Consider the following 241008-nt stretch of genomic DNA (forward strand, 5'->3'; position numbering starts at 1 on the left):
TAATCCCTTCCTCTTTTCCACCCAGTCTCCCAAGAACCCACCTCTCTGTCGATCAACAGTCCGTTGTCTGTGTCTATGAGTCTGTTTCTAATAAAAAAAATTTTTTTTTAAAAGAATCAATCAGTCAACAATTTCCCTAAACTTTAGGATTAATTCTCCATTAGATCCCTTTGGTATGAAGGCTGATATACCAAAACATAAAACAGCATTTGAGCATTTGCCTGGGCATTAGTGATGCCATCTGACTGGCACTGTGACTGGACCTACATCTTTGGAATATAAAGAGGGATTGCATGAATCACTTCACTTTCAGAAATAAAATCAGAGGACTTATGCAATACCTTAAACATTTAAGAATTTAAATAATAAAAAAAGACCTATGGTTTAGCCATGTTTTGCCCAAGAATGCTCTTCCCCCAGATCATCCTATGGCTGGCTCCTGTCTTTCATTCATATCTCAATCCCCAAAGTTGCCTTTTCAGTAAGCCTTCCCTGACATTCCCTCTTCAGTACTCCACCCCTTAAAACAACTACCTATGACCTTAAGCTATTATTTCACGTAGGCACTTATCACTAAATGAAACTGTTTTGTTTACTAATTTATTGTTCATCTCCTTATCAGGAATGTAAGACTTCTAACTTGAAGTAAGGTTCTTATCCATCTTGTTCACGGATGCTCCCTGACATCCTATGAGAGACAGTGTCTGGCCAAAAGAGGGACTCAATACAGAACTTTAAATACCCGAAATATGTAAATTTTGAAGGTCACCTCCTTGTGTCCCTATTTTATATTGGGGGTTGCAGATTCAAGCACCACAGGGCTCAGATGGGCACTAAAGGCGGAGGGACTGAGAGAGAAACTAGAGATCACTTGACTGATCTAAAGGAGGCAGCTGCTCTTCAGCTTGAACTGTTGTTACTGGGCTGCAGTGCAGATCTAGTGTGGTCAGAACTTCCCATGGTTATTGGGATGCCAAACGGATGGGATGACATCATTTTTTTAGTCTTTCCATTTTAATTGTTAGCAACCAATATGAAAAAAAAATAGTATGTAAATCACCAGTTTGCAAGCTCTGCTCATACAGATAAGATAATTCAGAAATTAGTTAAGAGGCAAGTTTAGTTTTGAGGAAAGATACTGGGAAGACTGTACCCTACTGCATTGTTTGTAATGGTGAAAAATGGGAAACAACCTAAATATTGATCACTGTGGAAATTCGCAAATAATTTGTGGCAAACTTATTTAATTGAATACTATATAGTTAAAAAATTGAAGCCTAGCCATATGTATCAACATGGATAGACCGCCAAGACACAGAACTGGGTGAAAAGGTTAAGTTTTAGATCAATGTACAAAATATAACAGCATTCCTATAAAACTTCAAGAGCCCCAAGTCATCCTCACTACTGTTCATAAATACACAGTAACAGCGGAAGTATACAAAACCTAGATTAGCAAGATGCATATCAAATTTCAGATCGTGGTTGCCTTTCCAAAGGGAAGTAGAGCACCGGGAATCGGTGGCTCCTGCTTTATCGGTAATGTTCCGTTTATTTCATTAAAAAATATAAAGCAACAAAACGGAACACCCATTCATTCTGGAGAGAGGGCACATGAATGTTTACTCTGTTTTTCTTTTTAAAACATTTCAGAATTTGTAAATGCGGATAACTGGGGTCGTCTTTGCTCTGCTTTTCTGGCACTGATATACCCTCCAGATTCGGTTGCCCATTTCCTCACCAGCAAATGGGGAGCAGTGCGTGGTGCTCTCCTGAGTCTCTTCAATCAAACCGCCTATGAATCTAAAACCTCCCACCTCCACGCGGAAAGGCTACGAATGAAGCACGATGCCTCCCTTCATTTAGACCAGTTCCATCCCTCCCAATCCGCAATCCGTTCTCCAGAGGCAGGATGTGCAGTGGAAGAAGTGTCTCGGCGACAGAGACGTGGATTTATCAATCCTTCTGAGTGTTAGATCCCTCTTTTCTGAAGAGAGTCAAGTTTAGAGAAAGCGTCTGTCTAGTGCCTGAACAGAGTCGCTATTAACAGCAATAGAGTCGCATTTAGGTTCTAACGGGGCTCAGCATCACGATTTTTACGCTGCCTTCCAAATTCAAGTTGGTTTACCTGGCCAAATTCAGGCACTGTATCGGAAACAAGCCAGGAACGGTTGCTAGGGCGACACTCTGGCTCCGCCCCGGGCTTACCAAATAGCATGCTGGGAATTGTAGTGCGTAAAAGCGGACACTGGCCGAGGGGGCGGAGCAGCTTCCGGAAAGGGTGCCTCCACCGCCACCCTACCTTTCTCTGCTTTTGGGCCACAAAAACGCCAGTGAACACCCAGCGATGGGTTCTCCTTTCCACGCCCGCAGAAGGCATAGCTGAAGGCAGGCCCAGTGAAGCAATACGATTCCCAAGAACCCACGCGAGACTAGTGCCGCCGGAAGAGGGGAGGCTTCCGGCTGGGGCACGGAGGCTCCACCCCCTGACGTCACTTCCCTAAACAAAGGGAGCTGTGGCGGCGCGGGGTCTGGGATGTGACCCCCGCTGAAGGTGCTGCAGCTGCGGCGGTGGCTTCAGAGGCTTCGGGGTGTTTGCAGGTTGAGGACGAGGACGCGATCCCCTCTTTCCTCAGGTATGAAGTGTAAGCAAAGGCACCCCCGCAATGTCCCCCTTTAGGCCCCTCCCACCACCCACTCTGGCCACCGCTGGATTCCGGGCGGTGAAGGGTGGGCTGATTGGGGAGGCGAATGGGGCGAAATCGGAAGGGACTCCTAGTGGTCCCGCTAGGAGGCTGTGCGTTCCTGATCTCAAACCAGCGTGAGTAGACAACGAGCCGTTTATAAAGGCCTTTTCTAAATGGTCCCTTGCTTCTTGGTATACAAGAAGGATTTCAGTGCTCTTGTGCCAGAGATCTTACCTTCCTTAACGGATACTTTCCGAGCCCCTCAGAACATCTTAGTTTAGACCACTATTGGTCTATTTGCATTGCTTTGATTCCTAAATTTTTCTTCTTTTCCTAGTATCACCAAATGTGTATTAGCATTAAATTCAAAGGCCAATGTGTTTATATGTCAAATCATAATTTTATACAGATCTTGCCACTTTGGAGAACTTATATCCCATTGTCTCTATTCAGTTGTGTGTGTGTGTGTGTGTGTGTGTGTGTATTGATTTCAGAGAGAGGAAGGGAGATGGGGAGAGAGAAACATCAGTGATGAGAGAGAATCACTCACGGGCTGCCTCCTGCGCGCCCCCTACTGGGGATGGAGCCTGCAGAGCCTGCAGCCCGGGTGTGTGCCCTGACTGGAAATGTGAGCTCTGCTCTTGGATCAGTGCTCAACCACTGACCCACACCAGCTGAGCACTATTCAGTTTTTTTGTTTTGTGGTGTGTTTTTTTTTCCATTTCATTTGTGTTGCATGTGAAACAGCTCCAAAATGGCTGTTCCGTTACTAAAAATGCTTCCTTCAAGGGAAAATTGTTAGCCACGATTTGAGGGGATTTTCACTTAGTATCTGGGATTAGAGACGGGCATTGGAGCCTTTCCTTTAAAACCTCCCCTTTGGAGGTGTCATAGTTCCAGATATGATTGTCTAGAGCCAGCCTGAGCCAACTGAGCTCAGTGGTTTAAATTCCAGTGCTAGGCGCACCAATTTCAGACGGTGGCAAAACATCTGTTTTTGTTATAATGCTGAATTAATTATTTAAGAGTGACATCAGTGGACCTTTAATCTTTCTGAACAGTCATAGCATGATTAAATCCAATTCAACATACAAAAAAGGCCTAATGCTCCTAAGGCACTTTAGGATCTGGTGAGGTAAATAACTATATAAATTTCTCATGACACATGAAGCAATATCATTGAGAATAATTTAATATTATGCATAAATACAAAGGAAATGTAGGGGATATTTTTCGATGGATGACTTAGGAAAATAAAGCTGGTTACTATATAAAGTAAGGGGAAAATATTGAATAAACACAAGACCTTACGTTTATACTCTATGGAAGGGCCAGCTGTAACTTCATAGTGTAACCTTTTTGATATTAGCAAAACTAAACATATATAGTAAAGTTCCATGTTTCTGTGGAAATAGGTAGAGAAAGTATATTAAAAGTAGTTACGGAATAAGTTTAATTGTACATAACTTCACTTGATCAAGGAACTAGAATCAATATTATCCCTAGGCAGACACTGAGTTTTTGATTGGTAAATTCAGATACCCCTGTCAAGTACACATCTGTTCAAATCTAGTTGGTTCTTCTAAGAATATATATATTTTTATTGATTTCAGAGAGGAAGGGAGAGGGAGAGAGAGATAGAAACATCAATGATGAGAGAGAAGCATTGATTGGCTGTCTCCTGCTCTCCCTCTACTGGGGATTGAGCCCGAAACCTGGGCATATGCCCTTGATAAGAATTGACCCTTTAGTCTGCAGGCTGATGCTCTATCCCCTGAGCAAAACCAGCTAGGGCTAAGAATATATTTTTGAAGGGACACCTAAAGGCCACTTGAAGCTTGAGTCAGGCTGGGAATATCAAGTGGCTGTTTTATTTTTTTTATGTATTGTTCCCCTTCAATAATGTAGGTTTTTGGAGGGCAGGGACTTTGCCTTGTTCACTGCCATCTCCTCAGTGCGCAGAATAGTGCTAGGAAACTGGAAGAGAATTAATATTTATGGGATGAGTGAATAAAGAAAGTGGTGAAATTTTTTTTTGTCACTTTGGCTTAGGGCTTCTGTGTAAAAATATGGTAGATTAAATTTAAGGCACCCTGTTCTAACTTTCTTTAACAATCTCTGAATTTCTTGATCGTCTTTAGTCTATGAAGTGGGTACCGAACCTTTTTCATTTTGGCATATTACAGCATACATGTGTAATTTTGCCCTATTTCCTTAGGTCATAAGAAGCTGGCCTTGGTGTAATAAGGAACTTACAACAATGGAGGAGCGGAAAGTGAAGAGGAGAAGTCCTAAGTCTTTTAGTGCCCACTCTACTCAGGTTGTTAATGCCAAAAAAAATGCCATTCCAGTTAGTAAAAGCACAGGGTTTTCAAATCCTGCATCACAGTCAACTTCACAGCGACCAAAGTTAAAAAGGTGAATATTTTTTCTGTCATATTATCACAGCAAAATGCTATTGAAGTAAATACTAAATCCTATAATTCTTATAATATTTTTTCTCTTGACTTTTAAAACAGTTGAAGCACATATTATATGTGTTTTAGAAAAAAATTATGAAGTTTAAAGTGCATGTATAGAGATTAGAAAGTGCAAAATGAATGATGGGTTTGAAGGTCCTTACTTTGTCTCAGGTTAAAATAAACAGAGCAAGAAAACTTGTAGAAAAAACTTGATGAGCTAGCCAGAAATGAAATTAAAGGACACATGGGATTCTTTGTTTGTTCATTTTTTTTTTTTTAACTAAGATGAGTGTTTGTGCTTTGGTAGTTTTTATGTTTTAAAAAGTGTGGTTTCATTGTTTTTGTAGAAATGATTTGTATGGATTGTAAAAATTCAAACACAGGAAGAATTCAAAGCAGAAACTTAAAGCACTAAAATTTCATCACCTAGAAGTAATCATTACTATTTGGTGATCATCATTTGTCTTCAGGTGCCAAAGGAAACAGGAATGGTGTTTAAATGTGTTACCTATTACTGTTGTATATGTGTGAATATTTTGTAGTATTAAAGAGGGGGGGTAATGGGGGAATAAGGACATATATATAACACCTTAATCAATAAAGAAATTAAAAAAAAATAAAGAAACTTACTTCCAATTGCAAGCATCTGGTGGAGAGTCGGTTAAGGCAGTAATGTGTGTAGTACTCTGTAGCCATTGGGTTTCCACTAAAGAAAAGATTCTTGCCTTGATGATGGTCTCTCACTCTGAGGAAACAAAAGGAACATTCCAATAGAAGTTAAATGATAAACAACAAGAGTTATGAGGGTTTAATAAATTATATTGGAAAGGGGTTTTCCTTCTGGAGTAGTTTAACTTAGAGTCAAGTTTTGAATATGGTTATGGTTGGAAAAAGAAAGCTAAGAGATTTTAAAGGCAATCACTCCTTTTCCTAAATTCTTACAGCAGTTTATATATGTCTCATTGTCATTTTCTACCTTGTACTTTTATTTCTCTACCTTCCTCTGGAATGTAGACTTCCTGAAGACGGGGGCTATCTTGATAATCCTTATGTGTCAGACAGTACTTACAATATGGCTTTGCACCTAGTATAATTTCAACGAGTGCTTTTTTATTATTGAATTATTTTAATATAAAATGAGACAGTGTAACAGATCAAAAACACTGAAGTGAAAATAAACAAAGCTACTGAAGGGTTTGAATTAAATAAATTTATATGATCTGATTTTACCTTTTTAAAAATAAATTTCCAATGTGAAAGAAAAGATAAGCATTTGACATACTAAAACCTTATAGTCAAAAGTAGTTTATCTCAGATTTTTAAAAAAATATATTTTTATTGAATTTAGAGAGGAAGGGAGAGGGAGAGAAACATCAATGATGAGAGAGAATCATTGATTGGCTGCCTCCTGCACGATCCCCACTGGGGATTGAGCCCGCAACCCAGGCATGCGCCCCTAATTGGAATCGAACCCGGGACCCTTCAGTCTGCAGTCCGGCGCTCCATCCACTGAGCCAAACCAGCTAAGGCTATCTCAGATTTTAGTGTGAAAATGGATCTCTTGGAAATCTTTTTAAAATGCAGATTCCAAATCAGTTAGTCTGGGGTAGGGCCCCAGATAAGCATTTCTAATAAGCTCCCAGGTGAAGTTGATGCCATGGGTCTTAGCACTTTGAGTAGCAAGGTCCTAAATAATGGATTAAACCTAGTATGTATATAAGACACAGATCTTGCTTTGTGAAGAGCTGTTACTAACCTACTGTCTGCAGCTTATTTGTTCTAAGTTGATTTCTTGTAAAGAGTATTAGTTTCTTTCTTGCTACCCCCTCTGCCACACCCACCATCTTCATCTTATCCTTATTGTGGTGAGTACAGTTGTGGAAAAGATGTCTTCATGCAACATTACAAAGAAATTAATTGAGTACTGAATATGTGTGTGTGTCAGGATTATAGTATGTATTGGGCTTCACAGATAACATACAACCCCGTCTTCCTTTTTTGCCTGGTGAACTCCTACTTATTCTTTATGGCTTCACTCACATGTCACCTTTAGAATGCTCTAGACATTCTGAATCTAGAATTGTCCCTTGGTTGAGTGTCCCTTGGTTGAGTGAACTGCTGTCCCTTGGTTGAGTGAACTGCTCTGTCTCTGTTCCCGTATCACGGGGTGTATAGCACCATTACTCAAGTGTTGGAGAGCCTGGTATATGTAGATACAAGTAGTAAGAACTAACCTAATCTAGGAGTTCTAAAAAGGCCTTCCTGAGGAAGTCGCATTTGAACTGAGATAAAGATGGGAGTGAGGAGAGAATGCTGTTGCAGACAGAGGGTTAGCATGTAGTTGGGTAAGAGAATAGAATTATAGGAAGCCAACGAGATTCAGAATGTCTAGAGCATACATAGACAGGAGAGGATAGGGTTTCCTAAGGATATCGGGCTTTATCCAGCAGGCGGTGCAAAGCTACTGAAGGGGTTGAATTAAGTAAATTTATATGATCTGATTTTACTTTTAGAAAAATTGACTTGGCTGGTCTATGGGGAGACTTCATAAGAGTCTCAGAGACAACACAGAGAGACAGGAAGGAAGACCAGTTGGGGAGTGTTCGAGGGTTCAGTCAAGAGATAGGGTAGTGGCAGTGGAGAGAGAGAGGTAGGAAGATTATAGAGAGATATCTGTGGTTATAATCAATAGGACTTCATGACAGCATGTGGGGGCCTGAGGAAGTTGGAGGAGTCCAGGTTAATAATGGGCTTTTAGCACTCCATATTATGGTGATTTGTAATTTATATGACTTCCTTTCTCCTTAGACTGGGCACTCTTCCGTGTAATGACTGATGCCGCGTGCATCTTTATATATCCAGTATCTGGCATAGTGTCAGCTACGGAGTAGGGACTCCATAACCACTTGTTGAACAACTGATAGTTTAAGAAACAAATAGGGTAAAGTTTAAAAGGGAAAGGTGTATGTTTTACTGAGAAATAAAATATGAAACATGGCCTTGGCTGGTGTGGCTCAGTTGATTGGAGCATCCTGCACACCAAAAAGTTGTGGGTTTGATCCATGGTCGGGGTGTGTAGGGGAGGCAACTGACCTATGTGTCTCTCTCATATTGATGTTTCTGTCTCTCCCTCCCTCTCTAAAAAAAACAAATCTATTAAAAATATATGAAACATAGGATAGTAAAAATACTAATTTTCTTTTCAGTTTTTTGTAGTCCAAAGAATGAGCATATTATATAAATGTATTAACCAAACTTTTTATATACCTTAGTAGTTATGTTTTATACATTTGTTTGAGATTTTTTCACAACTTCTTTTAATTTCTAGCTTGGTTTTATTAATACTGAATTTGATCTGATTTCTTGTTTTTAAGGGAAATTTTAATTCAGAAATTTTGCTTAACCGAGAACCATCTGAAAATAACCATCTCTTTTTAAAGACAGTTTTTATTTGTATCTTATTTGCAGAGTGATGAAAGAAAAGACAAAACCTCAGGGAGGAGAGGGAAAAGGTGCTCAGTCAACCCCGATTCAGCATTCCTTTCTTACTGATGTCTCAGACGTTCAGGAAATGGAGAAGGGGCTTCTCAGCCTTTTGAATGACTTCCACTCTGGGAAACTTCAAGCATTTGGTAAGCAATAGATGTTTGTGTTTACCACTTTTCAACATGCTTACATCCTATTTTCTGTATGTATTTTGTTACTCCTTTTAACGGTGTCATTTTCTTTTGTTTTTTTTTTTAAAAAAAGAGTCCAGAGGCATAAAATGCAGTCATCTTAGATTTCATTTATCAATTAAGCTGTACTACTATGTATACAATTGAAAATATTGCATTGTGTGCTTCATAACGTTCTACATGCTTCATGAATATTTTCATATATTTTTCTTAAAGGAGGAATACCTAATTGGTTGACAAGGGATTTGTGGTTGAAGTATTTATATGACTTAATTTCATCGAGATTATTATAAAATGTTGGATCACTTGGTTCAAATGAGAGTTGTCAAATTGGAGATAATTATACCTGAAGAATAGTTATTTTTGTTTTTTTTAATCTTTCCTATCTGATTTGTTTAGTGCTCATGGTCATTTCTTAGGTCATCATTGTTTTTCCAGTCAGAAATTTGACTTACTGTATCCAGAAAATATTCAATCATTAACAGAGCAATTTACAAAAGAAAATGATAATCAATTTCTTTTGCAGCACCTAGAGTTTAAGAGTATTTCCTCTATCTTAATCTTTATTAATGTTTTGGAATGTTCCCCCAGGAAATGAATGTTCCATTGAACAGATGGAACATGTTCGGGGAATGCAGGAGAAATTAGCTCGCTTGAATTTGGAGCTGTATGGGGAGTTAGAGGAACTTCCTGAGGATAAGAGGAAGACAGCTAGTGACTCTAATCTGGATAGGCTTCTTTCTGATGTGAGTATAGTTCTTTCTCTTTATTCTTTTTTTTTTTTTTTTTTAAAGATTTTTATTGATTTCAGAGAGGAAGGGAGAGGGAAAGAGAGATAGAAACATCAGTGATGAGAGAGAATCATTGATCGGCTGCCTCCTGCACACCCCACACTGGGGATAAAGCCTGCAATCCAGGCATGTGCCCTCACTGGGAAATGAACCGTGACCTCCGGGTTCATAGGTCAACACTTAACCTCTAAGCCACACCTGCTGGGCTCTCTTTATTATTATTTTTATTGAGATAAAATTTACTATTTTAACTATTTTAAAGTATACTGCAGACATCACCACCAATTTCAGAACATCTTCATCACTCCAAAAAGAAACCCTATAACTCTCTGTTCTCCCCTTCCCCACCCCCTAGCAACCATGAATCTACTTTCTGTCCCTATAAATTTGCCTATTCTGGACATCTATCTATAATAATAAAAGCATAATATGCTAATTAGACCGGATGTCCTTCCGGACAAAGCTGGGGCTGCGAGGGAAGCCTGGGTCCTGGGTGCCTGCTGGCAGCCAGAGGGAAGCCCGGGTCCCGGGTGCCTGCCGGTGGCCGGAGGGAAGCCCAGATCCCGGGTGCCAGAGGGAAGCCAGTGCCAGCAGCCAGGGGAAGGAAGGCCTACTCTTGCACGAATTTCATGCATCAGGCCTCTAGTATATATGTAAAAGCCTAAGCAACTGTTATAACCGAATGACCGGAACGACTGGTCGACCAGTCGCTATGATGTGCACTAACCACCAGGGGGCAGACGCACAACGCAGGAGCTGCCCCCTGGTGGTCAGTGCGCTCCCACAGCCAACCTCCCAAGGCCAGTCAACCTGCCCTGGTCCCTCCCCCCACCCCCGCCCCCGGGCCAGCAAACCTCCTGTGGTCCTTTTCCCTGTCCGGCAGGCCCTGGACCAGCAGCTGATAGGCCCCCAGACCCTGGCCAGCAGACAGCAGGCCCCGGCCGGCCTGGCCCCAATTGGGACTGGGCAAGACGGCCCCCATAGGCCCTGATCACCGGCCAGGCCTAGGGACTCCACCGTGCATGATTTCGTGCACCAGGCCTCTAGTTTCATATAAGTGGAATCATGCAACGTGTGGTTTTTTGTTGGGATTCTTTCACTTAGTGTAATGTTTTCAGGTTTCATCCGTACTGTACTTTACTCTTTTTTTAAAGAAACATAACCCAAAGAAATTATGCATATATTCTGAGAATACTGGCTAATCTTCAAGCAAAATATTACCTTCTGTACATATATGATAATATCTTAAGATGTAGAAGGTAATATGTCAAAAAATCCTAACATGATTAATACATATTGCCTTATTTATTCAGGGTAGTTATTTTTAAATACAGAACTATATTTGGTAATTATGGTAATTTAACACATTTCCATGTATACTAGCTTGCTAGAGCTGCCATAACAAAGTACTGGGTGGCCTAAACCACAGGAATATATTTCCTCATAGTTCTGGAGGCTAAGAATTGAAGATAAGGTACTGGCAGGGTGGTTTCTTCTGCGGCCTCTTTCCTTGGCTTGTAGATGGCCATCTTCAAGTTCTCCCTCTGGGCATGGGTACCTGTGTCCAGATTTCCTCCTCTTGTCATATTGGATTAGGGCCCAACCTAATAACCTCATTTTAACTTAATTACCTCTGTGAAGACCCTATCTCCAAATACTGTCACATTCTAAGGTATTTGGGGATAGGACTCAAAAATGAATTTTGGGAGGACGTAAGTCAGCCCCATAACACCACCTGTGATTCTTACACTGAGAAGTGTGAACTAAATTTGCCTCTTTAAATCTTTTTTTGAACAAAAATAGATAAAAATTGAATTCAATGTACTTTAGTTTCAAAATAGTTTCCTAGTCACCAATGACATTTTATTGCTTTTTTCTATCTTTTGAATAGGTAAAAGTGAGGGAAATTATATGCCCATACTTTAAAAATTTCATGCTTATACTTTTTATTTCAAGTCTACTGTTGTTTTTTTTAAAATATATTTTATCGATTTTTTACAGAGAGGAAGGGAGAGGGATAGAGAGTTAGAAACATCGATGAGAGAGAAACATCGATCAGCTGCCTCCTGCACACCCACTACTGGGTATGTGCCCGCAACCAAGGTACATGCCCTTGACCGGAATTGAACCTGGGACCCTTTAGTCCGCAGGCCGATGCTCTACCCACTGAGCCAAACCGGTTAGGGCTCAAGTCTACTGTTTTCAGTGTTGCATCTATTTCCTTTTACAAATATAAGCTTAATTTGTAATACATTTAGGAGAGTGACTGTGGTGTGCTGAAAATAACACCGAATTTGAAACCAGAAAGCCTTTGTTTAGTCCAGGGTCTGCATTTATAACTCTGAGCAATTTAAATTTCTGTAACTCATATTTTTCCCTGTAGGGATGATTAATTCTACCTCATACTGAAAACTGAATGTCATGTGAAATCTTTTTGTAATCCATAAAGGTTTTAAAGATCTTGATTATTAAAATGGCAACTTTTGTCTTTTAAAAACTATTATTAGACTATAATTATGCATGATTTTAAGCATACTTAGGAATCTCCACTTGTATCATCTGATTTAATTCCCTCCACATATTCTTATTTAACAAATGCTAAAGCTACTTTATAATTATTTTGCATAAGTGAAATTCCCAGTCTGGAAATTTTAGTATTTTGCTTTTTCATTTAAAGAAAGCTTACATGAAAAATAATTTATTTAAAAATGTATAGTTATGATATTTATTATGTTTATATTATAAAAATTAAAATATGTGTTTCTTTATGTTACAGTTAGAAGAATTGAATTCTTCCATGTATCCTTTGTCTAATATCAACAGTGAAAAGTCTATAAATTACAATTTCTGGTGAATAATCCCAATCATGAATTAGAAAGATGTGATTTTTAGATCTATTGAACAAAGACACCTACTATTATTTAGTAGGGCCATCTCTCTTCCCCTTTGGTTTCCAAATGGAATTTTCTAGTTGTTTTGTTTGTTTTTGGTTTGTTCTGCTTTACTTTGTTTTGTTTTGTGTTTTTAAAACAAATTTAAAATACTTTTTCATCAAGAGAATCGAGGTTTAGGCTAGTTGTCATATAAATTATTTGAATCTTATATTCTGAGGCTAAATGGTAGTTGGATATCCCAATATACTATGCTTAATTTAATATTATTACATAGAATATTGTAAATGCATAAAATTGAGAATTAGACATTTAAGGGATACTTACATAGTTTGTGAAGTGACATTTTCATAATTAAGTGTACAACGTGTATTATAAGATTTGCTTAAAGGAAAGCACCAAGGTACATGTAAAATATTCAGGTTTTGACATTTTAATTTAGAGCAACTATTTCAGGAACTTAAAAAAATATTTTTTTTACATAGTGATAGGCACAATGTGAGGCACATAAGAACAGTAAGAAATAATTCTACCTACAAAATAATTTCATTTGAGAAGTAAGACATCCCCTTTGAACCAAAAATGAGATATTAGAAAGGATACTGTAGAGTCAAGAGATTTAATTTTTGAAATTTGATTCCACATTTTGGTAATGTAACCTTGGTCAAATTGTTTAACATCTCAGTGTCCTCTGTAATATGTGGTGATTGCTACACATAATAATGTGTATGAAATTTTCCAAACCACATTATATATTTAAAATGTATAAATATACATATTTACATATGTATGTAAATTACTCTTATTACTGTAACATATACTGTTAACTAATTGCTGGATTTTAGTCTTGAGTCAATGATTTTTTTTTAAAGTCTTCAAATTCTAGGTATAGTATAATTACTTCACTACATTTAAAAATTGTCTTATCACTTCTAAGTTTCTTAAAAGCAACATAGGCACTTTCCCTTTAGACATATATATATATATTTTTTAATGCCCCTGTCTCTTAGCTCCGGAATGTAATTTCCAGGAATTTAAAAGAATTACTTATTGTAGAATGAAAATCTTAACTCATGAATTCAGACAAAAACTGCACTTGACAGATGCACAAGATGTTCCAAATACTACTACCAGCTAAAATGAAATGCAGTTGCTTTCTTGTGGTTTGAAGAAAAGCAGCATTCTTTACTTTTCCAGCTGAATCCAGTAGCAGAATAATCTTCCACAATAAGGGATTAAAGTAATTAAAGTGCAACTGTAATGTTTTTCTCATAACTGCTTGTGGTAAATTTGACTTGCTGTAATTCACCATAACTGGAGGCTAGGCCTTGTGGAAGGCTTAGTCAGGAAACGTGATACACAGGTTGTGCTGCTATGCTGATTATTGTTGCCTTCTGGGTTATACTTGAAATGCATCGTGCTAAATGTTGTTGATAGGGCTGAGGGATTACCCCTCCTGAGCTCACCAGACTTACTCCGCTGCTGATCTAAGTTGATGATGCACAGGCTTTTGTGGCAGCCCAGCTTCCGTTTACGTCAGACAATCATACACACACCGGTGTGTTTGCCAATGGCCAGTGGTAACAAAATGTGAAATGAGTATTTGTGAAATTTGCTATTTTTAATAAAGTGATTGTTTTAAATTTGTCTCTGTTGTCTGTTTGGAAGAAACCCGTAGTTTTCAATCTGGGAATATAAGAGTTCAATTCTCAAAAGCAAACTGTTCTCATAAAATTGGAGGTTCTGTAACTTCCTTGCAAATTTTGCACCTTGCGCCCATTTAAATGTGGATGTAATGAAAAGGGCCTGAGCTTTATAGTCAGACCCTGATTTGAATCCCCATTCTGCTCCTTGGCTTTGTGTTCGTGCACATTTACTCAGTTTATCTAAGTTTAATGTTTGTTTTTATCAAGAAAAAGAGGTTAATAACCAACTCCTAGAGGTTGTTATGAGGAAGTAAAAAAGTGTGCACTAAGATGTTGAGCACAGTAGCTGACACCAGTAATGTTCAGCCAACACTGGCCTCGTGACCCTTTTATAAACAATTTGATTGAAATAACCCATATACATATACCATAAAATTGACCATTTTGGGTATATAATTCAGTGGTTTTTAGTACATTCAGAGAGTTGTGCACCCACCACCATAATCTGATTCATCACCCCAAAAAGAAGCTCATTAGCAGTCACTCCCCAGCCTCCAAACCCCCCAGCACTTGGTAACCAGGAATCTACTTTCTGTCTCTGAATTTGCCTGTTCAGGACATCCTCTCCAAATGGAGTCATTTCTCTTAGTATAATGTTTTTAGAGTTCATTCATGTTGTAGCATGTGTCAGTACCTCATCTCCTTTCACAGCCAAATCATATTCCATAATTCATATATAGCACATTTTGTTTATCGATTCATATAGCTCAGTTGCCTTCACCGTAGACAAGAGACCTCCATGATTCTGCCTCCTTATTTTCAGACCTCAGAAACAAGCACCTAATTGGGGGTGGGAAGAATGGGAACCCATTAAATGACCATTTTTATAAGTGATGGTTTTAGTAATTCTGGGGATTCTGAGTTGAAAGAATTTTGACCAACTTATCTAATCAGTCTTTTGAATATCCCTTTTAAAATTGAAATCACTAGAACATCAACTACAACCCGGGAAATGTTTCTGTTGGGTTGAGAGAATAGGGATTCGAGGGGCGGGGGGGGGGGGGGGGGGTAGGGGACTAGCACTCTAGGGTCTGACAGAATAAAAGGAAACTGGCATGAGACGTGTTTTTCTTGGATGGGTGCTGAGACAGGAGAGCTGAAGCTGTTTCCTGTGGATTAGTGACAGCAGCAGATTGGCCTTGTTTACCATTTGTTTTCGCCAAGGGACCCCATGTGGGTCCCGGGTAACAAAATTTCAGCTTACCCAATAATTTGTATCTGTTTACACAACTTAAACATGTTAAAGGCAACCGGGAAAATAATGAGGTGCCTGGCTTAGAATAAAATGTGTAGATGTTGCATATTCCTTATAGATAAATTTTAATTACAAGTGACTTTTAAAAAAATACTACCAGAGCACACCAACGTCCAGACATCTTAAACTTGTTTATTTACAAAAATTAGGTCATACTATTTATTTGGTTTTCTAACCTTCTTCTCATATTATGGATCTCTTTCCATGGTGATAACTATTCATCTCCATAGAAAAGAAAAAAATAACTTGCAAGCTTCACAATAACTGTTTAAAGACATTTTGACCAGAATCATTAGAAACCAATTAGGAAGGGTGCTTTTTGGTTTTGGTTTCGGCACCTTCTGTATCATGCTAAAATTGACAATAATTAAGTATTAGAATACTCTGGGGATTGACTGAAGATAAGAAACCCCGCCTTCCCCACAAGTGGCCTTCAAACTGCTCGCTTTCTTTCGGACCAAGCAAACGTTGGCTTGGGCATCCAGGTGTCCTCCTGGAGCCCCGCACCCCGGCGGCTTACCCCTGCTTCGGGGCACCCAGGCCAGGCGAGCCCAGTGGTTAGCGGGTCTGGCTGCAGCCCTGGCGCTGGCGCTGGGGGACGGCGACCTCCGGGTGGGAAGGGGGCGGAGCAGGTCGCTCCCCTGTTGTCAGGTCTCTATGGAGACCGCGTGGGGCCATCTTTTCCACCCTCCACCCCAGGCTGCAGCGGAGGTCTTGCTCCGGATTTTCCCTACAGGATCCAAAAGGAGGCAGCCGCTGGGTGCCGTCCCTCGGCCACCTTCCGGAGGTAAAGCCCGTGGCTGTGGCCGCGTTTTTGCGTGGGGACATCACAGGCACAGGCCCGGGCCGGGTTCGTTCCCCCTGCAGCCTCAGGACCATCCCACGCAGCGCGGAGATGACCTTGGGGAACCTGAGCAACTGCAGAATTATCCAGGTGGACGTGGCGCCGGGGAGAAGCTAAGCAGCAGTCTCGGAGGAGGGGCAGGTTTGAGTTGGGCTGTGGCACGTAAGCGCTAACCTCCCGCGCAGCACTCATTGGGGATGGAAATAAAGTCAAGTTATGGGGCCCTCTGGAAAACACTGGTTTCCTTAGGGCTCCCAAAGGGGTTACACCATCAAACGCCCTCCCTCTGCCAGTGCTCACCCTCTCTCCTACCATGGAGTCCAAATTGTGGGGGCTGGGGAGGTGGGGAGGGGATCCCCCCATCCCTATCCCAAAGGAGTCCCCTGGGGGAGATGAGAGTTTACTTGTCACAGCCCAACCCTAACCTGGCCCAACGCAGACACTGTTTCGTTACTCTCCCCCGGCGCCACTTCAGCCTTTTGGAAAATTATGAAGCTGCTCAGGTTCTCCAAGGTCATGGGTGGGGAGCCCAGTGCCCTGCCTGGGAGGGAAGTGAAGGAGAAATGGAATCTATAGCGAATCCAGTTCGTGGTTATAATTGTATAGCTCTGAGTTAATATGCGAAGATTTGAAGAATAGGACACATTCATTAAACCGTGGTAGGAATATTTATCTTTTTGAAGTGCTTACCCTGTGCTTATTAACAAATCTTGCCGTAAGTATCAGAACAGAATATGCAGACCTCATCTGTATTAGAGTTTGCACAACCCGTCTTGTTTGCGGGCCCATCTCGACATTGGTGCACCTCAGGAACCTCAAACATCATGCTCTAAAAACTACTTCAGTGAGGAAAGTAGGGTTAGAGATGTGAAAGTTTTAGAGCAACGTAACTGCTTACTCTTCCCGGATGAATTTAGATAGGACAGTCGCTTCTTGTTATAGCTTTAATTTTACAGCTTTAAATCGACAAATCCAGTTTGGGCTCACAGGCGTGGCATTTCCTCTCTCCTCCTGTGCTACCCACGAACACAAATTTCCTCAAAACGTGCTATTGCTTTCGTTACATGTGTGTGTTTAATAAAAATGATATACTGGCCAAAACCGGTTTGGCTCAGTGGATAGAGCGTCGGCCTGCGGACTGAAAGGTCCCGGGTTCGATTCCGGTCAAGGGCATGTACCTTGGTTGCAGGCACATCTGTGCAGGAGGCAGCTGATCGATGTTTCTCTCACATCGATGTTTCTGACTCTCTATCTCTCTCCCTTCCTCTCTGTAAAAAATCAATAAAATATTTTAAAAAATGATATACTGGTTAGGCTCAAAATAAGCCATGCCCTGAGTAGGACATTTTATTTAACTGGAATAGTCTTTAATTTCTGTTTTTCACTAATCACATGCACTTTTCTACTACTCTGGTTATTTTTTTTGCCCCCTGCGATCTTTAGAACCAGATTACTTCTTGGGAAGCATATTTAAGGGATTAATTTTTTTTCTCCACTCCTACTAGTTTATTTCTTCTTCATGCTTCAGGAGGAAGACTTGCTAATAGATTGTTCCCCCAATGCATAGAATCTAAAAGTTTCTTAAGGAAGAAATGCCAGGTACATATTTCTAAAGGTATTAGAAGATATTGACAACTACCATATAGTAAGCATAATTCAGTCAGTGTTCTTGCCCCAGAGTGAATTCACATCTCAAGTAAGTACCCTCAAATACTTCCCTGTCTTCCAATTCACTAATGTCATAAAATAATAATCTGTCAGACCTACCTAATACTTCAATTCTAACCTCATTTTACCAAATAACTCATTTAACATAATGATGGAAATTTTACTAATAAGAAGATCACATAAGTTGATAAATTGCCACCGTGGTGACACAGTTGTCAAATCCTAAAAATCAGTGAAGGGATTTTTCTTAGCTAGTAACTTGCTTTTCAGCCCTGGAATTTGAAAAATTGATAAAATGTGAATAATTATTCAATTACTCATCAGATACTCATGAAATGCCTATTCATGGGCAGGCGCTATGTGGGAGGCAGCTTCTGAAATGACTCCCAGTGGCCCTACCTAGTTTGGCTCAGTGGTTAGAGCGTTGGCCTGTGGAATGAAGGGTCCTGGGTTCAATTCCAGTCAAAGGCACATGCCCGGGTTGCAGGCTCCAGCCTCAGTATGGGGCATGCAGAAGGCAGCCAATTGATGATTCTCTCTCATCATTGATGTTTCTAACTACCCCTCTCCCTTTCTCTCTAAAATCAGTAAAAACATTAATCCTATATAATAAAAGGCTAATATGCAAATTGACCAAACGGTGGAACCACCAGTGGCTATGACGTGTACTGACCACCAGGGGGAAGACGCTCAATGCAGGAGCTGCCCCCTGGTGGTCAGTGCGCTCCCACAAGGGGAGCACCGCTCAGCCAGAAGCCCTGAGCCAGGCTCACGGCTGGTGAGCACAGCGGCCATGGCGGGAGCCTCTTCCGCCTCTGCAACAGCGCTAAGGATGTCTGACTGCGGTGGGGAGCGGGACTAAGGCATCATTTGGACATCCCCCGAGGGCACGAATTTCGTGCACCGGGCCTCTAGTATAAAATAAAATAAAATTACTCCCAATGATCCCAACTTCCTGGTGTCCATGCCCTTGTGAGTCCTTCCCCTCAAGTATGGGCTGGACTTGCTTCTAATGCAGGAGAGCCAACGCTTTCGGTAAAGGGCCAGGTAGTACATATTTTTGGCTTTGTGGGCCATATGGTCTCTCCTCCAATCATTCAGCGATGCTGTTGTAGTTATATTAGCTATGTTCCAATAAAACTTCATTTTTAAAAAAATGAGTGGCAGGCAATTATGGCCTGCTGACCACATTTGCTGATCTCTGTTCTGACTAATCAAAAGTGATGTCCATCACTTCTGAGACGATGCTGCACAAAGACTCTGGCTTCCATCTTGCCTACCCTCTCTTGCTCTTTCACTTGCTCAGTTGGCCAGATACCATTTGTGAGCTAACTTATGGAGAAGCCTCCATGGGAGGGGAGCCTCCAGCCAACAGCCAGCAAGGAACTGAGGCCCTGGTTCCAAAAACCACTTTCATGGGCCTGGAAGTAGATCATTCTCCATCTGGCTTTGGGATGACTTCAGCCCCAGCTGCCACGTGGAGCATGAGAGACCCTGAGCCAGGGGATCCAGTTAAGCCATGCCTGACTCCTGACAAAACTGAGATTATAGTGTTTGTTATCTGAAGACACTAAGTATTGGGGCTATTTGTTACACAGCATTAGATTTGTTACACACAAGATAACCAATACCATTTCCTCCACTTGAAAATATTAAAGTTTCTAAAACATCCTACAAAATGAGACATGTTTAATTTTGTTCAATAAAGTCTTTCCCAAGCATATTGAACTATGGATCCTGTTTTTCCTGGGAAACACCTACTAACATCTTATGGAAATACTATTTGGAGAAATATAAAATGCTTGAATATGAAAAGAAATCATTCCATTTAAAGAAGTAGTGACTGTCAGCATTCCATTTCTTCCTGGGTTGAGAGTTAGCAAAGTTGATATCTTAGAGAATAAAGATAATCCTGTGGAAATTTATCTCTCTGTCCATATCTACATTAAATATATCCTCTCTAATAAAATGGTAATATGCAAATTAACCATCACTCCACTACATAAGCCACGCCCACCAGCCAAGCCATGCCCACCAGCCAATCAGGGCGAGTATGCAAATTAACCCCAATCCAAGATGACTACAGCCACAGAGAGAAAGGTTTCCCAGGTAACAGAGGAAGCCAAGCTTTCCATAGCCGTTGCAGGCCTAAGCCTCCACTCAAGCTACAAAGTTTCAATTATAGAAGGTAAACAAATTCAAACAAATGGCGGCAGAATGGAGCTTGAGAGAGCAGGCCAGGGTTGCCGGCGGCAACAGGGGAAGCAAAGCTTTCCGCACACCCTGGCTGGGCTCACCCGCTTAAGGCTACAAAGTTTCAATTGTAGAAGGTGAATTAACTGCCACAGAAATGGCTGCCGGAGCCCCAGAAATGGCTGCCGCCCCAGGCTACAAAGTTTCAATTGTAGAAGGAAAATAAATTCCAGATACCAGGGCCTCCCCTTGGGTTGCCAGGAGGCGTGGCCGGCCTGCAAACCACCACAGGCCCCTCGCTCAGTCCGCCCCACGCCCCAAGAGAACCCCCACCCTTATCTGTGACACCCTTCAGGGCAAACCAGCTGGCCCCCACCCGTGCACCAGGCCTCTATCCTATTTAATAAAAGAGTAATATACAGATTGATCATCACTGCAACACACAATATAGCTGCCCCCATGTGGTCAAAGATCCTGCCCCCATATGGACACAAGATGGCCACCACAAGATGGCCAGCAGGAGAGGGCAGTTGGGAGGCACCTGGCCTGCAAGGGAGGGCAGTTGTGAGGGACCAGGCCTGCAAGGGAGGGCAGTTGAGAGGGACCAGGTTCGCAAGGGAGGGCAGTTGGAGGTGATCAACCCTGCAGGAGAGGGCAGTTAGGGGTGACCAGGCTGGCAGAGGAGGGAAGTTGGGGGCAAACAGGCTGGCAGCAGAGTGGTTAGGGGGTGATCAGGCTGGCAGGCAGAAGCGGTTAGGGGCAATCAGGAAGGCAGGCAGTCAAGCAGTTGGGAGCCAGCAGTCCTGGATTGTGAGAGGGATGTCCGACTGCCTGTTTAGGCCCGATCCCGGTGGGATCGGGCCTAAACGGGCAGTCGGACATCCCTCCAGGAGTCCCAGATTGGAGAGGGTACAGGCTGGGCTGAGGGACAACCCCCCGCCGTGCATGAATTTCGTGCACCGGGCTTCTAGTATATATATATGGTGTAGTGTATACCAGCAATGTTTGGCTCAGTAAGCCATTAACATGAGGATAATAACTCTGAGAACTTGCTAAATAAAAATCTCTTGTTTTGGCTCTTGGAGGGATTTCACATAACAACAGCTGGGCATCTTATGAAGCTAAGGATTTGTTTTGATTTAATGTTAATTCAGAAGTAGGTATTCCCACATTGCCATGAGGTTTTCCTCTGAACCACACATTATTACACGATAGTTCACCAAAACACGTCACTGCCTTGATTTACACATGAGGAAACTGAGGCTCAGAGACTAAATTACTTGTAAAGCTTCAATTGGGGGTGAGGGGAGTCAGAGCAGGGATCCAAATTTGGTGCTGTCATACTGCTCTTATAATATTTCTGAAATTGTTCCTAATATGGTATATGCATTTCCAATATGTTCATCTTCAAAATGTGCTTCTATCTTATTGAAATGTAGTAAGAGTAGAGGCACTGCAAATGTTTGTCTTTTTCTTGAAATCTTCTGGTTCTCCATAAAGTTTTCTCAGCTACTCCAGGCCCCATTGTTCTCTCCTTCTTGGAATTTATAGCAACAGATGGTTGCTTAGAAACAGAGACATTTCTGATGCTTGAATCCCAGCTAGAGTTTCACTGACAAGTGGTCAGTGGATTTGTGTTTTAATGTCTCCAATAACGGACATAACCTCCTGAGACAGCTAAAACTGCTGAAGTGGTTGTTTTCCCACTTGGATTGATTCAAAATCTGTTTCTCTGACATCATCCATTGTTTCTAATTTTGTCTTCTGGGGATTTACAAACCATATGTAATTGACATTATATATATATATATATATATATATATATATATATATATATATATATGCCTTCAGATAATTGGTGTGTGTGTGTGTGTGTGTGTGTGTGTGTGAGAGAGAGAGAGAGAGAGAGAGAGAGAGAGAGAGAGAGAGAGAGAGACAGGGAGAGAGGCAGGGAGAGAAAGGGGTCCTATTTTAAAAAAACACACAACAGATACCCTGCTTTCTATAAATGTAAGAATCCACCTCTTCCTCTTTGATTTATCATCTTACCAGTGTCTGTCTCCATACTAATACCATGTCATCCTATTACTCTAGCTTGACATTGAGTCTTGATATCTGGAAACACATCTCCCTCCCTTGCTCTTCCAGACCGTCTTGACTATTTTGGGCCCTTTAAACGCCATAAATATTTTAGAATCAGCTTTTCACTTACACACCCCCCCCCCCCCCACAATATTTCTTGGGATTTTAAAAATCGAGGTTGCATTGAATCTGGAGATCATTTTGAAGAGAATTAAACTCTTCATTCTTCTGACTCTCTAATTCATGAATAAATATACATCTCCAGTTATTTAGGTCTTTGAAAATGTTTTTCAATAAAGCGTTATAACTTTCTTCATAAAGTTTGTACTTTTATTTTTTTAGGTACTTCATAATGTTTAATGATATCATTTCTAAAACACCTTGGTTGAAAGAGAAGACATAGAAAAATATGCAACTCATAAGCGTAGAACTCAATGAAGGATGACATGACTCAGCTGGCCTCCCACCACTAGATCAGTAGCAGCACCTCAGAATCACCTTTCAGGTCCTTCCCTGTCTTTACCCTCTTTTTCCTCCCCAAAGGTAACTGCCATCCTGACTTCTAACGCTATAGTGTAGAACTTTGTATGAATTAAACCATAGAAAATGTACTATTTTGTTTTCAGCTTGTTCTGTTTAATGTCTTAAGTATGTGAGTCCTACATATTTTTGTGTGTAGCAGCATCCTGTTACATGAATATATGACAACATGGTTATCCATTCAACTGTAGATGGGTGCGTGGGCTTTTTCCAGCTTGGAGCTATCTGACGCAGCTGTGAATATTGTGGATATATCTGGTCCACATGTTCATGTTTTTTTGTTGGGTCAAATGTATGCACATGTTCAACTTTAGGAAACAATGCCAAACAGTTTTTCGAAGTGCTGATATCACACCAGCTGTATGTGAGAGTCCTGGATGCACACCAACACATGGCTTTGTCAGTCTGTGCTGGATAACAAACCATCCTGACAGTTAGTAGCTTGAAACAGGAACCTATACAGAGGTAATGAAAGTTAAATGAGGTTGTAAGGGTGAGACCTTAATCCAATAGGACTTATAAAGAGAAGAAGAGACAGTAGGTCTCTGTATGTCTGTCTGTCTGTCTGTCTGTCTCTCCCACCCCCTTCCCTGTGTGTGCACAGAAGAAAGGCCTTATGAGAATACAGTGAGGAGATGGCCATTTACAAGCCAGGAAGAGAAGTCTCACCAGAAACCAGCCCTGATAGCACCTTGATCTTGGGCGTCCAGCTTTCAGAACTGTAAAAAAATAAAGCCACCCAGCCTATGGTATTTTGTTACGGCAGCCCGAGTAGACTAGGACAGTATTGCACTAAGCTGTGCCTAGACTCCTGACCCATAGAAACTTTGAGTTTTAGGTAATTTGTTGTATAACAATGGAAAACTAATACATTAGCCTATGTTTTTCTCTACATTCTGTTTGACTTGTGTCCTCAAAAGACAGGCAGGTGGAGTGGTGTCTTTGTGCCCTTCAATTCTTGCTTTCCGGGGTGAGGGTAGGGTGTGTGTGTGGTGGGGAGTCAAGTCCACATCCCTGTCTGATACAGAATCACTCCAATTTCTGAGTCATTTCCCAGCAAAGGGAAAAACACCTGGCTTAGATTCACATTTGGGTGCAACCAGAGGAGGACAGAATAAATTACAATTACTTGGAGTACACGAACTTCCTGTGTATTATTTGTATGGATTCTCTTCCATGGATATATATGTCCATGCATTGCTGTAATTACTTAATTCCTATAAGGACAATATTAATATACTGGATGTTTCTGGGTGATCTTAATGAACCATCGTTTGAAAGGAACCTATAGTTTCTAGGACTGGAAGAAAATAATTTGCTGGGATGTCAGCTGGGGATTCTTCCAGGAAAACCCTGGAAATGGAGAGCTTCCACACGCGATTCAGTGCCTGGACGCCATGTAGCAACAAGGCATTAAACAGACAGGTGAGTTACACACTCCAGAAGAGAACAAGTTTAATTTGTAAGGCTCATTTTACTATGACATTTTGGGTCTCATGTTGCCATATATTTTCTAAAAACACCCCTAAAGGATTTAGTATCTGAGCCACTTTGAATAAAAATCAACCTACATTTGTCTCACCCCAGTCCCCAACTCCTACCTTATGGAAGGCTCCAGATCTGTTTCCCTTTCCTCTGTACCCCCAGGGACAAAACAGAAACCTCCACAACACACACTGTTCACTGTGACAGGAAAGAGAAAAGCGAGGTGCTTTTGGTGTGGAGTGTCAATATTCCAGGGTGGGCAAAAGTAGGTTTACAGCCCTGGCCAGGTGGCTCAGTTGGTTGGAGCATCTTCCCATGCACCAGCAAGGCTGTGGGTCCAGTTCCCGTCAGGGCACATACTTAGGTTGCAGGTTCGATCCCGAGTTGGGGTATGTATGGGAGGCAACTGATCATTGTTGCTCTCTTATTATTACATGGATGTTTCTCTCTCTCTGAAATCAATAGAAACATATCCTTGGGTGAGGATTTAAAAAAAAAAAGTGGGTTTACAACGGTGAGTACGTGAAACAGAGTTTATTCTTGTATTATTTATTTGTATTATTAATATTAGTTATTATTTCATATCCTTATTTATTTATGATATATCTTTTAGGGAATGATGGCTGGTAATTTAAGCCACCCTTGGATATTCCTCTGTGTATTTCTTTAATCCTCTCTTCCCTCCTGTGCCAGCTGTGTGGCCCGATGGTCTGGGGATGTCCCCCGTGGAAGGTAGCGCAGGAAGTAGTCCTTGAATGGCTCTGGGGGACCTTGATGGGGACGGCTGGCGGGGCCTTCAGAGCTCATGCGTGGTTCAGGCCTGCCCACCAGGGAGGGAGACCACACGAGCTGGGACCGAGGCCTGACGGAGCAATAAATCAGCGAGTTTGTATATGTCATCTGAGCAAAGCTGGGCTGACACCCAGGTTTGGGGGGATGCTGGTTCTTGGTGTTTGTCCTTCCTAGAGGCACGTCTAGCAATGGCTATTTAGCAGTATTTATTAACTTTCCTTCTGGTGGGTGCCATGAAGCTATAGGACTGTGGGTTAGTAAAAATCATACCTACTTCAAATGGCCTCGTTTTCACAGTTCAACAAGGATAGGTAGCTTGCTTGTGTTTTCAAGATGAAATATTTGCAATCTGTTTCCCCAGGCTATCTCAGCCAAGGTAGGAACAAGAGCCAGGATTCCTTCCCTCTCTGTGTTGAAAGAGGCCTCCTGGGCCCCTCTGTAATTATCTCTCCCACCAGCCCGTCCACAAGCCTGGGCTTGTCTGTGCCCCGGGATACAAGCAGGTGAAGCTGGAGGGAGAGACCTCCACTACGCATGTGCTCTGTGAACTGTAAACTGCTGTGCAAATGTGAGCTGTGAGGTGGTTAAATTGCTTAGCAACTAAGAATATGTTAAACTGTACAGAGAAAAATGTAATTCCCCCTCCCCCTTACAGCTCTTTCAGGAAAGAGTTGCTCTTATAAGTCATTGGTTTGACCTCTGGACTAACAAGCAACGTCAAGAATTCTTATTCACGATACTTTTACGCTGCACTAAATCACAACTAAGGTAAACGTAGCTGATTGATGTAGATATCATTGGTTCTTAATGAAAACAAAATGTTTATATAACCTTTAAGGGTTTTTCCCCTAGAAAAAAACAAAGCCCTTGGTGTTTTGACATTTGAAGGTTTATGAACACTCTTCTGCTGCTGATTCCTTGAGAGTGACACGGAACCTCTGGGGCTTTAACATCTTCGTACCACGGGGGGTGTTTAGTTTTTGCAAAAACTTGTCAATAGCCCTGACCGGTTTGGCTCAGTGGATAGAGCGTCGGCCTGCGGACTGAAGGGTCCCAGGTTCGATTCCGGTCAAGGGCATGTACCTTGGTTGCAGGCACATCCCCAGTTGGTGGGGGGGGGGGGGGGGGTGCAGGAGGCAGCTGATTGATGTTTCTCTCTCATCAATGTTTCTGACTCTCTGTCCTTCTCCCTTCCTCTCTGTGGAGAATCAATGAAATATTTAAAAAAACAACAATAAAAAACAAACAAACAAACAAAAACTTGTCAATAGCCTCAGCTAGTGAATGTTTAACACCCCCCTCGCATAGTAAGGCCCCTTGGGAACTATCAGACGAGATACATCAAGTAGATATCTGGTGCATAGATAGACACTCCATAAATATTTGTTACCTGAATGGTTGTATCTGAAACATGGCTGAGCAGTAACCATGGCAGCAACACTTAGGAACATGGGCAAGACTTGCACAGCATGGTCACTGATGACCAGTGTGTCCTTGTTCTCGCTCGTACGCTTCTCTCCTACCATGTCTACAGTCTCCTTTGAAATCCTGCAGCAAAGACGGTGTGATATTTGAAGGTGTTAGTTGAAATACCAGTGGTTGCTAGTATTCTGATCAGGAATTAATACTCTGGAGGGAGTTAGCTAACATTGAATTGGAAAGGTCACTGTCTCAGTCATTACCAAGTGTTTTACTAATTAACATAGCAAATATTCGGCATTAGTTATTATCAGAGCAACTAGCGGCTGGTTAACTCGTCAGATGAGTGTTAGGAATGGAGTGTCTCTGGTGAAATTAAAGATGTGGACAGACCGGAATATTCTAGAGAGCCCTGCAGTGCGCCTGGACATGGTTGAAGAATCCAGCCCCGCTGGTAGCTGGTAGAGAAAGGATGGTTTTTGGGTTTCATCCCCAAACACACAGCCTTATCAGTCTGGGGATTTCTGGGAGTCTGAGGTCAACCACGAGGGTAACGATAGACTTCTGTTTCTGGAATGTGAACTGCTTCTCGTCCTTTCTCATTTAAGTGAACCTTCCACCCAAAGGACAGTGCTGGGACGTCAGGCTACAGGAGAGGCCGGCTTGGGCTTCTGCACCCAGGTTTGCTTCCTAAAACTCTAAGTATGGCATCACTCGGTGTGAGTGGCTTTCACTATAACCTGGTGGGAATGTTGGGGGGACTTTGAACTTCTTAGGTAGCTACTGAAAATTACTGGAGACTTGTGCAAGACCAAATTGGCTTTTTCAGTTTGTAATACCCGCCTCCCACGTTTTCTTGCACTTTTTCCGGCCCATCTATTTTGCTCAGCCATTTCCTCTCTCCTACCCACTCGCTCACCTTCTCCGTTGCCAGCTTTCTCCTGCATCCTGGGCACATAGTGGATTGTTAATCGACTGTCCCTTATGAAGCCACTGAGTCACTGGAGGGAGACAGACACCTTCCTGGTTGTGTTTAAAGAAGCTGCAAAAACAAGCCACAGAGAAACAGCTCTCCAGTCAGTGCTTAAAAATGAGGGAAGGAAACTTTTTATGGCAGTCATTGGCTAGATTTTCTTCTACTCCAACTTGACAGCTTTCAAGATAAGAAAATTACAGGCCAAACCCCATATCCATAATTGCTTTGTGGGTTTAGTCTCACGTATCACAGACCAAGCAATTTTAGTTGTAACCACTAGAGGTCACAAGAGAACTTCTGGTATGTTTTGAGGCTTATTAACATTAGGCCTGACATTTTGTCGCTGGAAATTGCATCCTTTGTCTGGTACCTGAATTCTTCTTTCTATGGGACGAGGGTATGGAACTAATCTGTTGAGTGAGATTACTTTCCTTTGTTTCCTAGCAGCTGTGTTTCTGCAGGGCGCTGTTTGTATTTCATCATTCCACAAATCTGTTATTACATTCTCTGGGCTGCTGATTTTAGGGGAAGCTGTATGTCAATTTCTGGTCTCTAGATTTGGCATCCTGAACCCATCTTTAATTAGTAGTGGTAGTCTTTCTTGTTTAACATCAATCAGTTCACTCCCTGAAGTCTGGATTCAGTTTTTCTTGTACCACTTCCTTCCCATGTCTTTCAGCTAGCCATTTCTTCTCTCCTATCAGCATCTGCAGATCCCATGTGCTCATAGTGTTATCCAATCTGAATGGTGCTAAATTTTAATTAAATCTTAAAAGCCCAACTCGTTTTATTTTTTAGATTAAAGTTAGAGCAGTCACCTTTCTTTGAAACATCTTTATTGAGAGGTAATTCACATACAACAAAATGTATCTATTTAAAAGGTATAGGTCAGCGGTTTTATTAAGTCCAGAGTTGTGCAACCATTACCACAACCAAAGTTTAGAACATTTTCATCACCCCAAAAAGAAACCCCATACCTATTAGCAGTCACCCCTTATCCCCACCTCCCAGCACTGGGAAACCACTAATCTACTTTCTGTTTCTATAAAATTGCCTTTTCTGGACTTTTCATATAAATGGGATCATACACTTTGTGACTGCTACTTTCATGTATTATAATATTCTTACCATTCACCCATTTTGTAGCATGTATCAGCACTTCTTTCCTTTTTATTGCCAAATAATATTCCATTGTATTGATATGCTATGTTTTATTTACCATTCAGCAGATGATGGACATTTGGGGTGTTTATGCATTTTGGCTACTGCGAATAATGCTGCTATAAACATGTGTGTACAAGTTTTTCTATATGGATGTGTTTATTTCTTTGAGGTATATACCTATGAATGGAATTGCTGGGTCAAATGGTGGCAGGGCAATTGACTTTTAACTATTAATCATTTCTTTTGAATCACATTTATTCCTATAGTCCTTGTTTCCTGATAACTGTGAATAAGCCTGTGAATAAACAGGAGAATTTAGCATTTTTTATACATAAGCCAAGCTATATTTATGCAAATTACCTTGTTTTCAAGGCAGAGAAGCCAAGCTTTAGGTGTTTTGTTTTGTAATTTCTGAATAAGATTTTTTAATTGTTGACAGTATTACTGATGTTCCCCATTTTCCCCCCTTTGCCTCCCTCCACCCAGCCCCACCCCATACCAGACCTTCCCCACACTATTGTCTGTGTCCGTAGGTTATGCATAATATTGTTTTAATTCAGGCAGTTACAGCTATAATGCATAAACAAGATATGCAGTATTGGTCAGAAACATGCTATCACCTTTAAAAGTTTCCTTTAAAAGTTTCTTCTTAAAAAAATAAATAAATAAATAAAAGTTTCTTCTTAATCTCTATGAGATGTAGTCAAACATCTAATATTTTTTCTTTCCTAATAAATATTCCACATTGTTATGATTTAAGAAGATTTCTTAAATGGAGTTTTATGATATTTAAGACATTTTTCAAAGGTTCAGCTTTTGAAATTATCCAATTCTTGGATAATTCTTCCATATTCTTGGCAGAGATTCTCCCTTTCACCTTGACTTAAATGTCACCTCTCCCGGGAAGCTTTCCCTGCTCATTTTCACCACCAGCAATTTTTACAAACCTCTACCATGGCATTTCCCCAGTACATTAAGCTTATGTGGCCGCGTGTCTAATGGTTTCCAGTGGTGTCGTCCCCCTGCCGCTGGACTGGGCTGACCTCTCCTGCAACTCCTTAAAGGAAACTGGGCTTTTATGTCTGTCACACTCGGAGAAACCTAGAGAAGTTTGCTTCTGTCTCCTAGCCACACTGGTGAGACCGGTTCCAAATTGCCTCTGCTCAGTACCAGGCAGCGCCCCATGCCAAGGCCTTTCTGGAGCTGTTCACACTTGTCGCTTTCCCTGGTGGGGGGGGCCACATTCATGCAAATTCATTCCCCAGAGATGGATGGAATTTCTGTGGGTGTGTGTCTCAGGGGAGAGGGAGATAATGATCAGTGAAGGGCTCTAATTATTGGTCTCCCTCAGAGCCACTGGAAATGGGGTTTCAGGGCAGAACACCCACCAACCAACATATAGATGAGAGAGCACCCCCACACACACCTCCCACTTCAGGACACCTGCCCCTCTTCCCAGCACCCCCCGGGAGGGCTCAGTGCAGGATGTATATCTCAGTTGTGAACTGTGAGGGAATCTTGTATATAAATTTTTCAGAGACAACATGCTTCTAGGTTAATTTTGAATACAGAACAGCTACATCCCTGTGAGTCACTGCACACCTGTTAGAGAATATTTCTGTGAGGAGGCAGTGGGGAGGAGAAGAAAGTGTTAAGAGACACACTGGGTTTCTGAATATCTAACACAGTCTTGAAATTAGAGTCATCCTGACTCTTCCCTCCCCTCAGCTCATCGTCTGGACATGTTCCTGTCCTTTCATATAGACCAGATGGTCATAGGCAATTGTATGAAATACTGTATGTCAAGCATGTCAAACTCATGTCCTGTGGGCCGCATGCCTCGTTAAATTGGCCCGTGTTAGCCTTTGAGTTTGACATGCTTGCTGTATGTATTAACATTCATTGTTGGGGTGGTTTTTAGGGGTGGATGAAGCTAAGAAAGAAAACCCTTGAGTTTAAAAAAAAAAAAAAAAAGGAGAAACCCAATTAAAAACCCTAAGCTGTTTAATTGGGTGGGAATAGACATAGAAGGAGCACAGATGGCCAACCCGTGCATGGACGTTCTCACTTCCCATTGTGTAAATGATGTCTCTGCTTAATAATGTTTCACTTATCTTTGTAGCACTGAGCACCACCTGACATTATGTTATATCCAGTGCTTGTTGGCTTATTTCCTGTCTACATGTCCATGGGAATGTAAGAACTTCTTCTGGTGACTCTGTCTGTCCCTAGCACTTAGAGCAATCAATACCAGCTACATAGCAGCCGCTCAATAAATGCTTATTGAATGAACGAGATGTTTAAAACACTCCCATTACAATAATAACCAAAAGGTGATCAGAAAGAAAATTTTTTTTTCAATTGGTAGTTTGCAGGAGGAAAACATTTTTTAAGATATTGAAAGTTTTTGAATAGAGGCGATTTCTAATACTTTGCTTCATTAAAAACTTTTCATTATTTAATTAATTCCAGACCTCTATAGAGCAACCCAAAGGAATTGTGCACAACAATACAACCTAAGGGGCCCTGCCACACAGCTCCACGGGCTGCTGTTCCACGCTGTCATCTGTGCGAATGGCACCTCTCCAAGTTCACTGCACAGCTTCCCAAACGCAGCAGCTCCGATAGTACCACCAGCCATTTGTAAAGTACACGCTATTAGCTTTCAGCTCCACCAAGTGTCCTCTTACCCTCTGTGTAAGAGGAGTCAGATTCACAGGTAATCAGGGAAAGGGAGACCAGGTTTTAAGAGACGATTGGTCTGTGCTCTGTATTTACGAATCTCTGTAAGAAGGGCCCAGGAGGGTAGCAGCAGAACCCGTGCAGAAGTGGCTGCCCGGAGACCCGCATGGCTCGCCAGTCTGAGAAGCAGAAGGAGCACGCCATGGCGCACCGTGAGCTCTCAGTGACGTGTGCCATCCCTCCTCCTGCTCTCTCTATTGTTCTTTTATTTCATGGTCAGAATGCTTCCAAGTGCAAACAGCAGGAATGGAATTCTAACCAGCTTAAGAAGAAATGTGAATTTATTGACTTAAGATTGGTCTAGCTGCCTGGCCAGTGTTGCCCAGTGGTGAGTGTTGACCCATGAACCAGGAGGTCACAGTTTGATTTCTGGTCAGGGCACAGGCCCAAATAGTACTACCAGCCATTTATAAAGTACATGCTCCATCCCCAGTAAGGGGTGTGCAGGAGGCAGCTGATTGATGATTCTCTCTCATTATTGATATTTCTATCACTCTCTCCCTCTTCTTCCTCTCTCTGAAATCAATTAAAAAAAAAAAAGATTGATCTAGCTTCAGGCTGGGCTAGATCCTTGGAATCAAATGATGTTACTAGATCTCTTTCTCTGTGTGTGTCTGTCTTTCCTTCCCCTCCTCTCCCTCTCTTCCTCTCCTCCCTCTTTCTCTCCCTTCTCCCTGCTCTGCTTCCCTATCTGTGTTGTATACAACTAAAAAGATAAGTGCAAGGCCATTAATCAGGAAATTATAAATTAGTATTAAAGGATAATAAGAAATAATCCTGGATAAACATATAGATGTACTATGTTTAAAGATGCCAATTTTCTCTAAATTAACCTTCAAGTTTAATTAAATCTCAGTAAAAATTCCCAAATAGGATTTCCTTATGAACCTTGAGAAACTTATTCTAAAACTAATCCAGAAAAGAAAATGGACAATAGTTAAGAAAAATTTGAATATAAAAGAAAAAATGTGCAAGAATTGTACTGCCAGATAATAAAACCACTTTTATCTATTTAATAAATACTCCTTACAACCCAGCAATTTTGCTTCTAGGTACTTATCTGAAAAAAACAAAAACACTGATTTGAAAAGATATATGCACCCCTATACTCATTGCAGAATTATTTAAAATTCTCTAAAATTATTTAAAATAAGATATGGATGCAACCTATTTGTCCATCAATAGATGAATAGATAAATAAAGCTGTGGTACATATATACAATGGACTATTACTCAGCATTATAAAGGAATGAAATATTGCCATTTGCAACAACATGGATGAATCTAGAGAGTATTAAGCTAATGGAAATAAGTCAGACAGAGAAAGACAAATACCATATGATTTCATTTATATGTGGAATCTAAAACAAAAACAACAAACAAAACAGAAACAGACTAAAATACAAAGAACAAACTTATGGTTGCTCTCTTAATTGCTGAAGACTTTAGCACCTGGTTCTTCATTTCCTTTGTACCCCAATCCCAGTCATTATTCTATGTATCACTGGAATGCACATGGAAAGCCATCTCATACAGACCCTGACCATGCCATAGAGTGTTTGTAAAGTCACCAGACAAGACTCAAGAGGTGCTACGTTGGCAACTAGAAAACGGGTACCTCTACCAAACCCACTTGCCCCTCTCCAGGCCACCTCCCCAAGCTGTTCCCCCAGTCACTTTCATCACAATTTTGGCAGCTTCTTTCCACTTCTTATCAGGAATTTAAGAGCAGAGAATTCGATTCAAGTCCCATATTACTAAGCCTTGTTATTTTTGCAAAGTACACATTGTACATTCAGTAGCACACTGCAAAGCATTAGCATGAATTATTTAAAAGAAGCTATCCATGTCACAATAAATGAGCAAAGCACATTTTGTTCATTGTCTCCTTACGTGTTGTTATTTCTCTTCACAGATTTATTACTTTGCAACACTAACTAAAATGCAACAAGCCACGGTGTCATTACTGCAAACTCGCCCTGTTCTGCTGTTCATGCACTGATTTCTTAAATGTGACTGAAGCATTTTCTTTCCTTCTTGCTTAAGATTCATTCATTATGCTTGAATGTGTCCTTGTAGCAGAAGCACAGACTAGGAAACATCTATAAAACATGTATAATTGGGATTTTCTTTAAAAAGTAACTCAATTCTTCCCATTTACTCTGTTGGTATGAATCAGTAGAGGCTGTGGGGTGTGAAGGGGATGGGAACAAAAACTCCAAAGATACTGAGTCCCCTCTATGCAAAGGAGGCTGAAGACATTCCTGTTTTGCATCTTATTTGATGGATGTGTTTTGTAATTCCAAATGAGAGCAAATTGTCTGTCGAGAGCCAGTGAAATGACGGAGAAGCCTGCCGCAGACAGTGATGAGTTAGATCAGTGACCCATTGGGGTTAACTGTGCTTGGTGTTGGCATGGTCTCATTCAGCTTGAATGTTAATCCCTATCAATGATGAGAAGATTCCCCAAGTGACATTTCTGTCTGTGGACACTATATGCTGCAGGACATGCACCACTCCATTCTTTGCCCTCCTGCTTACATGACACGTACATGCACACGCATGCATGCGCGTGCGCGCGCGCGCGCACACACACACACACACACACACACACACATATGCTTTCCCCAGACTGACATGCCAACAGGTTCATTTTAAAGCCACTCTGTTTTGTCTCAGGTTGTGACAAAACTGCACGGACAGGAATCAAGAGAGAGCAGGAACTTAAAATAAAGCCAGGGGAGTAGAAACACACACAGTAATTGGCAATCATTAAACCTTGGAACTAAAACAGGTAGCCTCTTTTTTTTTTTTTTAAAGTCCTTTATGTTTTGCAATAACTTTTAACTTACAGAAACATTGCAAAAATAGTATAAGTAATTTATTTACACTGTTCATCTGGATTCCTCAATTGTTAACAATTTACATTTTTTTTGCCATATTATTCCAAATCATTTGAGAGTAGGTTGTAAACATGTTCCCCACTGACCCTATGCCTTTCAGTAAGTCCTAAAAAACAAGGACAGTCTGCTGAAAAAATCAAGTACTTCCTCTAATACCAGGAAATCAGCATTTATTGAGCACTACCATCCAACTCACAGACTCCATTCAATATTCCTGATTTTTCCAACCATGTCCCTTATAATCATCCTTTCCTTCTCATTCTAGAATCCAGTCCATGGCCACTGATGGTATTTAATTTTTATGTCTCTATAGCCACCTTTCATTGCTCAGTGTTTCCTTGTTTTTTCTTGACACTTGAAGAGCACAGATGTGTTACTTTGTTGAATGACCTTTAGTTTGTGGTTGGCTGACATTTCCTCAAGATCACGTCCAGGTTATTACATTCTTGGCAGGAAGAACACAGAAGCGATGCTGTGCTCTCAGTGGATCACATCGGGGACCAACCATGTCCATTAGTCTCTTACTAAATAAATTATTTATACTATTTTTGCAATGTTTCTTAGTTAAGATGACTAATTATGAAGTATTTTGTACTAATCCTACCTAATAATAGACAAATATGCAAATTGACCATACCTCCGACACACCCACAAGACACGCCCACCATCCAATCAGAGCGAGCATGCAAATTAACCCAAACCAAGATGGCTACAGCCACAGAGATCAAGGTTTCCTAGGTAACAGAGGAAGCCAAGCTTTCCGCCTGCCCTTGCCAGGCCTAAGCCTCCGCTCAAGCTACAAAGTTTCAATTATAGAAAGTAAACAAATTCAAACAAATGGCGGCAGGATGGAGCTTGAGAGAGCAGGCCAGGGTTGCCGCCGGCAACAGGGGAAGCAAAGCTTTCCGCACACCCTGGCCGGGCCCACCCGCTTAAGGCAACAAAGTTTCAATTATAACCCCAACAGAAATGGCTGCCGGCCTCAGAGGGAGCCCCAGGCTTGGCTCCGCTCCAGGCTACAAAGTTTCAATTGTAGAAGGAAAATAAATTCCAGATACCAGGGCCTCCGCTTGGGTTGCCAGGGGGCGTGGCCAGCCTGAAAACCACCACAGGCCCCTCGCTCAGGCCGCCCCATGCCCCAAGGGAACCCCCACCTGATCCGGGACACCCTTCAGGGCAAACCAGCTGGCCCCCACCCCTGTACCAGGCCTCTATCCTATCTAATAAAAGAGTAATATGCAGATTGCTCATCACTGCAACACACAATATAGCTGCCCCCATGTGGTCAAAGATCCTAACCCCATGTGGACACAGGATGGCCACCACAAGATGGCCAGCAGGAGAGGGCAGTTGGGAGGCACCTGGCCTGCAAAGGAGGGCAGTTGAGAAGGACCAGGCCTGCAAGGGAGGGCAGTTGGAGGTGATCAACTCTGAAGGAGAGGGCAGTTAGGGGTGACCAGGCCGGCAGAGGAGGGAAGTTGGGGGCAAACAGGCTGGCAGCAGAGTGGTTAGGGGGTGATCAGGCAGGAAGGCAGAAGCGGTTAGGGGCAATCAGAAAGGCAGGCAGGCGAGCAGTTGGGAGCCAGCAGTCCTGGATTGTGAGAAGGATGTCCGACTGCCCGTTTAGGCCCGATCCAGGATCGGGCCTAAACGGGCAGTCGGACATCCCTTGAGGGGTCCCAGATTGGAGAGGGTACAGGCTGGGCTGAGGGACAACCCCCCTCCATGCACGAATTTCATGCACCGGGCCTCTAGTTAGTTAATAACTAAAAAGTAGTGGAGTGATTACTTTGAAATGAATTAAAAATATTTGAATCTATGCAAATATCCTGTTTCTCATCAAACTTGTTTGCTGCACCCATTGGTGATTCTTATCTGAAGCATTTATTACTATGATAGCTACCAAGTGGTGATTTTCTAATCTAATTCCTTCTACATGTATGAGCTGGTGTTCTGTTGCAAGGTAGAATTTGCCCTCCTCTTACGACTTGTAGATGAGGCTCTAGCTAAGCCAGCAGTTTGAGTAAATTCCTGGTCAAGACTCTCTCTGGGTCTAGTGGATGTTCAGCAACTTGTTCATGAATGTAGCTAAGGTCTTTTTGTCCCTAACTGGAGGCGCCATTTTCATTTCACTTGGAAACTTTCTGAGGCTTGACCCACTCTATGGAAATGACGGTCAGAGAAGACCCACGGCAGAATGAGATCTGTTCAGAATCATGACTTTTCTTGCAGTGAGTTCATCTGTCCATTAGGACCCAGTCACAGGGCAGCAGTAGCGCCTTAGCAGAGAGAAAAAGTTCTAGTGTCAACGGCCTGAGGTAAATGAGTTCTGGTAGGTTCTTATTGCCAAAGTTTCCAATCAGCTGTGAGACTGGTCACAAATGTCTGTAATTCCATGAAGTTTGGAGGAGATGAGAAGTTCCAGTGAAGAGTTTGATTTACTGGTACCTGGATTGCTCCCAAACTTTCTTATTCTAGAGATTCTTATTCAGTGATGACCACCCATCTGGTAGCTTGGGACTGTAGCAGATGTTTATGCTAATATCTAAAAAGGACAATCGTTTTTGTCGTTGTTTGTTTTTATAGTTGGTGGCTGCAGGGCCAGCAATGCATCTTTCATGGGCTGTCAAATGTCTCTTTGGCCTCTATAGTCTCAAGATGACCACTTTGATAGGGCCTTAGATTTTGTCTTTATTCAAGATCTGTGCTTAGGCAGCTTGAAATGCAGTGTAAGAAGTTTTCTTGATGGATGTCATATAAACAAGTTTTCTTTATAGATGTCACATTAAGAAATTATTGAATTTCTTTAGGTATGATGATAGTATTAGATAATATGTATTTTAATATTCTCATTGTTTAGTATACACACTGAAATGTTTATAGATAAAATATGATGTCTTGGACTTATGAGGAGGAGAGGGGGGGAGGAAGAGGGAGAAGAAGAATTTTGAAAGCTGTGTTATCTGTCTCCTTGTGAATACCGTAGAGTAGGGGAGCCCCATAACTGACACAGCTCTATTTGAGAAGTGTCTGTTGCCCACATTAGGATTAACCACACAGTTGGATCATGATCATATGTAGTCTCTTAAAGTGCCCTAGAAATTGTCAGTGGTTTACATGAAGTGGCCGTGGTGTCCGGAGTACCCTTGAACTACATCAAAGTTGTACATATTTCCAAACATTTTTAAATGAAAAGGCTCTCGTGTTCTCACTCTGTGCACTTTGCTGTTGATGTGATAAGGCATTTAAAGATGTTTCTGGCATTTTCTTCTTCTTCTTTTCTTAATCTGTAAGATGGTGTTAACTATTTGGTTATTGGCTAGAAGTTCTGAGTTATCTATATCTATAGTTTGTAAAAAGAACAAAACAACCGAGACAAGCTCTTGATGCTCTTTGCTTGGCATCGAGGCTGTGGGAAGGTGCCTGTGAAGAGTGGACCAGGGAATGCAGTGGGCATCCATTTAGCTTCAGGTTGTCCTGTTTTTGTTCATGGTGACACAACACTCTGCTATTCTCAGCTCTGGAAAAGGGGGTCAGCTGGCGTGAGAAGAGTTTGGGTCTTTTTTAGTTAGGTGTGGTAGTTTTAAACTGTTTGTTCTTAAACAAACTGTACAACTCTTCATTTTCAGCAAAGTGAAGACTCACTGCATCAATGAAAGTTCAAGAACCTTCTGTACTAAACACAATTTGGAATGTTTTTTTGTTTTGTTTTGTTTTGTTTTTACTTTTATATACTTAGAGTGCTGAAATATTTTTGAAGTTAAATAAACAGTATTACATTTTAAAAATATTAGAAAAAATAGCAAATTTTACCCAAAGCAAGTAGAAGGAAAAAAATAATGAATAGTAAAAATAAATAAAATAGAAAATGGACAATTTAAAAAATCTACAAAAACAAGAGCTGTTTTTTTTTTTTAAAAAGTAACAAAGTTGACCAACTGAGTAGAAAATAAAAAAAGAGAGAAAACACAAATTATCCAATATCAGGAATAAAAAAGGGGGTATTGCTATAAATCATACAAACATAAAAGGTAATATAAGAAAACTATCAATAATTTTATACTCATAAGTTCAACAATTTAAATCGTTGTTTTGTTTTGTACAGTTCATGGATATTAGTGTTCTGAACTAAATTTCTGCATCTTTCTTCTTAGATTTGTCCATGATCGGTTTTCAGAAAGGATGCAAGTGGCCAAAGTGGATTTCTCCACAGTGTTACCACGCTTCATTTCTCTCTACATCCTTTCCTTTCTGAGTCCAAAAGATTTGTGTGCAGCTGCACAAGTCAGCTGGCCCTGGAAGTTTTTAACTGAACAGGTAGGTGTACTACTTGTTACTTCCTAGGGTTCAGATACAACAGCCATCTCTAATGAGGCTACTGGGGTAACTTTCTTCCCAGAGATAAATAGGGGTATCTGAAACATAACTTATCCGTAAGAAAAAAAATAGGAATAAGTACATTACTTATTTTGTAAGTAACAGCTATACATTATTCTAATAATTCATGTAATTATAATAATTTTAAGTACTCAAATATTTAGAAAATATTTTACCTTGGCTAAAAAAGTCCATTCTTTCCTAAAAATTATTTAAGCTTTGGTTTTTATATAATACTAGAGGCCTGATGAACGAAATTTGTGCACTCGGGGGCGGGGGTGTTCCTTAGCCGGGCCTGTGCCCTCTTGCAGTCTGAGAGCCCAGCGATCAATCGCCCCACAGAGGGAGGCCCCGCCCACCCACTGGCCTCCCTCTTTGGGGTGATCAATCGCAGGGCTCCACAATCAGTCACCCCAAAGAGGTAGGCCCTGTCCACCCGGCCGGGGCTCCGCCCACCTGCCACAGTCCGCCGGTTGGTGGCCTGGGCCTCCCTCTGTCTACAGGGTGATCATGGGGTGATGGCAGGGGCCCCCCAACCAATTGCATCACACTCACCTTGGCTGGCCTGGCGCCAGTGAGTGTCATAGTGTGGTCGTCCGGACAGTCTGGACAGTCGTTCCGCTCTTCGGCCGTTTGGTTGATTTGCATATTACGCTTTTATTATTATAGATTATTTTATCCATGATAATTCACAATTTCAACTGAGCTCTCTTTGGCTAATATCTGTAAAGAAGATAAGCCTGCCTCTGGCCTATTTGTTCCTTCATTTCTTTTTAAAAGGCTTAATAGAATGTAATGGGGACATACTTTAAAAACAAGTCAATAACTTACTTCTTGAACCTGTACACACTTCCCAGGGTGGCGTGTGCTAGATTCTGATCCCAGAGAACACCTCGCTCTCTGTGATGGGGCCACATGCAAGAGCCACTGTGAGCCCTGGACTTATTGCTACAAAAAAGTCCAGGCTTAGTGTCTGCATGGCGGATTGCTCTCTGTCTTTCTATTTTCAACCTTTCTATGTCCTTATGTTTAAAAAAATATGTCTTATAAACAGAATATGGTGGTTGTGGTTTTTTTTTTAACATTTAGCCGTCTTTGACTTTTAGCTGGGGTAATTTGGTCTGTTTACATTTATGTAAATACTGATATATTTGGGCCTAACTCTACCATTTTACTATTTGTTTGTTCCATGTGTTTTGTATTTCATTTTTCTCCTTGTCTTCTTTTGGAGTACTTAAATATTTATTTATTTTTATTGTTAATTATGAATTCTTCAGAAGTTCTTGCATGGCTACCCTAGCAATTACAGCACTCACGCTAGGATTACTTTACGACTTACGAGAGAACGCAAAGAGCTTAGAATCCTTTAACTCCATCCCTCTCGTCCCCCTTTGTTTCTATGCTTTTGTTGTCAGGCATTCTAATGTCATCTATGATTTTATATATATTTAAACATATGTAAAAGATACAAACACTTAAATATATGTTAACCTCACAAGACTTTATTACAATTATTTTTTAATTATTATTTTTCAATTACAGTTACATTCAATATTATTGAGTATCAGTTACAGGTGTACAGCATAGTGGTTAGACAATCAGGCACTTTACAGAGTGGCCCACCTGTAATTCTAATATCTACCTGGCACCATACATAGTTATTATTGACTATATTCCTTATGCTGTAATTTACATCTCTGTGTCTATTTTGTAACTACCAATTTGTACTTCTTAATCCCTTCACCTTTTTCACCAACCCCTACCCCCCTTATTACTATTTTTTATATAGTCAATATTTATAGGTAACAACATATTTACTTTTTTTGTTGTTGTTACTCTTCATAACTTCCTACATCTCTGAATTTCCATTTGAGATCATTTTCTTTCTGAATTCTCTTTAATATTTCATTTCATGCAACTTGCTGATGACAAATTCTTAGTTTTTATAAAAAAAATGTCTCTTTTCACCTTCATAATTAAAGGCTAGTGTCACTGGAAATTTGAACTCTAGGTTGGCAGTTAATTGCTTATAGTATATGATATTTTTCCATTGTTCTCTGGCTTTTACAACCATTTTTTGAGGAGTAGGAAGTTTTATAGTTGTTCCTTTAACCTTTTGCACTCGGATGTCGAGTGTGACTCGACACGGTTAGCATCGGTAGCAGCTCTTTTTATACTCTTTGAATGTATCAATAATTTGAAATATAAAAAAATCCAAATAAATAAGTTTGTATGAAAAGAAACTCCAGATTTTTATTCTACTGCGGCGCTTTGTAAAATCTGGGGTATTTAAAAAATTAAATCCCGAGTAGAATAAAGAAATCGAGAAAAAAGCAAGCGAGTGCAAAGGGTTAAAGGTAATATTTCTATTTTCTCTAGCTGCTATATGTTTTTCTCTCTTTTGTTTTGTGTAATTTTATTATAATGTACCTAGAGTTTGAGTCTGTGTGTGTTTGTACATTTATCCTGTTTTGTAGTGATTTTTGAATCTGAGATTTAATGTCCTTTATCCATTTTGAAAAGTTCTCGGATGCTATCTCTTTATATATTGCTTCTGCCCCATTTTCTCTCTTTTCCTTGTGGGATTCCAATGCTTATCCCATAAGTGTCACATTTTCTCATATGTCTTTTCCTTCCTTTTGGCTGTCAGTGTTTCAGTCTGGACTTTTCTTCTGGCCTGTCATTTAGTTGACTAATTACCTCTTTAACTGGATTCTAATTTGCTCTTAAACTGGTCCATCGAGTTCTAAATTTTAGTTATATTTTTCAGTTCTAGAATGTTGATTTGATTATCTTGCCAACATTTTCCACCTAGCTATTTCATTTCTTAGACATATTAAGTATAGGTTATTTTTTTAAAAAAAGTTTATATCTGATAATTACAACATCTGGATCTCCTGAGGGTCTCTTTCTGTTTACTCAAAGAAAAAAGAAAAAATGAATGTCTTTTTGTGTGCCTGCTATTTTTGATTGAATACCACATACTGAGTATAAGTAGTTAATGTGATAATTTGAGTCTCTGGATGATGTTATCTTCCTCCAGAAAGAATTTGCTTTTGGCTCTGGCATTTGGTTTGGCTAGGAATAGATGCCTGAAATCCAATCAGAGAATGAGCTGTTTCAAAGCTAGCTTCAGTCCTGGTGATAGTTTACCCAATTTCTCATTGTCCTTGCTGAATAGGATCTCAACTGAAAGCCTGGTGTGGTTACCAGGGTTCCTCCCCTTGGTGGGCCTTAAATTTAAATTTGTTTCCTCTCCTCCCTGTGAGAATGTCTAGAAGTCTTCACAGCCTCTAAGTCTTTCACTCGTAGCTTTATGCTCAGCTTGTCAGCCTGAACTTCACTTTGGAGCTGTCAAACTCCCTGATGTGAGAGTGATGCCCAGGATCAGGCTTCTGAGCTGCACAGGTCCTTATTGCACTGGTAGCTCTACAATGACTTCAAATAATTGTTGTATAATATTTTGTCAAGATATTTAATTAGATTCAACCACATGAAATCCGTGTTTTCATATATCAAAACTGGTTGCACATTGGCAATATCATATGGTCCAATCAAAGTTGTTCTCTGTGGGAGGATTGGTCTGAAACAAACAACTATATCATTGCTAGAGGCAGAAGTCCCAGAATCTAGGCTTAAAGTAACCAAATGCTATGGGGCACTAGATGTGTGGACCAAGATAACTAATACATATACTTGAGTGGCCAGATTATTATGATCTCTGAACGCATAGCAATCTGGCCACTCAGTGTATATCCTATATAATAAAAGGCTAATATGCGAACTGTCCCCTTGACCAGGAGTTCGACCAGCAGGCAGGCCAGCCAACCTCCCATGTCCCTTCCCCCTGGCCAGGCTGGCCGGACCCCACCCATGCATGAATTCATGCACTGGGCCTCTAATATATATATACTGAGTGGCCAGATTATTATGCATTCAGAGATCATAATAATCTGGCCACTAAGTGTATATTCATACATAATCAAAGGATCATTTTGCTATGGAGAAATGAATGTTTCTTATTTCTCAGCATCAAGATTAGATGGCAAATCAACTGCACTAGAAATCTGAAAGTATTAAAAAATATTATTTGTGTACTTGAAAGCATTATTACTAGGAAACTGACCTTTAAAAAACTCACAACTCATCTTTCTCATTTCTTTCTCCGAAGGATTGCATATGGATGCCCAAATGCATCAAGCTTGGATGGTTTCTGCCCTATACGCCAACAGATCATGAGTACGGTGCTTGGAAGCACCATTACATTGCTTGTGTGTGCAACTTAGACTGGCTGACACCCAGGGAAGCTGCTGCTGTTTATGGGACCCTGAATGAACCCAAAGCAGACGACGAGGAGCTACAGGAGAGACACAGAGAAAAGTGCCTGAGGAAAATAATTTGGGGGGAGATTGCACTGCGTAAGAGTGAGTAGCATTTAACACTTCCCATCATAACCAAGTGTTGTAGAAACCAATGGGTTTACATACAACTTGCCAGAGAGGAGGATAGCGCTGTCTTTCTGGAATAGCAGGTGGATGGCATCCTCTGAAGTATGTTCAGAACAAGCTCTTTTTCTCCTCACTCTATTTCAAGTTCATGAATAAGCCAAAAAGATTTCAGATGGATTATATAAGGTCACTTATCAGCACCTCCATTGCTGTCCTAGTTTTTCTTTTAGTTATAAGACCAAAGATAAGGAGGAGAGAGAAGTACAAACAAGGCTCAGGACAGGTCCGAAGAATTGGGATTGGTGAAAAGGGAGAAGAAATGAAAAGGGAATGAAAATAGGAAGAATGGCTTTTTTTTTTTTTTTAAGTGGAAAGGGAGTTGGGACAGGACACATGTTCAGCTAAGCCTTCTGATTTGTGTGTAAAGTTAATTGACAAAGCTGACTTGAGTTCTCCTGTTTTTGTTTTTTTTTCCTGACTCACCCTCTGTGAGATTGTAACAAATGGGAAATTACTTGAAGCCCAGAAGAAAGACAGAAATGGATAGGAAGCCTATAAATTAACTGGCTTCCACAAGAAAAAGAGTTGCTTGTTCTCTGAGCTTTGTTTCTTGACCTCAAATGACTGGGAACTTGCAGCCACAGTGCTGACAGGATAAGAAATCCAAACAGAGTCCATAAAAGTGGCTATAATGATTGCCGTTTGGAATACTGCCCTGGGACAGCTTTATTTTTGATGCCTTTATCTATGGAGCCTTGGCTGGGGGAAGTGTGCAATCAACAGCCAAGCCGGCTGCTGTTTGTTTTTCAGAGGAGTTATTCCGAGTCCGACCCCCCTGGGTGAGTGGAACACGCTGCTCTAGATTGTTCAAATCCCGATGCCAACCACGTCTCCCTCAGACTGTGAGGGACCGAGTGGGATTACATGAAGCTTTGGAGAAACAGCTTGTTTTGGCTTCCTTAGAAGCTTTGCCCAAGCGGTAAGCAAACCTCCATCTACTGAAGGCTCAGGACCATCCCCTGATACCAATTCTAGAATAATCTAGCTGACATGCAGGATCTCTCACCATTATATGGCTCTTATCCTTTGATATAGCAAGAACAGTTGTCTTTTTTGTTGTTGTTAATCCTCACCTGATATTTTCCCATTGATTTTTAGAGAGTGGAAGGGAGGGGGAGAGACACACAGAGAGAAACATTGATACTAGAGAAACACATCAATTGGTTGCCTCCAGCACACGCCCTGATGGGGGCCGGGGATCGAGCCTGCAACTCAGGTACATGCCTTTGACTGGATTTGAACCCAGGACCATTCAGTCCGAGGGCTGCTCTATTCACCGAGCCAAATCGGCTAGGGTAACAGTGGTCTTGAGCATGCTTTCTCTAAAGAGGCCCCATGGTGGATATAGTATATTTTCTGTATAAAGTTACTGAGCAAAAATATTCTTTTTTTGCAGAAATGTGTTGTAGGGCTTAAGCATATCCCAGTGGTAATGTGGGGGTGGGAGTGACTGGAGAGAACGGAGACGTCACTCGGAACACCGTGAGGCCTGGATGATTAAGGAAATATAAAACCTCTCAGCTGCCCCTTTTCAAAATGTCGTCTTGAACCCCTAAGTAAGTCACCACCTTCATTTTCAGAGCCCCACGAAAGCTAAGCTGCAAGAGAACTTTCTGGCATCCCGCAGACGGAGGAAGGGAGGCCCAGAGAGCAGCTTTGGCCCCAACCTGCCCAGGAGACCCATTTGCTTTTGTTCCCAAACTACAGGGAGAAACGGAAGTACTGAGGCCACTCGCCTTGTATACAATATAGCTGACGACCACAGAGAACATATTATCAAAATCAAACTAAGAGAAAAGTCTGAAACTGGTTTGGCTCAGTGGGTAGAGCGTCGGCCTGCGGACTCAAGGGTCCCAGGTTCGATTCCGGTCAAGGGCACATCCCCAGTAGGGGGTGTGCAAGAGGCAGCTGATCGATGTTTCTGGCTCTCTATCCCTCTCTCTTCCTCTCTGTAAAAAATCAATAAAATATATTAAAAAAAAAGAGAGAGAGAGAGAAAAGGAGCCCTGGCCAGGGTGGCTTAGTTGGTTGGAGCATCATTCCCACACCAGGGGATGGCAGGTTCAATTGCCCGGTGGGGCCCATACCTAGGGTTGTGGATTCAATCCTGAACAGGGCACATGCAATGTTTCTCTCTCTCCCTTCCTCTCTCTAGAAATCAATAAACATTGAAAAAAAAATTTTTTTTTTAAAGAGAGAGAAAATAAGAACTTCACTTATTTCCCCTTACCCCTACAGAAGTAATGTTTTTGGAAGACATTCCTACCCTTCATTGTCAAAGAAAAATTGGCGTGGAATTTTAAAAAACGATGACAGCCCTTCGCGTGCTTTCCAGACACACTTCATATTAATATCATCTCGGATTCCTGCGTATGAGGTATAGGGCTGGAAGGCCAGGTCTTTCCGGAATCAAGTTTTTTCACTGACCTTAGAAATTGTATGGCGATCTTTTGGCCACCATGTGTGTGATAATGATTCATCTAAAAGAAAATTGGTCTGATCTAAGTGGAAATTTACGGACCCAAAACAGTTTTAAAAATGAGAAGCCGTAAAGATAACCATAAATTAAAATTATTTTTTTAAAGGCCTAAACTGCCTTGTATTAGTAGATATCCAATAAATTCTTATTGAATTGAATTTGTTGCACTTAAACCACAAAAGAGCAAGGTTATTACAGATTATTTTAAAACTTCTTTGGAATATCAAGGAATTTAATAATATCATGTACCTACCATCTCTCAAAAAAATAAATAATGTCAGAAATCCTATTTTGCGATCTCTTTAATGAGGGTGTCATTAAATTAAATATGCTCTTCCTATAATGAAGTTATATATTTTAATTTTAATATGAATAAGAAAAATAAAGGAAGTACACATATACATTAATACACACACAGGACATATATAAGCAATAACATTTAGTAGGTTATATCCATTGGCCTACTTAAAGTTTTCCAATAAAATTTTTTATTTACAACAAAATGTTTGTTTTCAAGATATGAAATCACTTCTATCTCTGGGCATCTAGGAGTTGACCTTGATCATTCACAGTGGCTCGCTTAGCGTGTCCACATGGAAGCAAGGTCAGAGTTTTGATCTCCACATGGGCCACAGGTAGTTTCCCTAATGGTTTAAAAGTGCATCATGCTGGGCACAGAGGATAATTGGTGACAGGGTATGGGTGAATAAGTTGGTATAAAGTAAGTCCATTCTCCTATTTGTATTCTTTATAAAAGACTGTGATAATTACTTATTTGATTAGCAATATAAAGGGGGGTTAGATAAAAAAAAATAGGGTGTTACCATGTGGTAATTGTCTATTCTGTTGAATTGTGACCTCCAGAAAGTGGCATGAGGTTTGAGAAAGAAAAATCAATGACTTCAATGACTTTTTGACCTGTCTGCTCCTAATAAAACTTAATCACAATGAAAAGGTTATTCATTTGTTGAATTCAAGGAACAGTGTTTTAAATTTTTATTTAAATAGAAAATATTTATAATTAAAAAATTCAGCCTTGCCAGTGTGGCTTAGTGGTTGAGTGTTGACCTACGATCAAAGAGGTCACAGTTCGATACCTGGTCAGGGCACATGCCCAGGTTACCTGCTTGATCCCCAGTAGGGGGCATGCAGAAGGCAGCTGATCAATAATTCTCACTCATCCATGTTTCTGTCTATCCCTCTCCCTTCCTCTCTGTTTTTTAAAAATTCATAACTTAGAAGAAAACAAAAACTAAGAGGTCTGTTGCAAAATTGAATGATCTCAATTTTATTATTTTTTAAAAGTTGTATATAGGTCTCTGTGTATGAGTGGAAGAAAATAACTTAATAGAATTTATTTCTGAGTGCTGGAGCTACAAATGTATATAATTTTCTCCTCTTATAATTAGAAAAGAAATGATTTTTAAAAACTCCAGTGAAGGAGAAAGCTTATCATTCTCTTTCCATAATTTCTGAAAAAATGTCTTTACAAACCACAGATTACAAATTCATTCAATTCCTTTCATTAGCAATAGTCTAAAGTGATGGGCTTTGGTTTCTACAGCTTCGGTTTTATTTTCTAGATGGTGGTGGACAGTGTTAGGGCAGGTGTCATTTCTGTGGTGTACGAACACAGTGGCATGACCTTGGAGAGCCTGCTGTATCTCACAGATAAAGCCCTGGGTGGGCAAAAAGCACACAGCATGGGAATATTCAGCGATGGAGATAGCAGGGAAATCAATTTACTCCAAGGTAAGATGGGGCTGGAATAAACAACCCACTTTACACTGGTGTGGTATTTGTCCCAGGCAGTGTATGACCTTCAGAGTACCATTGAAATTCCAATTTGTTAAGAAGGTTGATAACCCAGCTCAGAGCAATCAGGCAGGAGTTCTATTCAGGCCTTCCACTGATTTAATGAGGCCCACCCATACTAGGGAATTTGCTTTACTCAGTCTATCTATTCAGATGTTAATGTCACCCCAAATCACCCTCACAAACACACCCAGATTAATGCTTGACCAAATTTCTGGGGGAAGTGACAGGTAAAATTAACCATTACACCATTAAACAACTCCCTTTTCCCCCTCCCCCGGGCATTACTATCCAACTTCCTGTTCCTATGCGTGTGACTATTTTAGATAGCTCATATAACTGGAATCATACAGCATATGACTTTTTATGACTGGCTATTTCATTTAACATAATGTCCTCAAGGTTCATCCATATTTTAGCATGTAACCAGCTTTTCTTCCCTTTTTAAAGGCTGAATAATATTCTACTATACCTATATACCACATTTTGTTTATTCTTGCATTGATGAACACTTGGGTTGCTTCCACCTCTTGGCTATAGGGAATAGTGCTGTTAAGAATATAAGTACGAAAATATATCTTAGAGATCCTGTTTTTAATTCCTTTATATATACCCAGAAGTACAATTTGTTGGATTATATGGTAGTTTTATTTTTTTATTTAATTTAATTTTTTAAATGGGTACAGATTTTACTTTGTTTTATTTTATTTTTTTCAATTTTTTTTATTAAGGTATTATATGTGTACATATCTTACCATTGGCCCCCCCCCCACTCCCATAATATGGTAGTTTTATTTTTAATTTTTTGAGAAAACATTATGCTGTTTTTCATAGTGGCTACACTGCTTTACAATCCCATCATCAGTGCACAAGGGTTTGAATTTCTTTACATCCTCACCAACACTTGTTATTTTCTGTGGGTTTTTTTTATTGTTTTTTTTTTCTTCATAGTAGCCATCCTAATGGGAATGAGATAATATCTATTGTGGCTTTGATTTGCATTTCTCTGATGATGTTGAGCATCTTTTCATATGCTTGTTGATCATTTGTATATCTTCTTTAGAGAAATGTCTATTCAAGCCTTTGCCCATTTTTTAATTTGGTTCTTTGATTTTTTGTTATTGAGTTGTAGGCATTCATAAACAGTCTGAATATTAACCTCTTATCAGATATATAACTTGCAAATATTTTCTCCCATTTTGTAAGTTACCTTTTACTCTGTTGATTATATCACTTGATGAACAAAAGTTTTAAGTTTGATGAAAGTTAAGCAGTTTTAATAATAGCAAATACCAAGACCTATACATTGGTGTGCACTCACAACATTCATTATACTTCCAATGGCTATGCACCAAGGAAAGGATTGGCTGATATCATTAACTTGTTATGGGCCATCTTTTAAAAACTTTAATGGTTACCCTTTTTTGGGGGGAAGGAGATGATAAATGTTTTAGAAATAAACTTTTAGTTTCTATTCTCCCTCATACTATAACTTGCATCCTTCCTTGTTTATACCTAAAATAGAATTGTTTTGAAGTTTTGCTAACTTGGAATCTTCCATCTTTGTGGGATGAGGGAAGAGAGATGGCCAAGGATCCAGCTGGCAGGGATCTCACTAGATGGCAGAGTGAGTCCCTGAATCACCCATCAAACTGCCATCTCTGCGGCTGGAACTCTACAACTTGGAATAGTTTCAGTGAATTTTATTATTAGCAAAAACTAACTGCTTTTGGATCAGTTTCGCCTTATTTTTGGCTTTTCTTGTTTAGTTTACCTGTGCCTGAAGCAAGTTGTGTTCCACATTAAATTTTTACATCCCCAAAAGTAGAGCACAGCTGCTATTTGGCGTTTAAATTTATGATTAATTACATGGTGGCTCCTCTCTAAATGGTGTACACTGTGGTAGTTGGTTCACCTCCTATGTAGCAAAAGAGCCTGGTGGGGCTTCCTGATCTGAGCTTTTTTGTTCTCCGAAGAGAAAAGGTTCCGAACTCTGCCTTTTCTTTATTTTCTTTTATTAAAGCAATAGTAACAATAACAAAACTACCTCAGAAAACTAAAGTTTCCTTCTATATAACTGTGGTGTTTTCCCAAATGCTTTTGCCTTAACAACAGAATGAAATCTCTTAGTCCAGTCACCTGAAGAGGACCTTTTCTTATGTATTTAGACGTCAGGATTCCTGTGACTGACTTGATTTGCATTATGTTTCTGGGGCTCAGGAATGCAGAGTCTCCAGAACTGGTTCAGAAATGGGTCCAGACACACTCACTTTAGCTGAGTCATCACACAGATTCCCAGGGAGGGGGCTCCACCTCGGGGAGCATTACTTTTGCTTGGAACAATTTATTTTTTTTTAATTATGTTTTTAAATCCTCACCTGAGGATATTTTTCCATTGACTTCTAGAGAGAGTGGAAAAGAGAGGGAAAGACAGAGAGAAATATAAATATGAGAGAAACACATTGATTGGTTGCCTCCTGCATGTGTCCCAACCAGAGTCCGGGCCAGGGAGGAGCCTGCAACCAAGGTACGTGTCCTTGACCGAAATCGAACTCAAGACCCTTGGGTCCACAGGCCAATGCTCTATTCTATTCATTGAGCCAAACTGGCTAGGGCTGAACAATTTTATTTTTTGATTGACAACTGTGGGAAACATTTCTATTGGAACTTGGTTGTAAAATTCCAGGACTTGACTGGCCATCCATTCTTAACCCTGTTGTGAGCCTGGTAACTCACACTGCTCCACAGCGGAGGCAGAAACACAACATCCTAAACTAAGTGCACAGTGTCCAATAAATCCAGAATGTGAAGGAGACCAGGCCACGCGGAAGTCCAGCAGCACCTTTGGTGGCCTTAACATGGCATGGCGTTGAAGCAGAGGTGCCATACGGATCTTGGTCTTAGGAGCAGAGGGTGGCTTTTTGAATTGTGGTTCCATTTTCACAAACTGCTGAGAGTTCCTTTCTGTTCATGATAGTGTTACAAATTGATGTGACTTTTCAATTTTTTCCCCTCAGGCTATAAAATTGGTATTAAAAATTTATTGAGGCCTGATGTGAGAGACTTCTGGGAGAAATTAGGAAGCTTCGTGGCCCCCGAAGAAGAAGGGGGTCACGTGGACCTCTTCGTACCACTGGGAGCATCAGGTCAGTTTTGAAAGGTCGTGGTCATGCCTACTTTATGATGATGTTTGGTGAATTTGTGACATACCCTCAGTTCAAATGGTTCTGTCACACTTACTCTTTATTTCTTTTTTGCTTTATACTTCATATACTCGGGGATGTAGAGGAAATGGGCATTGGGGTTAGTAGTCAGAGTAACCTGTCCCTGTAGAAATATAGCCAGTAGTGACAAGAGCCAGCCAGGAACATTATTTCTGTTTCTTCTGGAAAACACAGTAAGATCAGCATGCACAGCATAGGGGAAAGGGCCTGACCAGCACAGGAACCATAACTGGTCAATCTGAGAAAGCTTTCCCTGCTGGGTCTGAACCTGGGATGCGTGAGCCTGAACTTGGTGACAAGGACCTGGACTGGAACCCCACTCAGGGCACTTCAGCTGTGTAGCCTTAGGCAAGTTTGCGAACCTCTATTTCCTCCTATGAGTGTTAGGGTAGTAGCATCTTACCTTATAGGACTTGTGAGTACCCAAATAACAAAAACTCCAATTACACAAATACATAACGATATAAATACCTACTATTAGAACACTAGAAACAGCAAAGTGCTTTGTGAAGGTGAGTGTGGTTGCTGATATAAGTTTAAGTGCCTACTTATCTAGTATCAAAGTTGATTTCAGTACTTGAAGGGAAATTTCGAAACATAAAATCAAATTTACTTTTGGGTTATCTGTTAAATAAAAGCTCTGCATTCATGGGCACTGCGTTTGTTTATTTACCAAGCAGAACAGGGGAGAGGGAGTGTGAAATTAAATTTTTTCATACTGTTTCTTATTACCCATTCTTTAGAGAACTGTTGTGTTTTTAAAGTTCTTAATTTTCAAATTTCACTGCCAAGCTTCAACCAGGGGAAAGGATAAAAACCAAAGGATGGGAAGGGGTTTTAAAAAAACGAAATACAAGTTATTGTACAAAATTTTTACAGTTATCAGAATTATATAATCTCAACTATGCATAGAAAAATCTATGCGGAAATGTAGCAAAATATTAATAGAATCTATATATTTTCTTTTATCTTATTTGCCTATACTTTCTGTAATAAACTAGTATTACCTTCTTTTATAATGAGAACAAAGCCAATTTTCTCATTTGAGTAGAAGGAGAAAAAAAGGATGCAGGAAAGTATAATATTGAAAGGCAGACAACAAATGCAAAAGAGGAAAAGAACAATAGTTTTGTGACATGAAAACTGTCTCAAATGAAATTTAATGGCACTCAAACACTAGATTTTCCATCACTATTCTGGGCCCTAAAACCATCCCTAAACTTCTTGTCAAATGTAATTTCCACTTGGATGAACCATTAAGATCCTGGTTCAATCAGAAGACCCTGGCTTCTCAGTCCAAAAATCTCTTTCCCACCACCTCAAGCATCACTCTTGAGCTTGTCATCCCTGGCAGCTGTGTCACCTGTGATATCTTGGATTTCAAGCATATGTCTCTCTGAGTCCCACTTCCAAATCATGTGCCAAGTATTCCCACTCTTTATCGATTTTTTGCCTGAAGACCTCCAATCCACACTCCCACATTTTCACTCTCCATCACTATGCTTCCATGCTTGGTTTCTTCCTTGTTAAACTTGGATTTAATGGTTTATTGTCACATTACTCTCTTGCAAAGACACTGAACCTCTTTGTCTTTTTCCTGGCGAAATCCCCACCATTTGGCTAAATCCCAGTACTGGTTAAAAACAGCCATCTGTAAAATCTATGCCTGCCTGCACTAAGACAGCTGAAGATTGTTGGAAAAAGGAACACAACTGTTCATATAGATCTAACTTTATTTAATGGCATAAATATCCAATGGGATTGCTGCCCTGAAAAGCAATCCTACCACATTTCCTGGTAAATTCATTTTTCTACTCTTTGAGGTGACTATTTATTACATCCCTTCTCCTCCCTAGTCAAGCTTTCCAACAATGCTCTCTCAGCTGCTGACCTCACCTTTGACTTCCCTAAGAAAACTCCCTAATTTCCCTCCCAACACCAAATCCACCACCTACTTCCCTCTTACCTTCATTCTCTGTCTTCCCTTCTGTTGACGATGGAATAAGCACTCCTGTTCATATCAAAGTTCGACTGCTCCATTTAGACTCTGTATCCCACCGCCTTTCACCTTCTGACTTCACTTCCATGCTTCGATCTTCTCGTGTAGCCTCAATTCTCTGTCTTTATTAGATCATTCATATTAAATCAGGAACACCTGTAGTAGCTCCTGTTCTCCCCCCGCCCCCCGAAAAAAAAGGAAGGAGAGATCATAAACTTTTCCTCACCACATTTTGAATTGACTATACCAGTGGTTCTCAAACTTTAATGTGTTTTTTAACCTTTTAAAGGTCTTGTTAAAATACACATTGCTGGGCCCCACCCTAGCATGTCTGATTCTGTAGGTCTGGGACGGGGCCTGAGAATTTTCGTTTCTAACATGTTCCCAGGTGCTGCTGCTGCTGCTGCTGCTGCTGCTGATCCAAGGGCCACACTTTGAGAACCACTGTTCTATGCTGACTGCCTCTACCTTCCTCACCTGTCATTCGCTCCTCGAGCTCCTACAAGTGGTCTCTCTATCTCTCCTGAAATTGCTTTAGAAAGAAAATAAATGACTTCCACATGCCCAAATCCAGTGGCCCCTTCTCCATCCTCACTTTGCTTTGACTTCTCAGCAGCACTTGATGCAGATGGACATTCCTGAAACTCTCCTTCTCTTGATTTCCCTAATACCACACTCTCCTTGTTGTCCCCCTGCCTGCCTCAGCCACACCTTCTTCTCATTCTCCTCTGTTGGCTTCTCCTCCTCAGCAAGACCCTTAAATGTGCCCAGGCTGGATCTGGGCTCTCCTTTTCCATGACTACACCTGTTTCCTAGGCAGTCTCATCTAGTCCCAAGACTCTAAATTCAGTATATATGCTGAACATTACAAATACATGCTTCCAGCTCTGATATCTCTGAGCTGCAGACTCATATCTAGCTCCCACTTGACATCTTCATATTGTGCATTTCTACTAGCTTCTCAAAGTTAACACATCTAAAACAAACTCTTGGTTGCCTGTTTAGCACCAGACCTCCTCCTCCCCAGGATTCCTCAGTTAAGATGTTGTCATTCACCCAGTTACCCAAACACCTAAATTTCATTTTTTGGGAGCATTGTTAAAATTTTAAAACAGCTTCATTAAGGTATAATTGATATACAATATTTAAATGTACAATTAGATAAATTTTGACATGTGTAATATACCCTGTAAAACCATAAAGCAATCAAGATAATGAGCATACTTCAATCTATACAGGTGACTGAAGGAGTGAAATTAATGCTGTTCTAAACTTTGACCACTGTATCCATTCTGTGTTTAACAGTTTTAAATCTGTCCCTTTACAATGAGACTTCTCCCTGGTGTCACGCTATTTTAGAAAATACATGCGGACTTTCTGTCTGTGGCCTGAGTATTCCAGATTGAAAATAAGCCCCAGGTCAGACCCCGTGCCCTCTTTTCCACCCTGTTGTGCAGTCCACGTGAATGAAGTGTTTGGACTTCAGCTCTGAGGGGTGAACTGTAACGTGCTGATAAACTATTCCACGAGGGATCTGAATTGAGAACAAGAACTGCTATGGCTTTTCCTGGCCAGCTCATTAGTGCTTTTCAGTAACACTTAACTGTTCCCTGGCAAAACCTGTGAGGAAACTAATGAAAGTGTTTTTGTGCAGAGGCAGGAATAGAAGTTCTTTCTCAGCTGTCTCAACTAACCGGCACGCTCTTTACTGCCCCCGCTGGGATTGCAACTGGCTCTTACCAACACAGTAAGTGTATATGGGGGCGGACCAGCGTGCCCACGCCCTAACTCGGGGATCACCAAAGATGAAGCACCGCTGAAGGACACTGGTTCTGGCTGAAGCCAACGACTGTCTTGAATTCCTTCTCTGAAACTGTCATTTCCCAGCACTCAGTCATTTGCTTAGAAGGGGATTATTTTTTGCAAATATTTGCTTCAAGCCATCATTTGTAAAACTCAGTTGAAAACATCATCTTTAACAGTTAAACAAGCATGTTTAGTTGCTGATCTAGATAAATAACAAGTACAAAGAATAGTTTTTTTAGTAAATATAATTAATATGGTTTCATTTGAAAAAAATGAACGAAGAGATGATTAAGAAGGGGCTTGCTCAAGTTTCATTGGTGTAACATTATCTGAGAGGAAAAACAGTCAATGATATTATACAGAAAAATGTGTGTGTGATGTCCATTTAGATATGAAAGCTGGAGATACTGGATCAAAACATAACATTGGCTGACCAAGAGGAGAACCAAATTGCTTCGTTTGCTCATCATTCTCCCCTTTAACACTCCCAGCCTCTTATCAAAGAAGGTTAGGGGTGATGCAGAAACTCTATATAAAGCATTCGTTCTTGGTCCCAAATGCCAGGGGCCTTTGAAGACGGGAAAGCTGCCATAATTGGGGAACTTGTACGGGAAATGATGTAACAGAAAGCACATTGACTTAGTAGAGTTTTGTAACAGAAGTCACTTGTTAACTGTAGTTTATATTATGATAACATATTTGGCCCCGGAGAGAGAGGAATCTGCCTAGCAGAGCAGAGCAGGGTGCAGACACTCGTTCACAGAACAAGTTTTCTTCTTTTCTGCTCCTCTGTCTCCTCTTCCTCCTGTTCATCTTCTTTCCCCTACTATTCCTATTCTCCGTCTAGAACCGTGGTCGGCAAACTGCGGCTCGCGAGCCACATGCGGCTCTTTGGCCCCTTGAGTGTGGCTCTTCCACAAAATACCACGGCCTGGGCGAGTCTATTTTGAAGAAGTGGCGTTAGAAGAAGTTTAAGTTTAAAAAATTTGGCTCTCAAAAGAAATTTCAATCGTTGTACTGTTGATATTTGGCTCTGTTGACTAATGAGTTTGCCAACCACTGGCCTAGAAGAACTGTTATATAGATTTTTCACATGTTTAGCAATAAACATAATGGGAGGAGAGTCAAACAAGTCTATTCAGGAAAGAAAATCAAATTTAACATGGCACTGTGTCCTTCAGTAACTGGTTTTCAAGGAGAGAAACATGCATAAGCACCCACTAGAGTCGTGCAGAGATATAGAGAGAGATAGCAGCTTGTAAGAAAGATACAGGGTTGGCTATGACACGGAGGACTTTGGATGGCATGATGGGGAAGCCAGGCAGAGTGGATTTCCCTGTATTTTCATTTTGAGGATATAAACATAAAACAGTATATTCTTACTTAGATGCCTGCTTCACTTCCCGATGCACAAATCCAGCAGCTATTTAATTTTTAATGTCAAACATAATGACAACCTTATCTATCAAAGAATAGGTAGGTATTTGCTATTATTCATTGTAGTCTTTTTGAGTTTCTAATTTTATCTCTGAAAGCAGACTATCTTAGTTTTGTAATGAGAAAGGATAATAAGCTTGATATAAATACAGTTACAAACAAGAAGTAGAATTGTTTCACCCAAGCTTACGCCTGCAATAATAAACCGAGAAAATAATGTCAGTTCTCAGTGACTGGCTGGGACAACAGCAGGACAGGGCGCCCCCCTCCATCTACCTCAGCGAATCAAAGCTGCAGGCGTGGTGCAGCCTCGCGGACTTCCTGGAAGACACCTTGAAGGCGGTGCGGAAACAGTTCAGACCTCTCTCCAGGGAGCTGCAGAAGAACGTCAGTGGTCGGATAATAGGTGAGGGCTCTTGCTACTCCTGTTGCAGATGTTTAGTTGACTCCTAAACATCTTCAGTACTACTTTATTCCGTTTGTTTTTCCTATCATCCTTCAAATATAACAAATACCCACTAAGAATAAATATTAAATATTATTTACTAAGTATTAAATAGTATTTAATAAACATTAAATATTATTTAACAAACATTAAATATTCTCTAATAAACATAAATAAATATTAAACCTTACTTAATAAATATTAAATATAAAGATGAATAGTTATAGTCATCTTCAAAATGCTGAAGCTAGTTCCTGGTTTCAAATTTTACCATGTTATTAATCCTGTGTCAGTCAATTATTTACCTAGCCAGGGGTCCTCAAACTACGGCCCGCGGGCCACATGCGGCCCGCCGAGAACATTTATCCGGCAGCCGACTCGTCCCGGGCCCGCAGTGCGCGTGTGTGGAATGTGCGCCGCACGCTCCGACTCCCTCCAACGGTCTGAGGGACAGTGAACTGGCCCCCTGTTTAAAAAGTTTGAGGACCTCTGATAGACAAAATTTGCTATTTGCTCAGCCATGGAACTCTGTCCTTTTCCCATTGCTATTTGCTCTCAAAGCTAAGCAACTCTTAAACCACAGTACCCATTACTTAAATTGTTCTGCAATTGTGTTCTATTTATTTTTTTTTACTTAAAATGTATAATTGGGTGATGGATTCCATGGCCTTCTGTGGAACCTATTGGGCATTATTGAATCTCTCATTTATGTCCCATATCCATGATCAAATTATCACAATAGAGGCCTTTGGAAACAATGTCCTATGTCAACTGGATCTTTACCTAAATCAGTGGTCGGCAAACTGTGGCTCGCGAGCCACATGCGGCTCTTTGGCCCCTTGAGTGTGGCTCTTCCACAAAATACCATGGCCTGGGCAAGTCTATTTTGAAGAAGTGGCGTTAGAAGAAGTTTAAGTTTAAAAAATTTGGCTCTCAAAAGAAATCTCTATCGTTGTACTGTTGACTAATGAGTTTGCTGACCACTGACCTAAATCAATTCATTCTTTAAATAACCTTTTAAAAATATTTTTTATTGTTTTCAGAGAGGAAGGGAGAGGGAGAGGTAGAAACATTAATGATGAGAATCATTTATCGGCTGCCTCCTGCATGCCCCCTACTAGGGGATCAAGCCCACAACCTGGGCATGTGCCCTGACCAGGAATCGAACCGTGATCTCCTGGTTCATAGGTCGATGCTCAACCACTGAGCCACGCCGGCTGGGCAAAATCAGTCCATTCTCTGAAATACTTTTTCATCATCTGGGTAAATGAATTTTCCCTCCATCTTTACCTATTCGGCTTTCCCCTAACTCTTCCCACCTGACTAAATAAAACACCCTATAAATCAAGTCTTAGATATATATATATATATCTCCTTATTTTCTTTCTTCCTTTCCCCAGCACTCCTTCTTATTTAACATCTATTTATACAGTTACTGTCTATGCAAGAGAAGGAAACACAAGTAAGTATGCAGATACTTTATGTCAATATATAACATATTGTCAGTATATATCTTTACATAAATGCCTCCAAAACAGGGCTTTGTCTTCCTGGTTTTAACTCTATCACATTTAGTAGATGTTCAACCAATATTTTCAAATAGTTATTAAATAATAAATAGGGAGAAATTATTTTTCCTGGTATTTCCTTGATATAAAAACTATACATAAAAGTAGAAAGATTACCTCTTCAAAGATAGACTTTTTGATGATATATGTAAGCAATAAGAAGTAGAATAGAAGGTAATTCTTTTCATATAAATTCAAGTTGTCTAAAATATTTTTTAAATGTAAAAGATATCTCTGTATGTATGTTAGTATATTATTTTCTGTGTGCTTAAAATCTTTATGTATTTGAGCGCAAAGATAAAGGGGAGTGTGAAGGAATCTTTGGGGGGATTACGATTCTACAATTTAAATTTATTCCTGGCTGGTGTGGCTCAGTGATTGAGTGTTGACCTATGAATCAGGAGGTCACAGTTCAATTCCAGGTCAGGGCACATGCCTGGGTTGCAGGCTTGTTCCCCAGTGGGGCGCCCACAGAAGGCAGGCAATCAATGATTCTCTCTCACATGGTTGTTTCTATCTCTCCCTCTTCCTTTCTCTCTGAAATCAATAAAAACATTTTTAAACTTACAAGGTTCATTTTCATGTGTTCTCTCCTTATTGTTCAATTTATAGATTTTATTCAAGATCAGCTTTGTCAGAGTGGGTACTTTTTATGGGCTGGACATTTAGTTGCTATTACTTGTTTTATATTTTATCATGGAAGATAATCCTCATGGCATAATAGAATTTTAACTTTTATTCTTTGCATTTTTATCCACTAAAAAGCAACTGCGAGGACTGAGTTGTGTTCTTCTTGATCACATCTCTTACATAAATTAATTACAGTGCATATGGCTTTATATTTACAGGACAGTTTATGTTTGACACCATGAGTATGACTAACATTCTGAATAACCAAGAAATTGCACAAGCTCTGGCAGATGGATTGGCGGAGCTTTCAAAAGAAAATCCTGTAAGTATATATATTTTTTAAAGAAAGCACACTACAAAAACCCTAACACTTAAATAAATTTTTAGTTTGTGTTTATTTATCGTTTAATTTGCATATCCACCCAGGGGTGCAATTCCTTAGAAAAATTACACCCGTTTGTAAAAACAGCTACTGAGAGATTCTGGGCCCAAGATCTATTAGGTACACAAAATAGGCAAATAGTAAAATCTGGGTTATTTACAAGTTGACTCCGTGGTGCACTGTTTTCTGTCTTGTGATTAATTTCAGTCAGAAGTGACTTATTTAAAAAACACATGAGTGGCTTTATATTTCACATAAACATTAGTCAATAGTTAAAACAATTAAGTGTATGAAAGGGTAAAAAGGCTAGATACGAAGGAAAGCGAACACAAAGGAACAGATCTTCCAAGCGACAGGAAAGTGCAATAAGCAGCCTGGCCGGGGAGGTGGAGAACAGGGTGGGGACTAGGATGACATTAACACACCGGATGCTCTTTTCAAAGGAGACAGTCTCAGATCCTTCTCTTCCACTGCAGTAAATCAGCTTCCTGGGTAGATTTAATGTTGTCTTTGCATATGTTTTCCTTATCTCTCATGCGTCTGTTTTGGTTTCACCTTGGCTTCCTGGGTAGCCACCAGGTGTCCCCAGGTTAGCTGTCCAGCGCGGAGTCTGAGAGGCTGCAGGCGGCCATGATTTGCCTCCTCTGCAGTCTCAGTTCCCAGCACTCTAACCACCCCAGGGGCAGCCCAGTGCTGAAGGCCCTGGTGAGCTTTGTCGATAAAATGATCAGGGATAGTCACAGGGATAACCCTGAGGCTTTGAGAGATCCTGCACTGTCTCCCGAAATACCAACAACTTACTAAATGCGTTTGGTGTAGGTTCAGTGTACTTATTATTTAAAAGTAACTTGGTATGATATCATTTCGATGGTGCTCAAACTATAGCCTGAGAGGGAACCAAACTTGAGTGTTTTTCCCAGTAATTCAGCTGCTGTAGCCCCTCTCTCAAGTCTTCTTTCTCCTGAAAGACAAGATCCCTCCTGTCCCCTTCCTCATCTGGCCAAGAGGCTGGTAGGGGCCACTTTGGTTCTGACGATATTGAGACCCATATCATGAGACCTTGGCAACCTAACTGAATGTGACAACTGGTTGAGAACCAACAGTATACATGGTAACTGGAATATGTGATGAACTCAGAAATCCCATTTACTGACTCTACGTGAATAATCGTTTTCTGGACTTACACATTACAAAAGCTGAAAACGCTACTAAAAAAATCTATCCTCTTTTTTACTGCACTTTTGTTGACCTATATTTCCAATGAATGCATTAAATATGAATTTTGGGGGGCTGGGGTGTGGATTTTTCAGGACAAACCTCTGGAATTTTTGTCATATTTTCTGTTGAAGAAATGTAGTGAAAAGAGCAAAGATTTGGAAGAAAACGTTATTCTGACAAAATCTGACCCAAAGGCAACCTTCAATTTATTCATGAAGGTAAAGTTATTGCTGCATTTTTATGCCATTGCTTCGCTGTAGAGTTAGACACATGTGCTTGAGAAATTCATAGACAATAATGATAATTATTGTCTTCCAATTGGTCATTTCCTCTAAGAACTTTATTTTCTTGAAAAGGTATTTGTAGGATCATGAGTGACATTTAAGCCACTTACTAGTATAAGCATCAGCTGCACCACGTTGACTGGAATACGCTCTGGTCATGGAGGAAAAGTCGGACATTTGCATTTTGCCTCTTTTTCAGTTGAGTCCCGAGATAACATAAAGATATTTTTTTTTCATTTGCAGCCCAGGACAGTTTGTGTGTGTGTGTGTGTGTGTGTGTGTGTGTGAAACTAAGAATTGTTCTTCTTAGTTGAGATTCAATTTCATAACAGAAAAGTGGGTTTGAAGCTAGTACTTCAAGCAAAAAGTAATCATTCTGCCAGTACTATATTCAGAACCCATACTTTCTTGATTAAGTGAGATAATCAGGATTCAGAAAACACTGAAAATTGCATTGTCAGAGAGCTGATTTCTGTAAAAATGTCATTTTAGAACCATTTTATGCCCATAGAAAATCATCTACCTATCTTGCATGATCACAGGCTTGGGATACCAGCCCCAACACAAATCCCCCATGGAGCCTCGTAATGGGTGTAGACTTCTGGCATCTTAATAGAAGTCAGGTACCCCGTGCGCCTTTGACTGACAGGGGACAGAGCAGGGCTGAGGCGGAGGCCTGCCTGGACCATGTGGGACCCGCTGCCTGTGAGGAGCTTCTGAGCAGCAGGCTCACTCCCCCAGCTTCCGGGGAAAGGGAGCTGCCCGGAATTTACTTTCTCAAGCGCAATGCAGTGCAAAGGAAGCTAAAGGGTTTTATATTTTTCACATAACATTTGCTCTAAGAGAGGCATCGATTTTGTCCAGTGCCGATTCACTGACTCGGAACACCGTAGTTAGGGGCCACAGAGCCTCCTGTGGGCACAGCACCAACGTTCAGACCTGCCTCCCTGTAATCAAGTCTGCATTGAATCCTCAGGAAAGAAATGTTCTGGAAGACAATCCTCAGGACACAAAACCAAGTCTCGGCAAAAATGATCCAAATTTTGAGGTGCTGGTTCAGCTGGTAAGCCAATTATTACGTAATAAAAATTGTCCACTTGTTTTTCTCCTGAGGCACCCCCCTCCCCCAAAAAAACAATACACCCTACAACAACACTCAACCATTTTCGCCTTTATTCTGGTTAGTTCTTTTTTCTTGAAAGTTTTGAGAACAAAGTAAAAATATGTCAAGGGGGGAAAAGCTCCCAAATGTAATTGGGGGAATTCAGTCAGTAGCTTTTCCTTTTGTTTTTTTAAATTTTTATTTGTTTGTTAGTGAGAGAGAAGCATTGATGTGAGAGATATACATTGATTGGTTGCCCCCCACACATGTCCCAGGACTGGGGATCGAGCCTGCAACTGAGGTATGTGCCCTTAACCGGAATTGAACCTGGGACCCTTCAGTCCCAGGACCAATGCTCTATCCATTGAGCCAAACCAGTTAGGGCAGTAGTTTTTTTTTTTTTTTTAAATATTTCCTGGTCTGAAATGAAGTTGAGTCGAGGAGATGGAGGTATCACATCTTGGGAGCAAAAGCCACCTCTGCTACTCCATGCGTTTCTAACTAACACGACACAAGGACGGCAGTTAAAGGAACGGCGCAGGCACAAAAAGGTTTAGTCTATCTGACCCACCAATTCACGGTCTGACTTCAAACGCTGAGTAGCATCAGTATAGCGTTTAGGGCTTCGTCTCTCAGGCCAGAACGGTAGGGCTCAGAGGAGGCTGCAGTACAGCAGAGCCTTAGTCCGTCCTGCCCCAGTACACAGCTGTGCGTGCTGTTTTGCTTTTCTTCAACACATGTCCCCATTTACCATCCTATTTCATTCTGGAGATCCTCTAACATAGATATTAGTAACCACATTTTTGTAGATGAGGAACTAAAGTTCGAAAACTTAAATGACTTCTCTAAGGTAAAACAATTGGCAGACATTTGCCAACCATATCCAAGGACAGATGAAGTTAAGAGAATAAACCTCATTTTGGTACATGAGCACAAAGCTGATGAATATTCTATTGAGATTGTCCCCTAAATACCCAGCCTTTAAAACCTCCCAAAACAAAGGTCCTTGCGCATGCTCTCCCTCCCAGGAGCACACCCACGTTTCCTCCTGCCCCCTAACCTTCTTTCCCCACAGGCACGCATCTCCTAAAGTCTCAGGGACCCCTGAGGCTAGCAACCAGGACAGCAACTGGAAGCAGCAGTTCATCCCGGGAAACCCCCTGAGCCTGTCCCCAAGTCCCCTTTCCCCTCTGACTTCTTAGTGCGCCAAAGCAGCCCGCCGAGGCTCATTTCCCCCGCCCTTTCTGGTTTCACTGTCCCCAGCTTTAACAAACGTCCTCTAAAATTAAAAAACAACAGCAGCTGGCAGAAAGAAACTTGAATCCCATGGCCCTGACCTCAGCCCCGAGGCTGTTTTTCAGCGGACAACACCTGGGTGGGTACACCTCCTGCAGTGCAGGCAGCAGCCCTCACTGGCTGGGTGTCAGAGAGTATGACTGGGAAATAAATACCTGACAACAGTCAACAAAAAGTCTGACAACTGAAACCTTAAGTCAAAATCATTATAAATGTTGGATGGCCCCAATGAATAAAAAATATGCAAATACACATAAAAATATGATATGGGCTGCAAGCCAATCCTCAAGTGGGAAGCAGTTGTATTTTTTAACTCATTAGATAGATCTAAATAGGCATTATATACAGACTATGTGTTTGAAAGATAAAATCAACTAAGAATTGTGTGTTTATAGTATTGCAGAGAGTTTTCTAATTTTTCTCTTAAGTTACTTTTCCATTTTAATTTTAGTTCATAAACTTCAGGTTGACTTGTTTTGAGTGAACCTCGTGTGGCACTAGGCTTTACTCCTGTCGTTTTATTTGGGGCTTGGGGTATACTGAGGGCTGGAGGGGAAAGAGGAAATTGTGTTCTAAGAGTATTAAGTTCTAGGCTCAAATACAAGCCCACTAAATTTTTAAAATTAAAATATTATAATTGTTTTCTTTTGTAAAGGTGCTGCTCATTTTATAACTTTTAAAAAGTACAGATAAAAGGAAAAGAATTACCTATTCCCAGGAATGAAAACTAATTTCTCCAAATATAAACATAGCACACATAATAATAGGGTGTGGAATTTCTTTACACCAGTGTATGACTTTTCCCTCTGCATTAAGAAAATAAAACGACGTTGAAATATAGGAGGAAACAGGACATTTGGCAACCTAGCTACCCAGGGGAGATGGGTTCACAATTCCCAAGTTAGGTGCTTTTCCCTAAATACTGAAAGAAGAGCATGAGTTTCCATATTTCATAACGTGCCCAGGGGAAGTAAATTACTTGATAATGAGAGGGCTAGCCCATTTCAGGTCTCCTGTCTGCAGGATAATCAATAAAACACTACTGGGGGAAACACACACACAAATAAGAGTGGGCAACCCAAAGGCCTCCTCACCAACCACGGAGGCAGGATGCTGTCTTCTCATCACTGTACAGCCAGCAGCTAGCACAGGACACAACATGTATTCAAAGGACAGACTGAGGAAAGTAAAATCTCAATCTCAGGTTCCAAGAGTCAAGTCCCATCTCTACCACAGCATCACACTGGCCCGGTGTGAGGGGCTATTTGGCGATACTAGGGACAAGCGATGTTCAGCGAGGTCCTCCATAGTCCCCTATAAAGATTCCCTTCCACCCTGCACGTCACAGACCAGCCAGGGCCATCTCAGAGTGACTCCCCGACTGCTAGTACTTCCATTGCTCTGTCTCCCTCCGCTTTCAGGCTTTTTTTTTTTGGGGGGGGGGGGGCTGTACCCCTGGAAAGAATCACTATGCTTTCTCTGAGTTCTTAATGCTTTTCTACAGGAGAGAAAGCTCCAGAGGGACTGGGCTGCCAAGCGAACTAGAGTTGCAGGGGAACTCTTACAGAGTGAGAGAAAATACGTGCAGATGCTGGAAATTGTGAGAGATGTTTATGTCGCACCACTAAAAGCAGCGCTGTCCTCAAACAGAGCAATTCTGAGTGCTGCAAACCTCCAGATCATTTTCTCTGATATCCTGCAGGTTTTAAGTCTCAACAGGTAATTCCTGAATACGCATTTCCTGAAATACTCACTGTGCGGCGGGAGGAACCCACACTTACCTGCACAGAGGCTCAGGCAGTCTCTGCCTCTCCTGGGGACCCTGCTCGTTGCACAGAAGACAGAGAATTTTTGCCACTGGGCTGCAACCAGTAGTGATGATTCTCAGGGGCTGATCCCTGCCTCAGTTCAAACCCCTGGTACTAGGAGTGGAGGTCAGTGCCAGGCAGTTCTGTATTCAACATATTGTTCATGCAAAAGACAAGACAGTATGTTTAGTTGAGCAATGGGAAAGGGACCGAAGGATTTGAAGGGACTAAGTTACTAGGATACTTTGCTTAGAGAACCCATGGTCAGCTTAATAACAGTAGATGTTTTGAGTATGCCATAGGACACAGAGGAAGTGATCATTTGATCTGTGGTAAAGACAGACTAAGCTTGTGGTTCTCTGCCAGTAACCTTCCAGATCAAGCATGTCAAACTCAAAGACTAACACGGGCCAAATAAACAAGGTTTAAGTCTATGTGGGCCACAAAAAAACAAAAGCTTCAATTTTCATAGAAACGTGGGTTTATTTCGATAGAGACATGCTGAATACAAAAAACTGAAATAAATGAGTAACCGTTAACATAAAATAATAGAACATTTTAATAAAAATTAATATTTTTCTTGAACATTAACTTACCAGACACTGAATAACTGCACAAATTAATAAGTGTAACACAAATAAACCTATTTTTCTCATTCTCCACAAGTGAAATATTTCCTGTTGTGCACACCAAACAAGTCAGTACAAGACTAATGATGTGGCAATCGGCTGCTGAAATATTTGCTGCTTGTATTAGTGGAGAGAAATGGTGCGCCTGCGCGTAAGGCGCGTAAGGGAAATGAATGCAACACGATGATAGTAATCAGTCGTTAGCGAACGTTGTAGTTCGTTATTAAAATTATGTATAACAGGATATTGTAAAAATTAAGTTACGAAAATTTTATTAAAACGTTTCTTACATACCGTTATACTAGTATTGGCTGGGCCGCAAGTTTGGCATGGTTGTTCCAGATGACTGGGACAAGTTCCTTGCCTTCCCTCGACCCAACTCCTACAAAATAAAGAGGTTGAATGAGGCCTGTTCTGTTTTCAAGGCCTGTGATGGCTGAATGAAGGACAACCTTAGATCCACGGGGAAATGGCCTGAGGGAAGGTTATGGCCATTTCAAATGAATTGAGCACTCTGCTCTGGGGACTATAAGAAACCTTCTTGCCTGCCTGGCTGGCCATGTGGGAATGGGAGAGTCAGGGGCAGCCTATGGAGGCCAGCGTGGGGTTCTGCTTCAAGGGATTAAGGTGAGAAGGTGGGATCCCCCCACAGTCAACCTAGTTCCTTTCTTCCCAGCTCCTCTTGTCCTGTCGAATCTGTGTTAGCACAAAAGTATGTGACAAAAGCCCAGCCATAAATGAGTAGACTGAAGCAGGCTGCACTAATGACATCTGATTCATTTGTTAAGTTTATAGGTTATCACTGGCCAATATTTCATCTTCATGCTTTTCCCGTCTTGCAGGCAGTTTCTAGATAACCTGAGAGACAGACTACAGGAATGGGGCCCAGCTCACTGTGTGGGAGAAATATTCTTAAAGTTTGGAAGCCAGCTGAACACATATACCAATTTCTTCAACAATTACCCTGTTGTTCTGAAAACCATTGAAAAGGTAAATGATTGAGTTACCATCCAGGCATTTATGAGACCTGAACTTGAAAGGAAGTGTTGTGTGCAATCCAAAGAACTAAGACTAATGGGGCTTGGCTTCCAGACCCACGCCTCCAGGGTACTGTGCACGCTGAGGACGGGGACCCGACATTTAATTTTGTATCACGAGGGGCTAGCACAGTGCTTCACACAGAGGGCCCAGAAACTAGTTGTTGGACTGAACTAATCCTCATGCAAATCGCCAGTCTTCCATTAGCTGCCGATACTGTGGGTCACTTACAGGGACATGTTGAACTGTTAGGGACAGTGGAGCCCGTGAGCTCCAATCCCACTCTGCCCCCACAGACCTGTGTGACCTTGACAAAGGTGGCTGTCTTATAAAGAAAAGGAATGAATTGTCCATGTTTCTTGGGGGAAGGCTACTCAATTTGTGAAATTTCACTATGCATACGGAATTTCTTTGTCGTCCATTTCTTAGAAAGTCCATGGTGACTTGTGCCATATGTAGTTGAGCAGGAATATTCGCTTCCCTCTGCATCACTTGCTGTTCTGGTTGGGATCTTTTCTAATGGCCGTAAGATCCCTTTCTTCCCTCCTCAATTTGTATCAGAAATGCAGCCAAGAGGCTGCCTTGCGACCTGGGGCACACTTCCGCCAGTGGCCGCTTCGGCCGTGTCCCCCTGGCTGCACTGAGCCCCCGGGGCCGTCTTCTGACCGTGGGCACCTCCCTTTATGGTACACCTTCACCCTGCCCAGAGAGCTTAACACTGCTAGACATACTAATTATGTATTGGGTGAAAATTGCACGAATAAGGCAATTTCATAGAACTGACCATGAGGACAAGAATTGGAGTAAAGTGTCACATATTATCAGAAATAGATTGGTGCCAATTTTTTATAGTTGTGAATAATAATGATATCTGGTTCACTAAAATAGGGTGTGCATTTAAGTACTCAAGAACTGTTAGCTATTACTATTATTGAAATCAGTCAATATTTGATTTCTAGGAATTAGTATTACTGGCATCTTTTAGGCATGTCCCCACTGAGAAAAATGGGTACTTCCTGGGCACTTTACGGTGATGAATGAATACACTTTAAAGCAGATGTTAAATACAATGGAACACCTTTATTATGATTAGCAGCAGCTATTATAGGTGAATACCATCAATTGTCTTTTACTACAAGGAAATAACATTTACTGTGCAACAGGCATTTTATGGACAGGATTTATTTTTCCTTCGCAAGTGTTAAGTATGATATCCATGAGGAAACTGAGGCTTGAGGAGTTAGGTAATTTAACAAGTTCACAAAGAATGAGGTAGAATTAGATTAGAATTCTAATTCTAATCCAGGCCTCCCTGGTTGCAAAGTCTGTTTTCATTTGTCAATACTGATTAAGTTCAATGAACAGGGTTAGCTCTATGATATGAATAAATCACTATACTTAGTACATTATATTAGTAAGTACTAATAGTACTTTGACCAGAGGTAGATGTTGCCCTCTTGCTTTGAGGGCTTCATAGATCATGTCTGCCCAGTGTAACAGAATGCTTTACACCTGTCACACCGAGTGAAGTTTTGACAATATTATGCTCACCTTTAGTGCAGAGAGATGATACCAGCATTCCGAGCTTTCCTGAAGAGGCACGATAAAACCATTGTCACCAAAATGCTGAGGTAAGTTCTGAGGGAGAGCACAGCTGAGGCACCCCGAAGACCGGGCCTTCTTTGACCTTCGGAAAGAGACCAGGTTCCCTTCCCTCTGCCCCACACAGCCTGCCGGAGCTGCTCCTGTACCCATCCCGAAGGTTTGATGAGTATGTGCATCTTCTCTATGCTCTGAGGCTTCATACTCCTGCAGAACATGTGGACCGTGGCGACTTGACCACTGCAATTGACCAAATGAAAACATACAAAGGTTATATAGATCAGGTTGGTTGCTGACAAGAGTCTGTGTCCTTTAAAAACGCTACAATGCTTTTTTGGTAGTCTCACTCAAATTATTCAGCTTTTGAATGTGAAATCGTTGTGTTCAGAGATTTGGAGCACTACAGGCATCTATTTTAAGCCAAACAACATGACACAGAATGTTTTCAGAAAACTATACAAGTACAACAAAAGCTTTATTAATACGAAAGTTTGAAGAATGGGGTATTTGGATTGATTTTTCTAGAGGACTAAAAGAAAAAAAGTAAAATCCTTTTTTTTTTTGCGGAAAGAACTTAATGTATGAGATTTTCTGAACTAAGTCAGCATCTCAGAATGTGGTACTATCGTTTTGAACAATCCTTGTGATGAGCACTCTGCACGGGTCCAGGCTGAATGTAAACTGATAACATATTCTGCCCAGAAGATGCTTTTTGAATACAGTCTTGTCATTTGCCTCTTTGTTTTAAAACACTGGGTCCATGAAATTAGATTCTTATTATAATGTATGGAAATAGCAAGCCCTGTATCAAGTGCCATGAAATATTTTAAATCTATTTTTACGTATACATGTTTCACAATTTTATTTCCCTTAAAATCACTTTGTTTTCTAGATGAATCAACACTTCAATATGAAAGATCAGCTGTCAGACATACAGAGAATCATCTGGGGGTGCCCTGTACGTATTCTGATGTACTTGCTACATCTCATGCTCATGGATAAAACCGCATGTCATTGGCAAAAGGAGACATACAGATGTCCAATCAGCTAACATCTGTTGAATGCCTGCTATGTGCCTGGTGCTGCCAAGCCCTCACATTTCACATCCTTCTATCTGCAAGAATGCTAAGTGGGCTTGACCCCATCCCTTAACTTTTGTGCAGTCTTAGCTCCTTTCTTGGTACTACTGTGATCACGACCCCCTCTGAGGAAAGGGCCATGTATTCTATTGCTTCATATTTCTCTATGCATAGTACCTGGTTAGTATCTTGCACACTGAGGATACCTGAAACATCTTAGAAGCCCTCTGTTGGCTGTTCCCTATAACATCTGGTCCCATTCTACCTTTTCTTTTACTGCCCTGCCTACCACTTTATGAGCCAACCATACAGATCTACTCACAATTCTCCAGTAATGTCAGCCTCCCCTCACACAGTTGTGCTTTGCCCATACTCTTTCTTGAAAATGACCTTCCATTCCTACCCTGCTGGATAAACTCCTATTCATCCTTTACAAATCCAGTTCAATCATCATCTTCCTGTAGTTGCTCCCACAGTCTCCTGCTGGGAATTGCCCCTTTCTGGGTCTCGAACATCTGTCACATTTTATTACAATCCTTTATTCACAAGACTGGGAACTTTATCAGGTGTGAGCTATGTTTTACTTGTCTTCTAGAGTTTGGCATATAACAGGAGCTCGATACATGATATATTGAATTAAATTATTAATTGATTGGAGATGTTATTTTTATTTGGTCAAATTGGGGAAGCAAGATGGAGTTATTTTGTCATAACTTAGATCTGCATATTTTGGTAGGGAAAATGAAGTGGAGTTGATTGAATTACAAAAAGTTCAAAATCTTGGAACTTCCTCTCTAGATGACTGTTCACACCAAGTGACCATCTCCATGGCTACCGTACATCAGTGCAAGGGCCTGACTTCTTAATTTGTAACAATTCATTCCCTTCCTTTTCTTGATAGTTTACTTCTTATTTACCCCACTTCCACTTTATTTTTGATGCTAAGAAAATGTTTATAAATAAAACAATTTCAGTAGCTTAAGAAATTATATAACACCCTAAAATAAAGTTTTCATTGTTAATTCTGTGGTCTTTATCTAAAGAATGCCTATTTTATAAACAAAATCATTGGCTTTTTTATAATTGAACTGAGTTCTACTCAACACTTGCATTTTTTGGGATACAAAATGGTTCTGCAGTAGTGGGGCCTTTTATTTTCTAAAAATGTATGTGTCTGATTTTGGTTTTTATTTCATAGATTCTATCAGAAGTAAACAGATATCTGATTAGAGTCCAAGATGTAGCCCAACTTCACTGCTGTGATGAGGAAATAAGTTTCTATTTAAGGTAAACATCTAACTATCTTGCAGCTGTCACTGTGTCCTACTCACACCCTGTATCCTGTACAATGTCTGATATAGTAGAAGTTTACGATAATCTGTGTGTTGAACTGAAAAGTTACACACACCCCTCTGAGATGCTTTATCACCTTACGTGAATTCCAGGCAGCTACTGGGCAAATGGGAGAAAATAAATAGTTTCTGCCAGGACCATGAACTACACAGAAACAGAAATTCTAAAGTTAGTCACTTCCCTACTGAGAGATGATCCAAGTGTTGTGGGATATCACATGTATGATCTGCTCAACTATAAGAAAGAGAACACCAGTTTATCCTCAGATATTTACTGTGGTCAGTATTTAAAAGGTCTCACCATAAGATCACCATGATATTGAGGTCTCACCATATCTAATATGCACACTGCTCAGAGTAATGTATGAACAAAAGATGGGAGGGTGTCAATTTCCATAAACTAGCATCCAATTTTCTCCTGTGGAACAAAGATGGGCAATTTCTGTAAAGGGTCAGCTAGTAAACATTTAGGTGTTGCTGGCCAAATAATCTCTGTGGCAACTACCTAATTTAGTCATTGAAGTGCAAAGGCAGTTATATAACCTATATAACACATAACAGATACCATCTTTATGAACAATATAATACATAAATGAGTGTGGCTGGGTTCCAATAAAACTTCATTTACAAAAACAAGTGGTGGGGGTGCCTGGCTGGCATGGCTCAGTGGTTGAGCCTCGACCTATGAACAAGGAGGTCGCAGTTCAATCCCTGGTCAGGGCACATGCCTGGGTTTTGGGCTCGGTTCCCAGTAGGGAGTGTGCAGGAGGCAGCCTATCAATGATTCTCTCTCATCATTGGTGTTTCTATCTCTCTCACCCTCTCCCTTCCTCTCTGAAATCAATAAAAGAAATATATTTTTAAAAAATACACAAAAAACAAGTGGTGGGGCCAGTCTCTGCTTTAGGAAATTGTTTGCCAAACTGTGTTCTCAGTATTAATGGCAATGATGATGACTCAACAAATAGCAACCAAATACAGAGGGAATTAACTTCTTTAATTTGTCCAACTCCAATAAAAGAAAAAAAATGGTTTATCTGTTATTTCAATGAATATTTCAATTAATGTTTCCCAAAATCACAGGGTTGAGGTGGGGGATGATTGGAAATCAGTTCTCTCTCCTATTCCCCACCTAGAGTAACTCTTAAATGAAAATCAAATCACACAATTGTGTCACTTTTCTCATTGACACAGTTTTTGTTTTGTTTTGATTTTGTTGTTTTTGGTCAGCAGCAATAGAAGAGATACAATGATGGAAGGAGACCATCTGCCAAACCAGCAATTCTAAACACACCCGTGTAGTAGGAATGTGCTAGGAATTGCTCCAGTTTATTTCTTTTCTTAAATTGTTTAAAATTGATTTCAGAAAGGAAGGGAGAGGGAGAGTGAAATAGAAACATCAATGATGAGAGGGACTCATTGATTGGCTGCCTCCTGCACACCCCCTACTGAAGATTGAGCTGGAAACCCCAGGTATGTACCCTGACTGGGAATCGAACCATGCCATCCTGATTTATAGATCAATGCTCAACCACTGAGCCACACCAGCCAGGTTGCTCTAGTTTCTGATTACTAGAATTTATTTTACCTTCCTAGGATATATTTTACCTTAAACACTCTTCCTCTTTTTATGTAATTCCAAGTTTCTGACCTATATAATTTTCCTTCTCTCTGAAGAACTTGCTTTAACATTTCTTGCTAGGTGGGTCAATGAAGTCCTTCAATTTTTGTCTGAGAAAGTCTTTTGAAGGATAATTTTACTGGTTACAGAATTCTAGCTTAGTGGGCTTTTTCTTTCAACACTTATGTCACTCCACTGTCTTCTTCCTTGCATGTTTTTTGAACAGGAATCCAGTATAATTCTTATCCTTGCTCTTCTGTAAGTAGAGCATTTTATAATTCTCTAGGTCAAGATTTTATTTTTGTCTTTGATATTTTGGAGTTCGAATATGATATGCCTAGGTGTAGATTTTAAGTTTTTCATTCTTCCTAGACCTGTGATTTGGTGTCTGTCAATGATTTTGGAAAATTCTCAGCCATTATTACTTCAAATATTCCTTCTGCTCCTCTTCTCCAGCTGATATTCCTAGTGGACATTGTTACATCTTTTGTAATTGCCCCACACTTCTTGGATATTCTGTTTCTTTCTTTCCAATCTCTTTTCTCTCTGTTTTTCAGTTTGGTAAGTTTTATTAATGTATCTTGGCTCACTGATTCTTTCCTTAGCTATGTCTAGTCTGCTGATAAGGCTATCAAAGGAATTATTCATCTGTTAAGTGTTTCTGATTTCTAGAATTTCTTTTTAATTTCTCAACATTTTCATTTATATTTATATTACTCATCTGTTCTCGCATGCTATCCACTTTTTCCAATGGAGTCCTTATTTATCATACTTATCTTAAATTCAAAATCTCTACCATAGCTGAGTCTGGGGATTGAGCCTGCAACCCAGGCATGTGCCCTGACTGGGAATTGAACCAGTGGCTTCTTGGTTCATGGGTCAATATTCAACCACTGAGCAACACCTTCTGGGCTAAGCCTGTGTTTCTGTTGTCTATTTGCTGTAGCTGTGTTGTTAGAGGCTTCAGTTTTCTCTGATGTCCTTGTTTTTGTCTCCCTTGTAGTCCTGGGTTTTCTAGAGATCCTTTAAATGGAGTCTGAGCCTTGCTGTTCTTTCCAGCCGTAATCCCTTGTTATTATAAAGAATCCCATTGATGGTGATTTGGTCCGTTTATTAGTGAGCCTGTGCACCTGGGCTGTGCTTCTCAGGTGTTTTTTTGTTTTGTTTTGTTTTGTTTTGTTTTTTTGCCTCTCAGGTAAGACAGGGAAGCTAGAGGGAGCTGGAGTTGGGTATTTCCCTTCCCCAGTTGTCTAGGTTTTGGTAAAAGTTTCCCTGGAGGCAGTCTTTGTTAAGGAGAATAGCACTTTCTGGGGGTGTTTAAAAATGGTTACTTTTCTCTTCCCTATTGGGAGCAATGAGATTTTTCTTAGATTTTCACGGTAGGAACCTGGTGTGGCTCCTGGAGGTAAAACTGATGCAGCTAGGCCTCCAGGAGCTTTTAATTTCTTAACTAGCTCAGAGTCTACAGCAATTAGTCAATTACCCTTAAACTATTACCCAGTGCTGGCTCCAGTGTGCAGTTTCTGCGTCCAGTAAACTGTAACTCTCTGTATACACTGGTCTCTCCAGCTTTTAGGGCAGTGGTTTACCTTGTGACCTCAACTCTCTGATGGCTCTACGGAGAGTTGTTGATCAGAGTTTTTCAGCTTTTTTTTGTTGTTGTGAGGATGGACATGATGACTTTCAAGCTCTTTACATATGCAGCCAGAAACTGGAAGTCTCAATTATTAGAATTTAAACGTCTGTCTTTAGTGTTTCTACAACAGAGTACATTTGAGAATTTCAGGATAGTGAGATAATACTAATTATTTCAGACTCTAATTATGAGGTACACTTATATTTAAGTAGGCACTATCAATGATTTTCCAAACAATAAACATACAGTACATGTAATTTTACATATTTGAAATTAAAAGTAAATGCAAAATAGGATTACATTCCAAAAGATATCATAGAATAAGTATTCTGCAATCTTGTTTTCTGCCATTTTAGGAAATTACATGAAACTCAAGAAATGGCATTCCTATGATTCCCATTAGGGATTTCTACTTAGTGGAAACTCTGCTTATATTTATAGATACACTACCAACTCACATGAGTAGAATGCTTTACAGTTTACCATATATTTTAACTTCTCTCACTTGATATAATCTTTACAATCACTTGGTGAGGAAGGTAGGACTGGAACCATACTTATGGATGGGGAATCTGTACTTAAGCAAGTTGTCTGATATCACAGACTAACAAATGCTGGTCTAGAATTCAAGACCGGGTCCCAGTGCTCTAACCACTGATTAGACCAGCAGGTGGAAAGCTGAACTAAACCTTCCTCATAATAAACTTACCAATATAGCAGCAGTTGCTAAACAAATTACTAATAAAATCTGCCAAAGAGAATATAATATTTGCACTATAAATAAAAACTTTTGCTCTGGGTAGAGATGAAGTCAGAGTCTTTGTAGAGCTAGGAAAATTGGAGGTATTTGTCTTTCTGTGGTCATAGCCCACAGAGTTGGGGGTATATTAAACTTTTAGAATACATTATGCATTATTGTGTTTGGGTTTTTTTTCAGAAACACTGATTTTCATTTATGTGACTTTAAGCTTGATGATTTTTATTGTTTTCCCCTTCCCATAGGGTCTCCCCAAAGTTACAAAAATGGAGCCCTCTAGGACTGGTGAATAGAGCCTTAAATAACCGCTCCTCAGACCCAGAGTTTTCTTAAGGAAAAACCCTACTACAATGCCAAAAATGCATGGTTCTTCCCTTTTAGCTTTACCCAAAGGGACCTACAGTCATTTCCCAGGGCAACCATGCATTGAGGAAAGGGAAAGAACCTAGACCTCTCAGGGATACTTAACTCTGGCTCTGAATTTATTCTTTTCCTGGGGACCCAAAAAGTGACTATGATTCACCAGAGTGGGATGATGGGTGAGGTGACAGTATTGGCTCAGGTTAGCTTACAGAACCAATGGTTTACTGATGTCTGTTCATGCTAAAGGTTATGTTCTGAAAATTCCTTTTAAAGTTTTATGTATTTACTAGAGGCCCAGTGCATGATTGAATCATGCAAGTGTAGGGTCCCCTACACACTTTCGCTTTCGATCGTGGGGGAGCTGGGTGCCTGTCTGCTGGTGCCGGAGCGGACAGGCACCCAGCTCCCCCGCTTTTGATGGTCCGCGGCGGGACATCAGCTCGCTGCCCCAGAGGCCCCTTCTGTGCTGCAGCACAGCCATGGCACAGATGCTGAGCTCGCGCCGCCGCTGGCAACGCGAGCTCAGCGTCCCGTTGGCCCAATCGGCTACCCCGGCTACCCCGAGTCCCGCCCCCTGCACCTCCCGCTGGCCCAATCGTGGGCATAGTGGAGTGATGGTAATTTACATATTACCATTTTATTAGGTAGGATAGAAGTTGGGTACTTTGTCTATAAAAGTTGAGTACATTGTGTTTCAGGCCGGCTAATGCAATAAACAACAAAATGCTTCTAGAATGGTATTACGAATTTAAACTATAGTAGACCTGTTTCATCTTGCTGAGACATTGAACCTATTTGTGAACAAGCAAAAAAAAAAAAAAAAAAAAATCCTATTCAAGTTCAGGGAAAATACTCTAACCTTAGAGTTGATTCTTTTGCATATGAGTAGAAGCAGTTTTCTGAAACTCTACTAGGATCCATAGTTTCCATTTCAGTGGCTCTATTATATCAACGAGAAAGGTGAAATTATTTGCTTTTGCATATGGAATTAAGATTTTTTAGAAAAGATTCTGATTTTTTTTGGTCTTTGGATGAAAATTATTGGAGATCTTGGCCTTAATTTAGCAAATTGCTTTTTAAAAGCTTCTTCTCCCTAGATAAAACTCAGATTTATATGTATTTTAAATAGCACTCTAATAATCAGATTGAAATAAAAACTTATTTGTATGTTTATCTTTTCCTGCTCCTGTTCTCAGATTACAAGTGACCTCAACTCCCAACTCAGTTAATATGCCTGCTCCTTCCCTTCCTTCCCTGAGCCAACCACCCACGGGGTCCAAGTGGTCACAAAATTGGAATTCTCATTCATTTACCTCTACTCTCGATGTTGTTCCTTCCAAAGCAAAATAAATAAATAAATAAATAAATAAATAAATAAATAAATAAATAAATGAAACAACCATTTACCATAGCAAACATCCCTTTCAGAACCACTTCTTTAAAGCACTCTTGTAGGTACCTTCTTGACTAATTCACATAAAAAAGCAAACTTTTATTATAGCTTTCAACATTTTTCTAAGTTGGTATAATAGAGGAAATAACTGTTCTTATCAATGATATAGTAAAAGTATTGCCACAAAGGGGCAAGAATACGGATGGAGTTCTTTTGCCTATTTGAAGCGGCCTTTCACTGCATATCACCCATCACATATTCTTGAAATGCACCCACTGCCTTTCTTGCTTCCTTTCTTTCATACTCAGTTCTATTTGATCCATTATTGTCAATTGTCTATATCAACTTGATTAGAACATTATTTCTTGCAAGGTATCAGTATACGTGCAGCATCCCACTCCTTCCAGCTGGAGTTATAACCAGAGATGGGAAGGAAATATATGAGAGTTGGCTCTAGGGATTGGATGACCATATTACCCATCCACGCAACCAACACGACCTGAACTTCCTAACACTTGTTCAATAGCTGAACCTGAGGTATATAGTACTCTTCAGAAATGTTGAACTCCCTCATCCAGTCCTCTGCCCAGATTATAGGATGGTTGTAACTGGTAAGTGCCTCACTACTCAGTATGGCCTGCTTACCAACATACCCAGGGCGCTTTAGAAATAGAGTCTCAGGCTACTCTAGCTCTATTAAATTAGAATTTGCATTTTAACAAAATCTCCAAGTAACTCAAATGCACATTAAAATTTGTACTATGTACAAGTCAGAGACATCTGTCACATGAAGTAGACTCTAAATATGAAATATAGCAGCTTCTATGGAGAACAATCTGGAAGTCTTTGATTAAAATGAATACACCCTTTCACCAATCAATCCTACCCTTGGTAATCCTATGATAGAATCGCACATGTAAGAAATTTATTTCTATATAAGGATCAGTTTATTCCAACATTGCTCAGAGTGGCAATAAAGAACAAGTGAAATGAGAGGAAGGGAGGAGACCCAAACCTGTAAACAAAGCAAATGTCCATCAAAAAGGGATGGCCCATCAAAAGTCGACGAGTTGAATAAATAATGGTCTATCTACACCATAAAGTATTATTTACCTACTAAAAAGAATTAATTAAAGCCATAGCAGTTCACTTGATTTCCATTCCCAGGTGAGAAAAGCAGGAAAAAGTGTGAATAATATTACCATTTTTGTAAAATAATGGCAAACTACCTAGATGTGTATATATGTTCATCTATGTGATTCCTGGACAGATAAAATAGGACATATATGTACTAGCTTAGTATCTAGGGTGATCTAAGTGGAGGGATGTGATGTCACTTTACATTTATTAAAACTGTATGTGAATCTAAATTGACAAATTAAAAGTTAAACAGAAAGGGGTGAAAGTAAAAATAAGAGGTTTCCTCTGAACAAGCTAGTAGATTGACTCCCTTCCTCAGAGTAACCAAGGGTTGCTTGATACTTCTAAGAGAAAATAAATTTTTGGTAACCCTCCATCAAAACATTGAGCTTGCTTTACTTCGCCACTCCTGGTGGGGTGGGCCTCCCCCAAGCTCCTCCCTGGATGCCACTTGATGCTCGGTTGAGTACTTACACCACCCATTTAGCATACAGTGACACTACCTGACCGGCTCCAACAACAGAACAGCAAAGAGGGTAACAATCAGATGGAGGCTGTGGACACCACATTTTGCCTGTTGATACACATGTATGTCTACATTTGACCCTGGTGGCAACCTCAGTGAAAATCAAGAGCTACTTAATTCTAACCTATCATACTCATGAGGTTACACATCCATTTCCCTCCCTCCAATTGAAATTAGAAATTAGTATTTTCTACCAGCAGTTCAATGCTTTCTACTTAAGACACCTTGAGCCTCACTAATTCTTCACCCCAACCTGTTACCCTTAAACATGAAACCAAAAAATTATTTTCCTTAGGTCGCCCAAATATATCATATACAAAATATCAAATTTGACAAAAGTTTAAAAACACAGCTTTAGCATGATGCATGTTATAAAGGAGGGAAAGCTGAATGTTCACTTTCCCCACTTTGCATGTGGAACGCTTCTCAAAAGTGCCCCTTCTGCATTTTAACACAGGCTCTATGAACACACCCGAGACCTCGGTCTTTTCCTCTTCAACGATGCACTGCTTGTTGCTAGTCGGAGCACATCTCACACTCCATTTGAAAGAACTTCAAAATCAACCTACCAGTTCATTGCATCAGTAGCCCTTCATAGGTTACTCGTAGAAGATATTCCAGATTCCAAATGTATGTATTCTTTTCCTCCCAAGACTTTAATACCTTTGGAAAGCTATATTATGTAGTAAAGCTCATTAACTATTACAACAGAAAAGTGGGAAAAAGACTGGAACTATACTTTGCAGTTTGCAAATACCGTATTTTCCAGCGTATAAGACGACTTTTTAACCCAGGAAAATCTTCTATACGCCCAGTCGTCTTATATGCCGGAAAATATGGTAATTCCCCAAATATTTTTAGGATTTCATTCATGTAAATTTTCATCTACTTGAAAGAGCAAAAGAAGGGAATGCTGGCATTGTCAGACATGGACTCTAGACATTAAGATGTTTCAAAATTCACAAAGGGGCATGACTCCACATCATCACAAGGGATTCTTTGAAGTAGCCTGAGAAGGATGGGAGCCCCTAACCACTACCCCGCTACCATATACTGCCTATGGATGTTACAATTGTAGACTTTTATCTATTATTTTTCCATTCTACTAGAAATGTGATTATTACATATTTGACTGTACCTTTTCTTAAATTCACATTGAAATTGCGAGTAAAGAAGGAATAAATCAATAGATTTGCAAAGGAAGTTCAGTAACAAACATTGCATTCATAATAACCTCAATAGAAATAGCATCCTGCCGAAACCGGTTTGGCTCAGTGGATAGAGCGTCGGCCTGCGGACTGAAAGGTCCCAGGTTCGATTCCGGTCAAGGGCATGTACATTGGTTGCAGGCATATCCCCAGTAGGGGGTGTGCAGGAGGCAGCTGATCGATGTTTCTCTCTCATCGATGTTTCTAGCTCTCTATTCCCTCTCCCTTCCTCTCTGTAAAAAAGCAATAAAATATATTTAAAAAAAAAGAAATAGCATCTTGCCTAATAAAAGAGTAATATGCAAACTGACCGTACCTTCGCTATGCCCACCAGCCACTCAGAGCGAGTATGCAAATAAACCCAACCAAGATGGCTACAGCCACAGAGAGCAGGAGGGAGGCTTAGGTTTCCCAGGCAACAGAGGAACCAAGCTTTCCGCCCACCCTTGCCGGCCTAAGCCTCTGCTCCAGGCTACAAAGTTTCAATTATAAGAGGTAAACAAATTCCAGATACCAGGGCCTCCGCTTGGGTCGCCAGGGGGCGTGGATGGCCTGCAAACCACCACAGGCCCCTCGCTCAGGCCGCCCCATGCCCCAAGGGAACCCCCACCCTGACCCGGGACACCCTTCAGGGCAAACCAGCTGCCCCCCACCCGTGCACCAGGCCTCTATCCTATCTAATAAAAGAGTAATATGCAGATTGACCATCACTCCAACACACAATATGGCTGCCCCCATGTGGTCAAAGATCCTGCCCCCATGTGGACACAAGATGGCCACCACAAGATGGCCACCACAAGATGGCCAGCAGGGGAGGGCAGTTGAGAGGGACCAGGCCTGCAAAGGAGGGCAGTTGGAGGCGATCAACCCTACAGGGGAGGGCAGTTAGGGGTGACCAGGCCAGCAGAGGAGGGAAGTTGGGGGCAAACAGGCTGGCAGGGGAGCAGTTAGGCATCAATCAGGCTGGCAGGCAGAAGCAGTTAGGGGCAATCAGGAAGGCAGGCAGGCGAGCAGTTGAGAGCCAGCAGTCCTGGATTGTGAGAGGGATGTCCGACTGCCCGTTTAGGCCCGATCCCCGGTGGGATCGGGCCTAAACGGGCAGTCGGACATCCCTTGAGGGGTCCCAGATTGGATAAGGTGCAGGCTGGGCTGAGGGACACCCCACTCTTCGTGCACGAATTTCATGCACCGGGCCTCTAGTCTATAATAATAAAAGCGTAATATGCTAATTAGACCAGACGTTCTTCCGGACCACCATTCAGATGAAGCCGGGGCTGCAAGGGAAGCCTGGGGTCCCTGCCAGTGGCTGGAGGGAAGCCCGGGTCCCGGGTGCCAGAGGGAAGGAAGCTGGTGCCAGCAGCTGGGGAAAGGAAGGCCTACTCTTGCACAAATTTCATGCATCGGGCCTCTAGTTTGTTATAAAAACAATTTTGACTTAAAACCTAAACCAACTGTGCCTATTTTTAGTTTTCCTACCCTCTACTACTGAAAGGACCAATCTCTTTCTTATGTTTCTGTTAGGCCAGACAACCTGAATGGAGCACTGTCATTCCAGTATTTTTCATTGCATGTAAAGACAGGACTCAAGGTTAAAGTGGAACCAAGATTTCTGAGAAAAAATTAATCTAAAAAGAATTGCTTCTCATTAGCTTCAGTCTCATTTTAAATATGAGTCTGATAAAAAAAGAAAACCAAGTGTGGGAATAAATATTTCCACCTACAAGACACACTCAGATAAAATGGGTTACCTATAACCACTGGGTATGTTTAAAAGTGTATGACTCCCCTTAATTAGCTATGCCCTATGTTAAAATATCATCATGTACCCTAATAGATAGTGGCCATTCAGCTACGTAGTTGCCTTAATTCTGTCATCAGCCCTCATACCAAAGTTGTCTAGGTCTAGCTTTCCACATCTCCATCTATAACTCTCAGTGAAGACCTTTACAAGTTCCAGTTCTTTCTGGAGTGGCTAAGGCAAGGATTTAAATAACATTAAATATCTATCACTTAGTCTTTAAGTATAATTGCTAATTAAAACCAGTTATAATATAAAGACAATATTATTTTAGATGTCATATATTTGAGTTATTCTAAACTTGTTATATCCTAAACTGTATTTGTTTGAATTCCTTTTAGTATTCAAAATATTCTTATAGATAGAAGACACTGGTCAATTCTTGAATTTTAAACAATTTCTCCTTTTGATTGTTACCTGCAAAGATTAATTAGTGAACCTCAAATATTTTCACAGATATCAAGAATGCCTTTATTCTTCAAGGTCCAAAACATGAATGGATTTGTGCCACAGAAGCTGAAGATGACAAGTTCCTATGGTTGTCAGTACTCCTAAATACAATAAAAAGTACCATGGAGAAGTGAGACTGGACTTTAAGAAAACACCAGGGCTGCCAATTCTCCTGGCAAAGATAGACATGTATTTTTTGTTCCATGCGAGGATGGTCCATAAGTTTCCTCCTAACTTTTAAACTTTAGCATCTGTGTTCAAGGATGTGAAATGTACAATAAGAACAAGTTGAGTCCAAGATTTTTGAACCACCTCTTTTGGTAGTTATTTTTCATGGACACTATTAGAGTTACTTAACTGACAAAACCTAAGACAGAACAAGCATATTGTACATTTAAAGTTTTCTTTTACAATCTAGTAAAAAATAAAATCAGAATGAAATTTCTTAAATGATCAGTCTAGAGAAATATTTCAACTTGTTAGTGATTTATCAATCATTTTTAACATTTTCATGAATTAATTTAAAATATGTATAGGAAATATAAATGGCAATTTACTCAGTAACTTGTCACATCTATCCTTAATATGAATGTATTCTCCCAGAGAGCATTAAAAACATACCACTACAAAGTACTAAAAAGTTTTCTTTAATTTTTAAATGTTCTTCAATTGCTAAATAAAATTCTTAGATCTTCCAAATAAAAAGCTTTAACATTTTGTGACATTGTTAAATTGAAAAGCTGTTGGAAAAAAACAACAACACTTTTAAAAAAAGAAAAATAAATGGAAGCCTACCAAAACTTACCTGTAATGGAATTTAGTTGAATAAAAATAAAGAAATGAAGACAAGTCTATTTCAAAACAGAGAAACAGCAAAATAGGTGTTGAGCAGTTTTCTGCACCGTTCTTTAATGTCTTCATTTATGTATTTAACAAACTGAAGCCATAACCTTTTAGGTACTTGGAAACTTTAGCTGATATATGTAGTAAAAGTATTTTTATTTAGTTAATGGTAGATAAAAGGTATATTAATCTAGGAAGCTTTTGGTTGTCAGCTTCCTTTTAGTTTCATATTCTCCTGTAAGGTAATACAATCTACTAGTACACTATAGGATTGTGAACTAGGCTATTTGAAACATTTTTTTTTCCAACAATGAAAATATAAATTGCTTCTAATTATTAAAAATTTAAATTCTTGTTAAAATTGTATAAAACTTTAAAATATTATTTCATTAGTGTCAAACCACACTTTTGATATATCCATGCAGCTTAATATGTATGATCCCACAGACAGAATAAACCATTAAAGCAGTGGTTCTCAACCTTTCTAATGCCGCGACCCTTTAATACAGTTCCTCATGTTGTGGTGACCCCCAACCATAAAATTATTTTCACTGCTACTTCATAACTGTAATTTTGCTACTGTTATGAATCGTAATGTAAATATCTGTGTTTTCCGATGGTCTTAGGCGACCCACAGGTTGAGAACCGCTAGCAGGGTCGCCTAAGACCATCGGAAAACACAGATATTTACATTACGATTCATAACAGTAGCAAAATTTACAGTTATGAAGTAGCAACAAAAATAATTTTATGGTTGGGGGTCACCACAACATGAGGAACTGTATTAAAGGGTTGCGGCATTAGAAAGGTTGAGAACCACTGCATTAAAGGGAACATCTGCCATTAGTCAGCCATGAATGCAAATTTACAAATATGACCAAAATGTATATATATCATGTGGTCTGAAACAAATCCTAAGACAGTGTATCATCCTGAATAGGGCACACTTCGGAAACTCCATTAATAGGAAAAACCTGTCTACATGGCAAAAGAGTGAGTGACAAGACAGCTGAAGATAAACTAGAGATCCTAAGACATTTCTATTTATTTTGTGAATAATTAATGTCCTCAGAAGTTTTAAAACATATTACTTGAAAATAATCTCTGTGGAGACTGATGAGTATAAGCTTTTAATTGAGAGTTAAGTGTATAAGTCATGCAAAAAGCAGTGATGTTTGCAAGTGGATGGTACTTAGGTTGTTTGTGAAAGTGTTGGCTCAACACTTTCCCTTCAACTTTTAGGGTATAATTAAGAAAGGTCTATCTTCATAGCTATTTCATATGTGTGAATGCTGCTGAATTAAAATCTCACACAAACAATTTTAAGTTACTGGTGAAACTGATCAAATTTTCATAAAGAAAATAATATAGAACCTGAGCCCCAAGTTGACACAGAGAACGCTGAAAATACCAAGGACTCCAGAGAATGTTGATTACTGCAGAGTTTATGGTTAAAGAAGGTCTTATCCAACTCAATTCTTTCAAATAAAAATTTTAAAAAGGAAACTAATTTTAAAGAATTTTACGTATGTAGATGCTTTATGTGAAACATTTAACTTAAGAGAAGACAAACTGAATTTACTTAATTTTGTCTCCTTTTGCAAATAAGCTTGAGATGTAAAAAGAAACCCATTCTGTAAATCAAATCAGTGTGACGTTTTGGCCACATAAGTCTAATGGACCAATGTTATGTATTACTGATGCTTTGGAATAACAAGGGTGGGCTGTGCCAACAAACACAATATACCCTCGAGAAAAAGTCATCCTGACCCTTTTATTGTTGAAATTAAAAAATAAAAGATACTTAAATACAATGGTGAACATAGAGGGCAAAACAGAATCAAAATTTAATGTTGAGTTAAGCAGTGAGCTGAATGTTTGGGCCTCCAAATTGGCTTGAACTCAAAACTGCTTAAAAATGGGTATGTTCACAGTTAACGGCAATTGGCTTATAGGTGAGAGAATGGTCGAAGTTGTTCCAGTTGAACTTCCAGGGAAATTCTCTCCTCAAGAACATCCTGAAAAAGATGCAAAGCCAAGTTATGTTTCAACATCTATAAAAATTAAGGCACATCTAACAACAGCTCTGCATCAAAAAAACAATTTAAATTTGTTAAGAAAACAAAGGGACAGCTGTTCATTTTTTAAAAAAAAGACACTTTAGAAATGTTTCTTTATGTATGTAATATTAAAATATGCTATTAAAATATTTTTATTATATAAATCAGGGTAATAAAATGTTTTTTTGTTGTTTAATTATTAGAAAAGCCAATATTTGCAAATGATGGTGAAAAGGAAAATGGGGGGGCTTACAACCTAGTTCAGTATCTGGTTAAAACTGTAGTCTTACTTCTTCACTCTGACTTGAGCAGAGCTGCAGAGCCTAACCCCAGGGCCCCGCCAAGACTGACGGGTGGAGCTGCGGGGACCCTCAGGGGCCAGCCACGGTAGGAGTTACATAGGTCAGAGCCTCCCCACGTGTTCAGTTTAGGCTTTGCATCCGGAATTGCCCTGGACTAGCAGATCTGCGAAATAAAGGTTAAACTTTCCTCCCTCAGAGTGCTGGCTGATTGTTCTCCATGCGTTCTGCCACAACAATGGCTATTATGTGTGAATCCTATTCCCTGCAATAACTGTAGATAAGTTAACTAACATAGAGTCTTTCCCCTGGTGATTACATCTGGTTATAGCAATGCCTGAACCTCATTTTGAGTTTGTTTCACAAAGAATAAACTTATTTTGCAATAGAATTTCTAATCACTGTTGATTTTGAGCAGTCTTTGCAGATAGCCAGCAAATTTTAATTTATCTACTTTCCTTCCCTCCCCCTATCCCCCATAATACCAATAGTATTTCAACCAGAACTACCTTTCCCTATTTGGTACCATACTTCCTATTTTCTGTTCTCAGAAATAATGAGAAGGGTGATTCTTAAAATGGCTCCTATATACATGTTTCTATGGTTTTCTTTAGTTCTTCAGAAAAACACCTATGAACAAAATTTTCGTCTTCAGTTTGGTATTAGCAAGCTTGTCCTTAGTTTTATACTCTTACTTTACAACAAACCAAATTTATAATCATAGACCAACTATGTCTTCTTGATCAAAGAATTTTGCAAGAATATCATTCATTCAACAGACATTTATCTAATGCCTAAAGCGATATTATGATTTATAAGAAATAATACGTTTGTCATTCAGATGCCCAAACTCTGTATATCTCATACATATTTGGTCTTCACCCACAGTTCCTGGCTCATAGCTCCCCAAAGCCCTAGGAATTTCCCAAACATTTGGGTTGGGGGAAAGGTATCTTGTTAAACTAATGAAAATGACTTTTGGAAAGCACCTAAGGCTGGTTGCCAGAAGAACCAACCAAGTGATTAGAAAGTTGGAACTTTCAGTCCCATCCCTGGCTGAAGGTTGAATCAATAGGCCCCACCAATGATTTAATCAATAATGCCTAAGTAATGAAGCTTCTGTAAAAACCCCCAGGAGAGTATTTGGAGAGCTTCTGGATTGGTGAACATATGGAGATGTGGGGAGAGTGCAGCCTGGAGAAGGCATGGAAGCTCTTTGCCCCCTTCCCATATACATCTCTTTCATCTGGCTGTTCCTGAGTTGGAACCTTTTAAAACCAGTGTTCTTAATAAGGGACACATTTCTCTGAGTTCTAGCAAATTAATGGAACCCCAGGAGGGGGCTATGTGAACCTCTAATTTGTAGGCAGTTGGTCAGAAGTACCAGTAACAACCTGGACTTGTGAGATTAGCATTCTTAGTTGGAGGAGGGGGGGAGTGGTGGTATTGGAACTTCCATCTGTAGCCAGTTGGTCAGAAGCTCTTAACCTCTAGAACCTAGTATTATCTCCAGGTAGACAGTGTCAGAATTGAGCTGAATTCTCAGAGACCCTGCCAGTGTCAGAACTGTTTGTTGGCATGGGGGACCGCCTCCTAATATTGGAATTGGGTCTGGGAACCCTAAAGACCTAACATGTGCTAGGTTTAGGGGATGGAGACAAGATGGTTCCAAGTTTATGTAGGACAGTTCCAGTTTACCTCTGATGTCCTGGCCTAAGTACTAACACCTCACTCCCTCTTTGTAATCAAAAGTATCTTTTTAATCAAAAGTTTAGGCATAAATTATATAGTTATCCTAAATAGAAATAATTATAATTTATCCTTGGTGAGTTCAGTTTAGTAGGGCACAGACAAATGTGCCACAGATAATAACATCAGGACAGTGTGACAAATGCTGGATGAGGATATGAACACAATTTTATGGAAATGAACAAACTCTGTATTCATTTTACATTTCTACAAACTCTTTTTTACTCATTTTTGTGGTTTACAACCTTGCTACCCAAAGCGGGTCAACAGCCCAGCAGCATCTCCAATATCTGAAGCTTATGAGAAATGCAGAATTCTCAGAGTCTACTCCATACCTAATATGAATCAGAATTTGCATTTAACATGACCCCAGATTAACTATACACACATTAAGGTTTGAGAAACACTGGTTTATAAAACATGAATGCTTAATAATGTTAAGCCATAAATAATTCTGGTTGTTAATTTTTATTCACAGGGATTGAAAAAAATCTTGGCTAGAGTAAGTAAGAAAAACAAAACCATTCCTCTCAAGTACAGATGACAGGAACACACACTGGTCCTAAGCACTTCTGTTTAAGGCTTGTCTTTTCCACATGCAAGATGATCTAAATTGCCTCCATCCCTCTTCTTCTTTAGACCTGTTTAGTCCCTTTAAGAGAATCTGAGTTATCTTTGATAAAAGGATAAGTTGACCATACTCAAATCAGAATTAAATAAGAGTGTAGAGAGAGCCATGTATGTGATCTTAGAGGTACCTAAGGTCACTATATTTCCTCTCCAGTGTTTCATTATGAAAAGTAAAGGAACATTATAAAAATATTGATGCCTTTATAAGGTATTCATATCAGCATTTAGTATAAAATATTCTTTTTAATATTAAAAGACTCAAAGGCATATAAAACATTTTAGATACATATTTCTCTGGCTACATAGCAAGTTTCATACTAGTATAAGCATTGCTGGATCACCTCTAAGTTCCAGTTCAACCCTGAGATGTTCTGTGCCCATGGAACTTCCCAAACATTCAGAAACCACATTACCTTTAATTGTTGCTGCAATTCACTATTCAATCTGGCCAAAACTGTGTTGGTTTCCTTATTGCGTCTAATTGATGCCTGAATAGCTTTTTTATCTTTCCCAACAGACCTGAGGAGATAAAGAGGGCAAAATAAGTAAATAACCTTGTCATTTCTTATCTTTAAATTCTCTCCATTCTTCCGTGATCTACCTGTAAACCAGAAAAATAGGAGCATTTTTTGCCTTATCAGTCTAGCTTAACCTCACTTAGTTTCAACAGCAACCAAAAGTATCTAAGCTTCAGAAGCTTAATTTTTGTTATTGTTTTAAGGCTACCAGACCACTGTACCGATTTTTCGGTAATTTCCGAATTTGCCGCTATACTGCTTTACCTAATTTTCTGTACTTTGCCTAGTACCTATTTTCTACAATGTCTCCAAGTTCCATCTTATTCTAACCACTTGTTTGCATGTAACTAACTTTTTTCTATATCATGTTGATTTTTTCTCTTTAATGTTCAGGAGCCCAGGTATAGGGGACAGTTAGGTTCAGGGCCTCAGGTCTGGTAGGGTTAATTCTTCTTCTGTAAAATAACTTAAGTTAGTCTAGAGCAGGCATCAGCAAACTTTTTCTATAAATGGCCAGACAGTAAATACTTTAGGTTTTGAAGGCCATTATTTTTGTTTTCTTCTTTCTTTCTTTCTTTTTTTTTTTTTTTTTACAAAAATGTAAAAGCCATACTTCATGGCACTTACAAACACAGGCCATATGCTGATTTTGGCCCATGAGACCTAGCCTGCAAAGTCCTGGTCTAAAAGAACTAGAGTTAAAATATCAGTGTTACTCTACACTATTAATTTTTAAAAGTGTGCAATAGGGTACTAAAATGAAATTGGAAAAGAACTTAATAATAGAAGGGAAAAGTGGAAAGAATATTCTACCTACTCATAAATGAGAAAACTCTCAAAGAGCAACAATTAAGAAGCTTTCTTCAACTACAGAACTAGTCTGACCATAATTTCTTTCCGTTTGATATTTTTAATTGCTGTACTTTTTGTTCCTAGTAATTAACTGTATTTAGGATAGCTTTGATTACCTAGGAATAGAAGGTTGTGATGCAAGAACACCAGCTAAGACACCTGTCTTTTGTGTATGTTCATCAACTTCAGGCCTTAACTCATCTTCTGATTTTAATCTTCTTCGAACAGGTTTGGGTGGTGGAGCAAGAGGTGTTGTACCTTTGCCCTGGAAGACAAGAATTCCATTAATAATGAAGCATTTCCTGAAGACATTCATGGTTAGTCAGAATTTTGTCAACATCATTTGCTTTCCGTAAAAGCCACTTATTCTCCAAAAATTAAATCACTTTTCCTACTTTAAAACAATTTACAATTTGTAGCAACACCTGACGTAAGTTACAATAGGAGATGTTCCTACTTGACATCACAATTGTGAATGTACTGACTAGACAATTTTTAAAGGGTAATATTAGACCTGAATCTGACTCAAGGCTGTAATAGTCACAGATTTAACATGATCATGACACATGCTCAATATATATCTGTTCAATAAATATAAAAGAAAGTGTCCAGAAATGTACACCCATTATCATCATAAAATTTCCTACTCAAAAATACTAAAGTAACTCATCTTAATGAATAAAGCCATTTATAAAGAAGTGGCAAGTTAGGCACTGTTAAAAAACCCTTCACTAAGGTGCATAATAATTATAACTAATGAAAATGAGTAGATATTTTGTTGGAAACTGTGAATCTGTCTTCAACAGAATCAAATATGGTATTTTAGTATTTACCATAGCCTGACTTGACTTGTTAATAAATGAAAAGACTCAACTGCCATCTCTTTGGTTAAGTGCTATTTTTAATTTGTTAACAAGAGCTGACAAAAATTAACTATTAAAAAACACTACAGAAAATTACTAATGTAGTAAACAATAAAGTATTCATAAAGTAGAATTTAAGCACTTTCAGAAACAAATGCTACTTTAATAACTATCAGAAATGTCGGGATGAAAATAGGGAAAAAATTAGCAAAATTTTTCTTTCAAGGGGAAAATAGCAGTTAAGGATTGACATAGATCAGTAATTTCCAACCGGTGTGCTGCAAAAAATTTTAAAACACGCAATTCTTGAGTTCAGTTAGGGGCACTGACCTCTTTTTCCTTACACTGTCAACAGTGTAATAGAAAAATGACAACAGCCAACACAATAGGCATCTGGTATGAATGAATCAAAAGTATATCTATTTTTTTGCAAAAATATGTATTTTTTGGTGTGCCACAGATTTTTAGTAATTAGTTTCTATGTGCATAAGATAAAAAAGGTTAGAAATCGCTGATATAGATAAGATACAAGAATAGAAAGATACGTGATAAAGCAAGTATGGTAAAATATTAATTGATATACAATGTAAAATTCTTTCAATTTTTCTGTATGCTTAAAAATTTTCATAAAATACTGGAGAAAAAAATTATCCCTAAAACAGTTGAAGAAAAGAACACAGAATAGAGGGTCAATATAATTTTCCCTATTATACTTAAAAACACACACACCTGAATATGATCAATAAGGAAGTTCTACTTTATGTATTTAGAAGACTGTAATACCACATAACTTTTCAGAACTGTGGCATGTACTCATATGGATGATAGACTATTATCTAGAATATTTAATAGGCAGATCATATTCTGAGACAGACTAAAGATGCTACAGTGAAAGGAATGGGTTAGATGTTCTCTAACTATTTCTAAGATTTTTGTCATCTTTAAAATCTTAAAAAATATAAATGATCTTCTCTTTTTTATGTACAAAATGATCCTATCTAATAAAAGAGTAATATGCAAATTAACCATCATCACACCCACAAACCACGCCCACCAGCCAATCAGGAGTGAGTATGCAAATTAACCCAACCAAGATGGCTGCGGCCACAGAGCAAGCAGGAGGCTTGGGTTTCCCCGGCAATGGAGGAAGCCAAGCTTTCTGCATACCCTCGCGGGCCCAGGCCTCCACTCAAGGCTACAAAGTTTCAATTATAGAAGATAAATAAATCCCAACAAAAATGGCGGCAGTAGCGGAGCTGGAGACAGCAGGAGGCTTGGGTTGCCCCCGGCGATGGGGAAGCCAAGCTCCTGCAGCCCTGGCCTGCCTTGGCCTCCGCTACAAAGTTTCAATTATAGAAGATAAATAAATCCCAACAAAAATGGCTGCGGCCACAGAGCAAGCAGGAGGCTTGGCTCCGCTCAAGGTTACAAAGTTTCAATTATAGAAGATAAATAAATCCCAGATACCAGGGCCTCCACTTGGGTCGCCGGGGGGCGTGGCCAGCCTGCAAACCACCACAGGCCCCTCGCCCAGGCCGCCCCACGCCCCAAGGGAACCCCTACTCTGATCCAGGACACCCTTCAGGGAAAAGCAGCTGGCCCCCACCCCCACCCATGCACCAGGCCTCTATCATATCTAATAAAAGAGTAATATGCAAATTGACCATCACTCCAACACACAAGATGGCTGTCCCCATGTGGACACAAGATGGCCGCCACAAGATGGCCAGCAGGGGAGGGCAGTTGAGAGGGACCAGGCATGCAAGGGAGGGCAGTTGTGGGTGATCAAGCCTGCAGGGGAGGGCAGTTGTGGGGGACCAGGCCGGCAGAGGAGGGAAGTTGGGGGTGACCGGGCCTGCAGGGAAGGGCAGTTGGGGGAGACCCAGGCCTGCAGGGGAGAGCAGTTGGGGGGACCAGGCCTGCAGGGGAGGACAGTTAGGAGTGACCAGGCCTGCAGGGGAGGGCAGTTAGGGGCAAACAGGCTATCAGGGGAACAGTTAGGCATCAATCAGGCTGTCAGGGGAGTGGTTAGGGGGTGATCAGGTTGGAAGGCAGAAGCAGTTAAGGGCAATCAGGAAGGCAGGCAGGCGAACACTTGGAAGCCAGCAGTCCCGGATTGTGAGGAAGGATGTCTGACTGCCCGTTTAGGCCCGATCCTACCAGGATCGGGCCTAAACGGGCAGTCGGACATCCCTTGAGGGGTCCCAGATTGGAGAGGGTGCAGACTGGGCTGAGGGACACACACCCCCGTGCACGAATTTCATGCACCAGGCCTGTAGTCAATATTATAAAAGATTTCTTGCATACCACATTGGCGGGAGCACTAGCAGCTGTCTTTTCTTCAATTTTACTATCTGTTTTGGCAACTCGAAGAGAACTTGCAGGATCAGAAACTTTTTCAACCTAGAAATGAATATATTATTACTAATTATATATAAGTAATATATAATTATGCATAAATATATACATAAAGCACCAGAGTAAAATGTTAAGAAAATATTCGTTACGACAATAAGGAATCTGAGATGAAGATGAGAAGGAATTTGAGAAAACCCAGTAAAATGACCATTCTCTATGACTGAAGAGCAGAGAGGAGGGAAGGTAATAGATCTGAGGGCGAGGGGGAGGGCTGAGGATGCAGCCAGAGGGAATTTAGGAAGTTCTTGAGCTTGGGAGGGATGCATCCACCCAGGGGCATGCGGACCAGCACCCTGTGCACACTGGTACTTCCCCTCAGGTTCTCCCCTGCCTTCCTGGAGGTGCAGGCCATACCCTGTGACCCCACTGTGAGACAGGTTAGAGGCTTGAAGAAGTGGCTAGTAGAAAATTTTTTACAGATCAGATCTATAAGAAACCTTTGGCTAAATGATGCCAGTCAAATGAACATGGATTTTGGGATCTGTCAGAGAGGCTCAATCTGGGTTGAGACAATCAGAACCAAGGTTTTAGAATTCCTCTGGTCCCTCCAATTCCACATTTATAGTTAGTGAAGTCAGGGACCCCTAGAGGTCTTGCAACTAGAAGTAAACAGAGTCTCCCGGAGCATTGTACCCAGAGATTATAGTATATTTTGGCATCCTGTAGTCTGTAAGTCTAACTAAAGTGACTTACTCTCATACAAACTGAGTGTAGCTATGGCAACCACAGCCTACTGCTACATGGATATCTTCACCAAATCACACAGTCAGAAGCTTAGCATTAAGATGCAACCCCAGCCCTAGCTGGTTTGGCTCAGTGGATAGAGCGTTGGCCTGGGGACTGAAGGGTCCCAGGTTCGATTCTGGTCAAGGACATGTACCTCGGTTGCAGGCTCCTCCCTGGCCCAGGCCCTAGTCGGGTATGTGCAGGAGGCAACCAATCAATGTGTTTCTCTCACATCAATGTTTCTTTGTCTTTCCCTCTCTCTAAAAATCAATGGAAAAATATCCTCGGGTGAGGATTAAAAAAAAAAAAATGCAACCCCAGAGCAGTGTTTTTTCACACAACAGCTACTCCCACCCAGATTCTGATTCTTATTAAAGCAATACACTGCAATTAGCAGGAGTCTAAGGACAATGAAAAAATTGAGAAGCACTGGCCTAGGGAATATAAATCATCTCCAAGCAGCAGCAGCAGCAGCAGCAGCAGCAGCAGCAGCAGCAGCAATTTTGCTCACTGATGTTCACTCTAATATCTGCTCTTTTAGAGGCTCCTCTGTTTACAGACCGGCTCTGAGCAAGATATGGAAAGAGTCCCTGTGTAAAATTAGATAAGCCCTTAAAAACTGACCGGCAAGACTTCTGGATGTTTCTCAGCTTCATCGTCTTGTTCTTCATTTACATTTGATGCAGCAAATACTTCAAATTGGCTGAAATCTGCAAAATTTGGTTGCTCTGGTATCTGCTGAGGTGAGGTACTAGTGTGAGTTATCATGCCATCGGCATCCACTGGGCGATGCACTGTGGGACCAGGAGCCTGCACGATGGTTCAGAATAGAGGAACAAACAGTTCATTGGTGTACCAGTCACCAAGTGGCCTCTTTTCCTTTTAAAATATTATTAAAAAGATGCTCTGTTATATTATCTGTAAATTCAGGGAGGTGACCTACAGGAACATTTAACTCTAAAAAACCCAGAAGAGAAATGCTAAGACACTAAAAAAAAAAAAAAAGATACAAAACCCCAATAAAACAAATACCTTTACAAAATTCTTATTGCAAAAAAAGTGTATAAGGAGAGGGGAAAGTTAGGTTCTACTCTCTGATTCTCACTTGCATCTATTTTTTTCTTAATTGGGCTATTGTGCAATTGTTTGTTCTTCAAACAAGTTATTTTTATTAATGTTTCATTATGTTTATAAAAAGGTTATTTTTTAAAGTGTAGAAACCAGTGTGCTAATTATTCTTCCAACACTTCTGTGGGCTTCTCTTCAATTTATCCTCTACTCCTTTGCCGGACCAATCCTCCTATAATCTTCAATCAAAAATATTTTTTGAGTATCTACTTTTGGCCAAGCATTATGGTTATAACAGTGAACAAAACAAATAAGGTCCATGCCCAATAAAGCTGACAGTCTACTGCAGGATGAGACATAGGTTAACAAGGAATTAAATTAGAGTGTGAAAGTTTTATGACAAAGGAAGTACAGGACTCCATAGGAATATATTAGAAATCTCTTCCTTGCTTACCCGTTAAAAAGTTTCCATCTCCTCTAAAAAAAACTGTACCCTTCTTATAATGATATAGGAGATGCTCTGCCCCTTTCGGACCTCTTCAGTTTCCTTTCCCATCATTCCAGCTGTTCTAAACTAACTCATTTTTCCTTGAAGACTTACCCCACACTTGTATGACTTTGTGGATGCCATTCTGTCTGGTTGGAAAGCCTTCTCCCAAAGCAATACAACTTTATCTTTCAAGTCTCTACTTAAGTGTTACTTCCTTCACTTTACTTATATCTTTTCAATGTGATCCCTGACTTTACTAACTAGTAAAGATGTAGCAAGACATTTCATAAACACATCTACTGTTGCCCTTACAATTCTTTATAGTTGTCTTCCCCACTAGACCGGTTCTTGAATCAAGAGACCAACTCATTGGGTTTCACAGCTTAACCCCAGTAAGAATATTTTTGCTGGCACTTTAGGTAAAATAAATACTGGAATATTCAAATTTCAGCATCTTTAATGATTAAGAAACCATCTTTTTAACTGCAAATACTCAACTTCATTTTAAGACTCTAACTCAAAAATATCAACCAAATTCATTCATGTAAAAGGTAGTCAGTCAGTGACATAAGACTAACAGCTATAATCCAGAATCTACCCTGGAACATAATAGTTTTGTGCATATCAAAACAATTTCAACCTGGCAGGGATGCAGAGGTCATCTGACACTTCCTTTACTGATGCAGTAACACATCCAGACCGACACAGTGAGGTCACTCTGAGTCACTGCTAGATCCAAGACACAGGCGGACATCTCCTATCTCCCAATCCAGTTCTTTCAACTAAACTCTCCTTTGTCAAGACACTATCATTTGGTTTACTAGCAGCTTCTTTCAAAAAATAACTGAAATTATTATTGGAATTCTCTTTCAAAATAAGACTTATTTTCCCTGAATTAAATGCTCAGCAAGAATGAAAATTCGGTAATTCTGGATCTTCAAAATAATTCTAGAATAGAATCAAATACGTAACAGTTAATCATGAGGAGTGTAATAACCGATGTTTAGTAATGAATATGTTGCAGAATACCTGTGAAGGCTGTGGTCTTGGAGGCACGGCAGGAGGATGGGCAACAACTCCAGCCTGTTGTTGTCCTGCATGAATAGACAAGTCTTCTTTTTAGTAAGTATATAATTACTTTGCTAGAACAGGTTGAATGAATATGATCAAATGATAAAGATTTCTAAAAGATTGCTTTGTTACGTATAGAAAGGCACAGATGTGATCTAATGGCCCAATCTCATGGTCTTTTCTCAGAATCTATTTCTCTTGTTCAATTGCACAGGGAACTCTTGACATGTTCCTCCTTGTTTCCATAATACTACACATTCTTGGTTTTCCTTCCATATTCTGACTGATCTTTAGCTATCAAATATGAGGACTTCCAATTTTCTCTTTTAATTAATACTTCACTCTATTGTTTCTATGAAAATGATTATCAAATAATGCATTCATCTTTCTTAGCCCACAAATCCAGTGGCCTGTTGATTATTTCTTTTTCTTCATAATTCCAAACTCACAATGTCCAAACAGGACATCAGTACCCAGTGTCTTAACTTTTTATTTTGATCAACATAATAATGACTGATTATATAAAAATTAAAATATTGGAGTAAGCTGTGGGTTCTCTCTCTCTTTTGTTGCTAACTTAAGACCTATTAGCTTTTCCTTCTTGCTATCACCATATCGTACTTTTACAATCTCTGTGGCATTTCTCAGGATCCCATCTTTATCACTTGAATTCAAACACAGTTTAGACAGACATTAAGAAAAAAATTCCCTCTCTGATACTTTTTAAATCCAAATTTTTTCTTTGGATAAATATAAAAACAGACATGTTGAGAAAATAAGATGTTGTGTGTCCTTAATGACTTTAATTTGATTCACGGCTCTCTAACCCCTACCTGTGGTGACTGTAAAGGTCCGATTCATGTCTAAAGATGACGATCTAGAATGCGAGGGCTGTGGCCTTGGAGGGGGAGGTGGTGGTGCAGTGTTATCAGGGGATGTTCCTGAATGAGACCTGCAAAAAGTCACCACATTGCAGTTGGTCATGCTACTGATACTGGAGCTTTTTCTTTTTAAGCATTCAAACTTGGCTAAGCAGCAAAGGATATTTTCTCAAGTAGGTATACACATATTACAATGAGTAAAGCCAGTACTATTTATGATGTGCATTCCACAAGTGGTTATTTAATATGGCAAATAATTTTTTATAAAGTATAATTTTACATTTAACTATATTTCAAAAAAATTGAAAAGTTATTAACAAGAATTTAAGGTAGACTGCAAAACTAGTGTAATGTTTTCCCATTCAATTATAGATATTTGTTTAAAATATTTATTTAAAAAAAAAACAAAAACTCTAACCCTGACCAGTGTGGTTCAGGGTTCTGTGAATGCCATCCCATGCACAGAAAGGTAGCTGGTTAGATTCCCAGTCAGGGCATATACCTGGGTTGTGGGCTCGATCCCTGGTAAGGGGCATGCAGGAGGCAGCCAATCAATGTTTCTCTCTTACGATGTTTCTCTTTCTCTCCCTCCCCTTCCTCTCTCTCTAAAAATCAATTAAAAAATCTTAAAAAAACAAACAAACTCTATTTTCAGACATGGACAGTTTTTAGCTTCAAGTCTGGAGTTTGGCAAGTTGAGGTAGAATCTGGCTCACTATCTGCAGTTCCCATTCTGTGTTACCACAGGCCATCCCATTTTAGAGGTGGCTGTACTCATGCTCAACTCACCTGGAGATGCACTTCTTTGCCACCAACTTTTTCTATATTCTGAAAAGAGTCTCATGGACTCTGGAAATCTAATCTTCACTTATAGGGATAAAAAGCAGAATAAAATCCAAGATGACTGAGAATTTTAAGAAACACAGGAAGAACTATGAAGAAGCAGCCTCTGGCTCTAAGATCTTTGGTGATTCTATATTACTAGCCTCTCTCTACATCCTCTAGGCGTGTGGCAAAAGGATGCTTACCACACATAAGAAGTGAGAGAAGAAAGATGCTTCTGTCCTGCACACAGTGTTCTGTGGATGGTAAAGCCCTTGAAGACAAACCTTTTCCACCCTCACCTTTTTAGTTTATGCCTGAAAAGTTACATGTAACACAGATCTTCAGGGTAGACAGGTAGCCCAACACTGGGCTGGGATTCTGGATAGCATTTTAACCTTTTGCACTCGGATGTCGAGTGTGACTCAACACGGTTAGCATTAGAATAAAAAAATCGAAAAAAAAGCAAGTGAGTGCAAAGGGTTAAAACAGAATTCTTTTGGTACTTGCCATCTACACTTATAAAAGAGAAACATGCAAATTGACTGTACCTCCCACCGGCCAATCAGGAGTGAGTATGCAAATTAATCCAACAAAGATGGTGGGTTAATTTGCATATGCAGGCAAAACTGAAGACTGAAGATGACTGAGGACTAAAGACTGAAGAGGCTTGGCTTCTCCGCTGCGGCAGAGCAGAGAAGTCAAGCCTCGCTCTGGCTGGAGTGAAGGCCTGGGTCCCGGGTGCCGGAGGAAAACCGGTGCTGGCAGCCAGGGGAAGGAAGGCCCACTGCATGAATCTTTGTGCAATGGGCCTCTAGTAATGCTATAAAAGGAAATGTGCACATTTATTACTTAAAGAGACTCAGTTTACCTAAAAAAAGGACTGTATTAAATTGCTACTGTCAAGAAGTTATCAGTCCTTCTTAAACCTTCCACAGAATACCATGAGACAATAAGGATTTCATCTGTTTTCAAATTGGAAAAAAAATCAAAAGTACTTCCCTTTTACATAAATCAATAGATAACCTAACAGCCTTCAGAGAAGTGAAGAACTAAAGAATAGACAAAAATATGTAATTTATACTTGGTCCTATATAATTTTAAATATTAAAATGTAACAAGATATTTTAATATGCTTTTTTATTGACAGAAATACTGACCTTTGACGAGTTACATTGTTCCCGATCTGTTCTGGGTCTGAAGTAAAAGAGTCTGAACTACTGTAACCATCTGCTGATAAATGGAATATAGCCTACTTAATAATAATCATTTTTTCACTTTAACTCTATGTGCCCCAAACAAATATAACTGAATTATTGTTTCAAATCAATATTCAGACTGGCTAACAGGTTAACAGTTTATACCGGTTTTATTATAAAAAAATTAAATATATTTTGTATATTGTAAAAAAAAATAAATATAAATCAAATAAATAATTGTTTATACAACAAAATACTATGCATATAGTGTAAGTTAAAATCTAGAAAAGTTAACATTTAATACCATAAATATTCAAAATAAGTCACATAAAAGGGATCACAAACAGTACATACATTACAATTTCATTTTATATAAAAATATGGCATATGCACAGAATGGTGATTAAGCTGGACAATGAATGCTAATCATGGTCATTTGTGAAACAGTGAGATTATAAACATTTTTATTTTTATTACACTTCTATAGTAAGTGTGAATTACTTTTGTAATAAAAATTTTTAAAGAACAAATTAGAAGTATTTTAAATAAAGAAAACATTTAAAAATTGTTAATGAGAAAAATTAAAAATTTCACAAGAAAATAAAATGTGCTTAGGCAATAATAAAATTTATAAAATTAGCTAGAGGTTCCTAATTTTTTTCCTGAGGAAATATCATTTTCAACTTCTTCAAAGTCCTATGAAGGAGTAGAGAATCCAGAAGTAGACTGACAGTTATGACATAATAAAGGAATTTTAAAATAGGAACTCTAGGAACAACATAAAGGAAAACTACCTATTCACTTTCAAGAATTATAACTTAAAGGGACTGGTTGTTTGGACATATTTCAAAATGTATCCCTTTTTCTTGTCAAATCACTGAATTATTTAATTGGTAAAAGAATAAGGCTAACATATTTCTATTTGGATGTTCTAATGGGTATTTCAAACTTAAGATGTCTAAAACTGAACTCCTATTCTTCCCCCACAAACCTACTCCTATCACAGTCATCCTCAATTCCCAGTTGCCCAGGCCAAAAATCCCATGAGCCACCCCGAGTCCTCTCTCACACATCCTATATCATATAGATAAGCAAATCCTGTGGTCTTATCCTACAAAATACAGCCAGAACTCGACCATTTCTCAGCATTTCTACTGCCACCACCATAGACCAAGCCATCATCTTCACTTGTCTGCATTATTATACTAGTAACCATCTCCTAAATAGTCTTTCCCTGTTTTGGCTCTTGCCTTTTGGCCCGTTACCAGTATAGCAGCCAGAGTAATCCTGTTAAAGAAGGAAGGTCAGACCATGTCACTTCTCTATTCAGAACCCTCTAACGGCTTTTCATCTCACTCAGTAAGAGACCGTCTTAACCTGCTCCCAGGTTACTATTCTATTTGCTACCTCTACTTGCTAAATTTGCTAAGTAGTTCTATTCTAGGTGTTTGTTTGCTGTTCCCAGCAGAAGTATGGCATGTTTCCTAAATCAGGGCCTCACATTTGCTACTTCTGTGCCTTAAATGCCTTTGCTTCAGAAATTCACCCAGCCAAATCCCTCCACTCCTTCAAGTTTTAACTCAAATGTCATCTTTTGGTAAGGCCTTCTTTAACCAGCTAATTGAACATGTCACTCCCTTTCCCCTTTCCCAACTTAATTTTTACCCAGGGTATTAATCACCTCCTAGAACATGAGTTATTTTTCCCCCCTTTTCATCTCATCTCCCCTACAAAATATAAGCTCCATAAAGGCAAAGATTTTTGTTTGTTTATTTTACTGCTGAATCCCCAGTGTCTAGAACAGAGCCTGGCACATAGTATTCAATCAACACTGGCTGAATGACTGAATATACACACTATTTCTTGTGAGAGAAGAAAGGACCTAGTGGGAAAGAGTCAATGGACTAAATCTGGCTAACTGAGAGGAATGGCAAACAGGAGGCCTGTCCTGAAGCAGGTTCAGGTGGCAATGGGGACCCATTTACTCATACAGCGGGTAGGGTGTTTCAAAGGGTTGACTATTCTCTACTTTATTCAGTGAAGATAATATTAAATGGCTATGCATTTGTAACATTCAGGCTCTAAATGCAGACTTAATAAACTTCTAGTGGAAGATGTAGTGGTATCTTTCACTTACCTACAGTATTTCCAGAAGCAAATTTCACTGATGAATTTATCTTATTTTCTTCTGAAAGGTCAGATGTTTTCACAAGTAATGGGCTAGTGGGATTAGTATGATCTAGTAGAAAAGAAAATTAATAAGTAAAAATATAAGATATAGGCATTTGAATTAATAAATTCATAAAGCTCAGAGTATATGAGACTTCATTTAGATATTCCAAAGAAGTAGCCAATAAATCCATGGAAAATAATACAAAATAATGTTTTTAATAAAAACAAATATAAACCTATTTATATAGAATTTTGTTTTCTGCCATATAGAAGACATTTTACAATAAAAAAGTCAATATGCATGTTAATATTTTGTTAATTTTATCCCTTTAGATAAGCAATTATTTAAACAAAACATCAGACAAAGGGTTATAAATAAGTAATTTATGATGTTGACTAATATAGGAAATAAATTTATCTTTGAGAAACTCTAATTATAAAACATTTAATCTAAAATGAGGAGAAAATTGCCCTGACTGGGTGGCTCAGTTGATTGGAGTGTCCTCCTGTATACCATAAAGTTGTGGATTTGATTTCTGGTCAGGACACATAGCCAGGTTGTGGGTTCAATCCCCAGTCGGAGCTCATACAAGAAGCAACTGATAGATGTTTCTCTCTCACATCGATGTTTCTCTCCCTCTCAAAAAATAAAAAAAAAATGAATAAATATACTCTTGGGTGAGGATAAAAAAAACTAAAATGAAGAGAAAATTCAAGAACTTAAGCAAAAGAATTTCAAAGCCAAAACTCACTATAACATATGCCTCTTCAGTTACAATTTTATCATACTTTAAATGTAAATTCACAAAAATGGTCATAAAAACACAGAATATCAGAAAATTCATATTTTCAATGTCCTTATTTAAGTTTTATAATTTAAATTCAATAATTTCCTTTTAAAAACTGTAAAATAAGTTAAAATATACATACAAGCACACACATATATGTATAACTGTAGAAAGTACTATGTTAAAAAAATAAGCAATTATGAAAGAAATCTGAAGCCTGATAGAATAATTACTTCTGTATTTATGTAGTTGAAGCTAACATAAAATCCTACCCGCTAACATAATACAGACCAGCCACAGATTCCTTACCACTGCCAGTTCTTTTAAGTTCCATTTCCTGCATGTGGATTTTGCTTGGAGTCATACGAATGGGAACTGGATGAACAATAGCAGTATCCTAGGAACAAATGAGAGGAAATACAGAATTTGTATTAAAAATGCCAAACTGACACCAAGAAATAATCAAAATTAACAGTATTTTAAAAACTGGTGGATAGACTCTCTCCTTCACACTAAAGCAAGCATGAAAATGAATTTTTAAATTAAAAGTTCTAGAATTATATGTAAAATAATAAAGTTTACAGTACATGCCTAATAATCTGATTTTTTGATAAAAAATACATGTTAACTTTTGAGTGATTAAAGATTTGAATAAAAACAATGACCTTATAAAAATATAGTTTAAGATAGTATTCAAAGGCAAAGTGTAAAATGATCTGATGAAATCATACAAATTTGAACCTCTCAGGTTAAAGTGAAACAAACTACTTCATTAGAATCCAAAATTAAGTAGTAGACCAAACTCATTTTCAGGAAACTGCTCAAGAAAACTTGAAACTTTTCTTTTTCATCTATAAAACAGAGTTAAAGAGATGCCTGCTATATTATAACAGTAGGCACAATGTGTACTTTCACAGATTAGTTCTATAGAACTTTAAAATTTAGCCTAACATTTCCACCAAGGGATTCAGTTTTTAAGAGGGTAAGTAAGGCTCCTACTCTAAGATTCTAATATTTTCTTAAACCATTCAAGATTATAACACATCTGATATTCCTAAACTTCATGAGTGGCAAGTCTAGTTAGAAGGGTAAAGAAACTGATAGAAGAGACTTTTCAGATTGAAAGAGTAAGGCCAGGAAGAGAAGATGAAGACAGATGGTAGCCTCTCTGAAAGGAAAGGAAGAGAAAGGTACACCTGGGTACACAGGTAAGCCTGATGGTGGGAGCTGCCGCACCAGTGGAAGAACCGGAATAGGATCAAGCATTTGGCTTAATAATTACAGACCAGATGGAAAACTGGGAAGAAGGCTCAGCTCCTTGTATGAGGAGTCAGTTTGCATTTTGTGTGTGCTGCTGCTAAGGACTGAATATTAGATCCTTAAATTTTGAATATCTAGTTGAGTTAAGTTTATAATTTAGTGTAAAGGATAATGATCTTTCAGTTTAAATACAACATTATTTTGGTGACAGTACTAACACCAAGCCTCTGCTAGAGAAAGTTCCAGTATACCATTTCTTGTTTGCAGCTCTGTTTGGCTTATTCTTATAATCTCTAAATTCAAACAATTTATAACAAACAAATTCTTTATTGCAATTATACTGATAAATCCATTCATAGCAATTTCCTGCCTCTACATCAGTGAAATGCTGGACAGAGTTCATGTATTATCCAATCAAAATGAACTAACATTTCCCCTACAACTCTACAATCCTATATAATAAAGAGGTAATATGCAAATTGACCATCACTCCATCACACAAGATGGCCGCCCCCATGTGGTCAAAGATGGCCACCCCCATGTGGACACAAGATGGCTGCCACAAGATGACCAAGAGGGGAGGGCAGTTGTGGGCGACCAGGCCAGCAGGGGAGGGCAGTTGGGAGGGACCAGGCCTTCAGGGGAGGACAGTTGGGGGGGACCAGGCTTGCAGGGGAGGACAGTTGGGGGCAACCAGGCCTGCAGGGGAGGATAGTTGGGGGGGACCAGGCCAGCAGGGGAGGGCAGTTGGGGGTGACCAGGCCTGCAGGGGAGGACAGTTGGGGGGGGGCCAGGTCTGCAGAGGAGGACAGTTGGGGGCGACCAGGCCTGCAGGGGAGGACAGTTAGGGATGACCAGGCAGGCAGGCAGGCAGGCGAGTGGTTGGGAGCCAGCAGTCCTGGATTTTGAGGATCCCAGATTGCAGAGGGTGCAGGCTGGGCTGAGGGACACACACACCCCCGTGCACGAATTTTGTGTACCGGGTCTCTAGTTACAATTATAAAGGGGAACATTACAAATGGATAGAAGTTTAGATTTCTCACATAATAATGAGTCACTCACAGGAAAATATTTATAACAATACACTTAAGATGTTGTTATGGTTATAAAAACATGGCTTTAGAAATAAATACTATTTTCTTAACTTACAATTTTAATAGCAGAAATAGCTGCTATGAAAATCAGAATTTAATATAATAAGGCAAGATTAAAGGAGAAAGAAATGATAGTTTGTGACACAATAAATTCTTATTACAAACCCCCCAAAACTAGGAAAAAACAAGCAAGGAAAATTTATTAGATGCTTTAAACTCATACTATTTATCTACTATATATTCTATGTGTATGTTTATAAAATCAAATTTATAAAGCTTATAATAACTGGAAATATTAATTAGTCTTTTCATATATTTCCAGTACAATAAATGAAAGTACAGTAATGACTACAAGAAAAGAAAATTATGAGTGTTCTATTTATTATCCAAATAACTTAAATTTCTGTACCAGGAAAGCATTTTGTATAGCATACTTCAGCCATACACTGACTGGTTGCTAAGAGCCTGCAATAGATTTAGTCCAGTGGGTCTTAGCTACTAGCAGGACAAGGTAATTCCTTGAAAACAGGAGACCATACATCAGAGGCTTCATTTATGACTATGATGTTACAAATGACTCAGAGCATGATACACGGCTCTGATTTTAGGCATTTGAACATCCTAGAAGAACTATGAATGCCTACTAGCCTCTGAGTCCTGAGTTACAAGATGTCAAAGTAACACTTTTTCTGCTCCAAACTAGCATCCCCAAATGTAAAAATAGAGAAAAAAAGTGTAAGACTGACTGGCAGGTTCCCCCCACTTTCTTCTCCCTATTCAAATCATCCAAAGCCTTTAGGAAACCCATTTGTAATTACTCATGGCACATTTGCATCATCTATTTGGGTATTTGATTTTATACAACTCAGCATTTTATTGAATATTATATTAATGCTCACATAATCTATATTTTCTACTTGATTTAAATCCTATTATCCTGTCTATCTGAATCCAGTCCTGCCTACTTTCTGTTTCTTAGTTCAGGTGCTCATCGTCTCTCTCTTGATCCCATCAATCCTTCATATTATAGCTCTTCCTTGACCCCATTTTATCATGGTACTTCTTCTTTTTTAAAAAAATATATTTTTTATTGATTTCAGAGAGGAAGGGAGAGGGAGAGAGAGATAGGAACATCAATGATGAGAGAGAATCATTGACTGGCTGCCTCCTGCATGCCTCCTACTGGGGATCGAGCCGGAAACCCAGGCATGTGCCCTTGACCAGAATCAAACCCAGGACCCATCAGTCCCCAGGCTGATGCTCCATCCACTGAGTCAAACCAGTTAGGGCTCATGGTACTCTTGTTAGCCAACAGTGTATATGAGATTTAGTTCAGATCCTTGGTCTAACATACAAAGATCTTCCCAGTCCCCATCATTCCCCCATATACATGTCTACCTTATACTCTCACTACACTGAATTAATCCTGTTCATGATATTCGCTCTGCTTGGAATGCTCTTGTCCAAATCTGGCAATTCATAGTTCCATTCAAAACTCAGCATAAAAGCTCCTTTATGGAAACCTTTTAGGGTAAGTTGGCCCATGATTCTCTGCCCAGTTTTGTTCATAGCCATGGATGATAATGATCACAATCAGATGAATTGCAATCATCTTACCTAATAATAGACAAACATGTAAATTGACCGTACCTCCGCTACGCCATCAGCCAATCAAGAGTGATATGCAAATCAACCCAACAAAGATGGGGGTTAATTTGCATACAAGGTACTGAGTGATGGGGGCGGGATGCTTGCATCGTTACCATGGCGATGCTGCAGGCATTCTGCCCCACCCCCGGTCTCTCAGGGCCTCTGGGCAGCGTGGGAAGGCGGGGCTGGAGTGGAAAGAGGTGGCTCCGGGGCCTGAGATGAAAGGGGCTGGGCTGGAGTGGAAAGGCAGTGCTGGCAGCCAGGGAAAGGAAAGCCCATTCTAGCACGAATCTTCGTGCATCGGGCTTCTAGTCAAGCTTATAATAATTGAACTGTGGTGTGGTCTACTTAAGACTGGAATTTTGTTCTTGACATTTTTGTATTCCTAGAAAATATCACAGGTACCCAGAAAGGAGCTCCATCAAACCAGGTGAGTTGGCTGGGCATAATCAGTGATCAAACTCACTTCCCTTGTGTACTCTAAATTACTCAGAAGCTCTATAGCACTCAAGATCAGGCATATCATGGAGAAGACTAGTGCACGACACTTCTCATCAGCCTAGAATTTCCTTGCAGAAGCAGATTCTACCTGAGTCTATTAACTGATAAGAAGTTCAACAAAAGTAATCAAGTTTCTGGAAATGAAATGTCAGAAACTCAATTTCATCACTATTCCGGGAGCCTAATAATTCACCACTGCAGTTTGCATGTGAGGTCAGTGCACTGTCTCTAAGTGCTACAGAGCAGTTTGGAGCTCTTCACAGACTTTCACTTTATTGAGCAAATGGATAATTATTAAATTTTAGCTTTTAAAAAATATTCCATTAAATATTTCCAATACTGTAATGTATGTCAAATTCATATTATAACTGTGGTGGGTTTTTTTTCTCCTAAGTGATTCTGTTCTAATCTGAATGGACCTTATTTACTTAAAATCCTTTACATAAACCTTGCAAAGGATTATTTGGGATTGTAGTTATTATCAGTGCATGTATAGGAAATATGTCAGTAAGTATTAAATGAGGGTTAAGAAATTCAGATCTTCAGTGAGAACAGTATATTCTCCTAATTCGAAATTTAAAGAGAAATTCCCAGTTGGGGAGCAAAGTTCAGATTTAAGTTTGCCACCATAAAAGAAAAAGGATGTTTCTAGGTACCAGATTATAAATACTTAAGACTGGCAACTCTATCAAATTCAGAAGCCTAAATTGGAGTTTAAAAATATCAATTAATAATTTTTAATTTTTCTAGAGCCTCCAGCCACACTAGAGATAACAAAAGAAAGTACTGAGCCATATTAAACCCTAGAGCAAGAATTCACAAATTTGGATAGTATTTCCAATAGGTTACAAGAACATCACTGTTATTAAGCCAAATATTTCCCTGCATTTCTTGTAAGTCGTGAGTTAATTTATTTTGCCCTGAAATTCTATGGTTTTATATGTAATGTTCTTTCCTGGCCCGACAAATAATCATAATACCACGAATAATTATTTCCATGGTCTCTTAAGGGTTAGAGACTAGAGAGTTTCTTTATTGCTACGGCAAACCTTCGTTCCCAAAAAAGTACTTTTATGAAATACCTTAAATAAACTAACTTGATGGTGTAAGTAGGAGATAAGAATAATATGGAGAAATTTTCTTTTAGCTTACAGCACCTGTCACTTCCCAAGAGACCTTAATAATAAACAGCAAAAATTGTGTTTCCTTTTTATCTCTCCTTCACTTTTCAGAGACTAAAATAAAAAATTAATAAATGCCTTCAAAGTAGCAAGAGAAGCAAAAGGCACAGATGATCTACATATTAACGGACTCTTATTAATAAATTATAAAACACTTCCATACATTACCTATTTGAATTCAATTTAACAACATCCTCTGTATTTCAAATAGATACAAAGTCTTTAAAATTATAAAACACACCAAAGATTCATTAAACTGTTGATGTACTATTATCTTTAAATACCACTTCTCCCAAATACACATTAAATAACAAGACCATTTTTACATTTAATTCATGAATGCTGGCTGTCTTTGATCAAACATCTAAAAAGAATGCCTTCTCCGTATCTTTCCACTGAGCTCATTTTCTAATCCTACCTTTATACTCTTCTTCCCTTCCTACTTATTTCCTCTTTTCTTTTTGAAAAGTGGTTATTAGCATGTCCTTCTTTTTAAAAGAATAAAGAAAAAGCAGGAGTGAACAGTGAGAAGAATGATTAGCAACTAAGGTTTTGAAATGTTCAAATAACTTGAGGGACAGGTGGGTCATATATGAAATTAAATCTAAGGTAATATAATTTATTTTTGAAATCATGATGTGAACTTTGTAGCATTTTTCAGAGCAACATAGTAAACCACAGGAAGACAAGACAGGCTCAATGGGAATCTTTGACTAACAACTCTGTTGTTTCGCTGAACTTGATTCTCTTGTAACAGAACTCAACATACTATTTAAGTCAAAGCCATACCATCTGGACTATTAAAATAAAAGATGACATTGCATATTTACATATGTAGTACATATTACATGATATGTAAGCATACAAATAAAACAGTATTTACTAAGTGTAACTACACTAAAATAAACAGTATGTTTAATAGAACATACACTCAATTAGCAAATGAAAACAAGTCAACTAAATCAATTGTCACAAAATGCTTCTTTAGACACATGTACCAGATTTTTAAAACATAGTTTAACCAAAATAACTAGAAAATACAAACAATGGTAAAAAAAAAAAATGTTCTTTCCACCATTAGGCACACAAAAATTGAAAAGCTTGCTACCATTTCCCTCTAAGCACTCCACTGAAACATGCATATCTGCTAAAAACCATAATGAATGGAAATTTGGGTTAATAAAATTAATTTCAAACAAGCAAGCTAAGTGATTGACTTACAGGATCAGCTGGTGCAATGTTAGAATCAAATTGGGTCAGAGTTTGTGAGCTTGAAGAGCGTTCACTAAATGTCTCCCACTGCTGAACAGACAGAGGAGAGACAAGTCAGCATGATGAGAAAGATGGAGTAAAAAGATCACTGGAGAAGATTTAGCAAAGTCATTCAGAGGTTGCACTGCAAGTTGTGTTTCATAGGCCTGACAAAATTCCGTAATTTCCATTTTTGCATAAACATTTTATACTCATCTATGCTGGGTCATCTTGTAATGTAAGGTGAGCACCTTCACAATCAAATGTATAGTAACAATTTATTGCAATCTCTATGAAGAGATTCAAAGCCTTACAGAATTCAACCTCAAAAGAGACACAGGAACAAACAGAGTCTAAGTGGTATAAATGGCAACAAGGTAAAAATGTAAAGGGGTTTGTCTTGACTAGAAGAAATAATAACGTCAAATCCTCCTTTTAAAATTTAAATGCTAATGCACTGATTTGGTGATGTTAGTGAATCTTGACTACCAAACTTTTGGTCAAAACAAAGCAAGTCAGTGTCACTTGCCAGTGCTACCCCTGAAAGATGATTTTGTTATGTACGTGCACATATTTTGTACATATGTATATTTAATAAAATATAATTGAGATAAAGTGCAAAGAATTCTGGAATTATAATATATGTTTGAGCTTTTGTCAATCTGTAGCAAGTCAACCCCTGAAATCAGCACTATGAACAGGACCATGCCAGATCAAAAGACAGAGCTGCCAATCAGGCACCGCCCCCCCCCCCCCCCCCCGCCCCCATGCTAGAAAAATCAGAGTGCGGCCACAATGAGAGCAAATCAAGCATCTGGGTATGTGTTATATATAGAGGATGTATTTTGATATGAAATACTACTCTTCTAAAAGAGGCACACAAATATCATACCTCTTAAAATAGGTGGAGTGATAAGCCAATAATAATTATAGTAAATTCCATTTGTTTTAAAGATCTTGGTAATAAAATAGTATAGAATTTTTATATCAAAATTGCATTAAAATTTGATTCTTAAGAATTACCAGTTGTATTCTGAAGAGGGAAAAACATCTACACATATACAATATACACAAACGAATGTTTACACACAGACACACCTATCCCATTAACCAAAATCCTCTTTTTGTAATTCAGCATGGAAAAGTATACATTTTTATGCTTCAAAGTTCGACTTATTTAAAATAGTGATATTCCATTTGAGAAGACTTGTAGAAATAAAATATTAGCAAATTAATACATTGATGAAAATTATCGACAAAAATGGCTAATACAATCATTCAACAACTCTGCCTACAAATTTTAAAATCATGAAAATTAAGACATATTGATGTATTCAAAGTGATTCTTGAATAACAAAAATTCATTCTTATCATGGGACATCACTTCAAGGAAGTGATTTACCATTATTTGTTGTTATAGTTTTTTCAATAATTATTGTTGCATGTGTACAGAGGAATTTTTAAAACCCTAATGATCTAACTGTGGAGAAAAGTTTAGATGTAGATTTTTGCCAAAAAGAAGGCATTTATTTACCTATTTGGTTGTATGAAGTTTTACTTGGTTTCACAAGACTGTATGCAAGCTCCCTGGAGAGCAGAGAGACACTTTTATCTTCATAACTTTAGTATAATGGTTAGGAGCACAGCTATGGATCCAGACTACTGGAATCCTAGTCATACTGTACAACCTTAGGTAAGTTATTTAACCTCTCTGTAATTCAGTTTCACCATCTGTAACGTGAGATTAATAATACTATAAGATTGTTATGAGGAAGTAGAGTTCATATATGTAAAAAGCTTTTGAAAAGAATTGGCACATCCCAAGTGCTCAACACATATTAAGGCTTATTATTAGTGCTGTTGTTGTTGTTAGTAGTGTTATTCCTTGCAATGACTCATCCATTTTTAGATGCCAAATAATTACCTGTTGAGAGGATCATTAGTGCTTTGTGGTAGAGATTTATTAAAATGTCTCAAAATCAATGTTAGTTTTATTAACATTTTGATTTTCCATAGAGTTGAAAAGAAAAATAACATTCATAACCGAATTATTACTGAATACTACAAAATGAAACTTGCTCTAAAAAGTACAACTGCTTAAATCAGAATATGGAAGGGACTTCTATTCCTAGTCTTTAATGATCACACACAATTTTATTTAGAATGAATATGGGCTTTAGAATTGAGTATCAATGGAAAAACTACTCTTAATCTGATATTGCTTTTTAAAAAATGAGCAAGTGGTTTCAAGAGTAATGACCCTACTCTTTATAAAGCCTATTTACTAGTGAATTATTTCAAGGCTTAATTCTTCCCTCTAGAAAAACTTATATACATGACTTCACATCTGACGGTATGACAAGTGCTCTGTGTCAGGTACAGTATCTGTGATTATGTCATAAAGCAGCAGCAAGTACTTTAACCCTACCCGTTACTTCTGTTTTTCAACTCTCCAAAATTAATGAGTGTCTCTTTAATTCAGTATTTTATTACTGGCTTTAAAAGATATGAAAATTCCAGAAGTTTAGAAATTTTCCTGAAAGCCAACGAAGTTTTAAATTTGTAAGCACTACCTAAAAGTGATTAAAATTTAAGGCAAAAAAAGTTACTTGTTCACAAAGAAAACTGCTCTAACAGGCTAGAACAGCTATTTTTTAGCTGATGTTCTACAGAGCACTAAGGTTTAACACAGGGGCCTCCGGCCTACTTCTCTTATTCTAATCAGAGTGGCCCAACTTTTATAGTTTTATATAATGGAGTTCCCAAGTAATGAGGAGGAGAGGGAGTGCATTTGTCTGAAATTCTGTTTTACATGTTATCCTTGGTCTTATATATAATATCATTTAACCACTGCATTTAATAGGGTTTAATTCCATACTGTATTAAATAAAACTAAATTATTATCCATAGCCTGGGTTGAAGAAAATACTTTTTTCATGTAGAAGGCAGGATTAGTGACTTCTCATATCACTTCCAATACTAAGATTCCAAATATATTATCACATACCTTGTTTACAGGAATGAGAAGCAATGTGCCATGGTGGGTGTGGTAGTTGGCTACATGTCAAAGGACTTGTGTTCAAATCTAAGCTCTTGTTCCTCAATGGCTATGAGTTATCTTGGCCAAGACATTCAACCTTTTGACTATAACCTGCATGCTCCTGCCCCATCTAACTCACAGGGTTTTAACAGGAATGAGTGGTGGAAACCAAATGACAGTATATATATGAAAAAGTACTTTGAAAACCTCAGAGTCACATAATTACAAACACTTATCATAGCCCTACTTTATATGTTCTCTTAACTATGCATACATGCTGAAAGAGCTAGATGCTGAAATTACTGTTTGGAACGTCTTACCTTAACAAAGTTAATGTTAATGAAAGGAAAGGGAAGCTTTGCTAACCTCACTGCTCTGATTCATCTCTGGCCAAGTCTGGTTTAGCGACGGCATTGATGGTGACTTGCTTGGAGGTGCTTCTGCAGGCGAGCCTGAATAACCTACCTCACCTGTCTGATCCCCAACATCTGCAATTGAAAAACAGAAATTCTCCATAAGTAATATATTTTAGTTTAGGGATATTACTTATAAAAAAACCCTGAAGACTTTGACAAGTAGTAATTTATAATCTGAATTTCCTTTCCTCATGTTCCTAAAATAAACATTTTTATATTAAATGTCAACTGTAATTTAAAAATAAACATTTTAACAATCAGACAATTAGGCAGTACTTATTTTTGCTACTTATTGTCTACCCAAAACCAAAGCTTTCCATGAAAATAAATTCTAGTTAGGAATAGAAAAAAGAGTGTTATGCATAATAACACGTCTAGCACAGACGTTTTGCATCATTTTCTGATAATAGGGCTGAATTTGTAGCAGTTCCCAAAGTGTATTTTATGGAATATTAATGTGAGGTACTTTAAAAAATTAGGTTCAAGAAATTTTTTCTATTCAAATTTGGGAATACTGTAACTCCCTGTTGGAGCAACTCCATGAACATTTCTATATCAAAGACTTGTAATGTCTCAGAGCAAATTAACTATTTAAATCCTTTACCCCAAATAAAATCCCTCAATATTCTCTTGGAATATACTTTGGGAAATGCTAATTTACACTAAGTCACTCACATTTTCTCTGCAAGTCTCCTCTGTTACCAAAAAAGCAGCATATATTTGCAGGGCAGAGAGTAAAAGGAGAGGAAGAGTCCCAGGCATGAGTGAAAAGCAGTCCATAAGCCCACACCAAAGAAAGTTTTATTATTAGGCCACTGGCACTTAACCTTCATTGAGAAAGCTACAAATCCACGACACCATTGCAAAGTAGTTTTTAAAGTATTATGTGGTAGCACATTCTGCTTGTGAGTAGTTAAGCCCTAATTTAAAATATCACTTAAATTTCAATTTGAGAACAGAAGGAATTTCAATGGTAACTTAATTCTCATTCCAATCTTCCCAAGTTTTACATATCTTTGAATACCAGTCTGAAAATCAAATAACTGCCAAATTAATGGGGAGTACCTAATCTATTTAGAACCTGTATCAAAACATTATTCCAGCATCTGTATCTCACTGCTTGACCATGGGCAAGCTGAATAAAATAGCACCTGAGTTTCTCCATCAGAAAGACATTTGCCATTGAATGTTAGCACTGTATTTCAAATTCCCAAATAAAGTCATACACTAACTTAGCAATGTATAGGTTTTAACCTTTCAATTTATTCAAAAGTAAATCCTTCACATTTTAGTGCCTAACACAGAACCTAATACATACTATGTACACAAATCTTTATTGAATGAGTTGCTTTTTGTGTTCTTCTTCATTAAATTCATTCTCCTTTACTGTTATTTTCCCAGAACCAAAGCTAACTACCAGTATTTTGAAAAAGTACTCAATTTCTCTTTGCCCTTTGTTACTACTACTATCTCAAAATACTTCTGCTTTTTTGTAGTTATATCACGCTGCAAGTTCGAATTTGCAGTCTAGCAACAGATTTTGATAAATTTTTGTTTTGTAAGATCGGAAATTGTTGCTATTTCTTTCTTAATGCTATCCCTTTCTTGATAAAGATGTCAGAGTAGTATAGAAACAATAAGAGGCAGATAGGCTTCCGATAATGTTCTATGAAGACCTCTTAAATCAAAGCTCTTAGAGAAAAACTAATGAAATAATATTTATAATGAATAGTAGCAGCAAATTCCTCATGGAAATAGCTTGTGGTTTTAGTGTGAACAAAAATTATGGATTTTTTTCCCTATGATAACAAAGAGAAAGAAAGTTAAGGAAAGGATATAATGGCTATAAATCTGAGTTTAATGAAACTGAAACTCTGTTAGGAGGAAGGTGAATGGATAAGTGTCTTTAAGAGATCCAGCAAAGCAGGTGTCGAAGAAAAATAAATAGAATTAAACAGTATTAACTATAAGGTAATTAATTTTCAAAAGAACCTATCTACAGTCAGACTATATTATTTCAGTTTCAAATATCATCTTAGGGTAAAGCTGGAGCCCTGGCCTGGCTTTCTCATGTCAGTCTTCTACTAGCAAAGTTAGATCCAGACTGTACCCTACCCCCACCTCAGGGCAGTTATAATTTGGGATAGATTCTGGGAACCTCTGTGATTCACTGATACAAAGTTGTAGTGGATGTAGCCTCTTGAAGGATACTATTCACTCAAATAATTATACTTGATAAGTATTCCAACATAGTCATTTTCCTAAAGTAGCAGTTCTCACACTGTGGACCATGGACTCCAGGGAATCCCCATGACTCTTATAGGGCATCTGAAAAGTCAAAAGATTTTTGTAATCATCACATTATTATTTTTCTCCTGTGTTGGCATTTGAAATGATGGTGCAAAAGCAATGGTGGGTAAAACTGCTGGCTTATCAATAAGAAACAAGGCAGTGGCACCCAAATAATACAGGGGTGGACAAAATAGGTTTACAGTTGTGAGGACATGAAACAGAGTTTATCCTTGTATTTTTATTAATTATTGTATTTTTCCCCATAGGAATAATTGTAAACCAAATTTTGTCCCATCCTGTACTAGTCATTGTCTTCTTCACCCGCACACATTCCAGTTTAAATAAACAGGCATGGCAATGTCACTGAAGAATGTTCACAATTAAGCGGTAAAAATAATTTTTATTAAATCTCAGCCCTGAATACACATATTTTTAATAGTCTTTGTAGGAAAAAGGGGAAATATATATTTGCAATTCTATATAATGGAGTCCCAAAGTAATGGGGAGGCGCAATATATATTGCACTTTTGTTCTTTATCAGAGCACAGGGATGATCATCTCCAGGAAGTGTTCTTGAGTGATTCAGCTCTGAGCTGAACAGGCCACTTTTTTCATGGAAGGAGGAGAGGGAGTGCATTTTTCTTTAAAGAACAGCTGACAAACGAATTATTCAGACTTTTATGCATTTTCTCAAAAATGAGTTAAGTGAGTCTGTCACTTCAGGAAAACAACTGTCTTCAGTATTGTTACTAATGACAAACTTTGCGCTTTCAAGAGAAAATTAGAATTTTGGAAAACGTGTATCCATATCTGTATAATTCAATGAACCAATATTTTACAAATAATCAATTATGTTATAAAATCATGCATGGGCAAAATATTAATCCAAAGCATAATATTCAAAGTGCAAAACAGATCTATGGAATTTAATGTAACAGTACAAATAATTAATATGGTTTCAGCTTTCACATTGCAATTAACCTTTAAGAAATTACCATTTGTTGACATTTGGTGTGGTACCAAAGAATATCCATAATTATCTAAAAACAGTCCTTCCTTTCACTATGCCAGACAAGATTTTCTTCATGTACTTGGGATTGGCAATGTTTTTCTACCAACGACCAGATAGTACATATGTTAGGCTTTGCAGGCTATATGGTCTCTGGTGCAACTATTCAATTTTGCTGTTGCAGTGCAAAAGCAGCCATGATAATTAGTAAAAAATGAGCTTGGCTTTATTTTATTAATAGACAATGAAATTTGAATTTCATGTAATTTTACAAATTTCATGTGTCATGAAATATTGTTCTCTTTATTCTCCAATGATTAAAAAGAAAAAGACTAACAACCACTTTTTGTTGTGGGCTATAGAAAAACAGTCAGCTGACCGGATTTGGCACTCAGTGCTTAGTCTGCAGACACCTGATACCTCAAACAAAATAATATCTAACTGCCTGAACGCAGAAGCAAATATGAAAATCCAGCTGTCTACTACTAAAATAGATATTAAACAGATTTACAAAATGTAAAACAATGCCACCCTTTTCATAATTTTTTATTTTATTTTGGGGAATATAGTTATTTTCCTAAAAATATGTATGCTAATATTTAGGGAGTTTATAATTGTAATTTTTAAAAAGCTGTAAAAATTTTTAAAATTTATTATTTTTAATTTCTAATAGGGCAACTATTGATAGATCTAAGTCACATAAACAGAAGTTTTTTGGGGTCCACAATAATTTTTAAGAATGTAAAGGGGTTCTAAGACTAAAATGTTATAAAAAAAATTTAGTCTGTTTTCGAAAACCCCCAAATTATTTCTGGATGAATTAGCAGAATTACACACTGTTTCTTTCCTATTTCATATATAGAACAACAAATGGCAGTAGAAAAAGAGCAAATTACCTACCTATGTTCTAGAAACTAACAGTCATGAGCATTAAGTCTGTAAATAAGCTTATCTCCTTCTACCAACCTGGCTCCCTATGAATACTCCAACAAAGAGCTTCAGGCCCACCCACAAAAGTTAATCTGTAGACCGTATCCTCACGGAGGCAGGGGTGTAGTTTTACTCTTACCTGATGCAGTGTTCCAACCTAGCCTCCTGCTGGAACACTGTGTCAACCCTGCCTCCCTCCTGAGGGTTCTGCTCTGCCCCTGACATCATCAGAGCATCAGGGCTGAAAAAGAAGAGCATGAGCCTAAATTATTTGTTAAAGCCAACCCCAAAAGGGCTTTATGCAAAAAGTATTTCCATGTATAAGAGTGTGCCCGGAAGACACAACATTGTGTGATCATATTGACTGACATACTGTCAGGCTACATTTAAAAGTTAGCAACAAGTGCAAATTAAATGAGTGCAAACCATATTTTCTGTATTGCACTAGAAAATAAAAATGCTCTCAGTAGTTTCATCCTTCTATCCTCCAAAGACTCTGAAAAGTCTGCAGATTCAATTCAGTGCAGTGTACCTGCCAAACCACCTTTCTCAAAGACCTTCAGTTTTTACCTAGGCTTATCACCTACTCACCCTGAACTTCTGTTATTTTCTTAGTATTATATTCAACATACTAAAAAAATTGTTACTCCCAAAAGTCTTATGGTTTTAAACTTATTTTGTTTTCAAGTAGCAAAGCTTGTTGGAAGAATTCTTCAATCACAAAGATTCAAGGTTCCAATTTCATTTAATAGCTTCCTCAAAGCAAAAGTAAACTATAGCTTTTATTTATTTGAAATGTCAGTATTATTCTTATGAGAAAAAATATTTAAAAGATACAAAGGTTTTGATAAATTTTAAGTCTTCAAGAAAAACTAGAAATTGGATCTTTTTCATTCATTCTTAAAAGACAGGGAAAGAAATTAAATACAATTTCAGATATGCTTTGTTTTAAAAATTATATACATAAAAAACTATATTCTATTTCCAAAATAATTCCATTTCTCTCAACATGCCATAAAATGGAACTTATTCAGTAGGCTGACCTTAAGAATGTCTATATAGAAGTCTATAGGTTTTAAATTAAAATCGAAGATTCCAAAAAAGGAAGTAAAATGTGTCCAACAAAGTTTGAAATGAAGCAAAGCAATCACCCAAAATATGAATTAAATTGTACTGACTGCCTTTTTTGGCAGTACTGATCAACATTTTAGAGAAACTACTATTTGATTCAGCTATTCTACTTCAAAGAACATTACCTACAGATATATATGAGTTTCCCATTACCCAGGACAACTAAAAATGGAAAAAGCCCATTTAAAGTTAGTCAACTTATAATAAGGACTATAATTTCATAAAGTGAAAAAGAAATTTGATGGGCGTTTTGTTTTCAAAATGTACACAGAAAATTGTAAAAATGTGCATAAAAAACAAAGAATGAAAGATGTTAAATTTTGTGGGGGCAATTCGGCGGCAAAATTAATAAAGGCATGAATTCAGTCGATAAATTTACTGAGGACCTATACATAAATACAGTAAATAAAAATATGTTATTGAGCAAAAAGACAAGGCTCCTATTTCCATGGAGTTTTCTTACTAGCAGAAGAAGACAGATACCCTTTACTTCACTTTTGCAACACAATAGTAAAGAAAAAGGCAATTTCTGCAAAAAAATAAATAAATAAATAAAATAAAGGTATAATTAATTATTCCCAAGGACTTTTACTAATCCACTGATATTTAAACTATCATCTTTTAAAGCCCCTACTGTGTCATCTTGTAAAGGTTTGCTCAAGTATTATTCAACCTTGATTGTCAATGTCTTTGCCAGAAATTCAAGCAGTTCTAATTATTATGGCCAATTTCATTAAATGGTGCATCTTTGCCAATATCTGTAATTGTATTGATTTCTGAGCTATAATACCCAACTATCTTGAGATAAATAATTCTAGTGTTAAAACTGTATTTGTGTGTGTGTGTGTGTGCGGGGGGGGGGAAGCTTGAGAAGTAATTCCTTAATTGGAAAGTTAAAGATAATATTAGTGCATATTTTCATTATTTTTTTCCTCCGCAACTAAGGGCACCTGGAGAGTGAATTTTCAAAAACAAAAAATACTGGGTTCTTTATAAAAAAATTTATGTAGAAGCATGTCCACTGCAGCACTGTTTTACAGGTAAAGCCAAGAAACAACCTCCAAACCCATCAATAAGAGACTGGTTAAATTAAGGTAACCAGTCTGTAGTTGACAAAGTGCAGATGTCCAACATTAGAAGAAAAAACAATCAATGATGTACAGTGTGAATGCACTTGTGTTAAAACAGATATCTGCATGTGTTACTTGTGTAAGCTTTCATGTTAAAATTTTCTGGATGAATACAGAAAAACTCTTAACAGTGATTAACTCACATCAGTCTAGTTTCAACTATAAATCTGCATAGTAAACGTCATTAAAAATTTCTGGCTTTTGGGGGGGTGGGATGAGGCCATGTGACAGGGGGTAGGGGAGGCTGGGGGAAGGTCAATGAGGAAAGAAAAAGGAGATATATATACTACTATATGTAATACTTTAAACAATAAAAAAAAGAAAAAATATTTCTGGCTTTTAAAAAACATTCATTTTAGAAGTATTTCTAGGATTTTGAGGATCTATGTTATGCACCATATCAACAATAATGAAAATTTGCTCAAATTTACTGTATAAAGCAGTGGTTATGAAAGAGGAGACAGAATGGGGAGCACATTCCTTTCCCACTTTGAGCGTTCAGTCAGATATTATTGAGTTGTTCACGTGAGCATTGTGTGTGAAGACAGAAAACAGATTTTAAAAAAAGTAGTTCAGCCATTTAGTCATTTAAAAAACAACTACTTATGTGCTCAATTTGCATCCTCTTAGGTGTTGAGATATAATGAACAAGACCAATCTAGTACTGCCCAACCAAGAGCCTCTAGTGTAGCTTAAGAGATATCTATCTACCTAATAAGAGAGTAACATGCTAATTGACTGCACCTTCACGACACCCACCAGCCAATCAGGAGTAAGTATGCAAATTAACTCAACAAAGATGGTGGGTTAATTTGCATATGTGGGCGCCGAGCAGCCAGGGGCAGGGCGGGATGCTTGCGTCGTCACCGTGGCAACGATGCTGGCGGTCTGCACTACCTCAGCCACTCTGGGCCTCTGGGCAGTGTGGGAAGGCAGAAAGGCGGCTCCGGGCTGGAGGGGAAAGGCGGCTCTTTCCCCTCCGAGCCAGAGAGGAAAGGCGGCTCCAGGCCAGAGGGGAAAGGCGGCTCAGGCCAGAGCGAAGGCAGTACCAGCAGCCAAGAGAAGGAAGGCCCATTCTTACATGAATCTTCATCCATCGGGGCTCTAGTCATTATATATATAAAAGGCTAAGCGACCATCTGACTAGTAGCTATGATGCGCAATGACCACCAGGGGACAGAAGCTCAACACAGGAGCTGCCGAGCTGCAGTGACTTGGCAGTGGGGGTTCTCGGGTGACGCCCCCCGGAACCAGAGAGGAGGGAGCCCGATTCTGGGGTGGGTCACCTGAGAACTGCCCTCTCGCAATCCGGGACTCTTCTGGGGATGTCGGAGAGCTGGTTTCGGCCCAATCTCTGCAAGCTAGGCCGAGGGACCCCACCTGCTGGAGGGACCCTGATCACTTCGCAGACGCCCTTTGAGCCACTGCCCCAGGTGTGGCTGGCCAGGGAGGAACTGCGGGAGGTTGGCTCCAGGGCATGTCCAGCCCGTCTTGCCCAGTCCCGCCCCACTAGCCACCTTCTAATTAATTTCCTTTCAATGTACACGAATCTGTGCACCGAAGCACTAGTTTTATCAAATCTTTATATATAAAAGCCTAAGCAACCATTCAACTGTTTGACTGTTAGCTATGACACGCACTGACCACTAGGGGGCAGATGCTCAATGCACAGGCATGGAAACATGGAACAGACTGATGAATATCAGAGGGGAGGGGAAAGGGGGAGGGTGGGAAGAGATTAACCAAAGATCTCATATGCATACTAGAGGCCCAGTGCATGAATCTGTGCACCGGTGGGGTCCCTCAGCCTGCCCTGAGGGGACTGGGCCAAAATTGGCAGTCCGACATCCCCCGAGGGGTCCCGGATTGTGAGAGGGCGCAGGCCAGGCCGAGGGACCCCACCAGTGCACAAATGTGTGCACTGGACCTCAAGTAATCACATAAAATACAGTATATGTAAAACTGCAACTGTGCTACAACAAAGAAGATTCTTTGGAGATTGAGTTTAAGATGCAAAGCATCACAACATGCTTTTTTTCCCTTTAAGATACACTACTGTGGTAGGCTAGGAGGTCACCTTAACCCTATTTTAAAGAAGATAACCACTCTTGGAAGATAAACATTCTTTCTTGAATTCAGCTTCAGAAAGCTGTTTCCACAGATGAATTTTTATATGGTTTCTTTGTAAGATAACAAAAATCAAGTTTCCCTTTTTATTTACTTTAGCTGCCATATTTAGTGCTGATGTTAAATATAAGTATTTTAATTCAGGTCTGTGTACGTACTTATACCTATGATCCTTAGCAATTTTATTTTGTCTGCTATTTAATACCATAAACTTGTTCAAATAATTTTGGAAAAAATATATATCTATCTCACCCATGCTTGTATGCCTTTAGAAAGCCTAGCTTGTTTCTCCAAAAAATTTTAACTCAAGTCATCACTTTCACCATCTATTTTTCTATGAGTTATTAAACTGTAAATACAAGATACTTGTAGAGTTAATATTTTAGTATATCCCAACATCACAAACATATAACAAAAGACTATATTTTCAAAGACAGAAATATGTTAAGAAAAATATCCTACTTTAAAAATGGCACACATTTAGCATTAATTCACTTAGCAGTTATTTACTGAGCAACTTAGCACATGCCTGCAAAGTGCTAGATCCTGGGGATACTACAGTGAATATGACACATTTCCTTTTTTTTCTTTTCTTCTTCTTTTTTTTTTTTTTTAAGAAACTCAGAATGTAGTGGTGGAAAGAGAAAAAAAAAAAAAGAACAGTGTGATAGGTGCCACAAATAAACAGCACATAGGAGATACTATGAGAGATCAGAGAACATAGTAACTACTTTTGTCTGAAAGTCAGAAGAGCTCCACAGAAGAAATATTTATGATAAATTTTTAGGTCCGCCAAAAGGAACTGGTTTCCCCTTCAACTGTGAACTTCTAAAAACACAGCTATTTAAAAGGATTTTTACAGATCTTGATTGATCCACAGTGTCACATAACAATTTCTATATTCAAAGAACTTGTGGCATATGAATCTCAGGCTTATGATACCTGGGAGAAAAAAAAAGGTTAATCAATCCCTCAACCTCAAATTAACAAAATTCCAAATTTATCACTTAGTGATTAGGCAAAGAAGATTTGAATTTAATATTGTGTGGTCAAATGTTTACAATACATTTTATCAGAAAATTACACAGATTATGTGCAAATGGTAAAAAAAAACACAACTATTGAGTCTTTGATACCTTTAAAATTATAATTAGGACAATAGTGTAGAGGTATATGCAGGGGGGAAAAATCAGAGTGACTGCTAAACAGATCTAACAGGAGTAAAAAGAAAAATGCCCAGAAAAGAACTTCTACTTAAATCATTAGCCTTAAAATTCAGGCAGTAGATCAAGTTTACAAAGAATCCCAGATTTTATTTAAATTAAATAAAAGAGGGGGGGGAAAGACTACATGCAAAAGCCAGATTCACCCATCTATATGCAACAGATAACAGAATCAGACAAGTCTCAAGAAAATGACATACAACAGAATAAGCATGATTTAAAGTATACTATGCTGTCAGTTTTTAAAGTCATAGAAAAATTCTAGACACAAGGCCTAATTTTAAAATCAATGGCACAGTAAGTCTGTAGCAACCACAATTTCTTCCCTTTTGGCTACTATAAAATAAACCAAATGAAGTTCTTTTTGTTTATTTTTTAATTAGGTAAATCAAAGTACTTTGAGGCAAAATTACCCAACAAAAATACTAAGCTTTTAGCTCAAGTCAGAGGTTAATGATACCTAATAATTGCCTAAAATGATCAGAAAAACTCTAGGATTCTCATAGGATAATGCTTCTAAAAAACAACCCTAAAATTTTAAATAGACTTATTGGTTGATAAAAGGTCAGTGTGTTCAGGCCCTGAAATGTGAATAGCATCGAATACACATTTCAGGTGGATAAACAAAAAGAACTTGCCCAAGGTCACAGGAATAATTAGCAAAACTAGAAGTACACAGATGCTTGAATCTAAGGAGGTAGTCTTCTTTTTGATAATAATAATATGCATATGATTCCTACTGCATAATTTACACAATAAAGTCAGATCAGATGCAATTCTGGGTTAAACAGAAGCTTCCCAATAGATGAACACCTTTTTGAGAGCCAAATTCTGTTTTAACTTCTCTTTTAAAAAGTATAAAATTCCTTCCATTATAATATGTAAAAAATAATTTAGATAGAAAAACCAAAGACAGTAATTTAGTTTTAATTAGACTCACTAATTTAACATTAGATTTCCTTTTATTCATTCAGAATTTAAGAAAAATGTACTCATTTTTTACCCCCTATATTCTATTTCTTTTAAAATAAAACTATCTGTAAATATTAGCATCTATAAAAGCATTCTTGTAAACATGATAACAATGTAGTATCTACATCACACACAAAATTTCCAGATTTCTTTAGCATCTGAAGAAATTGGGTTTTTAAAAGGAAAATGCTTGCAGACTGCAAAGGTCTAATGATAAACCAGGTATTTCCCTTCAGCAAATTAAGATGCATTAAATGGAAAAATGTTGATAATGAAGACAGGCTACTTTCCCCACTTCAGACAATATAAAATGTAATTAAAGGATGACAAAATAACAAGACACTGTGAAATGCTCTTCAAATCTCAGCAGGTCACAAGTGTAAAGTAAAATAGTGGCAAATATTCTTTATCTTTGTTTACAGTTGACTAAACAGACAAAATATTGATCCAAGTTCAGGCTGTACATCTTATTCTAATGGCAAATGTACATGCCCTTGATGAAATGTCTATGCTTTTAAGCTAAGTTTTAACATCTAGATTTTGCTTTGAGAACCAAGTGTTATTTTTCAAGGCATGCAATCAGGTCTCTTCAAGCTCCTGGGATCTTACCTGCTGAGTCTTCTAAATCAATCAGCTTGGGCATTAAGCTTTCAGGGAGTTTTTCTGGTAAGTCATAGCCATTCTTCCTAGCAACTACCAGATGAAAAGCAGCACAAAACTCATCCAGTGTTAATGCTCCATCTTTATCAAAGTCTGAGAGTTCCCTAAAAGAAAAATATCAGAAATAGAATCATATTCTACTTTGGATCCCTTTATGTCTCAGAAAAAAAGGAAAAGAGAAATACTTTTCCAGAAAAAGTGCAAGCAAACAATAATTTAAAAAATCCCATAGATGGGAAGATGTGTAACAAAGTGAGTATAGCAAATGGTTATCTGTAGATTACAGGCAATGGCCATGTGGGTGGTTTAAGGCAGTGGTCGGCAAACTGCGGCTCGTGAGCCACGTTTTGACGCTCTGTTGACTAATGAGTTTGCCGACCACTGGTTTAAGGTACAATTCTTTCAACTTTTCTTTCTTTTTTTTTTTCTTTCAACTTTTCTAAGTGCTTGAAATTTTCATAATAAAATGCTGAAAAAAGAGCCCCCCCCAAATAAGGTCACCAAAGAAATGGCCTTTAACACATATGTATCCCTGCTATCCTTCCATTTCCTAGATGTAGGAACAACCATTTTTTTAAATTTATCACCTTAAAATATAAATAGCATGTATATATTGCTAGTTCTTAACTTTTTGGTTTTAGGCATTATCTACCTACCTCCTACTATAGCACTCTATGCTACTAAAAACCCTATTAATAAAATTTAGAATATAGAGAAATATATCTAATAAAAGAGTAATATGCAAATTGACTGTCACTCCAACACACAATATGGCCACCCCCATGTGGTTAAAGATGGCTGCCTCATGTGGACACAAGATGGCCACCACAAGATGGCCTGCAGGGGAGGGCAGTTGTGGGCGATCAGGCAAGCAGGGGAGGGCAGTTAGGGGTGACCGGGCCGGCAGAGGAGGGCAGTTGGGGGAGACCAGGCCAGTAGGGGAGGTCAGTTGGGAGGGACCAGGCCTGCAGGGGAGGGGAGTTGGGGGGACCACTCCTCCAGGAGAGGGCAGTTGGGGGGGGACCAGGCCTGCAGGGGAGGACAGTTGGGAGGGACCAGGCCTGCAGGGGAGGACAGTTGGGGGGACCAGGCCAATAGGGGAGGGCAGTTGGAAGGGACCAGGCCTGCAGGGGAGGGCAGTTGGGAGGGACCAGGCCGGCAGGGGAGGGCAGTTAAGGGCAATCGGGCCAGCAGGGGAGCAGTTAGGCATCGATCAGGCTGGCAGAGGAGTGGTTAGGTGGTGATCAGGCTGGCAGGCAGAAGTGGTTAGGGGCAATCAGGCAGGCAGGCAGGCAGGCAGGCAGGCGAGCGGTTGGGAGCCAGCAGTCCTGGATTGTGAGAGGGATGTCCCAGATTGGAGAGGGTGCAGGCTGGGCTGAGGGACACACCCTCCCCCATGCACAAATTTCGTGCACCGGGTCTTTAGTGTAGATATAAAGTGGAAACAACATTTATATGTTTATCTGACAATTGTTTTTAAAAAGCAATTTGTGATTGTAATTTAATGACTGATTCCAACCACATAGCAACCATCCTGAGTCTTCAGTTGGTATTTAAATGGATGCTAAGCACTGTTCTTAAGCTCATGGCTGGTATAGGACTTACTAAATTTGTTTAAAACCAAATGGAATAAGCACAACCATGTATGAGCAAACTAGCTTTTATTCCATGCATTATACTAGCAATAAGAAACAGCTACTATAGCTTAAAGACTTTTAGCACTTTTTAAAGAACTATTCTACTGGTATCACTTTATTTCTTTTCTAGAGAGTGAGAGAGAAGCTGACTATTTTAAGGCAATACTGAGTCATAGGAACATTCTTTAAAAGGTTATTCTAATAGTTTATTTTTAAGGTTAAAAAAATCTACCTGCTGGAAACTCCTTTGAAATAACCCACATTACCCAAGTAATATACACCACACTTACCAAATATGAGAAAGTTCAAGAATAGGAAGCTTTGATTTTGTAAAAAACTCTTTAGCTGCAGATCCTGAAATATAAAACAGTGTTGTTTAGCATTATTCTGAACCTACAGACCCAAGAATTAAATGTGGTCTTAAGACCTTTTTCATTGAAAAAAAGGTAACCTTAACATATGTATATGTCATGTTTTTGGTCTCTAGTAATTATAAACTCTTTTTAGACAATTTGAGAATTATCTTTTATAATCGCTGACCAATAAAACCATTTCTTTGAGATTATGAAACTGAGACTTTGAACTGTCCCATCTAGAAAAATTTGTTTTTTAACAACTCACCTGGAATAAATCCGTTTAGATCAGGCTGAATGGTTTTAAACTGATTTACATAATACTGTCTTTGTTCATCTGTTATTTTCCAGGGATCATCATAGCTACTGGATTGCCTACGAATTTCATTGGCAGTTGTAGCTGAAGCTACAGTTCGTACTGTTGTCTGGTCCTGTAATGAAACATTTTTTCCTCAGTACAGTATTTATCTATATGATTACATGGACCAAGATTGCTAGGTTATTTATCTTTGAAAGTAAAACTTACTTTTTGTGGATGTTTAAAATATAAGAAGTCTTCACAAACTCATCAGCAAATCACATACTTATAATCAGGTTACTGAATGTTTTTGGACAATGATTATATAAATGTATAGAATGACAGCAATGTGTAAGCAATGGAAAGTTATGGAAATGTGCCAAGAAAGCCAAGCAAATATATTCCTAGGTGCCGAAACCTTTCAAAAGTTCACTAAGAAATTAGAAAGAAAATCAGCCAAAACTTTTAGTGAAAAATTTCAATGATAACAGACTTAAAGAAAAGGCACAGAGTGGAGTTCTGGTTTTTGTTTGTTTGTTTTGTGGTTTTTAAATAAAAGTGAACTTGCATTCATAAAATTTGCAACAGCAAAATATAAAAATAATGACTGCAGCAGTATTTTGAATGAAGCAAATAAAAATGCAATACCAATAAAATGTCACACCTGGACAGAAGCAGGATGCATGGTTAAAAGAGTACTGGTTGGTGGAGTATCTGCAAAACTGACCCAGTTTTCTTGAGGTGGAGGTGGAGAATGCCCTGACCACATTGCATCGCCAGCAGCAGAACCTACAAGCAGAATGGGCAAACATGCTGACTCACTTTTAAAGAATATAAAATTATCAGGTTTTTTATTATAACAATTCACCATACACATATTATATGTTTTCTTTTGAGTTCTAACTTTGTAGAAATGCTAATTTCCAAAATGAAATATTTTCTGTCAATTTAAAATTATCTCATTTAAATCTTTTAAATTGTTACTGAAACTAATCTAATATATATATATAATACTCTAGGAAATAATCACTTATTCATTTTACCTTCAGAGAATGTGTTGTCTATAAACTTTTATCTAAGCATCATAGATATAAATAAATGCAATTACCAATGTTCAAAGTGATACATCTACTTAACAAATTTTCACAGTTGGAATTTGCTTCCATTTAAGGCACTTAACTCACAATTAAAAATTTTCTTGGAGGCAACTCTTAAAGGAATGTTAACAAGTTTCCTTCAATTTACACCTTTAATAAATGACTGTTACATCTAGAACTTCTAAGTACCTGATTGTGCGTCACCAAAGGGAGACCAAAATGGCCCAGGTGCTGCAAGAGGCCTCTCACCATTTCCTCCACTGGGGTGACGGCTGTGTTTCCTCCATGTGTGTGGAGACGTTGGTGGGGACTGCTGTGGCGAAACTACTGGAGATGCAGGCTCCTAGAAAGAGTATCATTATTTTTAAATTTTAAGATAACATTTTCATTGTTAAGGCATTCAGTAAAAGTTTTAGTGTAAATATCTACACAGAATGTCAACTAATAACAATGACATGCATGTGACTACCTGTTGATCTGTAGATGTACGAGACTGGACAGTATCATGGCTTACGGACCCCTTTTTCACTTGCCCCCTTCCAGGTGGTGGAGGAATAACACCAGAATAAGACCCTTGATTTTCAGAATCTGAAGAATATGAGGCTGCATGGCGAGATTCCTGTTCATTCTTTGAAGCAACAAATCTTGGCAGAGGAAGGTCCTTTACTATTAACGGCAAAAATAATTATTACTTTAAAATAAAAAATGATTCACACATTAAAACCTGAAGTAAGAGGTGAATTAGATATTAGAAAGAATTTTTGCAAAACTGATACTGAAACAAAATGTCTATCACTACGAAATTTTATTCATTCTCTTCCTTAAATTGTTTAGGGAGACCCTAACCTAGAAAGAAATAGTAATACCAAATTGTCCTTCCAAGGGGTTATAAAAATAGCTGTATTAAATGTCCATTGCATGTCTGGTCCTATGTTTGCACTCATTACCATATCAACCCTGCAAAGTCCCTATTTTACAGGTAAGCAAACTGAGGCTCATTGACAGTAAGTGACAAAATCTAAACCCAGGTCAGTCTGACCCCAAAGCCTATGCTGTTTCTACTCACACTAATTCTCTAAAGTAAGATGTTCGAGTTCTAAGTATAACACAGAATATGTCACTAAGTTTGAGACTAGATTAATCCAAACATTTTCATGGCAGAAATTCCTGAAAATATCTTACTGTTCACCTACCAAAGACACAGTACAAGCAACTCAACCTATCAACTTTAGTCTGGTTTACTTCACTCCTACAGGCGACACTCTACATTCTATTTTAAATAAAGAAGAAAAATAAAAAAACTAAGAATTCCACAGGTCAATCTGGACCAGAATAACAGCAAAATCATTTTGAGAAGAAAATGTACTTCCTTCCACTCTAATTCCCTGAATCTCCCCTATAATTTCCACACTAAGGAGGGGATAAAGTTTATTTAGTGTGTACGCAAAGTACTCAAAATTACCTGAAAAGAATGTAAACTCTCAACACGAGGAGAAGGATGTGCGTCACACTAGAGGCCCACAATGAAAACCTCCAACTAAGCTAGCATTAAACACGGAGCACTTAAAACTAAGCTGTACTAACACTACTGTATAAAAATCCTAACATTACAGAAATGCAGCTCTCTCTTTCCTCTTTTCCCTATGAAAATCACAAAACTCTCTGCATTTAAATGCCTACCTTATAAAATTTCCATCTACTTCATTATCAACACACCTCCAAATAATAGAAAAACAAATTTTCCTATGTGATATGTATAAGACAGTCAGATGCTTATAACTAGGTTTTAATCTGCCAATATTTTAATAGTATCTCTATCAACCAGAAAGTTTTGGTTAACTAGTGCTTTCTAATTTTATATGGAGCGTTCAGTCTACACAAACAAGAAAACAAAGTATAATGTTGCTTTATGCTTAGAAAAAAATATAAAGAAAGCATATATGAGGGTCACTGCAATGCACCCTTTACTTTGATAAAATTACCTAAATTCTAAACAAGTCTTAGTAAATTAATGCTATAACAATCACCATTTTAACAGTTTTATACAATGAAATATGCAGGAAGTACAGATATGCCATAACATTTAAAATAGATATGTGTTCTAATATTCACAAATTTTAAATAGCAAGGTGGTGAGAATAAAGTCATGACATTTTTCTCAAGGTCACAAATGCCACTAACTTCATTTGTGACTTGAAGTCTATTTTCATTTCAATTACTAATGTATCCCATATTTACCTGTATTAATACTTTCCACTCTTAAAGGGAAACCAGACTGGGCAACAGCTACAAGTTTCAAAGCAATATAGAACTGACTTCTTCCAAAATAACCAAGTCTTGTTGCCCCACAAAGCTCCATAATCTATAAAAGAACACAATGTAATGTAAGATTTATGACAATAATTCTTTGAATAAGCAACTAACTTCTGTTGATAACTTCTCCAAAATATATACTCTCACCTGACGACCAACTTCCTCAAGTTTCAGGTTCATATGTTTGAAAACAAAAAGGCACTGACCTTAAATAAGAAGTTTATCGTTTGCCTATTTATTAAAATCCATGTGCTAAACAATTTTATTTTATTAGAATAACTATTTTTTCTTAAGAGTCATATATATATATATATATATATATATATATATACATATATATATATATATATATATATATATATATATATATATATATTTAGAAACACTCTTCTACATAAACATTGTGCATACAACAGGGTCATGCAACTAACAGATTAGTATGCAGCCATTTTAAATAATAGTCATAAAATGACATATTCAGTGGGAAAAAAGCAGGACACATTTAAACCACATAAACACAAATTTGAAAACAACCAAATATATAAAAATTCCATGAGCAATTTTGTTAAGTGAGATTAAGAGTAGGACTTTTGCCTCTTATTTTCCAGATTGTATTTAATGTGGTTATACTCTTTCCTTTACAACAACAATTTTTGTTTGCTTGTTTTGTTTTTTTAAAGCAGTTAGGCTTTCAAGGATCTACATTGACATTCTAGTCATTCAATAAACATTTCTAGACTGGCTATAGCAATTACATATCAGACTACAAAAGAGAATTTTATGTTACAAGATTAAATTATAACCCCAAAAGCTAGAGTAGATGTCTATTATACAGACACTAGAGGCCTGGTGCACGAAATTCATGCACTTGGCAGGGGGCGTCCCTCAGCCCGGCCTGTGCCCTCTCGCAGTCTGGAAGCCCTCGCAGTCCGGAAGCCCTCGGGGGATGTCCGACTGATGGCCTAAGCATATTAGCCTTTTATTATATAGGATTATAATCTTAAAGTAAAATAAGCACTAAGTATCTTTATCTCAATTTCTCAAAATATATAAATTCCTGTAGAAAGGAAGCATATTTAGTCTGTTTTCTTTTCCCTAAAACATTCAAAGGAAGATTAAGATACCTTGGATGTTGTGATAGTAAGTCAGAAGTAAAGTCCATATTTACTGGAATTCAGAAAAGCACCTATCAGTGGTTAAGTAATGTATAACAATGATCATTTGTTTACATGCACAAGAAAATACAGTAATTTTGGCTGTGATTGACTGGAAGAATTTCCTGTTTCTCCCACTAAGGGGTATCATTTGTGTGTAAATTTAAGAGTAAGGAAGATAAAGAGGCAGGTTTACATTAAGGGAACTAGGAGGAAAAGGAGGGCTAGAGAGTTAAGGAAGGAAGGGCACACAGGCTTGCAGGCTGCACAGGATTTCATTAGGATTATTGCCCTTATCCACCACCCTTTTCTGCCCACTTGATACCCCTTAAGGGAAACATATAGTTTATTTATCCTTGTAACATCTGTTTCAGGTACCTGTGGGACACTCAGGGGCAGTGAAAGGGAAATCAGGAGAGCACCACAACCTAAAGGGCAGGTATAAAGAGAAACCTAAGAAAGAGGCAGGGCAAAGGTACAAAAAGGAGAAGCAAACTAAAATTACCAGAACAACAAAAACCGGTAAAATGAATTATGGAATAACCATATAATAAGAAAACTATACAGCCTTTAAAATTCACTGCTTACAATATTAATGTTATTAAAACAAAAAGCAGGATACAAAGCAGTGTATAAATATAATCCCAACTTTACTAGACATCTATACTAATAAAAGGGTAATATGCTCATTTGACCGGGTCAACCGGCCATCTTCCGGATGTCTGCCTTCCTTCCAGACAAAGCCATGGTGGTGGGGGCCGAGGCAGAGGCAGTTAGGGGTAAGATCAGGCTGGCAGGGGAGAGCAGTTGGGGGCGACCAGGCCGGCAGGGGAGGGCTGTTGGGAGCGAGATCAGGCTGGCAGGAGAGGGCAGTTGGGGGCATTAGGCAGGCAGACAGGTGAGTGATTAGGAGCCAGTGGTCCTAGATTGCGACAGGGATGTCTGACTGCCAGTTTAGGGCCGTTCCCTGTGGAATCAGGCCTAAACCGGCAGTTTAACATCCCCTGAGGGGTCCCAGATTGGTAAGGGTGCAGGCCGGGCTGAGGGACTCCCCCCCCCCCATGCACGAATTTCATGCACCAGGCCTCTAGTCTATAATAAAAGCTTAATATGGTAATTAGACTGGATGTCCTTCCAGACGACCTTCTGGACAAAGCTGGGGCTGCGAGGGAAGCCCGGGTCCCGGGTGCCAGAGGGAAGCAGGTGCCAGCAGCCGGGGGAAGGAAGGACTACTCTTGCATGAATTTCGTGCATCAGGCCTCTAGTGTACATATAAATGGCAGTGAATATGCCAGTGTTTATTTCTGGGTGCTGAAATTAAGGAACACTTCTATGTTTTCATTACATGAGTCTGTATTTACTACCAAATATATATATATATATATATATATATATATATATATATACACACACACATATACACACACACACACACATATATATATAATATATAATTTACTCAGAAAATTAATAAATAATTTTTAAAAAGGGAGAAACAGCAGGGCCAAATAAAAAAGGGAGGAAAATGTACTCTATATTTTGAAGTTAGGAGGTGAAGGGGCTGTGACATACAATTTACAAAAATAATCCCTAATGAAACAGTATCAAGAAGTCTGATTTATCATCACAATTTGTGAATTAGACAAAATGTGTCATTAAAGAAATATTTGGTACCAATTCCTAAAGGCAAAACTGCTAGACCAAAGTATTCTTATATTTGAAATGTAACAGCTATCGAATTGCCTTTCAAAAAAGTTACTAAAATTTATTCCCCCACTGTCAATATGAGAGTGCTTGTTTCTCATCTTTTCTCCAGTAACTTGAAAAACCACTCACACACTTGTAAGTATTACTAGAGGCCCGTGCACCGGTGGGGTCCCTTGGCCTGGCCTGCACCCTCTTGCAATCCAGGACCCCTCGGGGGATGTTGGAGAGCCGGTTTCGGCCCGATCCCCACAGGCCAGGCCAAGGGACCCCACTGGTGCACCGGGCCTCTAGTATGCATATAAGATCTTTGGTTAATCTCTTCCCACCTCCCCCCCCTTCCCCTTTTCCTCTTCCCTCTTCGAGTCATCAGTCTGTTCCATGTTTCCATGCCTGTGCATTGAGTGTCTGCCCCCTGGTGGTCATTGGACATCATAGCTACTGGCCAGTCGGTTGGTTGCTTAGGCTTTTATATATATAGATACCTGGCTCCCTATGTTACAGTTTTGTATATCTAATCCTAGACCTCTTTTATAATTACTTTAGATTTATAATATTTAAACATCCACAATAAGGTTAGTGCAGCTCTCAATTCTTTCCCTTATTTAAAAATTTCTGGGCTATTCTTATATGACTTATTCTTCCAAATAAATCTTTAGAACCATTTATCAAAATAAATTGAGATTTTAATTAGGAGGGCATTTATTTATAGTCATAGTCCTAACTTTAACAGGATGACATCTAGTGTTTTATCATTAAGGATGATACTGGCTAACACCCTGCAACACCTTTGTTATATTAAGAAACTATTCAGCTAGTTCCACTCCTCTAGGAGTTTTGTCTTTGAGTTTCATAGTTTCAAAAATCACAAATAGGTGTTAATTTTATTTTGTGCATGTCCGGGCAAAAAACTAAGAAATCCTAATTTTCTCTTTGGTCTATTAAGATTAATAATTCTAGTAATAGAGTTCTTAAACATCAAACCATCCTTTGATCTCTAGAATGAATTCTATTTAGTAATGGTATATTACTTTAAAAACATAATACTTGTAAAATTTTAACCACAGTCTTAAAATGATTAAGCTTTTTTTTTTTTTAAAAAAAAAAAAACCCTATATGTGAAAGGTTTGGCTTTACTTTTTTCCTCTCTGGTCTGAAATTCTTTCAATAGATTAGGAATTATGTACTCCTTAAAAATTTAGAAGAATTCACCTATGACACAGGGTAGACTTGTGTATCTTTGACATGTGTCTCCATATTATTCCTTATTATTTGGAATAAACTAGGTTTTCTATCTGTAAAATATATAATTTCCTAGAAAATCATTTATTGCCTCCAAAATTTGAAATTTATTAATTTAGCATATTATTCAAAGTAGTCTCATTAATTTAATGCTCTCTATGGTAATTTACCCTTAATGTAAATTTGGCATATTTGTGCACATGCAACTCTTTCTCTAGCCCAGTGAAACCACTTAATTGTTAGGATACAGACCCCTTCCATTAGATTCTAACTCAACTAGGAAACCCAGCTGGTTGGTGGTGGCTGGTATACTGCTGATAGTTACCGTGAACTATTAAGCTTTATTTTCTTAACTTATAAAATGAAAGGTGCTTAAGGATATAGAATGAAAAGTTCCTACAATTCCCATAAAAAAATAACAATTCCTTTCATAAGTTCTTTCAGCTAGTTCCACTTTTCAACTTTTCTACACGTATACATATACGTGAGCACACATATGTAATACACATAATTTTTACAAATACAGGGTCATTCTGTTAGGGGTGGAATGCCTTCTGTGTCTCCACCTGTTACCGGTGGAAGTGGAGTTCTTGCAATGCTACAAAGGAAAGGAATTTCCTAAGACTCACACAGGAGGATGAGTGATCTTTATTTCTGTGGAATTAAAACCCTGGGTTTCCAAGGTCCCATTTCCCCCTGTCTTGCCATGGAAAAAGTCCAATCTTGTCTCCATCAGGGACAAGATTAAGGCCACTGCCCAATCTCCACTCCATATTAGAGCATTCAAAGAAAATGCATTATCTCATCCTTCACTGGTGTATCAGGCATAGTCCTTACATATAGATTTCTACAGTATAAATGAAATCTAAAACACCTCTTCCTTCTAAAAGTCAGTATTGTTCCTGCTCCAGGAACTTTGCACTTGTTATATCCTCAGTATGTTTTCTCTGGAGATCTTGGCTTGGCTGGCTTCTTCAGTCATTCAAGTCTCAAGTGTCCTGATCTCAGAGGCTGTCCTTGAGCACCCTACTGTTTGTACTTATTTATTGTACACATTTACCAAAAGAATGAGACTCCAGAGAACAGGGAAGATCTCTTATATTCTTATATTCCCAGCACCAAAATAACTTCTAATGCACAATATCAATAGATTTGTTGGCTGGATGAATGAATATTTTTTTATTAACTAGGCTGCTGTCTCTTTCCATGCCTATACACAGACTACCAGATTGACAATCCTTAAGTACAGCTCCAAATAATGTTTATTAGATTTTAAAGAATAAACTTCTAAGTCTAGCATTCAAGACTCTCCATAACTTAGCCTCAAACTTCCTTCCCTGTCTTATCTGGCGAATCTAGATTGAGCTCTCTTATCTCCATACTTTTGCTTTCCTCACTCACCAGATTACTCTCTAACCTTTTTCTGCCTATTTAAATTACACTCTTCATTCACAACCCACCATAAGAGCCTTCCCCTTCCTGTAACATTTTCTATACTTCCTACCCATAACCAAAGGACTTTTTCTTTCTCTGTACTAGTACTCCAGGTTCTACCATTTGACTTATTTGTTATCTGTGTCATTATGTTAACTACACCACACACTCCCTACACCCCCGTCCCTCTAGCAAGCTGCTTGGGGGCAGAGACTATGACTTAGTCATACTGGAATCCCTTGCAAAACCTGGCTCTGTACTTTGCACAGGTAGGCACTTAGTACTGAAGAGAATCACTCCCTGATGGTGCTCACACCCCCGATTTACCAAATTCATTCTGTTAGACAGTCTTCACTTGAATTACACCTTTTTTATTTGGAAAGATCATTTTTAACATTTCTTTAAAAGTTAAATATTTTCTAATACTAAACATTGTTTGCTTTGCCAGATAATTTCTATTATACATGATCCACACATATTATGTTCACCACTGAAATAAATTATGACAAGGAGAAAAGGTCAAGAAAAAAAAATCAATGGCAGAGAAGATAGGGCATACATCAAAGCCCACTCATTCCAACATGACTTAATTTTCTTTCAAACACTGCTGTCAACACAAGCCATGTGGACTAACCTCTAAAACTTTCCTTTGTTACAAAAACAATTTAATTTAAATACTGAGCACGGTCCAACAAACAAGTAGGTAACTAATATCCATTACTGTATTAATGAAGCATGTTTGCAGATGACTAGCTATCACCACTAACTTCACTGCCAAATTTCCTTACTGAACTCAGGTCTAAAGTGAAATGCAATCTTACCAACCCTTTCGAGATCCTTAATTGTACTAGAGCAAATATCTCAACTCACTTTCACTATAATACTTTCTTATCCAAAATCTTTAATGCTTATTTCTGGGCTTACACAATTCAAAGGATCTTTTATTTCAAGCCTGCTACTCAAGACCACATTGCTTCTTTGCTTTCTCCTGCTATGATTTTATCTTAATTCTTTGGGTTCTTTTCTTCCTCCCACTCATACCTTCATGTATAACCTCCATTTCACATATTAACCACTGTCCTATCTCAGTTAAGGAGAGTTCTCCATGTCTTTCCCCAACGGTATTCTTAGGTAAAATAAGAAACTGTATACATTGTTGACAATGGCATACATTAATTTACAGACCACGTCAAAAATAAGAAATATATAAAATCTGTCATAACTACTATAGCAAAATAGACATATCAGACTTTTCTTGAGCCCTTACTAACTATTCTTTTTTTTTTTAATTTTTTTATCTATTGACTTTAGCGGGGGAGAGAGAGAAACACTGATTTGTTGTTCCCCTTATTCATGCATTCATTGGTTGGTTCTTGTGCTAGTACGTGCCCTACCAAGATCGAACCCGCAACCTTGGCATACGGTGACGACGCTCTAAACAACTGAGCCACCCAGCTAGGGCTGACTCAATTCTTTATATTGCTTTAGGCAATATAAACTGCCATTGACAGTCTACTGTGATAAGACTAGTACATATAGACCAATAAATATTTTACTGCTTATAATCAGTATGTCATTAGTTATCTAAACAAATAAAATACTTCTGATAGCCTCAAAATGTAAGGACTCTCTGATATGAAAAATAATATGACTGCCTATAATGTTTATTGGTAGTTCAATTCAAATCCCAAATTCCCAATTACAGTAATTTTTCATATTATCTACATTAACAACAACAAAAAAAACTTTAAAAAAAGACTGAAATACAGACTAAAGGTAAAGAGAAAAATAACAAAAAATGCAAAAGTGATTTCAAGAATACCACAAACCATCTAAAACTTAAGGTTAAAATAGTAGAATTTGTGTTTAGGAAATATTGGAGCATGGGGATAGTTTAGTAAAATAAATCAGGCCAGTAAACTATACTTAGGGTGACCACAAAATTTACATCTAATCTGAGACATATGCAAGAATGAAAGGAAAAACTATTTATAGTTATGACTGGACAAAAGGCATAACCTGGTATTGTCTCAAGCACAACCAGACTTATAAGTGTCCTTCTAAAACACCTTTCAAGATAAATGACCCCACTAAACCAATAAGATACATAAGATAACATGAAAAGCCAACATTTACAACCTGTTTCCTTATAATATGCCATCCTATATAATAAAAGCATAGTATGCAAATTGTCCCCGAAACGGGGAGTTCTTTGGGGAGTTTGACCAGGGGGTGGGGTCAGCCGGGGGAAGGGAGGGAGGCCCTGGCTGGTGGCGGCGGGGAACATGACAGGTGTCAGCAACGCAGCTCTGGCAGCAGTGGAGGTGCTGCCAGCTTCGATGGGCCCCGATGACAGCGGGATCGCGGCAGGATGGTGGAGCAGGTAAGCCGGCGGCGGCAGGCCAAGGCAGGTGCAAGCAGGGACCCAATCACCCCGCAGACTGTGACCAGTGGCAGCAGCGAGGTGCAGGGTGAGTGGGCGGCACCAGGCCAAGGCAGGGTGCCAGGAAGGGCTGCGGGGCTGGGGGCTCGAGCTAGGGCCCAATCTCCGCAGGCCACCCTGAGGGACCCCACCCGAATTTCCTGCACTGGGCCTCTAGTATTAAATTATAATTTTTGATTAAGGAATACTATTTTTCAGGAACCAGTTACAAGTAATCAAACTTCTCTTTTCTTTTGTTTTTTAAAAATATATTTTTTTTAATTTTTAGAGACAGGGAGAGGGAGAGAAACATTGATGTAAGAGCAAACAATTAGCTTCTCCTGCACACCTTCTATTCTTGCACGCCCCTTACTGGGGATGGAGCCCACAACCCAGGCATGTGTTGTGGGAATCCAATCAGCAACCTTTCAGTGCATGGGATGACACCCAACCAACTGAGCCACACTGGTCAGGTCAAACCTCCCTATTTTCTTACTTGGAGGCTTAACTATTCTAGAGTCTCAGCAATGCCTACTTAATCAAAAAATTTAAAAAAATAATAGAAGTTAAATATTTAAACACTGTGGACCAGACATCATTTTAAGCACTTATAAATTAGCTCATTCAGTCTTCATAAGAGGAATTTTTCTCCCTGAAAGACAGGGACCTTTATCCCACTGTCACAGATGAGAAAACTAAAGCACAGAGAAGTTAATAGTCCACCCATGGTCAAAGTAAGTGGGGGAGCTGAGGATTCCAAAATGTATTTTTACCTACTGTACTATGTCACCACTATTGCTCCTGTAGTGAGAGGAATTGGGAGCCCACGATTTTTCATAAACACATACAATAAGTGGAGCTCTGAAGTGTGTGTAGTCAGTGAGTAGAATTAGACTGAACAGGTTTAAGTAACTGTGATATAATTTCTGGTACATATTCTTTACCAGTGGTCAGGCAGCAGCAAACCTTGGCCTGGGAAATTTCTATTATTTGTGACAAAGAGACACCCATTTATTCCACTGTTACTATGATATTATTTTAATCTGTGCTATGGGCTATTGTAGGCTATTAAAGGGTGAGGATGATGACAATGATGATTATGATAAAAGCTAATATAAATGGTGTATATATGTGTCAGGTACTGTCCAAGCTCAGTAACATATTAATTAATATAATCATTCTAACAACTCTAAGAGGTACTGTTTCACACTAGTAAGCTTGCTCAAGGATACACAGCAAGTAACAGAACATGGATTGAAACTCATGATCTGAACAACTAATTTATTTTATAAGGGATCCTATTTGCCCAGAGGTAGATTCATATAAGTTGTATTATAAAATAGTTCTGTTATATTGTAAAACAAGAATTGTTATTTTTGGTGGATAGGCCACAGAATCAAGTTTTGATAACTGCTTGCTATGTAAATATAGGTAACTCAGATATCTCAAGTTTCCTAAACAACATGAAAAGGTAGGATTCTATCTCTAAGATCTTTTCTAGTGCAAATATTATTTATCTGAGTGTAAATCTTATATTGTCTATTACATATGATACATGTAATTATAACACCAACTACCCTCTGAAAACTATTTCTGCCAAAGTACCAGTCATATATTATGTGTTCCCTTTAAAAAATGACACAAATGTATATGTAAATATGAATTTAATAGAGGCCCCATGCAAGAAATTCGTGCATGGGTAGGGTTCCTAGGCCTGGCTGGCGATCAGGGCCGATCTGTGGGGCGACCGGCAGGGCGATCGGGGGGCACCTGCTGGCACCCACCTTGGCTGGCCTGGGGCCTGCGGGCAGCTCCTGCGTTGAGCATCTACCCCCTGGTGGTCAGTGCACATCATAGCGACCGGTTGTTCCGCCGTTCGGTCGATTTGCATGTTAGGCTTTTATTATATAGGATGATAAACAAAAATATAAGGAGTAAAATTAATTGTGTTGGGGATTTAAGTGGGAATAATAAAGCCACTGCTAAATCCTATAAATCTACCTCCAAAGGAACAAGATCTGGTGTAAAATTCAAGTATCAGTACAGTATTTTATTCTGTGTTTTATCATGGTTTTGTATTAAACATTTGATAACGAAAAACTTTATGTACTCCATCTAGTTATTGTCTCAGGGTCAATTTTCCCCTTTGTAGGAAGAGTACCAATTTAGTAATTAAAAAAATAGAGAAATAATTTGGCTTACCATGTTTGTTTTATAACCAACATTTTTAGAAACATAACTAACAATAATAATAGCTAATAGCTACATAGTACTACTGCAGGTACCAGGGACTATTCCAGGTATTTTATGAATTAATTTAGTCCTCAAAACAATCCTATGAGGCTGGTGCTATGTTATTCTCAATATGCAGATGAAAAAAACTAATGCCCAGGGAAACTAAGGCCCAGAACAGTTAAGTACTAATGTGAGAGTAAGAAGTCCTAAGAATTAAACTACATCTTTAAAATTATATGAAATATTTTTTTGTTGACTAAACGAGGAAAGAAACAAAGTAACAAAATTAATAATGATGAAAAATTTACCATTTATAGAGTGGTATGCTAGTACTTATCTAAGATAATCCTCAAATAATCCTAAACAGCAAGCATTGTTAACATTCATTTTACAAATTAAAATAATGAGGCAAAGAGAAAGTTCTTGCCCAAGATCATAGAAGAGATATCAACATGGCCAAAATACGAGCCTAGCTTTGTGAAACCCCAAAGCCTGGCTTTTTCCATCATGCCAGTGTTTCCCAAACTTCAGACACTGGCATATCACCTTCACAAATTCTGCCATGTCCATGGGCCACTTGTGCTACTATGTTCTTAATATTTCTTCTTTAGATCAAAACTTTTCAAAAAGTTAATAAACTTATTTTAAAAGGAAGTTATATCACAATATAAATAGAAAATAAATATCACCTGAAATAAATAGAAGATAACAAAAACAGTAATAAATTCAATAAAAACAAAACTGTTATTTAATGTCTGCCAAATACCATTGTCTGCAAAACATGCTTGTGACTACATCAAGGCCTACCTATTCTTTATTAAAAGACTAACACTTACAAGTACCAAACTTAAAAACTTTTAAGATGCTAAAGACATACAATAATTTAGCATCATGGTGAACAAAAATAAGATGAGATAATTTCCATCAAGAAGTAATTCAGTGTTAATTGCAAGGGAGGTGGTAACAGAATAAGACCTAAGAAAAGGTTACTGGATTTGCTGACTAGGATAAATGTGAACTTTGAGAGCATCTTTTTTAAAAAGGGGGTAGGGTTAAGGGAAATAAAAACGTTAGAATAGTAGTGCTTAGGGAGGGTACAGGCAGCAGAGAAGAAATCTGGGTCATCTGTTGTTTGGCAATAAAAAGAAGAAGAAAAATAGGAAGACAGCAAATGGATCTGCAGGGTCAAATGAATAACACAGGAAGCAAAAGGGAACACTAAGCAGAAAATAACCATGATACAATGCAATTAGTAACTATGACAATTCTATTTTTGCCATTTGTTAGGTGCAAGTGGAAAACACCATGTTTGCATTCACTCCAGAACCAAGTCTTGGGGGAATCAGCAGAAATGTGATTAGGGAAGTAAACGATTTCTGTCTCTAGGGGTTCAAAACTGTAGATAGTAATAGAAATTCTAACCATAAACACTCTTCCTCTGGTTATTAAATTCTTAGCTTTTTTTGAAAGCAGGCACAGAATACAGTAGGCTCTTAGATTTCAAAGGTTTAACAACTGCAGTTTTCACTATTCCTGTGAGATTTATATGGACCATGACAAATAGTATAATCTGTAATTTTATGTGGCACAGTATCAGTGGCCTGTGCTAGGGAATGTGCTATCCCTATGTGGTACCATTGTGAGCGTGACCAGCACGCTCATCTCTACATGGATTTGTGGTCTTCCACATTCAGCCAGGTACACTGGAAGTCAACTGAAGTTGTGCTTTATTACGTTTTATAAAAGAATGTAGAATGTGCCAAGATATCCAAATTCTGCCATAATTTATTTCTTTAGTTGCCAATAAATTTCCAGTTTTATTTTTTTAAAAACTTACAATTACTATGCTATAAAACGAAAAATAGGGGGGAAAGGGTTCTAAAAGGGAAGGAGGGGAACTGACAATGTTGGTCAGCAAAGCAGCAAAGTCAGAGCTCAGAATGCTATTTGTTCCTGTTCCTTCAGCCTCCTTGTCTCTTCTCAAGCTCAGAATGTTGACTGGACGGGGGGAGAAAGTAATCAAGACTGCAAGTTTCAGCACCCCCACTTTTTACTTCCCTGGGTGAGAAGCCCAGCTTTGCTTTAATTCATCATCCCAATCACATTTATGAATGCAGAGCAACAGCAAGGCTAAGCAAGTGGCTTGTCCTAAAAAGTGAGCTGTTTCCTAAACATCTACTGTACACTTTTGCTGCTACAGACCTCATGAGGTCATAAAAGAAAACAGACCTGAATTTTATTCAGTTTGCTTACAATATTGTTGGGATGTAAATATACTGAAAAAGCAGCTAAGCAATGACATAAACAAAAAGCAATACACAGTGCAAAATTCCTACAAAAGGATGGGCAAATGAAAGTCTCAGAGTGAGGGTGAGGTTGTTCAAATTAAATTTCCAAAGCCTACAAAAGCTAAGTCACATTTTGAAAAATGGGGAGGATGGAAGCATGGAAGTTACGAGGGGAGGGTACCGCACATGGAAAAAGTAGCATGATGAAAAGAAACTGATACAGAGCAAGTAACTGTAAGAAACACAAAATGGATTTGCTGGGTTGGAACACAAAGTCCATATTAGGAGAATAATAGGAAACAAGATTGTGAGATGTGAGGGTGAGTCGGCAGATAATTTTTAAGGATGGTTAGGCATGACCACTCAGATTTGATATGCTTTCACTACTGCCATGCATTTTATGAGAATGCTATGCTTTCCCTCCAAAAGAGTCAACTAAATTAAATGAGAAACTACTGACCTGTTTCCTTATTTAAATTAGTTGTCTACCACTACCTGTTCATTGTCAAGTTCAAGAACTGGAAATTATACTTCAAGAAAGGCAAAAAAGCTCATGTGAGTTTACTACTGAAGTGAACCTGACATCTTAAAAAAACTAAGAGGAGAATAGCATTAAGGTACAGTACCTTAAAGAAAAGTTATTAATATGCATGCTCACTATATTTGACTAGAGTTACCTGACTGAAAACTTCAAAAGTTTTCACTAACATACAGTCTAACTGAATGATCTATACAATCTGGTCTCAGAGGTTCCATATTGTTTAAAAAGGTTCATTCACTGGTGTTTGGAATTTTTAAAGTATTATGACAAAATGAAGAGGTTAGGCTAGGACTCACCAATGTACTGATGAGAAATGAAGCCCTGAAGTGCCAAATTAACCAGTCCAATGTGTTTTGGGTGCCTATCATGAACAGAATATGAGCGAAACAAACAAGGATAAGCTAACACTTCCAAGTTGCTTGCCACATTTTAAGAAAAACATATACACCTGAACAGGAGGCTAAAAGTATAAGATGTATATAAGTGCAAACTTATAGAACAATGTGGGAAGGTTACAGGAGGGTTATCTGGTTGAGGAGATCAGGAAAAAGTTCAAAGAAGTAGGATATCAAATGAAAACAAAACAAAACATGAATGGTATTTTATAGTTTTAGATTATTATTTCAAGTACCTTTCTAATTCCATAAAAGACAATACGATCTTTTTTAAAAATGTTTTTATTAATTTTAGTGAAAGGAGTGGAAGAGAGGATGAGGAACATAGATCAGCTACCTCCTGCATGCTCCCTACTGGGGATCAAGCCCATAACCCCGGTGTGTACCCTGACCTGGACTGGAACCTGGGACCTCTCAGTCCATGGGACAAAGCTCAACCAACTAAGCCAGCGGTCGTCAACCTTTCACATCTCACGAACCATCAGTGGTCCGTGGACCATAGGTTGGCAACCGCTGAACTAAGCCACATGGGCCAGGGAAGATAATATCCTACCTAATAAAAGAGTAATATGAAAATTGACCGTACCTTCGCTACACCCACCAGCCACGCCCACCAGCCACTCAGAGCGAGTATGCAAATAAACCCAATCAAGATGGCTACAGCCACAGAGAGCAGGAGGGAGACTTGGGTTTCCCAGGCAACGGAGGAAGCCAAGCTTTCCGCCTGGCCTTGCTGGCCTAAGCCTCCACTCAAGGCTACAAAGTTTCAATCATAGAAGGTAAACAAATCCAAACAGAAATGGCGGCAGCCACGGAGCTGGAGAGAGCAGGCCAGGGTTGCCTCTGGCGACGGAGGAAGCCAAGCTTTCCACCTGCCCTGGCCGGCCTAGGCCTCCACTCCAGGCTACAAAGTTTCAATTATAGAAGGTGAATTAACCTCAACAGAAATGGCTGCCGCCATGGAGCGAGCAGGAGGCTTGGCTCCACTCCAGGCTACAAAGTTTCAATTGTAGAAGGTAAATAAATTCCAGATACCCTTAGTTCAGCGGTTGCCAACCTATGGTCCAGGGCCTCCGCTTGGGTCGCCAGGGGGCGTGGCCGGCCTGCAAACCACCTCATGCCCCTCGCTCAGGCCGCCCCACGCCCCAAGGGAACCCCCACCCTGATCCGGGACACCCTTCAGGGCAAACCAGCTGGCCCCCACCCGTGCACCAGGCCTCTATCCTATCTAATAAAAGAGTAATATGCAGATTGACTCCAACACACAATATGGCTACTCCCATGTGGTCAGAGATCCTGCCCCCATGTGGACACAAGATGGCCACCACAAGATGGCCAGCAGGGAGGGCAGTTGGGAGGCACCAGGCCTGCAAGGGAGGGCAGTTGGAGGCAATCAACCCTGCAGGGGAGGGCAGTTAGGGGTGACCAGGCCGACAGAGGAGGGAAGTTGGGGGCAAACAGGCTGGCAGGGGAGCGGTTAGGCATCAATCAGGCTGGCAGCGGAGTGGTTAGGGGGTGAACAGGCTGGCAGGCAGAAGCGACTAGGGGCAATCAGGAAGGCAGGCAGGCGAGCAGTTGGGAGCCAGCAGTCCTGGATTGTGAGAGGGATCGGGCCTAAACTGGCAGTCGGACATCCCTCGAGGGGTCCCAGATTGGAGAGGGTGCAGGCTGGGCTGAGGGACACCCCCCCTCAGTGCACGAATTTTGTGCACCGGGCCTCTAGTAATCTTATAAAGATGTTTCTTGATGATTTAGATTAGATAAATATTATACCTGGGATAAAAATTATGAAGAAAACAAAAATACTATAAAAATAGATTGAAAATATCTCAATATAGAAAAGAAACTCATCATGACAGCAAACACAATATGTACTCCTTTGTGTTTAGCTTCTGCCACTTATGTGTTTGCATTTACCTTTGTTGTAGCATTTATCAGTCATTCGTTCCTTTTTACTACAGAACAGAATTTCATTGCATGCATATACCATATTGTTTATCCATTCATCATATGATGGACATTTTTATTTCTTTCCAACTTCTGACTATTGTGAATAATGCTGCTAAACAGACATTTATACTTTTTTGTATGCACATTTTCATTTCTCTTGGGTAGATCCCTAAAGTGGAATTGCTGGTTCATATGATGAGCATATGTTTAACTTAAGAAACAGCCAAACCATTTTCCAAAAGCAGTGTATAAAGATTCCAGTTCCTCCACAATACCAATACTATGTCATGTTAGTCTTTTTAATTATAGCCACTCGAGTGTTTAACAGCATATCACTGTAGTTTAATTTGCATTTCCCTAATGATGAATACTGAACATCTTTTCATGTGGGTTGGCCATTCATACTATCTTCTTTGGTGAAATATCTATTAAAGTCTTTTCCCCATTTTTAATATAATTTTTTATAATTGAGTTGTAAGATTTCTTTATGTATTAGAGATTAAAGAAGTTAATCATGTTTTTAACATGCTAATATTTTCTGCTATTCTGTGGCTTAACTTTTTATATTAAGTATCCTTTAAACTGTGAAAGTTTAAAAATGCTAATGAAGTCCAATTTATCAGCTTTTCTTTTAAGATTCATGCTTTTGGTGTCACATCTAAGAATTCTGCCTAACACAGGTCACAAAGATTTCCTTCTATGTTATCATCTAAAATTTTTATAGTTTTAGGTTTTACAATTAAGTATGTGATCTATTTTGAGATAATTTTTGTGTACTGTCTTAAGTATATAGCACAAAAATATGCCTAAGGCCATTTTTTAAACATACAGATATCCAATTGTCCCAGCACTATTTGTTTAAAGACTATTCTTTCCCAATTGAACTGTCCTGGCACTTTTTTTAAAAAACCAAATGATCATAAATGTAAGAATTACTTCCGGATTCTCAATCCTGTTCCACTAATCTACATTCTCATCCTTATGCCAATCACATGTTCTTGATTATTTGAGATTAGTTAAATTTTAAAATTAGCTAGGATAAGTCTCTTATTTTGTTCGTTTTCAAAATTGTTTGGGCTATTCTAGGTCCTTTGCATCTCCTTATAAATTTTAGGATCAGCTTGACAATTTCTTCAAAAAAGTCTTCTGGGATTTTGGTAAGAATTTTGTTGACTCTGTAGATCAATTTGGGGATAACCATCACTTTAACAACATTCAATCTTCCAATCTATGAACACAGACTCTCTCTCCATTTATTTAAATCTTCTTTAATTTCTTTCAGCAATGTTTCTGTAATAAAAACATCTTGGTGCTTCTTTTGTTAAATTTCTTCCTAAATATTTTAATTCTTTTGATGACACGGTGAAGTTTTTCTTACTTTCATATTCAGATAATTTCTCACTACTAAATTGTTAAACTCGCCTCAGTTTGTAGAAAAAGTAAAAGCCATTAGGCTAGAATATTCTAATTTCCCTCCACTAAATCTATATACCTACTTCTCTCTATATTTATGTTTTTACTTCTTCCTTCCTTTTAAAATTGAGGATGATCCATTTCCTATCAAAGAACTGACCCTCTATACAGTCAGGATCCTGAACTTTCTTGTTTTCTCAAGGACTTCTCTCATCTTCCTTCCTTCCTTCATTAATCCTAACAACTAAAATCATGCTGCAGTATTTCTTACACTCAACAAAGACTTCCTTTATATCCTCATACACCTCTATCTTCTACCCCGTATCTGTTTCCTTTCATAGGCAAACTTCTTTATAAAGCTATCTATACACCAAATTTCTAGGCCTGAGCTATCATGTATCCCCTCAAGTCACTTAAATCTGGCTTCCATCTCTACCAAGCCATGAAACTGGCTCATCTCAGTTACTGATGACCTATAGGTTGTCAAAGCCAATGGCCCACATCTTCTCAACCTCTAAGCCAAACTCAATACAGTTAACTATCCTTTCCTTGAAAACTTGCATTTCTTGGCATCCATGACATGATCCAATATACATTCCAATTTCCCTACAACCACTCTGGCTGTCCTTCTTACGCCTCCTTCCTAGTGACCTTCCAGTTTATCCAACTTTAAAATGTACAGAGATCCTCAGGGTTCTATTTCCAGCCAAACCTTTACTCTCACAGTCTCTTCCTCAGAGATTTCACCTATTTTCATGGCTTTAAATATCACTAATACACTGATAATCTTCAAATTGATATCTCCAAGCCAAATATCTGAGTTCCTTAAGATTCACTGGTTCTCTCTGATAGAGGCCTACTTGACAATCTGAGGCTTCTGAGAACTCAAGACTGATGAAAGGAAACTCCTGAATTCACATTATCCCGCCTCCAAAATAAAACAAGCAAAAAACTAAAACATCAAAAAAAACAACAACACCATTCTTTCCCCAGCAATCCAAAATGACAACATCCAGCAATACCCCTGAGTTCTTCCCTCTTCCTTAAGTTCCACATCCAATCCATTATCATGACCTCCTATTTCTACCACCTAAAAATATCTCAAATATGTCCACTACTCTCCATTCCACTAATGTAAGTCATTGCCCCCTACCTAAATTACTGCATATCCACTGGCCAATCTATTTCTGCTTTTCCCAGTATTTTCTTCTTTATACAGCAGGGTAATTTTTAAAAAATATAATTCATATGATGCTACCTGCTGAACAAAATCTTTTCGCATTTTTAAAAAAATCTTTATTGCTGAAAGTATTACATATGTTCCCTTTTTCTCCCCATTGACTCTTTCTAGCCATTCCCCATCCCATCCCAGGCCTTCACCACCCTATTGTCTGTGTCCATGGGTTATGCATGTATGCATAAAAGTTCCTTTGTTTATCTTTTCCCAACCACTCTCCCACTCCTCCCCTGCCTTCCCTCTGAAATTCAACAGTCTGTTCCATGCTTCTATGTCTTTGGATTTATTTTGTTCATTAGATTCCACATATGAGTGAGATCATGTTATACTTGTCTTTCTTTTACTGGCTTTGTTTGCTTAGCATAATACTCTCTAGGTCCCTCCATGCTGTCTCAAAAGGTAAGAAAGCCTTCTTTTTTTTACTGCTGCATAGTATTCTGTGGTATAAATGGAATACTGGGTCAAATGGCAGTTTCATATTTAATTTTCTGATGAAACTTCATACTGTTTTCCATAATGGCTGCACCAGTCTGCATTCCCACAAGCAGTATACTAGGGTTCCCTTTCTCCACATTCTCACCAGCACTTGTCATTTGTAGATGGTGGCCATTCTAACAGGTATGAGGTGATACCTCCTCCTCATTTTAATTTGCATCGCTTTGAGCATTTTTTCATATGTCTCTTAGCCATCTGTATGTCCACTTTGGAGAAGTGTCTATTTAGGTCCTTTGCCCATTTTTTAATTGGATTGTCTTCCTTTTAAGTTGTATGAGTTCCTTATATATTTTGCATATTAACCCTTTATCAGATGTATCATTGCCAAACACGTTCTCCCACACAGTGGGCTCCCTTTTTGTTTTATTGATGGTTTCTTTTGCTGTGCAGCTTTTTATTTTGATGTAGTCCCATTTGTTTATTTTCTCCTTTGTTTTCTTTGCCCTAGGACCGTGGTCGGCAAACTGCGGCTCGCGAGCCACATGAGGCCCTTTGGCCCCTTGAGTGTGACTCTTCCACAAAATACCATGGCCTGGGCGAGTCTATTTTGAAGAACTGACGTTAGAAGAAGTTTAAGTTTAAAAAATCTGGCTCTCAAAAGAAATTTCAATCATTGTACTGTTGATATTTGGCTCTGTTGACTAATGAGTTTGCCGACCACTGACCTAGGAGATGTATCTGCAAACATATTGCTATGAGAGATGTCTGAGATTTTTTTCTTTTCTTTCTTTCTTTTTTATTGTTTAAAGTATTACATGTCTCCTTTTTCCTCAATTGACACCTCCCCACCCCACTCCCCGCCAAGATGTCTGAGATTTTGCTGCCTATGGTTTCTTCTAGGATTTTTATGGTTTCACAACTTACATTTAAGTCTTTTATCCATTTTGAATTTATTCTTGTGTATGGTGTAAGTTGGTGGTCTAGTTTCATTTTTTTGCATGTATCTGTTCAATTTTCCCAACACCATTCATTGAAGAGACTGTATTGACTCCATTGTATGTTCTTGCTTCCTTTGTCAAATATTAATTGAGCATAATGGCTTAGGTCAATTTCTGGGTTCTCTGTTCTGTTCCATTGGTCTACATGTCTGTTCTTGTGCAAGTACCAGGCTGTTTTGATTACAGTGACTTTGTAGTAAAACTTGATGTCTGGTATTGTGATTCCTCCAACTTTGTTCTTCTTTCTCAATATTGCTGAGGCTACTCAGGGTGTTTTTTTGTTGTTGTTGTTGTTTCCATATAAATTTTTGGAGTATTTGTTCTAGATCTGTGAAATGTGCCATTGGTATTTTAATAGGGATTGCACTGAATCTGTAGATTGCTTTGGGTAGTATGGACATTTTAATAATGTTAATTCTACCAATCCATAAACATGGTTTATTCTTCCACTTGTTTATATCTTCCTCTAGCTCTTTTTTCAATGTCCTGTAGTTTTCCGAGTACAAGTCTTTTACCTCCTTGGTTAAGTTTATTCCTATGTATCTTAATTTTTTTGTTGCAGTGGAAAATGGGATTGTTTGGTTTCACTTCCTAAGAATTCATTCTTGGTGTATAAAAATGCCATAGATTTCTGGGTGTTAATTTTGTATCCTGCTACACTGCTGAATTCATTTATTAAATATAGTAGTTTTTTGGTGGCGTCTTTAGGATTTTCTATGTACAATATCATATCATCAGCGAATAATGAGAGTTTTACTTTCTTCTTTCCAATTTGGATGCCTTTTATGTTCTGTTCTTGTCTGATCACTGTGGCTAGGAATTCCAATACTATGTTGAATAACAGTGGTGAAAGTGGACATACCTGTCTTGTTCCTGTTCTTAGGGAAAATGATTTTGATTTTTGCCCATTGAGTATGATGTTGGCTATAGCTTTGTCATATATGGCCTTTATTATGTTGAGGTGTGCTCCCCCTATTTCCACTTCGCTGAGTTTTTATTAAAAATGGGTGTTAGGTTTTGTCAAATGCTTTTTCTGCATCTATTGATATGATCATGTGATTTCTGTCTTTCAATTTGTTTGTGACATATCACATTTATTGATTTGTGAATACTGTACCAGCCTTGCATCCCTGGAATAACTCTGCTACACCCACAAGCCACACCCACAAGCCAATCAGGAGCAAATATGCAAATAAACCCAATCAAGATGGCTACAGCCACAGAGAGCGGGAGGGAGGCTTGGGTTTCCCAGGCAACGGAGGAAGCCAAGCTTTCCGCCTGCCCTTGCCAGCCTAAGCCTCCACTCAAGGCTACAAAGTTTCAATTATAGAAGGTAAACAAATCCAAACAGAAATGGCGGCAGCTACGGAGCTGGAAAGAGCAGGAGGCAAGGGTTTCCCCGGCAATGGAAGAAGCAAAGCTTTCCGCACACCCTGGCCGGCCCAGGCCTCTGCTTAAGGCTACAAAGTTTCAATTATAGAAGGTACACAAACCCCAAAAGAAATGGCTGCCAGCCACAGAGTGAGCAGGAGGCTTGGCTCCGCTCCAGGCTACAAAGTTCCAATTGTAGAAGGTAAATTCCAGATACCAGAAGCAGTTAAGGGCAATAAGGAAGGCAGGCAGGCGAGCGGTTGGGAGCCAGCAGTCCTAGGTTGTGAGAGGGATCCCAGATTGGAGAGGGTGCAGGCTGGGCTGAGGGACACACACACCCCTCCGTGCACGAATTTCGTGCACCGGGCCTCTAGTTTTAATATATTGCTGGATCCAATTTGCTACTATTTTGTTGAGGATTTTAGCATCTATATTCATCAGGGATATTGGTTCTTTTAATATTTTGTAATCCAAACTCCTTATCACTGTGTATAAGACCTGTAGCCATTCTCCGCTCTTGCTCATATTATTCCAACTTTTCATTTTCTCAAACACATTAAGCTCTCCACAGCATTAGGCCCTTCGCATGCTGTTCCCTCTATGTGAAACATCTCATTCTCTCTCCCTTACTCTATGTCCATGTCTCTTCAGTGAGGCCTTCCCTTACACCTAAGGAGGTCCCCACAGTCTCCCATGATACTCCATTAACTGTACACAGTTCTTTTCCATTTTTACCTTAACACAAGTATAATCCAAGAAGGCAGGGGAAGATTTCTGGTTTTTTACCATTGCATATATACCCCAAATATAAAGAGTAACCATGAAGAAGTATTTATTAAAAATATACAAAACTTTAAGAAAGACATGTTCATTCAGCATTTCACAGATTCGTCTGCTCTTCCTTAAAACTTTCTTACTGTAGTAGTCCATGGGATGAGCTTGACTAGGTTGGGGGAAGACTGACAACCTCAAATTATACACAAAATTTTGCTTAGCTATATTTTCTAAGCAGATGTCCAGTGTGTATGCCAGAATCTCAAAGGAATCCACAACCTAAGAGGTTAGAAGGAGATATATGATAAATTCTGGTTTCATCATTTAATAAGATAAACTCAAACTCAACATACAGTCAATTCTTAAAACAAAATGGAAAAGAGATGTAATTTTTTAAAAATCTAAGTCCTATAATTTATCAAATCCCAATGAAATCTGGTGTATGGTATGAACTTAAAAAAAGATCTGAGTCAAACTTATTATATCCTGAGTTTTTAGGTCATGCCTATATGTATGCAACCCATCAGACATAAATTCTTTACACAGAGGTAAAGTAGAGAAAAGAAAAATGAAAATGCATCTATCACAGAAAAGACTGTGGAGAACGAAACATATATGAGGGAAAACACTGGAAATGCAAAGTCTGTCACCCATTTAAAATGCTCATTGGCCATCTAGATACCTTAAAGAACTAAGAACGATGGACCTCAAATCTCCCGAAGAATATAAAAGAAATCAATCCAGTGTCAAAATCATGAAGCAATTAATTTCAAGTCTGTACGCTACTTTCTTAAGGTTGTGGTTAGAGTCTGAAAATCCAATCCAATCACTTCATGTAGTGAGAACACCCAGATAGTAAGTGATTTGTTCAAGGTCACAAAGCTAGCTAGAGACAAGACTGGAACTTCCCCCCATATTTAGTGCTCCTTATACAAACCTCACACGCTCTTTTACTGCTCCATCAAAATACTTAGCATGAATTCCCAAAATACTAAGATTCTAACTGTGGGATTTGGTTAAGGAAAAAAAAGACCAAACCTAGCACAATGTGATATAAAAAAGAGACATTTTTAAAGTAAATATTACACTACATAAAGTCATTAAGTGTGACTTTTTTCACAGCGTATGGTTTTTCAACTGTGTATAAGAAAGTGTCTAATTAAGGCAAGATTATTTTTATAGTTTCTTATAATTCTTCAGGGATTCAGGAATTACAAATGAAAATAATCCCTACTCCAGAATAACAAACCTGACATTTATTTGTATTAAGTTTATAATTTCCAGTGCATAATGAGGCTCTGTTTCCTATTTTAATCCTATCACTGAGTAGTTCTTATAATTGAACAAATTTTAAGAGAAAGACAAATGGTTTATGTTTAATTCTTGTCACTTTTCCCCCATTAACTTATGTGTTATTCAAATAGTCTAACAAGATATTGCTCAACACAAATGATCTAAAAGATTTTTTCAGTCTCATTAATAGGGTACATTGTTTATAACCTTCAACAAAGGAACAGTTAGTACTAGAAACTTTTATCAAATTATTACACATTCAAAGTTTGTAAGAAGCTTTAAAACATTTCCCAGCATAGAGGTTTTAAGCAAAAGCTAAGAAACATATTTATTATAAATAAATTACTTCTGGAAAATAAATATTTTTAAACCTCTGAATGTTTTCTTGCACAGTAGACAGCAAAATTTCTTTCAATTAAATCCTATAAAGACAGATTTTTCTCCCTCTGAGTTCTGCTCCTTTCTGGTGTGGAGCATAATTCTATAAAGTGTTAGCTATTCATATTCGCTTTGTGTGTTGCCATACTGAATCCATAAACAAACCCTTAAAGTCAGAACATACCTTAAGATGTTTAACAGTTGTAGTAATGTAAAATTGTGTGTCTGTGTGCCCATGATACCAACTTCAAGAATCTTCCTATTTCTGTTAAGTGGCTGTGTCTCAAGACATTATTATATATAAAACTACTTACTATGTGAAGGAGAAAATCCATATATAACTCAAAACAAATAATTTAGAATATCCAGTCTTCATAAGAACTATGGGCAAAACAATCACATGAACTGTGAAAGTAAGAAAGCTGAGTCCAGCCAGTGTGGCTCAGTGGTTGAGCATCGACCTATGAACTAGGACGTCACGGTTCCATTCTGGGTCAGGGCACATGCCTGGGTTGCTCTTTCACTGATCCCCAGTGTGGGGAGTGCAGGAGGCAGTCAATGAATGATTTTCTCTCATCATTGATGTTTCCATCTCTCTCTCCCTCTCCCTTCCTCTCTGAAATCAATAAAATATATTTTTTTAAAAAGAAAGAGTTGAGAGGTGCCAAGGAATAATGATAAGGAAGAGAGACTCTATTCACTAACAAGTTATTTAATTTCTCTGCTTATCAAGTTCCTAGTTAAAAAACAAAAATAATATCCACTTCAGAGTTGTTGCAAGGATCAAATGAATTCCTCCATGAAAATTACTTGCCTGGTAAAAGAAACATAATAAGCACTCAATAAATGCCAGCTCATTCCTCCTTCAGTTTTGGGCCCTCTGTTCTTTGTTCCTAGACTCATTCCCCAAGATGACTCAGCCTTCTCCCGACTTTTATTAACAAATGCTGAAAATGACTCCATCAATCAAAGCCCTGATGTGTAGATGCATGCCCACAGTGTGAGGAGCTATCTATCTCTTGCCCCCAAGCAAGACACTTAGGTGATGAAAAAGAGACCCCAGATGTCTGAACTTCACTGTAAGAACCAGCACTTAGATGGACAAATCTCTACCTGTTTCCAACCATCTTCTGGAGATTTGCATTGCTATCTCAAAATGCCGACATCAAACTCATTATCTCTTAAAAATTGGGTCCTCTTCCAGCCCCTTTTCTAATTGTGAGTGGGGTCCAACAGAGAATAATCCTTGTCTTAGTCTCCTTTTATCTTAATATCATCTAAATATCACCAAGTCTACCTTCATAATCTCTATCTCTACCTTCATTTTCTGTCCTTCTGCCACTACAGTCCAATCTCAGCACTAGTGCTATTTTGGGCCAGATAATTATTTGCTGGGGGGTTGTCCTGTGTATTGTAGGAAGTTTAGCAGCATCGATCCCTTTTATCCACCAGATGCCAGTAAAACTGCTTCCTCTCCCCAGTTGTGACAACTGCCCCCCTGGAGGATAAAATAATTGTCCTCACCAATGCCTCCTCACCTCCTATATTTAAGTACCATGGTCTAGATCACCACTTCGTACATGCACTCAGAATCAGTCCCCAAATTCATCTCCAGTTTCTTCCCTCTTAACTCCCGTTCCACTGATCTCATAAAAGACTTCCCAAAGCACTGCTTTAATGTGTCATTTCTCTTATAGCTACAACTACCTGTTGCCTTCACAGTTCAAAGCTCTCCACCCAGCCTTTATAATCTGGCCTCAATTAAACATTATCCCACAAAGCATCTCCCATAGTGACTACTCAGAAGCCCTTCAATAACAGACCTGTTTGTTCATCCGGCCCCTCCTTTTCTATTCCTCTGTTGTCACCCTAGTTGGATGCCCATTACCTAGCATCCATTCCAGACCACTGCACCAGCCTCCAAGCCCAGCCTCTACTCTCTTCCTCACTCAAAGTAAAACACTACCAGTGAGCTCCACTGCCTATTGAAACACGAAATCTTCCATCTGTTCTTATAATCTTTCCTAATATGGTCTAATTCTATGTTCCATTACCTGGAAAACATACTCTACCTTGGGTACAAGCTATGTGCTAGTCCTTGGAAAGGCTCCTACACTTTCCACCTTTGGTCATGTTTTTTCCCTGCCTGCAAGTCCTCTTAATCCCACTGCCCTTCCTCCACACTAAACTCCATCAGAACTAAGAAGCCTTTCCTGAGCATACTTCCTTTGTACCTCTCCTATGGTATTCATATTTTGCTTTATGTTACATATGTATATTCCTGTAATTGACAAGGTCCCTGAGAGCTTCTTACCCTATTGATACCGTGCAATGCCAACCAGTGTTAGGGAGGTAACTCAACAGTATTTCAGTTTCCCCAAATGCTTTCCACTTAGAAAGCAATGGAGGGCTGTTTTCAATCTCAAACTCCCTTAAGCCAATTAAGTTTACATTCCCTCGCTTTTGTCTCACATTTTATGTCTTAAGCCAATTTTTAGGTAAACTGCCTTCAAGATACCCAGAATGCCACTGCAGTATATGTTACTGCAAGAATTCCGCTGTAGGGATTTCTTATAGCTTCCAACTTGTAATTAAATCCTGAATATTTATGCTATTTAAGCTCTCTCTTTATACAAAAAGGCAATAGATACTTTTCAATGTTAATAAAATTAAGCAAAACATGAAAATTAGTGGATTGAATTAAACATATTTTAAGCAAAGATTAATTAACAAATTTTCTATCTGAAATAATACATGTAAAGTCCTAAATAAATGAGTCAGTTTATTTTAGCTCCCCCCAGCCCAACGACATAACCATGGGTGGGGAACAGCCGGCCCCTGGGTCATGTAAGGCCCGAGAAATCGTTTGGTCTGGTCCTTCCAAGGCAACCGTAGGTGGGATTCGAAATTCAATAAGCCTAGGAGCTTCTTTCATAGCAACATAAATGTATATTAAGCTAATTATATTAAGCAAATGATGTTATCAATATCCAAATGGCCCTTAGCAGAAAAAAGGTTCCCCACCCAGGACATAAACCAAAATATAACATGGGAAGTTTCTCCTTAATTTCAGTTCCTAAATGAGTTGAAAGTGTGTTTTATTTCTACAAAAAGACCATGTTCTGACCAGACCAAAGCCATATGAAGAGCGTGTATACCCCACACTGCAACTAACAGTCTTTAGCAGGGTCAGCAAACTATAGGCCCTGTTTTGTGTGCCCCTGAGGTAAGACTGGTTTTTACTTTTTTTAAAGGGTTGTAAAAAACAAAGAAGAATATGGGACGGAGACTGTGGCAGCCAAAGCCTAAAACTCCCTGTTCAGCAACATGAATTTGAGACTCCTAGCTGCTGGCATGTAAGACACCCAACCTTTCCTCCCAAGATTTTAAAAAAGCAATATAAAACATATGAGGTTATGCAAAAAAGACAGAACTCATTCATCTTAAGTCACAGTTACTGCACAGGTAACTTCTAAAAGAGAGGCCTGTGTGAATTTTTGCACTTCCCAGAGTTTTTGTTTGGAAGAACTTGACTCTCATTGTGTATGCCTGAAGAGTGAAAGTGCCTGGCCCAAAGTCACAGCGTCAGTAACAACAGAATGGTGTCAAAGCCCCAGGCCTCAAACCTCTCGATTCCGTGCTCTCTGCGGTGCACTGCACCGTAACTACGCATTGGGCTTTAAGTTTTGGAGATTCTGATAACTAGTTTCAACCATCATAAAGATGAAAGCTTAAAACCTGTTCCCGATTTGCTATTTAGACAGACTCTTACTAGCCGTGATGAATCATTAAACAGTAACATCCATGCCCACCACGTACATTAGATAAGAACTTCTAGGAAGCCTTTTATTTTAGAAAACGGATGTGATAGAGAAAGCTTAAAACTCGCGCTGCTGGCTCCCCTAGTACTCCAGATGGAGGCAAATAAACACCTCTGACCCCCCAGCTGCTCAATCCTTATCTCCCAACCCAAAGCCACACGTTTCACCAAATGCCAGTCGGAAACCTGTCCCGTGTACACCAGCCACACGTTCTATTGTTAATTGTAAGTTCCTTTCCAGATCTTCTTGGGAACTACTCGCCAGGAGTTCACATTTTTTTTAATCTCCCCAAGAATTTATCTTCTTTGGAAACACTGCTTCTTCGATTTCCAAATCTATAAGATCCACTTCATCGTGTCTGCTCGGTTCATTCAAAGAATTAAAAAAACAAAAACATTTTACCTCTACTGAGGACATGACTACTCTGCACGATCCGAAGAGCTGTGTATATATACCAAGACTTACGACTCAAAAGACATGGTCACCACCCAAGATTCTTCAACTGAAGTTGCTCTTCCAAGGGCTGGACATTACCGATTCTGAGGGAATAGCCGAGAGACCCAGGTCTCGGGCTCTTCAGAGATCACACACAGACCCCCCGCCCGCACTGCATCTCTGCGGGACCTCTATCCTCCAGGAGCGACCCCCTTCCGCTCCACCGCGGCCGGCCGAGTGCGGCGGCCCGGGCACCTGCGGCCCCGGCCGAGGCCGGTGCAGCCGGGGCGGAGGAAGGGGTGAGGTGTGTGTGTGTGTGTGTTGGGGGGAACCTGCCCACCGCCGTCCGTCCAGGAAACGGCACCCACTCCCACCCCCGGAGGCAATGGCAGGAGGCCCGAGCGGCCGAGCCAGACCCCTCGGAGGCCGGCAGGCCCCGGGCGCAGCGGAGACGACGCGGCGACCTTACCTGCAGGACCACGTCGTTGGGCAGCTGCGCGGCCCGGAACAGCTCCAGCACCCGCCCGTTGGCCGCCACCTTCTTGGTGCTCTCGATGTCGCAGTAGGAGAAGAGATCCGAGTAGTATTTCTGCTCCGCGTCGCTCAGCGTTAAGCCTTCCATCTTCGCCGCCGGCTCACGGCCCCCCCACCCGCATGCAACACGCGGGGCCCGGCCCCGGGGCTGCGCGCGGCCCGGCTTTCCTCCGCGGCCCGGAGCCCCCGGGAGCCCGGGCCTCGCGCGCGCGCGCGGGGGGCGCCCGAGCCGCAGGGCCCGGAGGTCGCCCGGCCGGGCTCGGCCGCCGCCGCCGCCGCCGCCGCCTGCGAGGCCCGCGCAGTCCCGGGCTCGGCGCGCGCGGCTCCGCTCGGGGGCCGCGGGGAGGAGGCGGGGGCGCGGCGGCGCGAAGCTCGGGCGGACGCCGCACGCCTCCGCCGCGGGTTCGAGTCTCCCCGGCTCCGCGCCGCTTCCCCCCCGGGACTTTCCGCCTCGGCTTCCCCTTCCGTCCACGCCCCCGGAGCGGCAGCACTTCCCAGAAAGTTGTGGGGCTCCGAGCCTAAAGTTTGGGGGTCTCCGGGCTGAGCGCGGCCGCCGCCCCGCCTCCCCGCGCCGCCATTGACTGCGCCCGGCCCGGCCCCCGACGCGCCGCACCGACACTGACAGCGGCCGCGCTCCAGACCCGGATGTGAGGCCGCGAGGAGAGAGCGCGAGAGGCAGAGAGGAACACCCACCGGGCGGCCGGCCGCTCCGGGAGAGGGGGGCGCAGCGCCCCCTGGTGGCCGGCGCCCGCGGCGGGGGGGGGCCGACCCGCCCTCCCTCGGCGGGACCAGCCGGGACCCGGGGCTGGCGGGAGCGGGCGGGAACAGCGTGCGGCTCCTCAAGAGCCTGAGAACCTAGAGATGAGGGTTGCAGTGTCCATTGTTTCGAAGCTTCTGGCACTCAGCGCCGGATAAGTATTTGGTCGAAAGGGAACGTGGTCCAGGTTATGGTACCCCTTCGTGCCTTTTTGGTGTCAGAAGTTTCTGAGAATAAAGTCGGCGGCTGTGTGCGCTCCGAAGGGCTGTGGACACCCAGCCCCTTTGGAAACTCCTCATCCAGACGCGAGCGCTGGGACGTCACCCCCGCTCTGGTTGTACGCCGTGTGTACCCGAGAACAGCTGCTGACTTGGGGGAAACGGACACGTTTGCTTTGCACAAGGTGTTCTGGCACCAGGACCTGGGCGCTCTCCGTTTGTACCCCCAGCTCCATACACCCCCGCTTCTCCCTCTGGGAAAGCCCCCCCGCTGCAGGGCTTTGGGGTCCCTGGCACAGGGAATTCTGAAGGCATCTCAAGTAGAAGACCTTAACAAGAGCTTATACGTAACAGATATGAAGTATCTCAGAAACAGCAGCTAAGGCAGAAGGATCCGGATTTTCCAGTTTGGGTTTTTATTTTGTTTTCTACACGTTGGTCCCCAGAGGGCTGATCCTGCAAATTATGACAGGGTCACAATCTCTTATCTGGAATTCCAAAATAAAAAAGCACTGTAAAGCCTAAGCTTTTTTTCTTTCTTTCTTTCTTTTTTGGTAACTCTCTGGCAGCAAAACCTGACGTGCCTCATTTGGAGGCAAAAAATCCTAACTCACATGAGACTATTTATAGTCTTTATATATGCCCCTTAGCGTCAACATTTATTCATTTTACTACAGGCTTTAATAGGACACACACACACACACACACATACACACACACACTGTTACAGGCATTGCGTTACCATCCTTTGTTTAAAAAGGATGAGGGACTGTGGAGCTGTGACTATTTTCTAACTGAATAGTAGCATTTTATATAGATACAGATATAACATGCCATTAAGCACACATTTCCCTATCTCTAAAATTTTCACTTTGCCGCAGAGACACCTGCACACCCCAACAGGGCGCCTGTCACAGGTGACCAGAGCCCCACAGGTGGCCTGTCTTCAGGTTGCTAGCTGTAGGGCCCATCTGTACAAATGGGAGGAGCATAGGGGGGGGGGGGTAGGGGCTGGTTCACAGGTGTCTTCAGCACGGTTTTCTCCACCTCCTTTCCCAGGCGCTGAAGGTCTTCCTTCCTGACACCTAAACTACTCTTTCCCACAGACCTTTGCGTGGCTTGTTCTCTCACACCACTCAGATGCCTGTTCACCTATCACCTCCTCAAAGAGACCCCCCCCCCTCAACACCTACTCTAAAATAACCCCACTGCCGCACGCTAGCCCCTATCTGAATTATTTTCCTGTATAGCACTTTTTACTACCTGACATTAAAGTATGTATCCATTTATATTTTTAACAGCTAATAATTATGGAGTACTTACTGTGTTTTAGGCACTGTTCTAAAACTTTACACTAATTGCTGCATTAATCACAACAACCCTATGAAGTAAACGCTATTAGCATTTTTATTTGACAGATGAGGAAACTGAGGCACAAATGGGACAAGTAACTTATAAGTCACATTGTCATTAAGTGTCTGGATCTGGGATTCAAGATCCAGACAGTCTCAACTCCAAAATCACTTACAGTGCCTTCGTTACTTGTTTATGAAGTCTCCCCAGCTACCATCCCTGCATTTACCAGAAAATATTTGTTCATTGCCTGCCATAGCTCCAAGGCCTAGTATGTGGCATATAGTACTCATCGAGCGTTTATTGAATGAATAAATGAACAAATGGTGTGACGAGCCAGTCAATACCATCATCTCCTCATGTGGCTCCCTTAACTCTGCAAGCTCCAGCTCCAGTTCCACTCCTCCGTGGCAACCTGAAATAATTATAGGATTGCTTCACTTCCAAGTTCTGGGATTCTGAAATTCCCTTCTCAGTCCACGTGTGCTATCCTTTTACTCTCGCCTCCCAGTCCTCAAATAAGCCTGCTCATTATAGCCTTCAGGTTCTCCTCCATACCCAACACATCATGCATGTACTGGAAGGTACCCTTGGAGCATCTTGTGCCAGTGTGAAAGGAACTGCATGGTCTTCTCCTCAGGGAGCACTCACTCCAGGGGCCTCGCTGTCAGCCATGCCAAGGACCTTCCGCAGCATCCCGAATCCTCCTTGTACTGTCCTTCCTCCCCCTCCCAATTGCTGGCCAAAGGCTAACACTGAACTGGCCACATGTGTTACAGGATGTTGAGCAGTTCTCTTCCTGTGGTCTTATTGCTCTGTGAGGCTTTCCTAGGACATAGAGTAGGAGTTTTCCTGTTGATGACGAGGACCAACTTGAGGACAAAGAGTACCACATGTTCTAAAGAAAAACAATCAAGTCAGATACCCGCCTCCCTCCCCCCCCCCTCAGGTAAGGGCTTATTAAGAAGCATCCGGATGGGCCCTACAGCTAGCAGCCACAGCCTCAGCCCCACTGACCCACTCCCCAAGGTGGGGAGGAGCCTGGGTCTGTGTGAGCCCTTCCAGACGAACACATCCTCCTGGAGGCAGGAGCTCAAAAAAACCAGAGAGGCCTGCACGAAGGGGAGACCTTCTCGGCCCCTGGCTGGATACTGGGTGGGCTTGGTGCTGGAGGGTTTGACAGTTTCGCAAGTGAAAGAGATTTTTCTCTGCGTCTGTCACTTAAATTGGTATTTCCAGGTTTGAAGGGAAAGAAATGATTTAACACATGGGCTCTTTGAGGTCAAGTCTATTTTCTTCCCTTTACATTTCTAGACATGTCAATTTTAAAAAGCGACATCATGAGAAAGCTATTTTAAAACACATGTTCTATATGATATAGCTACACATATTAAAGGTGTTGGCTTTCAGGTAAGATCAAACAGTTGGTTACTGCCCACAAATATCAACTGTTTTTTAACTGGAAATCTTTAAGTTTTAAAAATAAACTACATACAGTAAAATGTATTGTTTCTGATATACACTTGTATGAGTTTTGACAAACGTATATAGTCACGTAACCACCACCAAAAACAAGATGGGGAACCATTCTGTACCCCCAAATTTCTTTCTGCTGCCCCTTTATACTAACTCTGCCCTCTACTCTCAGCCCCTAGCAACCACTTTTTTTCTTTTTCAATATCTTTTGCCTTTTCCAAAATGTACTTGTAAGTGAATTTAAAAACTTTTTTTGTTGTTGAGATGTAATCGACTTATAACATTATGTTAGTTTCAGGTGTACAACATAATGACTTAATATTTGTATATATTGCAAAATGATCACCACACTAAGTCTAGTTAATATCACCACACAGCTACAATTATTTTCTTGTGATGAGAACTTTTTAAGATTTACTCTGTTAGCAATTTTCAACTATGCAACTTAATATGAATCTTATTTCTTTTCCTCTTTTGGAGTCATCCTACAGGGCATAATCAATTAACTTTAGAAAATACTGTGTAGCCTCCAAAAACTGTATGAGGCAATCTTTATACTACACTACCAATGGTATCTATTTTCATTACCTATATCAGAGAGAATAATAAAATTACTATTTTTGTGGATGTTGCAGTTGTAAATTGGTGGTTTAATAATGAGATAGAAAATGCCAGGTAAATTTAAGATCCCATAAGATACCATGAGGTTCATCAGGAGCAAAGGCATAGCAATCTTAACGAAATTGTTGGCACAGTAAAAGTAAATCAACTCTTTATATAAATAGAATTCTCAGGAGAGATGAACCAAAATGAAAAGCACTTTTCTCTAAGTAAAAATCAAACCAACAGATATTTATTACTTACACTATGTAAGGCAGTTTTTCCTCTAAGTTTCCTTTGTAAACGAACGCTTTTAATTTAGTGTGCTTCTACTATTCTGAATTTTTAACATGGAAAAAGTCAAATGGTTTCCCTATTCTTCATTATACTAAAGCATGCAGAGGTGGTTGTAGAAAATGCTGAAGCACGCTGCTTGCCATTGGCACTGTTTTCTAAAGCAAAAATTTGCGTGTGGGCAGAGTCATCTCCAAACACTTCAACTTCTTAAACTATTAATTTAACAAAAATAAAACAAAGTAATCTGTCCTTTATTCTACTTCTATAACCTATATTAGTATTTGTTATCCCCCCCATCACCTGGCCATGAAAATATTTTAGTGTCATGGATTCTATAAGCTTCCATGGTGCTTAAGAGCTAGAAGTTTTCTGCTTTGTGAAGTATTTTTCGATTTTAATCCTAAATCATACTTATTATTTTTCAAAATCATGCTGTTGTCAATATTTCACTTTCTAAGGATACGTAGAGGTTATCTCTGTACAATCTTAAAAACTAAAAATGTGTAAAGTAAAAATGAATATAAACCAATCTTAATGGCTACAGCAATAGAAAGGTATCCAGTTGTAATGGAAACAGAATAGTTCTAGTTTGAGGTCAAATACACTTGGATTGAATCCTGATTCTGGCAATTATTAGCCAAGTAATCTAGGGCTAGTTGACACTCCCAAGCTCAGTGCCTTCTTCTTAAAATGGGATACTTTATTTGGCCAGTGCAAGTACCAGAGAAAATGAATAATGAATGAAAAAGATTGCTATTTAATTGGTGTTTTATTAATGGCAGCTATTATCAATGACAAACATGATCAGTTAAAATCTAGATTGTTATATTTGTTCCTGTTCTTTGTTCAAATAATTCAAACAATCAGGGAGGATATTCTTTAAGATATAAATAATTATTTTAAACACACATTATTAGTTATCACATCCATTTCCCCCTAGGCTTTAAGCTGTTACCATACTGTAAATCCTATGGACAAAGAAAGCCTGGCCTGTGTCTAGTGATTTTGGGTACATACAGCAAGTGTAATAACCAATACCAATTTAGTGCTTAAAATCAACTTATTTATTTAAAAAATAATAAAAATATAGATATATGATTTTATTGATTTCAGAGAGGAAGAGAGAGAAACATCAATGATGAGAGAGAATCATTGATTGGCTGCCTCCTGCATGCCCCCTACCAGGGATCAAGCCAGAAACCTGGGCATGTGCCCTGATAGGGAATTGAGCCATGACCTCCTGAGCCACACTGGCCAAGCAATTTATCTCTCTTTTTTTATTTTTTAAAATATATTTCATTGATTTTTTACAGAGAGGAAGGGAGAGGGATAGAGAGTTAGAAACATCGATCAGCTGCCTCCTGCACACTCCCTACTGGGGATGTGCCCACAACCAAGGTACTTGCCCTTGACCAGAATCGAACCTGGGACCCTTCAGTCCACAGGCTGACCCTCTATCCACTGAGCCAAACCGGTTAGGGCGATCTCTTTAAAAAACAAACAAACCAACAAAAACACACACAATTATTTCAATACAGGTATGTGAGTAATTGGATAAAACTTTTTAAACATTATAAGTGGCTTTTTAATTTTCTCTAATGAATATAATCTTCCTCAGTAGCAGCATGGGTTGAATTTAATTTTGTCAATTATCTTAGGATCTTTCTGGTAAAGTGTAATCATTTAAGTAATTTAGTCTCCCACTTAAATGCTCAGCCTTTCATATTGCATACTCTTTTCCCTGGCCTTCTCCCAGATGTCATGGAGAGGTTTATGGGGGGTGGGAGATAGAGACAGCTTGCATGATTTCTTGACTGTGAGAGAGAATGTGCCTCAAATCTACAGGATTCCTTGTACTGTCTTCTGGTTTCACTGTAAGGGGACTGGTATAGTGTAAGTCTATGATGAGGCATCCTTAGAGTTAGCTGATCCAGTTTGCCCTTTAAGGAGATCAGGCTGGTATCACAAAATCACTTGTAGCCTTTAACCTCTAATCATTAAGCCTGCATTTGGTGGACTGTCATTCACCAGTCCTTCCATTAGTAGTTCCACTGGTCCATATAGGAACTTGCAGGGGTGAGGGTGGGGGTTGCTTCTTAGAAATGAGATTTTGGTCTAGGCAGGTGGTTTGGTTATCTATTGTTGCATAACATATTATCTCAAAATTGAGTGGCACAAAACATGATTTTTGCGGTTCAGGGATTTGGGAAGGGCTTGACTAGGCAGTTATCTTTTATGTGCAGTTATCTGAAGGCTTGACTGGGCTGCATGTCCAAGGTGACTCCCTCAGTCATCCAGGAGCTCATCTGGGGTATCTCCTGCAGCATCTCATGGCATTTCCATTTGTTCAGGCTTCTTACAGGATGATAGTTGCATTTTTAAAGGAAGCATCTGAAAAGCAAGCATTCCAAGCAATCAAGGCAAAATTATGCATTATCATTTCAATGCATTCTATTGAATATAGGTATTATAAGGCCAGACTAGATTTAATGAGAGGAGAATTATTTATATTCCACCTCCTAATGGAAGTGTCCACTGTTTTTCATTATAATGAATAAACTATATAAAATGACTTGTCTTTTTAAACCATATATACTATAACTGACAAAAAATAAGTACAACTAACTAGAGATTTATTTTAGATTGGGTTTCTCTTTGTCACTTAATCTCACATCTTGCTGTTGTTGGCATTTTACTATTGCCAAGGTTACAGTTAAGTCTCCAAATTAACCTTTTCTACTTATCACGGGAATGATTCATCTATAAAACTATTTGATGTATTTGGGCTGTGGGGTTGTTTTTTGTGTTTTTTTTTTTGTCAACTTTATCAGTTTCTTCCTAGATTGTTGGTGTAGTCAGATTTTTTCTTGTTGAATGAATTTTTTCCCCTCAGAAATGTATCCATTGCATTGATATTTTAAAATTGACATCAATCTTCTTTAATGTGCCTTATGTAACTATTTTAAAGACAGACCACAATTAAGTTTCAAGATAGAAGACAAGTTTAATTACTTTCTTGGATTATTTAAAAATAGATTTATACTGCCTTAAAAAAAATCTCATTGTGAAAATGTTCTGCTTGAACAGTAGCAAAGCTGGTTTTACCAAAATAAGTTATTTCAGCTAAGAGCTATACAATTTACTGTATGCTACTTCCTGTGGCATATAATAAAGAAACTCATAAAGGTCAGTTCAACAAGAAGTCAATAAGCACACTCAGATTCAGTCTCAGTGGACCCAGGATCCACACTACCCGTGTTTCCTGGAACAATATTTTGATTTAAAGACACAAAGTTATTTTACCAAAGTAACTCAATAAACCAGGTAAGTTACTCAAAGTGAATAATTTTCAAAGGATTATTTATGAGAAAGGTAGTCATTAAAATAAGTATTATCTGTACAAAGAGAAATAAGAAAAATAGAGAAATGTAGTTAAGGAGTCAAAACCACAAGTTTCCCTGAAATTGCCTGAAAACAAAAATGAAGTTGGTTGTTTGGTTAGTTTGACTTAGTATTTGTTGTTGGTGGTTTTATTTAAAGAATTTGGGGCCCTTAAAAAACAGTAATTGCTTTAATTTTCCCCTTAATCTGCAGACTGGCACATATCTTGCATGTGAGGTTAACTTAAGACATGCTCCCTAATGAGCCAGGTCATTTCAAGTGAGCAGACTGAGGAATAGTTACAGTGATTTTGTTGTAAGAGTGCCTATGAATAATTGGCTTCCACAAAGTTAGTATCATATTTTCTTTTATGAGTACAATTCACTAACTTCTTTCATCCTCCTTCCTTTTTTGTTTTGTTCCCTTCTGATCTCTCCCTTCCCTTCCTTTCATTTGTCCATTACTAAATAGTTACTGTATGTCAGGCTCTATGCTCAGTCTGAGGATTTGAAGAAAAGATGTCTTGCCTTTAAAGAGGTAAAAAGCTCGTGAGGGTGACATTCACTACGGATGCAATACAGTGTGGTACATGGTTTAAGAGAGAAACAGAATACTCCCAGAATATATAGAAAAGTTGCCCTACACAGACCTGCAGTGGTAAGAAATAAGGTCAGTTTAATCTTTGGCTCTTGACTGCTCCTTCAGGAGGGAACTGTATTATGATTATCAATACTTTGGCAGGTAGAACAGGACCTGTGACAGTTAATGAGATTAAAGTGATGGCATTTCGCATTAGGTCATTGGAGATGGGGAAATGGAGAACTAGAAGTGATGCAAAGGCAAAAGTAAATGAAAGACAGTGAGGAAAAGGAGGGAAAGGTAAAAGGAAAGTTACCAAAGATGAATAAGTTCCAGGGATCTGCCAATCAGCATACTTAACAATGCTATATTATGCACCTAAAAATTTTAAATGGTAGAAACTCATGTTCAGTGTCCTAACCATAATAAATTAGAAACAACAACAGCAGTAACAATATTCCCACAATACAAATCCTTGTGCTGGCCAGGCTGAGCCTTGGCCGAGCGCGATGCCTGGTTCTCCATGCCAGCCAGACTCCAGAATCAACTTGCCATTTTCCCCTTTGTCATTCCTTCTCCACCGCTTTAATCATTTTGAGAAGTTTTTTTGAAAATAAGATTGTAACTCGATGTTTCTAAATCTGCTCTAAAAAGATCAATTAGCGCCATGGTGGGCAAACTGTGGCTCTCGAAGTGGCTCTTAGGCCCTTTGAGTGTGGCTCTTCCACAAAATACCACGGCCTGAGCGAGTCTATTTTGAAGAAGTGGCATTAGAAGAAGTTTAAGTTTAAAAAATTTGTCTCTCAAAAGAAATTTCAATCGTTGTACTGTTGATACTTGGCTCTGTTGACTAATGAGTTTGCCGACCACTGAATTAGCGTTAACGGGATTGTTTAATGTGATTAGCTTTGGAATAGGAGAGTCACTGTTTATTTTTTACAACCAGGAACTTTTCCGCCTATTTTCTTTCTATTTGTCTTCCTCTCAGTCTAGGACTTTCATCAATATGCACTTATTTATGTTTTAATATGTCTCTAACCCTTTAAAGCAGTGATTTTCAACCTTTTTCATCTCATGGCACAAATATTAATTACTAAAATTCTGTGGCCCACCAAAAATATTATTATTTTTTTCCTATCTGACAAAAAATAAGTATAATATTTTATTTATTCATGCCGAACAGCTATTGTTGTGTTGGCTGTTGTCATTATTTTATTTGACAATCTAAGGGAAAAGAGGTCAGTGTCCCTGACTAAACAGCTGGGCATTGCATGTTTTAAACATTCTTGTGGCCCACCAGTTGAAAATTACTGTTCTAAAGGTTCAAGAGTTATCTGAGATGTGTAGGGCTTTTAAGACATCCTGGGGGCACTGTACATAACTATAATCCTGTCATGAAAACAGTTTGGTAAGTTTAGTTCATTCCAAGTAAACATTTATTGATCGCCTACTATGTATTAATAACTGTACTAGATGCTGAGAACAGAAAGTTGAAGAGCATGATCACCATCATTGAGGAATTTATAGTTTCGTAGAGGAGACTAATACACAGGGTATCCCACAAAACATGTATATACACTTTAACAGCTGATAGCTCAATCTTGAAAATGAAATGTATTTTAATAAACACTGCCTTTATATTTATTCAAAGTGTGTGTGTACATTTGTGGGGGACACCCTACATACTGCTTAATTTCTTTCCTTTCCTGTGTTGAACTTTATAACTATGTACCTCCCCACCCCCACCCCCCCACCTCTGAGTTCCAGCTTGGTGTTGTTCCTGGTGTGAGGATGTCTGGTTCTCCTCTAATGGCCTTTGATCCCCTTTTATGTGAACATTTTGCAGTAGCTTGTGAGTTTTCAGACTGCTTACTACGCAAGTTTTGTTTTCCCTTGCTTGTCTGCACAAAAGGATGGAATGCAAACATTTCACCTCACTTCCAGGGAGGATTTAAAATTAAGTTCTTGCTCTCAAGGAGAACTACATTTTCAGTTTTTAATTAACAAGTTAATTTCTAAATGATGAAAGTCTATTGTGAAAATGGCACAAGAGAAGAAGGCAACATGAAGGGGGACAGGGCTTCAGAGGGAAACAAGACGTGGTGAAAGAGGGATTTTCTGATGAGCGGAGCTTACCAGAGGGCCCCTTGGGAGTCTGGGAGTTGATCCTTAGAGAAGCAGCCTAGAAGGCTTTGGACCATGGCTCCAGAAAAGCAGGGTGAGTAGACCAAGAGGGTCACTGTTTGAGGTCCCAATAGTCGTAAGTCTCAGGAACCCTGACTTCACCAGAGAAGCATCTTGCCTAGACACAGGGACCAAACCAGCCATTTCCCTATCTATACCCAGTACTGCCCAGCACAGCAAAGCCCACTCAAGTTCACTTCCCATGTGATTACCCAAGCAGAACCCCCTCCACTCTTTCAATGACCCAGAATATTTACACATTCAAGAGAAAAGGGCAAGGGCTCTACTCTTAGTTGCGGGGAAGTGCTTTTATTCTCCCACACTTGAAGAGCTGAACCAAAGAAGTTGAAAATCATCCTGGGCTTAAATAATAACTGACTTCCCTATCACCTGTTTGCTTTCCCCAGACTGTTTAAGCTCTGCTCATCCGCATGCCCATTTGCCACCAATACCTTGTCAGTCCCCATAGCAAACCATTAGATGTAAACTATAAATGTCAATTGATATTCCAAAACCTTTTCAGAAACACCATTCATTCTTTTCTCTTCCTTTATGCACCCCTTTATCACATTTAAGTTTTTTTTTATTTTTGAAAGAGAAACATTGATCTGTTCCACTTATTTATGCATTCATTGGTTGATACTTGTATGTGCCCTGATTGGGTAACAAATCTGCAACCTTGGTGTATCAAGACAATGCTCTATCCAACGGAGCTACCTGGCCAGGGCCCTTCTACCATATTTGATTCTGCTTTTCTTATATTATCTGCCTTTTCTCTGAACTTGATCTTGATACTAGACCTGCAGCTTTGGTGCTTCTCTTACTTCTGACCTTTGGAATTTGGCTATCCTGTGTGATTTTGACTTTTCCTACTTTTACAGCCTTGGTGTCCCCTGCCCTACATAGAGCCCAGTCCAACACCTACCCCTTGGCTCATGTTCTAATCAGGCTGTGTTCTCCTTTCCCCTCACCAAATGGAAGGGTGAGATTCTGACCCTGTTCCTGAGCCTCAGGACAAAGTCCAGGTTATGACAACACTGTCCTGTTTCCAATTAAACCTACCTGAAAGGGATACCAGTCAAGTTCCTTAGTTACCATGCAAATTAGTTTCCTGACTCATCCCAGCTTTCTGGCAATTTCAGAGGAAAAACTTTGTATTCTGCCCTAAAGATAGAAAACCAGGCCCTGGGTGAGCTGATGTGCCAGGTAACTGTGAGAGCTCAGACTTGTGGCTTTCATACACACCTTTACTTGTTCTCTTGAACACTTGATATGGTTGGAAGGGAACTCATTTGCAAGTCCTGAAATGTCACATCCAGCTGATGGGAAGGAGGCTCAGAGGGATCCTATGCACTTACACAAGGTTAAATTACAGATTAACTTTAATGTTACCATACAGCAAATTTGGGGTGTTTTCAGGAGTACGTGTCATTTGGCAATGGTATTAAAAAATGATGGGCCCGAATTAAAACTGATGCAAACATATGATATACGCTAAATTAACAATGATGTATTCAACTAAAAGTCATTTATAATTATGCATAAACATACTTAACAATACATTTATGATCATTAAAAGCTATATAACAGCAACCAAAAATAAGAATCATCACAGGATAATACTGATGCTTAATTGATAGTAAAGTGGTTTATTTCATATGAACAAATTCCAAGTCTTTGTCTGTGGAAGTGCAAGTAGATGTTTTGAAACATAGCCTGGCAACCATTATTCTTCGTAGTAGGCCTTTTTAATCTCAAATTTTTTACACTAATGGCTGCCTTACCCATGTTTACTAAGGCCTCTCTACCCTTAATTGGTTTGAAAATAAGCCTGGATTTAGCTAGCTATCAGAGGCTCTTACTGATGGGGGACAGAACAATAGTTTAACAACTACAAACAGAAGATCATTGTAAGGTACCAAACAGGGAGAGTTTAATAAGAGAAACACAATCTGTTGACGCATCATCTTCAATTGTCCTCCCACGGCCTGAATACCAGATCAAAAACCCCCGTTAAAGGAGTCACCTATCAAGTTCATAGTAGGTACTCAATAAATATTTGTTTAATAAATGTTTTTAATGGTTATAATCATCAATAACCAATATAACTCTTTGAACTGACAAAATATTAGTATCAAACTCTTATATTACTATAGCATATCTAGTCATCTTTCTTTTCTGTCATAAGTTTTGAATTTCTATTAATATGAAAGTATTAGATAACCTCTAGAATAATCCAAGTTGTTTTGTATTCAATTCTGTGATTATAAAAACCACTTTGTGGAAACCAATCTGATTTTGCAAGTACAGTAAATTATGGATGCCCCTCAGTAGATAAGACGAATCTAACTTCTTATATAGTTACTGTTCTTTCTGTATAATAATATTGATGTTTCAAAGAAAATAATCTATATACATGGTTAATACAGCAAGTTTTTCTGATGTCATACCTGGATGAGCAGCCTGAAACCACCCAACTACTCAGGAAAGAAACCCATCTAGAAACTGGATGTTTGAACTTTTAAACTGAAATCTAAATGTTTGAATAAGTATTCAGCTATTTGAATAGGAAGTGTGTGGCAATAAAAACCATGTTTTGAGTTCTTAAGAAATCAATGAATACATTGCAACCAGGACTAAAAAATCTCTATTCATCAAACACTTTAATCGGCACTGCCAAGACCAAGGAGTAAGAAAATGTGGTATACGTGCCTTCTCCACATAGTTTTGTTGTTTCACCCCTTAGTTAAATGTATAGAACAACTGCCACAAAGACTTGAGAGGTTTACTCTTGTAGATAGATCTTTTAAATTTATGTTGACAAAACATCAAACCATGTTTCTGCTATCTCTCTCTGAAATTTCTCTCCGGAAGAGTTAATAACTGTGTTTGATGTTTGAATATTTACGAATCACTGACAGCTAAAAGGCAGTTGTTATGAAGAATTTTACATGCATTTAATAACATTTAAGATTCACACCATGTTAAGGGGGTGGGTGGAGGTGGAAGAGGGCATAGAGGGGATAAATGGTGATGGGAAAAAATAAGACCTACGAATTCTTAAAAAAAATAAAAGAAAATAGAAATATTAAATATAAAAATAAAATTCACATCATATTGTAAATGATAATATCAATGAAACTTTCATTGTTGTGATTACTTGGCACATTATTCCATTAAATTTGTATCCAACTAATTTTACTTATTTTAGGGGCTTATTTTAATTGAATATGATCCAGAGGCATTGATACTGAGGGCAAAGCTGCTAAACATTAATCTCACAATAAAAAGACTCTGGAAATGGAATACAAATGTTGCTAATATGTACTCAATACATACTATTCTCTTATATTACCTCTTCCCTAGAAACTTGTTTAAATTTGGGTGAAATTAAAAAAGATATTCAGTCTACAATGGCTAAAATAGCTGGCTTACACATCTAATCTTTCATTTTAAATAGCCCTGGAAAGAGCCAAGAAGTTAGAGAGTCAACCCTCATGTGCACGCAAAAAGTCCATTGCTGAAAGCCCACTCCCTGCCATACTTGGTGCCAAGCATTGCAAAGGATACAAAATGAATAAAGCACTGTACGCTCTCAAGAACTTTATAGTCTACTAAGGGGAAATGACTATGGTACAAGTTCCAAAGCAAATTTAACTAAATGTCCTATTTAAAACAATAGACTGTAGCAAATCTTGTCTTATTAAGAGGGTTGTCTTAATTCACATGCAAAGAGTTTGCTATAGGCTTACTTTCACTGATACAAATTAATGGTGGAGAGCTCCCCCTCCCCCCTAAAAAAAAAGTATACAAAAGCAAAGAAAATGAAAGAAAGAAAAGAAAAAACGAGGCAAAATTAAAAGCCTCTTCTAGGTCTTCCAAGATGCTCAGGGGTCAGTGAAGAAGTTTTTTATCCGAGCACAGTAATGAGATGATTTTCTACTAGAAAGCTAAACTGCTCTGCATAATAAAGGGGGTAACTGGAGGCTCTGGAGAACTGAGCCGAAGGACTTTGGAGAACACATGGGGAGATGTGAGGACAGTGCCCCACAGCAGATGGGAGGCTGGAGCTGCCCGGAGAGGGGTCAGTGAGCAAGTCCAGAGACAGGACAGTGAAGGGACTTTAAGCAGGATATCTCGTAGTCCATTATAAATTGCTTGCCTTGCTTGCATGTAAATGGCCCTCATCCTTAAGCCTTTGCTAAAGCCTGACATTCAGCACGCATGCCAAATGTTAGTGTTTTGAGGGGCAAGGTGGAGAAGGAGTTGGTGAGTGGGGGTGAATTAAAGAAATGGAGCCCTCCATGTCTATTTTGGGTGGAAATGGTGGACTGTGATATGTAAATAGGATTAGAGAGCTCAGAGCCAGCGGAAAGCAGAACATGAATCTTGAGAATTTGCTAAAATGTAAGGAAGAGCACTAGACTTCCTACAGGATGAATTTGAATGGATTTTTTTAAATTTCAAAGATGATGGTGATATTTGCATTTCATAAGGTGCCATGAGATAACTGTCCTCAAAGATGTCCAAAGTGCTAAAGGACTCTCAAAGAGACACCATTTTATTCAGTCATTACCACAACCCTGAAAGTAGGTTTTAGTATCACTAATTTTTAAAAAATATATATATTTTATTGATCTTTTACAGAGAAGAAGGGAGAGGGATAGAGAGTTAGAAACATTGATGAGAGAGAAACATCGATCAGCTGCCTCCTGCACACCCCCCACTGGAGATGTGCCCACAACCAAGGTACATGCCCTTGACTGGAATCGAACCTGGGACCCTTCATCTCACAGTCTGACGCTCTATCCACTGAGCCAAACCGGTTAGGGCAGTATCACTAATTTTAAAGTTAGAAAACTGAGGCTGGTCAAAGACACATACCGTCAGGCCTGGAGCCAGCTCGGGTGCCTGGGTCATCTCTGCCTTAAATGTAGGTGACACATGGAGCTCTGTGCAAGAGCTGGCATTCGGGTTTGCCCTTGGATTTCAGGAGGCAAAGATACGATATGTTGGAGGGGAGGACTCATCAGGCAACAGGAACAATCAGAGCAAAGGCCAGAAAATGGGGACTTGGGGGTTTCAGGCTTGGGCGAGAAGGAGGAACAGGTTGTATTGCCGAGCACACAGAAAGTGCTAGCTCAACATTTACAGAACAAAACTAATTTCCCCCTCATCTCCACACTGCACTATGGGCCAGATGCAGGAACAGGATATGGTTCAACTTGACTGACTCATGGTTTTCACAGATGGTTTTGGGTGGTCAGGAATCTGGAAGGTAACAGGGGCCAAGTGGTAGAAGATTTTTGAAGGCATGGTGAAACATGTACAGTACTCGATTTAATAGACCATGGGGAGACACTCAGGGTTCTGAGCAGGGGTATAACATCATTAAAGCTGTACTTTCAGAAAATTACCCTGGCAGTAGGTGAAGGATGCCCCAGAGCAGGACATCTCAGGCTTGAATGCAATGCTGACTCTGCGGTTCTGCATTTCTAACAAGCTCTCTGCATTAGAGACTGACCTAGGGAGGTGGGTGGGCTTGAGGACCTGAGAACCCCACAGAGAGAAAGGAAGAAATGGCCATAGGGGGAGCCTCAAGAGAGCTCTTTGTCCATCCCCCGATACAGGAAAGGATCTGACCTCACGCACTGTTCTGTCCCTTCCCAGGCTTTCTGTGTATACGTGGGGGCGTTTTCCGGTCGGTCGTCACTCTTCTCCCTTAGCTGATTAAAGGAAATTGACTGACTCCAGCTTCTCCTAGAATCCTCTGCAAAGGGGAGGCTGCCCACCAGTGTGATTATTCACCAACCTCCTACTGAGAGCTTTTGGGGATCTGACCCATGATTTCCTCTGCCTGGGCCCTGGCTTGGGGCTCTTTTCCTCCCCTCCATCCCCAGCCTGGACCCAGTGGCAAGATCTCTGCTTCTGTTCCTGCATCTGGTCCAGGGTATAGTGAGGGGATGGGTGGAGATCAGTTCTGTTCCGTAAATGTTTATTTAGTGTTTTTTTTTTTTTTTCTGTGTGCTAGGCATACAACCTTGTACCTTTTCTCCCAAGCCTGAAACTTCCAGATCAGAACCTCAACTATGAACTGCTCCAGCTGTGCATCTTTTGAACTCAGCCTTAGAATATCACTTCCTCCCAAGAGACTGTGCTTGCCCTGGTTTCCTGCATTCCCCTGCCTCCAGCTCTCTCCCTCTTCTCGAAAGGTCCCACTTCTTCCTGGTCTCTAGAAGCCTAGAGCCACTTACTCTCCCTTACTGGGTAATGGTCATTAGCCAGGGGAGTGGACACAATGCCAAGTGTTACAGAGAGCTACAGGACATTCAGAACTGGAAACAGGCCATTGTGTTTGCCAATGGGGAGTCATTAGTGACCTTAGACTAGAGAAAGTAGCTTTAATAAAAAGGTGGAGGCAGAAACCAGATTACAAATAGTGCAATATATGGTGGATGGTGAGGGTTAGAAGCAGCTAATGTAAAGTGTTTGAAGATGTTTGTTGATAAAAATAGAAGCTCAAATTAGAGGCAAGTTGAGGGAAGGAATTGTGAATACACTAGAGGATTTACCAGGATTGTAGAAAGAGGAAAATGCTCCAATGGAGACAAGAGAGAAAGGAAATCTGTTGCTGCTTCCAGGGACATTTGCATTTTGAGAAGGGAATTTTCCAGCTTGTAGGTAAGTTTCATTTTGCCAGGACAGTCTTTTAAAAGTATTTTCAATTGCCTCATTTTTTTAAAAAAACGAGAACTGTATATATTTTTTTAAAATCCAGATTTCTATTTTTTCTTGAAAAATGGTAAGAGCTAGCAACTTTGGGTGCACATTCCTACAGGTGTCATTTATATTATTTGGCTGTCTCTAAGGGCATTTGAATTTGCAATGTCTGTGTTAAAGTAATCTACACTGATTGAAATTCCAGGCATAAATTATGGTGGTCGGTGAGAAATGAAACCTTCCTGATCACCCCTCAAATCTTATAATGACTCCCTACTTTGCCTAGGTATCAGACTGTCCTTTGCTCATGCTGAAAAGTTCTCCGCCCAGAGATACTGTGAGTGAGGGAAACTGGGCAGAGACCAGAACAGACCCTTTACATTCCGTGGAATGGACTAAAAAGACATTAATGAACAACTATAGCTGAAAAGCAGGAGAAGTCCCTTGGATTTCCTTGGAGCAACTGCTGCCTAAGCTTGCCCTGGCTGCTGGCTTCACAGGTTATCTAGATCAGTGGTCCTCAACCTCAGCTGAAAGTTAGAAATACGTTGGGACTTTAAAATACAGATGGTATGCATGCATATAAAATACAGATGGCCCAAAGATTACAATTGAATTAATTTTAGTAGGTTCAGGGCCCTGCTTCTTAAAATTTGGCAGGTGGTTTAGCCAGATTAGCTACCAGTGTCATGCTTGGTAGAATTAACCCCTTCCACTCCAGGCCTTCTGTAACCCCCAGACAACACCCTGGACATCTGGACTAGACATTATATTTCTTAGCCCACCTTGACACCTGACTCCGCTGTCATCACACAGCTACTGGTGTGGCTGCTCTTTGCACTCAGCATTTACCCTCTCATGATTGAGTTCAATCATCTAGAAATTTTAACTCTCAGCTGGCAACGCTGACCATTTGGCCCAGGTTCAATAAAGGATAATGTAGCCTCTCCCTTACTGGAGCTACAAAAAAGACTCAGGAAAAAGAAAGTGGAAGAATTGAAAACCAAAGAAACAAATCTACAAAAGAGAAGGGTGAAATATGGGTTGGGTGACCAGTTGTCCTAAATTGACTGGGACCGTCCCAGATTTTACCTTTCTGAGTAATCATTGTGAGGTAATAATTTAGATTTCTTGCCAGAAAAGTAGAAAGCCTGGAACATAGGTAATTTATAATTATTTTAGTTGGTGGGTTAGGAGTGGGAGAAGAATTGCAAAAACTAAATAGTGTTTATCAAATTATTAAGGTTCTTAACAATTTTCCAAATGTTGTTGCTTTTATTTTTCTTTCTTTACCATCCATAACAGCTTTATTCAATAGAACTTTTGGGGAAAATAGAAATGTTCTGTGCTGTAAAAAACGGTAGCAATTGACTAGTACTTGAAATTAGGCTTCTGTGACTCAGGATCTGAATTTTTAGTATTATTCCATTTCAATTAATTTAAATGTAAATGAAAATGTCCACATGGGTCTAGTAGCTACTTAGTGTACAAGGCAGATCTATAGAGATGCTGCTGTCTATGGTAAACATATTTTAGTGTGATTCCTCTCTCATACCTTCTTTACAGAGAAATTATCTCATTTATAGTTTTTGGAAAGAACAGCCCTATGTATTGGACATAAAAGCTTTAACTTGGCCTATCTGAACTGGGTCAATCCAAACTGAGTCAATTAGTTTCGCTCTTTTATGACTCTGGAACTGAAATGCTGCATCCATTTGCTAATGGTGAGCTGAACAAGTAGGGTTGGCACTGGAGACTGTGCCATGGAAAACCAAAGCCCTATGCAACCTGAAGTTATGTTGGAGTGGAGACTAGAAACTATGTAGTGAAAACAGGGGATTTGGGGGTGATCGGAGAGGAGGAGGGAGAGAGAATAAATCACGTGTGGTGCACGTAATACCCGAACTTTGTTAAAAATATTGTTTCTAATTTGGGGGTTAGAGAAGAGAAAAAAATATTTAAGAATATATGGAGGCAAGAAGGAAAAAAAAAAAAGATAACACCTTAATGTAAATTCTAGAAATAATGGTGTTTATAAAATTATATTCCTGTATATCATCTAATAAGCCAGCTTAGAAGAGCCCCATTCTTCAGATGAGCAAAAAGTTTCTCTTTCACATGGGAAAGTTGTTCTCTTTGACCACTCCGTAAGAGGCACACAAGGCTTGGCTCATAATGGTTTGCAATAAATATTTGTTGAAGGAAGGAAAGAAAGAAGGAACAGTGGGGAAATACAGCAAATAGAGCACCTTCCTAAGGTAGCCAGATTAATCCTTTTGTTCAACAGTTTTTGTTCATTTGTTTGTTTTGCAGCCAAATCATTTTTATTTGTTCTCTGGTTTGGTTCTTAGTCGTTAATTGTCTATTAGTCTTAACTTCCTGTAACCGGTGAGATGACAAGACCTCAGTTCTTGTCTTCTTGAAAGAAAGATTTCAATCAAGAGACAGAGTGTAGCAAACTAAGTAAGAATTTATTGACCACAGCAAAAATATACGTAGGACAGTGAAACAAGGAAGGGCATAGAAAAAGTAACAGGAGAGCCTAGGCTGGGCTGCTTCGGCTCACTGAGAGTCAGAGAAAAGGGGGCCTTGGAGACAGGTTCAGGGGGTTAGTTAGCCCAGGACGAGTTGCTGCTGCCCATTGCTCCCCTAGTTGCAAGTCTCCCTTAGAGAGGGAAGAAGAGGAAAGGGAACGGCTCTGCGGTGCTCCCCTGGGGAAAAGCAGGAACTGAGTCCTCCATCCTGAGCTTATTTATCTCTCTCTTGCAGGTGGGAAATCTTAGGGGAGGGTCTCAATAGAATATTCATCAGCTTTGCAGGTGTGCTCTCTCAGGTTTTGGTCTCCACTGATTGGTCAGCACCAGGGCAGAGGTTAATTAGTCAATGCAGCTGGTCCTGAGGCAGCCCCTCACTTGTCTGGTTTTGCTGCTTTTCTGGGCCTGGAGCTAAAATACAACCGAGGCCTAGATGTTATCTTTAGGGAGGAAAAGGTCAGGGGGTTCTAAACCGAATGACCAGCAGTATGCTAGGAGAGGAAAGGTTACCCTGGGGACTGGGGAGTTCTTGTTTTCCCAGTTTTCCCCCTTGCTAGGCATCTGGGGCTTTTTGCCCTGGTGAGTTTCTGTACCTGGCTCATGGTCCTTGCTCTGCTCATGTCTGTCTAATTGCCTATAACATTTTCATTGTTTCTTATTCAAAAACATGTAAATTGATATGTAATTCATATACCATAAACCTCATCATTTTAAGTGTATAATTCAGTGTCTTTTAGAGTATTACAAGATTGTGCACACTTCACCACTAATTCCTGAAATGTAAGCATAAAACACAATAGATTTCAATGGCTCAGTATAAAAGTAAGAATATATAATGTCTCAGTAATAATTTTTAAATAGCCATTACAGGTTGTAATCATAGTATTTTGGATATATTGGATTAAAACAAACATATTATTAAATCAATTTCACATGTGTGTTTTTTTAACGTGGCTGCCAGAAAATTTTACAGATGTGGATCACAATTATATTTCTATTGGACAATGATCGTCTACACTATGCAATTAAATAAATGGGTCAAGATTGTTTTAATATTTTATATGTACATTACCAAAAGTTCTTTTTGACAAAGATCATGCTGTAAGCTACTTTGTATCCTCTAGGACTAGCACATGCTTGATAGTTAATGAATACTTCTCAACTGTTTGATAAACTTTATTTTTTGGCTTTTTACATTAAAATTCCACATTGTTTAGCTACATGGTGATAATATCCTATAATATCAAGAAAAGATGGCAAACGTAAGCATGGAAACTGAAAGAGTAGGAATTTGAAAAATATTAGTTGGCAAAATCTATAACATTTTTTTATAAAAAACAACTTTCCTGAATTGTAATTCCTTATAGATTAACATGAAGTTTATGTTATGTTTAGTGTAGCATATGTATAAACAAAGTATTTTAAAAGAGTGAATTCATTTCTATATTAACAGACTTCTACTTGTTTAGGTAATCTATTTCTTTTTTTGCTTGCTGGCAGAATATTGTGAAACACTAGTTACTTAGTCATAACAGAAGTGTCACACTACAGATTAATTATTCATTTCATTGGATGAATGAAGAATTGTGATCATGGACACTGGCCAAAATAGCCAGGCCCTGCTTGGAGAATTGCTAACTACAATCTTTTTCTTAAATTATCAATTTTGTATTATGTAGATTTTAAAAAATATAAAGGATAACTTCTCAGATTTCTTTTAGTGAGAAAAAATAGGCCTCAAAGGATCCTGGAGTCACCTTAAGCGTCATGTGACGTGAGAAACCTAGACACCTCAGGCCTGGGTTAAAGAGGAATCTTTTGGCCCTAGGGAACAGAGGCTCATTCAGAGTCATGCCCAGGTGGATAGGTGTTCGCTGTGAAAGGGTCGGTAGAACACAGTTTGGGAAGTGGGTGGATCCAGTGCCCCTTCAGGGAACTGGATACTCATAGGTCCCTGGGGAGCAGGTATTTGTTGATCTTATTCCATCACTGGGTCTCAGCTTCTACCACTCCCGCCCCACCTGCCCCTACTTCGTCCTCACGTTTCTGCTCGCTCAAATATTTTGCTTTCTGGAGGTCCATTTTTCACTCCCCCTGTCCCAAGCCCTCTTTCAGCTTCAGCCTTCCTATCAGATGGCTCACTGTCAGTATTCTCCCCTTTCAATTTCCAAGGGAGAACCTGAATGGCTTACAGAATTACCAGAGTCACTATTCAGGGAGAACTTTGACCTTGGAAGATGAGGGCCAGTTTATGGACTGTGTTCTTGGACCACATGATCACTCTGAATCCAATCAGCTATTGGAGAAGGGGGTGCTTTCTGGGTGGCTGTTGGTGCAACCTCTGCCCTAGGAATGGTTTGGGTCACCTCAGCAGGGCCTCGATTTCCTTTCCAAAGGGACTCCAGCAAGCATCACAGCATCACACACACACACACACACACACACACACACACACACACACACAAACAAACAACATTGATTGAAATGTATGAATTAGTGGGTTGCAGTTAAATATAGGAAGTAAGACACCTCTATTGACCCAGAATCAAGAACTAGCTTTGTCCATGTAAAATCTCTTTGCAGTAAAACAAGATGAGTTTTGTTTGCAGACCACACCATTCTGCTGTCGTGCTGATTTCTGGAGACCCCTGCTCCTGGCCCGGAGAACCAAAGTCCCGTTTCTCCTGGGAGACCTCAGCATCCAGCACGTTGGGGCGCTTTACTTCTCCTGCTAGAAGAGAGACCTGGGCAGGAAATCACGCGTCAGATGCGGGGGGCTGGGGACCACTGGCTCTGGGTAGCGCGCAGGAAAGGTGGCGGCAACCGAAAAGGTGAAGATCTGGGTCCCTTTCCCACTTTGTCTGGAACCGGTCCCCTGGTCGGGCGTCTCCACTCCCGAGTTTCTTCCGCATAGGCTTGTCCCTGGGAGTGTGGGCGGCCCACTTCCTGAGCGCAGAAACTCTTACCACCCCGTTTCCTCCTCTTCCTCCCCCCCTCCCCGGCGCGCCAGCTTTCTCGGTGCCTCAGTCACTTCCTACCTCAGCCTCTTCCTCCTCGGCGCGTTTCATCGGATAACCCGCCCCCGCGGACGCTGCACCAGGGTTTCCACGGACCCGCAAAGGAGGCGGAGAGGTGAGCGAGTCCCCTGGGAAGAGGTGGCCAGGTATCAGGGGTGCACCCGGCCGCCGGTGGAGGCCAAGCAGCAGGGGAATCGTGGGCTGCGGGTGGAGAGCCAGGGCGCGGGGGAGGCCGAGGCGCGTGGATGTTGCTCCGGGAATTGGGCTGAGTTGGAGCCGGGGGCGGGGTGGACGCGCCCCACGCCCCCACCTCTCCGCAGACGGACGCATTCGGCTCAGCGGGCCGGGGGCGCACCGGGAGTCCGGCTGCGGTGCGGCGTGTGGGGAGCCCCATCTGCAGAGCAGGGAGGGGGAGGGATGGGGGTGCGGGGCGAGATACCCACGGAGCAATTTGATGGCCTCCTGGCAGCGGGTTCTGCGGCGCGGGCGGTGGTGCGGCTCTGGGCTCTCCTGCTTGTATGTGGGGTGGGGTGGGGGTGGGGATAGGGGGCGTAGTGAGGAGACACTAGGGGTTTGTGGAGCGGAGCAGGTCCGTTTTCCGTGCCCGGTGTGGGCGCTCGGTCTGGCGGCGCGCTGGGGCGCTCGGGGCTCGGGGAGCGCGGAGACAAAGGCTTCCGGGACGCGGCCCTTCCCGGGGAGGCCGCCCCCGAGCCCGCGGTGCTGCCGCGGAGCAGGGGGTCGAGTCCCGCGTTCCCCAGCTCTGCACCAGTGCGGTGGTGATCGTGGGACGGCCTCTGGGGACAGGGTCCGGGGACACCTTCCGGGCCGGCTCCCAAACTTGCAGCCCAGATGACCAAATAAGGAGTGTGCGCGCCCGGGAGCCGGCGGGAAGGAACCCAGCCACCCTCTGACCCGCACCAGCTGCTAGTCTGGGATGGCTTGGGAAGGCTGGAAAAGGGGCCCTAGCACATGCAGTGGGCTCCTGATCCCCCGGGGGCTGCAGTCCTTCAACATTAGAAAATGCCCGTGTAGTGCCTCCAAACTTAAAAAAAGAAAAGATTTATAAAGGGTCCCTCCAGAGATGTGTGTTAATGGTAGAGCATTTTATCCCATGCCGAATCCTCTGACATTCCGCTTTCTTTGTGACTCCCACGCACGCTGCCCAATTACATCCTGTCCCAATTAGAGGGCCGCCTAGCATCTGCCACCGCCTTCCCTTAATCACTCGCCCCCCCCCCCCCCCCCCCGCTTTTCCCTCCTCCTTTTCTCTCCCTTCCCCCGCCTCTGGGCCCGTTGCGGAGCTCTTTCTTCCCGCTGGACTTGCCCGCTTCTGGCCTCTCATTGTTTTTGATCTTGCTGCTGACTCCAGTCCCAAGCCCGATGAGATGCCCTGGGCCTTCCAAGGATTGTGTGACAATGGGTATCTCTCCCCCATTGTCCCCGCTAAATAGTGAAATAAATGAATCATGCCAAGTTGTGTATGCTAGCAGTGGTTCCTAGGCCTGTTACTTTCCTACTTGGAGGGGTCTGGGCAGGGAGCCCTTCTTGCTCTGTAAGTGTTCCCGCCTTAGTGACTACTCAGTTTGTAATGTTTCATACAAATGCAACTCTATTGCATGTACTGCACTTTGCATAATAACTAGCAAAGAAAAAGAGGAACAAAAGGAGGGGGAGATGGGAGAGGATGAGGAACAGCATTTAATTGTGCTAGCGTCCCCGCACTACCCCCCACCCACATGCCCAGGGGCAACAGCCAGTTTCATCATTCGTGAAATGAGGATAAATAATAAATACTCAGCAAGGCTCTTAGGATTACATGAATTAACAGGTAAGGAGCCTCATATGTAATTAATTATAAAGAAATGCCGGTTGCCTTCCCTTCTTGAAATTGGATGAGCATACATCTGTTCAACACGGTGCAGGTATTCACACTATACATAATAGAGGGATTTCCATTTTGAGTCTCATTATCAAAGGAGAGCTTTGTCTGAAGTGTGTGGCTAGTGGTAGGTGGAAGGAGTGGAGAATGGTGTTATAGAAATTTTCAGAATGGGAGGAAATCATAGAAATCGGAGAATTAGGACCATAATCCCCTTGGACATTTCACTCTCCCTTCTAACCAATGTGGGCTAATTTTCTCAACAACCCTCACAGATCCACACTACTTCTGCATTAACCCTTTGCACTCGCTTGCTTTTTTCTCTATTCCTTTATTCTACTCGGGATTTAATTTTTTAAATACCCCAGATTTTACAAAGCACGGCAGTAGAGCTGCTACCGATGCTAACCGTGTCGTCCGAGTGCAAAAGGTTAATGCTTTCGAGAACAGGGTGTCACCTTTATTCATTGTTAGGCAGTTTTGTTTGTTAGAGAATTTTTTTCTTATATGGCTCCCAAATCTGCCTTTCTATTACATCTATCCATCTCATCTGATAGAGCAACATAAAACAAAACTATTCACATAGGTACATAAAAGGAGCTTTAATTAAAAAAAAATAGTGATAGTTTTTCTCTAGGCTAACTTTATGGGTCAAGAGTCTTTAGAATGCAAGTGACAGAAACTCATTCAAAAACACAAGCAAAACCAGGAAAGTTGATTGGTTTATGTAACTGGAAAGTCCAGGGCCCTGTACTGGCTCAATCATTGTTACGTGGTTGGACTTTTCTTTGTGCCAGCTTTGTTCCTGTCAGATTCTCCCCAATGGTAGCTGTTTACATCAGGGGCTGTAAACTTACGTCTTAGAACCCAGTGGGACAGTACCTCATTGTTCGGGATGAAATCACCTACCTATGCCCCCAATCAATTATCCTGGCTCTGAACCATTCCTGGAGTTTAGGGTGAGGCTCTATCCAAGATACATGAGTTTAGAGTTAGGAAAGACTTGATCCAAACAAAAATTAGACGAATGGTGCCAACATGGGGAATGGGTGCTGGGCAGGTAAAAACAGCAGCTGTCCGCCATGCTGACATTTACAGGGATGTGTTTTTCCTACCATAATTCTCATGGTATGTCTTTCAGTGATGTCCTTTGGGTGTATTTCAGCTTATGAGTATCGCTCTTAAACTATACCTTGAATTGAGTATATAATGTTATAGATAAAATTCACCAACACAAAGTTTCTGCTTTTGGATGCTATAATTTTTATAGTTTTATGTAAATGCATGAACCTATAATGTTGCATTTTATTGCAATACAAGCTTCTTAAACTGTAATAGTCTTACATGTAATGTAGCAGATGGCAGTTGTGCCTTTAATTATTAGCTGATGGAAAATCTGAGGTCCCAATCAGTATAGTCTAAACCTAGAAGTCATTCTTGTTTTAAAAAGCTACCAGGAATTAGTTATAATCTGTCTGGATAATGTTTTTTTCCAAATTGTCACCCCAAAGTAAACCATTCACCCCACCTTTTTAGTCCCTTATTTGATTTGGAGAATTTAGGATTGGAAAACAGACTGATGATTGATGCATACTTTCTGACCCTCCTGTTGTCCGTTTCACTGTAGATTACTGCCTTCTTATGGAAACTCTTCTTCTTTTACTTCTTTGACCCAACGTGGTCAGGGTTCTCTCCTCCACCTCAATCTGCTTTCCCCTCTTCTTGCTGGTATTTCTCTCCTCTCACGCTAGCTGTTTGCCAGGCTCCTTTACTTTTCCTTTTCTGTCTCTGTATGCTCTTCCTCCGAGAGCTCCTTTCTATTCTCCACTTAGATCAGCAGCTTTATGGTGACAAGCCCATAGTTGTAGTTCCTTCCTCTCTCAAGCCTTTGCATTTCTTTCAGTCCATGAGACCAATATTTATTGAACCTGTGCTCTTGGTGCCAGACAATCAAGCAGACAGCATTACAGTCAGATCCCCGCCTAGAAGAGCTTACTACCTTGCGGTGAAAGCTAAGAAATCGGTAATTCCAATCAAATGAAATGATGAGGGTGGACAATGCTTTGGGGACACTCAGTGGGGGAACTCTCCTACTCCAGGCTTCATGGAAGGCTTCGGAGGAAGTTATATCTAAGCTGGGACTGAATGTGTGGGAGTTAGAATAGTCATAGTCTGGGTTGAAGGAACAGTATATGGGAAGGTTGGATGTGAGAGATTGAGGGACATTTGAAGGACAAAAAGAAGCCCCATGTAGCTGTAGCTGGAGTTCAAGAGGGTTGAGTAGAGGAAGCTGGAATGGTGGGCGGAACCCAGCCTGTGGAGGACCTAGTAGGCCAAAATAAGTTAGTAGCTCCCGTTATCTGAAGATGAATGGTCTTCACCACTACTTTATTGTAGTCAGGTATACTGTGCACTGTCCAGGGAAGGACATGTCTCTGTGTATGACCCAGGAGTCATTGTTGCACTGACCTGACATTATTAAAATTGCCTTGTATCAATCTTCCTTCCCCACTAGACTACAGGCTCCCAGAGGGGAGGCAGTAGTGTGTATGTTTATTTTGGTATCTCCAGCTTCTAACTTAGGGCCTGCCTTTTCCCCTTTTTTCTATGCTTTTGTACATGCTCTTTCCCATGCATTGAACACCCTTTCCCAACTGTCTACCTGGCCTACACCTCCCCAGTGACTTCCATGAAGCCTTTGGCTTCCTTCTTTGTGCTCCCACAATGCCTTGGACCTATCAGTCAAGGTGTATAGTCACACTGCTATGCATTCCAGGCCTTTCTTCCTTTCTGGAGGGTTAGTTGCCCTGAGAGCAGGTCCTTGTGTCCCTCACCTTTGTATTTATTATTTTTAAAATCTTTATTGTTGAAAGTATTACATATATCCCTCTTTTCCCCCATTGACCTCTCCCAGCATCCCCCCCCCCCCAGGCCTTCACCACCCTATTGCCTGTGTCCATGGAAGAGATCAACCAATGAACTCACCTTTGTATTTTTGATGGCCTGCAGGCACACCATGAAGAGGATGGACTTAGAATTAAGAGTGGGTGCAAGGAAAATGGCTGCATTCTTCCCAACAGAATGTGTAGACTAAGAGTGGGATCAACTCAGAGGGAAGTTATGCAGATGGAGGGAAAATGGAAGTACTCTAGTGCCATGTACATTACACAAGTAGTTTTAGGAAGAGGAGCATGGTAAATTCATACTGACAATTGCTACATAAAACAAAAGGGCCCTTGGATTTGGCAAGAAGTGCTTAATGGAATGTAGAAATGGCAGTAATATAGACTTTTTGTTTTCTCCCTTCAGGCAGCAATGAATGTGGAACACGAGGTTAACCTCTTAGTGGAGGAAATTCACCGTTTGGGTTCAAAAAGTAAGTATTATAACACAGATACAATATTTCTATTGAGTTTGTTTCCGAGCCAGTAGGACCAGCATTTTTGGTAGAAACCTAGGAAGGAGTCACCAGGCCTCAGGACACAGCTCTGACAGCCCTTCCCTCAGTCACAGGTGACAGGTGCCCTCAGCCATGAAGTAATATGTGGAGACACAAAGCTAGTGGGGTAATGGGATCCTGATGCAAAGAATGGTTGAGATATTTCATTATCCTTTGAATGGAATGAAAATTGCTGTGCCTCTTTAATCTGGCTGCATTGAAATCTGGTAATTGAATCATATTCAAATTTTTATGTCACACGACTAAAATTTATTTCCTGCTTTATCCTGCCAGCATTTTTAAAACTTCCAAGTGTCTAGGGACTAAGATTGAAATTATATTAAATTTTCTTTATTTTCTCCAAGTTCTTAAATTTTATATAATCAGATATTTATGTACATACTAGGGGCCCAGTGCACAAATTCGTGCACCTTGAAAGGAACTGTGAGTGGAGTGGCTGCGGTGGGCACAGGGGCAGGTCTCTGCCCATCCTCCATGCCCCCACCCAGCCCCTCCCACTGCGGCCCCTGGTCCCCTGTCTGCCAGCAGCCCCGCTCCTGCCACTGCCGCTCCCATGCACTGATGGTGCCGGCCCGGCTTGCACCTGCTGACGGCGCGGAGCAATTGGGGCTGGCGTCAGCAGCAGGTGTGAGTGGGGCCGGCACTGTCAGCAGGTGCGAGTGGCTGCTGCTGCCCCGATCACCCCTCAGGAGCAGGGGGAGGTAGAGAAGCCCTCAGGGGCAATCGGGGCTGGCAGCCGCCACTTGCACCGGAGCAATTGGGACGGCACTGGGCACCAGCAGTGGGTGCGAGCAGTGGCTCTGGTGCCAGCTAGGGGTGCGAGCAGGGCTGGCATGGGCAGTGGGTGCGAGTAGGGCTGTCACCAGCAGCGGGTGTGAGAGGCAGCTGCCGCCCTGATCACCCCTCAGGAGCAGGGGGAGGTGGAGCAGCCCTGAGGGGCGATCTGGGCTGGCAGCCACCGCTTGTACCCACTGATGGCGCCGAGTGATTGGGGCTGGCGCTGGACACCAGCAGCAGGTGCGAGTGGGGCCAGTGCCAGCAGCAGGTGTGAGTACCCGGCGGGACCGTGGCGCGCAGGAGCAAAGAATTTTCAGTAAACACCAGAGGCTCACCCCAATGACAGTGACCGGCGCCCCGCCTTGGTCTGGCGTCCCCGCTCACATGCTCCACCATCCCGCTGCAGCCTATGCCCGCCATGTTCTGCACTCTGCCACCTGCTGCCAACACCCACCATGTTCTGCACACGCCCCCTGGTGGTCAGTGCATTGTCATATTGACCGGTTGATTGTTTGTTCCGCCGTTTGGTCTATGTGCATATTAGGGTTTTATATATATATAGATAACTAAACCAACCTTTAGGCATTTTTCTTTTAAGTCAGCTTTTTCTTCAGCAGCATATAAAAACTACCATGAAATTAGTGATATGTAAAATTGGTAGTATTAGTGTCCTTTTCCCAAGGCGAAATGACAGTAACTATTGTGCTTGTACCTTTGGGTATTGGTACATCTCAGGTAAGACACGAAAGATTTGGGGAATGTTTTGAAAACGTAAGAACAATAGACATATTCTGCAATAACTAGGATAATAGAACTCAAAGTTATAAAATTATATTAGTGAAAAAAATGGTTTTAAATTACCTCATAAGAGTTGTTTTATCATTATAGTTTAATTCTTCTTACAGCTCTATCTGCTTATGAATCACAAATCATCTATAATAATAAAAGGGTAATATGCTAATTAGACCAGGCGTCTTCTGGATATCATTCTGGACGTCCTTCCTGATGAAGCCGGGGCCGGAGGGAAGCCAGCTGGGAACGAGGTGCCTGTGGGTGGCCCAAGGGAAGCCAGCCCCGGTCCCGGGTGCCAGAGGGAAGCCGGTGCCGGCAGCTGGGGGAAGGAAGGCCTACTCTTGCATGAATTTTTGTGCATTGGGCCTCTAGTTTGAAATAACAAGACATACTTTGAAAATTCCATTAAGCCATTCATATCAAACGTCCCCTGTATTAATTTTCTATTGTTGCCATAACATTACTACAAACTTAGTGATGTGAAACAATGCTTTTAATATCTTAAGAGTAAAGTAGTTTAGGAGTCTATCTTAGTTCATTGGTGCTGCTATTACAAAATACCACAGACCAGCTTATAAAGAGCAGAACTGTATTGCTTATAGTTCTGGAGGCTAGAAGTCCAAGATCAGGGTACCAGCATGGTTGGGTTAAGTCCTCTTCCAGGTCACAGATTTCTTTTTTTTATCCTCACATGGTGGATGGGGCTTGGCTCTCTTTGCAGCCTCTTTTATAAGGCATTAATCTTTATGATTCATGACTTTAAATCCTTACACCCTCATGACTTTAGCATCTTCCAAGGCACCATCTGCTAATAGCAGACCTTTAGCAATTCGGAACTTACGAGTTTGGAGGGGGGAGGGGGACACAAACATTTAAACCATAGCAGTGTGATAAGGGTCTCCCTGGATTAAAATCAAGGTGTTGGCAGGGTGCATTCCTTTATGAAGGTCCTAGAGAATCTGAATCTGTTTTCTAGTCTTTTTTTGCATTCTTGGCTCATGGCCCTATTTCTCCATCTTCAAAGCTGGCATTCTGATTTCATCTTCTGCCTCTCCAATTTTTAAAAAAATCCTCACCCAAAGATATGTATTTTTAATTGATTTTAGAGAGAAGAAGGGGGAGAGAGAGAGAGAGAGAGAGGAAAATCATCCTTGTGAGAGAGAAACATTGATAGGTTACCTCCCGTGTGTGCCCTGACTGAACCGAACTGAACCCAAAACCTGAGTATGTACCCTGGCTGGGAATCAAACCAGCAACCTTTTGGTGTACGCGATGATGCTCCAACCAACTGAGCCACACTGGCCAGGGCTCCCTCTTCCACTTTTAAAGGATACTTGTGATTGATTACATTGGGCTCACCCAAATAGTTCCAGATAATCTCCCCACTTCAGGGTCCTTAATCACATCTACAAAATTTTCTCTACCTTGTAATATACCAATAATATATTCATGGGTTCTGGGGATTAGGACCTGGATGTCTTTGGGGGGCCATTGTTCTTTCTGTTACCTTCCCTTTTTGGTCTTCTCTAGTCATTTTACTTCTTCATTAAACCTGGTACGAGCAGAAGCTCCGGCCAGGGTCATCATCACTGAAATATACCAAGAAAAAATAAACTAGGCATATAAAAGTTAGTGTGGGCTCAACAACTGAGTTTAATCATATGGTCAGTTACTATTTGTTGGAAATCTGTACATGCAAGCACTGTGTTAGGTAAAGTGTGTTCCTGCCCTCAAAGATCTTACTACTTAATTGAGAAAAATAGATTAAAAAGGCATGAGCTAATTATCAGGAAAAATGGTTTGCTAAGCTGTGAAGTGCTGTCATCCAATTTAGTATGGTCTCAGAGAAAAAGATTCTTGAAAACTAGTAGTTGGGGGCACTCAATGAATCCTTGGCTATTAGGTAAGACTCTGGAGTGTAGGACAGGTCCGTTCCGGAGGAAATGCATGAGCTGCATTTGGAATGTTTGTGGAGAACAGGAGGAGACAGCGGAGGTTGCCATTAATTTACTTCCTCAATCAAACCAATGAATAATCTTTCCTAACCCCATTTTTCTCCCACCCACTTCATCATACCCACTTGGTGGAAGTTTGGTGAGTCTTCTTGTCAACAATGATCCCTCTACCTGTGGTCCTCCTTCCTACATTCCCGGAGCTCTGTGAGGTCATGTTACTCTAGGGCAGTGGTTCTCAACCTTTCTAATGCCGCGACCCTTTAATACAGTTCCTCATGTTGTGGTGACCTCCAACCATAAAATGATTTTCGTTGCTACTTAGGCTCTACAGCAACAGTTCTCAACCCGTGGGTCACGACCTACAGGTTGAGGACCGCTAGCAGGTTCGCCTAAGACCATCGGAAAACACAGATATTTACATTACGATTCATAACAGTAGCAAAATTACAGTTATGAAGTAGCAACGAAAATAATTTTATGGTCACCACAACATGAGGAACTGTATTAAAGGGTCGCGGTATTAGAAAGGTTGAGAACCACTGCTCTAGGGAGTAGAGTAGTACTATTTTTTGGTTGGTTAAAGGTATTAAAGATGTATTTCCAAAGATTCATAGCATTCTTTTTTCTCTTAGATCTTTCTGCGTGTCATCTGAGTGTTAATTGGTCAGATTCATCGCATTTAAAAGTCTAGCCCTAGCCGGTTTGGCTCACAGGGTCTTGGGTTTGATTCTGGTCAACCTTGGTTGCAGGCTCGATCTCCGGCCCTGGTCAGGGTTTGTATGGGAGGCAAACAATTGATGTGTCTCTCTCATATCAATGTTTCTCTCTCTCTCTCTCTCTGTCTCTCCCCCTCCCTTCCACTCTCTCTAAAAATTAATAGAAAAATATCCTCAGGTGAGGATTAACCAAAAAATATAATAAAAAAATAGTTTGAAAGTCTAACCTCTATCGCTTCTCAGCCTTTTGGCTAAGATCGAGTGTAAAAGTCTAGCCTCTGTATCCCTAGCAGTTTTACTGTTCTGCAAGGATAAACTGAGCCCACATTTTAAAATTAGCAGCTTTACAAACTAGAAGACAACAAGGTAATTATCATAACTTCTATAAGGATGAAAATACTTTGAAGATTGCAGTTTCACCAGGCCTTCTTGACTTTCCTGTTTCTGGTAATGGATGACTTATGAATTGGAAAGTATCTATGGAGATGTGTTATCTACTGACATGCTATGGTAAATTATTTAAGTTGTGGAATAATTTTGGTGGATCTAAATTATGATATAGATTAATCTAAATATGATATAGTAGCTGAAGCTGGAAATTGATTTAGTTTTATCTGTTTCTTTAAAAATAAAATTCTATTCTCATTTTCCATCCAGTAGAAAAAAATTAAGTGGATAAAGATTATCTGGAGATTTAAATTCTTTCATTCAACAAATATTTCTTGAGTGCTGCTTTTGTGCTTAAGTGCTGGAGATGTGAAAATAAACGAAATTCCATCTCAGCCCTTGTGGGTCTCTCAGGCAGCAGGAAGAAAGACAGGCAAACTGAAAGCATGTATTGGGAAGCCTAGCCTGTTCATCTCTCCCCTCCCCAACTCATGGAAACCACTGATCATTTTACTTAGTTTTGTCTTTTTTTCATAGTTTTTCCTTTTCTAGAATGTTCTATAGTTGGAATAATTCAGAATCGAGTTTTTGCATCAAGAGTAGGTAACTGCAATGAAAGTTATCTTAATTTGAAGAAAAGTTCTCTTAAAACTACAGAATAGTTTAAAAATTAAACACATTACCTTCTTTCACTTCGTAATATGTGTTTAAGGCTCCTCTGTGTCTTTTTATGGCTTGGTAACTCATTTCTTTTTAGTATATACCTTAATTTAAACATATATATATATATGGGGAAGGGAGAGGGAGAGAGATAGAAACATCAGTGATAAGAGAGAATCATTGATCGGCTTCCTCCTGCACGCCCCCTACGGGGGGGATCGAGCCCGCAACCCAGGCATGTGTCCTTGACCGGAATCAAACCCGTGAATCTTTAGTCCGCAGGCCAACACTCCATCCACTGAGCCAAACCAGCCAGGGTTATACCTTAATTTTTAACATCTGTATTAAGATCTGGTTTCCAATCTAGATAATCTAGGGATCTCAGTAAATACAGATTTCTTCATTTTTAAGGTCATCACTCTCTCCCTGGGGGTTCTGAGTACATTTATAACAAACTGAGAGAAGCATTGCTCCTGACTCTTTGTTATTTTTATTGATTCAACAACTAACACAATTAAAAACGTCAAAATTTAGAGAGAGAAATTGGTCCATAGTAGTAGCACTGTAACACATTCACCTTTTGCAAATGTTGCTTGGTTTTCTTCCAGTCTTTTTCCAGAGGATACTAAGGCTAAGAGGTGTGCAACATGTTGTATTTATTTCATCACTTTTTGGACCTGGCAAGAGGTTACACTGAATTTATGACTGTTCAGTGTTAAATTGTAATTTTGGTTAACCTATAGCTAGATGTGTATTAAAGATTATGTAATTCTTCCATACATAGGGATAAGAAACAGACTAAGGCTAAGACTAAGGCTAAGACTAAGACTAAGGCTATTTATGTATTACACTGTAAAATAAACAAAACTGATGATTTTGCATTGACTAACATTGTATTTTTTCAAACTAGATGCTGATGGGAAGTTAAGTGTGAAATTTGGGGTCCTCTTCCGAGATGACAAATGTGCCAACCTCTTTGAAGCATTGGTAGGAACGCTCAAAGCTGCAAAACGAAGGAAGATTGTTACATACCCGGGAGAGCTACTTTTGCAAGGTGTTCATGATGATGTTGACATTATATTGCTGCAAGATTAATGTGGCTTGCATATCATTGTTCATTGTTATTTTCTGGTAAACTGGAATATTTTCAAGTCAGAGGAAAAACATGAGCATACTTAATGTATTTTTATAGAACTTTGTAAACAAAAGGAGACTCATTTTTAGAAGTCCATCCTTTTCATATCTTGAAAGAAAATTTATGTATTACACTGTAAAATAAACAAAACTGATTATTTTTTCTCAGGAATCTGGTTGAAAAATGTAGGCATTGAGGCTTTTGTGGTGGGCGTGTGAGAGTGTTTCATAAATCATTCTTAGACAATTTCCATAGATAATTGATATTCTGTGAAAGCAAGAAGCAAACTAAAGACCAGCTCCCACAAGGAATATTTTAATGTTTATGTAATAAACACATGTTACTATCTTAAAAGTGCTTTATTGTCTTATTTTGTCATTGAAGATTTATGTGCCTCTCAGAATCGAGTTTTTGCATCAAGAGTAGGTAACTGCAATGAAAGTTATCTTAATTTGAAGAAAAATTCTCTTAAAACTACAGAATAGTTTAAAAATTAAAAAGTAGGGGTGGTTAATGTTATGATTGGGTCCTATGAAAAATATACTGATTTTGATGCCTGTTGTATGCTTATCATTGAGTTAGGGGACACGCCAAAACATGGGCGCTAAAAACTTGACTTTCTAATTGGATTAGTTAGACCCACCAGACACAATACAGGATTGTCTATAATTGCATGTTGCAGCCTGTAGTACAGGATTGAAAGTGATATAGAATCTCAAGGAGGGTAAAATCAGAGAAAGCATGACAGTTGGCAAAGGTATCATAGAGGAGGCAGAATTCACATGATCAGAGTGATTATCCAGAGGGGGAAAATGAGACTGGTGAGGGTGATGACTCAAGGTAAGACAGAAGGACACAAATTAGCAAGGCATGATCTTGTGGAAGGTCAGAGGCCATCAGTTTGATGGGAATATTAGGGAGAGGGGTGATTCAGATTGGGTAATTGAGGTGGAACCTGGGAATCGGGGAGAAGAGTCTGAACAGAAATTGGAGCAGGGAAGTTCCACGACGACAATGATGTTCAGTGCAGGTCGCTCTGACACTGGTAACTAGGGCTGACACTGGTAACTAGGGTGGATTGTAGAGAGTCAAGATGCAGTCAGACAAGCCAGCTAAAACATTGCCCAAGAATCTCATGGGGGTGATGATAATGCAAAGATTTCCCTTTAGATTCCAGAGTCCTTTGTAATGGCTTCATACATGGTAGCAGTTTCTCTTATTTGGATCCTGGCCTTAAAAATTTTAAATCTTCAATTTGATTTCTTTTTGAGCCAGATTCACAGTGGAACTAATCCTTTTGGCCATAAGTTGCATTCCAGTTAATCACCTCAGTAATGAGTGCCATTGGCTATAGGTGGGTGGGAGTTAAACATTGTAATAGTGTACACAAACATTGTCATTCATGAAATGAAAATTTATAGCATCTGCTTCAGACAGGTCTCTGTGCTAGGCAATATGGATTATTAAAGCAAAGCAAAATGAGAATACAACTTAATTCCAATTTTCAAAGAAAAACAAACCATTTGCACAATGTGTATTAAATATAGAAGCTTTGTGTAAATGATATAGGGATACAGAAGCACAAATCATGAATTATTCCAGGGGGAAACTGAGATGAAGTGAAGTTTGTCTTAAAGCAGCACAATGATTGGGAAGGACTTAACTGATGGAGGTTACTGCCTACAAAGGGAGAGAAAGGCAAATAAGAAGGAAGGAAAGAGGAGTATTGAGAGCTGTGGTTGGAAAGGTTGGTTGAGGCATTATATTGCACTCTTGAGATAGAAAAAATAATTTTAAGTGTATGTCTTAATAATGATGAACTGTGAAAAATGTGAAATAATTTGATAAGTACTGCTGTTTATGACATAACTTTAATCGCAGGTTCCATAACAGTGCTATTTTGTATACTGATATTATGTAAGACAATCTGTAAGTATAGCTCATCATTTTATAGTGAATGACTGCTAATTGAAAAATTGAAGTTACCACTTTTGCACTCAAGTTTCCTTAAGTTCCCATCACAGAAAATCCAAGCACCCTTTTGTGTCCTGGAGGCACATTTAAAAATAAGTTATAGAAAAGTTGACCTGAGGAATTTGTCTTAATTGAACACTAGCATCTCAGATTTTTCTGGTGTCTAAGCTGCTTCCTATGGTTCCAGACAATAAGGAAAAAAAGGCCTATGGACTGATAGACAAAATACAAACATATGTGATGGCCAGGGACAAGCCTTCTTTTCTCTGTGGCATGCGGTATTGGCCTCATTCATTTATAGCCTCGTATATCTAGGAAAAGTCAAGAGAAAGGCATGTGCTGTTAAGTTATTTACGATCAAATAATCTTGGAGTTTCCTCTTCCTTAGCAAAAGATATAAATAACTCTTCAAAGAAAACTCACTCCTCAAAAGCTTTTTAGGATGAGAAATCAGAAACGATCCTATTTTTCTGGAAGCCGAGTCTATATGAAGACCCATATCTTGTAATTTTTTTTCCAGCTGCCTCCACAAAAGGTCTCATTAAAAAAACTTTTATTTTTCTGTAGTTCTCCTAATGAAGACACTTTGGGTTGGAAGGCATGGAGACTCACTTAGCTAGGTATCCGGGATTAACAATTAGATCTATACGTGGCAGTAAGGACGGTAAGGTAACTAGCTCACTGTAATTCAAGTCGGGGAAATGTGCCATGGTGGAGTTTCAGGAGATTTGGGACAACTAACCAGAGAGCATCAGGATAGCCTTGGCGATGCAAAAACTTTTCTCAACATCTATGTGCTCGGGAGATTCTGACTGAGTAGAACTGGTGGGGCCCAAGCATTTCCCTGAGAAAGCATCTCCTGGGCTGGTTCCCCCAGGCCCTTTCCGATGCACAGCCCTGGGAGAGAACCATCCCGCAGGGCACAGAGCTTCCCTGTAAATAACACCTCTCTGCTATTTTCATGGATCCAATTCTACTGACTGGCTTCTCCTTTTGCTTCTGGTAAGATTCCTCATCCTTTATCTTTTATCTAATCCATAGCTTCTATTTAAGCTTTAGTTTGCCCCCTTATTACTTTTCTAGTGTCCCTTGCTTCTAGCTGTCTCATATGCTATATGTCTGAATTAAAATGCTTAACATAAAGAGCCTAAGTAGCTCAGTTTGTGCATAGTTGACAGAACTCTCTGTGCCAAGCCACTCCATTGGTCATTGGCCAGTTTAAGGATGGACTGGGTCAGCTGCCGTCCCCTGGTCCAATCAGTTACGGCTGAAAACAGGGGAGGGCAAGGCATGCAGCCTACAGCTACTGCACAGGGCCTGTGAGCTCACCTGCCTTTGATGTGCCTATGGGCCTGACAGGCAGTATGATTGCAATCTAACAAGACTTTCCTCAGAGATCTCTGTGATTTATGGTAGACCATAAAGACAGCAACTTCCAATTTGGAGAATATACATTTAGAAATTCCCCTTTTAAGCATAAAAATATTCCCTCCACGTGTATACTTTTAGTATCCATGATTAAGAAAATACATAATACAAAATACATACTGAAAAAAATAGAAAATATGAAAAGCCACTATGACTTCAGCAAAGATTTTAAATGTTTGCATCTTATTAACCATAAGATCAGTATATCTACTTTAAAGATAATAGCACATTTATTTATGTATACAAGGCACATCATTTATCCACAGAAAATGCTAGGTGCACATATGGTTTCCTGGATTCCTTGAAATAACTCTGTGGTTCCTTTGGGGTACTAGGTCCACATGTTAGGCATGGTCTGTGGTACAATAACCACAGATTCTATATCAGGAAAGCCTGCATTTGAGCCTCAGAGCTTTCCACTCACTAACTTCATTTCTCAGAGTCAGTGGTAGTTCTGCAGCTCCTCCTCTCCAATCTGGGGAGGCTTGTGACTGCTTCAGCCCATGGAATACAGTGGAAGTGATGCTAGTGATTTCAGAGGGTAGGTCCTAGAGATCTTTGTCTCTCTATTAATGTTTCATAGTAACTCAACAAGCTGCTAGGAGGCTCTGGATTGGTGGGCAGTATTTGCCAACTTGTACTAGTGAGCTTTGCTATATAGTAATCAGATGGCAAGCAAGTTTTTCATTGTGAAAATCCCCAACATCAACATTGTGTTTGGTTTTGTGTTGTTTTTTTTTCTCCTCTGAAGCCATTCGTTTTCTCTTGAGGAGAATCCAGCTGTCTTCTGCCTGGCTGTGTCTCATGGTGCTGGCATTCTGGAAACAGAGTGGGGGAGAGGCTGGTCCTACTCTTCAGTCAGCTTCTTTGTTTTCAGTTCTTCCCATCACCCTTGCTCTGCACCTTTTCTGGGTTCTCTGGTGTGAAACTACTTGCTCTCCATTTTCCAGAGACCGTAGTCTCTGTGTAGTGGGGAGGAGGGGTAGTTGTCTGGATTCGTGGGAGGGGAGATGGGACCTGGGGAAGTTCCATCAGTTCAGTATGCAGATAATCAACCAACCCCCCTGACTTCAGTCGCACATCTCCTTTCTGCCTTTAGGGTTCCCTGGAAGTGCCATGTTCTGAGCCTTTCCAGGGCTCTGTGGGGTGGGTGGGCTTAGTTCCTACTGGTATCCCTATCCATAGGTGTTTAGGTGACAGCTTTCTCAAGTCTATTGTTATTCTTCCAATTGCTTTGTAACCTCCAAAGATTATTGATATTGCATATCAGCTATTGTCTCCTCTCACATTCTCATTGTCCCTGTGAAATTGTGACTTCCTTTATTTGTTTGTTACAGTTAAGAACAGGTTCAGAGCTAAAAGAATATAAAAAAGCTGACCAATTTATCAAATTTAGTTGGAAAATGTCTTATTTTTTCTTATACCTAACTGTTTTCTCTACTCTTTTTGCTCTAAGATTCCTGGGAATCTTAAATGCAGGAAATCCAGAGTTCATTTTTAGTTCTGCGTCATCATCACCTGTGTTGGAGGTCACTGCCATGCCAGTTCCCCAACTGTAACCCTCTCAAGACCAACTTTGCCTGATTCTTGCTGTCTCTGAATGCTTCAGCTTCCAGGTCATTCAGACAGAGATGAGGATGAGGATGAGGATCAGGAAAGTAGGTGTGGGTGCCAGGAGAAGCCCAGAAAGATCTCATCCCTGGACCATGTGGGACTTAGGTCATTAGCTAACACAGTCTAGGATCATCATATTTTACTTCACGTGCATGTGTTCTGCAGAAACTAAAGAGGAAGTGGGAAAATAATTAGCATATCACATCAGGAAATAGTATATATTGCAAAATTAAAAAAATGGGAGCAGAAAACGTAAGATAATTATTTGGGAGCAGAATTTACTGGGACAACTTTATCTAATTGCCATACAATTCAATAACAGGTATGTATCTCGTTAAATAGGTGCCAAATTAATTTTGTGGAATGCACTACTTGATTAAAATAGTAAATAGTCTAAGCATATATTCAATATTTACTGTGTGTTGATGTTGTCATCAACAGAGAAGGAGCTTGCTGACATCCGACTGCAGAGAGAGGCCAAGGTATTAGCGCCAACAGCCCGTAATAGAGGTATTTTTGGAGCTGGAGTTAACCACAGAGTTCGGTACTTTACCATTAGAGCCAGGAAGCACTCAGCAAATCAAAGAACTAAATCCTTTTCTTAGAGTCGTGGACAAATCTAACAACCTCTAAGCCTTGATTTCTCCTCATCTGTAGTATGGGGAAATAATAATAATACCTAACTTTTAGGATTATTGTGAGGATTAACTGAAACACAGTGTAATTGCTCAATAATTATTAGTTGTAACTATTATTTGTCTTGTCAGGGACATTGTTGTTGGGGTTGTAATTGTTATCATTATGTGTTTCACGCAGTACTGAAAGTAACCTGAGCCTCAAGGGTGACTTATGGCAAGCAGGGGACGTGGTCACAGTCAAGGTTTCACTATATCATACTTCCAGGGGAGGAAAGAAGGCTCACTGCAAGTCATAGGACTAAATTCAGAGACAAACTTACAAACGTTAGTTTTCTTTTGGTGGGTTTTTGTTTGCAGGTTAACTGTCCTCTTCCCATCATGCAACATACCATTGTCCACCCTATGGAGACTTTGTCTTTTTCTTCACTGATGAACTCCACTCCCTAGAACAGTGATAGCATTTAATAGATGCTTAATAAATCAATGTTGAATGAGTGGATGAATGAAAGAGTGGACGGATGAATTAGTTTAGAAGAAGAGCTTGGTTGCTGCTCTGAGCATCAGAAGTATGCTCATGTATCATGGTCACTTACAACTTAAAATAACAAGAAAGAATATGGATTGGCAGTTAAGGTTCTTTGATTTGGCGGTGTGCTATAGTTTTTTAAAATCTCTTTTGGCAGTTTTTATTATACAGTGTTTGGATGATAAATGAGTACTTTCTTACAGAAAGGTAACACATGGCTCCTGTATTTTATGAAATAACAAGCCCCTCATTTCATTGCCAGGTTTTTAGAATATGTTTCATAATTAGAGAAATAAAAAGGAGCCTTTGCAAGGCTGTGCCAAAATTGAAAAGTTTTGGGATGAATCCAGAACAATCTAGTCTTAGGAAGTGCATATTTAGGAACTAGAGTCCCACATACACAGGAGCTTGTGATGCAGGAGGAGAAAGGATGGCAGCTGCCTTCCCAGAGAGCTGTGGCCAGAGAAGTGTCCACAATGATAGGTCCGGCTGATGAGGCGGTTGTTGAGTAGGACATTTCAACGTCATTAAAGAACAAGAGAAGGGGATGCTAGAGTTGGATAAAGGTTTAGAGAACTTTTATTTTATGACAATGGGTTTGGAAATTTAGGGAGGCTTCAAACTCTGGGTTGAGAGAGAGGAAATGGCAAAGATAAGACTAGACTATAGAATTAAGAAAAGGGAGAGTCTGGGGCAAAGATACCAGTGGAGGAGGTACAGGGCAGCAAATGGCCTAAAAGAAAGGTTGTTTGCTCATTCCACCTTAGTACCATGGTTTGCAAAATGGGGTTCATTGTAAGGTCTTCATGAGGAGTCCACAACTGATCTGAACATGCTAGGTATTTCTTGGGTGCTTAGGGGAAAGTTATTTTCATTTTACATAAGGCTAAGAATGCTAACTAGTAACCTACAAAGGAAGCTAAGGGTTGATAAACTTAGTTGTTTGTAAGCTGAAATTAAGGTAACTAGCAGAGTTGACAAAGCACCTGATTCAGTAGCCTATTGACAAAGCTGGTTGGACCAGCACCGCAACATTATAGAGCTCTCACTGTATGCACATGTCATGACGGTTGGAATTCCCACACTTTTTTGAATGAGTGCTTTGTTAATGGTGTGTCATCAGGGTTTTATTGACTTGATCCTGATTTCAAATTTCTACCATTCTGGTTACTTAATGACTAACTGTGGATTTACTTTCATTCTTTTAAATTTGCTGGTTGTTCTATTAGAGAACATCGCAAGTGGTGACACATGTTTGAGGCAATGGTATTTTGGGCTTATAATTTCCCCTAAAATTAGACTTTGAGATATGAATAACCCATACTACTCTATTGCTAGAGTAGATGAATATATAAAACCCACAATAAGTGCTTATAGAGCAAGAGTTTATTTTTATTACTCAATTTTTTCTCCTACAGGAAAATGAAACTTTTTGGTGGCGCTTGGTCATTTTCCTTACTTAAATGTACTATGGTCCAAAAGTTTGAGATACAACGTTCAAACAAAGTTTGATAAAACCTTTAACAATGGGCAGCTACTTTTTATATGTTGGTGACATTTAAAAAAATGTCCTGAAAAGCTAAAACTCCCATGAAAGAACCTTCACTTGTATTATCAAGTACTTGGAAGTCTAGGTGTTACGATTTAGCAATACTTGATTGCAAAACATGTTGATAGACCAGTGTCAGGCAGAAGAGAAGAGGAGCAAGCCAGGAGCTGGTCAACCCAGGAGCAAGGGAGAAAATACATCTGTAGCATTGGGTTTCCAAGAAGTGGTCATGGTATCTGGGTATGAGGGAAACTCCACATTGACCGGATGATGTTGAAGGCATCGATCCCTGTAATTCAGAGATGTTGACATTGGTAGCTACTTGAATGCAGAATTCTAGTTCAGAATCCTAGATCTTCAACTAGGCAAAAACACAGATGCTTCTGGATTATTTGCATCCCAGGCCTAACTACTCCCTGCTGTGTTAGAGTGATTACAAGACTCAACTCAACCCAAATATCAATGGGACAACATGAGAAGGGAGGGACAGGAAGGCTGAGAATAAAGGTCTGGGCCCAGGATGATTTTCTGAATGGGTTCAGGTATTTTCAGTGGCATTGTATGCAGTGACTCCTCTAATGAAAGAAGGGAAACAAAAGGCAAGAATAGATTAGGGTTCCCCATAGCAACTTACTAGCCTCTCTTTTAGAATCTGCCAGAATCCAAGATGACTCCATTTTGCACTAGGTTAGGGTTTCTTTTAAGTACAATAAGGCAAAAACTAAAGAACACCAAGAGAGAACTGTGAGAGGGTTTCTTCTTCATCAAATCAAATGCTAAATGTTCAAGTATAATCTGCATTGTTTTCAGTCCTCTGCCAAAAGTGAAGTGCTTTGAGAGGTTGAACCAGGGCAGTTGTGGCTCATTCATAGAGTGGACATTTATGGGGTGGACACATTGTAGTTTTACCCACGTGGGTAACTGTTCCAGCTGTGAGGGGAGGATTATGACCTCTGCTATCACCTCCTCTGGAGCAGAAATATGGACCCATGTGACAGCCTTTTGTAATTTTCCTTTATTTGATATGCAAATGAAGATGTTTCTTTCCAATTTATAGAGGCACAAATATCAAAAGAACAAGAAGGATTTAAAAAAAAAGAGTTTTTAAGCAGGAGATTTGCAGGTGCTAACTTTTCCCTTTCATTGGTGCAAGCTGTCTCCAGGGAAGGTGTGAAAAGATCTTGGCATGCCTCTTTCACTAACAGTGGTCTCAGCCCATCTGGGAGGGAAAAAAATCAGTACAACTGTGATGCCAGATATCCCTGGATTCAGTTAGGAGATTTCATATTTCTATTTCCTAAGGTCTGTCTTAACATTCTCATCTGCTACACCTTCGCACTAGAACAGAAACTCCAACCAAGCAGGGATTTTTGGGGTCTGTTTTGTTCAGAGTTGTGTCCTTAGTGTTTAAAACAGTACCTGGCACATAGGTGCTCAATAAACTTTTTTTGAAGAAATGAACAAATGTCCTTCACCTCAGTCACCATGGAAGGTCATAGTAATAGTTAACATTTATTAAGCTTTACTATGTATTTAACAACGTACTGAGTACTTTACACATATTATTTTATTTCATCTTTGTAACACACATTGAATAGGTATTAATAATACTATTATTACAATTCTTGCTTTATATTCTGAGGCTAAGGGAATCTAGTAACTTCCCAAAGTTACTCAGCTAAGAAGTAGCATAACTGGGAGTCTGAGCTCTCCACCACTATTCTACACTGTCCTCAAGAAGTTTACAATCTAGTTGGGAAGATAAATACCGAAGATGCATGTGAAATGATTAGTGTCATTGTTCTCTCTCTCTCAGTGCTTCTATTTCCCACTCAAGCCATCAGAACCATCTGGAAATCTTATTAAAATATAGGTTGTGTTTCAGTAGGTCTGCAGTGAGGCACAAGATACCCCATGTCGGATAAGCTTCTAGGGGCTGGCCCCAGACCACGCTTCAAGAAACTGGGATTCATCTCTCTTCCCTTTCCCAGGCATCGCTGTTTAGAAGTCGCTGTGGTATAGGGCAGTGTTTTTCAATTGTTTCTTAGAAAGTGACTCCTGCCTTCTTGATTCTTGCAATATCTAGGAAACATAGGAATTGCTCTTCATTTAGAATTTTTGATTAAATAAATTCACTTTTAAAAATAAAAATATTTCTTTTACCTTCATGTAATCTTCCTTATGTACCCTCCTTAATTCCAAATGTATAAAAGAAACTAGAAAACTGTCATTCTTCAGAGCATGTACGATCTTGTTTCCCAGCCATGTCATCATTTTTGGCTCAAATACACCCAAGCACACAGTTGTGTATATAGTTACATACATGCATATTTATATACACATATATACAACATAGTGCTTGGGGGTGCTGGACATGTTCTGTTTCTCGGTCTAGGTGCTGGCTACACACGTGTGCTCAGATTGTAAAAATTCATCAAGCTGAACATATTTGATATGTGCTCCGGAGATGCTTTCCTTCTCTGTAAAAGTGGGAATAATAATGAAAATAAGGCCTACTTAAGACATCTGTTTATGAAGTATAAAAAAATCCGCTCCATAAATATTAGTATTTTTTGCTCTTATTTTCCCATTGACTAAAGAGATGCAGCCAAAGGTAGAATTAGAACTTGTGATGCAACATGAGCACAGCCCCATCACAAAGTATTAACTTTATCACATTCGCGCTTTATCAGAGATAAAACCCTTACACTAAGGAAAGAATGCTTCAGGGTAGAACTGGTGAACAGGTGAGAGAGACTGGCTGAAGCAGCATATTTTCCAGACTCATCGGTGGGCATCCTACCAGGCAGCGTGCTCCAGAGAAACAGAACCAATAGGATGCAAATGCATGTACATACAGTCATGTGCTGCATAGTGACATTTCAGTCAACATCGGGCCACATATATGATGGCGGTCCCATCACATTATGATGGAGCTGGAAAATTCCTATTGCCTAGTTATGTCTGTGAATAAAAAAAGAAAGCTTTAATAAGTCTAACCGAAAGTAACCTCATAAGGTCATCGGATCATAAATTCCTAACTGGGCAGGTCTTGGTGAGTAGTCAAGCCTCAGGCCTATAACTTTCCTAGTAAAAAGTTTATCTTTGACTTAAGCAAGCCCTGGCCATTTTGTGTGTGTGTGTGTGAGAGTGTGTGTGTGTGTGTGTGTGTGCGCGCGCGCGCAACTAGGCTAACACACCTTTGAAATGCCTCTTTTTAAGTGGCACTACCTTCTCTAGAGAGTACATAATCTTTTTTTTCTTTTTTTTCTGCCCCCCTCCCCGAGAGTACATAATCTTTTTAAAGATTTTGTAATCCAATCCCTACCTTGCTTTCCCCCCACTTTCATGTAATCTTCTTTACAGCCCCTCCTTAACGCCAAATGCATTAAAAAGAACCCCTACAAAACTGTCATTGCTCAGAACATTTGAGAACTTGCTTCCCAGCCATTGTCATTAGTTTGACTCAAATAAACTCTTTATAAAAATTCTTCACAGATTTGGACATTTCTTGCATCAATATAATTTGTAGAGCATTACTCATGTGTTTGTGGTGATGCTGGTATAAACCTACTGCGCTGCCAGTCATATAAAAGTATAGCACATACTATTATGTACAGTACATAATACTTGATAATGATAATAAATGACTATGTTATTGATTTATGTATTTACTATACTACCCTTTTAATAATTATTTTAGAGTGTATTCTCTCTATTTATAAAAAAAGAAGTTTTCAGTAAAACAGTATGCCATGTTACACCAGCAGCAGCCTCATATATCTTGTGTTTACCACTTCTTTTAATTGTATCATTTTTTCTCTTGCAATTAATTTAATCTCATGTTGTTTTGTGCAGTAACAAGCCATGCAGTTTTGTAACCTAGGAGCAAAAGGCTGTACCGTACAGCCTAGGTGTGTAGTAGGCTATACCATCTAGGTTTCTGTAAGTGCACTCTATGATGTTCAATCAACTGAGATCACATTAAGGATGCATTTTTCAGCACACATTGCCATTGTTAAGCAGCATATGCCTATATTGAGAGATTTATTGTAGCAAACTGGCTTTTGTGATTATAGGGGCTGGTTAACTCTGACATCTGTAGGGCAATCGGACAGCCTGGCTGGTTGGAAACACAGGCAGGATTTCTATGTTATAGTCTCAAGACAGAATTTCTTCTTCTCAGGGTAGTATCAGTCTTTACTCTTCAGGCCTTCAACTGATTAGATGAGGCCCACCCACATTCCAAAGAATAATTTCCTTTGCTTAAAGGCAATCAATTATAAATGTTTATCACATCTAAAAAAATGCCTTCAGAGTAATATCTAAGCCAATGTTTGGGCACCACCGGCTGACCAAGATGACACATAAAATTAACCATCACAGCATCTATAAAATCCTGTTTAAAGTTAAGACAGATAGTTATATACCCTGCTTAAATGACCCTGCCTATACATTTAGTCATAGCACATTAATCTTCTGGTAGATATTTACATTTTGTTCCAAGTGCTATTATGATTTTAAGGTTTAATGTTGCATGGGCCACAGGCAATGATACTATTCTTGCCTGAGGTATCTTTGTTGTAAAGGAGATTAGATGTCCATATTATATCAAAAACATCAGATAGCTTGTGAAATCTTTAGGAATTCTCTAAAATATGGTCAGATCATATTTCATAGAAAACTCTCTCCCATTTACTGAACACAATGGCATCCTTCAATGAATGAAAGGGTTGAGTTCCAAAAGTTTATTTATTTTTGATGTTGTTGGAACTTGAAACATGATTTTCCCCAAAATCAGGTTATAAAACATTCTGTGACACCTTGTTGGGGCCTCTGTCACACATCCAGGCTCCCAGCAAAACCTAGATAGATAGTATCTCCATTTGTGTTGTCAATGTAAAAAGTGTCCAAACCTGCAGAGAGTTTTTATGAGGTTATTTGAGCTAAAACTGATGACATGGCTGGGAAGCAAGATCGTACATGCTCTGAAGAATGACAGTTTTGTAGTTTCTTTTATACATTTGGAATTAAGGAGGGAACATAAGGAAGATTACATGAAGGTGAAAGAAAGCAAGGCGTGGATTGGATTATAAGATAGTTAGCAAGATGACGTGGTCTCTTGAGGGTGATTGTGTTTTCTAGGGGTCTGGAAAAGAGGATTACTTCTGACATTTCAAAGGTTCGTTACCCTAGATGCACAGAAACACTGGACTGGGCTTGCTTAAATCTTTTACTAAAGAAGTTATAAGCCTGGGGTGTGACTACCCACCATGACCTGCCTAGTTGGGAATTTGTGATCAGGTCATTGTGTGAGGGTATTTTCAGTTAGATTTACTGCAATGCTCCTTTTCTGGTCCAGTGTAATCTTAACAATTTCTTTAGATAATTAGTTGCACAATTAATCTCCAGATTGCCTATTTCCCCTTTTCTGACTTCCTGAAAATATTAGAAATGACTGATCAGGTGTTTCTATCACAAAGTTATATGGAGAAGTTCACTGAACAGAAAAAAATGTTTAATTGACAAATGGCCCTATGGATTATATCTCGTTCACAGAAGTACTTCATTTTGATCCATATGTTAAAAAACCAATTAAAATTCATTATTGACATTTAAAAGTCAGGAGAGCTCTCAAACCAAACCGAACCAGATTCCCTGGATTCTCTTGGGAAACACACACACACACACACACACACACACACACACACACACACACACCAAAGAACCAGGAGGTCTGGTTATACGAGGCCAGGATCAGCTCACAGTAAATTCTGGCGGGAGCAAAGTAATGGAAGTCCCTGGTTTATAAGCCCTAGATCACCAACCCCTGGCTGGCTTCACTGCTATGTTACTAGCGGGTCCCTGTAGGCATTTGAGTTGTGACCTCTGTCATACGGACACCCTGTGACACCTTGTTAGGGGCTCTGTCACACATCCACCATCTGCCAGTGCACTCAATACAGATGAAAAGCAGGGGATGGTGCTTGGTGGGGAGAATGAGAAGTGGCAAAGGGGACACAATGAGCTCTGGCGATGATTAGAAGGAAGAAGAGTAAAGGGACATTGAGTATAACACACTGGAAGGGAGAGCCCTTTCTGAAGCAAGCTCACACTGTGTGCTGAGGGGTAAATTAAGGTGCCTTTACTTTGTATATTTTGTACCACATTCCTGGAGCGCTGTGCCCTGTCACTTTTTGCAGGTGTGTTTCAAGTGAGTATATTATATGGTCATTAAAAATAAATCCCCAAACAAAGCTAAGAAAATACATTTTTAAGTCCAATCTTCTTTCTTTATGTGCATATCATGCTAGATTTCCAGCATTGCAGGAAGGACCTTTAAAATAGCAACTAATCACTGTATATTCTAAGGAAACAAAGACTGGCCAGATGTTTGAAACTCAGTGTTTATTTTAATACAGTCAAACTGAAATCTCTTCTCAACTCTGAGTACATACTCAACACATAAGGCACAATGGTGTCTGTATTATGATGATTAAATGGACAATTCATGTTGTTAGTATTCAGTTATCCCCAAATGTTTATTAAATGCTGACATATTGATGAAACAGTGAGTAGACTCTATATAAACCAGATAGGTAATCACCCAGGTATCATTCATTATTCCAAATAAACAACAATGCTAATAAGACACAAAATAATGACACCAGTCTGATAGACATGGGCTGATTCCATTTTACCTCTAGCTTCTGTGCAAATATTAACTTCATAAAAGTTATGAAATCCACAAACAATTACATCAGGATTAATTAGGGTACAGTTTGAGTTATAATTAATATATATGAATTTTTACATGCACAATATTCATATTTAGTGAAAAGCAATTTTTGTACACATATAGAGATTGTACCATTTTAAATTTTCATTTTTCAGAACATACGTAATAAAATTATTATTAAATCAATTTGTGTTAATCCCTTAATTGTCTTTCTCTGTGTATTTCAGCAACGGAGGGTTGGAATCAGGAAAGTCTTTAGGAGAAATATAAGTTGAGTGTTAAAAGAAGAGTAGTTGTCTATCATGATGATGTGAAGGATGAAGGTTATTTTAAGGGGCACAGAGAGAGAAAAGGTCTGAAAACAACAGACAACTTCAGTGTAGCTCAGTTTGTCTGGAATGAAGGGTGGGAGAAGCATGGTCGGAAGTTAATCTAGCAAGGCAAGCAAGATTAAGTTCATATTCTGGGACCTAGTGTTTCATTTGAAGAAGTCGGCACTTCATTTTACAGCCAACAGAGGCCATTTAAAGGTTTGGTGGCAAGCTGAGGCTCTAAGGAAACAACCATCAGAGAAATGGACAAACAGAAAGGCTCAAACTAAGGCTGTGGTTGTAGGACAGACAAAATGTGCATGATGGTGGTGATGCTAGGGAGATAAAATAATCAGGACATGTATACCAACCAGGTGGATGGGGAGAGTGAGGCAAAGGAGAATGATCTGGGTTTCTGGGTTGGTTAGGATGTCAGGATTGTCTTTGGCTAGCGAAGCTGGCAATGCAATCTACTGCTGTTCTTCAGATTATGATGTGGGCAAGGTCTTAGGCTCCTCTTAGCTTTCTGCTCAGCCTTCTTTAGTGTGGGCCTTCACCCTCATAATGTCATCTTGTTATAGTAGGAAGCATGTGCCATTTTCAGCAGCATATCTGCTGTGGTCCAGGTTGAATGCAGAAGAAGGGTGAAGGACAAAAGGCTGAGTCTGCCCCTTTTATTTATTTTTTAAAACTTATTGGGGTAATATTTGTTAATAACATTATATAAATTTCAGGTGCACAACTTGATAATATAGCATCTGTATACTTTATTGTGTGTTCACCACCCGAAGTCTAGTCTCCTTTGTCACCTTGTATTTGATCCCCTTTATCCTTTTCACTCACCCCCAGGCCCTTTGCCCTGTTAACCACTATTCTGTTGTCTGTATCTATGAGGTTTTTTAGAATTATTATTATTTCTATGAGAGTTTTTAAAAAATATTGTTTGTTTGTTCACTTGTTTTTTTTGTTTTATATCCCATGTATGAGTGAAATTATAGTTCTTGTCTTTTACCATCAGACTTATTTCACTTAGCATAATATGGGTCTCAAATCTGCTCTTTCAAAAAGAGCTTTCCTCAAAGTCCCATCCTTGTCATTGTAGCATACATTATTAGCCAGAACTAGTTTATATAGCTACCCTTAGTTGCAAGGGAGCTTTTAAGCTGGGTATATTGCCTCTCTGAACTAAATAGTAGTTCTGTTGGTGCAGAATGGATACTGGATGGACAACAGACGCATTTTCCACAGGTCATTAGGTGGCTGTTAACTTCACGCTCTGAGACAGGAAATATAGGCAGAGCAACAAGTCTGGGTGGAAAGACAATGTGTTAAGTTATGGATGTGTTGTGTTTATGGTGGCTGTGACATCCAACTGCGACATTCAGCTGGCATCTGAAAATTATGAAGAAGCTTAACTGATGCTAATTTTGGGAGTCCTTGGCTTATACCTCGCAGTTGGCCTTTCTCAGCATAATAATAATTGTTACTGATTATATGCCTGGTTCCTTTAGGTATCGAAGTAGATTGGTTATTTAGTTCTCAACAGCAGTAATGTTCAAATTATTGGAGTATCCCTGAACATAGAAGGCTTTCCAAGGGGCATATGAGCATAAATAGTTTTAAGGAAATCTATTTCTAGGTTCTCAATTCCCATGATACTCTTACATGAAATTGATCTGCCTGAGAACTGGCTGGCAGGTTTATGAAGGTTCTTCGTTCATACATCTCCTTTTCCAGGATTCTCACTCCCAATTTAAAGAGAAAGACAGGCTGCTCCTCAGCCAGAATTTCATATTCCATCACTTAATTACAGATTTGCCATGAGAAAGAGCATTATTTTCTGGTTTTATAATTTATTGTAAAAATTGGAAAATTCTATTACCTCTACATAATTTTAATCTTGACTTTAGTACTTTTAGCAATTTATAAAATGTGATTCATATTTATTTATTGAGTTTTCATAATATTCCTTAAAATCCATATTCATATATTTATTTGAACTGAAGTCACAGAGTTTTTCTGAAGAAAGTAATTGGAATGTGACTGGCCTTGCCAGTTAGATTAGATGGTGAACATTTTCACAAACTCAGTGAGCTAAATCTCTTGTTCATCAGGGTTTTGAAAAAATATTTAAAATATGTGGTAAAATAAAATAATGTTTTGACAAATAAAATTTTATTGAAAATTATGACAATGCAAAAATATATAAAAATAATGTTTTCAACCCCTTTTGAATATATCTTATTTTAGAAAGCACCTTAAAGTCAAAACTAAAATATATAATTAACAGTCATTTCATAAGTCTTGACAAAAGCTTTCTTGGCAAAGACCTAATAACTAGATAAAAATTTGATTGCAAGCCAGGTAGTTTCCAAATCTTTTCTTCCAGCAAAAGTCAAGGCAAGCCTAATCAAGTTGTCATCTCATAGAACATGAAAATAATTTCAAGGCAAATCAGGTGATTTTTGATACAAGAACTGAGTGACTTCGTTTCAGCAAAACTTTTTATATCCCCACTAGGGGCCCGGTGCATGAAATTCATGCATGGGGGGGATATCCCCTCAGCCCAGGCTGGACCCTCAAAAATCCAGGACCCCCCAGGGGATGTCTGACTGCCGGTTTCGGCCCGATCCCAGGGATTGGGCCGAAACCAGCAGTCGGACATCCCTCTCACAATCTGGGACCGCTGGCTCCTAACTGCTCACCTGCCTGCCTGTCTGATCGCCCCTAACTTTCCCCCCTGCTGGCCTGGTCGCCTCCAACTGCTCCCCTCCTGCCAGCCTGGTTGCCCCCAACTGTCCCCCCCCCCCGCCAGCATGGTCACCCCCAACTGCCCTCACCCGCCAGACTGGTTGCCCCTAACTGCCCCCCATGCCAGCCTGGTTGTCCCTCAATGCCCCCCTCTGCTGTCCTGGTCACTTCTAACTGCCCCCCCTGCCGGCCTGGTCGCCCCACGCAGCCTGCTGTTCGGTTGTTACTGTGAGGACGTCATGACCAATTTGCATATTACCCTTTTATTAGTATAGATATAGAGGGGCAGGCAAAAGTAGGTTCATATAGAAAAAGACATGCAGCTTATGATTATTACAATAGCTTCATTAACTGTTCTGCATATTCACAACTGTAAGCCTCCTTTGCCTATCCCTGTACTTATTTATCTTAGCAAGATTTCTTGGACTTTACATTTATAAAAATAAAAAATAGGGGGGGGGGAAGACACCAAATCATTCTCATATTAGTAAATAATGTTCATAGTTCAATATATGAACTAATTTTTTAAATGCAGCCTCACTCATCTCATTAAGAGATGTATTTCCAACAAAAATTTCTTTTATGCTTAATAATTTTCTATCAAAAGTGTCAGCATATTGATGTTATTTTGATCAACTGTGTACTAGTAATTTTAGTGATAGAAAATTTTAACATCTAAAGCATAATGGGTGCATGAAGTAAAATTTTTCAATTTACATATTGAAAATATATATTACATATTGAAAATATATATGTGTTTTGTTGCAGATAATTTAATATGGTTCTCTATAAAAGGATTTCAAGCATAGAATGATATTACATTTGGATACATTTATGTGGAGAAGATCAAATGGATTTAGTGTTGGGAAAATTTCCTGGGGGCTAAGCGACCATAGGAAGAGGCTGATAACTCTATTACATTAAAAGTTTATTAAGGGAATTTACATACCAGACACCATGGATACCCCTCTCTCGCTCTCTCTCAATCCCAATACATGTTTTCCCCACACAATAATACTCACCTATACCATGTGCAATGCACACTGATATTTTATTTTTTGGTATACTCTGTTATATTTTGTTTATTTTTGGCTAATATTGAGCTATGAATATATTGATTTCATTAGGATATCATGCTCCCTTCAATAAATCTGCAGTATGGAAAGCACTGAACTAGATATTCCTAACAGAAAGAGCACATATAATACATTAGAAAAATACCTAGAGTGCTTAATAATTAATGCAAGAAAAAAAAGCCACCAGAGTCATATGCATTATATTGGCATCCTTATTACATTAATTAAAATCACCCAAAGGAGTTAAAAGTGTTAATGTGCTCCCAGTAATGGCTGAATATTTCTTTTCCAAGACTCAGTGGCTCTACATACAACACAAACAGGAATTCTATTCAACTTAGAGACACCTGGAATTATACTAATAGAGCCGTGTATAACTGTAAATCTTCAAGTTCTAGTGAGAGGGACTGATTTTCACACACTTATTAGAAAAGTGACTTTAAGAGAAGATAATAAATATCTCTGAACTATACTTTTCTCCTCTGAGAATTAATGATGACAGTACTGTCTACCTCACATCATATATAGTGTTAGGCATAGGGAAAGTGATCAGTATATGTGAGTTGTCTTTTATTTCCCATTTATTCTAACGGGTTCAGAGAAGGGGTCAATGGAAAGATAATGAGGACACCAGAATCTGAAAAGAGAGGAGGAGATGGAAATGAAGATGCACTGGGGATCACCACAGATACCACAGAAATGGAAGATCCCAAGGGTTGCAATGGTAACGACTGGTAATTATCATATGGCGTTCTAATTTTAATTTCTAGGTTGGCCAGATTTTGCCACCAGTTCAGCTAAGCCATTGCCTTTTGTATTTGTTTCTACATTAGTATAGTAAGCCACAAATGTTAGAGTACAAGATGAGCTTTTGGAACAAAGCAACCCCAATATATAGTGGCTTGAATAGGACAATGGTATATAATTCTGTCATGTAACAGTCCAGAATTAATTATGTCAGGGCCAGGGGGAAGCTCTACCATCATTAATAAGTGTCTCCTCCTTGCTCAAGTTCCTCATTTTTCCACCCAGTGGAGAGTGGGAAAGGGCAGGAGAACACAATGCTCTCCTTTTGGGGGGCACCACTTTGAGGAGACACAAATCACTTCTATCCATGTCCCATGGGCCAACATTTAGTCATATGATGACAACACATTGTAAGGGCTGCTGAGAGATATCTTTTACACTGTGGCAGTCCTATGCCCCTAGAACTTGGGAGTTTTATCATTAAAGAAAAAAAATGGGTTTGGTAGACACTGAGTCTCTGTGGCAGTTCTCCTCTTGCCTTTCTTTTTTTAAAAATTTTTTATTGATTTCAGAGAGGGAGAGAGAGATAGAAACATCAATGATGAGAGAGAATCATTGATTGGCTGCCTCCTGCATGTTCCCTACTGGGGATCGAGCCCACAACCCAAGCATGTGCCCTTGACCGGAATCGAACCTGGGACCTTTCAGTCCACAGGCCGACGCTCTATCCACTGAGCCAAACTGGCTAGGGCTCTCCTCTTGCCTTTCAAATAGGCATGCTCTTCTTCCCACACACTGAGCACATTCACTCCTTCCCCAAAGCAGACAATTCAAACTTCCTTCCAGTCACTACAATCAGTTCAAAGCAAAGAGCTCTGGGTGATGTGCAGTCCTTTCCAGCTGGGCTGGAAGTGCATCATTTGGTTTGTTGGCCCATAAATGAATAGGAAGGTGTAGTTCCCTCCACCCTGTGCCCAAAATACAATGGAAAAGTAAAAACAGGGTAACTGTATTTGGAAAAGAGGATAGAAAGCACGTGGTGATTGGTCAATGAGAATTATGAGTATCTGGTAGGACGGAGATGTGAAAACTTGGGCCCTGGTAATGAAGTGAGGTCCTTGGTTAGACTCAGGATCTGCTCATGGGAGAAGGAGCACCTCTCCCCCTTGCTCTCCACAGTCCCTGGCTTTGTTCTCCTGGTCCATTAGCTTCACTGGCTGCATCTGGAGAGTATGCTCTTCCCAGGGCCAACACCTTTTTCAGCCGGACCTGTTGGTTCAGGATTGAAGACCTGGATTGCTTTCAGGGTCCAAGAATCATGTGGCTCTGACACTCAGGGGATGTACTCCTCCTGAGACTGTCACTAGAACCGTGGGTTCAAGCACCCAGCTTTGCTGCTGTGTTCCAGTGGCCAGGAAGCTGGAATCAAGGCATCATTGTTGCTGTTCCAACTGTTCTCGCACTCAGGAAGCTGAGAACAGCACCTGGAACACTGCGGCAGAACAAAACAACCAAAACATGGCAGGAAAATGGGCCTCATTTCTACCTTCTACCTCTCACATGATTGCACGCACCAGACAGAACACCACTCATGTCCAGAACCCTATCTGTAAGGGAGTTTTGGAAAGATCATTTTTAGATTCCCAATCTTTCCAACCAGAAGGAGCAGGGTTGCACGTTGAGCTAGCTAATCTACAGCATCCATCACAAGGGTTATAAAAGAGTGTATTTACTTTGATTAGGAAGTTCACTGTGAGTCTCAATGATGTTAATTTAGGAGATCTTGGTGCACGGTTAGAAGGCCTTAAGTCCTATAGCTTCGGAGGTGTGTGTTTGGAAAATTTCAGAGCCCCATTGTTTACTCAAAAGGAATTTTTGTGAATGTCAGTGTGCAGCAGTTGGTGCTCCCAACACCTGTGACAGGGCCGGCAGTACAGACTGTGCAAACAGTTATCCAGGACTAGCACTGGCTCAGCAAAATGGGAGAGGGCCTAAAGTGGCCCTATAACTTTCCTATCAGTCTAGGGATAAACCAGGGCTTCCTGGACCTATTCTGGAACTGAACATCAGTCATTTGCTTCTTTCCAGATAAATAAATGGCAGAATTATGAGGTGGATATGTCATGTCTGGCTTTGTAGCCTTAATAAACACCATCTCCATGAAATAAAGATAGTATCAAGATTGCTGTTGCTGCCATTACAATAACTCACCGCCAACACTATTATTAACATTACAACCCTCTTTACAATGAAATCTGGATAAAGTGTTTGACTCTTTGTCACTCTGAAGTGGCACTACACCAAATGGTAATTTTTTAGGTGGAAAGAAAAAACACACAATTCAACTTGCTGGGCACCTTACCATGAACACATGATTTGGACTTAAAGGATTATCCTGTTTATTTGCTATTTGTTTCTCATGAACCACATTTAAAAATCAAAACAAATCTGTTAATACTATGTCTTAATAAATTTTCTTGTAACCTTGTAAAACTATATAAATGATAGGCTATTTAGAACAAAAATGGCATATTTTTAAGCTGGCAATGTCACAAAAAAACCAAAGCAATACAGTAGAAAACCATGCATACATTTCATATGTTGAAGAGTGTCCATAGATTTGAATCTGAGCACATCTGTGGTCTGAAAAATACATATCATGAATTAAGGAAGCTTTGAGGAGATTACTTTAAGAGAGAACAAAAGACAAGTCCTCTTTAGTGATCTGAAAAAAAAAGTGTCGCTTCTATTATCATACTAGAGGCCCGGTGCATGAATTTGTGCATGGGTGGAGTCTGGCCGGCCCACCCGATGGGGGCCAATCGGGTGGGGCCGGTGGGGGAGAGGGGCCACAGGCGATTGGCCGGCCAGCTCCACCCCTGATTGGGGTGGGAGGGACTTATTGGAAACATGGCCGGCTTCGGGGAGAAGCCATGGGCAGTTGTTAGTTGGCCCCGCACCTGATAGGTGGGGTGATTGGGGGTGGGGCCGGCCAGGGGGAGGGGCTGCAGGAAGTTGGGGGGGAGGGCAATCTGGGCCCTGATCAGGCCAGTTGGCTGTTGCAGTGTGCGTCATAATGACCAGTTGTTCCAGTTGTCCTGGTCATTCCGTCGTTCCCACTGCTTGGCTTTTATATATATAGATGAATGGAATGTTCTGAGTCTTAGCAATAGTGGCATTGTTTACAGGGGAGTTCCACACAGGGGAATCTGATTGGGGTAGGAGGGTACTGAGATGCAGAGGACTTCTTACTCCACATTTCTCTCTCTCTCTCTCTCTCTCTCTCTCTCTCTCTCTCTCTCACACACACACACACACACACACACATACACACACACAAACACACTTTTTATCTCTACTTAGTTTGGGGAGGTAATGTCACTTGATAGTTAAGGTTTGGACTTTGGAGTCAAGCTCCACTGTGGCCCAGTTCTGGGATTCTGCTAAAGTTATGTAACCCCTCTGAGCTTCATCTTGCTCATTGGAAATTATTATTATCACTCCAGCCTCTTAGAGTTGTTGAGGAAGTAAATGAGATAATGTCTATAAGGTGCTCAGTGCAGAGCATGGCAAGTAGTAAATTCTCATTAAGTGTATGCTATTTCTTTCATTCTCAGAGAATGATTACAAACCACCTTGTGAAATTTTAATGCACTGGAATTGTGTTTAAAATTTAAAGGGTACATTTTTGGAGGAAATAGCATTAAGAACAATAATATACCAATATGTTATCAGAGCACTTGTAAAAGTCTTATGATGAAATAACAACAACAAAAAGATGTTTACTCTCAGCCCCAAAGTTCAAGTCTACTATATTTTGTAAGTTAACTTAGATGCTTAAAGAGCAGCATCAGTTCTTTGAATACACTGCAATTACAGAAAATATATTAAAAGATCATTCAATTGTTTATCAAGCTGTTGCAATAAAAATGTGTAAGCCATATGCAAGGGGCAGAGCATGAAGAAGTACAAGAAATTTTTAAGTATTAAAAAGGGCTTTCTGCAGCAATAGCAGTTGGAAGGCTGGTTGCAAGGCTGGTTGCAAGGTCTGCATATTAAGTAAAGTTCTCTTTGTCCCTTGCCCTGAAGCTGTGGAAGAAGAGAGAACTTTTCAAAGGGGATCCAGGAAGCAACTATAGAGAAAGGAGTCATCTATTTCTAAGGAACTTAAGCCTCATCACCAAAAACCACAGGAAAGGTAGAAACAGCTCTTCCTAGGAAGGTGTGAGCAGGGATCCATGATTCTCGAAGATAAGAGGAACGTTGAGAGTTGGGAAGTCCAGAGAGCCATAGCCAAATGCAGAGAAAGATCAGCCTACTGAGACTGATGATAAGAGTGAACCAGTAGCCCTGACTGGTTTGGCTCAGTGGATAGAGTGTTAGCCTGCAGACTGAAGGGTCCCAGGTTCGATTCAGGTCAAGGGCATGTACATTGGTTGTGGGCACATCCCCAGTAAGAGGTGTGCAAGAGGCAACTGACAGATGTTTCTCTCTCATCGGTGTTTCTAACTCTCTATCCCTCTCCCTTCCTCTTGGTAAAAAAAAAAAAAATCAATAATATATATATATATATAATGAACCAGCAGGTAAAGAAGTCCATAAAGAGGTTCTGACCTTGTGGTCCGGGATCCAAGATGCATTCCATTGGGAGAGTGTCTTTGAGGCCTGGTGTGCGGAAAGAAATCACAGTTTTGAGAAGGAAGGAAAACCAATCACAGATAAAACCAGAAGTCGTACCTTTGGGATCACAGAGAGGGCAGGGCACTAAGTGCTGGGTTTTGTATTGTGTACGAATGGAGATGAATACCAACAGTGAGTGATAGGAGGTACAAGATAAAAGCACTGAAGTAACTGTGATTGCCTGAGGAAAGGCAAAAAGCCTAAGAAAATTTGGGGAGAATCTTGCAAATCCATGACTACTACAAAAGAGAGAGCAATCCAGCCAGGTCAGGCCTGGAATCCACGAGAGTACAAGGCTGAGGACCACTACAAGGAGTGAGGCGTGCCCTACTCACCGGTGGCTGAAAAGGCTCACCAGTCCTTTAATGGGAAAGCATGTGGTGACTGCAGGAAAACCAGTCCCATGTTTTCCTCCTTATTGACAGCAGGACACAAATATCTGCCCAAGTTAAAAGCTTGGCAAATCCATAGGGTAGCTTGGATTCCTCTCAACTCATCTCTTTAAATTTTCAATTCCCATCATACAAGACTCCTATCTAGATGTTTCAATAACATCTGAACTTTTAATAACTTGTTTGGTTTTTCCAGAGGAAACTGAATGAAAGTAAACATCTAAACCTCAATGGGTCCAGGTAACCATCTGCTTGAAAAAGTAGTAAGGCGCAATTGTAATCATAATGAGGGCATATTTTGGAGTCAGCAGATCCAGGTCTGAGACCTAGCTCTAGCACTAGTTAGAGCTGTGGGCACATTTTAAACCTGTATGTGCAACATGGGGACAATGATGGCAACCTTGGTGGGTTGCTTGTTTGTGTTTTAAAATTAAATGACCTTACACATGAAAAGTATTTGGAATAGAGTAGGAGCCCAGTAAATATTAATCCCATTTGTCATGATTTGACATGGCCAAGAAACAGACGCAGGCAGGCATTCTTACAGGTATGACCCCTGGGCCAAGCACTGTAGAGTTGTGCAGGCTTCTAAAGGAGCTGCTAAGGTGTCTGGTCAGATTGCCTGAGCCCAGAGCCACTCAGTAGTGGTATGACCTAGGACAGTGGTCGGCAAACTCATTAGTGAACAGAGCCAAATATCAACAGTACAACGATTGAAATTTCTTTTGAGAGCCAATTTTTTAAAACTTAAACTTCTTCTAATGCCACTTCTTCAAAATAGACTCGCCCAGGCCGTGGTATTTTGTGGAAGAGCCACACTCAAGGGGCCAAAGAGCCGCATGTGGCTCGCGAGCCGCAGTTTGCCGACCACAAACCTAGGAGGAGTCACTTATCCTCTCTGTGCTTTGCATTTCTTATCTATCAATGAAGACAGGAGCACCCACCTTACAGGGCTGTGTTGAGTGCTCAATGAAATAATTCCAATCAGGTACCTGTAATGATCCGAGAAGGGAAGAACTGAGGTGAAGTCCATGGTGACAGAGTTCCCAGAATATCAAGATCTGATGTAGCAGTCTCTGGAATGGCCTAGTTAGGCCTTGGTCAAAGGCAGCCCAGGAGGCTAGTGTGGCCCTTACTAGTCCCTGTGGATGATTATTTGTTTTTGTTTTCATCTGCTTTATTTATTTATTTTTTTAAGTTCACAGAGCAGTTTATTTATTTATTTTTTATTGTTTAAAGCATTACAAATAGTGGACTGCGGATGATTTTTAATAGGCCCTAGTTAACATCATTGTCCCCATGTTACACAATGCCCTCCAGAGAGACATTGTGGCACAGGTACAGAACCTGGGGATGGCCTCTTCTACTCAAATATAATGCCATCCAATCTGGGAGAGCCACTCTCTGTGGAACTCCAATTCCCCAGGGCCAACTTTGGGTGGGTATCTTTGACTTAAAATTCTACTCTGTTAATTTTCTTACTTGCTTATTTTCTTTTCTCCCCACTAAAATGTAAGTCTCTGAGAACAGGGACATTGAATCACGTACTTCTGTGTATCCAGTGCCTAGAACAGAACCTGGCACAAAGTAGATGGGTAGATAGATGCTCCATAATACCTGCTAAATGAATGTACAAAAATTCCTCTGCAATTCTGATACTTGTAACTGAGGTGTTATCATTAGTCACATCTCTTTTGGTGAAAGTGATGGGAAGCTAAAACTAAATAGCTTAAGTAACAAAAGGACATGGTTCTTATAACCAAGAGATCCAGGGCCTCAAACAAGGTAATCTGGATCCTAAAATACTGCTTCCCTCTGTTTTGGTTTCATAGGTTTGAGATAAAGATTGGTTTGCAGGAAGTGTGTTGGGAGTGTTCTTGATATCAACATGTGTGAAGAGTGTGAGGAAAGTAGGACTGGGCAGAGGGACACAGCTGATTCTGGGAGTAGTTTGGAGTTGGCAATCCCTTTAAGGTTGTATTGCTTGGAGAAAAGGGGTCTGGGCATTTATAAGACCTCACCTCCACATTATTCAGTCACTGAGCCAGGTGGCTATCTTTGGTTGAGGGTCACCAGCAACCAATATTCCAAGTAACTGGGAATATAAGTGCTCCGGTTCTGAAGGAATGTGCCACACACACAGTTGGTTGACTTTATTCTCAGGCACTGCCTTTTCACATGCCACTAAAGATAGGCTTACATGATCCTTAGCATCTGTAATCTTTCTTGGTAGTTACAGTAAAAGTCCCAATGAGGACTTCGATTGGCTTGATTTGAGTCATGTGCTCATTCTAAACCAATCATAATGTCAGGGAGGTGTATTTTTTTGATTGTTGAAGTCTGGATAATATGCCTACCCCTGGAAGTAGTGGTGATTCATAAAAAAAAAGACTACTGACAAGAGAATTTCAGTTAGAGAAGAAAGTGTAATGGATGCTGACCAGGCACAATTAGCAGTTGTTTACACAACCTTGTTATAGGCTGAATTGTGTCCCTCCAATTTCAGATGTTGTAGTTCTAACTCTCAGTCCCTCAGAATGTGACCTTACTTTGAGATAGGGTTTTTACAGAGATAATCAAGTTCAAATGAAGTCACTGGAATGAGACCTTATTTAACATGGCCAGTGTCCTTACAAAGAGGTGAAATTTTTGGACACTGACAGCCATACAAACATGCCAGGTAAACATGAAAATGGTCATCTACAAGCCAACAAGGCTTGGAACAGCTCTCTCCCTCACACCCCTGAGGAGGAAACGACCCTGATTTCCAGAGTTCTAAGCCTCCACAACTGTGAGACAACACATTTCTGTTGTTTATGCCTCTCAGTTTGTGGCACTTTGTTATGGAAATTCTACCAAACTCATACAAACCTGGGCCACTAAGATTTTTTTAGGTTACAAGATTTCCTGAGGTCATAACCCAGATGATAAAATATATTGTCTTGTAAGTTTTGCTGTCCAGTACTTTGTATATGAAAACATCAAATTGCTCAAAGAAAGTGGCCCATTTTGCTTGATATAAATTTAGCTATTCTCCTCAAGCCCTTCTCAACTAAAATTTCGACAAGAGAATTAGCTTTAAAGCATTCAATGTATATAATGACTTAACTTCGCTCCTCTGTGTTTGTAATGGGCACTAGTAATGTATCATCGAGGGATAATCGAGAAATCATTTTCTGCAGGGTTTCATTTTGTCAAAGGACTCCAATTGAGAAAGACCACTGGGCCATAGTAGTCTAGGTGTTCTATTTTGTGCTACAGAACTCATCTAAGTCATACATCTACACTGTGATTGACACCCATTCTCATATATGCACATGGAAGTTGTCTTGGCTTCATAAACCAACGTCATTAAGAAGCGGCACTGGGAAGGGTTGCTACTCCCTCTGTCTTCTTAAGGCGACTATGACACTCATCTCGTGTTGGGAACCTCCATTCTGATAGTATAGAGCTGCATCCAGCTAGAAAAAGCCAGGACCCAGCCCAGACAAAAGTAAACAAAACATTCAAAGCCTTGATATCCTTCTATTCCTTGAATAGGTCACTTTGGTAAATTTAAACCAAGTGTAGAAAATGCACAAGTTAAAATTATGACAATCTTGGATGGAGGTATTATCAGATTCAGTATTGGCTTAGGAACTTGAATTTTAATATCTACATACCAGTAATGCCAATAATATTCTTGGCTATCTGTTTTGTACCTGGATCTGTCACTTTGTGAGGGATAATTTCTCACCCATTTCTTCCTCTAGATAAAAAAAAAACAAACTGAAACCCCCAATAATTGCTGATATGCTTTATTATCCCGAGGGTCTCTTCACCTAGAATTTTGATGCACTTTCTGGCATCATGAAATATATATATTTTTTACATCTTTGAGTTTATATAATTTCATATCTATTTTTTCTTAGCCTAAGAATTTTCTTTCATTAACAACTCTGTGTAAATATAATTTTTAATGGCTTAATAGCATAGTTTCTAGGAATATGTCAAGTTCTTTAAAATAATTTCTCTATAATTGGATATCTAAGTTATTTTCAATTTTTTATGCTTATAAATAAATGATGCTTTATTAACTTTTTGTGCATAAGTCTGTTCACATTTCAAATTATTTCTTGGGATAGATTCCTACCAGTAAAATAACTGGATCATAGAATATGGACATTTTAATCCTCATTATTTATAACAAATGCAAATGTAATAATTGTTTATTATAAAGTATTTATGAAACACAGGATATTTAGCTTATACTTTTCTATTAAGAAGTAATTAATATACATAACTCCCACCCAAACAAATTCTTACTGCAATCATCTGGACTTTTATTTCCCAAGGATCATTATTTTGCTTTTTTATCTTAGAAATTTTTTCTTTGTAATTACATCATCATCACTCATTCCAACTTAACTCTAAGTTTTACAAATTTCTTTGCACTCAGTTTTACTTCTTTTTGTTTTTCTGGAGATGTCTATTCTCTTCTTGCCCAACCTTCAAAGTCACGGAGGGAGCAGCCATGTTCTATACATGACTTTGCCATTCAAGTTACAGTTGATTATATCAGGGGTGAACCTCTGATCCATGAGAAAGTTATCATTGAACTAGGAGATTTTACCTCAGTTTGGCTTTTCTCTTGAGCTAATGGCTTATAAATTAATTTCTCATCTGAATGGATGCAGATAAACAAAATTTTTAATGCTTTCTTGTGTTCATAAGGAAGAATTTGAAATTCCTGAATTCCAGAGACTGAGAGTAGTAAAAGCACAAGCTAAAACTATGACAGCCCCAGATTGAGGTATTATCAGATTCACTATCAGCTTAACAACTTGAATTTTAATGTCTGCGTAATGACCAGAGACATCTTAACTATCTCTTTTGTACATTGATCTCTCATGATCTGTTTATTCTTATGCCAAGCCAAGTATAATTAGATATATTTTAATAGCTAGATATTATAGTTTCTTCATATTGACATTTATTTTCATTTTTAAAAGTTAATGTCATTCATTTCTTTCCCCAGCTAATTTTAAGATCCCACTCAAATTCCATTACACTGGAGACTGGGATTGTAATAAATCTATAAATTAACTTGAAATCACTGACTCCAATCTATTTATATGATATGTTCCTTCTAGTTATTTATTTGTTTCATTTTTTTTTAAACTTAGGTTCAGAGAGTTGAGTGAAACATGCTCCTCCTCATGTTTGGTTGTTTGAGGCTATTCTCTGAGGTATTTTTAATTTCCCTTCATTTCTGAGAAAGTCCATCTGAAGCTTTAGAGAATTAAGCTGATGTACAGAGAAAAGCAAAAAGAGAAATGAAAATAAGGGCAGCTGTGCTCTTCTTGGGTCCCAATCACTGTTTTTAGTTTATTCCAGAGATCCAACCACACCCCTTTTCCTGGACTCTATCAGCAAATCTCTAAAAGTGCATCTCAGATCTTTTCCACCCCACTTATCTCCAGAGTCTCTGGCCAATTGTTCTGATCAGAGAAATCCCCTCTGTTCTATAGCTTTAGGTGGGTTCTAACTTCACAAAGGTAGAGCTAGTTGGGATTGCTGCAAGCCTACATTGCTTAACCCTCACCTCCCTCTTCTCACCCGACTTCTTGGAGCTTCCCTTTTGATACTAAAGTGTCAGAAATTTCAGAATCTGTGGTGCTCATTTATGATGGTGCAACCTAGAAGTTAGCAAGTACTTTGTGAGGCAAACCATTGTCCTCCAATGGAGTCAGGAACTGTTGGACAGACTGTCCTGACATTCAACCATTCATACAGCTTCCTGGAAAATATACGCCCGTTAGATCACTCTTGGGATGCCAAGTGACGACCAGCTGGCTAACATACTCTTCTTGTATTGGTTCCCCTTCCTTCCCTTTGGCTTCCTTTCCGAGCGCCCGCCCGCCCCCCCCCCCCCCCCCCCCCACCTCACATACACACACACTCTTCCTTAGGCTTGCATGCTCCAGTATAATAATAACACATAAGCTATTGCTTCAGGCTTTGTTTTCAGGGGACAGAATCTAAGACAGATTTTGTAAAATAGCTTTGCATCCTTATAATTTGCCCTTTTGCCTAAGCTAGTTCACATAGATTCCTGTTACTTGCAAATAAAATAAATTTAAGTAATTGAATTTTTTTCTATTATTTATTTTAAATTTTCTCTGGAAGAAAATCTTTAAGACTATTTTTCAAAACGTGTATGTGGCAGGCAAGCTTTTTTTTAATGTATATGTATCATTTTTTTCCTTTGCACTATGTAGTTTGAATATAGAACTATGGTTTCTGTTATCCTTAAATGTTTGTGAAAATTTGCTCATTATGTCAACACTGTTTAGCAGCTAAGTCTGATACCAATATGATTCTCATTATTTTGTTTTATATGTTTTTAGAATTAAAAAATAATAAAAAATAAAAAATTTCATAGTTATATGTATGGCTGTGCCAGTTATGTCCTCTGAGAGAAGCAGACCTGAGAAGGTGTTTGAATATGAGATTTATTTGGGGGTAATGCTTGTGAAAAGTAAAGTGAAAAGAAAGAAGGATTGGTCAGGGAGAACATTTGGATCATGATACAGAGCTAATACTTATGAAGCTAAAGGGGTGAGGTTGATATCTGACAGATCTAACGAAATCTTGGCCAACCCAACAAGGAGCTCTGAAACAAAGTTGCCTTTTAGAGGAATCCCACCTTGGACAGAAATGGCCAACACATAGCCCTGACTGGTTTGGTTCAGTGGATAGAGCGTCAACCTGCGGACTGAGAGGTCCCAGGTTCGATTCCAGTCAAGGGCATGTACCTTGGTTGCGGGCACATCCCCAGTAGGAGGTGTGCAGGAGGCAGCTGATTGATGTTTCTCTCTCATCGATGTTTCTAGCTCTCTATCCCTCTCCCTTCCTCTCTGTAAAAAAAAAAAATCAATAAAATATATTAAAAAAATAAACTATAAGGAATATTGAAAAAAAAAAGAGTAGTTTAAAAAAAAAGAAAGAAATGGCCAACACTAGTACCTGCCATTGGCTGGACACTCTCTAAAAAGAGCAAGGCCTCTACTTAAAGCTGAGGTAGATCCTGCAGGCAGCACTAGCTGGAGGCTGTCAGCTAACTGCACTCTACACAGCTGAACAGAAAATCCCTTCTATAAGTAAGACTGGAGCAGCTGGGTACCTCCTGTGTCTTTTTTCATTCATCCTGCTTCAACTTAGCCAGCCCCCCCCCCACCTTTTTTTAAAATATATTTTATTGATTTTACAGAGAGGAAGGGAGAGGGGTAGAGAGTTAGAAACATTGATGAGAGAGAAACATCAATCAGCTGCGTCCTGCACACCCCCTACTAGGGATGTGCCCGCAACCAAGGTACATGCCTTTGACCGAATTGAACCTGGGACCCTTCAGTCTGCAAACCGATGCTCTATCCACTAGCCAAACCGGTTAGGGCTAGCCAGCCCTTTTGACATGATGACTCAATATTTTAGTTCTGGGAAATCACTCTATATTATTTATTTTATTGCACATGTCTTCCTATTCTTGATGTTTATTACTTCTGAAATACCTCTTCTCTACTAAACATATTATCTATGTTGCTTAACTTTTCTATCATTTTCATTAATCTTTTAAATCTATATTTTTTAAAAATGTCCTCAATCTTATCTTCTTTTCCCTATGTTATGTCTGGTTATTCTGGGATAAGCGTTTCTGTTTGTTCATTTTGACCTATCCTTTGCATGCCTCAAATGTCTGGTGATCTTTGAAAAACTGTTTATAAATAAGGGACATGACTTACCGCTTGGAGTGTCTGCTTGGGTTGCTCAGCAATTGTAAATGCCTGTTTCTATAGCAGACTGTCCCCTGAATGGATGGACCGATTGCAGGACTCTATGCAGGTTACACCAGCACGAGCCTTCTCACAAAGAGCCTTTGGTGGGACAGGAGGGAGCAGACAGTTGGACTTAGAACAACATCAACTGTCAAAGGAAGCAGGTTTAATTTAGAGGCCAACATAGGGTGGGAAGTGTTCAGTGAATTTCTCTCCTGAGTGTGAAAATCTTCCATGTGAGTTGTATGGGTTAAAAGCAGGCTTGTTCTATGTTTCTCTTTGGTTAGCAAGACAAAATCCTACTTAACTTAGAGAGTTGTAATTCAAGGGGAAAATATCCTAGGGAAGAAGATTATGAAAGGAAGAGAGATACGTGTAGAGGAGCCTGGCCTAGATATTTCAAGTTGTTAATTACCCTGATGGTTGTCTCATAATTTATTTGGGCTCACTGCTTTTTCTTACTCCAAGATTGGAGACAATTAGTTTCCATTAGGTTCTTAAGTAGCATACATGATTGCACTCTTTGTGGATCCAGAGCTACTTAAAAAAATAATTCTTTTCCTCACATCGAATTGGTAAGACTTTCCTTATCCTACGTTAAAGTCTTATGTCTACTATTATCTGCGTCTTTGCTCACTCTCTGTATGATACATACACCTCCTAATGTAGAAATTAACATAAAAGTCTGTCTCAAGTCAGAGCAGAGAAAAACACAAAACTTCCTCGGAGGAACGGAATCCACACAGGATAAAACCTGTTAAAACAAGTTCAAGATATATAGAAAGTCACAAAATAAACAGGGAAAAATCTACCATGGGCAAGAGTCAGCAGATACAACAAACAAGAAGATTCATGCCCCCAGGAATTAGAAATGCAAGATGAAAAGTAGATAAAATAAGTCTGAAAAACAAATAATAATATCTAATTTTTGTGGAGTTAAAAAGAAGGTAAAACTAAATACCAAAATATGGTTACATGTGAGATGAAAGAATTTTTTTAGAGTATTAGTATTCCAAGTCCTTGAACTGTCAAATATGAGGTCCAAGTTATTAATTTAGATTTTGTTAAGTATCCAGGCAAAGTAGTTCTATAGAAGGTTGATTTTAGGTCTTGATGAAAATGAGCACTTTGACAAATAAATTGTGTACCAGTTACATTTTTCTGTGAGGAGCTCTGAGCCTAACAGAGATCATCAGGCAGATATTCAATGAGCATGGCTTCTTGAGTCTCCCCAAACGCTTCATGGACATGCCTGAATTGGGCATGTTCTGTCTGTTTAAGGTAAAGCCTCTCGTACTCCAGTTCTCAAATTTCAACATAATGTAGCTTTCATGTTTTCAAAAGCTGCCTTTATATAGATAGGTCATTGAACATCTGGTTCTGGGTATAGAAGTTGTGTAATAATATCTAGGCAATCAATTGTCTTCTGGGTTTCAAAGTTGAAGAGCATTTAGGTATAGCAAGCTTGACCAGAATCTACCACAGCATGTTAAATCTTAAGAAAAAGTAAAATACAAATATTGAGTAAGACTTCCAAGCTAGTTGAAGAATAAAAGGAAATGTAAAAAGCTAAATTCATTCAAAAGAAGGCAGGAAGTGAGCGAGACAGACAGACAGACACACACACACACACACACACACACACACACACACAGAGAGAGAGAGAGAGAGAGAGAGAGAGAGAGAGAATCAGTAGTTTTAAACAAAACTCCCTGTAAACAAAACTAAACATATTAAGGCCAAAGTGGATTTATAAGCAATTTCTACTGAATCTTCAAGCAACAAAACAGGTAATTTCCATCTCATACATAATAATCCAGATAACAATTAAGTAAGTACAGCCCCTAATTCATGTTATGAGAATAATGTAACCTTGATTCTAAGGACTTAACAAGATAGGAAAAATAATTGGCTAATTTTATATGGAGACACAGGTGTAAATGCAGTTAGAGTGGTTTAAATACATCATTGACTCTTCCAGCAGGGGGAGCCCACTGACAGTATCCATCCTATGGACGCTTCCTTACAATGAATAGTTGGGCCTGCTGGATCAGGTCCTCCTCTTAGAACCTCCTCTTACTGATGTTCTTTAGTCTCTCATGGTATGGAAAGTCATGTATCCAGGCAAAGTAGTTGTATAGGAGGTTGATTCTAGGTCTTGATGAAAATGGTATCAGCTGTGCATAGAATTGTGTTCCCTCCCCCCCACAAATATGTTGAAGTCCTAACTCCCCATATTTGTAAATATGACCTTATTTGGAGATGCGTTCTTTGTAGACGATCCAGTTAAGATGAAGTTATTAGTGAGGGCCCTAACCCAATATGACTGGTTTTCTAATTACATGGGTGAAATTTGGACGCAGACACAGTCATACAGGGAGAACGCCATGTGGAGAGAGAGGATCAGAGGGAAGGCTTGGGTGAGGTCTGGCTGGCACCCAAGCCTTCCCTCCTTACTCCTGTATAACTCAGAGCAGCCAGAGCAGCCATTCTCAATCGTGAGTGTGAAGACGGGATACTCTCTTATCCTCTTATTTCTTGCTTTTAATAATAGTTTTCCATTTTTTAGCTTTTTATTTTTAAATAATTACAGATCCAAAGGAAGTTGCTTTTCCATTTATTTTGAACATGTTCAGTAGACTTGGAGGAGTGTGCATTAGTTTGCTAGGGCTGCCAATACAAAGTACCACAAACTGGGTGGCTTAAAACAGTAGAAACTCATTGTCTTGCATTTCTCGAGGTTAGAAGTCTAAGATCAAGGTTGGTTCCTTTGGAGGGAGAACCCGTTCCATACCTCTCCCCCAGCTCCTAATGGTTTGCTGGCGATCTTTGGCATTTCTGGACTTGCAGATGCATCACTTTTTATAAGAACACAGTCATACTAGATTAGGGCCTGTCCTAATGACCTCATTTTAGCTTGATCATCTGCAAAGGCCCTATTTCCAAATAAAGTCACATTCATAAATACTGGGGATTAGGATATATATATATTTTGGGAGGACACAATTTAACTCATAAAAGAGTGTGTGAGCTTAGGTTTATCAAAAGTAGATATGGGTTTAAAAGGTAAAAAACGTCAAAGCTAAAGGGTGGAGCTACCACAGTTGACTTTTACTAATAGGATCCCCTGAGCTGCTTCCTAACTTGCTGACATGCATCACAGGCTTTCAGCCCTTGCAATGGAACTTTCATTCCCCACTCACCCCCCAAAAGTCAGCAAATCAGAGGATTCATATGTCTTACTGGGGAAGACTCCACACTGTCAGTGTGTTTGGGCTCCCTACACAAGCAATACTCAAGAGTAATTGCCCACATAGTTTTCTTGAAAAACTAAGCTCATAGCTACAGGATTTAAAAAAAAAATTAGCTTTATTACGAAACCTGAATTATGCTAGCCTCCCTCCCTCCCCAACCCACATACAACACAGACACACACACAGGAGCATGTGTGCATATACACAGAGCAAGGCTGAGTCTGCTGTGGAAGACTTTTCCCGAAGGAGATAGTAAGGCACAGGCTGGCCTGGGTCCCGCAGAGGTGTTCTTGGCTAGCCTGAACTCCTGGCGCCGGGGAGCAGTGAGGATCCAGGCCGAAAGGAAGTTTCATACACCCTAACATGACCTACTTCCTCTCCAGCCTCATCTACAGCCTTCTTCTCTCTTGAATTCCTTCTCTTGACTGTGTGCAGGGTTGGTTCGCTCTTGTTAGTCCCTCATGTAACCTGCTGTTTATTACCTTCACAACATTTACTTTTCAGTTTTTAGTTATAATTTTTTATTTGTTTACCTGTTTAGTGGTAAAATTTCCTCAACTAAACTGTGAGATAGTGGCTAGCCTGTCCAGTTCAGCAACTGGCACATAGTGTAGCCTCAGTGTTTGCTGATGAATGAATGGGTAAATGGATAAATTTGATTGAGGTATAGTGGCATCAAAGACACATTGTGACTGTTTCAATATTTTAAGGTCAGATATTATACTATTCCTACAGATCCTATTAATGAATTCAGCATATCTGATGCCATATTACCACCTAAAGATGATAAGGATGCTTTGTTTAATTCTGTCGTTTCTTGCTACTGTGGATGATGGCTACTGATAAAATCATATTTGATGCTGGGGCTATAGTTGCTAATCTTTGTAAAAAATGTTTTTATTGATTTCAGAGAGGAAGAAAGAGGGAGAGATAGAAACATCAATGATGAGAGAGAATCATTGATTGGCTGCCTCCTGCATGCCCCATACTGGGGATCAAGCCCACAACCTGGGCATGTGCCCTGACTGGGAATTGAACCAGTGACCTCTTGATTCCTGGGTCGATGCTCAACCACTGAACCACACCAGCTGGGTCAGTTGCTAATCTTTAAGTGATGATTGCACAGTCCCTAAGAAAGATATTACAGGGAGGTCATGTTTGATTTTCAAGCAAGTCTCATTAAAATTTCACTCTCAATTAGCCAGTGAATAGTTTCTTTTTATATATCACAAACTATGTATATTTGACTCAACTCTCTCTAGGAAACAAAAGTGACATTTAAAAAAGGATGAGAAGTATTTTACAAATTTTAAAAAGGAACTAGGTATAAGGTATTATTAGATTGTAAATTTCAGTGGAAATGTTTTATTAACATATAACTTTTTTTCCATGGTAACAGACTGTCATCATCATAGGACCATTAAGAGCTATCCACTATATTTCTGGATATTGGAAAATTTTATAAGATCTCAAAATTGTCTTTCATTGATGGGGTCAGGGTAACATTTGGTCTGTGAAAATAAGGAGTGGAAGTTGCTAATAAAAGTATTTGAATAACTTCCATTCATTGTGCTGCAGGAAAGATAATATGTGCTGGAAAGGGAGAATGAAGAGAATGATTCTTGGGTCGTAATATTTCTAAATCTTGGAGAGCAGAGTCAGGATTAAATGGACACAATGGTAAATACAAAACTTAATCTGAGTATTTAAGGGTTTTCCATTAAGATTATTTTAATCCAATTACAATGAAATGTAATTACTATTTATTGTGTGCCTAGAGGAAACAAAGTCTTGTTCATGGGTATTTGGTATTCTTTAATTGTTCTCGGTTAAAAGCTCTGTTCCAGCTCTGAGCATAATTTACTCTTACTCTTCCAAGTCCCTGACCTAATCTTGGCTCCTCTATTCTTATAATAAAGTTATACGGTGTTCTCTTTCAAAAAAGCTTCATCTCCGTTAAAAAGCCTTCCCAGACCCAAACCAGTGGATGACAGTTATGGTATTTATCCCCACAATCTCCTCAACACAGCAGAAATATGGTTTCTCAGGAAGAGAAAGTTATTGAACTGTCTTCTGCCCACTTTCCATTCTCCCAACACCCCACAGACACCCCCGATACACCTCAAATCAGTGGCTCTCAGTCCTGACTGCACCTTAGAATCACCTGGGGAACTTTAAAAAAGTACAGTTTAAGAAAAACTTTTAATTTGGGAGCTCTCTGCCTGGCTAGTTAAATTGTACTCTCTGAGGGTGAGGTGCTCACCGTTTTTTGTGTGTTTTTTTAAAAAATTTCCAGGTGATTTTAATATTTGTTCAAGGGTGCAGTTCTCTGTCTTGCACATGTCTATATTTAAGTGTATGGTTTTATTCCCTGTTACTTTTTATGTGTAACTTCACAGAATCATGAGTTTTAAACATGTCTTAGAGGTCATCTTGTCCAACTTATCTTTGGAAACTCCTGCCCATAGATAGAGAACCATTTGAAAAATTTCAAGATTTATTAGGTTGAAGATGTTTGGAAGATAACTACCTAGAAAGCTAATGCAAGGGTCTTTTTTATTTGGAATAGTGAGAAACTTCTTTTACTGACCTCAAAAAATAAAGAGAAATAACTCTTTTGCATTTGAATTGGTGTTTCTTACTTCAAATTAAGTTCTAATGATTTTAAAATATCTCAAAGATTCCCTGAATAATCTGGCTTAATTTCACCATTTGGATTTAAAATAAAATGTATCTGGCATGCTCCCTGGAGTTCATTCTCTTCTATTCTTTGAATCATGTGAAGAAAATATAAGCACCATTGTTGTTCAAAAGGAATTTGGCATACTAGGAACCTATGAGAGAACTAACCTATAATGTTTAAAATATATTCTTTTCCAAATTTGTTTACAGTAAGAAAAAAAAAAGAATTACTTGAAGTGAACAAATCTCTTTCATGAACTTATGGCTACAAAAACCCAAAGCAGATAGAGGACAGACATGGTGATGTATTCATTACAGATGAGGCAGGAGAGTTAAAAATGCTGTAGCAATGTGAGCCTCAGGCCCTGGGAAGACTAATGGAGTAATGCAGTGTGTGTGTGTGTGTGTGTGTGTGTGTGTGTGTGTGTGTGTGTGTGTACATGTTTCTAATAGTCTTCTTTCAGTTTGAGCCTGGAGGAAAGCAAATATCAAAGCACTCTTCTATTCTGCCCAGGAGGAGAAGTACCAGATCAGCCTATCAGAGAAAGAAAAACAAGAGAAGATAAGATCTTAACCAGAGTAAGGAGGGCAGGCACTTGCTTTTAACCTCAGAATCAGGGGGAAGTGGCAGACTTTCAGAATGTTGTTTCAAAGTCTGAAGTTCTGTGGGAGGCTGGAGCAATGCAAAGGTTTCCCAAGGCCTCTGATTATAAACGACAACTTCAACATCAAGTTTATTGGGTTAAAAATAAAACCAAAAGAAATGCCATCCTTTAATATTTTCAGGGGAAAATCCTACTCCCAAAGCCTTTAACAAGTTCTATTTTAGGCTGGGGAGATTACAGAAATTATAACATGAGAAAGTGAATGGTGACAGTTGAGTCTAGTTAGGAAAAGCATCACATTGTACTTAGGGTTACATACCTTTGAGTATTGACTGTATACAATAACTGCTTAATTGTATCTTGAATATAAGTTAGAATAATGAGTTATATTACTTACTGGATCCAAAAAGCATTGTTGGATATAAAAGTATCTTGTATACTTTTAGTGCTATATCTTGTTTCACCTTCTCTTAATTCCCTACCTTTTTGATCTATTTTAAATCCCTTTTTATTTGTTTCATTAAAGTACAGTTGACATAATATTACATAAATTTCAAGTGTACAACATAGTGACTGTATATTAATATATTTTATGGTGTGATCACCACGACAACTACTTGTTCTCATATAAACTTATTATGATATTATATTCCATATGTGGTTTATTATATTTTTGTCTTATTTATTTTATAATTGGAAGTTTGTATCTCTTAATGCCCTTCATCTTTTTTTGCCCATCCTGCCAACTCTCCTCTCCTCTGGTAACCATTAGTTTGTTCTTTGAGTCTGTATCTGTTTTGTTGTTTGTTTTAGATTCCACACATACAGTATTTATCTTTCTCTGACTTATTTCACTTAGCATAATTCCCTCTAGGTCTATCCATGCTGCTGCAAGTGGCAAGATTTTATTCTTTTTTAATGGCTGACTAATAATCCTATATAATAAAAGGTTAATATACAAATCGACCAAATGGTGGAACGACCGGTCGCTATGATGTGCACTGACCACCAGGGGGCAGATGCTCAATGCAGGAGCTGCCCCCTGGTGGTCAATGCACTCCCACAGGGGGAGTGCTGCTCAGCCAGAAGCCTCTCCCGCCTCCATAGCAGCACTAAGGACATCCCCCAAGGGCTCCTGGACTGCAAGAAGGTGCAGGCTGGGCTGAGGGACTCCTCACCCTGAGTGCACGAATTTCATGCACCAGGCTTCTAGTCCATTATATAGATCTACCACATTTTCCTTATCCATTCATCTATCAATGGACACCTAGTTGTTTTTATATCTTGGCTATTGTAGATAATGCTGCAATGAACATAGGGGTGGTTATATCTTTTCAAATTAGTGTTTTTGTTTTCTTTGAATAAATGCCCAGAAGTGGAATTGCTGGGTCATAAGTTAGTTCTATTTTTCATTTTCTGAGAGACCTCCATACTGTTTCCATAGTGGCCGCACCAATTTACAATCCCACCAATAGTGCATGAGGGTTCCCTTTTCTCTATATCCTTGCCAACATGTTTTATTTGTTGTCTTTGTGATAACAGCTATTCTGACAGGTGGGAGTTGATATCCTTTTGTGGTTTTGAGTTGCATTCCCCTGGTGATTAGTGATGTTGAGCATCTTTCCTGTTTCTGTTGGCCACCTGTATGACTGCCTTAGAAAAATGTCTAGTCAGGGCCTCTTCCCACTTTTTAATTTAAATTGTTTGCTTTTTTGATGTTAAGTTTATGAACTCTTCATATATTTTGCATATTAACTCTTCATTGAATATATCATTTCAACACATGATCCTATCAGTTACTATATGCCCATTCAGTAGGTTGCCTTTTTGTTTTGTTGATGGTTTCCTTTGCTGTGCAATAGCTTTTTAATTTGATGTAGTCCATTTATTATTTTTGCTTTTGCTGCCCTTGCTTAAGGATATATATTAAAGTAATATTGCTAAGACTTATGTCAAAGCCTAATTTTCTTCTAGGAATTTCATGGTTTCAGGTCTTACATTTAAGTCTAATCCATTTTGAGAGTTTATTTATTTATATTTTGGTGTATGGTGTAATCAACTGGTCTATCTTCATTTTTTTTGTATGTATCTGTCCAGTTTTCCCAACATCATTTATTGAATAGATTGTCATTTCCCATTGTATACTCCTGCCTCATTTGTTATAAATTAATTGATATCATAAGTGTAGTTTATTTCTGGGCTTTTTATTCTGTTCCATTCATCTGTGTGTATGTTTTTTGTGCCAATACCATCCTGTTTTGATTACTATAGCCTTGTAGTATAGTTTGAATTCAGGGAGCATGATACCTTCAACTTTGTTCTTTCTCAAGATTGCTTTGATTATTTGTGGTCTTTTGTGCTTCCATATACATCTTTGGTTTATTTGTTCCAATTCTGTGAAAAATGCCAATCATGTTTTGTAGGAATTGCATTGGATATGTTGATCACTTTGGGTAGTATAGACATTTTAACAATTTTTCCAATCCATGAGCATGGTATATCCTTCCATTTATTTGTGTCATCTTCAATTTCTTTCTTCAATGTCTTATAGTTTTCAGAGTACAAGTCTTTCACCTCGGTTAAATTTATTACTAGGTATTTATTCTTTCTGATGCAACTAGAAATGGAATTGTTTTCTTAATTTCTCTTTCTGATAGTTTGTTATTAGTGTACAGAAATACAACAGATTCTGCATATTAATTTGGTATCCTGCATATTAATTTGGTATCCTGCAACTTTACTGAATTCATTGATCAGTTGTGTCCACTTATTCTCCCATAACACTTGATGCATATTTCTATCACTGTATTTACCACAGTTCAATGAAATTTTCTGCTTAAGTGAATCTCTGTAAAATTGCTTCCACTCAACTTGACTGATGATAAGCCATCAGCCCATACTGAGATGTGTTGTAAGAAACAGCCCCACTCCATTTGCTATAAGGATATTACTGAGAATGTTCTTCAGTATATCACATGGTATTGCATTTTCAGGATCCTTGTGGGTTTGTTTGTTTGTTTGTTTGGCCTTATATCCGGACTAGTTATATCCCAAGCAACTGGTCTGCTTTCATCTGGTAGAACCTGTAGGCTTAGAGTCAAATTCCTGGTGGGTCCTTAGGAAATACATGTAGGCCTCCAGTGTATTTATTTTGTGCATTAGCCTACCTCTATTGTATGACCCACTCATTGGTTTCCCTTTGCCTTATCTTTCTCACATGCTTCTAATAAACTTTATTTTATGATTATTATTAAATATATTTTTATTGATTTCAGAGAGGAAGGGAGAGGGAGAGAGAGATAGAAACATCAATGATGAGAGAGAATCATTGATTGGCTGCCTCCTGCATGCTCCCTGCTGGGGATCAAGCCCTGCAAACCAGGCATGTGCCCTTGACCGGAATCAAACCCGGAACCCTTCAGTCCACAGCGACGCTCTATCCACTGAGCAAAACCAGCTAGGGCTATCATATCATTTTTAAAATGTCTAGTAACTTGCAATAATTTCTTATATCCACACAAATCAACTTAGTACTCTTGGGCAAAGTATTGCTTCTCATTATCTCCTCCCATCCTGGCTTCCCACTATGTACACCAGAGTGCGCTCTGTTGCAATCTTAGCATCCTGTGTGGGCGCCTGGTTTTGACTGTCTCTTTAAGGTACCTGTATTTGCATGCAACAGGAAGTAGGGTGTGGTTTGTTCCTGGGGGAGAAGAAAGTTGTGTGCAGAAAACAGTTTATCCTTGACCGAGAACTAGCGTTACTTTTAGAAAAAAAAAAAAAGTCTTGTTTACAGTTAAAAGGAGGAAAGTTAAATAGCAATAGTGGATATAAACTTTATTGATTTTTTACAGAGAGGAAGAGAGAGGGATAGAGAGTTAGAAACATCGATGAGAGAGAAACATCGATCAGCTGCCTCTTGCACACCCCCTACTGGGGATGTGCCCGCAACCAAGGTACATGCCTTTGACCGGAATCGAACCTGGTACCCTTGAGTCCGCAGGCCGACGCTCTATCCACTGAGCCAAACCGGTTTCGATATAAACTTTAAATGCTTCTAATAATGATAATAGCTACTATTTATTGACAGCTAACTATGTAGTAAGCACTACACAAACATTACCTATCTTAATTCTGAAGTAGATACCATTCCTATCCTTATTTCACAAATATGTTGCCCAAGGTCATACAGCTAGCAAGCCAAAACTGAAACCCAGGATGTTTGGCTTCATGCAGACTCATAACCACAAAACTGTAATAACCAAACCTAAATCCAGTGTCCACCCTGAAACCTGAGAAATGGCTGATTTAGGAAATAAGAATGCTTTGGGCTTATGTGCTGGAAGAAATTCCCTCTATCTTCAAGGAAAACATGTTTTTCTGAAGCACATTTTCTATCATGAGCCCAAACCTGGCACAGGTAGACGGTCCCCTCACCACCCCTGCTTTCACTTTTGTTTAGCGCCTTCAGTTATTGTTCCGATGTTTCATTTCACAAATAAAACCCACAGTTTAGTGAGGGCAATGTTCTATCCCCAATCAGAATGCTTGCCTCAGTACTAAAATGTGAGAGTGTTGTGGGTGTTGTGGGATTACTTAAGAGTGGAGTCCATGCTGTGATCCACTGTGGGAGCCTCGTAACTAGACCCAATTGGACAATTTTAATGGTGCAAAAAATAACACAAGACATAAAGACAGCAGAATTAGCATCTTGCCATTTAAAAGAGAAGCTTGCAATAGCAATGTGACTGCAATACACAAGTAGAGAACCCTACTAGGTGGTCAACTGAATGGGGAACGCCCATGCCCAGAATTCAGACATAAAAATATGGTGTACAAGGGATATTGCCGCAGTTGCCTAGTGCAGTGTAACCAGGTCCTATAGGCTCACAGAGCCAATTGTGCACGCCTCTTTCCAGCCTTGAGTTCAGTGGCTTATGTTGGTAGCCTGAAATTGACTATGGTAGGAGTAGTTATACCATGGGCAAATGTAAACACTACAAATAAGGGCTCCCTCCCTTGCCCTGTGGTTTAACAATAGCATGCCATTGAAACTACCCCAACAGATGCTTAAAACAGCAGCTATGTATGATTTCTCACAATTCTGGGCTCTGCTCCATATGGTGAAATTGTGGTAACTCATCTGGCTACATTCAGCTAGGATAGGATTTTTCAACCTTGACACTACATTTGCTGCTGGATAATATATAGGATATCCCCAAAAATGTATACACACACTTTGAATAATTATAAAGGCAGTGTTTATTAAAATACATTTCATTTTCAAAATTGGGCTATTATCTGTTTAAGTGTATATACATTTTTTGGGGACACCCTGTATTGTTGGGGAGGTTGTCCTGTGCATTGTATGATTTTAGCAACGTCCCTGACCTCAACTTACTAGATGCTAGTAGTGGCAACCAAAAATATCCCCAGGGGGCAAAATTGCCCAGGCTGAGAAACACTGAGCTAGGAGCTTGGCTGAAACTAGAACATCGGAGATGGCTTCTCATCTTCCAGATGTTTGTAGTCCTTTGTTAAAAATATTTTATTCTGTAAAAAAACTGAATATGCTTATGATGTACAAAGGCAAATGTTTTGATACATGTATACATTGTAAAATGACACTTGTTAATGACAGTAAGACAGATTTTGTTTAGGAAACTACTACAATGAGGTTCGTAATAGGGGAGAAAGATCAGGCTCAATTCTAAATACAACAAGGAAAAGTGGGAATTTATAGCCAGGGAGCAGGGTAGGGGTCAGTGGATGGAAAATTACTAAGAGGAAACATCAGGAGTAGAGATATTTTGGTTAAACTGACTTGACAGGATTCTTGCTGAAGGCAGACCAGGGTGGGAAGGTATCAAGAACGATCTGATGCCAAGAGTGTGTATTTTTGATAAACTGACTTAGAATTCTTGCTAAAATTGTACTAAGCAGACCAAGGGCTGAGTCCAAGGTGAGGACCACATCAAAAAGAGGCTCAGCCTGGCCAGCATGGCTAGGTGGTTGAGTGTTAACCTGTGAACCAGGAGGTCACGGATCGATTCCCTGTCAGGTCACACGCCTGGGTTGCGGGCTCAATCCCCAGTGTGGGGCATGCAGGAGGCAGCCGATCAATGATTCTCTTTCATCATTAATGTTTCTCTCTCTCTCTCCCTCTCCTTTCCTCACTGAAATCAATAAAATATATTCTTAAAAAAAGATGACTCAGAAGAGCCTCATTCATGTTTGATCAAGGAGAGAGTCTCTGTCACCTTCTCCATATGGCCTCTCATTGTTCCATAGCCTAATTCATAGTCCTTCACAGCATGGTGGCTGCATTTAAGGGAGTAAAAGCAAAAGCTAGGATGGCAACTGAAGCAACGTCCCTTTTGCTGCACTTCTGATTGGTCAAAGCAAATCACAAAGCCAGGTCAGATTCAAGGGGAGGGGAAAACCACTTGTCTTAAAGAGAGCAGTAGCAAGTTTGTGGCCATCTTTAATCTATGCAGTACCATATTTGCATACAAGGACTCAAGATCAATATTTTGCAGAAGGAAAGAAAATCTTGAGAGAATTCTATTCACAATCAATCAAAATTACCTCCAGAAACCGACATAACAGTCTTTATTACCGGACTTAAAGGTGAAAAACTGATTATTTATGTGATGTAAAGGAAAGAACCACATCATATTGAAAGGGTACAAGGCAATATATTTCTAGATTCTATAGTATTTATTATAACAAAGGTTCTAAAGAAGAGATGGAAGTTGTTTCTAGTTATAATATTGGTAAAGATGTCTTCACATTTAAAAAAAGTAGTACTCACTAGGTTGTTGACACTAATTTTTGTTCTTCAACGGAACAATGATAGCATAATTGATGTTTCTGCAATTGGAAGCAGTGTTGTGACTGCTCTACTGTTTTACATTATTTAGAATTAGTATTTATATCATTATAACAATTGGAGTTTATAGAGTTTTAAAGATATTTCCCAATGCATTTTCTTTCTTCCTTATTATTGATTTCAGAGAGGAATGAAGGGAAAGAAACATCAGTGATGAGAGATAATCATTGATCAGCTGCCTCCTGCATGCACCCACTGGGGTTGAGCCCGCAATCAGGGTATGTGCCCTGACAGGGAATCTAACTGTGATCTCCAGGTTCATAGGTTGATAGTCAATCACTGAACCACACTGGCTAGGCCCCAAGGCATTTTCTAAAAAACTGGTTGTTTACAAGAGGGACCCACTGTCTGCCTTTTCACTTGAGTTTTCACCATTGCATCAACTCACTTGAATGTTAATGCTAAAAGTAGGTTTTTGTGTGTTTTTTTGCATTAGGCACTGTCTCCACCCCCTCCCCAATATTTAGCAGAACTCTAGTTTCACAGATGTTAATTGATTTACATGTAAAGTAATTCACAGGTTGTGTATACTTGGGAAATTCTAAGTTGGGAGTAAGCAGGTTTCTTGGGATCTTTACTATATTAATGTAAATTATGACTCATAAAAAACATAGTGTTTTCTAGACTCACTTAACCACAGAAATAGAGGCATGTCTTATATAACAAGTGTTCCTCAGGATACTCTGGTAGAAATTGTTCTAAGTGGAAATAAAGGCGGAGGAGGAATTTTGAGAGAGAATTCTATTCAAGATCAATCAAAATTAACTCCAGAAATGTGGAGAGCAGCTACAACGTTTGGACAGGTTCAAGCCTCGGACTGATGAGAGGGCACGGTCCTCTTGTGGCAAAGCCACATACAAGTCCCAGCTTGGAGGGCAAAGCCCATCCCGAACAATTATAGCCAAAGGCTATGGTTGTAAGCTTGACCTTATAGTCTGAGCCTGTAGTCCTAGGTAGCTGAGGGATGTGGATTGCAGGAGGTGCAGCAAGTGCTGCCAAAACAAAGCTTGATAGAGTTCTCAGGTGCATGTAATTAAATAGATTTGAAACTTGCAAGAACATTGTAAACATCTTGACCACTCCCTTGTTTTGCTTTGTGTGATCTGACTATAAAATAAAGACTCCACTTACAGGCTGTGTCACTGTTTCCTCATCCAGGCGCAGTGATCCACCTGGTCCCAACTATATTCTCTTGCCTGTTTTCTTTAATCCTTCACCGCCCCTCCTCAGGTTCACCATTGGCCATGTTGGACGCGGTTCATATAAACAGGCACAGCGTATGAACTAGCTTGTCCCTTTTCTCAAGGGTATAAATTATTTAACTTTGATGACCTATTTGTAGCTGTGTTTTATTTAATTTTGCAAAGACCTGTGTGATGGAGTGGGTGACGAATTCTGGGGGAAGGAAACCTTGGGTAGAGGTACAATTGTTTTGAAGTTCATTTCAGAACACACCAGTTGACCAGGGAAATGACAGAAAGAGAAGCCAAGTGTGGATACATAGACTATAGTGGTTCCTACAGCTCATCACATTTTCCTTCTGGAAGCATGTGAGGGGAGGGCTTTCTGTCATCGTTTTTTCCACTTAAAAAAAGGTGTCCTTGAAGCAGGTCATTGGATCCAATAACGTTTTATACTGTTGTGTTGGTTCTAAATGCCAATAGTTGTTTTTTTTTTAACATTGAGGACTGAAACAATTTAAATACAAATAATTTTGCTAAAGTTATTTTAAATTCATGTAATTTAATCACCCAACATCACCAAAGGTTTAGTTAAAACCACAACTTAGAAAACGTTGCTGTAGCCAGGTGGTGAGCATGTGCAAGTGTGAAGTAAAAGTGAGAGTATTGAGTGGAATGAATGCAGGGAAGTCTTTCTTGAAAAAGATTATACTTGATCTGTTTCTTAAAAGAAACATCCTGTTAGATTATTGGGGTCCAGAACAGTGTTGTTGGGGAATGAGACAACAGTCTGAGCAAAGAAGACACCGAGGTTGGAGTAAGCAGGAAGTTCAGGGGTCACTGAGGAAAGGATTTTTTAAATGACTGCTTTTGTAGGTTATGGAAATAATGTAAAAGTCAAACTAAAGGCCTGAAAAAAAAGTTCCTAAGGGTACACATTTGAGAAAAATATTAATATTGATTATTGGGAATAGTGAAATGGCAGAGCAGATCTGTGGCATTTAATAAACCCTATTATTTTTGCATAAGTATTCCACTTTTGTCAAAGTTACTTATAATCACAATTATCACTATTTTTCAAAGTAAACCTGTGGGCACAGGAAAGGCTATTTCCAGAAAAAATCTGTACATAGAGATAACATACATTCCTCATGCTATATTTACCTGAAGTGACTTTAGCAGATCAGGCTAACTGTGGCCCAAATGACTAGCTGACCCCCCAACAGTTTAGAAGACAGGCACACATGTCAAGCAAAAAAAAAAAAAAAAAAAAAATGAACAGAACAAGAATACTGGAACAATGGCCACTTATTCTGACCCATCCCTGAGGACTAGCTTGTCCCTTTTCTCAAGGGTATAAATTATTTAACTTTGATGACCTATTTGTAGCTGTGTTTTATTTAATTTTGCAAAGACCTGTGTGATGGAGTGGGTGACGAATTCTGGGGGAAGGAAACCTTGGGTAGAGGTACAATTGTTTTGAAGTTCATTTCAGAACACACCAGTTGACCAGGGAAATGACAGAAAGAGAAGCCAAGTATGGATACATAGACTATAGTGGTGTCCTTGGGTTCCTACAGCTCATCACATTTTCCTTCTGGAAGCATGTGAGGGGAGGGCTTTCTGTCATCGTTTTCCATCTTTCTCTTTAGGTAGGTTCTCGTCTCTCTCTCTCTCTCTCTCTCTCTCTCTCTCTCTCTCTCTCTCTCTCTCTCCTCTCTCTCTCTCTCTCTCTCTCTCTCTCTCTCCTCTCTCTCTCTCTCTCTCTCTCTCTCTCTCTCTCTCTCTCTCTCTCCTCCGCTCTCCTTTAGAAATGGGGGAGGGGCGGAAAGGAGGAAGATAAAGGGGTGAAATTCCACATGGTGTATGAAAGTAGGAAGTGGAATCCTTTAACCCCACTTAAATCTTGTTTCTAACATCCTGATTTTAGGAATTTTTTTTTTTGTAACAATAAATCGGAACTTTTGACTAAGGCTAAAAATAGAATACATGGTTGAGCATGAAGAAGTGACCCAGCTTCCCCTTCTCCTTTCATTTTGTTTCAGTTTGAATGAGAAGGGGATAGCTCACACAGTGAACAAGAACAGCAACTGTCTGTCTGTCTGTGAGCTTTGAGCCAATTGTGATATTTTTGTGGGAAAGTTTCCAATTCATAAGTCTCAGTTATGTAGAGGTGGGAGGCAGCTGGTGTGAATGTCTGTCTGCAGGGTACATGCACAATTACTCTGATCCAATATGGCATGACAGCAATGTGCTTATTCAAGAAAATAATTATCTCAATTTTCTTAACCTAAGCTTCTTCATCCTCACCACTTAAAAAAAAAAAAGACAAGTAAAACAAAAGAAGAAAGGCCAAAGCCAAAGTCATCAAAAGATTTTAAGATCTCTCAGCTACCTCTAGTGAGGGATAGCAGTAATGAAATTAAGCTAAAGTCTGAACTCATTATCTTTGTCCACAGTTCCTACTCATACGGTCCCCTCCCCAAGTCTCCATTTAATTAACAACCATCATTTCCTCCAGTTTTCAGAATTTCTTGACTTCACTCTCTCTGTCATCTTTCATATTCAAGTGGCCACCAAATTCTGCTGCATCTACCTTCAAAGCATTGTCCATTTATTTATTGATGTATTTGTCATGCATTTATTAAATACCTACTGTGTACCATATGTGCTGTGCTAGGTACCAAGGATACAATGGCAACTGAGACAGACAGTTTCTGCCATCACCACACTTGTAGTCTAGTGGGAGCCCAGAGACAAGTAAATAGGCAATTTCGATACCATGTATGCAAGCTGGTGGGGAAGGTACAGGGTGCACATAGGGACAAATCTAGCTTTGGGATTTCAGAGAAGACTTCCTAGAGAATCAGTGATTTAGCTGAGACTTTAAGGTTTAGAAAAATGTAGCCAGAAGAAGAATGCTTCAAGCATTCTCCATTAAACAAAATTTCATTGGACACTTA

The 241008-nt window shown here is 39.5% G+C and overlaps 4 protein-coding genes and 1 long non-coding RNA gene across 12 annotated transcripts; 3 read left to right on the plus strand and 2 right to left on the minus strand.

Moving 5' to 3' along the window:
• The first annotated feature begins 2501 nt into the window (after positions 1-2501).
• On the plus strand, positions 2502-14145 carry CCDC28A (coiled-coil domain containing 28A). The gene is made up of 6 exons (XM_079781116.1): positions 2502-2636; positions 4906-5105; positions 8618-8781; positions 9418-9572; positions 12394-12416; positions 13592-14145. Exons 2-6 carry the CDS (start codon positions 4948-4950, stop codon positions 13644-13646), a joined length of 555 nt encoding a protein of 184 aa, XP_079637242.1. The 5' UTR covers positions 2502-2636; positions 4906-4947; the 3' UTR covers positions 13647-14145.
• LOC307105355 lies at positions 5780-52749 on the minus strand. 2 transcript variants are annotated; one of them, XR_013814016.1, is made up of 3 exons: positions 52647-52749; positions 27412-27534; positions 5780-5894 (listed from the first exon to the last, which is right to left on the minus strand). It is a non-coding gene; the product is annotated as an uncharacterized lncRNA (long non-coding RNA). The 2 variants fall into 2 exon arrangements; XR_013814017.1 differs by lacking the exon at positions 5780-5894 and adding an exon at positions 25064-25143.
• On the plus strand, positions 24120-81381 carry ECT2L (epithelial cell transforming 2 like; the record flags this gene model as incomplete). Its single annotated transcript, XM_079781114.1, has 20 exons — positions 24120-24221; positions 25729-25841; positions 38432-38594; positions 42826-43078; positions 43913-44081; positions 45401-45539; positions 47225-47393; positions 50474-50602; positions 54334-54426; positions 56146-56328; positions 58784-58887; positions 61426-61512; positions 64352-64566; positions 66127-66274; positions 67880-67953; positions 68052-68208; positions 68817-68882; positions 70202-70290; positions 78249-78421; positions 81254-81381. The coding sequence occupies 20 exons, from the start codon at positions 24120-24122 to the stop codon at positions 81379-81381; spliced, it is 2754 nt and encodes a 917-aa protein (XP_079637240.1).
• A 1477-nt stretch (positions 81382-82858) lies between these two features.
• Positions 82859-156585, minus strand: REPS1 (RALBP1 associated Eps domain containing 1). Of its 7 annotated transcripts, none has more exons than XM_079781111.1 (20): positions 156251-156585; positions 128187-128310; positions 126418-126614; positions 126198-126291; positions 125579-125640; positions 124822-124984; positions 124491-124554; positions 122513-122667; positions 111040-111161; positions 107604-107684; positions 101006-101093; positions 99874-99975; positions 97698-97770; positions 95668-95786; positions 94793-94857; positions 92830-93015; positions 91369-91464; positions 88315-88463; positions 87242-87347; positions 82859-84108 (listed from the first exon to the last, which is right to left on the minus strand). In XM_079781111.1, the coding sequence occupies exons 1-20, from the start codon at positions 156401-156403 to the stop codon at positions 84040-84042; spliced, it is 2268 nt and encodes a 755-aa protein (XP_079637237.1). In that variant the 5' UTR covers positions 156404-156585; the 3' UTR covers positions 82859-84039. The 7 variants fall into 7 exon arrangements, with proteins under 7 accessions (XP_079637237.1, XP_079637233.1, XP_079637234.1 ...); XM_079781107.1 differs by having other exon boundaries at positions 82860-84108; positions 125516-125640; XM_079781108.1 differs by having other exon boundaries at positions 82860-84108; positions 126138-126291.
• A 22506-nt stretch (positions 156586-179091) lies between these two features.
• On the plus strand, positions 179092-191546 carry ABRACL (ABRA C-terminal like). Its single transcript, XM_079781500.1, has 3 exons — positions 179092-179546; positions 184620-184686; positions 190968-191546. Exons 2-3 carry the CDS (start codon positions 184626-184628, stop codon positions 191150-191152), a joined length of 246 nt encoding a protein of 81 aa, XP_079637626.1. The 5' UTR covers positions 179092-179546; positions 184620-184625; the 3' UTR covers positions 191153-191546.
• Positions 191547-241008: the final 49462 nt, after the last annotated feature.

This window comes from Cnephaeus nilssonii, assembly GCF_951640355.1.
Source record: "Cnephaeus nilssonii genome assembly, chromosome: 9".
In the NCBI taxonomy this organism is placed as follows: Eukaryota; Metazoa; Chordata; class Mammalia; order Chiroptera; family Vespertilionidae; genus Cnephaeus; species Cnephaeus nilssonii.

What these genes read in the sequence shown, in the direction of transcription:
- ABRACL (XM_079781500.1), top strand. Translation starts at nt 184,626, where the DNA reads ATGAATGTGGAACACGAGGTTAACCTCTTAGTGGAGGAAATTCACCGT. An exon ending in TCACCGTTTGGGTTCAAAAA is followed by an intron (nt 184,687 to 190,967) that starts GTAAGTATTATA and finishes TTTTCAAACTAG; the next exon opens with ATGCTGATGGGAAGTTAAGT.
- CCDC28A (XM_079781116.1), top strand. Translation starts at nt 4,948, where the DNA reads ATGGAGGAGCGGAAAGTGAAGAGGAGAAGTCCTAAGTCTTTTAGTGCC. An exon ending in TGGGAAACTTCAAGCATTTG is followed by an intron (nt 8,782 to 9,417) that starts GTAAGCAATAGA and finishes ATGTTCCCCCAG; the next exon opens with GAAATGAATGTTCCATTGAA. An exon ending in GAAGAATTGAATTCTTCCAT is followed by an intron (nt 12,417 to 13,591) that starts GTATCCTTTGTC and finishes TCATGAATTCAG; the next exon opens with ACAAAAACTGCACTTGACAG.
- REPS1 (XM_079781105.1), bottom strand. Translation starts at nt 156,403, where the DNA reads ATGGAAGGCTTAACGCTGAGCGACGCGGAGCAGAAATACTACTCGGAT. An exon ending in CTTTGGTGACGCACAATCAG is followed by an intron (nt 125,641 to 126,137) that starts GTACTTAGAAGT and finishes TTCTGCTTGTAG; the next exon opens with GTTCTGCTGCTGGCGATGCA. An exon ending in GACCTTTACAGTCACCACAG is followed by an intron (nt 94,858 to 95,667) that starts GTAGGGGTTAGA and finishes CTATTCATGCAG; the next exon opens with GACAACAACAGGCTGGAGTT.